This window comes from Misgurnus anguillicaudatus, chromosome 11, assembly GCF_027580225.2.
Source record: "Misgurnus anguillicaudatus chromosome 11, ASM2758022v2, whole genome shotgun sequence".
NCBI classification, from domain to species: domain Eukaryota; kingdom Metazoa; phylum Chordata; class Actinopteri; order Cypriniformes; family Cobitidae; genus Misgurnus; species Misgurnus anguillicaudatus.
The window spans coordinates 11,804,110-12,075,973 of NC_073347.2; the positions used below are offsets into that span (position 1 = coordinate 11,804,110).

Genomic DNA, 271,864 nt, shown 5'->3' on the forward strand with positions numbered 1-271,864 from the left:
TGCAACAAGGACGAAGCATGTAAACTGCGCTGTTTGTTTATTCAGAATAGAAACGTAAAAACATGCAACAATGATGCACACAGAAAATGAACAAACTGTGGAGAAGGCCTACTAGGCTACTCCAAAATAATTTAACCAGGTTTTAGAATATATTTTAAAACAAAATATGTTGGCCTATTTTGATATTTTAAAATGTAGGCCTATTCTAATGCAAAAAGATGGCGCCCAAGCTATAGGTTCAGAAAACGATTTTCTAGTTCGTCATCTTTTCAAAAAATATTTAAAAATATAGCAAAATTGTTTCGCAGTGTTTAAGGCACATGTAAATGTTACAGACCATGTGCTTTATTGAATGAAAGTAAAACCGATCGAATTTAATGATTACAACGACGTGAAAGGAACTAAAATGTGATGCCTCGATGTATCCAAGGGACATGCGACATTTAAGAGTGATGGGTATTTCAAAAATTAATACAAATTATTCCCATGCATCGATTTTAATGTTAAACATCTGTAAATCCAAATGAAACCATATGGAATATATTCCGACAGTTTAAGATACGATCTTTGAATTTTAAAGTCGAAAATATCTTATTTTAACACCGCCGCGCAGGAGGCATGGCAAACTGAAACAAAACTTTAAAGACACAAATATAATATATAATATATGTTAACTATATTTAAATGAAACCCGTGAATTGAAGGATCCACTAATAATCGCCTTAACTTGAGTGATGTCAATAAAGTTTCCACGTTAGAATTTAGAAATATTAAAAACTTAAGCAAACGACAACAAATATGTTTTCTTACCACTCGCCATTGTAGCAGTCAGAGAATTTGGCCTTTGAAAATGTAATATTTATATGCTAATTAATTAAATTAGGGGCGTTTAGAAGGCGGAGTTCTAAGAGCATTCAGCTGCGTACAATTTTAAGATCATTTGTGATTTATAAACCGCACATCTGGAAAAGAGGCGTACGCACGATTTTTTGTGCGTAAGCTCCTTTTCTCTGAATCACACTTACGCTCATTTCAGAAATGGTCTTAGATGAAATGTAGGACAGTTCCTACGTCGCACTTTTATAAATGAGGCCCCAGACATGCCCATTTACAAAGATACCAGGATTGTAAAAATCCGTTGAGGATTGAGAAAGTTATGATATTTTTAATATTAGAAATCAGAGGAAAAAGTGGATGTCTATGGAATGTCTGACCAAAATGCTGCTTATTCACATGTTTTTGCTTATAACTTTCTCATTTTATCAGATATTTCCATGAAATTTTAACAGAAGGTAGAATTTTGTTAGTACTTTCAAATTAAATTATAAATATTTACTGTTTTAGTCAGAATGGGCATCAGACTTTAGTTGGAATGGGCATCGAACCCATGGTTACCATGATTTTTAGAACGATTCCTGCAGAGGACGTTCTGACATGACTTTCACTGTAGTCTATAAGAAACGTAGCATGCAAATTTCCGCGATTTATTTAAATACAATCTTCTCCATAGATTTAGATTACAATGTTTCAGAACCAAGATAAAAGATATACCCAGCTAACACAAATACGTAACTGTTACGTAACGTCGACGTAATATGATGACCAAACTTACGTCGTGGCGACGAACTGAGTTACGTCGTGGCGACCGGAAAAGTGAAATTCCTGGATCCGTCGCCTGCACGTAACTTTGCAACGTAATCTGCCTGTCGTGGGCGCGTCGTGACAACGTAATGGATTAAAAGTTTTAAGTTAGTAACCAGTTAGTAATTTAAATCTTTTATTTAATATTCTTTGGGCGGACATCTGCAGTGTAACTAATTTAACTTGTCCTTATTTGCCCACTATTACCATAACATATGAATGACAGACTCAGAGCTTGAATACTTCATTTATTGAACATAAACATTACAAACATTTAAATAAACATATGTTAAAGATACAATTTGTATTTATGTGCCGAAAGATGGCGCCAGATCAAACAAAAACAATGATGTTGTTTACTGACGCTCTGAAGCAGCGTGGAATTATGGGATTTGTAGTCTTTAACTTTAGCCATCAATCAGACGAGAACGAGAAATCACGTTGATGGATAAGGTAATCAAGTCTAATAAATGTTGCGTTTGATGACATCGTTTATTTCATTATGTAAGTTTACATGTGATGTTCAAAACGAAATTGTTAGTCATATTGATATTACAGTATTAGTCCAAATTCGATGGTAAACACAGCTCAGAATTAAGTTTTCAACTTACAATGATTTTTCACATAATGTATTGACAGTATAAATCTTATTGTGAAGTGTCTTAAAATGACCATTTATATTGCTGTACAATACCTTTTGATGTGCATATCGTCCGCGGGAAGACGCGCTGATTACAGTAATGTTGTCATCAATATAATAGCATACGTTTTTTGAAGGGTTACGAATCAAAACAACTCACCCATCGCGTAAAACACAAGCAGGATCAGAATCTCAGTCTAGTTAAATGTTGTCGTGAAGCTCTCTCTATCCAGATAATGCAACACCAAATTGATCCTCCCTCGTTGTGTTCCAAACTCTTCTTGGGTCGTTTGGTTGGCCCGTACGCTTACAGGAGCTGACACAACCAGCGGCAGACGGTACAGAGATATCCATAAGTCCATAAGCAAGCGCATAGTTCCGCATTTGTCCACAACACTGGCTGCGTCCGAAAACTCAAGGCAGTGAGGACTGTGAGGACTTGTGGCCTCGCTGCCTCATGAGGACATGACTTCGGCTTTGGAGGCCTGAAGGCCGCTCTGAGAAAGGCTTTCCGACGCACTTCAAAGGCAGCGTGTTTGAAATAAAAACAGAGAGCGCCTTTGTGATAACTAATCACATATTTGAAAACTACAATACTAATTTCTCGCTAGAAATGAAATTAAAATGCTTAAAAAGTGAAAATATACGTTTATTTTCACAAAATTTTTGCTCCAGCCGCTTCCTTGGCCGCCATTTTATTTTTTCGAGCTCGACCAGTGTTCTCATGTGGGTTACGTCTAGGGATGTTAACAATTAATCGATCTTCGATTAATTGTCGATAAGAATTTACTCGATAAAACTTAACGATTGTTGACAAACAATATCATGCACGTGTGTGCGGCGCCTGCGCAAAACACATACAGTCGGAGAAGAAAAATTAAGCAAGCGCAAAAGTTAAACTACTAGCTATGATCACAACGATGCTCGATGCCAAGCACACGCATGTGCTTTTTAACGTCATGCGAGACGAGGCTGGCTGGCTGCCAACGCAACGAAATTACATCCGCAGTGGATCTGACAGGGTCCGACGCAGAAAATGCAAATACGTTTAGGATACTGAAAGCAAAGACCCTCTTCGGGGAAGCCTGCAAGATTCGCATAGCAACGCTGCTATATACAGAGAAGGAGACCAGAAGCCGTTTTTAATGAACAGATTAAAATGTAATCTTAAATTATGGCAAGAAACTGTCAAATGTAAACTGTAACTGACTGTCGTTACACCCTGAATGCCCGCAACATATATCACTGATCATCATTATTGACTGGCTGAGGCGCTGCGTGTTTTCTAATGGAAGGTTGGTATCTCCGTAATATAAGCATCTTTGCTGAAAGTACGTCTAAGCTGAGGTGACGACGAGAAAAGTGCCCCTCGTGTGCTTCTTGGATATAATTACAAACAGTGTATCAACGACTCGGAAAGCGAGGTAAACAACTTGATAAATAACACTTGATGATAATAAAACTGTTTTTTTGACATGGACTTTCATGCGTCTGTTGCAGAGTGCCCATGTGAGGCGGAGTTATTAGTCATTATTTCATTACGAGATAAGTTTAAATTGATAATTTTATCAAAACAACAAATACATTGACTCATTTTACAATCCCACTAGTATGTTATTTAGACAAAATAAAATCTTTTAATTTGCGTGAGGAAGCTGTCGTTTTTATGCACACTTTTATGTCATTGGCTATAGTATATGCCACTGCAGTGAAGGCTTATTGCACTGTTACTGTTAACGATTATTCGATTGATTGATCGTTAATTTAAATGATCATCGAATATGGGAAATTGCATAAATTGACATCCCTAGTTACGTCAGTAAAGGCGGTGACAAAGGGTCACATGGATATTAATGTCATTGACAGGAGACTGCACTGCCCCGTGTCAATGTTTTGAATGGAAATTTTCTCACGATTTACAAGTAGTAGAAAACATTACAGATATTGATAGTAATCAGCTGGACAAAATATATAACACTGGCCTAGTGGTTTTTGGAGATTTTACTGCAAATATCTTACAAATTGCACCTTTAAAATAAACATTTTAATGGATTCTCCATATAAGTTAAATTTAAAACGTCATTTCTGAATTGTGCAGGCGTAGTTTTGTCAGACGGAGAGAGAGAGCTGCGGTCCTCTTCATGTTCTGGTTGCCAGGGTAACGCTGCTAACCTTCACCAGTCCAAAACACCGTGTCCCACAAAACTTTAAAATAAAGACAATAATATAAATAAAGGTTAAAAAATATCTACACATTTTCATAAAAATCAATTTATTTGTTGTGAAGTTAGTAGTTTACCTGATAAAACGAAAATTCCTGTCAGATGAACATTCCTGTCAGTGTAGCATAAAACGCGGTTTATACTGTCGGGCGAGATTCTGTGAGCCTTAATAAGTATGTTAAAATGTTGTTTTCATAACTCCTAACCACCTAAAATAAGTTCTTGTGTATTTTAAACGGGTCTCAGTTCAGAGAAACAACTTCGCGTCCTGTCAGCCGCCGTTCTGCTGTGCACGCGCGGTCGCGTGTTCTGGTCGAGTTCAGCTGGGCGGGAGGCGCATGCTGTTTCAAATGTAAATGGCAGTTCGTGTGTATTTAATCTATTTTGACTTATTTAAGGGAAACTTTGAGACTGAAAAGTTGGTAACACTTTATTTTACGACCCGCAATGTACCGCGCAATTAAACAGAATTTACAGCATACCTGTTGGTAATAACAGAGTACCTCTACAGTACATACTTATAGGTATAAGGGAACAATGTGTTAAGTTTGAGGTAATAAGGGGGTAAGAATATGGAAAATTATAAATAATTTAATCTCTAAGTATTTTACAATTACAGGGTACATATTGTAATATTACGTGGTATGTATGACTTAGTCAAGTCTATGGGGAAATTATGTTGTTTTTTATGATTTTATTGTGAATTTTTCATATTGACTACTGAATGTTGTATACAGTCGATGTCTACGAGGCACATTGGCAAATAAATATAACAGCACATCACTTTTATTTTAGTAGTCTATATTACTTACTTTTAATAACAAAAGTCCAGCTGATTTAATGTGGTTATCTTTTTTTTAAGGTAAGTACAATAAAAATAGCAACTTATTCCCTATTTACCAGGAAACTCTTACATTTGCGGACATATTTGAAGTGGTGCTTTGCAATTTTAACTCTGAAACTCTTTTATTTCAAATGACACAATAATGACCACAAAGCAGCAAACTATTTGTTTATTTTTAATAGGTGTTATCATTGGTGGAATAAAACTTTGCAACATGTTTAAACACAAGTATTTTAGCCAAATATAATTCATGCAATGGCAAACCAGAATGAAACAACAGAAGATATCAGCTCCCGCTAAAACAAAAGAAGACTACATGCGTAGGCTACTGCGCAGGTGTAGAGCGTGCGGCCGTCTGCAGGAGGTTTGCCTGCTGGAATGCGATCCTGAGGTGAAATTTCTTTAAGAGGTTTTAAAAACTTTCTAGGTGACTGGTTTTGTTAATACATGACTCACGCATTTCAAACAATGTTTTTCAAGACAGTTGCCAGCTAACAGTAGCAGCAGGTTAGCTAGCACATAAATTAGCCTAAAGTTAATAACTGGCTCAGAAAACTTAGTTTTTTGTCAAGGCACAGTGAAGAAACATTTACTGAAAGCTTTCATTTATGTTTTTTATATGTAATGCAGAACAGCATTTGTGAGACGATATCAACTCAACATCTAAGTGGACAAGAACACCAACAGAGGAAGCCAGCCGCAAAAACAACGAAAAATTGTCATGACTTTTTATTTGAAATAAAAGTTTTGTGTTAATAAAAATTAAGTGTTGGCTTAATTATAGTGTTTTAAAGATGTTTTGAAATAAGTTGTTTTAAAATAAAAATAACAATATTCTGTATGTTTATGGTATTTACCCTATAACATTTATAACAAGAGGTGAACAAAGCACCACTTTAGTTTACAGCCCGCAAATATGAGAGTTACCTGGTAAATACACAGAACAAGGCTGTAACAAGCGCCACTTTAATTAACAGCCCGCAAGGTAAGAGTTACCTGGAACATACACAGAACAAGCGGGGAATAAACCCCACTTTAATTTACAGCCCCCAAATATAAGAGTTACCTGGTAACTCCTGTATACATATAGAGATCAAAGAGGTACAAGTTTCTATTATTTTTATTGTGCTGTTATATTTATTTGTCGACGTAGCTTGTAGACATCAACTGTAGGCTATACAATATACACTTCATCAGGTAAGTAGCAAATATGAAAAAAAAACATATTACACATAGACCATATTACCCATAGACGTAAGTCATAGACCACGTAATATTACAATAGGTACCCTGTAGTTATGAAATACTTAGCGAATGGTTTTCCATATATTTTTACCCCCTTATTACCCCAAACTTAAAATATTGTTCCCTTATAACTACAAGTACGTACTGTAGAGGTACTCTGTTGTTACAAATAGGTACGCTGTAAATTCGGTTTAATTACACGGTACTTTGCGGGTCGTAAAATAAAGTGTTACCCAAATATGCTTCTGAAATGGAAAAAAAATTGCATTCATCTTTTGTTTGGGTCTGGACACAAAACCCCATCCACACCACAAGCAATGTTCTTTTTGACTAAATTGTGGGGGAAGTATGTCTGGATTGCCATACCCATCCCTGGCATGCCACCTCATATCATAACATTGGTTCTCTATTTTTTGGAGAAGGGCCTTCCAACGCCACACTGAAACTAACATTTCTATTGGTTTTACTCTAAATATGTAATATGTGGCAGGTTGAGCATCAAAAGTTGCGGATGGAAATTAAACCAAATGTAAACAAGAGGAATCCGGGGGATACTTACGTTGAGTTATCCAACGAAGAATAAGATGGAGGGGCGACTTCATCTAATTCAGTACCTAATTTTGCATTTTGTAAACTGAATTATAACATTATAAAACACTATAATAACAAGTGTGACTTGACTTTACTCAATAAAAAGGTCGGACTCAAAAGAATGTTTTTTAATTTACAATTCAGACATTACTCCTGAATACACCAAGGATAGATAAGAATAAGCACAACTTAAAAAAAAACTTAACTTTTGGTTAATTAAAACAAAACTTGCTAACCCTGATCATGTTGGATTCAAAACACCTGATAAGAGTAAGTTCAATTAACTATATACTGGTACCCAAGAGTTAATGGGTGCACACGGGGATACATAAATACATTTTAAATTTCAAACATACCTGGGTATGTCCCATAACCAGCTTTCTGGAATACCCCCTGGTGGGTTAAACTCACTCCAACAACATGAGACAAAAGTATATTAGGTTGATGTCAAAACAAATTGACTGTCTTTGTTGACTCAGTTGTGTCATGGTTTGTCAAACAGTCATACCATGAAATGTGTACAACATTTGTAAAAAGCTGACTACTACTAGTACAGTGTACTACAGCTTATTACGTGTCTAGTTATTAAAAACCTAGGCAACAGCAAAGGTCCATTAGAGGTTGGGGACGGCTGTCACATGCAGAATTTTGACATCCCATTTGACCCACATCCAAAATCTCCTTCACTTGTTGTTCTGATAACCTCCTCTTCCAGCGCAGCAGCCCGGGCAAATACTGCTCACTAGAAAACATTGAAAAGATTTTATTTCTCATAAACACAAACTATTTTACGGACTGTTTTCTAAAACTAGCTGCAAATTGTATTCACAATTGAATAGTTCAGATGTAAAATCCTCCAAGTGCGTCTGACGTTTTCTTGTAGATGAGCATTTTTTTATCAGACTCTTAATGGATTCTGCCAACAAACTGATATTTCTGAATGGCCTGAGGTCAGGATTAAGCAGATTTGAAGCTAAAGTACAGTATTTGAGAGCATTCAGTTAATATCACAATCTCATTTTTGAAGTGGCTTTTTGGGGTTTTGGGGTTTTGTGGCTTTTGCACTTAAAATTTTCTAATTGTAGATGTAAAATTCGTGACATTCAAATGCAAATATAATTTGTTTCATCAGTTTCAAGGAACGCATACAATGTCTGCCAAATTTCAAAAGGAATTTTCATTTGCAAATGTACTGTACCATGTCATACAAGTTAAAACCCTGTTATATTCAAATTACAAAATCAATTACCCATTTGCTATTTCATTTCCACTGGTGTTGTGTATGCTTTTAAAAGGTCCTACGCACCATTTAGGTTTCACCTTTGAGGCACTAATATGCACTCTTTAAGCACAAATGTATACTTTATGAAATTTCACAGCTTTTGTAACCATTTTTGGATTATGGCGCCTGGCAAAGTTCAAATAAAATTTTAATTTCCTATGGGGTATTGGTATTTGGAATGTGTCTGTGACCCTCATCAATTTCTTATCCAAACTATCATAAGTTATTTTGTGAACCTGTCAATAAAATATGCTAAATGTCCATTCAGTTTGATCTTTTATCAGATAAAGTAGTAATCATATGATTATTTAGCCTACTTATTGACTGATTTATAAAACGATATAGTAACCTTACAGACTGTAATGTTTAAAGTGTGAGTGAGAATGCCCACATCTCACAAATTTTTTCAAATATTTGAATTAGGCTGTGCCATTGTTTCATTGACATGTATATTGCATGTCCAAAGGTAAATGCATGTTGTTTTTATGCATATAAAATTTTGTGCATATAACAGGCCTATTTATTTTATTTGACATTAAATCTGCCTTATTCTACTAGCTGATATATAAGTTTATATATTTATTGGTTGTAAAAGTGTTTAATATAAGCCACTCTAAAAGGTGGTTGATTGTGAGTGACGTCAAATGTATTTACATTTACATAAAACTAGTCAGGTGTTATTCGCTATAGCCTGGGTTTACCTGTCTTCTGGAAAGTTATGGTACAAAGTATCACAGGTAAGCTTCAGTGTTTCAACATCACAATAAAACAAAACTTCAGTCATTCTCATGAGGAGCTGATTCTGTTCATCATCGACATTCTGCAGGAAACAAAAGATTAATACATTATTGACCATGAATACGGAATACTACATGCTAAATATTGCATGCTGAACATACTAAAAGGGTTTTGATTATAAATTGCGTAACATTCTTAAGAATGTATTAAAGAATATAATTTTTATCAACACACATAGCCATAAACACTTTAATAAACACAAATATATATTTTTACCAGTTGAGCAAACTTCTCATGCAAATTTTGAACATCTTGTCTTATCCTTTCTTCAACATTTTTCCATCTCCTCTGCAACTTTTTGAAGTTGATCTTCATCAAGCAATCCAAATACACACGTGAAACACAGTTGCACGCTAGATTCGCAATGATCTATCAGACAGAACGATGAAAGAAGGGGCACACACTGAGGTTGAGATTATTAGGCTACATTTAATACAATCTTCGTTTATAACTTACCGTTCTTATCTCCTCTGCTGGTTGAGTCTGAGGCAGAGATTCACACTGCTTTTCAATTTCCTCTGTCAGTTTATATATATGCTCGTCACTTTTTTCAAAATAACTTTCTAAACTCACCTGGTAATAAAATATATAAGAGAAATCACAATTATTTCAAATTTTTTCAAAAAGCCTAAACACAAAGGGGCGGTTTCTCGGAAAGGGATTAGACTAAAATAAATGTAAGAGCTGTCCAAACTGAAAACAACTTGCACTGACATATCTTAAAATACATCAGTGCCCTTTGTTTTGCCTTAAAATGCACACCAGTAATGTTTTTAGTCAGGCATTTTTGTTAAAAGTAGTTATATTTCGTAATTAAACTAAGGCCTAGTCTTGGTTTAAGCTAATCCCTGTCCGGGAAACCACCCCAAAATCCTATACACAATACATCATATATACAGCAGGGAACATAAGTATTTGACACATCAGCATTTTTATCAGTAAGGGGATTTCTAAGTGGGCTTTGACACAAATTTTTCACCAGATGTAGTCATCAAGCCAAATATTGAATTCATACAAAGAAATCAGAACATTTAAGTATACAAGTTGAGTCATGGTAGGTGAAGTGGAATGACACAGGGAATAAGTATTTAATACATGAAGAGAACAAGGTGAAAATGGCATAGAAAGCCAGATCATCACTAAAATCTGTCAGTATTGAGAGAGAAACCATGCCCCCATCAGTACTAATTGATATCAGCTGCTTTAGTCCTAATTGATGGCCTATAAAGGCTTCTCATTATCCAGGAGGCACACAGGAGAGACTTCATGATGGGTAAAAGCAAAATACTCTCTCAAGATCTGCTTAAACTTATCGTTGAAAAGAATTTTGATGGGAATAGTTATAGACACATTTCCAGAATGCTGAATGTTCCTGTGAGCACTGTGGGGGCCATCATCCGGAAATGTAAAGAGCATCACTTCACCATAAACCGACCACAAACAGGTGCTCCACTTAAGATCCCTGTCCCAGGGAGTCCAAAGAATAATCAGGACAGTTCTCCAAGAGCCGAGAACCACTCGGGCAGAACTTCAGGAAGACCTTGCATCAACAGGTACTGTTGTTTCAATGAAAACTATAAGCAATGCACTGAACCATCATGGCATCAATGCACACTCACCATGCAAGACTCCATTGCTGAACAAAAAGCATGTTGAGGCTCAGTTAAAGTTTGCAAAAAGAGCATTTGGAGAAGCCTGTGGATTATTGGGAGACTATATGAAAGCAAAATTGAACTTTTTGGCAGTCATTCCACACACCAGGTTTGGATAAGAAATGGCACTGCCCACCACCCCAAGAACACCATATCAACAGATAAGTTTGGGTGGGGGCATCATGGTTTGGGGCTGCTTTTCAGCAAGGCAGACTTCATATTATTGAATGCAGGATGAATGGAGAAATGTACCGCGACATTCTGGATAAAAATCTGCGGCCATCTACCAGAAAGCTGAAAATGAAAAGAGGGTGGACATTTCAGCAAGACAATGATCCCACAAGGCCAAGGAAACAATGAAGTGGTTTCCAAGAAAGAAAATCCAGTTGCATAGAAAATCTATGGAGAGAACTGAAGATCAAAGTTCATAAAAGAGGCCCAAGGAACCTTTAAGATTTAAAGACCATTTGTGTGGAAGAATGGGCCAGAATCACTCCTGAGCAATGCAGAAGACTGGTCTTTCCAGGCATCTAGATAAATAAAATGTGTTTAATACTTATTCCCTATTTCACTGTATTTATTATGACTCAACTTGTATACTTAAATGTTCTGATTTCTTTGTATGAATTCAATATTTGGCTTGATGGCTACATCTGGTGGAAATTATGTCTCAATAGCCCACTTAGAAATTCCCTTACTACCGTAATAAAAATTCTGATGTGTCAAATACTTATTTTCCCTGCTGTGTTAGCAAAACAATGTGTCAGCATTATACTGTAGGTTACTGTATCTTTATGTCATAATGCTGAGGATCCTGATATGTAGGTGATGAACAGAGCTGATGATGAAAAATTACATACTTCTGCCAAGTGTTTCATCATGTTTTGCACAAGGAATAAAACATTATCTTCCAACTGTTTTAAGACATCAACACTTTCATTTTCGTCCAGATTACTGATTTTGACAGCCAGACATCTAAAGGAAAATGAAGAAAATATTTTAAAAATTGGCATCAAAACAAGCAGTAAAGAGTAGAACTTCACAGCTGCATTTCTATTAAACAAAATGCAGGTATGAAGTATTTTACACAGTGGAGTCATAAATGTGTTTATTATTCAGTATAGATAATACCTGAGTTTCATACATGTGCTGATTGTCTTACACAGATAAACAAAGTTTGCCTGAAGTGGCTGCAGGGTTTCAAGAAGTTTATTCCTCTTAGCCCGCAGGTTGGATGTTCTGTGACTAATCTTCTTATTAATGAGTTGCAGGTTTTCAAGACGTTTCATCTCACCATTTACATACCTAGACAAAGGTTTATTTATATCAGTTCATATATAGAGCATACAGAAACAAAAAACAAACATGTTGTAGAAAATCACAATTTAGAAACTTACTTCTGAATAAAACTATAAAGCTCATCAAGACAGAGAATTTGTACCGAATTCATTAAAGTCGGGCTAAATTTGTTTGCATTTTGAATAACAGGTATCAAACACTGTAAAGAAAGAATACAAATAATGTATAAATGCACGCATTATCTTTAAAAAAAAACTTTAAATCCATCTTACAACCTTTTATACAACCATTTTACAACCGTATTATTTATCTAACTCTAAAGCCTATACCTGAGTGACATCCGTGTGCACCCTGATGAACCATTCATCATCCATTGACCTCTCATTATCTTCATCATATTCCTCCTCATAGTCCAGAATATTTTGTAAGACCCTAGAAATTTCATCCTGTGGCAGTTTAATAGAGACAGAGATTCACTCCTAAATCTTCATAAATGCAGTTGATAGTTTATTTCATGCATGAAAGATGAGTACGCGTGGAGCATATAATATCATACAAACATGTCCTACTTTCAGTATGGTCAGGATCTTCTGCTTTGCTCTCTCTAACCATCCTGAGATCAGCAGAGGGTCACATGCCCTGAAGACATCCTGTAAGTCTGGACTAAAACATAATCAAGTATATACTTATTCAATCAGTTGGTGAAATCTACAGAGATGTGAGCAGTAATGATCAGCATACACTACCTGAACAAAACACATTTTCCCCATTGCAGAAGACAGAAGGTCTCATTCACTGAAATATCTCCGTTTACAAGCAGGTTCAACTTAGTAAACAGGTGATGGATGTAGCTTTGAATCAGGTAACCCAGCAGCCCAGCATCTTTTAGTACAGTTGTTAATCGATTCATCTCATTAAACATCATATTCTCAGTGCTCCTTAGAAATTTCTCTATCTGTTCAGATCTTTGTGTTGTTGTGCTCTCTACAGGCATGATGGGAAAGTGTCGCTCTATATACTCATCTATTAACTGTTGAAATTCACACAACCAATCTTGAGGATAGCTGCTTTCTTTTTTGTCAACGTTAACACCATTAATTTTACCCCATGTTTTTATCATCACAGTCGCAGTGTGAATGTCCTGAGGATTTGAATGTACCCTCAAAGTCTCTCTTATAATATCAAGCGCTCTCTCTCCACTCACTACAAACTCTGTAGAGATCAGATCAGGATAAACATCAGACTGCTCGGTTTTTTCCGTGTTAGGTAGCTGTTCTCCTGTAAGCAGATAAGTTCCTGTTTATGAAAATGAAATTTGCTTAAATGCAAACTATGATGACAATATTCCACACTACAACCTGGTTATACAAACACCCACATTATAATCAACATAATCGGATTATAAACACATACAGTGGGCTCCAGATATCTTTTCTTTAAAAAATAAAACATGAAAACATGACAGTGAAAAGTTAAATTGAATGCACTGAAGCTGACTTCAAGAGTTCACTCAATGACTATTATAGAATAATGACAAGATAATGTCTTACCGTCTGTGGTTTCTGTGTGCATTATGTTGTTCAGTAAAGGTGTCTGACAGTCTTTATCCTTGCGCTGTTTTTTTCGCCTAAACCTATTTAACCTGTGCATCTTCTCAACTTCTCTGTCTTCACTGAGACAAATAGAAAACCTTTACAGTTTAAACCAGGTACATTTATTGGGATTTCTGCAAAAAATAAATAAATAAATACTTCAGCATCCAATATGAATTTAGCTTATCCTTGTTTGGTGCTTTCTTCTTAGACCGCAGGTTTGATGTTCTGTGACAAATCTACTCGAAGCTTCATGGATATGTTATGTAGGTTATATGAAAGATAGTTTAAAACCAACACACAACAACTTTCACACATCACAGAAACAGACCAGTTGACTATGCTGTAAGATACAATATAAAATGGGACATTTCAAGATCTAATTATTGTAGTGTCTGAAAATAAAATATATGCGAAGCATATAAATGCAAGGTAGGTCACATTAAAGCTGTTGAAATGCTTTCAATGCAGAAAATGAATTAGGTAAAACAAAGGCAAATTCTTAAAAGTGCTTTACACAGTTATAGCAAAAAAACAAACGAACAATAAGTAGCAAGTTGATAACATGATTTATACATGATTTAAAATGGATTTAAATAAGTAAAATGTCAAAAATAGTTTAAAGTAGCATAACATTGATAAGTAGCCTACAATAAACATCTGAAAAATATGTTGGTTATGAACACAGTGTATAAAAGATGTAGTATTTTAACCTGCTAAAAATGTAAAAACTTAACTTTTAAAACCAGGAATGGGGTATCTTACCATCTGCTCCACACTGTATGTGTGATATCATATTGTAAAACAAAGAAGTCTAAACATATTTATTTCCGGCCTGCTGTTTTGAATATTAAATAAAATTTTACTATATTAAGGGTCTGCTATGGCTCCAATTTGACTTTGACTATTATATTTGAAAAACTATTGTCTGTAAAAGAATAATGCTAGGTGATTCAAGCTAAAATATTATTTCTACACTTTTGTCTGCTGTGCATACAGTTGTTCTTCCAATATCCGTAATACAAAATTAAAAGGGTTCAATACAGCAGTGGTTCTAAAAAATGTTCAGCGTACGGCCCCCCTTGGGTACGATGCATCCCTTCGCGACCCCCTAAAAGAAAATGTATGACAGAAAACATTCTAAAACGAACAATTTTTATTAAACAAAACATATTAAATTATACAACGTATTGCTGTTGTTTAGCCTTATTTTTCTGAGGTTTCATTACACAGAATTCGTGATAAATGAATGCACCATCTCCCGGCTCCCAGTTTGCAATACAGTACAAAACCAAACAGGACAGTCAAAAACTAGTTAATAGTAAATGTTTGTGAATGCAAACAAGTAATAGTTTGATAAAGTAAATGCTGCAATGCAAATATATAAGACTTTTTATCAGAACGTAATGTTCTGGTGTGGTAAAACTGTCTGAATGATAATACTCTCTGATGCATAATGAAAACAGAATTGGGGAAGGTTACTTTTAAAAGTAATGCATTAAAATATTAAGTTACTCCCCAAAAAAGTTTCATGGAAAGTAATACTTACGTTACTTTTAGTTAGTTTTTAGTTACTTTTGCGTTACTTTTCTTACTGCTTGATCTCTTTTAGGCCTTGCAGGTGTTTTTAATGACTAAGAAGTTCTGGATTCAGAAATTGCATTTTCCATCGCAAAAATGTCAAGCTCTGGCCTGCCATCTCCATTTCTGACCCAAACTGTTCCCGCTCAGGAGCGCACACATAGAGTGCGTAATTCTACATGACTACGTTTAGTTTAAATCAGTACAATAATTTTTTTTCCGAATTAATTAAACTGAAAAGTAACTCACATTACTTTTTTTAAAGACATGAACATAACATTTTTGTCATTCTAAAAGTTGAGTATTTTTATATTGTGCATGACATTTTACAAAACAACTGCAAATGTTTTCTTAAAAGTTGGATGCTTTTATAATGATAAATCATTGAATACCACAGAGTACCAGTCAGAAGAAGGAATGGTGGAATGGATTTTTTTTATTATTGTTTTATGTCTATGATAATTCCATTTAGCTCCATTTTAGGTTCCGATATTATTTGAACTCAATAATTTTATTGGATGCATATTTACAGATGCTATGTACATCTGATTTACACGTAATGACAAATTATCAAAAAGGAAAATCTCACAACACTTTATTTCAGGTTATAGTTTACATAATCCTCCATTGCGCAGTGTGAGCTTCATGCATACAGCACATAGTAGACGTAGCATTACTAGGCGGAACAATAATGATTGACGTCGAATGCAGCAAGTCAGAGTTACTGATTAAATACAGAAAAGCATTTAATCCAATGAGTGAACGCGGTGGGTGGGACAATGTGGGTTCCACTCGCGGTACGCCCGTCATCACAGGCACACTCATTCTGCCAGTGTGTGGAACGAGAAGGTTCTGGAGTGAGGTAAGACATTTTATTTGTATATATTAAACATTAATTTCGACTTAATGACTCTATACCAGAGATATCCTTAGCGCTTGTATCTATTATAACCCAAAGCAAGGTCTTAAAAGAGAGAGTTTGCCTTCTATTAATGGCGAATCGATAGACTGGTTAGCCATTGGCTAGTAGTAGCATTTCAAGTATCAGTAAGTTTCTCGCCAAGTTAAATTTCACGAAAGTAACACTTTTTCTCCCATTTCAGCTTCTCCCCGGAGATCTGATACCCCCTGCCTGATCGGCTGCATCGCTCAGCACTTTCCAGGTCTAATCTGTCTTTACTGTTGTGTCGTGTTACATTCTTTGGATCACGACCCAACATCTCCAGGCTCTCCACTGTCAATCCTTCACTGCGTCGGTGGACGACTAGCGTTGTGTTTATGTCTTTATTTTACGAAAACGGTGAGTATACATTAACGCACAATGTTTGTATATTGCTTTGGAGAAATTTGTGTTTAAATGAACGTTTCGGAGGGTCTTATAACTAGTACACCCTAGCTATTGGGTGTGATCTAGCTTGACGGATGAGAACAAAATGGCGTCATGATGCTTTGCGCTCTCCGCTGTGTGCTAACCGTGACGCACTCTGCACCACTGCCACGATCGCACAACTTTGCTGGATTTGTCAAACATATAACGTGTAGTTAGGCAATGTTTTAATCATTTACGGTAAGCGAAGATTCGCCATAAGTATGTGTTTATTTCATTGTAATTAAATCTAGCGGAGTGTGTTGAGGTTCATTGGGTAACCATGTGTACGTCGACCTTGGATTCAAGACGATCGACGCGATATTTTAGGCGTTAACTTCAATAGATATATGTGTAAATCGTACAATAAAATAGCAGATTCGTCGTTGCTTTTAAACCTGTCGCTTTCCTTTACACTTAAAGGTTTACCTTAATGTTCATTTGATATACACGCGATAGGTCTAAAGACCATATGGTGTACGCGCATGGCGCTACTTGGATACCGTAAATAGTTAATTTTAAGTCTTTCCATTAACTTGCCTTCTACGATTAAATTTATTTCTTCACCACGTGTTTTGGGCTTGAGTCATACTGGAAGCTGCTGACGCAGTTGGTGACGCGCATAGTGGACTTTGATCCATTATTGATCTGCTACATGAGTTTGCAACTTTATGACGCTTGTTTGCCCTTAGCAGACACCACAAAGAAAAGATACTTTAAAATCCTTTCTTCTATACATAAAAGGATTGTGAGGGCCACAGAAGCCTTAACTTTTGGTCATGTGACTCCATCAGTATAATGAATTTCACTTCATCTTTCAGAGCTGTTGCGCAGCTGTTGGAAAGCGAGCGGAGGAAACCTAGTCCACGAGCAAGGAGTTTGCAGCCACTGTGGCAAGACCTTTTTCATGTCAGAGACCGAGCACACTTGCAGTTGTTTATGTCATCCCCTCTTCTCCAGACAGAAAATTCCCAAAAAATCCCACTCAAGATCATTTTATCTTGCTGATAGTGCTTCTGCTCACTCAAAATGTCTGTCAACGTCAATCGCAATGTGTCGGACCAGTTCTACCGCTACAAGATGCCCCGTTTGATTGCCAAGGTACTGGTCATTCCAAAGGAGTGTGCTTTTGCTTCTGAAGACTATATATTTAAGTTACATGTGCCAGATTAATGTTTTTGTATCACTGAAGTATTAAAGATAATCTGCTGCTGAGAATATGTCTTTTAATTTATCCAATAGGTGGAAGGCAAAGGGAATGGAATCAAGACGGTCATTGTCAACATGGTTGATGTTGCAAAGGCATTGAATAGGCCACCAACCTGTAAGTTGTTGGAGAAATTGGTTATATCTGAAGAGTTTGGTTCCAAAACGGATTTGTTTTTTTGATTGTCCATTCCAATTAATATCAATCAAACTGCAGTTGGTTTGTTCTTAAGCCTTCATAAATAAATAAAAATACAGCTAAGTAGCACAATTAAAACATGATATCATGATCATAAACATGTTTTGACCAAAAATTTGAAAACTTGAGTTATCTCGCTTTGGAACCAAACTTTTCATCTGATAAAACAGTTATGATGTATGACTTTATTTAAAGCCTTTCATTGTAAAAAGGAGTCGTTGTAATCCTGTTGAATTGTTTTTGTCAATTCTTAAGACCCAACTAAGTTTTTCGGCTGCGAGTTGGGGGCGCAGACTCAGTTTGACGCAAAGAATGACCGCTACATCGTAAACGGATCCCATGAAGCCAACAAACTTCAGGACATGCTGGATATATTCATCCGCAAGTTTGTGCTGTGCTCCGAGTGTGACAATCCCGAGACTGACCTGGTAAGTTGAAAGACAAGGATTGTCCATGCGTGGTTAAAAATGAAAGACTCCATGTTTTGCGATCTGTCAAATAAAATGTATTAAAAACACTTTGGAGAGTATTCAAACATGTTTTTGGTGCAAGTACAAGGTCTGTTGATTTATGCTGAGGTTCAGTACATTTGACTTTGCCCCATGTTTTCCATGTGTCCGCCTACACAAGCACTACTATTGACAAAATATTTCAAAGTAGATGCTGTCACAAATCAATGCTTGGAATGATGCAGAATTGTTCTTGTATTGGCTGTTAACATTCTCGTTTGCCTGTTTCATTTACCTAAGTATTAAAATCAAATCAAGGTATCTCACTACACTTAAGTGTTTTTGGTCTTGCCCTATCAATAATAATAATGAACTTTGGACTTGCCAAAGAACACTTGACTCATTTTGGATTAACAATTTCCATGCATGGTTGTGAGCAATGAATTTTCTTTACTAAACCTTGGGTGTTTTTGAAAGTGAAAAATGAAACCTTTGTTGACGCACAACAGGTTATAACGTTATTCTTGGTTTCAGAAATGCCCCACATGGTGCATTTATTACTTAAATTAAGGCATTGTTTGTCTTTCAGCATGTTAACGCAAAAAAGCAGACCATCGGAAGCGCCTGCAAGGCGTGTGGTCATCGGGGAATGCTGGACCTTCGCCATAAACTCTGCACATTCATTCTCAAAAACCCACCTGGTAAGTGTTGTTGACTGTAAATGTAAATGAACCTCAGTACCTCAGTTAAAGTAGGTAGGCTGCTTAAATTGTTAACATTAACATTGCACATTTTGCTGATCTGTTTGAATGCAGAGAGTGAAAACAGCTGTGTGAAAGAGAAAAAGGAGAAAGATAAGAAAAACAGAAAGAAGGATAAGGAGAATGGCTCGGGAAGTGGTGAGGCTGGGAACCATAACGACATTGATGCACCGGATGCTGTGGTAAGTGAAAGGAATCGGATAGGATTTGTTATTTTAAATGGCAATTGTGACCAGTACGTTGAAATGTGTGTGCTTATGTATAGGACGGCGAAGATGATGACGATGACTGGGCAGAGGAAACCACTGAAGAGGCCCAGCGGCGACGCATGGAGGAGATCAGCGACCATGCTAAGAACCTGACCCTCAGCGAGGACCTGGAGAAACCCCTAGAGGAGAGGGTCAACATGTTCTACAACTTTGTCAAAGTAAATATTCCTGCGTAATAGCTTTTTTGTTGTCCTTATTAATGCGGTTAAGCAAGAATCCAACAGACTGCTTGTACTTAAACATTCTTCTCTCTTTTATGATCAGCAAAAGAAGGAACGTGGCACAATAGACTCTGCCGATAAGGATATTCTGGCTGAAGCTGAACGGTTGGATGTGAGAGCCATGGGGCCGCTTATCTTGAGTGAACTGCTTTTTGATGTGAATATCAGAGACCAGGTCAAAAAATACAAACGCCATTTCCTACGGGTACGTTGTGACAACCAGTTTTAAATTGATATGTGACTTTTAAAGGTACCGTGTGTAACTTTTAGAAGGATCTCTTCACAGAAATGCAACGTACTGTACATCACTATAATATTAGTGGTGTATAAAGACATTTCATAATGAACCGTTATGTTTTTATTACCTTAGAGACGTTTTCATACACAGGGGGTCCCCTTATATGGAAGTCACCATTTTGTGCCACCATGTTTCTACAGAAGCCCTTAGCAGACAAACTTTTTTTACCAAGTTGTCTCCGATGATGACATGTTTGTCCTGTGGCGACTACCGTAGCTTATCTATGTGTTTCAAAAGCGAGGAGTGAGCCGTGGACGGAGACGTTGGTTGCAATTCGCAACCTCACCACTAAATGCAGCTAGAATTTACACAAGGCACCTTTAATCTTTGAGACAGACAAGATATTTCTTTGTGTTGATCTATGCCAAATATAAATGTTAACAGGGTTTTTATATATTTTAGTTATATCTGAGATGATTGCTATTTAAAGCTGTGGAAAGAAATTATTTATGTATTCTGCATAGGCCATGCCAGGTTTTTATCCAAAGTGGCTTATAGTGTATTAAAGATGTATAGTTTGCGCCACAGTTAATCTACAGGAAAGCCATATGATCACTGCAACAAAAGTGACACATTATCTTCTCTTACAGTTTTGCCACAATGATAAGAAAGCTCAGAAGTATCTGCTGGGAGGCTTTGAGTGTGTTGTGAAGCTTCATCAGAGTCAGCTGCTGTCCCGAGTGCCCATCATTCTCAAGGACCTCTATGATTCTGATCTACTGGATGAGGATGTCATCCTCACATGGGCTGAGAAGGTGTGCATAATAAGGATCTCAGTCATTACAAACGTGGCTTTCTGTAATGCAACTTCTACAAATAACTCAAACGTTGCTGTTTTACTTATTAAGGTGTCCAAGAAGTACGTTTCCAAAGAGTTGGCAAAAGAGATCCATGCCAAGGCTGCCCCCTTTGTCAAATGGCTGAAGGAGGCAGAGGAGGAGAGTGAGGGGAGTGAAGAGGAGGAAGAGGATGAAAATGTTGAGGTACGTGCATCCTACATAGGAGTTCACAGAGATGCCGTTGTTAATTAGAGCAGTTGTCAGCGGTAGCGCTGGGACTCTAATTAATGTAATTACATTAGCCACCATCTAATTTTAGCACGGAGAAGTCAAAGACTTATATTTTGCTTCTCTCAATGCACATTCGTCCGTTTACAACTCTCGCCTCTTCCTTAGGTTGTGTACTCATCCTCGGCACGAGAGCTAAAGGTGGAGACCATTAAGCCGGAGAAAGCAGAGGAGGATGACGACCTTGACATAGATGCCATTTAAAGAGATGACAAATGCAACGGCAGCAGCCATCTTGGAACTTTGCTACTTCCTGTTCTGTTGACAAAATGGATCACAGTGGCCTCCTGATTAGTTTTTCCACTTTCTCCTTAGTTAAACTTGCTTTGAGAATGATTTTAATAAGCTCATTCATTAACTTGCTGCTGATGTATTAAAAACTTTTGAGCTTTATTGTCTGTTTTAAGCAGTTTGTTGTGAGTTTTGACTTGATGTTGCTTGAACTTTCATGGGTTTGCTTATACTGCACAACTGATTTTTTTCTTCTTCTTGAAATCACAAAATAAAGTTTTTGCTATATCAAATGGACAGTTCTGAATACTTAATTACTTTCCTTAATGTATGTTACAAGTTGATTTTATTAAACGCATAAAATTGGAAATAATGGTTGAGACTTGATCGTATTAACAAAAGGTGCTGTAAATTCAGCTGCTTCTGCTAACTTTATTAGTAACGTTTGAGCTGTGTAGGAAAAGGCCTTTAAACTTGATAAACACAATAGCGAAAACATTGAAATTAGAATTTAGTATTTACTAAGTGATAATTTAGACGTTTTTTTATCAACATTTTGGAAGGTTTTGTATTTTTCATAAGGCAATGAAATGTGGAGGCGAAATGTTATAAAATGAGTCAACAAAAGTCCTAAATTCTTAACATATATTAATATTATTATTAATACTTGTGTCTGTACTGTTGTATAGTTTGTGGATAAAATGTATATATAAAAATGCATCAGTGGTCTGAAAAATAGGGTAATTGTTAAAGGGAAAGTTTATTTAAAAAAATATATATATATACATATATCATCATTTACCTTTAAGTTGATAAAATTAATTTACACTTTTTTTGTTGTGCTGAACACATATTTATAATCAAGCTATATGATTATGTGTGTGTGTGTGTGTGTGTGTGCGCGTGTGCGTGCGCAGGAGCACCACTGACTGAAAAATTATGGTGCTCAGCTCCACAATTGTGTGTAGATGCAGGAGCACCACGGACTAAAAAAATATGGTGCTCAGCTCCACAACTGTTTGGTTACAAACATTGCTCGGAATATATTTGTGTTTATCAGAACACAAGGTTTGTAACAACCTTAGGATCAGTAAGTGATGCAGTGGCGGTTCTACACGGAGGCCAAGGGTGGCCCGTGCCTCTGTGGACAAGTCCCTGGCCACCCCTGTGGCCACCCCGTGCTGACCAAATAAAAAAGTATACATTTATTTTGATTTTACACGCGAGCGCCAAAAGCGGAACTAATCCGACGCATAACGTTCTAAACGGGCAAATTAGAGCGGCGCACCCAACCACTGTAGCTGGCTGCGGGTGCTGCTCGGCGAGTGTCTCAATTTGTTCCCAATTTCCCGATGTTGAGAATGTTTATCCAGGTTTGGGCACTGGTAAGGACTCTAGCTCACTTGACATTGGGACACTGTTCACTTGTTCTCCTGTGACGTGGCTGCTTAAGCGCGGTGATCATTCACAGCTGTTACTCATCAACAACCGGCAAAACCAACATCTCGCTAACTTTTTAAAGTTTACACATTGTAAAAAGAGCTGTAATTATGCTTTTACATATACGTGCATAGAATTGGAGGAATATAATTAAATGTGTCATGTAAAAATGTTTACAATTTAAAATAAATATTATTTTAAATACTGATTAGATTGTGGTCCCTAACTGTCTAGCAATGTGTGTTTATATTTAAACTAAAACAAACGTTTGTCTTTATAAAAGTTTGCATTTCATAGTTTATTGAGTAGGCTTGCATGATTTTCGGTTGGGGGGCTTTAGAAAAGAGCCAAGCTCCCCTTTTGCACCTGCACTCACTCTTGTATTAAATAAAGATTTATATGATTGTAAAGTAAGATAAAGTTTATGGGGCAGTTTCCCGGAAAGGGATTAGACTAGTCCTAGACTAAAATAAATGTAAGAGCTGTCCAAACTGAAAACAACTTGCAATGCCATATTTTAAAATACACCAGTGCCCTCTGTTTTGCTTCAAAATGCACACAAGTAATGTATTTAGTAAGGCATGTTTGTTAAAACTAGTTATATTTCCTAATTAAACTAAGACCTAGTCCTGTCTTAAAATAATTCCTGTAACCGCCCCTATAATCTTTAAATATAATTTCTTGCCGTTTTTTTATGTGCCCCTCTGGTAAAACACTGGCCCCTACTTGGCCCCCCTAGTGAAATTTGTCTAGAACCGCCACTGAAGTGATGCCAATTTTCATTTTTTTGGGTAAACTATCCCTTTAACGGGGATACGTCAAACCTCAGATGGCCACTAGATGGCATGATACAACAGCACATCTAAAACTGCGATGACTCACCTGTAAAACTGCTCCTGGTTTTGGTTAGAAAGCTTAATTCATTGTGAAAAATTAGCCAAATATAAAATAGACATATAATGAAAACGTATTAATTCCATTACACCATAATTTTTTTCTAACACCTAATTAGGATGATAACAGTAAAATGTGGAGAACTATTGGCCTGGTTGTGCTTCTCCGCATCCTACTGAAGAATTCCAAAAATACAAACTATAGCAGCTGGTTAAGATGTTAAGTTTATTTATAACAAGATTCTTGATCGTTTTCAGTCTGACCTGAAAACTAAGATGCACGTTCAAACTATTTTTTTCTGAACCTTTGCTGTAACTGTATCGTTTTATAAGACAGCTTTTGGATCGTTCACGCTGTACTTTGATGTTAAATGCCAATCTTAATGTGACGTAATAGACAAACCATATATGGTAAAACTAAATTTCAATTAAACAGGGCGTGTCGCCGTTGTTATGATATGACGAAATGTATCCCTTTTTCCAAACCTAACTTCGAATCAACAAACCACAGCGGCCTGAGGGATGCGGCGCTCTCCAATGGGCACAGGGCTCCATCTGTTTCCTCACTTCCTCTGTCTCTCTCAGGGCTCTGCTCGAAACTCCTGTGCTGCTGGGCGGCCATCTTGGATCTCACTGTGAACGATAGGCGTCAGACACAGTTGCTCGGCTGGAATGGAACCGTTAACGAGCGCGTTCTCACCGCGTTCCAGACGCCACTGACCGCAGTTTTGTACTCAGCAGTTACCGGTGAATGTATCAAACTGTCCGATTGAAGCACCGTCGGATGAGCAGATTGTCTTTGGGGGGAGTTGCAGCGGAACTGCGGAGGCCCTGTGAAGTGCAATTGTATTCTTTCTTGAGCCGGACATCCGAAATATGAAACAGACAGGCCTGAAAGCATTATGTTTTTAATAGTGCACGAATTATGGTACCTATAGCTAATCGCGTGAGCTATTTAGCAATGTATTAGATGGCTGGACAACGATAAATGCAGAAACAACAACGGAGCATCCGGAACACCTCACCCAAACTTTTTTAGCAAGTTTGTTTCCAGTTTTAGAAAAAAATCAATGGTATTGATTAATCCTTACAATAGTAAAATTTACATTTTACCGTTCGTAAAATCGCGGTTTACATTGTGAATCACCGGGAAGCAGCTCGCTATCAACAACATGTCAACAACAAGAGCACCGCTGCCCACCGTCAACGAAAAGAAAGCTGAGAACGTGAGTACCCCGTGTTCTTTCTTTATTGTTGGGTAAATATTCGGTGCTGACCGATTCGGACCGGGTTCCATACTGCTGGTTTATCGGTCACGACTCACGAGAGTGATATCTTGATCTAGTCACGTCTCAACACCAAGCTAACTGTAGTTTAGGACATCATAGGTGGGCTACCGATACCAAACCTGCAGGGCAGGTGTCGAATTGACTTTCGCTGTATAGATCATTCAGCTCATTTGTAAACAAAATGTGAGGCGATGTCGCATCTTGTTGTGCTGATTTTGTGCTTTAAGTGGATTAGCAGCATTGTGTCAGTCTTTAGACAGATGGGGCACCAGGCTGGAGTGACGCATGGGGTCCAATGCATCAGAGATTTGGCTCCGTATCTGCTTTTTGAGTGCAACATATGCCTGTTTGGACACAGTCCGGTACACACTGACCGAGCGTGGGCTTGAATGTTTAATGCACGGATGGGATGCAGATATTGCGCATTGGCGTCAGTCTGCGTCCTATAGGTTACTGCTCATACGTCAGCAGTGAAGCTAATGCAGGTTTCCCCAAAGGTACCTGTGGCGTAATATTTCAGTCGTTGGTAGGACACGTCTATCTATCTGTCTGTAGGTCTAAAACAATCTGTGCCCGCAAAACAATTTCATATAGGAGGTTACAGGAATATCTAGATGCTTCTATGTCCAGAAAGGGTGATGTGGTTATCTGGGTGGAATATTTATTATGTGCATATTTTGCATGAACCTCAATTTAATGCAATTGTATTGCTTAATTTTTTTCATAATGAAAATCATGTCAAATGAGGTATCAATTACTGGCCATTCAGCCCCACCCGCCCCAAAATTCGCTCTTTCCTACACACACACACACACACACACACACACACACACACACACACACACACACACACTGGGTGTCAAACAGATTTCAGCAGTAATGCAGTTGGTCAGTATCGGGGTTGGTGGATGGGTGAGTATTGATGAGTTCTCACAGAAAAGACCGGACTGTTTGGTTCAATGCCATTCAGCTTGCCAACACAAAAATGAGAGGATCACAATCTAACATGAGGCATCGTGCAAGTATGGTAGGTGACCTCAAATCAAAATCACTTTCTTGTGTATCAATACATTTCTGTGGTTTTGTTTTATTTACACCCGTTTGTAGTAGCCTGAGAGGGTGGTTCGCATTGTTTTGATTTTTTTTTTCAGGTCTTTTATGCAGAGCTTTGCGGATAACATTGAGTTTGTCGGGCATTGGGGACAATATGCAGGGGGTGTTGTGTAGCGCAGTGTCAGCATGTAGCTTTTATGTACAGGATGTTAGTACTGTACCATATGAGGCTCACCCACTTTTTAAATCTTACCTTGTTGCACTGATTTATTCTTGAATGTCTTTTTTGTAGCCTAGTGTTTGTTACCCATCAGACGTGCTCACACAAGGTTACAGGAGACCTTGAGAAATGTTGGTCTCAAGTTGATCATCAGCATTTGATTGGTTCAGATGCAAAACCCTCCAAGGTGTTTTCTTGTGAACATTTTTTATCAGGCTCTTACGTTTAGGTTCAGTAATTTTACTTGATGGCTTTGGCAATAAAAAGGTTATTAGTCATTAATTGAAATGCCTTATTTTCACAACTACTCAGTTCATTGGTATTTAGTGCTGCCTCACGATTAGTCGCGACTAATCATTTGCAGAATAAAAGTTTTTGTTTACATAATATGTGTAGATTATAAATATAAATATTTATATATAAAAATATATTTTTTTCTTAAAATTATATGTATGTGTGTGTGTGTGTATATATATATATATATATATATATATATATATATATATATATATATATATATATATATATATATATATATATATATATATATATATATATATATATATATATATATATATATATATATATATATATATATATATATGAAGAGTTTGGTTCCAAAACGCAATAAATCCATTTTGACAAATTTCGGTAAAAACGTGTTTTCTATACCAACAAAGTGACAAGATGAAAACCAGTATTTTCTGTTACAAACTTTCACATAGCATCTTTAGGTTATAAAAACATAAAAAATTCAAATCCATAACTTGATTTTCAAAGATTTATTATAAAAACTTAATTCTTTTTTCCACAAAATGCAATAAATCCATGACAGTTTTTTATTTCAAAATGCTATAAATCTATTAAATCAATGTATAAATGTGCATTCATCTTTACCATGTTATATTTATTTAGTTGACTAGTGGTATACAATGATTAAAAAATAAACATTAATGGCATTAACCAAAACACTTACTTTGTTATATTAAGAACACAATGTTTTAGCATGAGAAGCTTGATGCTGTCTGGAGAACAAGCAACCGAGTGCCTCTCGCGGAAATTATTAGCTGTTGATGGCTTACGTTTCTTTCCCGTCACAGAAAACCATCACAGGTTTGGCAATGCTATTAAAGTATTATTTTGTTTTGTTTGTTGATCACGAAGTACAAAGTAGATGAGGAAAACTAGGACTCCGTGTACTCAGCGCGCCGCCATGTTTGTTTACATTGCGTGAATGATCCGCTGTAATATCAGAAATGGATTTATTGCATTCTGTAAAAAAGGAGCAGTGGCGTTTGTCGCATTTTGGGAAAAAAGGGAGAAAAGATGACAGAATATCACGGCGGGTATTGGATTTTGCGTAAAATTAATTATTTACTTTTAACTACTGACCTGATATAATACTGATTTTGGCAGTAACTCATTTTTTTCAAAAATGGCGTTTATTGCGTTTTGGAACCAAACTCTTCATATATATATATATACATAACACAGCACACACATATATTATGTTAAAACAAACTTTTATTCTGCAAACGATTAGTCGCGACTAATCGTGAGGCAGCACTATTGGTATTTAACACATTTGACAATTTCACAGCAAAAAATTACATTTTTATTTATTTATTTTTTACTATTATGGGGCACAGATCAGATTTGACCCAAGAAAACATGTAACTGAGCATAAAAAAATTTGATTCCGCATAGATTCCGATATTCTCAGATGCGTTTGAGCTAGGGGTGGGCGATAAACCGGTAGACATAATTAACCGGTAGAAATTTGTTAACCGGTAGAGATTTTGGACTATCGTTTCTATCGAGGTTACGCGCCCACGTCACGCTCCTGTCACGAAAACGTAACGTTTGTACATGTATTTAAGCACTGCAGTTTTAAAACAAGTTATTATAAGCCATTGAAACGCAGACAACAGATCTGTATGCGTGCGTTCTTTCTGTGTGTCAGGAGCGGACAAGTCGTGCAACCGCTGCTCTCTTTCTGTCTGTGAGGAGCGCGCAAGTCACGCGACCGCTGCTAATTTTTCCGCTTTATTGGCCTTAAATACACATATGCGTCAAAATTCCATCCTCATAAACAAGACCAGTTAGGTCTTAAGAGAAAGTAAACAGCTAAAAGAGAAAGTGCTTGTGTAACAGTGTATTGGATCCGGAGTTCGGTCTTAAAGGGGAAGTTACCTAATTTGCTCCAGTCTGTCACTCGTGTTAATCAAACAGCATTGAGAGAAAATCTCTCACTGCTCCTGATTAAATCACTTTTCTACCTTAAATAAAAATATATATAGGCCTATACATACATGCATAATTATTTATTATCATTCTTATATCATTGACTGTTTATCTTCAGAGAGCTTGAGTTTTGTTTGTTTTTATCTTCTTTCTACGCTTGTATATGTTTTTTGTGAGAATTATGAACATTTCTATGGTATTAAAGATTTAAACCTTATTAAAACATTAAAAACTCTACCGTGATACATATTGTTATCATGATATGAAAATTAATCCTACCGTGATAGAAGATTTTGGTCATATCGCCCACCCCTAGTTTGAGCCATGTGGAAATAAATCGGATTTGGATCGGATACATGCATTCGAGAACATTTGGTCAGTATCATTATCTCATTTTTGACAGAGAAGGCATTTAGCTGCTTTTGCATCTGAGCTCTTCATATTATCTGAAAGCAGTGCTTTAAGTGGGCCGGAACGCGCCGGTACTCAGTACCGCCACTTCTAAAAATAGCTCTTGAGCGTACCACCACCTCTCCCTGAGCCCAGAACGTGTTTTTAGCGTACCGGAACGCTCATTTGCACATCTGTTTAAATCAGAGGTTTTAATCCGTTGGCTGCGCTGCCGCTTTTCAGACCGCTCTTCACAATGTACACTTCCTAATTCGTCCCACCGAGAGCAGAGACTACATTACCCATACACCCTTGAGTTTACAAGTTAAAAGCGCATGCGTCGCCTTTGCTGTCACTCAGTCAGCCTCAACGTGGTGTGTGAGAGGTGTGACTCACCATACCCGTCAAGTATCCCGTTTTGGCCGGGAAAGTCCCGTATTTTACCCTTCTTTCCTGCCGTCCTCCCGTATTAGTATTTTCCCTTAAATCTCCTGTATTTTATCCTCCGTAATTTCGCACGCAAAGGTTGTGATCTATAAAAAGATCCTAAAGATCCACTGATTCCGCTAATCCACTTCGTGTTTTCCCGCCCGCTCCGCAGCATCTCTGTGTGCACTCTCTGCCTGGACGACAGTTTCTGAAGTTCGTTGCATTAACAGGTAGATTTATTACATTATATCAGCTGTTAAACCGCAGAATTACTCATTTGGAAGTTTGTGTATGTATTTGTAAAATGTAAAAGTGCTAACAACTTAGCAAGCAAACAACAACAAGATATCCACATTCTTACTATTATCGCTTGTCTAATGGATTTAATGTTCCCGATCAGATCTAAGTTAATATAAACACTAAATTTGCTGTTGTTGGCACACTTTGTAGGAAAAAAATACAAAAAACACAAATGCCTTCACAAAATAAAGACAGAGAACGGAAAGGGAGGCTGCTTCTAAAGGCAGTTCAACATTGCAAACATGGATTCAAAGATCCATCAAGCCAGCAGGTAAATCATATTGAATATTTTTTTGTCACACTTTAATTCTTGTTATTATATTTCCCATTATAATCACTTGTCTAAGTTGATGCTAGTAATATAACACATCATATTTATAATACTTTATTAAACCATACTAATAGTACCACCCCCCTTAGTGCCCTTTTTGGTTTGGGACACTGCCCAATGAAATTTCAATGAATTTGAACGTTGGCACAGTAGTTTTACCACCCGCAAAATGGAAAACAATGGGAAAAAATAAAGTGACGACTTTCTAGTTTTAAATTGCCAGTATTTTGTTATTCTTGAACCCATAGACATGGTCTTGGTGTCATTTTAAAGTTTTTGTTTTAAGCTCTTTCTATCTGAACAACTAGTTTTAGCATTTGACCATGCTGAAAATTTACTTATATATCTACCTTTTGCACATTTTATGTATGTCAATAGCTATTTCTAGCTCAAGCAAATCCACAAACTTATATAAGGATTTATTATTTTTTACAAGGTCGTCTGTTGACTGCTGAATATAAAACCCCTTCAATATAGAAGTCCAGTCAGCAAAAAAAAGAAAAATAGAGTACCGGCACTTTTTTTGGGCCACTTAAAGCACTGTCTGAAAGAGGGTATTTTGCATGTCTTTGTATGAATTCAGGCTAGGTTTTGTTTACTTAATTGTTTGGAGAATGTGAAATGGCAATTACTAATCAGCTGAGTTGACATGTGGTGTCATTTTGAATGTGACAATGGCATAGAGTTGTTGGGGAGTTTAGGCAGATGACTCTGCTATTGGACCTTTTTAATATGGGACGGATGGAGTCAATATCACTGATTTCTGCACTGACTAGGTCATTTGTGCTTGTTGTCATTTATCTATTTATTTTATATGACCGTTTGGAAATTGCACCCTTCCTTGAGGGTAAAATGTTGTCTGTGGAACTTTCCATGCATAGCTGTGACTGCTTTGAAGTTTTTCCAACACACATTTGTATTTTATTTTTGTTATTGTCCATAAAATTGTTTGCGATTAGTTTTATTCTGTGCTCATTAATTTTGTCTTCTGAATCCACAGCACACAACAAATGGCCGGGCTGAGGTGACCTCTCGGTCTGTGCGGTCGAGTGGTCGAAATAGGAATTCTGGATCGGGGTTGGATGATGTACACCCTCTTGTTGGGAATTACCGACTTCTAAAAACCATAGGGAAGGGCAATTTCGCCAAGGTCAAACTGGCTCGGCACATCCTCACAGGAAGCGAGGTGGGGTGTCAAGAGTCATAAGTGTGTTTCCTGACATACAGTGGGGTTTTCCAGAGACAGATGCATGTAGTTATTCTGCCTTTGTTGTTGCTTTTTTGGACAACATTGTTGTAAATTATAAAGGATTTCAATTATTATGTAAAACAGTTAAAGGGATAGTTCACCCAAAAATGAAAGTTATGTCATAATTTTGTCACTCTCATGTTGTTACAAACCTGTATGAATTTCTTAGTCCTTATGAACACGAATGAAGATACTTTGAAAAATATTTGTAACTAAACCAATCAAGAGCCCCATTCACTTCTATGGTAGGAAAAATATTTCTATGGAACTGAATGGGGCTCATGAATGGTTTGTAAAACAAGGCAACATAGATGTTACCTTGAGATATCAAATATATGATTAGTATTTTGACTTCTTTCCATTTCTCCTTTTCAGGTGGCAATTAAAATGATTGATAAAACCCAACTGAATCCAACAAGCCTTCAAAAGGTGAGTTTTACATTTAATATTTATATAATGATAAGTGGGTGTGTTTGTGCTGAACATCTTTTAAACTTAAATGGTTGAAGGTGCTCTAAGCGAATTCACGTGTTTTAGACCATCACATTTTTTTTGTTACATACAGCAAACATCTCCTCACTATCTGCTTGCTGCCTGTCCGCTGATCAAACTGTAAAAAAACGTGATCTCTGTAGACAGCCTATAGGCTCCACAAACTGCAATAAAAACAAAGTGGCCAAACCTACAAACAGAAACGATAACAAAGTGTTCCAGCCAATAAACGACAAGAAGGATTTGGGGGTGGGGGTTAGGCGCGTTCATGAAAGCACGGAAGGGAGGGGGAGCAGTTAGCTACGCTCTGTTTGTTTGAAAACAGTTCAAACATCAACAAAAAGTGACGTGACACAGATTCGCTTAGAGCAGTGGTTCTCAAACTTTTTTAGCGTTTACCCCAAAGAAAATGTATAACAAATTTGTTCTAGAACTTATTATTTTAATTAAACAAAACATATTAAATTATACAAAGTAGTGCTGTTGGTTAGTGGCCTTATTTTTTTTATGTTTAATAATCCAGAATTCATGATAAATTAATGTATTTTATAAAATGTCATAAAACTGGGGCCCCCCTGGCACCATCTCGTGGCCCCCAGTTTGAGAACCACTGGCTTAGAGCGCCTTTAAGTAGGGATTACTGTACTGATATATGAATGGCTTTTTGTATGATTGTCAGCTTCACTCCTTAATGCCAGTTAATACCAATAAGATAATGTGTATTTATTACTTGGAGCTGTGTAGCTTGTAGATCTGCAATTGAGTCATCTTTAAAGGCCTTTTTCATCAAGAAATTAACATTTTGTCATTTACTTGTCGTGGTGTCATTCTTACCCAGTGTTATTTTCTTTTTTAAAAGAGAAAATGCAATCCTAGGGTCTGTTATGCATAAGTATAAAAAATCTTCTGAAGCCGTATGATGGCTTGTTAAGGTTTGGTCATGTGACAAATGAGAACCAATAGTATTCGGCATTAACAACAACATCCACTTTTATTGTGTGGTTGATAAAGACATCCTGTCTGCTCTCCTTTTGCATTTTACAGAAGAAAGAAGATAATATCATGTTGCATAAAGACATTATTTTGGGGGTGAACTGTAAATGTTGCAGTCATCAAACTGAATGCTTATTGCTAAATGCAATACTGATTTCCTGTGATATCCAAAGCATTTATCTGAGGTTTGTGTAGTGGAAGTTGAGGATCCTTTCAACTTCATCATGAAGAGTCTATTGAACAGACAGAGTTAGCAGTAACCTTCATACTCTGAGCGCAAATACGATAGTACCAGCTGTGCTGTAATATTCAGCCCACCTACTGCAGACAGCATCACCGCTCTGTCCGATTTTCACTGAGAACAGGCTGTAACACCTGCGCATTTACTGCCTTGTTTTAGAAACGGTTTATTTCTAACAGCGTACAAAAATGTGTGGGAATTTGGAGCAATGCAAAGCTGTAATTTGATGGAAATTGAGAACCTGTTCTTATTCAGAAATGGTTTTTGGGATTGTTTTAGGACTGCAACAACTTATTGATAAAATCAATAGTAATCCATTGACAACAAATTTCATTATCGATTAGTTGGTCTGTGACATTACATGCTACTGCACCACTGCTGGACGGGGCGGACACACCATCATATACTGTACAGCGTGAGCTGTGTGCTTCTAATTAAAGTCAGGCACTTTTTCCTTATAAAACATAAGCTGCACGTTTATCAGGCGCTGCTTCTTACCATGCGACTAGCTTGTTTAAAAGCAAGGCAGCGTTGCCTAGTCAGCAGCATTGCAAGTATTTCTTTATACAGCGTGAGCTGCGTGTTTATCAGGTGCTTCTTTTCACGGCGCGACCAGCTTGTTTAAAAGCAAGACAGCGTTGCCAGGTCCGCGGCCTTTCTGTTGAGTTCTGAATTGGATTCTGAATTCAGATTTTTTTTTGCTGGTTAGAGATTGAAGGATTTGATTCATGAGTTGTTGGTATTTGGGCTGTGAATTGTCATTGGGGGATGCTTTCGGACAAATTTTGAATTGCCATTAGGCTTGTTTTGTTATGCGGATCTGGCAACCCTGACAAGACAACGACGAAAACAAAAGCGCTTAATAAAGGTTTAATTTCGTCCTTTAATATACGCGATTTTGTATTTGTTTAATTGTTGTTAGGGTTTCATAAAAATAGTATTGAACTTGATTATCTGTTTTAAAGTAAGGTAGAAATTTTTGTTTTTATTACTGTAACAACACATGCATATCACTTTCATATCATATGGCTTATTTTGTTAATTCTCATCAAGGTCTGAGTTTATTCATTTGTGGCAAAATTTCTTCACAGCACATCCCTAAAAACTCACTTTTTGTTTGTTTATATTTTGACATTTAAAGATGTTTTACAATTTGAAAGCTGCACAAACCTTTTTTTTTATTTAAGACTTAAAATATCAAAAAGATTATAGTTGTAAAACTCTGTAGTAGTGTGTAGCTTATATACTTTTAGAAGTACATTTCTGCACATGAATACTAGGGGTGTAACGATTCATTGATATGGGTCGATACACCGATTTTATTTCTAATGATCCGATGCATCTATAATTCACGTAAAATATCAATATGAGGTAACTTTATTTTGCCACTCTCCACGTCCTCATTTCTTCACGTAACTACGCATTTTCCCCAAAGTGCACGTTTTTGCTTATTTTGTCTGCTAGTGTCAGCAAATGAATGCGATGCAGCAGCAAAGCAGTAGTAGCAGTGAAAACATAGTGAAAGAGGCAGAAGAGGAGCGTGTGTTTAGCACTGCAGATGATATTGTCCATTTTTTTCAATAAAAATCTCTTAAGAGACCATTGCGGTGCTTGTTTGACTGTTATATCCGAAATTGTATGACAGATCAAATGCTTAAGTTTAATAGCTGTTTTTTATATTAATTTATTTTTACATTTAATTTAAATAAAAAAATCTTCTAAAACTACCTCAGTGATTGTCACTATTGCACATTTTGGCACAAAATACTGAAAAACTGTGACTGTTGCTTATATATATTGGTTGCATTTATAAATAAAAAAATGTAACCGCTTAATTAGACGCGTAATATAAAAATATCAATTAATTAATCGAATAATTGCATCGAAGAAGTGTTTGATGTATCTGCAAATAATAAGGGTGCTCCGATAAATGCAGTTATACACTAATAATACGTGGCCGGTAACTATTCTTAATTGCACAGTCGATATTATTCACAGCTATTTCATGTACTACGGCTTTTGATCAGTAAGTCCTTATTGATCTGAAATCACTGTTAGTTTGAGTCGTTTATAACATGTATTTGAAAAAGCAACACTTGTTAAATATAATTATTAAACATATTCTTTATTATCATGAAAGTACCTGAAAAGGTTTGAAGAATAGCAATATAAATATATCCTTAAGCCATTTCCTGGAGCTGTGTGTCATAGCTGCGTGTGTATGGTTCTTCGTCTGCAGCGCATATTGAGTTTCTGCATGAGAGCGCCCTCTGGCTTTTGGATGTAGCGGATTTTCACCATAGTTCATTGAAATGCATAGCAAGCATCATCGGGCGATCGATCAGAGCATCCCTAGCAAATATTGTATCACTGGCGGAGAAAATCGATATTGTGTCACATCGTAATGGACTGTACGATTTACACCCCTAATAAATACCCTAATTTAGTGCCTTATTTAGCTATAAAGAGTGAAAATTATAATTGAGTAAATATGTGTTTTTATCCAATTAGCTAATAAATCGAAAAATATTCGCTCGATTATGAAAATAATCAGTCATTAATCTGTCTATTAATCTGTCAGGATAAAGCGGATATTTTCTAGCGGAAAGTTGTTTATCTACTACTAAATGGTGTGATATACATAACACATTTTATCATGACTTCAATTATGTTTTATTGGACTAGTGAAATTTTTACAGTTGTTAGGGTTACAAAAAATTAGAAATACAAAAGTAATTGACGTGTGTGTTATATTTATATATATATGTTGCAATCACTTATAGTTTGCAATATAATGCATGTATAACAATTTACGTAAATAATATCTTATCAAGCATAATGCCTTAAATAATTAAAATAAAATACTTACACTGAAATAATTGTATATACGCAACAAATTACAGCAAGAGCAAAATTCAAGGCAGTATTGGTTAGGACACTGTGTTATGTTGAACAGTTTGTAGCTCTCCATCAGTCTTCACAACAGCCCAGTAAGGAGAGAAGGAGGATATGAAAGGGGACAGATGGACATTTAGGTGGGCCGACAGTGAAGTGACAGAATGGATGGACCTCAAAATGGTTTGGGGTGTAAGATAAAGACTAGAAACAACTTGACACAAAAAGACTGATGACAGTAAGAATGAGAGGATTAAACTGCACTGTACATGCGATATAATAAGTGAGGGACAGACAGATAAACATAAAATAAAAGGCTGCAGAGAGGGAGAAAGATGGTGGGCTCGACATGAAAAGGATTCAAATGATAATGCTAATCAGCAGTCGCTCTCTGATACACAATCTGAAGCAGTGGCTCTAATTTTAGCCGAGAGCTGCCCACCGCAGTAGCCATTAGTTTTTCCACATAGACATCGATTGCGATTTGGTGTATATATTCTCTCTCTCTCTCTCTGTGGCCTGCTGGCAGCTCGCTGGTCCTCAGCCAAACACACATGGCTTTGACTCTTAAACAACACTAACCGAACCAAGCATCCTTCTCTTTTGATCTTTTTCTCTATTGAGCATTATTTTAATAAGTGTGCACTTCTTTTGTAGGTTCTATTTCTTATGTCTGTTTGTCTGTCTGTGTATGAACATCTTTGCGTGTTGTGTAATTGCCTGTGGGGGCGTGCAAGCTCCGCACTAGGTCTGGACCCTCAAATGAAGTGAGATGTTCTGCTGTGTGCTGCCGTTTTTTAGTCATCACAGAGGCGTTAGGATGGTGCACCAATGGGAGGGGGGTGTGAGAGACAAGTGAGAAAAGAGAATCTCAAGAAAAAGATATTCGAGTTTATATAGTGGGGTTCAGAAACCACATTGATGCACACAAATAATGTCAGTTTTTACTGGTTAAGTTATGAAGTAGTATGAATAAATATTTAAGGATGTGATCTGTCTAGGTCATTGATCAAATGGAATCAAATTTGTGACATTGACATTAACTTATTTGTACAAAATATCACTTAGACATGGATTTTTTTTTGGATTGGATTTCATATAAGCTGGACTGAAAAGTTGTATTGTAAATTGAAATTGTGGACACTAGTTAAAGCAAAAATGAACCCCAATGAAGGTCTTAAATCTTCACATTGCATCCTACAGTTTAATATTATCTATTAAAGAGACAGTTGGAAAACAATGAAAGATTTACTCACCCTGAATTCATCCGTACATCCATTTACACATTTTACTTATTTTAGAAAGTGTCCTAGCTCTTCTAAAAGCTTTGTAACAGTTAGAATAGGGTCTACTTCCTTCAAGTCCAAATAAATGTGCATCCATCCTTTACAAAAGTAATCCAAACAGCTCCAGGAGGATAAAAAAAGGCATTCTGAGGGTAATCCATGTGATTTTGCAAGAAAAATATTGATTTTTAAAACTTTGCAAACAAAATGACTAGGGCTGTCATGATTATGGAATTTGGCTGGCGGTTAGTTGTCTAATAAATTGTGGCGATTAATTACCTGTTTAATGTAATTCTTATATTTTTTTCTTTATGAAAAAATTTTCACACGTTGTGATTATTTAAAATAAATATTTTGCAAGGTTTACCTGGCAGTAAATATTAATACACATAACACATATTTAAAAGTCATCTGATACTGTCTCATTTATACAGGCTTCTCACAGCACTTTGCAGTTCGGGCGGCCCACCTAAGCTGGGAAACCCTACCCCCTTAACTAGGTCGTTCAAAAAAAAAACATTTCGCTGCTCAAAAGCGAACGTGCATGCGTGCCACACGGCCAAAATGAGATAAAGACGTGGTCCGTCATGTCTGGAGGATAGGCAGTTGATAAAAAATGTGTCCGTGAGAACTGTAAGTGGGCTTACCTGTTATAGTATTAGTCTATAGTTCTTGCAAATTTAAAGTAAGTGAGCTGGTGATTTTGAACCCAGCTTTTGGGTAAAATGAACCTAGCATTTTTTATTGTAGGGATTACTTTGTGGATGATATCTTAGTCAAAGCATTGTCTGAGAATTAAATCTTTAACAAAATAGTATTTGTCATCTTTTTGCTTTTGAACCTTTCCATTTAGAAATTGCTAAAGGTCAAATAGGGCAGAAGACCCACATTGAGTTTGTATCTTAATGTGCAGATTTGGTCTCATGCTAACAGTTTAAAACAATGTATTGCCCTCTAATAGCCCAAAAATCACAGTGTACATATCACAGTGTACATATCACAGTGGGGTATGGTGGAGTGAGAATTAGATGGGGTTTATGTTGTACCAAAAACATTTCCCTATGGTCTGAAATCGCACCGTGTCTCACGCCCTCTCAAAAGCTACATTTGTGAGAACAGAACAGGGACACAGTCTGCTTGCTATAGTGCTATTAAAGATTCATGACTCTTTCATTTCATTGAGAGGGGAGTATTCGGCCCCCTTTTAAAGATCAATAATAAATAACACAATGACGTTTCCAAAGAGAAGGAAGCACTCAGTTGCAAATACAGTGACTCAGTCTGGCTGTGTTCAGCTTCCTGTAATACAGATAGTGAAAAGCTGTCATGCACCAGTACATCTTGACATGTTTATTACATTTGATTATTTTCTCTCCAACAGCTTTCCAGAGAAGTAACAATCATGAAGAATTTAAACCACCCAAATATTGGTAAGTTAATGTGTTTATATGTATCTACATACAAGTGAAGAGTTCAGATCCAAAAGCCTCTAAACGCCACCTCCATCAAAAATGATATTAGTTGAATATATCAAATATTTTCACGTCAAACCCACCCTGAGAAATACAGTTTTTTTTTTAGGCAGAATCCAATTAACAAGATATCATACCAGACACACTTAGCGAGTTTTGCATCTGAACTCTTCAACTGTTACCACTTCTCCTAACAGGTTATACGTACTGGTTTATGATGTGTCTCTCAGTTTAATTGTTTCTCTCACATTTTGTAGTCAGTTCCTGTTTGCAAACAGCGTAATGATCAGTGGAGCCAGACACGTCGTCATGTCTTAACACAGGGGCTTTATGTATCACCCACCTATATTTAGCCTCTGTTGGAGGTTCAGTCCGAGACATTGAGAGATCCTTGTGGTGACAGCGGTTTTAGAAAATGTGGAAAAAGTTGAACTCGTACAGCTTAGTCTTTATAACAATTATTTACAAAGCCACAGGAAATAAAGCTCATGAGAGCGAGGTGGGTTTATGTGGCAGAATTTCTTTAGCCTCATAAACCATACTGTGGTAGGACAATTTTACTCAAATATCATGGTATTATGGTGTTTTGCACTATTCTGTGTACTTCAAAATTGTGACATTTTCTGTGAAATCCAGGGCAGAGTCTTTAAATCTAATGATGAGATTAGGAGCATCAAAATTGATTTCACTCATTTATTTCAATCTTTGACGTGCCTTACTCAGTCAATACTAAAGATCGCAAGATTATATTTTTACACAATGTTCTGTACATTATGTAGGATCATTTAATGTAGAAAATCTTTATCTGAAGTGTCACAAAAAATCAAGCCATTAAAGGTGACATAGAATAAAAACTGTATATAAAGGAACACGCCCACATTTTGGGAATTTAGCTTATTTACTGTATCCCCCAGAGTTAGACAAGTCCATAAATACCTTTCTCATCTTCAAGCGTGCTGTGGCTCTGTCTGGCGCGGCCCCTGCTAGCTTAGCTTAGCACAAAGACTGGAAGTGAATGGCTCCGGCTGGCAAACTGCTCACAATGAGTGACAAGATAATGCAAAAAATTTCTTGTTTGTTGTGATTTGTATGGTCACACCGTGTACAGGTGACGGGGTCATGTGAGACACAGCCATCTTTTGGCACTATGCGTGCTGGGTGCTATATTCTCAGAAGGCGAAGCTCGATTTGCTCCCAGCACCCGAGAAGCCCCATGGTGAGGAGCAGGGAGTTCGCTCAGAGTTGTGCTAATCACTCCGCCCATGTAGCAGTGCCCTGCCCTCTGAGAACACAGCCCCCAGTATGTATACTGTCAAAAGATGGCTGTGTCTGATGTGATCTTTTTGTTTGTGCACGGTGTGACTATACAAATCACAACACATAAATAGGAAAATTTTCACGTTTTTTTCTCACTTGTTGGGAGCGGAATGCTTGCTGGGGCCGTTCGCTTCCGGTCTTTGTGCTAAGCTAAGCTAGCAGCGGCTACGTCAGACAGAGTTACAGCATGCACGGAGATGAGAAAGGTATGTATGGACTTATCTAACTCTGGGGGATGCGGTGAGTGAGCGGAATTCCCAAAATGTGGGCATGTTCCTTTAACTAAGCATAGATAAATAATAAGAGCTATGTACATGGTAATGGTGACATTTCGTGAGCCTCAAACGCGTTTGTTTCCTCATTTTTATGTAAACCTCGTGCATTTAAAAGGCTGCTGGAAACACGCCAATCTCAAAATAACACAGACTGTGACGTCACAATTGAGATGTACGCCCCAACATTAAATTACAACACATTAAATTAATTACAAAGTTGTTAAAATACTAAAAACAAATTTGTGACTGCTGAGTTAGCATTATATGCTATTTAATACTATATGCTAGCGTTTAGGCTGAAGTTCTACTATTGACGTTACAGTTACGTTTTGCAGGTCCATACTGAAAAAAACACACAAACTTACCACTCAGAAACGCTAACATCTCTAAACAATTAGTTGTCCTCAAAATGTGTATTTTCGTCTGATACAGGCTCAAGCATAAGGTCTGTTTACTATGTGAGCTACTGGCATGAGCTTCAGAGCAGATTATTATTATTATTTATTATTATTATTATTAATATTATTATTTGTGACCCTTCCAAATAGGGCAAAAATAGACCATTTCATTCAAAGGACGAATCGCAGGGTTGTAAATGGACATGTAAAAAACATTTCTGGATGGTTTTTGCACTTCATAGTCACATACCTTTTATGTAAATATCAAAAAACTATTTAACACATTATTTCAATGCATTCTTTGGCACCTTTAACACATAATGTTAAAAAACAATAATTTCCTTTTCTTAGCCCAATAGTTTTTTTAATGATAAAATTTTTGTTTCTGCACTACAAATGACACAAAAAAAGAGAGCAAAAATAACTTTTGTAGCCTGACTACTGATGTACTTGCTTTGATTGCTTGCCCACCCAAATAGTAACCCAATGGCATAAATTTGGAAAGGGACTGTGTGTTTGGCCAACCGATGAAAGACGGGAAGTGTTTAGGAAGCCGGTTTGAAAACTATTTGTCCATTTTTAATTTAGTTTGTTGATGTTGGCTGATGTTAGTAGTGCTGCAGAAATGCATATTGGAGCCAATTTACATGACACGTGTTAAACTACAAATACAACAACAACAGGATTTTGAGAGGCATGACAACACAAAAATGTTACACTACCTGGCATGCATAACACAGCATTTTTAGTCGTAGATCATTGGTACATTTTTTTGACAATGTTGTCACCTGTATGCAAAAAGCAATGGAAAACCCGTTCCATTTTAAGTACGCCGTTGTCGTGTAAACGTACCCTTAAGCCCGGAGTGTAAGGACTGTATATTTTTTTTACGTGTATGTTCACGGTTGAATGCACAGCCTTTGGAAAGCATAGTTTATTAGACTCGTATATGTACACAGATGTTTGATGCATGTGCATTGCAATAAAAAGCAAAAAAAAAAAGCTTGCCACGTGTTTGCCTTCAGAATAATGTATTTGCGCGTGCAAAAGATGTAAAATGTGCAATTAGAAATTGTCTTGTTTGATTTTCCTTATCCTGTTTCCTTTTATCAATCTTCTCATCCATGTCATCCTTTCCTTGCTGTTTTCCTGTATAGTGAAACTGTTTGAGGTGATTGAGACGGAGAAGACTCTGTTTCTGGTGATGGAGTATGCCAGCGGAGGTATGTGTAATACTGATAGAAGTTCATTTCGTGTGCTTATCTTCTCATGGTCACCCTTATCTATGCCCTCTGTGTCTTGTGCAGGTGAGGTGTTTGACTACCTAGTGGCTCATGGGAGGATGAAAGAGAAAGAGGCCAGAGCTAAATTTAGACAGGTGCTGTGCTCATACTGTGTCGTTTCATCATGTTCAATACACACTCACTGTGATGAGTTTGTTTTCTATTCGGCGTGACTTTCAGCGTCCGTTCATCTGCCTCAGCTCACCCTGTGAAGTCCTATATACTGCTTTTGAATGTGACTTTGAAATCAAAACGATTTGTGTGAGCTGTTTATGTGAGCCGAGTGCTGTGTTGTGGATTATCTTTTTCTTTAGACTTTGTGGTCATGCAGTCTGTACATTTTATTCATTGTCAACAGTATCATATGAATTATTGTATTGGATTCTAGCCGATGTTTGTACTGAATGTCACCACAATGAAATTTGATGAATGAAAACAAAAGCCTGAGCTGAACACAGAGAACAAAACCCAGTTAGTTATATGTGCTGTTTATTCAACCATATTATTGATTGGTTTTTTTGGGTTGTCATTGTGTTACGTCAGACTTTAACCAGTGATAAAGTAGTTAGTCATCATTGGGATACTGCGAAACAGAAGAGCCAATCAATGCAGCCCATTGAATTTTGGAAAAAGCTGATAATGTGAGCAGACAACTCATTGGACTAAAGCCCCTTTCCTGAAGTTTATTTGGAAATGTCTGCTTGTGTGTTGCACAAGCTAATGTGGAAACTTTTTTGATGCTTGCATCCAATCAGGCTTTTCTAGTAAACGATGGATAAGTAGTCGGTTTTACAGGATGTAGCGATGTGTTTTTAAATCACAGACGGTTAAATCATTTTTGTCTTGTACAGATTGTATCAGCGGTGCAGTACTGTCACCAAAAACACATTGTGCACAGAGACCTGAAGGTGAGCAGATGTTCCTTGTGTACAGTATAGTGCATGCACTGCTATCCATTTCTTTTTGTCTCTCTCTTACACTCCGTTTCTTGTTTCAGGCTGAAAACCTGCTGTTAGATGCTGATATGAATATTAAGATTGCTGATTTTGGCTTCAGTAATGAGTTCATGGTGGGAAATAAGCTGGACACGTTCTGTGGCAGCCCACCGTACGCCGCCCCTGAGCTCTTTCAGGGTAAGAAGTATGACGGGCCCGAGGTAGACGTGTGGAGTTTGGGGGTCATACTTTACACGCTGGTCAGCGGGTCACTTCCCTTCGATGGACAGAATCTCAAGGTTTGACCTTTACTTCATCAAACCGTGTGTGTGTGTATGTTGTTGGGAGTTTGTGTATTCTCACCGTTGTGTCTGTTACGCAGGAACTGCGTGAAAGGGTGCTGCGTGGTAAATATCGAATCCCTTTCTACATGTCCACCGACTGTGAGAATCTTCTCAAGAGGTTTCTGGTTCTAAACCCTGCCAAGAGAGGAACATTAGAGGTCAGTCTCTCACACTTTCTCACACATTTCTGTTGAAAATATGTGTGGCTGTCTTGAGCGTCCTTTAGAGAGTACAAATATTTTATATTATAAAGCCTTTTATGTGTTGAAGATAGGGCTAGATGATATTTTGGACATTCGTGATACATTTACAATAGTGCTGGTTACATAATATTATCCAACATTGAGTGCAATTAAGTGAATTCACTTTGTATTCTGCTTTTATAAAAGGTGACTTTAGACTTTGTGTATATTGTGCTTTAAAAAAGACAGAAATGTTTCAATAGTATCTATGGATAAAGGCGAATTGTGTCATTTATATGGAACGACATGGAATTACAATAATTGTTTTATAGCAGGTGTCCTGCCTGACACTTAAATGTCATTAGTTAAAGGCCACCTATAGACCATTTTGCAAGATGTAAACAATACTTGTCCAGAAGCACTTAATGTTTCAGTTTTTTAACACTACATAAACGTTTAGATAAAATACAACCAACAGAACATATAGAACTGAATTAAAAAAATTTTGAATATAATTTTTTAAGATATATTTGAATAAAAAAAAACTGTTACAAACTGAAACAGGAAGTGTTTCTGGACCAGTGTTGTTTACATCTCGCAAAATGGTCGATTATGTTTATTTTCACAAGATTGTGCCTTGAATGTGTCTGTGAAGTCTCAGCTCAAAATACCCCACAGATCATTTATTATAGCATGTCCAAACTGCCCCTATTTGATTAGGAGCAAAAAGCGCTGTGCGTACCTTTAAATGCAAATGAGCCACTTCTCTTACTAACAGACAGTGAGCGCTTTTGGTTAAAAATATTCCTGTGAATACAGTCTGAGACAATCGTATTTTTAGCTGCATTAGCGCTACAATGTGCTAACAAACACATTTAGAAAAGCTTTTGGGTAAAATGAACCAGTCAGTCAGTCAGTGGGTAGGGCTTCATCAGTGTGATGTCACAATAACAAGAAAATCAAAACAGCATGTCTGATGAGACTGCTTTAATTTAATGGGGATTAAAAAGAAGGACAGGTGGATTTTGTTCATTGTAGTGCTGTTTAGGGTTGTGCCGATAGACGACAGATTCGTGTAGCGACGATCTTCAGAAATATCACCAATAGCAGGCTTTCATTACGATCATTGGTAGGGATGGGCACGAGTACTCGATTGCTCGAGTACTCGAACGTTGCATCGATGATCGATCAAGAAAGCGATGATCATGTGGGTTTATTTATTTATTTATTTATTGTGGATATGGCGGCATTTGGATGTCTGGTTAGCATTACAAGCGCACGTGGTAGTAAAGACTGGGTCTGGAGATGCGTGTTTGACGTCGTGTCGAGCTACGCAGACCGGCGTTTGACATCAGTAACATTACAATGCATGATTCAAATACAAACAGATAATTCCGCGCCAACACACCGATCTGCGCAATGTGCGGCTCCCGCCGATTAACCCTTAGTTTCACTTCATCACGCAGCTTTTCCTGTTAGAGGTTTCTGTTTAAAACATTTATTTCATTAATAATCTAGTATGTGTTCATTGTTCTGTCATAATTTCTTCAAAATTAAGTTTTGAGTGTTTTTAAATAAAAATATTTTCATTTTCACCATGACGTATACGTCCCGCCCCTTTGATTGCCCCGCCCACAGTTAATCGAGTACTCGTTCTTCAGATCTGTGGATTAATCGAAATGAAAAAATTACATAAATGCACATCCCTAATAGTTGGCAATGGTTATTATTATTATCATCATCATCGTTTCACATTACCATGCGCATTGCGTGCTTTTCCTTGCATGAGAGGGTTTGTGGGCATCGGATTAATGGCGTCAGTTTTAAGAAGGTTGCGGTCATGACAGTGTTGCCCTTGATTCTTTTTGTCTGCCAATCAAGTGACTTGTAATAAATGAGTACAAAATGAACAAATAAATAAATGAGTAAACTACTGCCCTCCCATAGTATCGTCTATCGGCGATCTCACAGGCTGATGATAAGACGATCTCGAAATGGGGCATATCGCCCAACTCTACGGACTGTTAACACACTGCCGACACACGTTTATGTCCAAACACCTTATAAAAGTTGATTTTGCATAATATGTGCGCTTTAAGGCAATGTTAAAAATTTGATGCTTAAAAAATTGTGGTTTAAAAGAAACCGAATATAAGTTAATGTTGTGTCTGCTTATTAAACTGGCATAGGAGAAAGTAAATTACATCACAAACATGTTGTACTCAATAGCAATAGCAAAAATGGTTTGCTAACCTTTAGTAATAACAACTTAATGACTTGTCTGTTTCAAAAAAATTGTTTAATAAGTAATTCAACAATAACTGATTGTGAAATTTCACTTTTAGCAAATCATGAAAGAGCGCTGGATCAATGCAGGCTATGAGGACGATGAGCTCAAACCCTTCACTCAACCAGAAACTGACATCTCTGACCAGAAGAGAATAGGTAAGAAAAGTCACTTTATGCTTTACATGTATGATATCAAACCCTTAATCCATTTTTACGCCACATGGGTGGCAAAAAGCTGCATCTGAGATGCCATAGAGATGTCCAGCGGGTTTAATGTTACCCGTGCATAAATAAATTTACACACCAATTAGAAAAGTCTTTAGCTCAGCGTTGTAGGCACCTTTAGAGCAGTGGTCCCCAACCTGGGGTCTACACAAAAAGGGGGGCTTACACTGCCAAGATAAGGTAGTTAAACTTATCTCTTATATGTCGTATTTGTACGTAGGGGTTCCCAACCCCTCTCACTGCTTAAGAGGAATATTTGTGGACTCATATAACACCACTTTTCATCCGGGTGTCAGGGGTGGACAAAGGTTTCTGTAATACCCTTCAAGACATTTCCCCAGGTTCTTTTTTTTAAATGGGTAGAAATGAAAAAACGTGTACAGACAATGGATGACAAAGGATGGCACGAGGGATGTACTTGTACAATGTGAAGTGTTGCATAACACACAGCAGCCTGGCTCCCTATCATCTATCGACATCTCTGATCTCCCTCCCTCCTGTCCCTCAGTGAGGATCTCCTTGTGTAGAAATGTGATATGGTCACATGGTTACAAGTGGGTGCGAAGAGAGAGCTTGGCTTACAGGAACTCGAGCATTGCAGGGCAAGCCAGCCTTGTTCGCTTATCTATAATTGGTCCACAGTTACACACCCACTCCTGCCAACCGGACATAACACACGAGCAGTCACATGCATACTTATTGAAGGACTGTCGGGAGCATAAACATCTTGAATGTGTAATGGATTGGAGAGTAGAGAACATGCCGGTTGTCTGCTTGTCTAGCTTCCCTCCCCACCATCACTTAGAGAAGCCTCACATTGAGAGGAGCATGCATGAGCTCGACAGCCCACAGTAGTCCTTGTGTATGGAGAGGAGGTGCAACAGAGAGCTTCACTTGAAAACACTTAAACCGACCGGCATGTGGATTCCCATGAGCCTATCAAAAAGAGAATAGATTATAGTTCATTGTTAATAAATATATGTTATAAAACGGTTAGTTTCAGTCATTGATTCTGATTGGTCAATAGCTTTGTTTATTTATGATAAAAACACAGCTATGACAGCTGTGCCGGATGATTCCGGTTTTTATGACATTGATGGTACTGAAGCCTCCTGGTGATGTAGATGACAGTCTTCTGCTGTTAATAAATGACTGTAAACACAATTTTTATCTTTCGGTGGACATAGGGTTAAATAGTACTTTTACGTTGTGATTATTATAGAGTCTGCTGCACTGTTAACACTACAATACAGCCATGATGCATATAGGTATAGTGGTAAATGTAGGTTATTTATAGTTGCCAAAGAGGAATCTCCACTTGGCACATTAAAGTTTAATTCAGCTGATGTGCAGACTGATCCAGTCATATTTATAATGTATTACAGTTGTTTTGGGGTCTTTGTTTGTAAGTGTAGTGTTATGTAATTTAAAGGGACATTTCATCAATAGAAACATTAATCTTTATTGAAAGTGAGTCATATTTGAGGTCGAAATGTAACATAAATTTAGAATTTTGTGCCTATTTGACAGAGAAAAGACAGAAGAACGTGACTTGGGCACATTTGTATGGAAAACTACAACTCCCACAATGCACCACAATGCACAGCTCTGCAAGCCACTCCTATCAATCGGAACATGGCTCAGATATGCAATTGTGTACAATAATTCCAACGTTAGTGTAACAGAAAATAGAAACACTCACTTTATAGTCAGACGTCTGTTTATCCTTGCAGGCTTTGACTGTCGCTTCCAGTTTAGGATTCTAAAATATGTATCCAGGACGTCGCTGTCCATATACGGTACGACGCTTGGGTAGGAGCAAGCTTCATTCAGTTTCTGATTTATTTTTGAGAGTGCTTGGCCAAATATGTATATTCCCAAAGAAGAAAATGCCGCATCCTGCACACAAACGCGTCCACCGCACAATATGTATACTCTACTGGCTCAGCGCTTGTGCTCATAAGCCGAAACACATCTGTGAAATAAACACGCGCAAAGTAACGTTACCTCTTCTTGCCCTGGAACATTCACCAAACAAACGTCCATATCCTGATCTGATGCGGAAATGTTATACAGAAAGCACACAGCGAGAGTACAGCCCCTACTAGTCCATCCAAGCTCATGTACTCCACAGACGTGCTGGCTCAGCGCTTGTGCTCATAAGCCGAAACATGTCTGTGAAATAAACAAGCGCAAAGTACCTCTTCTTGCCCAGGAGCATTCACCTAACAAATGTCCATATCCTGATCTGATGCAGAAATGTTATACAGAAAGCACACAGCGAAAGTACAGCCACTACTAGTCCTTCTCTTCCTCCATCTGCCTCAGCTCTTTGCTGTATTGTGGCTCATAAAGGTGCAATGACCAGCGGATTAGAGCATCACGCTTGCGAAATCACCCTTTTCCATATCATATCGATTACCTTCCGCTATTATTGTGACATGACGTCTGCCTCGCTCCACAACGTCGTTTAGCTTAGCATAAAGATGGCAGCTGATTGTTTTTTCGTCTGTGTTTGTATATTTTCGTAAGTCCCACCCATTGATCTGTAATAGGTCTGTAGTGTGAGTGGGTCCCACCCATAGCCCCCACCTTGGAAAAATGAGGAATGAGTGTCTGTAGTCTTACACTCTCGACAAAGATACAGCAGTTCCTTCTTTCAATGACGCAAATTTTTTACATAATTGAAAGAAGGAAGTGCAACACTGAAATCAGTTTTTCTCCCGTCTCAGGGGAAACTGAGGGAATGATGCACGACTAGTGCTGGGCAAAGATTAATTGCGATTAATCGCATACAAAATAAAAGTGATTTTTTGCATAATATATGTGCGTGTGCTGTGTCTAATTATTGTGTATATTTAACCACACACACACACATTCATGTATTCATTTCAGAATTGTTTTACTTATATATAATTTTTTTATTTATTTTTAATATAGAATATATAAAGATATAAATAAATATATATAAACATGTAAATGTTTCTTAAATACATACATGAATGTGTGTGTATTTATTTATACATAGTAATTACACACAGCACATACTCATGTATTATGCCAGGAATCGCTTTTGTTTTGTGTGCGATTGGTCGCGATTAGTCTTTGCCCAGCACTATGCACGACCATTTAAAAACATGACTAACGATACAAAGCTTAAAGGAATATTCTACCCTTTTGCCATATTAAACTGTGTTATTACCTCAACTTAAACGAATTAATACATATCTATCTTTTTTCAATGCGTGCACTGTACAGCTCGTCGTGAATGTGTTAGCATTTAGCCTAGACCCATTAATTCCTATGGTACCGAACAGGGAAGCCACCAAACACTTTCGTGTTTTCCCTGTTTAAAGACTGTTACATGAGGAGTTATACCAGTAAGTGTGGTGCCACAAAATAAACCTTTTTTTTTTGTACCATAGGAATTAATGGGGCTAGGCTAACTGCTAACACATTCACAACGCGCTGTACAGTGCATGCATTGAAAAAAGATAGGTATGTATTAATTCGTCTAGGTTGAGGTAATAACATAGTTTAATATGGCAAAAGGGTAGAGTATTCCTTTAATGCAAATCGGTGAAGTGTCCCTAGGATTTTAAGACTTTAAAGTTTTTCTGTAGTCAAGAATTTAATCAATTTAAACTCATCGTTGAGCATCATAATATTATATGTAAAGTTTTACCTGTCACAGTAATTTCTTTATGCTTCGAATATAACTCTACACCCTTGTCTCATTTAGTATACGCGGATCTATAAATATACATATAAGCCCCCACCCCAATCGCACAGCTCGGACCATGGATATGAATATGCAAATTAGTTGCTGCCTTCACTCTATTGCACCACCTTGGACCATAGATGTATATATGTGCATAGATGCTACATTCGGCAGTTTCAGACACATAAATGATGAGTTTGCCAATTGCTTTTTAAAACCTTTTAAAAACACCACATAGACATATAAACAACAACAAAAACATGATTTTTTTCCCCACATTGGAGCTCTGTTCATACTTTTTTAGTAACGGTTAACAGGGTGTATAGGAACGATATGTGCACAGTGGGCAGAACTGATGACTCAACGTTCTTGCAAATAAACTGGATTTAAAGGGGTATCACAGTTTTATACGCTGTCTGCATTACAGCATTGTGAGGGGTGTTGTGTTCATGCTAGATGGATGAGTATTTTGATTCTCAATCACTAAATGAATTAGAAATGCACATAATTTTGCCATCTCAGTGTTTTAGTCAAAGAGAAACATGCATAGCAATTTTTTTATTATTTAAAATTGTTTAAGAAAATGACCTTGGCTGCATCACAAATGTTTCCAGGGAGCTGCATGTACTAGTTATATGGTATTTTTAATGTGCTGTTATGTTGTAACCGGTGAGTCTGTTGGGATTTTCTTGTGTAATTCATTGTCTTCCAGCCAGATTGATTAAAAAAGTAATATCAGATCTCTTTACAACAGAGCTATGTGATTTAATGTAACAATATCATGCAAAGAAGTCGCACTTCCCTATGGTGTGTTTGTGTGTCATTTTACAGATGTGATCGTGGGATTGGGCTTCTCCAGAGATAAGATCAACGAGTCTTTGTCCAAAATGAACTATGATGAGATCACGGCAATATACTTACTACTTGGCAGAAAGACCAATGAGGTAAGATGCTAATGAAGAGTGGGATTATGGGATTGGTCTATAGCGCTAGTCTTATGTGTTGGTTTTGCGGCTTTACAGGAGGTCATTGACTCCAGCTCCAACAGTAATCTGTCCGTATCAAAGACTAGACCCATCAGCGAGATGAACGGCCAATCGCCAGCTCACCTGAAGGTCCAGAGAAGCATCTCCACCACTGAATCCAGAAAATCCAGACGCCATAGTGATCAAGGTGATTATTTTTGTTATCATTTACATGTTTTCTTTACATACAGACCAATATTAGCTTGTTTGTATGGCTATAGATAAATCTACTGATAAAGAGGAGCTGATTGGTATAATGCTGCTACACATGACAAATAAAGTAACTCAGATGGCTCGGAAATGAAAGGCAGTACTAAATTCCTTTATGCTCGTTTTCCTTCCTTTCTCTCAGTTGGTGTCACTAACTCAGGGTTGAGTAGCTCTAAAAGGACGGTCCCCAGCACAGGTGATGATGTCAAACAGGAAGGCGGGGTCACGGCACGTAAGCCCCCATCACATAGCCCTCCCAGCCCACTGCTGGGTAATGCCAACAACCCTAACAAAACAGAAATACCCGACCGAAAGAGAGGCAGCACCATCACACCTAATGTGAGTTCACCAGTTTGCTTGTCTTTTTCAGGTTCAACTGTAAGGATTGCATAATAACCATTTCATAAAAGTATTACGATAATTGTTTTATTGTTTTTACATTTGTGAATCATAGTGTGTTTATATCCCTTTGCAAATGTTTTTGAGAAATGATACGATATGATAAGCATGCTAACAATGTTTTGGCTAGATATTGTATTCTATTGTTTATGGGTGATTCTCACGAAAACTTTTAAAAATGTCAAGCATAAAAATGTAGAAATTGCTTAAATTTACTTTTTTCCCACCAGATATTGAAAAACAAAGTCTGGAGTAAATGGGAACATTAATTTAAAAACTTTTACTTATCATTTAACACTTTTTGTAACATAATTAAAAAAATTAGTCCTAAAAAATCTCATTACCGCAACAGTCAGAAAACATCAACACTGACATATTTTAAAAATGACGTGACAAACCTGAAAGAACAGGATTTCGAGATTCTGCCCATGCATTTCAAATCAAAGTATTATGCTTCTATTAATTAAATTAACATTTAATAAGCATCTGTTGTGGTAATGATAATCCAAATGTCGTGTAAGCATTCTGACAAGACAATATTTCAAATTAACTGTAAAAAATGATCTTACCCGGTAGCCATCTTGATGTAACTGGTCCATGTGCTTGGTCACTCAAAATCAAACTTTATTAAAATTCTGTATGTGTGCTTAAACTGTTCTCAAAAAGTGTTGCGGAGGATGAGAATATCAGGCATGGACACATCATTTTCCTGATTTTTCTTCATTATTATTATACATGAATATTCAGTAAATATTTTTTCTGTCATCTAAAGTAGTCTAGCAAAACATCCATTTATTTTTTTTCTTAATATTTTTGTGTTAATTTGATTAAATTACAACATAACGCATGTTCAAACACAGCCGGACATATTGCGGTAATGAGAATTTCAGCAAAAAATGAGATAAAATTTCCTATTATAAATTCTTATGTTGAAATCACACATTGTGCAAGGTAGAACGCAGTATTGTGTTAATTCTGATGCTTTTTAATGTTACTATATTACACATTTTAAAGCTAAAATAATTAGTGCCGTGGTGTTTCAATGGTTTCGTGAGAATCACCCTTATATAAGGGGGTGGTATTATGAGTTTTCATATTTTTAAAGGGACACTCCACTTTTTTGAAAATAGGCAAATTTTTCAGCTTCCGTATAGTTAAACACTTGATTTTTACTGTTTTGGAATCCATTCAGCTGATCTCCGGGTCCGGCGATACCACTTTTAGCATAGCTTAGGATAATCCATTGAATCTGATTAGACCATTAGCATCGTGCTAAAAAATAACCAACGAGTTTCAATATTTTTCCCATTTAAAACTTGATTCTTCTGTACTTATATCGTGCACTAAGACTGACCAAAAATTAAAAGTTGTGATTTTCTAGGCAGATAAAGCTAGGATCTATACTCTCATTCTGGCGTAATAATCAAGGACTTTGCTGCTGTCACATGGCTGCAGCAGGCGTAGTGATCTTATGCAGTGGCCGAAAATAGTCCCCTGCTATTGAAAGTAACCAAGGGGACTATTTTCGGCTGCTGCGTTATATCACTACGCCTGCTGCAGCCATGTGACAACTGGGCTAGCTTGACCAATCAAATACACTGAGCGTTTTGGATGGGGTAGGGCTTTAAAGAGATGGCTACAACAGACAGGCTAGAGAGAGATGTGCTGCAATAATGTAAAATATGTGAAAAATAAATATATATTTATATATTATAACAATCAAACATGAAAACCTGATTATCCACAGAATAACTCTGGATCTGGAGGCATTTCAAGAAGAAACACATATGTGTGCACTGATAGAAACAACACTGATCGCCTTTCTGTTATTCCAAATGGGAAAGAAAACAGGTACAGCGTCCTACCTGTTAACAAGTTTTTCTATTAATGCCTTCAGGAAATGCATTTCGTCATTGTTTCTGCTGTTTCGAGACTACGTAAATGTAGTAAAAGCAAGTCTGCCTTTGTTTCTCTGTAGTGTGTCATTGTCTCCTGGCTCACGGGACCCCGGGGCCTCCACTCATAGCATCAGCAATGCTGCCACACCTGATAAAACCCGTTTCCCTCGCGGCACAGCCAGCCGCAGCACTTTCCACGGACAGGTGAGGGATCGACGCACGGCCACCTACAACGGCCCACCCGCCTCGCCCACTCAGCCGCGCAGCCGGGCTAATGCCAACAACCTGCTCACCAAACTCACCTCCAAACTCACACGCAGGTAATGAACACAGACACGTCCATGCTTCACCTAAGCTAGTATTTTCAGCTTGGTTTTCTTATTTTTTCCTAAACTCTTCCCTGTTTGTTTTTATCTGAGGGTTTAATAGAAACTAGTTTTATTTTGTCCATCTTTGTAATGTCGATCCTTTGTTTTCTCATCTCTTGTGTTGTAGAAATATGTCATTCAGGTTTTCCAAAAGGTAGGATTTTGAGTTTATGGGGTGAACACATCTTTCTCTTAACGTAATGAGAAGTGTCGAGGGGCTGATGCACTAACCTTTAGTCATTTGTTTGCAGTGATTTGGAGTATTAATGCTCTCACAGCATGCTTTAAAAACACTGTCTGCATCTTAGTGTGGCCAAATCAAATCAATCTACTGCTAATTGCTACTAATCCAAACGTTTGCATGACACAAGCTGATGTGCAAAATGACTCAATTTAACACTTCAAACAGCTCATTCGTCAATCTCAACAAATTCATTCAACAACCTTTTGGTTGCCTTGTTTGTTGATTTTGCGTACAGGGTGTTATTAGGGTGTATTACATTCATATATGTTTTTAAGAAAGACGAACATGAAGATTATTGAGATTGACATGAAGAGTGTTGAAATTACACCAGGGGACCTCAAAATGATTTCAAATTATTTCAGATAAGACAAAGTAAGCATAAGTAAGGTGGCTTAGTGGACAATAAGAAGACTGAAAAGGTTAAAATATGGTGGATTGTACCGATATTTTGTTCACTTTGAAAATCCCATGACAAATGTTGGATGTCTTGCCTGAGTTTTCAATGTTATAGGCTCATTTGGTCAATACAACACTGCCATCTTGTGGTAGAAAATATAAAATGAACCATCAGCTGAGCAATTTTCAAGCATTTTGGGCTTCATGTGAATGTCTCAAGAAAAGTGGTAGTGCTTTTAGGTGACTCAGTTGTAGACCATTTTAAAATAAAAGTAGGGTTTAAAAAGACTGCCTGTAAATGCTGTGTCAAACTAAACACATAACAGCCAAAATATATTACTGTTGTATAAGGTTTATATAAATTAAAATGAAGGTTCACCCAAAAATGAAAATTCTGTCATAATTTACTCACCCTCATGTTCTTACAAATCTGTATAAATGTCTTAGTTCTGATGAACACGAAAGAAGATATTTTAAGGAATGTTTATAACCAAACCATTATTGAGCACCATTCACTTCCATAGTATAATTTTTCCTACTATGGAAGTGAACGGGGCTTCTTTGTGACAGTTTTTTTTTTTTTTTGGTGAACTGTCTCTTTAAGTAATTCATTTTGATAATTTTTTTGTGATGTAGTTTCCAAAAAAGTAATGAGTGAAACTATGGTTATAACAAAATGCAGCAAAATGAGATCAGTGGCCACCTTTGGGGTCAGATTCAAACAAATAAGTAAATTTTTTGTAGGTCCTCCTCAAAGTTTTTTTTCTTTTACGGTTGGGTAGGGCGAGTCAGCACCTGCCTGTCATTTACAAATAACACTAGGGCTGCATAATTAATCGAAAAACTAATCTGGGTTACAATTATGGGTAAAACAATTACATAATCACCAAAAGCTTCAATTGCAGCTGTCCATTTGTGCTCATTTCTGTGCGTTTTGGCAGTATGTTTAGACACACAATACCGTGGTGAATCAGAGATTTTTCAATTGATAAGTTGACATTTAGCCATTCGATGTGGATTATTTACTAACAACATATCTCCCATAATTATTTGTTATTTATTTACATTAAGGGGTGGTTTTGTGGACAGGGATTAGCTTAAGACAGGACTAGGCCTTAGTTTAATTAGGAAATATAACTAGTTTTAACAAACTTGCCTTAAATATTACTTGTGTGCATTTTAAGGCAAAAGCAAAGGGCACTGTTGTATTTTAAGATATGTCAGTGCAAGTTGTTTTCAGTTTGGACAGCTCTTACATTTATTTTAGTCTAGGACTTGTCTAATCCTGGAAAACCTCCCCTATATTATTTAGTTTTGGATGTTTAGATTTTACCATGCAGCTACTACAAATAAAGTTATAAAACATTTCAAAACTTCAATGCAAAATCTATTAATCAACAAGAATAATCGCAATTACAATATCAAGGTGAATAATCAACAATTCTGATTTTTGTCATAATTGTGCAGCACTAAATAATCCTGAGTAGTTTGATTTGGCTTGTTCAGTTGTGGTTGGCCTAGTTAACTCAAGTCGTGCAGAATCAAGGGTGTTTAAGGGTGGTTTTACATTGTGTCCTCTTATATTTTAACTCCATCTCTAATGCCATGTCTTTGTTTTATTTCTCTTCTGTTTATCTTCTCCTTACCTTTTATCTTCTATTCAATTTATGTTTCATCATAGATGACTTATGTTGGCTAAGGTGGAGGTTTGATGTTAAAGGAATAGTTCACCCAAAAATGAAAATTCTGTCATTTCCTCACCCTCATGTTGTTTTAAACCTGTATGAGTTTCTTTATTCTGTTGAATACAAATGAAAATATTTTGATAAATCATGGTAATCACACCATTGATGGTACCCATTGATCTCCATAGTAGAGTTCTTCTCGGGTTCAAAGAAATGTACCTGACGCGAAATGACCCGAATCACTTTTAACCAGAATTCAAGGTGCATAATTTATTTTTATTAATAAAGACCCGACTTGAGAAAGTTAGACTCGAGTAAGATATTGGTACCTACTCCATACAGTCTCAGCCTTCTTAAAAAATAAAGCCTCTCTTGTAGTCGTGTGCACAAACTGTCAATGTGTGTTTTCCAACAAAGAACATTGTTCATATAAAACCCCAGGTATCTGTAAGATGTCACTTGCTGTATCTCTGTGTTTTTAATGATCACAAGCTTGTGTTTAGATGCAAGCGCTCTTAGCAAACAGAGGAGGGTTTGGAAAAGGATTTGATGCACATATGCGAGAGTCTTCTCGGGTCCGTTCAGCGAAACACATTCATTTTAAATAACCCGAGACCCAACGCCACTAATATTATACCCGAACCGCTCCGGTCTTTGGAACTCGGGTTTTCGGATCTAAGTGGATCCTCTACTTAATAGTAGGAAAAACAAATATCATTGAAGTCAATGGGTACCGTCAACTGTGTGCTTGTTGTTTTAGACACTCATACAGGTTAAGAACAACATAAGGGTGAACTATCCCTTTAACTGTTAGGGTTGTTTTACAATAGGCTTGTGTCTGTGCAAACACAGCAGAGAACAAAAACATACTGCTTTAGTATTCATGAAAGTGACAGACAGACTATCTGGTAGGAGGAGCCAACGCAATGCTGGTTATGGGGTATCAATATGACCAAATGCTTTTATAGCAGCTTTGTTTCTGGAAACATTTCTCTTAAATAATTTTCTACATATGCATGTAAAAATGTATTCAAATGTATTCAAGATTATTAAGCCAGGAACCGTACCATTCAAACACAATGTAAACCACAACTTTATAACATTTGATGTGAAACCTGACAAAGCTGCTTCATTTAAATTCATGTAGTCAATACTAATCCCACAAAACGTTTTTTTTTTTAAGATAGAAAAATTACAATATTACACTTCGTTCACTATGGATAAAAACAATATATTTTACATTTATTTCAAAACCTTTCTAAAAAGTAGTAATATAAGACATTAGTGTTAGGCCATTTGCAGTGTTTTACAAGTGTGGGCGGTCACTGCTGACCTCATTTCCTGCAAATCCTGTTTCCATAGTAACAGCAACTTCTCTGATTGGTTGTTTTTGAAGTATAATGAATAGTGGGATTCACAACATGGGTCTGACAACATGGGTCTGGTTCCTCGAGGACCCCCTCCCAAAAAGTTTTAGATGTCTATTTGTTTGACACGCCTGATTTAACTCATCCGTTTGTTAGGGAGACATGTTTACCATTTTGGAAGGAGGCTGATAAGTTCAGTCAGGTGTTTTAAATGGGGAAAATCTGGAACTTTTTGGAAGGGGGTCTTTGAGGACCAGGATTGGGAAGCACTGTTCTATGGCACTATAGTGAATTGATAAACTATAGTGGGATTTAAGGTTAACAGCACTGTAAGCTGAAACAAACTTCATGTGACCTTCAGAAACTCTCGTTTAGATGATCAGATTTATAAACAAACATATTACACACAGTCATAACACAGAGATGCTGTATTACCTGTTTAAACTGTGTCTCAATCTATTCCTCTCTTCCCTTTGTTTCTTTCTTCCTTCCTTCCTACCTCCCTTACTTCCTTACTACACCTCCTTCCTCGCTCCCTCTTTCTCTCTCTTTCTGTCTGGCTTTCTCCCTCAGGGTCACACTTGACCCGAGCAAACGGCAGTCTGCCGTCAAATCAGGGCCGGCTGCCCCCTCTGTGCCCCCCACCCTCACAGTCCCCTCCAACCCTGCGGCAAAGACTCTTAGTAAGTCTGCGCTCCACTGGATTATTGTATTCCTCGTTCTTTTTTCATCCCCTCTACTCCCGCCTATTCCCTTTCCACCTCTCAACAGGGTTCCCATGATTATGGAAAACCTGGAAATGGCAGAGGATTTTAGCAGTTTACCAAGACTAAAAATCTTCAAAATTAAAGCCTAAAAGTCATGGAAATTATAGTAATGTCTGATTTGTAAAGGAATCTTGTCAATACATTATTTTATCTAATTCATAAATTGTTGAATTGAATAATTGCAAAAAACTGCAAGCATCATAATGAGATTTGGTGAATTAATTGGTCATAAAGTGTGGGAACCCTGTGGCTCTGTAATGGCTATTTGTTTTCTCTGCGTCCCAGTTTAATTTTTCTTTTTGTCGGCATTGAACTGCTCTTTTCAACAGCACTGGCTATAGGGAATCGTAAGAATTCCCAAATGAAGCGTGTCTAGAGTAAGGGCTCGTTTAAACACACGTAAGTGAAAGTGTGTGTGAGAGGAGAACGAGTGTTTCGTGTGTCGGCTCAATCAGTCCGAGACGATGGCCGTAAACACACTACAGCATGCATGTGAAGAACACAGTCCTGTTTGTTAGACTCTTGCTTTATATTTGTAAGTCACGATGAGTTATCTCTCACATTCAGCGCTCAGATTAGGCTTTACCCATAATGCACTTCTACACTGAACATAAATGGATTCAGCATGGCAGCTCAGTCGAAAAGATATTCAGATCAGAGTCTCAAGTGTTGTGTCATTTGTTTTTGTGTTATTGTCTCACCCATAGTACAGACAGTGTAAAGTTACATTTATTTTTTGTATTTGCCATGTTTCTTGCTCTTTCATTCAGTCTCTCTCCTTGTATCGTAGTGGGTGTGTGTGTGTTTGTGTAGTGATGTCACCCTAAAACGACTAAAAATTCTCTCTCTCTTTGTTTCTTTTGCTCCATTGCGATCACTAATCAACAAATAATCATAAAAGAGTCTCAACCGAGTTTGAGAGAAGCGGGAGATTTGAGGGCTCAAGGTGAGGCGGCAGCGACCCGGCTCATTACTTTCATGTGTTTTCATGGGTGTTATATTAAATATCAACTAGGCTATACATTGTTAAAGGGATAGTTCACCCAAAAATGAAAGTTATGTCATTGGTGACTCACCCTCGTGTCGTTCCAGGCTTGTAGGATCTTCGTTCAGCTTCGAAACACAGTTTGAGGTGTTTTGTGTTCAGTCCGGGAGCTTGTTGGCCCTTCATTGAAGGTCTATGTACGGTATACTGTCCATGTCCAGAAAGGTAATAAAAACATCATCAATGTAGTTCAAGTGACATCAGTGGGTTAGTTGGAATGTGTTGAAGCATCGAAAGTGCATCTTGGTCAAAAAAATAACAAAAGTGGCGACTTTATTCAGCATTGTCTTCTCTTCATGTGACTGCAGTGACACGGATGACGTGTTATCTGGTGCGCCCCAGCTGTTTTTTTTTGTGCCCCTGGACTTCGTTATATTCTGAGGGAGATGCACGCTGTACGGTTGGGAAAAAAAACGTTGTAAACATGTCTAAGGATAACACGTCATCCACGTCACCGCAGTCACGTGACTTTAGTCTCGCGCATGGGCTTTGCAACAGACGTGGAGGATAAGACAATGCTGAATAAAGTTGTAATTTTTGTTGTTTTTGGACTAAGGTGTATTTTCGATGCTTCGGCACATTCTGGCTGGCCCACTGGTGTCACATGGACTGCTTTGATGATGTTTTTGTTGCCTTTCTGGACATGGACAGTGGACCGTGCATGGATTTTCAATGAGGGGTCAACAAGCTCTTGAACTAGTTTTGGAACATCTTGGACTGTGTTTTCTGAAAATGAACAGAGGTCTTAATGACATTATTTTCAGTTTTGGGTGAACTAACCCTTTAATACCGTTATGTCCTTTTTTAAACTTTTAAACAGCTCCCATTTCAGAGCAAATGCGAAATTTAATGGCTTGAAAATTGATGAAAAAAATATACATGTAACATTTTGTTTAGCATTTTCTCACAGTCCTGTTTGATGTTATATACAATATAACTGCGTGCTGCTTCAGCGCATGCCCCAGTATAAGTGCTGTGCAGTTGATAACCCATGCATGCATCTGCTACAATAATAGTAACATGAATATTTAAAATGTTGCCTTGTAGCTCAGGTACTACCGTTCTATTATTTACTTGTATTGTTCTCCTTTCGTTCTCGCTCTGGGCATCCCGCGTCCTTCCAGTCGCCATGTATCTGGGGATCAGCAAAAAGATGAAGGGAAAGATGGAAAAGACGGCAAACCCCGCTCTCTCCGTTTCACCTGGAGTATGAACACCACCAGCACCATGGAGCCAGCCGACATCATAAATGAGATCCGCAAAGTTCTGGACGCAAACAGCTGCAGTTACCAGCAGCGCGAATGCTTTTTGCTTCTCTGTGCCCACGGGGACAGCCGCACGGATAGCCTCGTACACTGGGAGATGGAGGTTTGCAAACTGCCCCGGCTCTCACTTAATGGTGTCCGTTTCAAGAGGATATCTGGCAACTCCATCGCTTTTAAGAACATTGCTTCCAAAGTTGCAGGCGAACTCAAGCTATGAATATATCTTTAATCTACCTACCTAGAGGAATTGATGAAATGGTTCATTGTAGAAAAACGAATTAAGCTGTACAATCGTAAAAGTAGCAGTTATCGAATGTTTTTTCTTTTTTTCTTTTTTTAATAAACCACTTGTATTGAACAACGTATAAGGGATGGGCACGAGTACTTGAGTACTTGGGCAATGATCGATCATGAAAATGACGATTGTGTGGATTTACATCTTTTCCCCATTTTCTGCATTTTGGGCGGCACCTAGATGTCTGATCGCTCAGCATTACGAGACTGGAGCACAGTGTTAGGAAAACGCATCCATGACTGAAGTTCACTTGAATTTTGTACAGATCGATTAATTATAAATAGTACATTTATATTGTGTCTCATATAGAAAGTGCTATAGTTCACTTTTCAGTTTTACCATTTAAAAATAACATTGAATTATTAATAATTTAGAAGTGTTTATTTTCCCGACATAGTTTTTGTAAACATGAATTATTTAAATATATAATTATTGCTCTGATACGCCCTCAAGTACTCAAGTACTTGTTTTTAGACCTATCGAGTGCTGAAAATAACAAATGTACAAAATGCCCATCCCTTGAATGTACATATTTTAATATTGCTTAAAGCAATAATTTCTTAACATCAGTCACACAATTCTAGTATTATTGTGCAAGTTGTTGAATGCTGTAAAGAAAACAGGATTTAACCGTTCAGTGTTATGATTGTACGCACCACATTAGATGAGAAGAGCCGACTCATTGCCATCCGACTGATGAGTGACTGATCAATAAGAAAATGGATGCTGGATTGAGATTTGATGGTTTTATTTAGCTTTTTAATAGGCGCTGTTCTGTGGTGGTTTTAATTGTTTTGAGCGACCCATGTGAAAAGGATACTTTGACCAGACCTTGAAAAAAAGTTGCTTGAGACTTTGCTCTGCACCTCTATATACTAAAGGTGCTCATCTGTGAAAACGGCTGAAGTAAATCTGATCCGACTGAAGTTTGGCTGTTTGAATGTTACGGAGCAAGATTAATTTATTTCACGTTATTGCCCACTCTAGTGTATTTTTTTGTGTAAATAATGTACTTTATGTGGTAATGATGACACGTTTTAATACTTTCCTTTTTTTGAGTTCTCTGATACCAAAAGGGCATCTTGTAATCTTTCGCTTATTTTACTCACCTCAGATTCCAGTAAAATATCTCTAACTTGTCACAGTGTTCATTGCAGAGATCTAATACAGCTATAAACTCATCTTAACATTGTCACCTGTATATGATTTCCTTTTAATCTTCTTTATTTTGCAATTACTCTTCTGTACATTAAATATTGGGAACACTTTACAATAAGGTTGTATTTGTTCATATTAGTAAATGCATTAGCAAACATGAACAGGCAATTAGCAATGTGGTTTGCAGCATTTATTAATCTTTGTTAATGTTAAAGGGATGGTTTACTTAAAAATGAACATTTGGTCATTTTACTCACCCTCATATCGTTTTAAACATGTATGAGTTTCTTTATTCTGTTGAACATGGAAGATATTTTGATTCATGATGATAAGCACAGAGTTAATGGTACCCATTGACATAGTCTGGAGACCTGGTTTTTCCTACTAACTTTTTTTCATTAGGAGCACAGTGGCCCCCAACTGAAAATTTTAGGAGCACAACCAGAAAATTTAGGGGCACACACCGTAAATCAACATGCTAACCAAATATTAATATTTTTACTAATTTCCACTGTATTACATTAATGATAGATGCAGAAAGTACAATGTGCTGTTTCAAATTCAAAAGGTCAAATTTACTGGTCGGACATGTGCAACTGGACGTAAAATTCAGTGGCACACTCTCAAATTTTGGTGGCAAAATGTCACCATTTGGTGGCAGTGTGGAGCCCTGAAAACCATAGATATGTATAAAGGCTAGATGGCTCAAGGCGGAGTCCCTAACGGCATCACCGGGCGGCCATCTTACGACAGGGCGCTCGCTCACTCGTAGCATTGAGTTTAATGGTGCAGGTACTTTTAAATGACCATAACTTGCTAAATTTTCTACCGATTTTCAAACGGTGTGGGTTTTTACAAACGTTATTAACGTGGCTATGATTCTGGATGCTTTAACATGTTTCATGAATTTATTTTTTATTTTTAGTATAGGTATGCAGTGTCATAGGTACATCTTTGACGTTTATAACAAACCAAACCGTTTGAAAATCTGTAAAAAATTAAGCAAGTTATGGTCATTTAAAAGTACCTGCATCATTAAAACTCAATGCTACGAGTAAGCGAGCGCCCTGTCGTAAGATGGCCGCCAAAATGCGGACGTTGCACTCAATTGGCCAGCAGCGCGGACGAGCCATCTAGCCTTTATACATATCTATGCTGAAAACAAATTCTATGAAAGTCAATGGGTACCATCAACAGTTTAGTTGCCATCATTTATCAAAATATTTTTGTATTCAACCGAATAAAGTAACTCATAGGTTTAGAATAATTTTTTTATTATTGTTTTAGGTGAACTGCCCTTTAAATTTAGTAAGATTTGTTATTAGTTCGTTGTGCATTTACTAATGTTAACATTTACAACTTTTAATTTTAATAAATGCTGTCAGAGTTTTTTATATTGTTTGCTAATGTATTTAGCAAGGAATATTTGATGAAAGGCCGTTGAATTGTAAGAAAATGCACAACCAAGGTAGTAATGTGGTGCAAAGCGGAGTTTTGTTACACCATGTGTGTGCATTATTTTCAAATTAATCAAAAGACCGGAGTCAATTATTCTACTTGTACCACGGTTACCGCAAACATGGCTCTGGTGCCTATTTTAAGACATTTGACAGGTTAGGCGTGCGGTTTACAGAAAAATAATGGAACATTTCTCAGCCAATCAGAATCTAGTATTCAACAGGCCCATGGTATAACTAAATACCAATTACAACCTTACTGTTAGTGTTATCAAATTTTTTTTAATTATAGGGGTGCCACAATCATGGCCAACTGAAATTCTACTCATTTTTGATAAGTTGTTAAGAAAGTGTCTACACATTTGTGCGATTCTAAAATAACTTTGTAATCCTTATAAATAATCTATTGGATAAATAATTGCATGACAAAGCAGGTCAACATTTTTTTTATTCACATAAAGCTCATCCAGTGGTTACCCTGTGATGACTAATTGTGTAACAAGAACTTGCCAGAACCAAAAGAACTCTTAAATACAACAAGTATTCCAAGAACAAGTCAACAAACAATCATTCAGTCAGTTAACAAAGATGGCGGGTTAGGAGAGAGTGACAGAATAACTTTGAGGTTGATGTGCAGTTGAAATTACTTCTGGGCAGGCACGAGGTCATCAATGGCCTGGCCTTTCTCCAGCCGTTTCTCCATTTCGATCAGCAATTTGACTCCATCTACTACCATCTGCACCAGCTCGACTTCAGAGAAGCCCAGTCGGTCAGCATTAGAGATGTCAAAAGTGCCACCCACAGCAGCGGTGTCCACACCACCTAATAAATAAAAGACAAGGGACCACACCATTACAACAATAATGCCTAAATGTCAGGTAATATAGTAATGCCATCAGGCAGGATTCTTGTACCTGTTCCACGTTTCTGCAGTCTCAGTTTCTTAAGGACCTCTTCGAACTTCTTGTTCTTGCTGAGATTAGGCAGTTTGACGTGTACTCCGGCACGCAGACCCGTACCGAGATTGGATGGGCAGGTAAGGACGTAGCCAAGATGCTCGTTCCACATGAACTCGTGTTTTTTGTTTTTAAACAGCTCCTCAATCTGTGACAAAAAGCAATCAGTTAGTGTTTCATAGTAGCACTGGGATGAAATAAAGAAAAAGACACATGCAAAGTTATGTATGACTTCACAGTGGTGTGATACCTTGGTAAGACCTGTGCAGAAACGGGTGAAGACCTCTTTCATGTTGCCGCCTTTCTGCATAGAAATGACACGTAGGTGGTCTTCCTCATTCACCCACACAAGGAAAGTCTTGTTATCATTATGCCTGGAGACAAGAAGAAAATAAGTGAGGAATGTAAATGTTTTCCCAGTAGTGAAAATCTCATTTCCAATTCTGACTACAGGCAAGCATCTAAACTCTAGGTTTTATTAAAATGTAAGTTTGAGCAAAAATCACTCATTTCAATTCTCTGTTTTTTATTATTAAGTATTAGTTACTATAGTAAAATACTATTGCATGTCTGCAGAACAATTTTTTTTAATTTGTTGAACAGAAATGAACCACTAAGCTAAGCAGCACAGGCAGTGGCTTAAGGACAATCACTGACCAGATGCCCCTGGCGTCCGGCCAATCACGAGCCATCCCTGAGGCCAACAGCAGGGGAGATACAGGCTTGTCAAACAGGAAATGGTCATCGATGAGCTGCTGTTGCTCAGCTTCTGTCATGTTCTTTAGGGCGTAGTATTTCCCACTGAGATCCCCAGACAAAACACTCAGAGCTATCAGAGACACAGATCAAGAGAGTCCATAAAACAGTCTGTGTGCTTTTTTTTAAAGACATTTGATTTTGGTACATGATGATGATGATGATGATGATGATGATGATGATACTCATCACCACTAGAGGGAGCTATGTGACCAGGTCTATATTGCAGAGATGTACCTTCCACAGAGAGTTTCTCAACAGCTCTCCTCTCTCCGCGACTGCAGTGGGGCGGCAGGCAGAAACCTCGTATGCTCCGGCCCGTTCTGACGCGAGAGCTAAGCACATAATTGGGGTCCAGGTCATCGCCACCCTGCAGGTAAATAAGTTGTCATCTTGTTAAGAAATATAAAAGGAATCAGTTATACTGTTAATATTCTTTGATTGCATACCTTGAGGTGATTTGGGTTAAGGTCCGTCTTGTGTTTATCTGTGGGCTTGTATCCTCCATGCCTGTCCCTAATGACAGGGTCCAGCAGCTCTTTAAACACCTCATAGGTCTCTTCATCTCCAGCCGCGCATCCCACAGTCATAATGTAGGGGTGGCCTGAAAATCGAAACAAGTGTGCATGCACAAATTACAACGGGCGGGCAAACACACCCATTTAATCCATGCTTAACATCAAGTGGTTTATCAACTGTACCATGACAGTTTAACCCCTGACCCTGATCCCTGACAGAATGTGTGTTCTTTTTTTACCAGGATTATCCACACCGGTCTGAATGACTTTATCTATGGTAAAGCCACTCGGTGTAGAGCGCTTGTAGAGATGCTTGTACATATCCAGAGTGAGGACCTTGGCCATGTGGTTGCAGTGCTCGCTGAGGTCTGGATACTCATCCTCAGCTGACAGTCGCCTGCGTTTAGTATTGCTAAATAAATACATACAACAGCATATGGTTGTAAAAATACCACTCTCTTCTAAAGATGCAGCGATATATCGGTGGCCGATACATAACGGACGACTTTTGATCAAAACCATTAGCATATCGGTTATAGCATGAAAAAGACAGATAACACAAACCAATAGTTTATTAACTGTGAAAAGACACTGGGTTGTGCGTTTTTCTCGGGGAAAAAATACTTACAGAAAACAAAGTGAGGTCTATACAAAATTAAGTTTGTACAAACCTCATTTTGATTAAATTTTGCCTATAATTATCTTTTCAGTCTCCCAAAAAGGTAATGTCTTTAAGTACTGTCGAAACTCAAAATATTGTCTCCCTAAAAAGGAATCGCTTTGTTGTTTTCCTCAATTTTGTAAGTCACTTTGGATAAAAGCTTACATGTAATGATAGGCTTGATATTGAGTAATATTTGGTATTGCACAATAGTTACTCGTTTTAATCAGCATCAAAAAATCCTTAAGGTGCACCACTACCTTCTCCTCCTAAAGCCACAATATGTATGATTTTTGTAATAAAATATCCAAAAACCTCTTGCACAATGTCATATTAATGCAGTTGAATACTTACTTTATCCCAAAAAATTTATTCCCAAGGTTTTGTAAATCCATTTTTTAAATAATGGCCCCTCCCTTGTCACCCGTGTAATTGTTGCCCAAAGTAACTTTTGTTGCCCAAAGTTATTGTTGCCCAAAGTTATTTTGTAAGAGTCGCGCACAAATGTGTAATGAAAAAGTGTAACGCTCTGACGCTCTAATGCATTCTCTGGAATCCTCTCAAGCGGAGGTTTCCGCCTTACGATTGGTTGCCGCTGAACCACGTCTAGGGCTAGGGAAATTTTTTTTTTTTTGATTAATCGTTTTTTTTTATGTGGATGATTCAAAATCAATTCTTAAGAGCAGAATCGTTTTTTTTTTCATATTTATTCCGGCAAACATTGAACCTAAGGTTAATGTTAATCTAATTACTAGTCTTTTTCACTTCCATCACCCTCTTTTTTTGCCTTGCGCGATGTTACCAAGGAGCGAGAGGTGAGCCTGTCATTCATTCATTTAGTGCTTAAAAGGGCGGTTTCAGGTGCTTCATCGAAAAACATAAAAGTCAGAGGTATGGAAGTATTTTAGATTTCGCAAGCAAGATGACGACGATAGTGTTGTGGATTTTAATTTCTTTTTATTAATTACCCACTTGTAAACTGCTGTTCACTGTTCTTTTTTTAATAATATAGTATTTGTATTACATCTATATTCATTGAGTTGAATCGAGATTCGAGTATAAAAACCAACCCGAGAACTGAAATCGAATCGATCTGGAAGATCTGAATCGATACCCAGCTCTAACCACGTCATAGCTCATTTCCATAAAGTTGAGCGGATTTCAACTCTCCTTGACGCTCACACCGTACATGACGTGCCGCGCCGCTGCTTGCTGCAATCTCTCATTGAAAATTAATGACTTCCGGCCACATTGACGCTTTCACCGGTGGTGGTGTGAAAGCACAGTAACAGGAGTTAATTTACAGGCTGTGAGTCCAAGCTGGAGGAATTATGATAATGTCAGTCTTTACTACATCATAAATCCCCGGAGAGTAAACTATTACCTACAATCCGTGTGTTTGTTGTAGTCCAAGAAAAGAGATTTATGTCGGAGACGATAACTCGCGTCATCATTTACTTTGGATTTTGCATATCGTTAGCATGACTAATACACACTTACAAACCAAAGGAAATGTAAAATCGTGAATCGGACGATTGGTGCTCTTTGATATTAGAGATGCACCGATATTAGATTTTTCCACCGATACCAATAGCAGATTATTCAGGCTGATATCTGCCGATGCCAATGGTTTGGTGGTTATATTAACATGCATTTACTACATTTCCTGAATGTTATTCATTAATTTAATTTATAACATACATTTTCTACACAGAGCTCAAATTCAGTGTATTTTCCTGTTCTCTTTTGATAGACAGGATATATCGGCCAGGACTGTCGGCTGATCTTAATTTATTTGCAGATAAACTGCTTTTATCGACCGATACCGGTTATTGACCGATATATCATCGGTGTCCAATTTTAGAAACTGTGGCAACATGAGTGGACAAACGCAGAAGTGGCAGTTATATAGCATCTAACACACAGCTGTTGCACCCAGTTCATTACTATGGCATAAAATAGTGTCATAAAACATTAATTCATTACCTCATCTGTAAACATGATTAGCGAATTCTATACGTCTCTGGATGGTGAAAAACATCTCCCATCATTCCATTCTCCTTAAAGTCAAGTCATTAAACTTCGCTTTTGTTACTGTGTAATAGCGATCTCTAGTGGTGAAAATCTACATATTGTGGCTTTAATGAATGAAATGAGCTGTTGTGGATGGTTTAAATGTGTACTGAAAAGTTCAGAACTAATTACACATCTTTTAAGGAAAGTAATGCATTGCTCAGTGTGAAGAGGCTGTTTCCACAGGCCAGATTTACACTTGCAATTACACATACAGTAGGTACACTCTAAGAAAGGATGTTTTTTTATTTTTTAACACATCTTTTTGTTTTATGCCATTTAACACCGTATGCATTATTTTAAACACATTACGTGTCTTTTTTTTGTTTGTTTAAATAAGTAAAAGGGACAGCACAAGATGCGTTAAAACACCAGAAAATGTGTTGTTCCAATAATAACACAGATGTGTCTAGTTAGAGGCACAAAGTGACACAAACTAGACACAAAATGTGTGGTTTTAACACCACCGTTTTAAAAGTGTAGGGTGATCCTATCTATACAGGAAATGTATAATTTTCTCAAAGTCCATCTGAACACACAGACTAGTCAGCAGGGTCACTGTCAAAGGCACAATGATAAAAATGGTTTTGATGCATGCATTGACAGATTTGTTACAAACCAGACTGCAGGTTGTTTCGGGTCTTTACCTGGGTTATCAATACCGGTCTGGATCAAATCATCCAGAGTAAATCCACTGGGCGTCTGTTTAGAGCGCAACTTCTCATACAGGGCTGGAGTGAGCACTTTGGCCATATGGTTGTTGTGCTTGCTGAGATCGGGATATTCCTGCTCTGAGGTGTACTTCATCTTCAGCTGGTTGTGGGTGTTTCCGAAAGGCATGACTGCGGTTCCCTGCGCGCGAAGGGCGGAAAAATAACTACGCTTACGCTCAATGCCAAACTCAGTCAGTCAAGCTTCGACATTACCTCACGTCTTTACACTTAAATAAAACTGGCAAAGACTTGGTTTTTCGTTTAAATGTGAATAAGTACAGCAGTTGTATATTAAACGTCAATTACATGTTAAATAAAAGTTAAAATTCTTCCACAAGACAAGTTTTAAAAACCGACTTGAGGGGCGGAGATGCACTGTATTTCCGTAAGTTAACGTTACTGCACTGTAACGTTTTACTATTGGAAAGTGAAGTGAAACTAATCGTTTATTATATCTGTATATCCCATCGTATATTAAAACGTGATATTTAAATATTTGATAGTCGTACACTCAAAATGCACAAACTTGGTCAAAATACGATTGATAGTATGATGCTTTAAAATGTTCCTCAGACATGAACTGAACAAAAACCGACTTTACAATGCTTCCTCCGTCAAATGCACTTACTTGGTGCATTAAATGAGTAAATGCGTTACTGAGCGTTATACAAGAGCGTTACTGCACTTAAAACCAAGCCTTTACCAATGTTAAAGTGTGTCCAAAATCCTTTGGCGACGATTATATTGTACTTTAGATCTTTTTAAATGGCTTATTTCTGAGAAAGTAAATTGTTTGAGACCTTACCGTGGGTTGTTGACTACTTCTAGGGTTAGACTGAGCTGAAACAAAGATTCCTATTTTCCCGGTTGGTGGAAAAACTCTCCTTCTGCGACACTCTGCTCTCCAGCACTGGATTATGATGGATCGTTTATTTTATAGTACGTGAACGCCTCTCCTATTGGCTGCTATTTGTAGTCCATTCATTCAATTAGAGAAGCGTGACATTGTAGTTCTTGTCATTTCTACACTGTCTATTTAACGAATAATTTAACAAAATACATTGGGAATTTCCTCAACGTTTTTATAGGCAACATTTCAAAGTCCAAGTAAATAAAATCAATAATAAACTGTTAGAATATATAGTTTTATATTGATTTTGTAAGCTATTTAAAATATTATATGCTGGTAAATCTTTACAAAAACTTATAATATATATGTTTGTACATGACGGTATTTACACAAAAGTTAATTTTCTTTTAAAAATATCACTACATCATTTTCCTGAGACGGAAAAGTGTAAAGTCATATTTTTGCGACACGACGTAGATTTGTAAGTCGAAAGCAACAACTACACACGTTGTGACAAATAGGCTTGAGTCAATCCTCGTGCAATACAGATCTGATGCGCGTGCGCGTTGTCAAGCAAGTAGCCACACACGTGTTGTGCTGTCTTGTGCCTCTAAAATATAAAGCTATAGCTTTTCCGAAAACAAAAGGTAAGTTTAAAAGATTTTTTTTGTATTTATAAGGCATATAACAATGTACATAGATCTCTCTTGCTGGTCTCGCTTGCTTTTAAAATCGCATGTTTACACATTTACTTACTGAAAGTAAAAGCAGTTATTTCATCAAATGTTTAACTCTTGATTAAACTGTGCAGTGGATAGTCTTGTTATGATGGTCACATTCCGTTTAACTCAGCCCTCTGTACAGAAAAGATAGTGTGTTTAGGTGTTTGCTATTAGTCCATGTGTGTGCGCATACAGTACGGTTTATGACATCAAAGTGCCGCGAGAGCTATTCGAAAGCTATGCATTCTAATCGCTCTCGCGGTACTTTGATATGGTATTATATCGGTCTGCACCTCGCTTCATGACATCGAAAACACCTACAGCAAATTTACGGTTAGGTTAATGTTAATACTTCTTAGTTCACCAACCCAACCAGACATTCTGAGGAATATATATATTTATATACTTTTAATCGGAGCATACGTTCAGTATTTTGTGCGCATTTCAAGCAATCGATTCTGCCTTTTCACAAACAAGAATAACAACAGTGGCCCTGCTGAGTATAATAACGTTATATTAGAAAATAATTACAGATGTGTACATTCACATATGAGTAAGTATATTTTTAACAAATTTAAGTTACTTACAGCTGGCCCATTCGACTGTTTTGTAATCTGATTATGCAAGTAAAAACTGAGGTAAAGTGCAGACGCCGGTGTTGAGTCTGACGGTTTGTAACGACCCCTGTTAACCGTTAGGAACGTTGTTTTAATTCTATTTGAATACTAACTACTTAACTTACATCCCCGTATGTACACATTACATGTAGTATTTAATAACATGGGGTTATTGATTTAATGGTAGGTCATAAAGTTTACTTAATTTTTGGTACGCATTAAAACCAAAGCCATGGGTTGATGACTATTGAACTGGACTATCCTTTAGTCTTACCTGCTGAAATAGTATCATGTTTTGTTAACTTTTGAGTGTAATGTGTTTACATGTTTGTCAGTCCTGCAGAATTTAGACCTCCAAGGCTGAACTGAACATTGAAGTTGACAACCACTTGTCCCTAATGAGTTTTGTGGAATACTCTGAGTTCGTCCAGGAAGGGGATGTTGTCATCATCTTCATGGGTCATGATTCAATGATGCCGGTGAAAGTTCAGTCTGGGGCTCAGACGCAGACCCGCTTTGGGGTCATCCGGCATTCCACTGACCTGATTGGGCAACGATTCGGTTCCAAAGTGACTTGTAGTAAGGGTGGTTGGGTTTACGTGCTGCACCCTACGCCAGAGCTCTGGACTGTAAACCTGCCCCACCGAACACAGATCCTCTACACTACAGACATTGCCAATATAACACTGATGCTGGAGCTCAAACCGGGCTCTGTCGTCTGTGAGTCAGGTAAGGTGAAGAATTTGAGTCGAATCTGAACCATCAAAGGTTCTTAGTTGGGGTCTTGTGTTGGGCTGTGAATGCTGCCTTCTGAATATTTGCGAAGTGTACTTACCTAGCTTTTAATGCAGTGATTCCCAACCACTGTGCCGTGACCACTTGTTTGGTGTGCTGTGGAAAAATAACACTGTCACAGTGTTTGAAAAAGTGTTCGAAGCTAGTTACCAGGTTGCTGAGTTGGTCACAGCTGCGTGTGTCACTGTCATCAATTCCAGCCAGAATATAATTTGTGTTCATCAAAACAAGATCAAGTTTCACATTTAATGTGAATACTATGCTTAATACAGTATAATATTCTAGTTTAACAAGTAATTTAAGCATTGCAATACAGGTTTGTGCAGATCTGTTAATGCTTATTGTGAAAGTGGTGTGCCGCATGATTTTTTTACTTATCAAATCTGTCCTGTGGCAGAACAAAGGTTGGAAAAACCTCAAGCACTCTTCTCTAAGAATATAAAGGATATTCTTTGTAAACAAAATGTGCTAATGCATGTTTAATAATGCCAGCCTATTTGTTAAAAAGGCCCTGCATATTGCTTAACAGGTTTCCACTTTTATGGGACTTTATGACATGTAGAGAAAAGCTTGGTACGACTCTCCCCACAGTTTACGTTAAGAAATTATATCGATTGGGAATAAAATGAATATAAATAAAAAAAATTAAGATTGGGAAAATTACAAAGTATGCATATGAATATAAAGTAATAATGACAGATGTAGAGGTGGTAGCGGCTACAGTCTGATTGGCATTATGTATTTATTAATAATAGTGCAAAGTGTAATACTGCTTTAAGTGTGATGTTGAATAAACTAGTCCTGGTATTGTCCTGGTTCAGGATACGGATGGCCAGGGGGAAAGAAGCCTTTTTTGTTGTCAAGCCCCTTACTGTACGTTTATACCACCGCCGACTTAAGCTTCCAAAGAAGCTCCGGCCGCCCGGTCACAGACGCTTGTCAAAAGGTATTGGGAAGCTTGTTGCTGTTTGGCCGCTCTGAAGTCTGTTTTCTCTGAACTAATGTTTTGGTAGGAATGAAAGTTTACAACGTATGCTTCTCCGGAATCAGCCAGCGAAGAACGTTTAGGCTATATTCCGATTGGTTGCTGGCGTTTTGCCGCTGATCCGCATCATAGCTTATTACCATAAAGTTGAGCTTCTTTCAACTTTCTGATTGACGCTCTGGTCGCCCAAAACGCGACGCCGATGGATTTGACGCTCCTTGTAGCTGAGAGGAGCCAGCTTCCATTGTAAATGAATGACTACCGGTAACTGTGGAAGCTCAAGTTGCGGCAGTGTGAACGTAAAGTTACTCTAACATTAGCTTACTTGTCAGGCAATATGGGTCAGTTATACCACCTAGACATTTTACCGCCCAACAAAAATGTATTTAGATTTATTATACAATAAAATACATTTAAATTTTTTTGAGTTAGGTCTTTAATATATCTGTATTAAGGCTGATATTGAATGGAAACATTGTTAACATTAACAACATGCTATATACGGTAATGTCTTTTATTTTGTATGCGATTAATCGCGATTAATCTTTTGATTTTATATATAAGATTATACAAAAGATTGATATATATATTTTCTTCAAGGAGTTATTATTCTTTCATACTTCTGTGTGCTTCCCCTTCTGATCCTCTGATGCTTACGTCAATGTCCCTCTTTAATCTTAATGCAATGCTGTAAACCAAACACTGACCCTGCAGCTATAGAGGGTATGCACGTGACGTCACCTTCGGTGAAAGTGCCTGCTGTTACGCCCCCTGAGTGGCAAAAGACAGAGCGGCAGCATTTGTGTACAGTGTGAAATCAGCGGAAACACGGGGAAATCGCGTCTAAATGGGAAACAGCTGTTGTGTGATAGACTAACAGATTAACAAGAATTCGGAGCTATCGTTTTAAAAATTGCCTAAAAACACAGAAAGGAGAAGTAAATTGATCGTTCATGCCAACGTCCACAGACCACAGGTGGGTTGACAAGTAGCTAGGGTCACTATCAAGCAGAGGTTTTACTTTCTACTTAAAAGTATTTTTCAAGTATTTGTATTTATTTTAATTTATCTGTGTTTTTCATATTATCATAAGTTTTACTTTATATCATTTCATAAATACACGTTTTACATTTAATATTTAAGTACATTAACGTACCTTTACTCCAGTAAAAGTACACAGTTTTAATGTAATTAGGTATTAAATAAATTTTAATATGCAATATTAAAGAATACACAGTATAAATCTATGCTTTAGAATGTAGTGAAGGAAAATTTTTCCCAAGACAACAAACACCCTAGTAAAGCACAGATGCTTGGAAAATGTAACTAATGTAACTAAGTATTGTCTACCTCTTCTATCAAGTCCAACTAAATTCTATTTAAGCTGATAATAGTCAGTTTTACTGCCATTTTCGCCACAGCCTCTATGAAAACCAGCCATTTTGTTGAACATTTGTCACTCAACAGGGTGAGTTCCAGCATGGTCACGTGGTAAAATGAGGTCAATGCTTACCCTTTATAAGAAGTCCCTGAAGATATGGTGTTAACAGTATAAATGCATATATAGCACAACACAAATGTTTATGTCTGTAATCTAGGGATGCATAGTGATTGTTTGCGACTAATCGTTTGCAGAATAAAGTTTTTGTTTACATCATATATGTGTGTACTGTGTGTATAATAATTATGTAAATACACACATGCATGTACAGTACATATTTAAGAAGCACACACATATCGTCGCTGTCCGATGAAACTCACGTATGTTCATTTTGCCGATTTTGAGATTTTTCGACAGATTGAATGTCCAGGTTCATTTCCATATACAGTATGCGTCACATACCTAAATGGGCAATGAAAAGTTGTGAAATCATGTCATCTGATTTTAACGTATATCCATTTGGTGTCAAAGCTGTCAATCACGCCGCGTATCTTCCGCCTGTGAAGCGTCTCGCCGGCCTCGTAAAGTTTCATTGAAGCGCAGCACTGGATATAGCCGAATAAACAGACGAATGTGAGACAATATCTTTCCTTCATCGAGGTAAACGTTCCCCCTGATGCCAGACGTACGTCTAGGAGTGACTAAATTACGGTAGGACTGTGCAAACAAAGTATCTGTCTAGCATTGGTGTTATTATTTACGCTGGGGACATCCCACCGCTTTTTGAAGGCGTTTGGTTAAAATGTTTTGAAAAATCAAGCGATGCTTAACTGGTTTTGTGGTCCAGGGTCACATATGTTGCGTTGTATGCTGATGGTGTGTTTTCTTGTACATATGTAATGAAATTCATTGTAATCATTTATTAAACGCGCTGCTGTTTTCTACGTTGTGGTGCTTTGGCATATTCGGTTGAGCTGGTGTTGCAGGGACTTTGTCAGTGTATTGATTCATTGTCCCTTCATAGCTTGCAAAAGACATTTAATACACTTATAATTAATATTAAATAAAGTAAGCGTATTTAACTAAGACGTAGGCTATTTAATAAACTGAGCGTATTCATCTGTCAATACGAAACGCAACTTGGCCATTCTAATTAATGATCGGAAGAACGCGTATCGATCACAGTTACTGTAAAATATGAACGCATGTCCATTTAAACTCAATTTTGGTCAAATGTGGATTATATCATTACACTGGCAAGAATATGGTTACATGTAAATATGCCGTACCAAGTATGACACTGCTACATTCAACTGCTTTTGATATACGGTGTTTTTTTCACTTCCTGAAAAGTAACCGTTTTGGACATACGTGAGTTTCATCGGGCAGCGACGATATATGATGTAAACAAAAACTTTATTCTGCCAGCGATTAGTTGCGATTAATCATTATGCAGCCCTACTGTGATCACATGCACACCATTTTCTGATAACCGTCAATTTTCTTCCTTTATTATGGAAAAAAACATTAACATTCTCCACAGCTGCTAAAATATTCCTGTAGGCCAAATTTTAATTTTAGTCAAAATGTGTATGTTGTCTAGTTTTTTAAAAATTGTGTAAGAACATAATGATTGTGTTACCATCCTATGTGTCTGATAATGAAATGTGTATCTAAAACTTGTTTGCTGATAGATAAACAGATTTTTTTTTAAATCTCACCATTTACTCACCTTTTGGCAAGTTTGTTTTAAAACACAAGTTGTAAAGTTGTTAACGTGTATTGTACGATTGCGTTACAGGTACCGGTAGCGGCTCTCTGTCTCATGCTATTCTGCGGACCATTGCTCCCACCGGCCACCTGCACACGGTGGAGTTTCATGCTCAACGGGCCGAGAAGGCCGTCGAGGAGTTCAAGGAGCACAAAGTGTCTCACCTTGTTACCGTTAGAAACCAGGACGTGTGCAAGGAGGGCTTCGGTGTCACAGGTGTAGCTGATGCAGTCTTTTTAGACATCCCATCTCCATGGGAGGCAGTCATACATGCCAAGAGGGCCATGAAACGCAAGGGTGAGTGTACATACATGTAAAATACATCATTACCATATTAATGCAAAATTTAAAATGCAGTCATTTCAGTGCCAAATGTGGCAGGAAACCCATTTCTGTTTCCTGAACCAATGATGCTTTTGTTAAACCACTAAAACAAATTCAGCAACAAATGTCTGAAGCAATACACAATGCAGTGTTAACACTTTTTATTTGAGTTCAAGTTTTTCAATATATTGCATATACATTTAAACACAACTTATATTTTGTATGTACTTCCCTGCACCATGTAATGCTTGCCTTCACCTCAGTTAACACTGATCCATTATCTTCAATAATAACATCTCATGTGTGGTAAAAGACTTCACACCTGTACCAATTAATCACAGGCCCTATAGTTTAGTTTGAATAACATTCAAAAGTTGTGGGTGAATTTGTTTCGTCCATTTACTCTCTGATCAGTCTGTTTTATTGAGTGACCATGTCTGAGCTGTTTACTTTAGAAGTAATCCAACCACTTAAGCCGTTTCCATCGTAACTACTACCCATAGTACTGGACATGTCCAGACGATTCAACAGCCCAACAGCGGTCAGAGATTATTCTCATGCATCAGTAGTATACTGTATTCTCATCCGTGTGATACATCCGTGTGGCTCCCAGTCAAAAAGGGTGAAGTTAAAGAGCAAGAATGTTCGACATTGCATAATGTATTCCTTTAGGAAGGTAAACAAAGCTTACCCAATCAAAGAGGATTGTAGGGTGGAACCACATTTTAATAAAAGTGGAATTTCTTAAGCGCTCAATGCTGCACAGAGACTCACAGTCTGTTTGTGTTACTGTATACACACATGCAAGAAGTTTATGCTGGCAGTGTGATGACCATAAAGGGCCTGACTGTCAGACTTCAGTAAGGATAGGCGAAGCTCTGCTAAAATCTAGAGATGAGTCGACTTCTCCAGCTTTTTCTCCAGCTTCACCATCTTTTTGGTCCAGCTTTATAAATGTACTCTTGTGGGTTTCTTATCAGAGATTTTTAAGTGGCCGTGAAAGCTTTGGATAACTCAAAGCCAATTGTCCTTGACTATGAGGATCTGTATATGCGTGATGTTATTAATCTTGCAACTTTGCTAATAGATAACTTGACAGTGTTGCAACAATTTCACTGTTCAGTGATTTTTAACTGGTGCTTTTCCGAAAATCCTCTCATTGTCGCATGTTACCCTGTCTTGTTTTATCACTCTGAGAATCCCAGCTAATGGCACGGCTCTTCTCTGTTGCCAGGAGACCTGTGGTTTCTGTTTATGACTTCGTTTTAATGGAAAGCCCTTATTTGTCGATGGAATGAGAATAAGCCTTAGGCTTTTCTCTCTCACTCACACATGTGTTCACACAGAAAGCAGTCCCAAAATGCATTGCAGTGTCAAATTTAATGGAAAAAAACTATTATAAATAGTTATGTTTCAATCAATCACAAAGAATTAGAAAGTTTGAACTCATTTTAACTTAAGTAGGTTTTTTACACTTTGTGTGTTGCATCAGTATTTATATGTTTATGATGCTTCGTGTTAAAAATGGTATTTGTACAACACCTGGAGTTGCTGCCTGTGTCGAGCGTTCATGTCCATTTAAGTATGGATGCTTTGAAACAGAGCCTACAAGTTAAGAAATGCTGGGTTTTTATTCTACCCACACTGTAAAAAAAATCCGTAAAAAAACGGAAAATCTCTGGCAGCAAAGTTGCCAGAGAAATTCTGTCAAATTACGGTAAAAAAATGTTTTTCAAAATTACATACAAAAACCGTAAAAATACAGAGAATCTTTTACAGTCCTAATTCATTAAATTACAGAATATTACTGTTAATAATTGTTATAAAACTGTAGAAAAACAGATAAATTATGTGGAAAATACATGAAATACTTTTCAGGTCAATCCCTGTAAATATACGGCTTTTATTAGTTATTTTATTAAATTGCTCTGTATTTATACAGTAATATTTTAAAATACAGTTTATCTTTGTAAAATAACTAAAAAACACCTGTATAAAAACGTATTAAGTATGTGAAAATACATGAATGGGGAGAAAGGGTCACACCCAGCCGATAAGTTAAATTAACCCAGAAAAGCTTAAATTTGAGGTCAAATTACAAGCCAACGGGTGAAGTTTGTCACATTTTGACCCAACGCTGGATTTAAAGTGACACTGCATTTATTTTAAAGTCTGTGCTATTTCTAGTTCGATATATGATGGCAGTTCAATTTTCACAAAGTTGATAAAGAAATGAAATTTCTGTTATCATTTATTCACCCTTAAAAGGCTAATTCATCCAAAAATGAAAATATATCATTAATGACTCACCCTCATGTCGTTCCAAACTCGTAAGACCTCCGTTCATCTTTGCAAACACAGTTTAAGATGTTTTATATTAAGTCTGAGAGCTTGTTGACCCTTCATTGAAATCTATGTACGGTATACTGTCAATGTCCAGAAAGGTAATAAAAACATCATTAAAGTAGTCCATGTGACATCAGTTGGGTCAGTTACAATGTGTTGAAGCATCGAAAAGACATTTTGGTCCAAAATAAAAAATTACGACTTTATTCAGCATGTCTTCACTTCCGGGTCTGTTGTGAACTGCGTGCACATGACTGCAGTGACGCGGCTGCCGTACAACGCGGCTGACGTGTTATCTGGTGCGCTCCAGCTGTTTTTTTTTTCTTTATTTACACTCTAAGGGAGATGCACGCTGTAAGTTTGAAAAAAAAACTTTGCAAACATGTCTGAGTATAACACGTTATTCGCATCACTGCAGTCACGTGACTTTAGTCTCGTGCATGCGCTTTACAACAGACACGGAAGAGAAGACAATTCTGAATAAAGTCGTCATTTTTGTTATTTTTGGACCAAAATGTATTTTCGATGCTTCAACACATTCCAACTGACCCACCGATGTCACATGAACTATATGTATTTATTACCTTTCTGGACATGGACAGTATACTGTACATAGATTCTCAATGGAGGGTCAACAAGCTCTCGGACTAAATATAAAACATCTTAAACTGTGTCCCGAAGATGAACGGAGGTCTTATGAGTTTGGACATATTTTCATTTTTGGATGAACTAACCCTTTAAGTTATTTCAAACCTGTATTAAATTTTTTTCTGCTAAACACAAAGATATTTTGAGCAAAGTAAATCTGGGGCACCATTTGATTTCCATAGTAGGAAAAAAATACTATGGATATAAATGGTGCCTCAGATCTGTCAGTGGCGGCCGGTGATTTCTCTTCGGAGTATCACAAAATACTCACAAGACACTAAATTAAAATTGTTCATCATGTTAATGCGTGAGCATAAAGGCAAGAGTAGGTAAAGATGATCACATTGAATGCTCTCTGACTATTTACAGCTTGCTGAGTTAAGGGTTTTTGCCTCTGCAGAGCAACATTGATCCTGAATGCTTACCTTGAGTCTGCACACACAGAAAGCTCAGCAGATTCCTGCAAAACTTTAAATAGTTTGATTTTAATTCTTTTAAATAAAGTTAGGTTTTTTATAAGTTACATTCATGCATTTAGCGGTTGCTTTTATCCAAAGCGACTTGCAGTGCATACAAGGTAAGGTATACATTTTGTAATTAGTAAGTGTGCTTCCTGGGTTCAAATGAACATGCTCCATGGCTTGTAAAAAAACCATACAGTTGACAGCCACATGATTTATCATTCACATCTGTAACACAAATTTTGAGGGAGGAGTTACTTGAAGTTTTTAGGGGTTGCAATTTTCATAAGTGTAAGCGGTAGTAATAGTGTTGCCTCTCACTCTCTCTGCTTTTAGGAGGACGTCTGTGTTCCTTCTCACCGTGTATAGAGCAGGTCCAGAGGACTTGTGAGGCATTGCTGGACCATGGTTTTGAGGAGATCTGCACGTTAGAAGTTCTGCTGCGGGTTCATGATGTTCGTACCGTCACTTTGCCTCTTCCAGACTTTGGCCCTGAAGATAACTCGACTGACAGTACCCAGATGATGTCAAATGTCGGTCAAGAGGAGGTCCCAAACACTGGAAACACCTCTGTGGTCTGTCGGACTGCCACAGCCCCAAGAGAAATGGCAGGGCACACGGGATACCTCACGTTTGCTACCAAACCCCGGGACTAAGGGTAACTTAAAAATAAAGGATGAGTTGCCAGATCTTTGTAAGAGCGCGAGATATTTCAAAACTTTCTGATGCAAGTTATTTTTCATCATTAATGTTTTTATTTTCTGAAAAACAGAGAACTGTAGATTATTTGTTTTAGTACAATAAATGAAAAGCCAGTGGAAAACAATGCACTCTGTGGGTTTTTTGTGTGCGGTTGACATCATGGCAGCTTTTTATGACTCCATTTGTTTGATAATCAGCTCTTTGTAACTCGTGCGCACATATCTGACCTCAAGTTAGAGAACACAAGATAATGGTTCGTAAATGTACTGTATGCTCATGATGTGCATCTTGTGATGATAAAATTTGTGCCAGTTTGGTCTGTAGGGTAGGATTTTATCCAAAACTTTGTTAGTTTGATCATGAGCTCTTGATGTTATGCATGAGCGAGCTATCAGCAGTACTTTGATTTCAGACAGCAGTAGTTTGAGTTCAAGGTTGTTACTGCCTGTTTTTTGTGCGTGTACATTGTTTTTGCATGTCAATGTGAGGTACACCGACCTTACAGAAGAAAAGTAGTGTCTGTTTTATCTGCAACTCTGCAAGAGCTTAGATCTGATTTTTTACTCCACCTCCCCATCCCCACAATTATAATGGATCCATGTTTCCATATAAGGCTTCCTACTTCAATCATATGCTTTCACAGATAGTGTTAAATATTATTATCTTTTTATGACCTTTAGTCAATCATATACCAGGAAAATATAGGCTGTGGAATAGAATACCAGCATACTACTTGTGTATAGTGTATACTGTATACTTCAGACTATAAAAAGTTATGTCAAATGACAAAGTTAATGACCATCATGTAATTTTAATTTTAAAGTTTGTGATGTGCTGTGTTGTGTAAATCATATCAATATTTTGTGCATACAGCAACTGTGCCTACTGTACACAGTAAACGTATTATTTATGCACTTCCCAACATAATCATCTTCCACGCCCTGTCGGCCCTCAGAGACATCATTTTCCTAAATGTGCTGTTAATGTGTAAAATGAATTGAGGGTTATGTAATGTTTATCTCATGCAAAGAAAACCCCTTATTTCCCATATCTACTCTGTGATAATACATTTCATCCCTATGTGGAGGTGGAGAGTTGATGTAACACTAGGACTGGCGTGTTTAATTTTTAAGCCATCTGTTTCCTGTTAAAATACCGACCGTATCCAGTAAGAATGAGAACGCACCCCTTAGCTCAGGTTGGAGTGTCTAAACAGAGTACAGTTTCTGGAATAGCAGCGTTTAACTTTTACAAAGCCTCACAACTTAATCTGCTTGTTAGCAAAGGGTACTGCCCCAGCGACAGCTTCTGACAGTGTAGTGTGCAAAGGAGAATGCCGACTTTTTGGGACTTTAGCTTATTCACCGTATCCCCCAGGGTTAGATAAGTCCAACCATACCCTTTTTATCTCGGTGCGTCCAGTAACTCTGTCTGACGCACTCACGGCTAGCCTAGCTTAGCACAAAGACTGGAAGTGAATGGCTCCAGCTAGCATTTATATAGTCACAGCGTGTACACATAACAAGGTCATAGCCATCTTTTAACCGTATACATACTGGGAACTATATTCTCAGAATGCGAAGCGCTGCTACTTGGGCGGAGTGATTAGCGCAACACTTGCGCAAACTCTCTGCTCTCCACCACAGACTTCTCGGGTGCTGCAAGCAAATCACTCCGCCCAAGTAGCAGTGCTTCGCCTTTTGAGAATATAGTTCCCAGTATGTATATGGTTAAAAGATGGCTGTGTCTCATATGACCTTGTTATTTGTACAAGCTGTGACTATACAAATCACAACATATAAACAGGAAAATGTTGGCGTTATTTTGTGACTTATTGGAAGCACTATGCTAGCTGGAGCCATTTACTTCCAGTCTTTGTGCTAAGCTAAGCTAGCGTGGGTGCATCAGACAGAGTTACGCGAAGCACGGAGATGAAAAAGGTATGTATGGACTTGTCTAGCTCTGGGGGATGCGGTGGGTGGGCTAGGGTCCCAAAAAGTCAGCATGTTCCTTTAAGAAATAAGCAAGTTAAAGAAAAAGTAATAAATGAATGTACAAAAATGATCATAATTTTTATTGTTGTAATAGTAAACTATCAGAAAAAGTGGTCATAAATTGTTTTTTTAGATGTCACTGGGGCACATTTGCACCTAAAGGGTGCATAAGTACATCAGAGGTATACTGGTAGCAAATTTATAGATATTAGTTACTAACTAGTACATATTTTACAATCTTTTTATCTGGTACTGCCCCAGTGACAGCTTGGGAACATTTTTGGACCAATTTTTTTTTTGACAGTGTAAATAAATATTTGACTGAGAGTCATATAAAATTATACTGGATAAATTAAATTAATAAATACACTACTGATAGTTAAATTATAGTGCATTTTAGAGCCCGACCGATAAAGGAATTTGAAGGCCGATACTGATACAAATGTTTGTTTGTTTTAAAATACGATATATCGGCCGTTTTTTTTTTCAGAAACGCGCAATAAAACATTAACAGATTTCCCTAACATTAGTTATTTGTAGTTATTTATGACTTTTAACTAAAATAATATGATAATGCTTTTCAAAAAGAAACTTGTTTCTTTTATTGTCTCTTGACCAACTCACCATGAACTCACTTAACCGTTGTTCTCTCTGCCCAACTCTGGCTGGATCAGCAGGTTGCAGGATATGTGACGCGTTATACACAAGTGTTTCGTCCGTTTTTTTTTTTTTTCATTTATCGACCATTATGAATGCTGATACCGATAGTTTAAAAAAATGCCTAATATTGGCCTGCCGATATATCGGTCCGGCTCTAGTGCATTTCTGTCAAGATTTTCTTTTACACAATTACACAATTCCCCTTTTAACACAACAGCTAGGTTTGTTTACATGTGACCCAACCCAACATTTTAAAGTGTAGTTTATGTAGGAGTTGGCCTGTCTGTTGTTAAATCCGTGACTGTTTGTGCGCTAAATATACAGTACAGTAAACACACCTCTGCTTTTTCGTTTGAAGGATACTAAAGTAATGGCAGGCAGATCAATAGTGAGGGGGAGGAGCGTTGGATAAGTGTGTACTCAGACTGTAAATCAATAGGATACTGTTCCATTACTGCCTAACCGTTACTCATGCTTTCAAACACAATAACTTGCATCTGTGATGAATGCGCTAGGTGCTTATAAGCTATAAATACCCAATCACACTTTCTCATACAAGCAACTTTTTTCTTGTTGTGCACTCCTCACTGTCAGACTGTACATTCAGCTCAATTTAATCCATTAGCTGGGAATAGAAAAAGCAGCTTAAGCCAAGCAAAGCAACATGGGCACAAATAAGACTTGTGTTGGTGATCCTTTGGCTTACACAGCTCAGTTCATCAGCTAGACTCACCTTACAACACAGACAATAAATAAATAAACAGTATGCACTACCGGTCTCACAGAATAAGCTATTTGGTTATTCAAAGCCTAGAAATATTGCAAAGAAACCGGCCTGGCCTTTATTTTGTTGGGATCTAGTGACTTCTTTTGGCATCACGTGATTGCCCTTAATGTTCATAAAATTGCTGCAAGGGTGTTTATGTGGATGTATGTCACACAGTGTAAGAAAGGATGTGTTTATTTTTTACACATTTTTTGTGTTATGCGACTTAACACGTTATGTGTCATTTTAACACATATTTTAACATTTGTGCATGATGTGCATTTTGTGAATAACTTCATGCTGCATGAATACACTGAAAATAAAGTTATTAACTTAAAATAGTTGACACATTTTAACACAAATATTTTTAAGTTGAATTAACTAAAAAATTTGGCGCAACCATGTAACTTGCTTTTTCAACAAATCATTTTTACAGTGTATTAGATGTGCAGTCTGTGCCAACGTACTGATGAAAGAGATGGCACTCCCTGTTTATGTTTTTTAACCCATATGTTATACGAGTTTTGTTTCATTGTGTGTTTCAGGTATTGTTGTTGAGCTTTGAGGAAGTATTTTTCTTTGTGAAACGGATATGGGAGGGACTGAAGCTATGAACAGGAAACACACAAAAGCTTGGGTTAATGTTACCTACAGTATTTTAATACATGCAGTGCACAAAACGGTTTTATGCATTTTGGCTGTTCTTTTCCAACAACTACATTTTGGGGTCCTAATAAATGCAAACTTTTGTAAATGGTTTAGGGAAAACACCGTTATTATTTCCGTGTCAACTACAAAATGCAAATTTCTTTAAACTGTGATGTCATGCACATGCATAGTTTTATAATAGTTAAAACTAGTTGCATAAAGATGAGTAAGAATAGCGTTTTTGATCATGGTTTGCTATGCTCTGGTTTAAAATGCCTCAAGCCACTTCAGATCTTCAATCTTAAATAGAAACAGACACATTGGGTCTGATTCAGAGGTTTCCATGGACACAACAGAGCTAAAAATCAGATAGGAGAATAACATTAGTTTCCCCATTTACATTGAATCATTACCAGTCTAAGATCCAGCTTTAGTGTTTTGGTTCTCTGAGTTTTTCTCACATGCTCTTTTAAAAAAAACTGTTTCTAAGTATGCCCTGTATGCTATACACTTCTGCTTTGCTCTGGCATTTATTTTTTACTCTAAGGCCATCTCAACCTTTGCTCTTTTGGAGTAATTTTTACTTTTTACAAATTATTTGGTGTTACAATGCCACACAAACAACTAAAATAATAAAGTTAAAAAGTCAGAAGTCCCTCATAATGTGATGTTAGATGTGTGCGTGTGTGTGTTTTAGCTCAGGCATGGACCATTTCTGTATTTGCATGATTGTCCATTTCAGAAATGATTCATCATCGATCTCTTTAACATGGCACCAAATCTTCCTCAGTTGAGTCTGTTGAGCAGAACAGAAGAGGCGGATAGAGATACTGAGAAACTGGGAGCATGGGCCTTTTGTTTTCTGTCTTAAACGTCACATTCAGATCTGGAGCGCTGCCCTCAGTCCAGCACAAAGACTCTAATGGACCAAATGATGATGCTTTTCAAGTGCCTCTTGTGTCTAAACAACCATTCGAGCCCTTGAAGCTCACAGTAATAGCAGTTGAGTTGAATGTGGGATTCTCATAACAAAGTTCATCATTATTCCTCCTTATGTAGAAATAATTAGAGGATGAAAGGATTATGAACATGCAGTTCTTCTGAAACAGCAAGTTTATTGACCGTCCGCCTTCAATCTATGTACAAACCCTCTGATGTATACTGTACATTAAAATGGCAAGATTGCAAAGAGCTAATCTGATTTATGGAACTAAATCCATAATGTTGTTTGTTCGTCATTCTTCACAGAAACAAGTTTGTGTTTAAAATGCTGACGGGTTGATAAAAATAAGTGCTTTGGACAAAAAACACTTTGGGGTAGTTTACCGCACAGGGTTCAGATTCATTCAGGACTAGGCCCTAGTTATATTAGGATATTTAAGTAGTTTTTACAAAAAAAATACTGGTGTGCATCTTGAGATAAAACAATGGCACTGATATATAGAAATGTCAAGGTGTTTTTAAATGAAGACAGCTCAAACATTCATTTTAGTTTGGGTTTCCCTGTTCGAGAAACCATATACGTTTTTATATGTGCACAGGTCTTGAAAAACCTGCTAAATTTAGCAGATTGTACAAGTTAGGTTTAGTAGATCATTGTGGGTTTTATTGATATGCTATAATGGAAGCACAGTTTCAGTTCTTCTGCTTTAGACTGAGACGCCTCGTGCTCATGAGTCTATACGTACTTAAAATATAAACAAAACATTTGATGATGACCAAGTACTGGTCTGCTATATTACAGCTACCAAAGCATATCTCTTAATGTACTTTGTGTGTGTTCGTTTTGGTAGTCGGTGCATATACAGTACACTTGTTTAAACAAGATAAAGAGTTGTAAATGTGAGCCAATATGAAGCATTGTGTCGTAACTAATTTGACCTTGGATCACTTGATTATTTAGGCATGATCTCATAGTGAAACGTTTGACTGAGTTGACAAAAAAGAGCCTACAGACATGAAGTCTTAAAGGGTGTGCTTCATTATAAAAGGCATGATGCAATAAAGGAAGTATATGTCTTTTATAAGGTTGAAATGACTGTGGTGTGGTGTGGTGTGCAGGATTGCACGTAACCTTATTCCTTGCGGCCACATGACACGAGAACAGAAAAACCTGTTGTTTCATTTTGCTTCATAAACATTGGTTAACTGATACAAGTTGCATGTAGGTTACATTAGCTATGTTCAGAAAAATTTACTAATGACTAACGATATGCAAATTTAGTGAAATGAATGAACCAAAATAACACATCTATTTAGACTCATTTGATCAGACTATTGAAAGCAAAGGCAACCAAATTACATTTTAATTGCAAAACAACTTTTCATTGCCATGCATCTCATGTAAACATGATTATGTAATGTGATGTACATATTGTTTGAAATTTTATCATTAAACATATGGTTTCGTTAATTATTTTAAAATCTAGTAAACTATATATTGTGTTTACTGTATGTTTTATTCATGAAAGGACATTAAAATATACAACTGTAGGTATACAGTGAACTGTGTATTTACTAGCCTTGAATCCTTAACCTAACCTTAACCCAAGTCCTTGTATTTACCATAAAGCCTATACACTCTAAAAAACCTACAAAAGTTGTCACTGGGGCCCTTGTACATAAAATACAGTGTACATCTCACACATGAGCACCAAAGCTGCCAAGGCTCTGACATGAAACATTAAGATTTGACATTAATGTGTCATTTCATTAGATGGCACCTATTGTCTGATTCACAATTTTACATTTCCTTTGGTGTGTAAATGTATATTAGTACATGTTAACTATATGCAAAAGGTAGGTACAAATCCCAAAGTAAACAATGACACGAGTTATCATTTCCAACGTAAATCTCTTTTCTTGGACTACAAGAAACACATGGATTGTAGGCAACAGTTTACTTCCTGGGATTGGTGATGTAGACAAGACCGACATTATCATAATTTCCCACGCTTTGGTCTCACAGTCCGTAAGTTAACTCCTGTTAGCAACCGAACCTTTCAAACATGGTATGGGGTGTCACGTTTCCGGCTGACGTCAGAGATATTCAGGCCAATCACAATGTTCAGATTAGCTGGCCAATCAGGGACACAGACCTTTTCAAATTCATGCGAGTGAATTCAGGAAGAGAGTGAAATCTGGAGCTACAAAAATATACGGAATGTGGAAAATAATGTGTTTTTTAACCATAAACCACGCGAACACATTATATTATACCAAATACACAAAATAACGTGTTTTTTTAGCAATGAAATGGGTGTTCAGCTGTCTCCATCACCAGTGTTGGGAGTAACGCATTACAAGTAACGTACATTACGTAATAATATTATTTTTCTGAAGTAACGAGTAAAGAATTACTTTATAAATGTGCACATTAATATTTAAGTTACTTTTTAAAAAAGTAATGCAAGTTACTTTTTTAGTTTAATTAATTTAATAAAAAAAATTACTGAATTAAACTGAACATAGTCACATTATGCACTCTAATTTCTGAATGAAAAAGTTTTATGTCATAAAAAACACCTGAAAGGCCTGAAAGAGATCAAGCCTCAGCCAAGAAAAAGTAACTAAAAAGTAACGTAAGCATTACTTTCCATGAAAAGTAACTAACACAATTAGTTACTTTTTTTGGGAGTAACTTAATATTATAATGCATTGCTTTTAAAAGTAACTTTCCCCAACACTGATCATCAATATGTGATTGAAGAAGTGGTCCCAGTTTCTTCTAGTGCTGATCTCCATCACTTCAGTCAAAGCACACATTTGTGCATTTGGCAGACAGACGCTTTAATAAAGGGATTTTCAAGGCATTAATAGTGTTGTATGATAAAATGTATCATACGAGACCCAGCAATGTTCAGAGTACCGCAATGCCAATATCCAAGAAAGTGTTAAATGCAGATGTTACTAATGCAGAAGTACAAGAACCGAGAAGTTCAGACAGATTTAGCCCAGGATCACATTGTGCTAACTGAATAAAGCATTGACAAGCTGTAGTAATGTTATTATAATATTTTTCCAACATAGCAACTTTCCAAAGCTCAAGGTTACATGGAACATTGGATCTTATGTTTGTATGCCTATATGGTTTGAATCATGAGCCATTGCACAGTGTGAGTCATGGGTTATGTGTTCAGTCCTTCCCTTGTTTACACATTTTTCCAAAACAGGTCTACAGACATCTGGAATGATCGAGATCGTCTCTCTCTGTGTGTGCTTATATTTCCTCATATTTGTGGAATGAATGAATCAAACGTTTTCATTTGTCTATATGGTACAGCAGTCACTTCCTGAAGTCTTCTGAATCTGTACAGCTTTGTGAATGTGTCGTCCAAGCAAAACTTACTTAAAACACGTATTTAAATAACACTGCTACAGCTGCTTTGATTATTAAAAACATGTTACCATGTCAGTGAAACCCTATTTTACTCTTTTCTGCATAAAATTATCTGACAATGTAAAGAACATTCTGTAAATATAACCTTGATATCTTTATAAAATCAAACATAGATGCTCCTAATCTAATCATAAGATTATGAGACTACAATATGGTCTTCATAGACAGGCTCACTCATACACATTCTTGTGGTGATGAGTTGTTTTTACCTCGTGATTTGATGATTAACAGTGGTGTGCGTAAAAAGAGAAAGAGTCAGGTTGCCCTCTTATGGACACATGTGGTAAAATAAACCACATCAACGTCACACTGTTTAACATGTAGTTCTGATGTAAGAACTAAATCGTTAGGTAGTTGTTTTCATTTAATATAGGCTTTATATTCAAAGATCCTTTGTATAGTGTTTTGCTTTATTATTAAGCAGATTTAGTTTCGCTAAAGCCAAACTTAAAGGGGACATTTCACAAGACTTTTTTAAGATGTTAAATAAACCATTGGTTTTCCTTGAGTACAAATGTGAAGTTTTAGCTCAAAATATAATTTATTATAGTAGCCTATGTTAAAATTGCCACTTTGTACATGTAGGTGTGAGCAAAAATGTGCCGTTTTGGGTGTGTCCTTTAAAATGCAAATGAGCTGATCTCTGCACTAAATGGCAGTGTCGTGGTTGGATAGTACAGATTAAGGGGCGGTATTATCCCCATTTGACATCACAAGCCAAATTCTAATGACCTATTTTTTCACATGCTTGCAGAGAATGGTTTACCAAAACTAAGTTACTGGGTTGATCTTTTTCACATTTTGTTGGTTGATAAAAGCACTGGACCCCCAATTATAGCACTTAAAGGGATAGTTCACTTTAAAATGAAAATTCTGTCATCATTTTTCATCCTTGTGTTGTTCTAAGTCTGTATGAATTTCTTTTTTCTGATGAAAACAAAAGAAGATATTTTGATAAATGATGGTTAACACACAGCTGATTGTGACCATAGACTTCCATAGTAGGAATAAAAAAATATGATGTAATTTAATGGGTACTGTCAACTGTGTGCTTACCATCATTTATTAAAATATTTTCTTCATCATTTATCACAATACTTCCAAATATTTTTTTCCTACTATGGAAGTCAATGGTCACTATCTGCGGAGTCTTCTTTTGTGTTCATCAGAAAAAAGAAATTCATACAGGTTTAGAACAACATGAGTATGAGTAAATGATGACAGAATTTTCATTTAAACATGGAAAAAGTCAGATTTTCATTATATGTCCCCTTTTTACGAAATGTCCAGACCCAAAATAAATTCAGAAATACATCATGAGGAATTCACAAGACCACTTTTACATGAATGTTTAATCGATTTCCATGGTAGTTGCTCAGAATTTGAATGTTTTGTTATTCAGGAGTGCTGCAGGCCATGTGTTGAATGTGGATTATTTCCAGCTGTTGATGTGGCAGCTGGCCTGAGAGCTGAATGAGATTCAATGCCTGTAGGAGATAACATAGAGGTGTGTCTTAAATACAGGCTAAATATGTTTAATAGGATTACAACACTTTAATGTTTTTTGGGTTAATGTGATACAAACTTATTTCACAGCACTTTTTGACTCATCTTGTAACTGTACTTCTAGGGATTCTCATATATTTGGGAACGGGAAGAGATTTTGGGAATGGGTTTTGCAGCTGTCTGATTCATATACTGTGAATGTCAGACTAAAGCTGCATTTAATCAGATAGTATAATCTAAAAACAAATGGCACCAAAAGTGGTTCTTTGCTCGTAATCATAAAAGAACCGTTTTTAGTGCCATAGCGCCGGTGAAGCACCTGTGTAGAATCACATAGTGCTATGTAGAACCATATGGGGGCCATATACAGTAGCACCACATATGGTTCTACATAGCACTATGTGATTCTACACAGGTGCTTCACCGGTGCTATATGGCACTAAAAACGGTTCTTTTATGATTACGAGCCAAGAACCACTTTTGGTGCATTCTAGATCCCCAGGTTACCCAACATAGACATAATAATTTGCTTACAACATAATAGACATCATTTCATTTACATATAATTATGTCTATGTTGGGTAACCTGAGGAAGGAAGTAAAAGGATGAGTTTCACTAATAAATTTCACAGCATTTTGTTTACATTTTGCGATGAATTCCTAATTTAATTCAGAGGTGTATAATACTTAAGTATTTTAGTTACATTTTCCAAGCATTTGTGCTTTATCAGAGTGTTTGTCTTGGGAAAAAATGTACTTTTCTTTACTAAAAAATGTTCACTACATTCTTAAGCATAGAATCATACTGTGTATTCAATATTGCAAATTAAAATTGATTTAATGCCTAATTACATAAAAATTGTGTACTTTTACTTTCCTGAGTAAAAGTAGCCTACGAAATTTTTTTTTACTTAAGTAAAAGTACAAAAAATTACTAGATGTTTAATGTTCTTAAAAATTAAATAAACCAAAAACTTGAAATGATGAAATGTAGTGGAGTAAAAATTATGATAATATGTTTTGGAATGTATGTTGTCCAAAGAAAAACACTAATAAAATACGAATAATTGAAAATTTACTTTAAGTAGAAAGTAAAAATACTTAAATACTATACAACTCTGATTTAATTTACAGCTTTGAACCTTAAAAGTGCATAACTCAAAGTTACTGTACCAAATGTATACATTTCTGTGCTTAAATGGTACTTTTGATGTCCTCAGGGCAACATTATGTTGACCCTGGGACAATATTTAAATCAACCAATCAGATTGTAGGGTTCAGTTATGGTTAGGATTGGGGTAGGTTTAGGTTTTATTTACAAAAATGTTGTCCTTGGGTCAACACAATATTTGTACTGAGGACAACAACCACTTGGCAACATCAGATGGAGCGTGTGTTTGCTGATAGCTCAACTGTGGTAGAGCATTATGCTAGCAGTGCTAATGTTTATGGGTTCGATTTTCAAAGAACAAATACTGATAAATGTATGTTACTTGATTGCAATGTAGATCACTTCAGATAAGAACATCTGCCAAATGCATAAATGCAAATGTTTTCATATAGTACCAACACTTACCAACCAATAATCTCTTGCATTAAAGCTATAACATAGTCATAACTATGGAAAATCAAAACTATGAATCAATGCTATGGATCTCACTTTATTGTTACTAGCGATTTATAAAAGATGAAGATAATTTTTTCTTTTCAAATTCAAATAATATGCTTTGTAAAATAGCCTACAGCTGTGAGAAGCCAAGCATAAATATTTTTTAAGGCAAACAAATTATCAGGACAGGACCTCCTACTTCCCCCCACTTTATGCACAAGTGTGATCTGAATCTAATGGGAATACTGTTGCATAACATGTTTATAATTGCCATCAGATCACGTGGATTAGAGGGAACAAAGCAAAACAATCACTGTTTTAATACACATGTAACAGCTAATGGAGGTGGGGGTTAAACTGGAACTCAAGGTTATCTGTGCAAGATGTGCCATTGTGAAAACAGTACAACAAATACAGTACAGTTTCTGTAGGGCTGTCTCCTCACATGGTCCCTCATGGTGTTGTACTTGAAACCAATTCCAATTTATTCTGGTGAACAAAACAGACTATTAAACTTTTTAACCACTGACATTTGAACCCTTTCATAGGGGACAGAATAACAACTTTTGCTTATGACTTTAATATAGTCGTGTAATGCCATCTGGTGGTCACTTAAATAACAAACAAGATTCATCTTCTGTATTGAGTGCCTGTGGCTTGGCATTGCATTAGGAGCGCAAAAGTTGTGGGTTTGATCCTAAGAAACACATGCCGACTTTGTATAAAAGGGTCGGCAAAATGTCTTTGTTGTGTTTATTTGATCAATATTATAATTATTGTATTGGTGATAATATGTGATTGTGTGTATTGTTACTACTGTGGAAATGTACATTTAAGGATCATTTTAAGATTAGCTGATTCTCTATCTTAGCAACAAGGTGATATACATTGCATTGTATATTTAGGGTGAGCACATCAAACCTTGCACGTGGATGTTATGTTGGTGACCATGATTCAATAAAGCTCGAGTCATCAGATAGATTTTGATATTTGAATGAGGGTGCAATTAAATTTTTTGCAAATAACTGGTCATTTGTTCAGTAATACATTTACAAAGCAATCCGAGGGTTTCTGCTGTATACCTGCATTTTTAAATATATATATTGAATTATCAAGCTTTTGTACAGGCTGACTTTACAGTCTTTTGACAGATGTGCCAAGGTTCAATAATGGTGTGCATCCATTTCATCTGCAAACCTAAATCTATTCTCACAGCACCTTCTTGTTACCATGGAAACAGGTTGAAAGATCCATGAAGGGCCATAATTAATACCCGAGCACAAGCATGTGTTATTTTCAGATCATCAACTTTATTTAACAATATAACTGTACACATGTAAAAATCAAACAACCCCACTGATCAAAGCATTCACATAAACTCAATGTGCTTTATTCAACAAGCATATTTCAGACAATACACACGCAGTAAACCTTTCACAGTCAACACAGCCTAAATGAGATTAATGCAACACATTTAGACAAACCTCACGGACCGGCACAAAAACACATTCTTCCACACATTTAGACAACTAAAAGCTTTCTGGTAAAACTGAGTTTCTTAACTATTCATTTATTCTGGTTTGTAGTTACCGAGCACGGTTTAAAAAGATAACAGGAGTTATAAACAAGAGGAGGCATGTATTAACTTTGGTATAAAATAAAGTGGACATTCTGATATACATTCTAAATCTTGCAGGTCTACTGTATATGCTGAGATTTTGGCATTGTGAAACAGGGGGAAGACGTTTTTAGCAAATTTGTCAAATGGGCTGGGTCAGTGATTTATACCTCATTGCAATTTTAACTGGATCTAAGACGAGCCATGTCACTATTACATGATGAAGTCTATAAAGACATGTGCAATGCTCATTACAGCAGGAATACAGCCTTATACATTTGAATGTGTTGTCAATGTCAACAGTAATAGTAACAGGAATAGTCTACTCATTTTCAATATCAAAATATGTTACTACCCTAACCAAGAACCGCTGATACATCCCTCCACCATCCGCGCGCGCGCACGCAAGCGCTGGAGCGCGCTGCGGCGCCCCGACAGCACCCAGCTTAGCCCCTTTCATTCAATGGTACCATTTAGAGATAAAGTTAGAAGTGACCAAACACATCAACGTTTTTCCTATTTAAGACGAGTAGTTATACGAGCAAGTTTGGTGGTACAAAATAAAACGTAGCGCTTTTCTAAGCGGATTTAAAAGAGGAACTATATTTTATGGCGTAATAGCACTTTTGGGAGTACTTCGACTCGCCTGAAAAGTCCGCTCCCCTTCTCACTCTCATAATGGGAGAGGGAGGGTGTTACTGCTCCGAGTCGAAGTACTCCCAAAAGTGCTATTACGCCATAAAATATAGTTTCTCTTTTAAATACGCTTAGAAAAGCGCTACGTTTTATTTTGTACCACCAAACTTGCTCGTATAACTACTCGTCTTAAATAGGAAAAACGTTGATGTGTTTGATCACTTCTAACTTTATCTCTAAATGGTACAATTGAATGAATGGGGCTAAGCTAAATGCTATCGAAGCGTCGCAGCGCGCTCCAGCACCCACGCGCACGCACACAGATGACAGAGGGATGCACCAACAACTCCCAGCCAAGGTAACAACATTTCAACACTGAAAATGAGTAGACCATTCCTTTAACACTGTAAGAAAAAAAGTGTTTAAAAATGGGCCCTAGCTGTCACTGGGGCGGTACCCTTTCAAACAGTACATTTTTGCACCAAAAGAGATCATGTTAGTACCTTGGAGGTACATATTTGTACCAAAGAGTACATATTAGTAAAGGTACAACACTAAAAAAAATAAAAATAAAAAAATAGTGCTATATAGTACTAAAAGCTGGTAATCATAGGGGAACCATCGTTAGCGTTATATGACACCTTTATTACACAGTACTTTAAAATGCTTGATTTTGATTGGCCAGTTGCAACATTCAAAGGTATGTTATTCTGAGTTATACCACGGCCCTGTTAAATGCTTTATTCTGATTGGTTAAGAAATGTTGATGTTGATTATATTTCTGTTAAAGGTGCAGTGTGTACATTCTAGCGGCATCTAGTGGTGATGTTGTGAATTGCAACCAACGGCTCGGTTCACTGCTCACCCCTCGCTTTTGAAACACATAGCTACGGTAGCCGTCACCGGACAAACATGTCATCGTCGGAGACAACTTAATAAAAAAAGTTTGGCCGTTAAGGGCTTCTGTAGAAACATGGTGGCACAAAATGGTGACTTCCATATAAGGGGACCCTCGTGTATGTAGATAAAAACGTCTCATTCTAAGGTAATAAACACATAACGGTTCATTATGAAAGGTCTTTATACACCCCTGATAATATAGTTTGTATATTATTTTGCATTTCTGTCAAGAGATACTTCTAAAAATTACACACTGCACCTTTAAGCACACCTAACATATCAAGTGTCTTAAAAAAACCACAGGAGCAATGTTTGTGGTAACCGTGGAATAAGAGGAATAATATGAATCAGTCCTTCGATTTATTTGAAAATAATGCACACACATGGTGTAATGGACTGGCTGAAACTGGCTAATGACACATGGCTGCAAATTATTTTGAAAGGTACAGTTTCATATTACACAAAAATGAAATAGAAATGTCTAAATTATTAAACCAAACTGTGTGTTTGTGACATTTGAACATCTTGTCTTAAACCGAAAGTAAACAGGTTTTCCTCTGCATTCTTTAAAAATAAGCTAATAAAAAATTTCAAATCAATATTTAAAGTTCCTTACCTTAATTATGATGTAAATTGCCGTATAATAAGCAGGATAATGCACAGGCAGCTGATTATCGCCGCAAAATAACTTATTTTGGGATAACAACCCACTGCATATACATTATCCCTTACATATAGCACCTCTGTAGAACCATAGGTGGTGCTATTTTCATGCTTTAGCGATAATGTATATTCAACATAGCACAATATGGTTCTACACAGGTGATGTTAAGCACTAAAAATAGTTCCCCTATAAAGTCAGTGAACCACTTTAAGTGCTATTTAGCAACATTTTTTAAGTGTATTGGTATCAAATGTATACCCATCTGTTCCTAAATCAAACATATAAGGACCTTTTTAAAGGGTACTGCCCCATTGATATCTTGGGACCATTTTTGACAGTGCAGAAAATTCATCCTGTAATACAATCAAGGTAACATTTATTCTTAAAAAAGAATCTGTAATCGATGGATTGTGGAGTATTATTCAATGGATTTGCAAATGTTATCATGACTCATACTGTACATTTGTCTTGCAAGAGACAAAAACATTAGTCTGTCTGGTGTATTTAGAGCCATGGAGGAATAAGGGATATCGGCAATAACATGGATTGACACTGCATAATACCCATCTTATGGTATAATGCCCATGTTAAACCTTACAAAATAATCTCAACCTAGATGCGAGTGCAATATGGCCATTATCATGGCAAAATGTTCAATCATACTGGAGTGAATGTTAAATTGTAACTCTGTGTATACATTATATAGGAGTGATCCTCAAAAGTGGTGCTGGTTGACTAAATGCATCACTCGATCCTGTTAAAAACAGTTTGACTTAGAAAAATTAGCAGCCAGAAGTGTTATATCCGGCAGTTTTCGGTATAACGCTGTCATCAGCAGTGCCAATGAAGTGATTTTAAACAGCATGCTCCCTCTGAACCATAACATATCGGTCGCTGTTAGACCACAGGCCTGCTGGGAGAAACTGCAGGCTTAAAATCTGTCACTGTGAGCCATTGCTTATAATAGCACATATATGTGGTGTCTCTAGTAGAGGTTCACAAAGCAACTAAACTACACCTACGCTTTTTAAGTGCTGCTGGAGTGTATTTTCACCTCGACTCACTGAAGGAGACACAAAGCCATCTAATGACAGATACTGGATTGATCTGTTATGACCACAACCTCTTTTCCTTCAGCTATCTCACTGCTTTCCTTTTGAGTTATTCGCTGCTGTCTATCTTATGCATACATTTTTTAGCACTCGTCATCACTTTCATCTTTACTGTTTCCTTGCAAACAGATAATAGTGTCTGATAACAGTGTTTGGTTTTGCTCCGAGTGCAACCTGTATTTTTTGACAATAATTAAACTGGATCTGCCCTTATTTAAAACAATTCAATTAAAAAATATACATTTTCAACATAGTGCAACACTATGAGCAGCGGGACAAGTTTGTGTCATAGTTTGGAATGCAAATATAATCAGGGTTTGAAGAAAATCGCTTTTTAACTTTCGTCCCGCATTACTTTCACCGTGGTTCTCCCCTATCAGATTTAGTTGTAATATGCCATTAAAAAATTGGACTTTCATATCTATGAAAAGATAAATGAAATTTGGAAATCATTTGATATTTATCTATAAAAAGATTATCGGTACCAGCCAATAACAACTCGACTCAAGTCAAAAAATGACTGATGATGCATTTGCTGTAATTAAACATGGCCCTGTCTGTATAATCCAGGCTAAAGTCTCATAATGTAACTATGCTAATACAGTATAGTTATTGTTATAGTTAAATGTGAACGACCCTTAGGAGCATTAAAGTTTGATTTCATTATGATTTCAATCTTTGACATGATCTTGCTCAGTCAGTATTAAAGATATCAAGGTTATGTTTTCACCAAATGCTCTTTACATTAAATATGGATGATTTTATGTAGCAAACAGTAAATCACAAAAATGACATCAGCTGGGTTTTCACAGACTGGGTCACAAATTGGACTGACATATGTCAAATATACAGTACTGTGCAAAAGTCTTAGGCCACCATGCTACCATTAGATTAGCTGTTTTTGCAATGTTACAGTGATCATATATAATTATTTCTCAGTCTCTTTATTAGAATAAAACCAGAAAATACAGGAAATGTGTATGTATTATTAAAAACACTATAAAAGTATAAGCTGAAGTGTTAAGTATTAGGGTAAACTCCCTTTCCACTTGAGCAATAGCAGGATCTCTTAAACCTAAATGAAATTAAATCCTAATTTCTAATTCTAATCGAATGACTTCAGTCTAGGGATGCACCGATATGGAAATTTTGGCCGATACCGATAACTCTTTATATTTGGGGGGCGATAACCGATATATATATAGGCTGATAAATATTCATTTTATTTTCACAATGAAAAACTCCCAGACCGCGGACATCTTATCTTTGCGCTAGACTAGCATACTCTTCTTAAGCCCTCAACACGTGTCATCTTCGTGCTATGTCACAGAAAGCACCAATCAAAACTCCACATGGCCAGCAATGAGCAAGTGAAGTGGTTCAACAAACCAAAATAATCCATCATTTATCGGCTTTCATTTATCGGCCTAATTTTGCTATCAGACCGATAACCGATAATATTAAAAATAAGCAGTTATCGGCCGATAATGATATGTCAGCCGATATATCGTGCATCCCTACTTCAGTCTCTTAAAAAAAAAAGCTCAAGATGCGGTTCATGCCAAGAGAGGTCACATTAAATACTGACTAATGCCTGAAGACAACATTTAGTTCTGAAAATTGTTTTTGTTTTTAATTTTGTATACATATTTCCTGTATTTTCTGTTTGTATCTTAATTAAAAAAAAGAGTAAAAAACAAATATGGTTGGACATTAAAACTTTGCTAAAACAACAAAGCTGGTGATGGTGGCCTAAGACTTTTGCACAGTACTATCACCATTATAGTGGCCCATTCTCTGTCTACTGTATCTGCTTCATCCATTAAAAAGCCAATATAGCAGTTTACAGAAACACTGGAGACCTAATAAATACTTTAAATAATAAACTTCAAAAAATGTCAGATTTAAATCAATTGAGAAAAATGTCAGAATTAAATCCATCTGGGTCACATTTTATAGTGATGTGAATTTAGAGGTTCTTCCTTTCGGCACCACAAAATTTGTAAAAAAAAAAAACTGTCCACTTTGAACACTCCCACAACCAAAATAGCACACACATAGCTTTTCTTCAACAATCACAGACACACAATCTCACTCTCCTCTCTCTGTTCCCTGGTGACTTGCAAAAACCCTTTCGGCCTAAAACCGATAGAAAAGACAAGACACCCTGTGAACTAGTTTCTATTTTTCATCCTTTATATCTGTAACTGACACAATACTAACAGAAGCATTTCCAAAGACAATTCTGCTTCTCTACAAAATCCAACAAAACAAAAGAATGGGGTTAGTCATTTCTTAGTCAGTAGTTTTTCCAGCAATTTCTATAAAAACTTAAACAATGCTGTCCCACACCCTTTCCATTCCTTTTGTGAAAAAAAAAATGCTTCCTTTAAAGGGATAGTTCACCCAAAAATGAAAATTGTGTCATCACTTACTCATCCCCATGTTGTTCCCAACCTGCATGAATTTATTTGATCTGATAAACACAAAAGAAGATATTTTGGTAAATGATGGTAAGCACCCAGCTGATTGTATCCATTGACTTCCATAGTAGGAAAACAAACATTATGGAAGTATTGATAAATGATGATATGCGCACAGTTGATGATACCCATTGAATTCAATCGTATTTGTTTTTCCTACTATGGAAGTTAATGGTCATTATCTGCTGTGCCCTCATTTCTCAAAAAATCATACAGGTTTAGAACAACATGAAAATGAGAAAATGATGACACCATTTTCCTTTTGGGTGACCTATCCCTTTATCCCTGCGTCATCAACTAAGATACAACTACCATAATGAAAACTGGGACAGTTATAATGTAAAGAACGCAGAATGTTTAATTGTTCCCTCAGGCAGGGTGAGTTATTGTTTGTTTGGCTTGTGACTATACCTAGAGGAGCTTAAGCTATAAAAGTGCAATTTAAAGTAATAAATAAAGTAAATATGCCTTTAGAGAAAGTAAACAAACCTATAAACACTTTAGTTGGGCCTTCTTTGTCATTGTATCACCTGTTGCGCTACCCGTTCGGGCCGTTACAGAGGCCAATGAGCTTCTTCATGTCAGAAATAAAAGCTTTACACTGCATTGAAGACCGCAGATCTTAACACTGTGCCCCACACAAGCATGTGGTATAGCAGAAAGCAAATTTTGGCAGCAGAACAGGGTTTAGCACCGCACCACACCACACTGACCAAAACATGGAATTATTCTGATAAAAACAACACTTCATGTGCACTAGAAAATAAGTTTCTTTTGCAAGAAGAAATGCTGTTTTCAGGGACCTATAATGGACCAACAAAAGCAGCAGGTGCATAATGGGTAACAGTCCTGCTGCCTACAGCAAAACTGTCTTTTATATACAAATTAAAAAATTCACCCATGGCCACTGCTATATCTCATCCTGATATATCACTTTTTTTTGCCATATATTTGTCTTGCAGCTGTTTATTCAGGAAAATTTCTCCAATACTGCCAAGTTTTGTCTGTCAATATTCCCACTCATCTGTCTTCATATCCAAATAACTAAGGATATTCTGGGCGTGTTTAACTGCTTGCTTACGGGCAACTTTGGTCCCTTCGTCCCCCTGAGGGTCCACGGCATCAAGAGCTAGAAGCTGTTTGGTCAGTAGCTCTTCCAAAAGCATGTAGCTCTTGTCTGCTCTCTTGCCATCAAAGCTTAAAACCTGAGCCTGCAGGTCTGACAGGCTGGCTAAGACTCGCCACACGGCCGCGTGAGACGGAGGTTCGTCCGGTACAGGGTTACGACGTCCTAAGGCTTCCCGGAGGTCTAGGTAGGTGATGACAGCCTGAACTTCCAACACAGCTCTGCGGCGTGCTTCCCGAATGCAAGGATTTCGGCCTGTGTCTACCTGATCTAAGTGAGTGAGGAGACTTTGCAGCTCCGACCCCTGCCCGATGGCACCGTACCGAAGCACCTCCTCCTGTAGGACCAAGACGCGCCCCCTGATTGCCTCGATTTCACGAATGGAGTCATTCTGTGCTAGATCATATCTGGAAGTATCATAAATTAAAGTTAACTTTAATTATCTGTGGCATAATACTTTAAATAATATTATTATTTATATTTCAACATTAGTGTTACCTGCGTGTGTCATCTCCCTCTCCCTCCAGGTCAAGATGTTTCAGCAGGCCATTGATTTCCTCCACCACTTGTTTCCTGTAGTTCCTAACAGCAGCATTGCTCGACACATCCAGAGCATCCAGTTCAACCAGGAGCTCAGTAAGGATCCTGGCCAGGTGGGCACAGCTGTCACGTCCACTGAGACCCATCAGCAAAGCCACTTCCTGACACCTCGCACTACTCACCTACACAAGATCAATTCATTTCAGGGTTTTAGTAACATTGTTATCCTAAAAAGAATTTTTTTAGTAAAATATCCAGTAGTTATTTTTCCATAACAGTTTTCCACCCTTGCGATAGCCCGCTATATTGCTGTGCCGTTAAAATCTTTAGCTCGTCATGGTAGGACTTCTTTGCTCTCCGTCTTTTACATGGGTCATCCTACAAAAAGGTGGAAATGCTTGTCCCTTGCTTTTGCAGACCCCTTAATCATTTAATTGGACCCACTAATCCCATAATGATATATATTTAATAAATATAGACTGTCCTTAAAATGATAAGAGAGTTTATTTATTTAATTTTCTTTCTTTTTTTAAATGTCTGGTCCTGAAAATTGCCCTGTCCCTTTGATCACACATGGACGTTGAACTGTGTACTTATTATTTAAAACCATGTTTTTTATAAAACAAATCTAATTTACATTTACCTTTAACCCTTATTTACTACAACACTGAAATGGTAAAAAATACACTATTAATATGAATAATATCAAAATAAATATTTGTCCACCAAATTTATGTCATTGGGGTTACCCTACCCAAAGCACTTTTATTTTGAAACAATGCATCAGCTCTTTGAAGTTTTTCATGGGTCAAGAGGTCAGTGGAAGAAGTGCAGTGAAGGAAGGCAAAAGGTTTGTGAGATGTCTTACTTTATTTGTCTAAAATATCATGATATATCTAAGAATTTTGAGATAAGATTTTTTTGGATGTCATTAGTGTTATTCTTTTTTATAGCTGGGAGTGTTAAGATCTTTACATAAAAATACATTATACTGAATAAGTATGTGATTGTTCTGATTAAATAGCACATGGCTAATGGCAGCCATTTTGTTAAAATATTAGTTTTTTTCTGTAAATTGTCATTGGTGTTACCATCATTGGTGTTAACGTCATTAGTGTTACTTCTGTAATGAGTACTTCCTAAGCACTATTCCTTTAACTGGCCAACACAAAAGCATAAAAACAAAACAAGATGGAACATTTTTTAAGTTTTATCATATTCATTATCTATTATTATATTCTAATTGTGTCATTGGTGTTACATTATGTCATTGGTGTTAAACCAAATTTTGGTATTATGAATTTATTTTCTTGTACTTTCTAGTAATATTTTGTTGTTGATATGGGATGTAAGACATTGTTGATATTTTAGTCTTTGCATCAAAGCCTTTTTGGTTGAATATTTTTGTTGGTTTTAAAGAAAAAAGTCAAACTGAGAAACAAATAATTTCATACAATGCTGGGTAAAGATGAAGAATTTAATTAAACAAATATTAATAATCAATTATTTTTTTGCTGTTATCATTTCTCTACTCAACCTTTAACTAAATACACAAGCTGTTATGAGAAAAAATATTTAGTATCAACATTAATGTTGTTTAAATCACAGGTAACACCAATGACAAATAAATGACTCATGGATTCTTTATTAAAATGTATTAAAAAATTAAAAATAGATTAAGCTCCCCGTTTTGCGGATTTATAGATTTGACAAGTTAATTAATGCTATTAAAGAAGTTTTCTGTAGAATGACCCACATGTAACACTCACCTGTGCCATGACTTGGTTAATTCGCTGTACAGCCTCATGCGTGTCATCTGACAGCGGCAGTGCCAGTGTATGAGTTTGCACGCGTCCCTCCAGTATTTCCTGTACGGCACAGACCCGAGTCAGCGCTTTGTAACGGGCCTTTCTGAGCGGTACGCTCCCACCCGTCTTAACCTGTGCCAGACGCATGGCCACGTCCTGCACAGCCTCCACCAGCTCCTCGCCGATCTCAAAAGCATCTAGAGCCTGACCCTGTCGTAAAGGCAGCACGACCCCTTCGTTCAGTATTCTCTGCGCCTTTTGAGTTAGCTCCTCGATAGCCAGTCGAGATGGATGTGTAGCGTTGCCCTCCAGGTACCGAAGCAGACCCTCCACCTCTCCCGCCGCACGCTTCCGAGGCTGCTGGAGCTCCGGACGGCCCTCCGTCTCCACCTGGGTTGGGGAAACAAAATGTGGCCATGTGGGTATTGTGGTGCAGTACATTACCCCATGCATTGATAATGGTCACACCCGTTACCAATCAACAACTCACCATCTGTCTACTTAAACAAGGTTTTATTTTCTTCTCATTGTGACCTTTTTTATTTGCTGAATCTAAAAATCTGAACAAACTTTCAGATGGGGGGAGCTGTTTGCTTAACCACATATCTATATGAATTAGCTACAGTTCTCCACCATAGAAAAGTGCTGACCTGATCAATCTCCAGCAGTAATCTGGTCAGGTCTCGCTCCATACGTTTGTATTCTCGGTCACTCTGGAGACCGCTGAATGAGCACACCTGTGGTCCCAGCGAGGCGATCTCCCGCTGCACTTCACTCAACCGAAGCAGGGCTGGGTGCTGGCCAGGGTACGAGCCCTGGGGTTCTGCATAACCAGAAAAGGGTCCTGGCATCTGCTGCGTCTGCTGACTGCCATGATCCATTGTCCTTTTCCCACCATCAAAGGGTTTTCCAAACAGGCTGAGGGAGAGAAAGAGACTATTTAAGCATGAACACTGTCATAAAAATGGTCAAAAATGGTCCCAAGCTGTCACTTGGGCGATACCCTTTAAAAAGGTCCTAATATGTAACATTTAGGTATACATTTGGTACCAATATGTTTCTTTAAGGTACCAATATGAAGTCCTTAGGTGCAAATGTGTACTTTTTAAAAGAGTACCGCCCCAGTGACAGCTAGGGTAAGTTAATGATTTAGATATCACATAATCTATATAAAATTATTTTATTTTTTCAAGCCAAGAATGTAATATAAAAAGCAGGAGCGGTTCATCTTTGCAGCCCGAAACGGAATTTTTAGAAGAGCACAGTCCTGAACATGACTTGGTACCTGAGGGCAACACTTGATCATGAGCCATGACGCCGAGCTAAGCATCCCTGCCAACTTCTAAGCTTAAACCTAAGTTAATAATAAATGCTGTTGAAAATGGTAATACTTTACAGTAAGATTTTTTTTTCAATTTTTTTGTAGCATTTATTAATACTTATTAATGTTCGTTTATACCTATGCAATTGTTGTTTACATTAATTTATTATGCATTAAAGGGATTATTATTAAAGTTCTATTAGAAAATGTTCTGGCTGTTTCAAGCTTTAATAAATGGTGCTTTTGATTTGATATGACGCAGGACGTATCGTATGAGTAAAGAATGGATTGACTTTCAAATTAGATGCACCATTTACTACCATTAGAAAGCCAAGACATTTTCTAATTTAACTACGATTGTGTTTGTATGAAACAAAGATAATCATAAACATCATGGGGTCATTTTCATTTTAGATGAACTATACCTTTAAAGTAAAACACCACCTTTTTCAATATTTTATTATGTTCTTACCTCAACTTAGACAAATTAATACATTCCTATCTTTTTTCAATGCGTGCACTTAATCTTTGTAGCGCGTTGTGAATGTGTTAGCATTTAGCCTAGTCCCATTCATTCCTTAGGATCCAAACAGGGATGAATTTAGAAGCCACCAAACACTTCCATGTTTACGCTATTTAAAGAAATTTACATGAGTAGTTACACAAGTATGGTGACCCAACAACAAAATGTGGATAAAAAATTAGAACTATATTGTATGTCGGAAGAGCACTTAGTTTGCAACACTTCGACCTCGGGCGTCGTGTAACTACTCATATAACAGTCTTTAAATAGGGAAAACATGGAAGTGTTTGGTGGCTTCTAAATTCATCCCTGTTTGGATCCTAAGGAATGAATGGGGCTAGGCTAAATGCTAACACATTCACAACGCGCTGTACAAAGATTAAGTGCATGCATTGAGAAAAGATAGGTATGTATTCATTCATTTAAGATGAGGAAAGAACATAGTAAAATATTGAAAAACGGTGGTGTTTTCCTCTAAATAATGTAAAAAATTAAACCTTATTGCCATGTGTTGCAAAATATATATATACATTTAAATCACAATCAGTTTTGAGTTTTCAGTAAAATCACAGTTCGATTTTCCCCAAATTGTGCAGCTGTACATATTCTTTTAAATAATGCAGTTTATGACCTCTTGTAAATTGTAACCAGTCACAGAGACAGCACATAAAACACATATTTCCCTTATAAATACATATACATTTTAAACTAAAATGGTTATGTTGATTATTAGCAAAAGCTCTTTGGTGTTTTAAATGTAACTCTTAATAAACATACATTTCAATGCACTACATAAATATTAAATCAATTGATTTTGCAGACAAATCATGCAGTACCAGACTTCCTCTCTAACTAACCTTAGCCATTTTTGCATTTCTGGGTACAATGTCATTTTAGTGGATGTCTGAAGCTTCAGTAGAGAAAATAACAATGCCACTCTGATTGTTATCTAATCACATTCAAGATTTTTTGGTGTGGACTATACGTCAAAATGATTTTACTTTATGAGTCCATTGTACATTTAACAGTAAATTAAAGCAGAAGTATTAAAAGTAATTTTTAACAAGTCATATACTGCATTAAACAGGCATATGAATGAACAGCAACAGTAGTGATGTGGCAAACCAAAAACCATAAAAAGTAGAGGATTATAAGCAAGTGAGCACAGGTTTGGTGTCTTTATGCCGTTTTGACTAAGGCTGACAATGCAAATGTTTTTAACTCCACCCATAATGAAAAACCACAAAAACATGACGCATGATGTGGGATTCAGAACTGTCTGAATGCTTCACACACTACAGCGAGTGAAACAAATCACAACAGTATGACAGAAATGTTAAAAAATGTTTAAAAAAATCACCTTTTAAAGATGTTAATAACCGAAAGATGAATATACCTGGATTAATTATTAGCCAATCGATTACTGGAAATCAATTGTTTCTCCATAATGTCCTTAGTACTTAGCTTATCTGTCTAATCTGAACTGCAACAATGTGGCACTCTTTACCTCGACTGATCTTATTTCAAAGTACAAATCTGCATATCAGACAAAACAACTTCGTCCTACCTGGTAGAGTCCAAGATGGAAACCAAACTCCAACAAACACTAATTAATCATTAACTGTGGTCCGACTAGCATGTGCATATAAAAATATCAGATCAACAACACTTACAAACCTTGCTGCAGAGATGTATTTAGGATCAGACTGTGTTCATAGAGCACAGCCGACAGTGCTGTCTTACCTCTGCACTATTAAAGCCCTTAAACAATATTATATTGCCAGCCAACTGCTGCTACTGTTATTCCTCAGGGAGGTGTCTGTGATGTCATTGACAGGTCATATTCATTTCCCTTAAAGAAACAGTGCTGCATTTTGCACCCTGCATTTGCGATTGGTAATGTTAAAAAAACAAGATTGTGGTACATTTAAAAATAACAGTGTAGTGCTACTGAGTTTTTAAATTCACTTTTATGTTATAGTAGGGTTGTGATTCATGTAATAACATGAAATGGCACATATATTATACTTTTCTACCAGAGCAGGAAGTAAAAATGCAAAGCACATCAAATGTGTTTCTTAAATGCTTTTTAAATCTATTTGATTATTTTTTTCTTTTGAAAGGCCGACCCAAAAGAAATGCATCACTAACATTGCAACATGATTAAGACAACATTGCACCTTAAAAAAACTTTTTTTTTTTTACTAAAGATTTAGAATAATTTAAATACAATAACAAACATATGAGCTTTATAGTTATGCTTTTGATTCTTTCAGTACACTTACATCACAGGCGTCTAATGCAAGAGTCTGATTTTTTTTAGAAGGCATAACTCAAATCCTGGTAATCATTGATATGCCTTATATTCTGATGATCACTTTAAAGCTAAATATCACTTGCTGTTCAATATATTCAAATGAATACTATTTTAAATAAATACCTCTAACTGAGATCCAGTACTACAGTCTCTAAAGCCCAGTGTCCAACAAAGCGTCTGAAAACGGCAGGCGCGGGTGCCGACTGTTGCCAGTGCTTCTTCAGCTGAGCGCTTTGGTTGCTAATGACACTTCTGATTATCAGTCGTTGTACGATGTGCTGGTTGGTTGACGTGGTATTTGTCCCACATCAAGGGCGGCGCTTGTATTTGGAAAAAATTTTAACAATTGCCGGCCACAGGAAAAATGCTCAGGATTTCCTAGAATTATAGATGTTATGATAGCTTGATTATAACTTTCTCCAACATAGGCTGTTGAGTTTACATAAAACACTATGGCAGTATCAATAAAATTGATTATAGTAGCCTTATATATAAGAAGACTATAAGAACATTATCCAAAGCACCTTAAAGTGCATTCAAGTTAAAAAACATTTTGTGCAGTATGTGTGTTCCTTGGGAATTAAACCCTTTTCCTTTGTGTTGCTAACGCAGTAAACTACCAATTAAGCTATAGAATAAAAATAAGCAGACATTAGCAAAACCATGACCTTAAATTCCCAAACTGTGCCTCATCAAAATATATCATCTGTTTCAAACAAACAAAAACAGGTCTAAAGGTCTTTACACACCGCAACGTTTAACGCCTCGTGACTCAAGAACGAGCGCCAATGTGAGTGCGCACACCCACAGATAAAGCACCAAGCGCAAAAGCGTAATTTTCAGAAACGCCTCTGACACGTTTTTTTTTTTTTGGTTTGGTAAAAGTTGGCCGACCAATGAGACTTTTGTTCAGGTGCCTGGAGCTGTTGAAGTTCCAGTAAAACACGACTTGGTGGCACTCAAGCACAAAACGGTCTTGCAGAGCACCACGTTGAAGAGGTAAATACACCAACACTGTAAAATGTAATAAGTTGAGTTTACTTAAAAAAGTGAGGAAACTGATTGCCTCATAATTATAAGTAAGTTAGTGTATTGCTTTTAAGTTGGCAAAACTTTATATTATTTGTAGCCTAAACTTATTCATCAAGTAAGATAGAGTATTGATTTTAAGTTGTCAAAACTTAACAGTACAAGTAGACTAAACTTATTAATCAAGTAAAGTTAAGTACTCTTTACTTAAAACCATTAGTTGAGATAACTTCTTTTTATTGTTCACTTTACTTGTAAATATAAGGAAACTGATTGCCTTACATTTGTAAGTAAGCTGAACTAACAAAAATGAGTAAAGCCAAAAAGCAACAAAATGAGGTTAAAACATTTATTTTAAACATGTTAACAGTGTACAAAGTAAAACATTTTTGTCGCACGCACGCACGCGCACACACACACACACACACACACACACACACACACACACACACACACACACACACACACACACAAGACAGGGGTTTGTGTTCAGTCACCCATCAATCTGGATACCCAAAATGCAACAATAGACCTAAGGCAGTCTTGTTTCTGTTATTACAAACACAATGAACACACCTTGACAAACAAATTCAAAACTAGTTTTTTTAGTGACTGCAGTTTTGGTTTTGTATCCAGGTTGGCATGTGACGGATAAAAAATCATAAATTGCATCAACAGACCTACAGTAACAGTAGGGTTGCCAACTTTCTGAAATGGAAATAAGGAACGGGGGGGGGGGGGGTTGAAGGGGTTGGTCCGGTGACATGCCCCCACGGAAGAGAATTTTGAAAAAAAATAACCCCTGAAATGAAGACTTCTGGTGAAAATAGTGGAAACTAATTCATAAATTTAGATAAATATATTTCATACAACTTCTTAGGCCTAAATATTTAATGAATAGCAAAGTATGCCTAATAAGTATACAGACTGAACCACATAGATGTGAAATATAAAGGCTATGATCATTTTGCCAACAATGAACCAGGGTTTTGTTAAGTTTATAATACGCCCTCTTCAAAAAGACCCCACCAATTTTTAAACCTTGAGCTATCTAAATCCACAATTATTTAATAAGAAACCCATCTGAAATTATTGACACATTATGAGACAGGAGGGAGCGGGACACAGGAACAGAGGGAGAGCACTGGAGAGATAGTACAGGTTTACACTTTCTTATCAACTATATTTGAGTTTTAAAAATCCACATAATTACATACCATATGAGCCTCTGGAGACTACTGACGGACAATGAACCTTGACATTGCTCCATCCTATGCCCGCAGATTTTCGCTCCTCTTGTGATTATCTCCTCGTTTTCATTGTCCCTCACACATTTCAGCCACGGGTAGTCATTTTTCCATTTAATTCTATATTTTTGTGCTCGTTTCTTTTTCGCCGGCTGCTCGGATGCAGTAATTTTTACATTTCCCGCTGTTGTCACTTGTCGTCATCGTTGCTATGATACGTGACATCACATTGACTGAAACGACCAATAAAAAGCTGATGGGGCTGCAAGATGATAAAACGCTACGCTGATCATAGACAAACAGAGGGAGAAATTACCGCACCCTCAGGGTTTTCTTATACAAATGACGCGGTCTTCGTTCATGGCTGACATGATATTATAAGCTATGTGTCTGTCATGTATTTGCACTGAATTAATTTTCATAAAATACGGAACAAACTGCGTTCCGTATCAGTTCAATACGGAACAAGAATTTTATGTGTCAAATACGGGACGATTCCGTATTATACGGAACGGTTGGCAACCCTAAGTAACAGTCTTGTTTCTGCCATCAGAAACACACAAAATACAGCTTAACTAAAACGTCAAAGTTTTGCAGCAATTAAAGTTGAGTTTTTCTGGAACTTGTATCCAGGTTTACGAAAAATTGAAAACCCAAAATGCAACAGATCTACAGTAACACGGACTTGTTTCACACAAAACACACTACTTCACATTAGTATGTTTTGTAGTGATGGCAGTTTTGACTTTAGTGATTTGTGCCCCAGGGAAAGAAAAACCCTGTGAATCAACTCAAAATAAGCCGTGAAGAGGTACTCCATATTTAAAACAACGATCAGTCCAAAAACTAAACACATGGCATGTGATACTTTCTCAAGTCCATCCATGGCTGTGACACCCTACCAAATTATTGCAGTAAACCATGTGGAGAAATGCGTCTGTCCTCCGGCACCAGACTGAGAATTCCTATTGATAGTTGAGGTGGGTCATCATCACAGTCCTAATAAGATAGAAACGCAATATTAATATACATTCTCATAATACAAATGCAAAGTGGATGTGTCATTTAAAAATTTAAACTGTTCAAGGTGATGTTAATATTTTTTGAAGTGACACTTAAAATTGTAAAAGTGCTTCTGTTGGAATTTCCAAAAATAATTTGTACCTTTCAGAAGAATCTTCTTTCCTGGTGGTGCAAAAACATCCTTGGAACATATTTAATTAATAATATCTTGTTAGAAAACTCTTCTATAAGTAAGGTATATTGTATAGGCAGCAGGTTGTTTTTGCAGAAATAATCCCCAACAGTGTGATTAGGACTCTGTGTCAAGCAGAGGGTCTTGTATCAAACTGAAGGGGCTTATTTCATGATAACAACCTGCTGTCTGTGCATTATCCCACTTATTATGTCGCTATTTTACTCATAACCCTACTGAAAAATCCAGCTAAAACCAGCATAAGCTGGTAGCTGGTCCCAGCTGGTTTTAGCTGGTTTAAGGTGGTTTATGCTGGTCCTCCCAGCCTGACAAAGCTGGTCATGCTGGTGGGCCAGCTGGAATTCCAGCATGACCAGCTAAGTCCAGCTAGACCAGCTTAAAATGTGACCAAAACACACCTAGACCAGCTTGTTACACCAGCAAAACCAGCTTCCTACACCAGCAAAATCAGCTAAAACCAAGCGGGGGACCAGCTAAAACCAGCTCACCAGCTTATGCTGGTCTTAGCTGGATTTTTCAGTAGGGAAGGTAAGCAACATTAAATATTTATTTGAACTATTTTATTAGCTTATTTTTAACAAATACAGGAAAACCTGTTTATTTTTAGTTTTAAGACAAGCCGTTCAAATGTCACAAACACACTATTTGGTTTTATCATTTGTAACTATAACATCATATGTTATTAAAAGACATTTGATTTAATTTTGTGTATTATTAAACTGTACCTGTCAAAATTATTTCCAGCATACGGGTTACAGCGTGTTTAAGCGGTTCTAATCTGTTTTGAATACATCTGAATGTAGTCGAAAGTGGACAGCTCAAAACGGTTTACACACTGTTAACACCTGTATTAAGCTTTGTTCACTCATAATGTGATAAACCAAAACCCATAGTGTCATGTTGATGTATTTCGCTACTGTCAGGTATACATCTCAGATTGATCTTTGAATATTTGATGTTTTGCTTTTTTTATAATTTTTGAATTGGTTATGTAATTGGCATAAAACCTTTACCTGGCAAATAAATTATGTTTTCATTTATTCACAGCATTTATCAGAAGTTATTGATTCTCTTAATTGACGGAATAACTCAATGGCGGGGGAAGAGTTCAAAACTACAATACACATTTCTCGTTATAAATGCAACCAAAAGTAAAAATATTACTTTATTTACACTAAATGTGTGCTTAGTTGCTTTCTTGCCCACCATTTTATTTTATCGAACTCAACCAGGCTGGACCAATCCTGAGCATGCTCACGCATAGAATTGTGGGACAAAAGGATGTGCCCTGGTGCCTTTAATTATCTTCTATTTACACATTATTTCTTTAATAATGCTAATTAAATGCTAACACAAAAATTAGGACATCTCATATTGATTAAACGAGAAGAATACTAACCATGTTTGTTTTCAGGAAGTCTGTAGTGTCTTCCGCAAGAAGGATAGCAAGACCACGGAGAACTACCGTCCACCGAGCAGTGACATCAGTGATGTTCTGACGAATAATACATAAAACATTGAGATCAACAGTGAGAACAGATTACTTAAAAGTTAGCAAATGGACTTAAACTATTTAAAACAAACAAACAAAAATACTTACTATTAGATACTCAAGAGAGCTTTTAAACTTTTCTTTCATTCAAAATCTTCAAAAACCATGTTTAGCAAGGGATGAGAACAATTCTTGCTTGAGGTTTTTGCTTGCGACTTGGTTGTACTCCACAGTAACGTTACTATATGAAAGAAGAATAACAAAAGAAACAACATATCAAGATTTTAAAAGTTTTTACATGCCCTAAATAAAATGTGTGTTAATTACCTGACTTTCCATGAAGGGTATGCGCTCTCTTCAAAGAAACAAGCTCCTGCTAAATAATAATAATATACAATTAACATAGTATATTGATTGATAGATACTAAAAAGCAATTGTAAAAACATTTTTAGCATTCACTCTATAAACTTAAAACTTTTTATACAGCACATCTCTTATTTAACATTACTTGGCATTTTAAGGTATGAAGTTATTAATGTTTTTTTCTCCAAAGGTGGGTAGAAACATGCTTACTGCATTACATTGACTTGAGTAACAATTTTGAAAGCACCTACTTTAAAGGTGCTATTTTACCTTTTATAAGCAGTTCTAAGCATTTTCATGTAGTTTATTATTATAAACCACACCAACACAAATTATAAACTCACTACTTAAGCAGTTTTTCCATTGCATACTTTTACTTTTACTCAATCAGTTATTACTATAAGGCCTAACTTTAACTAACTTTTTATATAATTACATTTTTACTCGATCTACCTCTGCATATTAGTTCCTTATGTCTGATGAACGAAAATGTTTATCTTTAAACATACATGATTAGCAGTTGTTGAGTTGCTAATTGTGATCAAATAGCATGCATCAGTTTTATTATTACCGACAAAATATTACTGTTTACAAACTGTGATTGTAATGTTGCGATAAAAACGTAGCAATTAAAAAAATAAAAATGATATATAAGCACAAACTTACCTCCTCATGCTCTCATCTGACCATGTGCTGTTGTCATCTTCTTCAGTTAACCACTCAGTTAAGCCACCACTTACTCCTTGGGAGCATTACTGCCACCTACTGTGCAGTCATCCTTTTTGAAAATACTTGAAATTTTAAGTTGAGCTAAATTAATCTGTTAAGTTTAATCAAGTTGACTTGAGTTTGCATAGAAAAAAGTTGGGATTACTTAGTTAAACTAAGTAAGGTTAACAAACTTAATTAAATAAGTTAAGTTTACTTAATCTTTTTAGTAAGCTCAGCTATTACATTTTACAGTGAAGAAGATGCATTAAGGCAAGATGAAGAGCTGTTGTTTATATTGGTTTTTGAAAACAAAGAGCTTTATGACAAACGCGACAGCGACTACAAAAATCTTGATAAGAGAGAGTTGTTATAAAATGGGATTCGATGGTTAGTTTAATTTCCCTTATTACACGGCTCGTTGGAATGCTTGATTCTGATTGGTCAGTTGAGACATTTGCAGTTTCGTTCTTTTCAAATAATAACCGCTCCAAAGTAATAACGCATAGCCGGACTACTTGTATGTTTTAAATCCCTCCGCGCCAACAAAGATTACTGTTTGGCGCCATCTTGTGACAAACACTGGACAACCACAATTAAGAATGGAACATTTTGACATTAATTTGAACATGTACGGAAAAAACAAAACATTTAAACAGCGGATAGAAGAACGAACAACAAGACAAGACACAGAGAGCTTACTAAGAATGAACTTGACAAAATAGAGCATGACAGCTACGAAGCCAACACCAAAAAAAAAACAGAATGGGCATTAAAACTTCCTCCGCTTCGCGTCGGGTCCTGATCACACTGTCGGGGCTTATTTCCCAATAACTACCAGCTGCCTCTACATTATCCCTTACTTAGTTTTCTTTTATGTACATAACTTTTCCCCACAAACTTTTGATTATCATGGCACGCGATATGTACACAAGAAAAAAGCATGAGGATGATTTCCAAAGTGAACAGGATGCTAAAAATAAGAAGCTGTGGAGGTTTATGAAGATATTGCTGCATTTTGTAAGGCCCTTTGCCTTCGATTTCCGCGATGTGGAAAACGCGTAGGAAATCATGAAATCCAAGCATAAAAATCGTATTAACTGTACAACGCAGAATGTCACAGAATTTGGCACATTTTGGATTCAGTTCTTTTTAAAACCCATTATAAGTCGTTTTCAAATGTTAGTTTTTTGACGTGGTTTCATTACTCGCCAAATGCATGGAAACATTTTCTTTTGTGTAATGTTAGACGTAAAGAAAAGTAGGTTACTGAAATTTTATTTAACCATTAATCCAGAAAAATTTATACGGACAACACCGAATTTGAGAATAAATAAAACGTAATTTGGAAAAAACTAAAATGAATTTCATAGGGTCCTAATTATGCTCGGTGCCGAGAATGGGATTCAGGCACATTTATGAAAACCTATTATTGGCTCTTGGAGTTAAATCACTGCAGGTAAACAACAGTACGACATCAGTTTGACATCATTGTGATTATAGAAGATGGAGAAGGTAGGGTCAGATGAGGATGAGTCAGACCATCATCTATCCAGATGCTCCACCTGAACACCAGTTAAACACCACCCCCACACCAAGATTTTGGATTATAAGATTTAGGAGTGGTGACAATGCCAAAATGCCACCCATGCCAGAGCTTATCAATGCATAGTGCTAAATTAGTCACTAGTTCTTTCACAGGTCATGCATTTCACGGTAAACAGTCACATAAACACCGTTTGGATAACGCTCCTATACTTACATTCACAGAGCACCTTGGACACTAATTTTGTTTCGAATTGACACTTCCCAGGCACAATAACATAATGGAGTATTTTCCAACCTTAATTGTTTTAGGGACATCACTTCAAATCAGACATGTGCCTCATTTACCTCATATAAGAAGTACATAGATAAAAGCATCTGCTAAATGTGGGAACTCAAAGTAGGAATCTTAAGTGGGAAATTAAAGGAAGGTAGACCAGATTCTGGAAAAGTCCATGGGAGCTACAATACTCTAAAACGGTCTTGTTCATGACTGAACAAGTGCAATGCACATGTCTGCCTCAAGTTCAACACTACACTACACATGTCTAAAAGCTGTATCCTTAAATATATTATATATACTTCTCTATAATGATGAATGTAACACTCCGTCCTAAAACTTTAGCATCCACACATTATAGGGGGGTGGAGATTCTGGAAATGTCCATAGCAGCTATGATGCTAAAATAAAATTGTCTTTCGTTCATGGCAGCTAAATGCAATGCAGGTCTCATCGTCACCATTCGTGCCATCGTGAACAGTGGCTGACATCATTGTATTACATGACCTGGCCATCATAGACATTCATATTTGACTAATTTCCTTAATTTATTACGTTGTGTCTCCAACACATCAGTGACATGAGCTACATAATAAAAAGCAGACAGCATGTTTTAAACCATTCCTCGTATGATGTGACCACGCCATGCTGCGATTTAAATGAATGAAATAACTACAAAACGACAATTTTATTGCCCCTGAAAAGCAGCCAACACAATCCGACGCAATGGCACGCGTGCATGACAGAGATGCGCAGGATATTTCTCACCTCTTCAACGCGCCGAAAACGTTCGCGCACCTGTTGACCGGGCTCGGTTTCCATCAGCTATGCCACTGAAACCTTCATACCACTCCAGTAATGTCTGTATCTGTAATGTTGAAGTGACACAGGCTGAGATTGGTATCTAAGGGAGCAGAATCACATCTGTATGGACTGCATTCCTGCCCCTCCCCTCCTTCAGAAAACGCTTAAACTGGGAAGACCATTCCTCCCATCAGGAGGGGTCTCTGCTACTGTTGGATCTTCAACTAAACCATGTTCAACTAGTCAATAAATTAAAATATATTGATGGAATGTGATCGTTGTCATATTTATAAAGCACGAAACCGACAGACATACGTCATTTGCACTTCGAATAAACACATTTAAGCGGGGAAGTGAAAATGTGAACTCCCTTACACAAAACGAAGTGGTTTCATCTTTTATGCACAATAACGTCAACGATTTTGCTGTAAACGTAGTCGCGAGTTGCGCAAACGACTTGTAATGACCCGCCTGTTTAGCTGGGTAACGTTATCACTGCGACGCTTTAAAAGCACACAAAGACAGTGCGTATCTGATGATAGCAGCTCTCGTTAAGAGCACATAACAGCAAGGTAATGTTACATATATCAATGACATTATTATATGAAAGCATTCTTATTAAATATGATGTTTAATAAGCTGTCCATCCTACCTGCATAACCAGCGAACCGCCATTGGTGCGCCTGTGTTTACAGATTAATCACAACCCAATTTTCGTTACAACCAACGGGGACACATGTCTACTGCTGGCCAAACGTAAACGCGTGTAGAGTTGAGGCGATTGTGAATTCATTACATGTAGTATCCTAAATAAACGTAAACGTTTGGTACAGTGGAAGTTATGTTAAATATTTGTTCTGTTTTAAAAAAAAAAAAAACATTTTCCAGGCGCAAATATTTTTTGTCTGGACAAAACATAACAAAATGCATTATTATAATGAAGCAAATTATGATACGTGAAAAACAATAAGCAATAATATTCATAAACAGAAGGGCTTTAACCAGTTCTACCTGCATGCTTGTAATCAAACATTAATCAAATATGTTTTGTTAAGAAATTGAAAAAATATATTGTTGTTAGTAGCCTCGTGAAACATTTTGGTCGTCCAGTTTCGTTCTGATTGAACACCGGAAGTAAAGGAAGATTTGTGTCATTCGTTATAAAATGCATAAAATTCGATGTGGAAAATTATTAACAGTAAACACAATATAGTCTTCACAGGGTCATCATATTGTAGCGCTTTTTTTTCTCCAGAATTTTGTTGGTAAACATTCACTTGCGTGAAATGTTATACATTATTTAATGATGTAAAAGACTTTTATTTTATAATAGTCGACCATGTTGAGATCATAGACTGGTTGGGATATGTACAGATCATGCTGCACGGATCACAATCTATAAATCCGTCATATATTTTGACAAGTTCACTTACTTAAATCAATCGAAGATGAATTTAAAAACAATAGGTTATTTATATGTAAAGTTATTGTGTCCGCGGCACGCTTCCCTGCCATTAAGGAGCCTCTGTCTAGGTCATCTACAAAACTCAAGCCAACCACCAAAACATGAAACGCAAGAACAGGTTTGTAGTTACCTTTCTCAAATTAATAGACATTAAACAAAACTTTTAAATACGCAACATGTATTTTATTTGAAGTGGTTACATATAAACTGTTTTCATTTAGTATACATCAGTTGCCCAAATGTGTCATTGTTTTAAGAGAAGCTAAACATATATGTTTATTGTTGATTGTATTGTGCAGTATTATTTTGATATTGTGATATTATTAGTATCATATTTATTTTATCAATAACATTTATTTTTAATTTCCTGATTGTGGAAACCTGAATTGTTTTATTGCAAAATAAAGAGCATTATCAGAACACCGAGTAGATTAATGGTTGTCAGATGTATTGTATTCTAAAACTACAATTTCATACTTTATATAACTGCAATTTTTTTTATGTAGAGGTCTGGATTCAGTCCAGCAGCAACATCAAAATATGACTGGATCGGACCACCAGACAGACTATCAAACCTGAGACCAATTATATATCACATCCCAGAGAATGAGACTTCACTGGAAAGAAAGTTACGGCATCTGAGACAGGAGACAGAAGACTGGAACCATAATTTTTGGACCAACCAGAACATTACATTTAGTAAGGTAGGTACCACAGATGTGTGATTCAGGCAAGTTCAGCATCATAACCATTTGGGGGCAGTGTTGTGTTATACATCTTGTGTTTTTTTGCCAAAATGAAACATTACTCATTTATTTTCACTTTTATTTCAGGAAAAGGAAGAATATATACAGTCACAACTGAATGCAAAAGGGTTGTCAGAGAGAGATGAAGCAGGTGAGCTGTCTGAATGCAAACGAAATGCAAAACTGTCACTGGCCAACCCATATGTATCAGCCTTACTAAATTGAAAATGCTGATATAAAAAGTGATATGGTAAGGTGTAATTTGCCATTTATTTCTGATACAGGAAGGAAAAGGACTTTAAACAGTGAGGAAATGGCAGTGTTCTACAAATATTTCTTAGACAAAAACATTAAAAGGCATGCCACTTATAACAGGTAAGAATCAAACACTTCATTGATCTAAACAATTCACAACAAACTGTTTTACATTATGTCTTTCGGTATTACATATGATTAAATGATTTAATAAATGAAAGAAGGTAAAATAAAAAATTTTAAGCCTGTAGTGACTTTATTTAGAGACTTTTAATTCCATGACATTTGGTTTTCTTTTCAGGGAATGGTATAGGCGGAATTTCACCATAACACTTTTAATGGCTAAAGTAGCTGTAGAGAACACATGGAGGATGCTGGGTGGACGAAAGAGAGGAACTGGGCGAAAGAAAGCCAAACATGAATAAAACTCAAATAAAGACTGTGTAAACCTATCACTGCTATTATTCTTTCTATGTGGACATGATGGAAGCAGTAAAGCTTTGACAGAAGACTCATTCAAAACCTGGTACTGTTATAAGATCTAAATACTGAAGGTGCTTATCTACCTGTACCTTGTCAGTGTGTCAATAATGTGTATAAATCTGAATACATTTTAGTGTCAATAAAGAAATATCTTTCTTTAGAGCCTGATTTTTACACTGACATTTATGCATTTGGCAGTCGCTTTATCCAAAGTGACTTAATGCATTACAAGGCATATTAAGGCTATTAATAGTCTAAATTGTAATATTTATTTATTACATATTTTTTGTATGAGCTTGGCTTGATTTATGTATGTTTACATTTTAAACAATATTGAAACAAATTAATAAGTAAAATAAAATATACCAGTAAAACAAAAAAGTTTTGACTGTAGACTATATAAATGGATTGTTTTATCCATTGTGGTAGCCTTTGCTCACAAAAGGGTTGGAGACCCCTGGTTTAGAGAAACCTACAGGACTCCATGTACCTCTGAGGTAATCCTGTTAAAACCAGGACCTTTGCAATTTATTTCTAAAGCTTAAAACTTTATTTCTTCCATCAAAAAGCCTGTTTTGGGGAATTATGCATTGGTATGGTAAATAGTTGGGAGGAGGACAAAGACCACAGCTTATTGTATTTAATAATGTACAACATTTTTTCATGTATGTAGCTATTGTGTACATTATTTTGAATTATTAATTTTTCAAATTACAAATATACTTTAACAAATTGTAACATTTTCATTAAAGAACAAGGAACATACGGAGCAAGTACATCAATAAAGGGATACAAAAATGTAGATTAACAACAAAATAATTCTAACAATAATTAAAATATAGTGAATATGATAATAAATGATATAGTTCATAATAAAAGTATTTAACTCTATAGTATAGTATATGAATATATTTATATATTTATTCAAAATATTTAAGGGACTCAATAAACTGTTTATAACATTACATTTAGATGTTCACATTTTATGTTAATTAATTAAACTTTAATTGTAAGACTACCACATCTCAGCAGATAATATTAACATCATGAAAGGAGATCAAATAATTTTTTTGGATAATTTGTAAAGCTTTCCTTTATTCCCTGGATGACATCATCATGAGGAGGAGTGAACCTGCAAAAGAAACACAACGCCATTTTCATCGTCTACATCCCCAGACACACTAACATCACAGTGTTTTCCTAAACTCTACTGTCACACATTATCATTGTGTGATTATTAATCGTTTATTTGTACGTTACACTGCGCTTTGTGTTGCTGCAGCTCCTTGAATCGGAACTTCCGCCGTCGCGCTCCGGAAGACACGCGCACTCAACCGGTCAGACTGTCCGATCTCAACCCCAAATCATCGCGATCGCACACAAAACATTACATTGCCTCTACTTGCGGTGGTGGGACACGGAGAAACACACCCTGTTACGGTAGTGGGTGACCTGGATGTTCCGCAGAACGGTAAGATTTGTTTATCATGCTAACCAGCTAACTGGCACGCTTAGCTCGCGGGGAGTGTCAGTCTACCTGTCAGATTACACTGTTTACATCGCTTTTAAACGAGACAGATCGCAATCTCGCTGTTATACCTGGTTTATCGGTTTAATGGATGGTACGAGGTTTGATGTTGATATTCAAAGGTGTGATATTGAGAGGATGTCATGGGGAGAAGGGAGCCCAACCAGGCCATGACATATGCAGCAGATCTGTTAGTCACTGCACCAAAGAGCTGCACATGATTTATCTGTCTATATCAGGGTTAGATCACTGTTAAACCAGTATTTATAACTGTTAGTCATTGCATTAGAAAGCTGTTCGTAATATAGTGCTTTACTAACCAGAACATCTGTGTTAGATCAGAATTAATTCATTGTTAGTCACTGCACCAGGCATCATGGCCATGATATAGATCTAAATCTTTGTGTTAGATTAGTGGTGGTCACTGCATCATAAGCAGTCTATAACACATCCTTTATATTATACATTTAGCAAATCAGAGTAAGGTACGTTACCCACAAACTGCCTAAATCACAGCTTTATCATATACAGTATATACCATTAACTCCATATATTGAATCAGTCATAGATCAATTTTAGTGATGTTAGTTTAGCATTAATCAGTGATGACTAGTGATGGATCAATATTTTGTTATCTACGATAAATTATTGTAAAATAAGTAATAGATCAGATTAATATCATATCAGTTTATAGGTTAGACTCAATAATAGTACACCAGTCCTATATTTATATTCCTAAACCATGCTGTCAAATACACTTAAACTTAGCCATAACTTATTATTTAGAACATAACTAGTCTGTCTAGTAATGGTGTTCCCTACTCTTCTTGGAAGCTTATGGAAGCTTGTCAGACCTGTTACACATCAAGGATCACATCAACCCAAACTATGTATCATAAATCAGACATGCTTTTCTCCTCACTAGATCTTGCACAGTTTGCTAACCTGTTACTCGGATATTTGCCATTCTAGTGAAGCATCGTTTTCATAAATGTTGCATTTAAGTTTGAATTTAATCTCATAAGGACATAAGGTGAGGTGCTTGAAATGGGTTTTGTAGCTTTTTTCATTTGTATGCAGATGGTTTGGTTTGCTCAGTTGACATACCGTTCATCTTTGCTCAGTGGCTGTTTCGGTGAAGGAGGCGCAGTGTCTGTGCAGCGAGTGTTTGGATTTGCGGCCAGCTGCAAGTCCACTGCAGCGGTCCTTTCAATGAGAAGGTGCCTGGTTGTCCTCTGGGGAATCAATGGGACTGTTATAAATTTGGCCTCGCGCAGGAACACAAGAGCAATTTACTGCATAAATTGTCAGTAGAATTATGATTTTCCTCTGGCATACACACACTACTGTGCATTAAACTGTGACGTGTGACAGTTTTATTGGTAAATTAAATTTTATATTGTTGTATTGGGTATGTAGGTTAAATTAAATGACTAATACAGTTTAGGTTAAATTAAATGATAGGGATGCACGATATATCGGCCGACATATCGTTATCGGCCGATAACTGCTTATTTTTTATATTATCGGTTATCGATCTGATAGCAAAATTAGGCCGATAAATGAAAGCCGATAAATTATGGATTATTTTGGTTTGTTGAACTAATTCACTTGCTCATTGCTGGCCATGTGGAGTATTGATTGGTGCTTTCTGTGACATAGCAAGAATATGACACGTGTTGCGGGCTTTAGAAGAGTATGCTAGTCTAGCGCAAAGACAAGATGTCCGCAGCCTGGGAATTTTTCATTGTGAAAATAATATGAATATTTATCGGCCTATATATATCGGTTATCGGTCCCCAAATATAAAGAGTTATCGGTATCGGTCAAAATTTCCATATCGGTGCATCCCTATTAAATGACTAATACAGTTTAATGATATTAAATTAGATTTTCACTTAATAAATAAAAAATGCAGTTAATATTTCATTCATCTAATATTTACCGAAATGCATACAAAATTAGGGTCTTTCTATTCAGCCAAGCAATATACTGTTTGCTACATCAAAATAGCTAAATATCTGCTTACTGTTTGGCCGTTGTTGGTCTATCACTAAGCAGTGTCATGGTACCAAATGGTATTTCAGTGACACGTTTATGTGTGCCATGTAATGAACGATTCTAATATACCATTGTTGTATTTACTTGGTACTTCTCGGGACTATTTCAAGCTCTTATCATATTCAAAAACATTACAATGTTGCTATTTTGTTAAAGACTTATCTGTTTTGGAGACATTGCACATTAACACATGATGTTAAATCTAGCATCTGTTTCTTGATTCATTTTTTGCTTGCGCTACTTGTTTCTCTTCCTCTTTATTCATAATATTATGAATTCACCCATCAAGATGCGTTCCCCTAAATAACAGAAGAGTAAAGTTAGAGTATTTACACAATATACATCACTACAACATTTAAATGGAGCATTTGAGAAGTCAGTGTTGATCTGGCGTCTCTGAAGCTAAATGGTTTCGACTGGAGTGTCAGAGTGTTCAGAGCTCATTTAAATGATACAGAGATTTCTCACGGCTGAATCTATTCCAATGCAAAACAATGCAGCAAAGGGCACAGACACCAGCCTGTGATGTTCACTGCTTACAACTATGTCATACTGTATACTGAGACTTTGAAAGAAAATAAACAGCATTTACCAAAGTCTAGAGAGGGTAAAGACTGGCTATGCTATTCAAAATAGCATGCTATAAAACAATACTACTCTGTACTCTTTCTTTTAGTGATTTCTATTAGTGTATTGTATAAACAGCATGCGAATTTTATGAACTACTTGGATAGCCTGCCCTACTACATTTTCCAAATTATTTAAAAACAATAGGTGCTGTATCCCACAATGCAGTGTGCCAATTTGGGTCTAATTTGATAAACATGTTTTTACACAAAATTGCAATATAATTGTAGCACAGCTTTGTTACATTAAAAAAATGTTACTACCATGTTGATCACCAAGTTAAAGGCGGAGTCCACGATGTTTGAAAGCCAATGTTGATATTTGAAATCACCTAAACAAACACGCACCTACCCCAATAGAATCTGGACCTTATGTTGATAGACCCGCCCCACACATACGCAACCCGGCAAGGATGTCGGTTAGTAGACACGCTCCTTACTGCTGATTGGCTATAAGTGTGTTTTGGTAGTCGGCCCGTCTCCTTTTCCAAAGCGTTTTTCAAACATCGTGGACTCCGCCTTTAAAGCGTAACTAAACCCCTGGTCAGAGCCTGACTCCACCCACTGGCAATATTTGAAAAATGCAAGAAAAGTGGGCAGATCCCAACGGAGATAGAGGGAGGAACTAAGCTTGTACCAAGTGTGTGGTGAGATCGTAACAAGGGCGTGGTGAGCTTGAACCTGCTTACGTCACGAGTTCTTTTTTGGACCCAACATCCAATAGTAAAATTCAACTGCAGTAGCCACTGTTCAACCTGGAGAGGGCAGCACTCAGACGTTTTTACACCATTTATTATAGTATTGAAACACTTTATATCCAAATGTCAAAAAACTTACTAAAATCAATGAACAGCACTAATAAAGCATCATTCTTACAGATCATTAACTTAAAAAAAAGTTGGTTTAGGGTTTAGTTACTCTTTAAGCATGCTATGTTTTAAGCTTTTGTGAGAACTGTGCCCCATACTATACTTTTAAACCTGTGTGGAATACAATTTCACCTTTTTAAAAGTCAAAAGTAGTAGGCAGTATGTAAGCTTTCCATTTTAAGTTTTAAATAAACTGATAAGATGTAACGTCAGCATTATCCCTTTCTGTGAATGTTGTTATAGAGACAGGCATTAGGAGTTTGATCTCTTTTCCACCCGAGGTCACAGGAGAGTATTTCCCGATGGACGGGGTCGTGTGTTATGCTATAGTAGTTCTGTCGGCTCTTACCCGACCTGTTCAATTTCTTCAACTTGCTCTAATACTTTAAACCACAGCTTCCCGTTTGGTTGTTGCATCTCTTATCCTCTATATGTTGAGTAATAAAGAAGTGATTGCTACTATTGGTTAACTGGTTGACATGTTGGTGTGTAAGAAGATTAGGAGAAGTAGGTGAAGATTTGATCTTTAGAGCATTAGGAAATGCATAGGCACATCAAAGCCTTGCAGCTTTAGTCAATTTCCAATCCTAATATCTCTTATCTATTTTTTCATCTACAAGAAACATTATTTAGTCAGCAGAGTGTTGTCTGTCATTATATGAGCTCATACTTTTAGGCTTTGTTCACACAAAGTATTTTTTTCTTAGGCAAATCCACTTTTTAGGATTCAAAACATCTAAACATAGCTTTAAAGGAGTCATATGACCCCATTTCATGTTTTCCTTTGTTTTTAGAGTGTTAAAGATGTCTGTGCACACAAAAGATCTGGAAAGTTGCAAAAATTAAAGTTTCAAATTCAAAGAGAGATCATCTTTTTAAAAGTGAAGCCTCATCCACGCCTACTTAAAACGGCTCGTTCAACACGTCCTTGCTGTCATACTGGTTTGAACATTTGCATAACACCACCCTAATGTATACGCGGGTGATTCTCACGAAACCATTGAAACACCACGGCACTAATGATTTCAGCTTTAAAATGTGTAATATAGTAACATTAAAAAGCATAAGAATTAACACAATACTGTGTTCTACCTTGCACAATGTGTGATTTCAACATAAGAATTTATAATTGTAAATTTTATCTCATTTTCTGCTAAAATTCTCATTACCGCAATGTGTCCGGCTGTGTTTGAACATGCGTTGTGTTGTAATTTAATCAAATTAACACAAAAATATTAAGAAAAAGAATAAATGGATGTTTTGCTAGACTACTTTAGATGACAGAAAAAATATTTACTGAATATTCATGTATAATAATAATAATGAAGAAAAATTAGGAAAATGATGTGTCCATGCCTGATGTTCTCATCCTCCGCAACACTTTTTGAGAACAGTTTAAGCACACATACAGAATTTTAATAAAGTTTGATTTTGAGTGACCAAGCACATGGACCAGTTACTTCAAGATGGCTACCAGGTAAGATCATTTTTTTTTACAGTTAATTTGAAATATTTTCTTGTCAGAATGCTTACACAACATTTTGATTATCATTACCGCAACAGATGCTTATTAAATGTTAATTTAATTGATAGAAGCATAATACTTTGATTTTAAATGCATGTGCAGAATCTCCAAATTATGTTCTTTCAGGTTTGTCATGTCATTTTGAAAATATGTCAGTGTTGATGTTTTCTGACTGTTGCGGTAATGAGATTTTTTAGGACTAATTTTTTAAATTATGTTACAAAAAGTGTTAAATGATAAGTAAAAGTTTTTTAAATTAATGTTCCCATTTACTCCAGACTTTGTTTTTCAATGTCAGGTGGAAAAAAAAGTAAATTTAAGCAATTTTTACATTTTTCATGCTTGACATTTTTAAAACCAAGTTTTCGTGAGAATCACCCACGCAAAGATAGATGGTGTAATTTTCAATCGCGCTGTAGTATTGTTGCTGCCGCCATGTCGAGTAGACGTTGTGTGTTTACTTGTGAAAGGCAAACTTCTTTGTTTGACCTTCCAATATAGAGTAAACATTAAGAAACCAGGGGTAAGGTTTCATTAACAACACTGTCTCAAAACAGTACAGCCCAAATGTTCGATTGTGTGGTGCACATTTTACAAAGGACTACTTTCTAAACACAGGGGGTAAAGACGATATTTTCTCCTGGCTTTGACCTATTGCTTTGGGAGATCATCTTTCAAAACATGGTAAGGAGCGTCACATTTCCATTTATGTAATTGAGATATTCGGCCAATTACAATGCACTGGATAGCTGGCCAATCGGTTCACACCGTGCTTTCTCAGAACGATGAGCTTTGTACAAATCGATGTATTACACCAAATACACAAAATATTGTGCTTTTTAGCCACGACATATGGGCTCTTTAACTTCTCTATGCTGAGAGGCATGTTCATAAATACTCTAAAATCGTAATCAATCAATCATTTTAATAAATGACCTTGACCAGTTCAATGCTGTTTCTCTTTTAAAATCACTGTTAAAACATTTTCATAATAGCTGAACTGAACATGTGGTTTATTTTTTGTGGATAGTTGCAGGAACAATGTTTAGCTTCTTCTCTCATCAGATCAGAAACGCAAGTGCTCTCTGTGTCCATTATGTGCCTGTTAACATTACTAAACGCTGATCAGATTACCTGTTACCTTTCTGCGGATTTTGTGTGCTTTGAAGAGGGATGGCACAACCTCACAGCTAAGCTTTAAAGCAGATTTTTTTTACACATCAAACAGTAGCATGAAATCAGCATCTGCTCAGCTTCCCTGTTCTCTCTCTCTCTCTCTCTCTCTCTCTCTCTCTCTCTCTCAGCGTAGTGGAGACTAGAGCCTCAGCAAGAAGGGGGAGAGTCTCAGCAATAAGAAACAATTGTATTACAGTAAATTTTAAACTAGTTACAGGTTTTCATGGCATGACATGAAGCAGAGATTTTCAGGGTAGTGCAAAGTGACAAGTAACTTGGTACATTTATAAGAAGATTATCTACTTCTTGTGTATTTTGCTTGTTATCAGAAATAAACTACTCTTATTATTAATTTTTACCGGCAGTTACATTTGTTACACGGAAGCCGTTTGTTTGTTTATGTTGTTGCGGCTGAAATCATCTATACATTTGGCGCAATTTGTATCTTTGAGGTATTAATATGCTCTCTTGGGTACCAAAATGTACTTCTGAGGTACTTATATGAACTCTTTAGGTGTACTTTTTGAAAGGGTGAAAACTAGGGACCGTTCTATGACATTTCTTCTGATAGTGTACAGTAGTTGTCTGTTTTGCGGAATAAATACTAATAATAAAGTGTATATTATTTCGTTATGAATTACCAATTTATGTAGGGGTGCACCGAAATTTCGGTCGCCGGGCCGAAATAAAAATCCAGCCGAAAAAGTCAACCAAAAATGAATGTCAACCGCGCCCCTCCCATCCATGAATTAGCGCTTGGGTTTCACTCACGGTGATCAGTCGTCTCCCACCCCTCCCCTTCGTGGTCAAGCAGGTTTCACTCCCTCGCGTCTGCGTGTAAACTTTAGAGAGAGTCGCGCTAATGTGTCTCATACTGTAATCCATTAACATACATTTGGCGAATAAGGCAACGAAACACAACGTAACGTTTTTTTATGTGGAGCGACTGTTGCGCTGTTTGGGATCGCCTCGGTCTCTGTGTGTGCGCGCGTTTAAGTGCCCTCAATAGTGGCACTTAACGCGAGAGAAACGCGTTAAAAAAAAGCAAACATAAAATCTCTCTGTTATTGACAGGGCACATATAAACAAAATTATCTCAACAGTATTCTTTTTCTAATAAAAACATTTGTTTATGTCTTAAGTGTATGTATAGATTACAGTCAGATTAACCTACTTAAGTCTGTGTCATTAATGTTAATCAAACAACCCATGACAAAGAGATAAATAGCTCTAAAAATAATAATATATTTAATTTATTGTGTTATGATTCATTTAATTTGATTTCTGTACCTAATGCTTATTTCAGACCTTATTAATGTACAACTTTGTTCTTTTTTGTAAATGTTTGCAATTTCTTTATTGTTTATTAGATTTTTCCCACCTGCTTTTTGCTGATCCGAAAAATAATCTGATCTGTGGTTGTGATAGCCATAAATGCAATTGTACTAATAATTGGCATAATAATTTCTTTCGGTGTTTCGGTTTTTCAGCCTTGAAATTTTCATTTCGGTGCATCCCTAAATTTATGTAAGATTGAAAAAAATCAGTGTAATCTATTTTTCACCAGTCTGTTTATTTTTTATTTATAAAATGTGGTTTAAAATGATGTTAGTAAAAAACGGAATTGGTCTGTTTCAGACAGTCTGTTTGCTATAAAGTGTTTCTGTTCCCAGCATGCAATAGCGTTTCCTGCTTGGCAGTTGTCACATGACGGACGACTAGCTGCTTTATAGGTCACATGAATCTCTGTCTTCCACTTCCTATCCCCTCTCAGAGGAGCACAGACCCACCTCTTCTTTACATCAGCATTGCAGGGAGGGAGGAGGTTATACGGTTGCTTTCAGTAGAGTCAGTACTCTGACTTTGAAGCAAGAACCGTAAAGGACGTCTTTCATTCTAATGGATGGGCTTTCTTATTATCTTTACTCGGTTATATTGTGTTTGAAAGGACAGTGATCTCAGGTTCTGTTTTTTTGGTTCTCGTAACCCCCTGGGTGCATGTTTCATCATCTGTCTTAGCAACTGGGATCTGCCTTACTAGGTGAGTTGTGTCTTGACAACAACAAGAAACAGTTTGCTTTGTTTCATATAAGACACTCTTAAAAGTGATAGTTACCTCTCCAATTCTTAAAATAGGTTTGCATTTTTGTTTTTTGATGTTAGGTTATATTGTGTGTCGTATCGTATGTGTTATATTGTGTTTGCGTGAGAACCTGTAATGACGTTATCAGTTTTTTTTTAGCAAATCACGTAATCAAATTCCAAGACTTTCTTGCCCAGTAAATGAGAATTCAGTACTGATCAATATTTGCTAAGGCAGCTGTGACTAACACATTAAAAGTCAATGCATTGTAAACACTCAGAACATGGTGGCATTGTGTGTTTTGCATGGAGAGACACATTAGTCAATGTAAAAATCTAGTTATCTGTCATTCCTGTTTAATATGTTTGAGATAACACCTTTCTCTCACTAATGCCTATTGCCGACTCAACCTCTGTTAAGTGAAACAGTCTTTGTTTTAGGCTTTGCAAATGGGCTAAGCAGATTTACTTCATACCAGCCATGCTACACGTTCTTATGCTCCTAATCTGGTTACATACGTGTGAATGCAATATTAAAGTGTGGATCAGTGACCATCTTGATTAAAAGTAAACATAAACTCCAGTTGAAGAGATAAATGGTCCAGTTGAAATGGCTACAGTACATATTACTGTAGGTCCAGTTCACCATGGTGTTTTATGGGAGCTGGTTGGGAATTTATTCTTTTGCCCAGAGAGGTTGGAAAGTTTGTCCGGCTCACATTTATTGTGACTTGACTTATATCTTCAAGGTTTCAAAGCTTGACAAAAGGAAAGCGAATAGAGGTTGGTGGAGAATGGAGTTACTGATACAGATAACTAAACTGGGAAAGGGTTGATTTTAATAACATTAACTTTAAATCCCCCTGTATCCGATAGGTTATCCTTTTCAACTCATCTTTGAGCATAAAACAGCATATATCCTATGATAATAATGCCTTAAAATCGCTTGAATGTAATTCGCCTCATTTAGTACACAACATGGATCTATGAATATACAAATGAGTCCCAGCCTCTTCTTATATACACCAGTTTAGACATTTATTTGAATATGGAAATTCGTCCCTGACTCTGCTCAATCACACCATTTCAGACTAGATATACAGTACTGTGCAAAAGTCTTAGGCCACCATCTCCAGCTTTGTTGTTTTAGCAAAGTTTTAATGTCCATCCATATTTATTTTTCACTCTTTTTAAGATACAAACAGAAAATACAGGAAAACAATTTTCAGAACTAAATGTCTTCTACAGGCATCATAGTGTGACCTCTCTTGGTATGCCGGCATTTCTGTGCCAAAAAGAATCGAGCGGATCACTGATACCCGCGCGGGGCGCAAAAGTGTTATCGTGAGAGCATAACAGATCTGCAAGCGAGGAAACAAAAGATTGCAAGCTCCTTTTAAACCCTCGCGTGCGCATGCCATCTCATATGCTCGTAATTTAAGCTCTCGCGCGCGGAGATGTGTCTAACAGCACGCGCAAGATCATCCCCAAACTCTCGCGCTGCATCCTCTCTTACCTGCTACTTTTCGCTTGCGCGAATACAATTCTTTTTGGCAGTCGACGGGCGGGACTTATTATTTTACATGTAATCTCAAATGTCATTGGTTACTACACACTTCTTAAAACCGGTTGTGATTGGACAGTCGTGGTAATCAGCGGCCTCCATTTTGGGGGGAAAAATGTCAACTGGACAACAGCACAGATACACAGAATGACAACGAAAGAGAAGTCAAAGTGGAATTAAAACACGCAATGTTCTATACGCAATCCACTACAAAAACTATCAGTGTGATAGTACAAATCTCGCCTTTCATCGTTTTTTGCTATTTTTAACTGGTTTTTGGTGTAATAGCAACTTAATTCCTTTTAGAAACTGCAAGTCCTAGCCATAGAAACCATAATAATTATTTATATGAATATGATACTAATTACAATGAGGTATTAAATATATTTAGTGAATTCATTTTTTTCATTGATAACTTATTTTTGTATTTAATATGTGTACCTCCTGGGAAACGGTCTAATGTTATTATAACGCAAAAATAACCCATATCACTTTACTCTTAGCTGTCATTTAGAGAGAAATCTAACATTAATGAATCTCACTAAAATAATTAAATAGTGTGTTTTTGACATTTGAACGCCTTGTCTTATCTAATAAAATAAAATAAAGTAAACGTTTTTCCTCATGGAAGGTCTGTATTTGTTAAAAATGACAAATAAAATATTTTAAATCAATATTTAATGCTCCTTATCTTACTTATTAGGTAAATAGCCATGTAATAACTGGGATAATGTATAGGCAGCAGGTTGTTATCACGAAATAAGCCCCTTCAATGTAATACAACCTGATCACACTGTCGGGTCTTATTTCTGCGATAACAACCTGCTGCCTATACATTATCCCTTACTTAAAGGAACAGTATGTAAGAAATTTATATCAATTAATCATAAAATGGCCCTGATATGTCACTAGACATTAAGAAATAATTTTTATTTCAAATACTTATATCACTCACAACAGTGGTCCAGCCAGGATATTGTTATTTAAAAAGTGGAGTTGCAGCCCTCAACTAATGTTTATGTTGTCATTTTGTGTATTGGCCACCAGTTGTGTTATTGCAGTACCAGTTTTAGCCACAAGTTTGTGATTGCAGTACCAGTTTTGACCACAATCCTACATACTGTTCCTTTTACAAAATACATCCTTTTTGTAAAGTGTTACCAAAAATATGAACAAATATACTTTCACGTGATCATTTCTAAGGCATCTGTGTTCACTGTCTTATCCTTTGTGTGTTTGTTAGGATGCGTGAGGACATGTCGAGCGTGCTGTGTGTGAAGGAGACGGAGGGTCAAGGGGACCCTGGCGACAAGCTGTCTCAGGATGAGCTGCTGTGTCGGACCCGGGATGTCATCCAGGGGCTGGAGGCGTTGCGTGTGGAGCATCAGTCCATCCTGGATGGCCTTATGGGTACCCTCCGCTGCCTCAAACAGAATCAAGAGGGTCGTGCTGTGGAAGAGAAAACGACTATGATCCAACGCTCACTGGAGATGCTGGAACTCGGTCTTAGTGAGGCGCAGGTGCATTGTGGGAAAAGGGTACAGGGAAAGATTTTTGATGAAGTGGTGATACTGATGGTGATACTATAGGTGTTCTTTCTCTTCTTTAAAATTCATGACACAGGTGATGATGGCTCTCTCAGGGCACCTGAGCGCAGTAGAGGCAGAGAAACAGAAGCTTCGAGCGCAGGTACATACACACAGCACCACATCAAAAATTTAAGCATGCTCTCAGGGTTAATTGGAGCACATGAACAAACTTTTATCCAAAACAATTTATAGTTCATTTAAGCTAGACTTTATCACTGTGTGTGTGTTCCCAAAACAGCATTGAATTAGCAACATAAATGGTCATGGGTTCAAACCCAAAGAGGGAGCACACATATTGATAAAATGTACACCTTGTATTACACACTAAGTAGCTTTGGATAAAAGCATCTGCCAAATGCATTCATACCCCATCAACAAAAAGTGAGGTCTCTTGTGGTTCACTTTGCCAGATTAGACCTTTTAAACCATATTTTTATACATATTTGGGTTTGTGCCGTTCAGGTGAGGAGACTCTGTCAGGAGAACCAGTGGCTGAGGGACGAGCTGGCAGGGACCCAGCAGCGGCTGCAGAAGAGCGAGCAGAGCGTCGCCCAACTGGAGGAAGAGAAGAAACATCTGGAGTTCATGAACCAGCTCAAGAAATATGATCAGGACCTCAGCCCATCTGTAAGACTTGCTCACAGTTTATCTCTTTATTCTGTAATATTTTTTTCAGTTTGTCTCACTGTGTCCTCCTCTCGATCTTTCATCAGGATGATAAAGACATTGATTCTAGCAGGGAGACACTGGATGATCTTTTCCCAGATGAGCAGGATGAGCCGGGGCCTGGCAGTAAGTCATCCACTCTTAAATCCAAATATTACCAGCCATTGTGTGATATGGCACACAGATTAAGAGAAAATAAGCTTAATTGAAAATGGAGATACACCTTCATTTGCAAAACCATGGTATGCAATTTTTATATTTCATTGAAGCACATGTCATGGTATTTATGCATATATATATCATAAATACAGTAATCATTCAATATAATTGTATAAAGTGGGGTCATTTAGAAAAATGCTTATTCATTTGCACAGAATTGATGTCACAAATTTGCTTACATTCGACTTGTGACTTGATTTAGTGATCGATGACTCAGTTGACTTTTTAGCATATTTTATGAAAGGAAAAACAGTGGGAAGTATGGAAGACTTAAACATTGCAGTGGGTTTATGGGATGACAGAATGACAGTCCCTTCCTATGTTTTCTGCCACGCACTGTTCCTGTCTTTTATTTCGTTTCCTCACTTAACTTTCTCAGTTTTCCTGCCGGATAATTGCAGCACTGACTGCGGATCAGGATCAAAGGGCTGCGTGGGTTGTATTGTGGCAGAAAGCGTGTCTGTTGTGCACGGGAGATTTAGGCATCATGTGTCTCTGCTGAGTCCCTGGCCTGCTCAGATTAGCTCTCATACTGACACATGAATGCCAGACTGTTGTTTCACTGTCAACGATGAATCCCTACAGAGAAAAATGAACTCCAGCAGATGTTTTCAAAGAGACAGACATTAATCTGCTCTAAGAAAGATGGAATTAATATCTTCTCCACATTCCTAAAGTGGTTGAGACATAATCCTCTGAGTGTGTGTTTATGATAATTCGTGGTTTGAGTTACTTTTAATGATTTATTGTTTGAAGTTTCTAAACATACATTTTTATTCTTACGAGGGTAAAAACTGTCAGTATAGATTAAACCACGAGGAACAAACTATACATACATTTTAAAGGGACAGTAAGTAGGGTTTTAAGTGTTTTATTAATCAAATGTTCATAAATATGTCCTCGTTGGTGTCAAATGACCTCTGCCAATGATCTGACTTTTCTTTGTAAGCTTAGAATTTCTCTTTACTTACATTGAACGGGAAAGTCCAAGGAGGCATCCATGTAATTCCGCCGTATTGATAAACTAGGGACAAAAGCACTAGCCACCAACGTGTTTCCACAACTCTTTTTCATTCAGAACACGTGAACTAGCTGAAACAGACACCGAGATCAGTGCATCTGGAAACACGCATTTGGAAAAGCGAGGCGCTAGAGAGCACTATTCATTTGAATGCACAATACAATATCACCACTAGATTGGGGTAAATCCTACTTATTGTCCCTTTAAAAATCTTAGCAATGCTGACTACATAGGCAGCTCACTAGATCTACTGTAGGAATAGGCAGCTTCTGTCTCTTGTTGAATATTTTTGTTATTTAAGAGTAACCCAACGTCCCGTCCTCTGCCCTCCAGTCCAGCCTCCACACAGCAGTGCGGTAGCAGCGGCCCAGCAGGGTGGGTACGAGATCCCTGCTCGCCTCAGAACCCTCCATAATCTGGTGATCCAGTATGCCTCACAGGGCCGCTATGAGGTAGCGGTGCCTCTCTGCAAACAGGCTCTAGAAGATCTGGAGAAGACCTCTGGACATGACCATCCTGATGTAGCCACCATGCTCAACATCCTCGCCCTTGTTTATAGGTTAGTATTAGTGCTGTAAATAATTAATAAATGTGTATTTATTTACACATTTGGTAGACGCTTTTACCTAAAGCAACATACAGTGCATTATACATTTTTTAGAATGTCTCTGAACAGGTTCACGCCCACTTTTGGGGGAAAACAAAACTAGACCTTCCATTGAGTTCCATTCAAAATAGCGGAACAAAGCAACATTCGTACACAGCTGGCAGGCGTAAATAACTTATGAAATCAGTCAGATTAAACATGTTGAGTAATTATCTGTCCACCCTGCCTGCCATAGAGCGCGAAAGATACATTAACACATTTAATTTGGTCAATATAAAAACATGTCTCTTTCATTCTCCCAGCTTCAAATTTGTGTAACAATGCTCCCTATTGGCCAGAGGTGTCTTACCCGGACATTAAACTTGTACCTCATCGAGTCAACAGGGAAGCAAGTGAATGATTTTACTTCGTATTTGAAAGTTACTTCGTATTTATATATTATGTGTTTATATTTAGAGTAATGAGTGCACTTTTCCATCCAGCCATACAACTAACTGGCTTAGCGATATTTCCAGCAATCACTGGATAGCGTTGTTACACAAATTTGACGCTGTCAGAATGAAAGGGACATGTTTTTATATTGACCAAATTAAATGTGTTAATGTATCTTTCGCGCTCTATGGCAGGCAGGGTGGACAGATAATTCCTCAACATGTTTAATCTGAGTGATTTCATAAGTTATTTACGCCTGCCGGCTGTGTACGAACATTGCTTTGTTCCGCTATTTTGAATGGAAATCAATGGAAGGTCTGGTTGTTTTTCCCCCCAAAGGGGCGGTGACGAAATTTACAGTCAAGTTCTCGGATGTGCCAGTAGTCCGTATGTGTGTTTTTGGGATCGAACCCACAACCTTTAGGGCTGCTAATGCAATGCTCTGCCACTGAGCTACAGGATGATAGTTCTGTACAATTTAGAAGAAGAGTAAAATTAATTTAAAAAACAGGGAACAACTTCTGACTTTAAACTCCAAATAAGTGCATTCATCCTTTACAAAGGTAATCCACATGGCCCCAAGGGGTTAATAAAGGTCTTCTGGTGGTATTCATTGTGATTTTGTAAGAAAAATATCAAATATCAATATTAAATTTTGTCAATATCAAGCAAAGATATTTACTAAAATAACTCCAAATGTGCTCATCTGAAAGATGATGGTCATATGTGACCCGCTCTGGCAAAATGAGTCGGAAGTCGCAACGTTCCATTTTAAGATATGGGCCGATAATGTGGAAAAACAATGACATTTTTTAAATAACTATTAAAGTTGAAAAAGTTTTACTAAATTTGCTGGAAATTAACATTGCTTTTCTCAAATCCTCTCGTCACCTTGGAGCATTTCCCGGGTATCCCCTGAAACGTCACTATCTCTCCAAATATGGTGTTAGACGTTGTATATAGAGCCAATCAAAAAGCTTTGAAATCTACACAAAAGCTGATAATTTGTCAACGGGAAGCCTTGGGCACGCGATTGGCCCAGCCATCCTCCTGCAAGACTCGCAGCGCTCTGTGTAAACAATTTAACTGTTGGTATTTATACAAATAAATACTTTTAGCTTCAGCCTGGTTTATTGTAATAGCATATATTAATGTATTTGGTGAAATCAAGCTGTAAAATAAATTGTTTATCTTTTTTAATATGCAATGGATTTTGAAAGATATCTACAAAAAACGGGCAAAAAACTTTAAAGGCGATTTTCTCCACTTTTCAGTGGGAAAAACAGGGCAGACGACCATAATTCAAATGTCTATATCTTTAAAACCATTCAAGGTATGACCTTGAAGGAGGATAACATTTGAAAGCTCATGATCTCTTCTTTCCATTGTTACCAAAATCTCAATTTTGAAATTTGGGTCACTGTGACTCATTTTGCTGGATCTGGTCACATATGTATCTGGATTGCTTGAGGGTGAGTATATCATGGGGTAATTTTGATATTTGGCTGGAGCATTGCTTTAATGTCTCTTTAAGGTATCTTACACTACAGTATGTTGACGGTTGACGAATTTTTTTAACATGAGAGTACTGCTTTGTATGTCCTGTTTGAAAATCTTCATGACATTAAAATATATTGTGCCATCACCCTGTTCTCATAGAAGTGTTGTTGTTTTTTTTAAGAAAGACCTTAGCAACTGTCTTTTGTTACATAACAGTGCTAATAGATTAACATTAAAGTTTTTTTTTCCCTTCAGGGACCAGAATAAATACAAAGAGGCGGCAACCCTTCTCAATGATGCTCTGTCCATCAGAGAGAAGACACTGGGCAGAGACCACCCTGCGGTAAGAATCAGTCTCACCATTTTCAATATGTCTGCATTACAGTATATGTGAGTGATTGCAGGTACGTTTGGTGTCCAGAGTTTTTGTTGATGTTGCTTTTTTTAAATGTTTTTTATTTTAATATTTTGGTAATCATTGTCTTGAATCACAAGATGTACAATACAATATTTTGACAATATACATGTACTCTCCTCATAAAATAAGGTCTGTGGTGTGTATGGATGTATTGTGTTTTTAATGTTTATATAGAATTAAGTACAGGCTTTAGTAGTTCTTAGGTTGTGTTTGCTATTGTGTGAAGCTTATGTCTTACCCTCTCATCAGGACCAGTATCCCACATTTCTCTGCAGAGGTTAGATGCTTTAACAACCTTTTGTAGAGCAGCTCACACTTTTCTGTCTTCTCTTTATAGCTTTCTTCCTGGCTGTTTCTCACGGTTGGGTGATAAATTTGATTTCTTTTATGAGAAGTAATGTGAAAGTTATGATTATTTTATAATGTCTCCATTAAATTTCATATCTCTCAATCAATTTTGTAAAAAACAGTTTTCAAAAGTGTGCCAAAATAATTTATAAAAATGTATGCAGGTTATTTTTTATAGGTCAGATTTTATAAGCGGATAAAAAAACTGAAGAGCTCAGATGCAAAACCCTATAAGTGTGTCTTGACATGTTTTTTTGTAAATGAGCATTTTTTTTTATTAGATTCTGCCAACAGAGCGGTGTTTCTGAATGCTCTGAGGCCTGGATTAAGTGGATTTGAAGCGAAAGTATTTGATGAACGGTATAATACGTGCTGAAAGCGTTCAATTAATATCATTATCTCATTTTGGAGGTGTTTAGCGGCTTTTGCATCTGAGCTCCTCAATAATAGTTATATTATATTACAATTAAATTATTCTTCATGTTCGTTTAATGAGAAACTGGAAAATGTGCTCTGATTATTTTTGGCTTTTTCGTTTAATATCGAGTTTAATTTTTTTTTTATTGCCCAGCCCTACTGTTTTGCACTCGCTTACTATCTGTCACATGCATGTGGCTCAGATGCACTGAAATTTTCAATCAAAGTTTAATCAGAACACACATACAGTAAAACAACACGGGAGTGCTTATTTGTCAATGTATAAATTGGTCTGTAAAAATTGGAATCATATTTCAAGTAAGTAGTCAATTTTGTCGATTGTATACTGTATGTATATGGACAATTGAACCAGAATCACTAACTTTTGATTATTATTGAAAGCTTGTGCTTGTTTGATTAAAACTTAAGTTTATCATTCTGTCTGTGCATGTTTTTTACAGGTGGCTGCTACTTTGAACAACCTGGCCGTTCTTTATGGCAAGCGGGGGAAGTACAAAGAAGCAGAGCCTCTTTGTAAAAGGGCCCTGGAGATACGAGAGAAGGTGGGCAGAGGTCATCATGATGCATTATGGATATAACATAATTACATTGCAGTCATTATTTACATTTACGCGTTTAACGTAAAGTGCATTGAGTCCAATTTATACTTCAGCGTCTCTGCCTTTTTGCTTTGTTAACACAATGCTTTACCAATTGGCTGGGCTTTATTCCCAGGCAGACAGTGCTGAAAATCACTGCGATATGCATCTTACGATTTAGCCATTTTTTCTGTGATCAATTCATGATGACTAAGGACATACTGTAACTTCATTCGTGTGTGCTTTAGAGACTGCAGAATAAACAGCCCTCAGTCACTCTCACTTATTCTGGCTTTTGTAAATTTCCTCCTCTCCCCGCTGTGTAACAGTTTTTATACAGAAGGACAGTCATTTTTACTAAGCCTCTGGTATGATAAAGCTCTTCTGAAAGTCTTAGGTCTTACTTGCAGTGTTGGCGCTTATGCAAAGCTGAGGAAATAGCTTAGATATGCTGAATACAAACTCAACCTTTCTGTTCAGTGTGTATGATCCTGTAGAGCACATTTAAAATGAACATTGAATCATATGTGAATTTATGGTGGTAAAATTAGAAAAGAGAAAACATTATCCCAAGCCCTTGGCCTCTACCTTTGGCTTTCTGATTCAAGACCTGCAAGATGACACAGACGGCTTTCCTTAAATGTTAAATGAGTTACATGTGAGCAGTCTAGACGCCCACAGAGATGGAGAGGCGAATAAGAAAAACAGTGAGTGCTGTTAAGAGTAGTTGGGAATGACATTACAGTGGAAGAGATCAGCACCAAAGCGTTTCACTCAAGCGTTACTTAATACCTCCAAGACTCGAGGCATTTTGCTAATGTTGTGCTTGCAGTCAAAGATGAAGAGAAGGGATGCTACAATATAGGCAGCAGAGGTTGTGCACATTTATGATCAATGCATGAATCTGCTGAATATGTGTTGCAGTAAAATTACAAAACTGTAACATATGATCAACAGGGACGTGATTTTTCCATATAAATACGAATTTCCGTATTTTCTGACCTTGGTGGGATGACTTGTCTAAATCACGTACATCCGATGAGTTTTATTTTTGTAATGGTGGGGGGTATGTGCGCGTTGTTTGTAGACGCGCGCTTTGCCATTTTCCAACATGTATCCCAGACACTAGGTTTGTTTGAGTTCATGCGGCGCTGCAAAAACGACAGGCAAGTGACATCAAAGTACCACGAGAGTGATTCGAGAAATCATAAGGAAGTCTGCTTTCGAATCGCTCTCGCGCTACTTTGATGTCATCCGCCTTTTCTATGTTCTTCGTCATACACGTGCTTATTGAGGATGCGAAGAGCGGCTACATTCGGGACGTAAAGTCATCTGTCGAGTTAGACAAAAACATTGTAAAACATTATCACTGTAGAATTCTAAGGCGTCAATAATATCAATTAAAACAACATTATATATAGACTAACATTGCAAAGTGACCTGAAAGGATTTTATTGGAATGGATTGGAACAAATGATGGAAATGGGCTACTCTTCGCTTGTAAGTCACATTGGTCTACTAGCCTATTGTAAATATGTAAATGTAAACATGTTAAAATTGCAAAATATTGCATGAAATACTGTTAATACAAATTGGTTAATGCTTAACAGATTGACGGCTGGTCCACGCAGTCAGAAAAGACACCACGCATACATAAAACTAATCGCAATAATAATAATCAGTCAAGTTATTGTAAATCAGACATAACTATTTATGTAGAAAGTTTATCATTTGCATGTGTTTATAAGCCTTGCAAATGTTAATATTTAAGTGATTTTAGACTATTTGAGCGGCACAGATGCTAAACTGAGCTGTTTCACAAAGTCAAAAAGCCCACACACAGAGACGTGCATTTCAAAAAGCCTGCAAACTCATAATTTATTTGTGTTGACAGAAGATATACACATAAATTATCTTCACAGTCGTGGCAAATATTCTCATAAAAACAGTTGTTTATTATAAATGAACAAAAAGAAATCAGATGTGTCAGTGTATGGACTGAACTTTTCTGTCTTAAAGGGACAGTTCCTCTTATAAGAAATGCTTATGTTTGTGTCATTATGTTAAGGGTTCCTTCCTTCTTTTTTGTACTTGGCCAATCACATGCCTGAATCAATCTATAAAAAATGTGTAAACATTAATACAGAAGCAAAATACATTTTAATTGGTGATAGGAATATAAATGGACAGAAGAGTTTCTAAATTCTCAAGCTATTGACAGGTGTGGCAGATCCCTGTTTAAATCACCTAAGATAAGACTTTGTTCAACAGCTGAATAATCTGAATTTGGGTTGGTGGAAAGGTGTGTACTGCTATAGGTGTTATTCTCAAGTAGGTAAATAGGGTCTGTTTTTGTGTATGTGCTGTAGGTGCTAGGAAAGGACCACCCTGATGTTGCAAAGCAGCTGAATAATCTGGCCCTGCTCTGTCAGAATCAAGGCAAGTATGAAGAGGTGGAATACTATTATCAGAGAGCACTGGACATCTACCAGACCAAACTGGGACCAGATGACCCCAACGTGGCCAAGACCAAAAACAACCTGGTATGATCAGTTTCTATCATCACTTGTTCAGCAAACAACGTGTGGTTTGTAGATTCATAGATCTGTGCACTTTTAAGTATGCAGTCTGCTCTCCCATTAAAAAGAACTCAAGTGTCAGCACAAAATGTGACAGTATGTAATGGATCAATCTATTATGAAATATGCTATTAAAATGCCCCATTTACCGTAGTAGCATGGGTATGTTAAGTTCCTCTTCTCTGTGGCCAGTTTTCAATGAATAATTTTTGTTCTGTAGCATTTTCAGTAATGTAATTTGCTGATCATAAAGATCATAAAGCTTTTAGTGTAATACAAGACTCTCTCGCTCTCTCTCTCTCTTTCTCTCAGGCATCATGTTATCTGAAGCAGGGGAAGTTTAAACAGGCAGAGACCCTATATAAAGAGATTCTCACCAGAGCCCATGAGAGGGAGTTTGGCTCTGTAGATGGTACGTTTTTAAGACCCATTTGATTCAAACTTAAAATGCCAACTAATGTTAACGTACTGATGTATATTGGAAAAATGTGTTGTTTTGGTGCATAAAATGTTCATTTGTACATTAATATGAAATAAGGCCATAATGTACTTTTAAAATGTATTTAGGTAACACTTGTAATACATTTGAACCCATATTTGTATGAAAGATGAGTACAAGATTACTTAAAGTGGTATACATTTTTGAAATACGAGATAGTATGTTAAATGCATTTCAGTTCATATTCATGACATCTCAAAATAACACTGATAAGGACACATATGTTTTTAAGATTATCTTAATTACTAAAAAAAATGCCTGTTTTGCTTTTCCCTCCATTGTACCGAAAGTGAATCGAACCGTGGCCCCCGAACCGAGGTACGAACCGAACCGGGACCTCTGTGTACCGTTCCACCCCTAATACTTATTAGAGATACCGATAAACTGGCAAATAATCGATATCGATTGATAAAATAAAAGCCTTTTTTTTAAGCTATTGACTGTTAAAAACAGTTGATATTCATGGCCGATATATGAAAATGTATAGAAAATGTAAAAAAAATTGAAAATGTTCAAAAATTTAATATCGGTTAATCTAAGAGTAAAATTTGATCTTTAAAAGTTGCTTCCTTTGCATAAAAACACAAGTAAATTCACAGCCTACATATTATGTATTATATACTGTTGAATATAATAAAAACCTATAAAATCCATGTAGAATTTAGTCAAAAGTTACACATTTTTACTGTAGGCGATTAAACGTTTAACTCATTCCCCGCCAGCCATTTTTTTTGTGATTTTCACAAAAGTGTCACAAAATGCTTTCCAGGAAAATTTTCTTCTAAAAATATATAAACATACAAATATATATAATGAAAGAACAGACCCTCTGCTTTCAAACAAACAAACAAACAAAACGGGAAACAATGTTTCATCCTATCTATATTTTTTTTCTCTGCTTATAAACGCGTAAATATGGGTATTTTAGAACGATTATCAAAACATACACAGAATTTAAAATGAGTAAATAACATTTTGACTTCAGTTTTTTTTTTCATAAATTGGGTAAGTGGGTAATTGCGGTATTGCAGATTAACATAAAAATTCATCAGGAACACGTTTTTTTTTAAATGCAAACCTTTTCTCTTAATTGACGGGATAACTCATCAATGGCGGGGAAGGAGTTAAAGGAACAGTATGTAAGAAATGTATATCAATTAATCATAAAATGACCCTGATATGTCACTAGACATTAAGAAATCATTTTCATTTCACATACTTATATCACTGACAACAGTGGTCTGGCCAGGATATTGTCATTTAAAAAGTGGAGTTGGAGCCATCAACTGATGTTTATGTTTTCATTTTGTGTATTGGCCACCAGTTGTGTGATTGCAGTACCAGTTTTAGCCACAAGTTTTGTGATCGCAATACCAGTTTTGGCCACAATCCTACATACTGTTCCTTTAAGGGATGTTCACATTATGCACGACAACTATAACTAATAAAGTTTTAAAAATCATCCTAAATGAAAGACAACTATAACAACAAAGATACAAGGAACGATATCGTTCGGATCACATTCGGAGCAATTTTCTAACTAATAAACAAAAAACCATTGACAACCAATTAAATCTATTCGTTTTTCAAGTGCAGGCACGTATTTGAAATGGCAGGTGTTACCGAGGTCCATTACATAAATTTACCGCAGGTATCCAACGCTGTTGCAATGAAATTGATAAAATAATGTTTTCATTCTACTACACTGACTACACCAATAAATAATAGATTACACAAGTTAGATTCGCTGTTTGAAGATAGACAAACTGCAGTGTGCTGAAGACATCTGCTGGTTATAGCCAGAGCAGCATAATGTAAACAATTGCAAAAGTTGCAAAAAGGAAAATTAAACGTTTCCTATTTCTCTTAAGGCTAATTCACACTGATTCACTAAATGCTGTCAAACATGTTCATTCCTAATCCAACGACACACACAAGAATGGGTGTGCTTTTTTTGGATCAGTGTAAATTAGCTTTTATGCGCACTCACACACATTGGCAGCAAGAGATTGATTGTTGCGCTTTAGTTGAGCTGACGGCTATAAAATCCCAGTGTGTATGACATTCAGATCACTGGTATAACTCCATCACTCATATTTAATATTGTTATCAGACGATACAATATGGGTATGTGTTTGGGCTGAAGTGAGTACATCTGTTTATTTATTGGCATGCTGTGTTTGACCATGCAGATGAGAACAAACCCATCTGGATGCATGCAGAGGAGAGAGAAGAGCAGAGCAAGGTGAGCAAAGATGAAGGGTCACAGCATCAGTTGTTTTTATTCTCCTGGCAAACAATATCATGCCATTTAAACTACTATAAAAATGCTGGCAGCATGGTACACTGGTAACATTTCTTGCTCAGTGAATTGCCTCTGAGAGATTTTAAAGTGATCGTTGTGTTTCAGGGCAAACAGAAGGATGGCTCTCCTTTCGGAGAATATGGTGGCTGGTACAAGGCCTGTAAAGTAGACAGGTCAGATATAACTGCATACACTAATACTCATACTGTAAACATCGGTGCATCAGTACTTTACTACGGTATAATAAAGCATTGTCTGATCTGTAACCAATGCAGCCCCACTGTGACAACCACACTGAAGAATCTTGGAGCTCTGTACAAGCGACAGGGAAAGTTTGAGGCTGCCGAGACTCTGGAGGAAGCGGCTCTGAGATCCAGAAAACAGGTGTGTGTGGTAGTTGGTGTCCTGTAGATTGATATACTGTATATAGATGGACACGGCACAGTCAGTTTGACATCATTATATAAATGATTTCAATTGGTTACCTCTTATCCATGTGATATATCACAATGCAGCACCTTTGAAAATAAGAGATTTCAAATGGCTATGGTTAAAGTCCTGATTCTTTGGATTAGTCAGTGATCTTTTATCGCTTTTCAGGGTCTGGACACAGCACATAAGCAGCGGGTGGCGGAGGTCCTGGGAGACCCTGAAGTTCGCGAGAAACAGCGAAGCCGTGAGAGCTTAAACTCTGACACGGTGAAGTACGAGAGCGGCCCAGACGGAGGAGAGGAAGTGAGTATGAGCGTGGAGTGGAACGGGGTAAGTACAGCACATACCGCCCAAGCCCATACACACACGTGCCTAAACAATTCATTTCACATTAGGGTCTTTCACGTATAAAGAGACAGACCCAATAAAACATTGTGGGAGGTCTAAAATTAAATCACATAAAAACCAGACAGGAACATGAAACATTGCTAGCACATCAAACTTGCAATTAGATTCAGATCATTAGATCTCATGGAATTCAGGACTATTGATTGGTAACAGTTGTTTGTATGGCATTTAGTATCAAAAGTATGAAAGTAACAAAAGTCAGCACACAAACCCTCGGCAAAAAGCTTTCAAGAGGGTTTTGTCCAGATTTGCAGTTGACACGTTTGCTGTGCTTGAATTGGAGTTACTTTGTATACATACTCATCCATTATTGCAATCATAGTTCTCGTATTGATTTGTTCCCCTGTAGTGCTTTATAGCTCTGTTAACTCTTTCATGCCTGCATTAACTCTTAAATAAAACTCACAAGTTACTTTTAAAATGATTTACACATACTTTTTATATTGAATAATACACATACTGCTTATATTGTAGCATTGACTTAGTATATCCATTTTGCTTTGCTGTATTTATGTGAATGTCATAAATGTGATATAATGATGTGATTTTTAAGTTCAGATGTACAAATAATAGTGCTCAGGTGGGGTGCTTTAATGGTATAGTACTATATATAAGGAGTTCAGATGCAAAACCCTCTAAGTCCTTCTTATAAATGAGCATTTTTATGACTCTTATGTTTAAGTTCAGTAATTACACTTTTAATGGCAATGAAAGGTTATTGGTCATTAATTGAAATGCCTTATTTTCACAAATGTCACTTTCAGTTATTTAATTTAACAAATTTGTATTTTACTTCAAAACCCTCTTAAGTGCATGCAGGCATTTTTGACAAAAGCCTCCCCTTAAAGGGGGGGTTTAATGGTATTTCAAGCATTCTGACTTATTAACACAGTTATAGAGTTGTTTCCTCATGCTAAACGTAGGCAAAGTGTCAAAAATGCAGTTGGGCGTGTTTCAGAGTATTTCTGTGCCGAATGCACTTCGCCAGGGTTCGTACAAGTTTCGGCTAATTTTTTTCGATTACGGTTCTAACTGACATTTCAGGGGTTTTCGATACGTATCACTTCTTTATATGGGCTTCCGCCGGAAAACTTCCCCCGGAAAACCCCGCCCAGCCGTCAGTCAGCGGGAGACGCTAGAGCTTGCTAACAGCTTATCACGCCATTCAGCCTTGTTTAATTTCAAAAGTCAACAATGGCACAACAAGAAGTGTGTTTTTGGATGTAAGGAGAAGACATCCAGCCTTATGGAAACAATGGATATAGTTTATTATCCGGATTAGCAGCGGAGTTTTGCGTGTGTGTTTGATGCTGTGGATTTTCAGAACCGGGTCATGACGAGTTACACGTGGTAAGTAAGACTTCTGTCTTATGTTGGAAATAGGCGCGTGTATATTATATAAATGACACGAACATGTAGTGAATCATAAGTTAAAACAGTGTTGTATAGTGTTGTATGACTCGTACTCGCTCCTCCCGTGTTATAACTCCTCCTTCTGCATTTTTTCGTACGTTATCGGAAAGATTCGGTAAAGCCAATCTTTCTTTTATAAATCTGATTAAACTAAAGACTCTTCAGAGATATAAAGGATGTCATACTACTCCATAGGTACTCCAGATTAATATCAGAAATGCAGAAACAGCGTGTGTTACGTGAGCTTTAAAAAAACAACACTTCTACATCCTGTTTAATGAATAATGCACACAAAGCGGTATTTCTGAATGGCCTGAGGATGGATTAAGAGGATTCAAAGCAAAAGTATTTGATGAACGTATAATAGGTGCCGAGAGCATTTGGTTAATATTATTATCTTATTTTTGCATCTGAGCTCTTCATATATTACTATAGATGCCCAGTCCTCATAATAGTGGTATTGTTTCATTTAAGTTTAGTTTATTTGTTCTGTAGCTCAATTGATATAGGATTGCGTTAGCAAAACAATGTATAGATTTAATACTTTGGCTTCTGCCGGGGGAGAATATATATTTTTTTAAGTATAATAGAACTTGAAAAAAATATGTTATCATTTGCAGAATAAAGTTTTTGTTTACATCATATATGTGTGTGTGTGTGCATAATAATTATGTATATATACATACACAAACATGCAAGTATATATTTAAGAAATATTTACATGTGTATATATATATACTTTTTATATTTATATATAATTTATATATATATATGTATAAATACTTAATATATCAATATATTTCTTATACAAATTATACGTCCATGTTTGTGTGTTTATATATGTATAATTATTATGCACAGCACACACACATATATATATATATATGATGCAAACAAAAACTTTTATTCTGCAAACGATTAGTTGCGATTAATCGTTTTCAAGCTCTATATGTAGCAGCTTTTTTATGTAAGAATACCTCACAAGTTTTATTAACACTGCAGTTATCGTGAATCAGAATTAGATTTCATAGAAATAGCTTTCTTCTTTATAGCCAACCTTTCTTTTCTGTATAGCAGATGTTTTGTAGCTGCTGTTTTGACACCATCACACCTCTGCTGTAGTCTCTCTGCAATTCTGAGTCACTTTTACGCTGCCGTAGCAACAGTAACCTTAGCACCACCAATACAACCTATCAGCATCCCTCTTTAACAGGAGCCTGTCCCCAATTTAGATTATGGGATGCTGTCTTTCAATTCATTGAGCTGGTCTGGCTGTGACCTCATATTTCAGAGTTTTTCCTGCTCTTTTGTGTTTTCTCATTATATGTTTCTATCTCTGCTCGTCTCACTCAATAATTCATGTCATAGTTAATACCTCTCTCTTTATTATACACACAACAGACTCACACATACTCGCAAACAGTCTCTAACATTAATGTACATGTTGGGGTCACATACACAAACACAAACATGGTGGCGTGGGCTGTGTGTTCTGTACTTATGTTGTGACTTCTGATCTGTCTTAATGAATGCATGTGCTAATACTGTAAGTGTGTGTTTGCCAGTCATGTATCCGGTTGCTTTCTGCCTTTCTTTGCGAGCCAATATTGTTTTTATGTTTTTAGTCAGATCTGAGGTCCATAATTTATTCGATTTAATGTAATAACGGAAGCTCAGGGTTGATAGTGTTGTGTTTTCAGATGCAGTAAACAGCATGTGGCTTTGTCTCTAAATTGAGACTTGCAGTTCAGTCAACCATTGTACTCAAAACAACCACACGATTCTATTGAGATCTTTTTTCAACGTGCTGATGTGTTAAATCATAGAGGACGAGTGATCACAGTATCACAATGTTTGGGTTGTTAGATTTTTTTATTTTAGTTACATGCCATTGTTTGTCTTTGAGAATATCTGTAGCTTATTTTAACAGCGGTAATGCATTTTAGATAACTTTGTTTGCTTTCCATTCATGCGTTCCCTTCTGACCAAAAACATACTTTTACAAATATGCAAATGTTTGGCAGACACACGTTGCATTTTAAGATTACGGTGCTAGTAACAAACTGTAGCCCCCAAGAAGGCAAAATTATTTTACAGATAAGGGGCTAATATGGAGGACCAAACCTGCAAAAATTTAAAATAAATAAATGCGAAAAGATTTTTTATTTTTTGTAAAAAACATTAAAAAAATTCTATTTTTTTCTTTATTTTTTATTTCACACATTTATATGTTTATTTTAGGGCTGTCAAAAAATTAATCACAATTAATCACATACAAAATAAAAGTTTGCGCTTGCATAATATATGTGTGTGTGTACTATATATAAATACACACATACATGTATGAATTTAAGAAAAAATTTATTTAGGTATATTTTATGTATAATATAAAATATATCAGAATATATATAAATATACCTGTAAATGTTTCTTAAATTCAAACATTAATGTGTGTGTATTTATATACACACAGTGAACACATAAATTATGCGATTTTGTATGCGATTAATCACAATCTTTTGACAGCCCTAATTTATTTATGTGTTTATGTCAACGTGTATTTATTTTCACATTTATTTATTTTTACCTTTTTGCTTTTATTCATTTCTTGGTACAGTTATTTTGTATTTATTTATTTTAAATTTGTTCAGGTTTAGTCCTCCACAGGCTAATGTCTGAAATAAAAGACAAAACCGTTTATGCTTTTGCTTTAGCGCCTCTTGTGGCACTGCTGAGAATGCAACATGTTCTTGTGTTGCATTATGCATTGTTTTCAGTACGTGACAGCGAGTGATATTGAGCTTCTGCATAGTGTGTTTTGGGTTCCCCGGACATCTCATCTTTTATGTTTTTTACTTCACTCTTCATCTCTGCAATTCGTGATCTGTCTTGTTTGTTCTTTGCACTTGCAATTTTAACCTCCCTAATAATGTAACATTTTTGTCTCTGTTCCTCCTGCTCTAAAACTCTGTCTCCTCCTTGTGTACTTATTCTGCTTCCTCTGGCATTGCTCTCTCTCTCTCTCTCTCTCTCTCTCTCTCTCTCTCTCTCTCTCTCTCTCTCTCTCTCTAATGTGGTTGGCAGGTGTAACTCCAGATGCCTTGTTGTGGTTGTAGAACTTGCCTTCTGCATGATGGACGCTCTCCTCACCCTCCCTCTCCAGCTTTGCTGTTTATCGTCTCCTTTCTCCGACCAGCAACTTTCCTTCTCCTTCCTTCTCCTCTGGGCATAAACAGGCTAAAGCAAACCAAGCTCTTTGGCCTTCATGTCAAAGCTCATCTAAGTTTCACTTCTATCTCTTATAATAAACCGGATATTAACCTGTCAGTCTGTAATACATCAGTAGAGGAAACTGTCTGTCTGTCATTCACTCTAACTGTCTGTCTGTTAACCAGGTATGTAAGATGCCACTATATCTGTATGTCTATAAATAACCTTCTGTAGAGCGCAAAGTCGCCTCATATGTAAAGCTTTCTGTCTTAGTAAACAGTATTTCTCGTGCAAATACTCCAATGGGACTATCCATTTTCCTTTCTGCTTTTCCTTCTTCTCTATAGCACTATGACTGGAATTTTTCAGTTTTAATATTATTTTAATATATTAACACATTTGGTGTTAATGCAAGGCAGGGATCAAGATCAATTTAACATAAAACATAAAACACAGGGACAACATTTGTTGTAGAAATTTGCTTTGATATACAACTGTACTTCTGCCCCTCACAGCATTCTGATCAAAGGCCCAACTCCAATTCTATTTTATACCCCTTCCTCTTGCCCCTTAAAACAGAGTGGAAAGGGAAAGAGTTAAAAATATCCTCTCAGTACTACAGCGTCATACCTCATCATACATCCTACGTCAAAGAAGCTGGAATGTTCTTCACAAACTTCAAAGATGCCGCCTTTACCTGTAGTCATATACGTTTTTTTACAGCCTAAAAAATGGCCCTGGACTTTTTCGCCAAAAGCAGCATATCACCTCTTTGGCAATTCATGGTGATCTCTCCCTCCGTCTATTCACTTTCCGGTTTCCCAGGTCTGTTCGCAATCGCTGCAGTGGACTGGCAATCTGAAGCACTGGTAGTTCTCACCGGTAGTTCTCTGACACGGTCAGATGGGGGAACGGGGACGTGATCAGACAGGGGGAACCGGGACGTGATCAGATTGGGGAAACAGTGACGCGATCAGACGGGGAACCGGGACGCAGTCAAACGGGGAACCGGGGTGCAATCAGACAGGGGGAACCGGGACGCAATTAGACAGGGGGAACCGGGACGCAATCAGACAGGGGGAACCGGGACGCGATCAGACAGGGAGAACCGGGACGCAATCAGAAAGGGGGAACCGGGACGCGATCAGACAAGGAGGAACCTGGACGTGATCAGATCGAGGAAACCTGGACGCGATCAGACGGGGGAACAGGGACACGATCAGACAGGGGGAACCGGGGTGCGATCAGTCAGGGGGAACCGGGACGTGATCAGACAGGGGAAACAGGGACGCGATCAGACAGGGGGAACCGGGGCTTGACCAGACAGGGGGAACCTAGACGTGATCAGATCGAGGAAACCTGGACACGATCAGATGGGGGAACAGGGACACGTTCAGACAGGGGGAACTTGGACGTGATCAGATTGGGGAAACAGGGACGAGATAAGACTGGGGGAAACGGGATGCGATCAGACGGGGAACCAGGACACGATCAGATAGGGGGAACCGAGACGCGATCAGACAGGGGAAGCCGGGGCGTGATCAGACAGGGGGAACCTAAACGTGATCAGATCGGGGCAAGCTGGACGCGATCAAACGGGGGAACAGGGACGCAATTAGACTGGGGGAAACGGGATGCGATCAGACAGGGGAAACAGGCAATTCATGGTGAAAACAGGGACGCGATCAGACATGGGGAACCGGGGCGTGACCAGACAGGGGTAACCTAGACGTGATCAGATTGAGGAAACCTTGACATGATCAGATGGGGGAACAGGGACGCGTTCAGACAGGGGGAACCTGGACGTGATCAGATTGGGGAAACAGGAACGAGATAAGACTGGGGGAAACGGGATGCGATCAGACGGGGAACCAGGACACGATCAGACAGGGGGAACCGGGACGCGATCAGACAAGGGGAACCGGGACATGATCAGACAGGGGGAACCTGGACGTGATCAGATCGGGGAAACCTGGATGCGATCAGATGGGGGAACAGGGATGCGATGAGACAGGGGGAACCAGGATTCTATCAGTCAGGGGGAACCTGGACGTGATTAGATCGGGGGAAACCTGGACTCGATCAACAGGGACGCGATCAGATGGGGGAACAGGGACGGGTTCAGTCAGGGGGAAACGGGACACAATCAGACATCAGGGTTGCGTTCAGTCGGGGAATGCGGGATGCGATTGCGCTCCAGAGGTTACATTTGTCTATGGTGCTGTACTATTGTGCAATCAGTAATGCGGGATATGTTAGTCTAAATTACATGACCGTAAATATGAACACAAGATTGAATGTAACATAAAACAAATAATTATTTGCCGTTAAAATCTTTAATTATGCAAAAAAACCTTGAATTATACTCGCATGAGCAGCCATGTTGGAAAATTTCTTATCCCTTCGTTTGAAGTGAGGTCCCGAAAAATCTTTGTTTGAAGGGCTATTTGGACATAGTGTAGGTGTAAGGGGTAGAAATGGAATTGGGCCAAATTAAAGTTGCAGTCGCTTTCTTACTTTTGTTAAAAATAAACAAAAATTAGTTATTGGGAAATTACATACTCTCTCCTTACCACACCACGGTAAGCTAATAATAATGATATAATGAATAAGCTATGATGTGGGGTCAGATATCATCAGATTTCGAAGGATTTAATAGATTTTGTCTGTGTCTTTTAATACACATCAATATACTGTAATTACTTAAAGTATCATGTAGTGTTATATTTTAGAGATGGTGATAGAGAGGCAAAAGTTACAGATTGCACCTTTGAATGTGACATGTATTATGTCTTTACTGTACATGTATCATGTATTTTTCCATGTTTACAGTATGTTGCATTTGTGGCTTAATATCACTTACTGGAGAAAAGTTAATAAGATTTGTCACTGGTTTATTTTTTTAAGTATACATTCAGTGGTTACAATCATTATGCCACAAATGTTGTGAAACAAGCTTAACTTGTACTGAACCTGGATCATTCCTTTAAGCTATTGAAAGGGCCTGTGACACCCCCTTCATTCAATGACTTTCAGCGCTGAGAGCAGTTAAACTATGAACTGTATACGAATATATCTTAAAGTGAGCCCTGCAATGCTATCTCTGTCAGTTCCTGTACATAGCATTATTGTGGCATGACTGTGTCGTTCAGCTTCTCTATAGACCAGATCTTATTTTCAAACTGCACACTTCATAATGGCCATTATTGAGACCACTGTATATAGTAGAACATCAAAGAGGTAGAGATTGGAGATGGACAGATGACAAGAAAGAGAGGGATGAAATGAATAGTAGCATGTCTGTAGTATCTTTATTTATTTATTTCTTCTACTAACCTCTGCATCTTGTGTCTTTCACAACTTCTAATAAAACTGACTTTGCTCACCACAGCCTCTGCCTGTGTGCTCTTACTCATCTGTATTTGAATGCATGTGTGTGCTTTTGGTGAGATGTTCAGGCCCTGTATTGCAGATGTGTGTGTGTGTGTTATGGGTAAAAGTTTGTTGATCTGATGGAGGTGATGGTCATGATTTATCTGGGTCAGTGTGGCATCTTCAACCTTCTCCTTCCTTCCACCTCCATCATCTCCACCCCTCTTCGCTTTTCGGAGCCCCTGGATGAATAGTCTGGGTCAAGGGTCAGAGGTGAGAGGTCGTGGCAGAAGAGACTGCAGCAGAGCAGAGTGTGGTAACGGACAAGACAAAATATATAAGGACGTAGATAATCTTAAGACTGAAAAAACCATCACAACAAACTTTTCATGTTGTTAGACACTTAAAATGTAGTTTTAAAAGTTTTTTATTCAGATAAATGACTACTTTGTTCCGTTCACTTCCTATAGAGTAGACAAAACGTCACTAACTATTTTTGACCCTGTTGGATCTACTTAAAACACATAAAAGGGGAAAAATGTAATTTTTTAAGTTAATCCAACTTTTACTTTTTACAGTGCACTGAAGGAAGGTATTTATTCAATTTACTCAGTTTTTTTAGGGTGGGTGGTGGCAATCGGTTTGTTTAAGCTACATTTAAACAAAAGTTTTTTATTTTATTTTACTTTTTTTTGTTTAAATGTAGCTTGAATAGGTTGATGGCAGCAACTTGCTTTACAAAATTGAGTAAATTGAATGAATCACTTTTTTCAGTGTGTAAGAATGTTTCTGAAATGTTGTTTAATCTAGTTTAAGTTTAGACTTTTAAGTCTAGTCGTCATATTAAATATCAAAAGTAAAATTTTCCATAAATAATCTTCTATCTAACATATGTTTAAGTGCAGGTAAGTGATTTCTGCTTGAGTGTGATTAATGTGTTTAAGAATGAGCATGGATCAAATGATGATGGTCCTTCTCTTGGCTAATTTGCATTATGTAAATGAGTGGGTGTGGTTAACGCTGTAGCCTTTCTGTTCGCAGGACGGCTCGGGATCGCTGAAGCGTAGCGGTTCCTTTAGCAAACTACGAGCCTCTATTCGCCGCAGCAGTGAGAAACTGGTCCGCAAGCTCAAGGGAGGCGGCTTACGGGAAAATGAACCTAAAAATCCCGGGTAACTATTACCACTTCCCATTTATCAGACCAATTTCCCAATACGAACTCAACAGTGTGAATGAGTATGTGACTGCGAACAAACCTGCAACACCTATGAACCTTACACCAAACTCTAATGCATCAACATGAAAGGCTTTGATTTATAAACGGCCAAAAATGTAATGGTTTGAAACGCTTTTGAGAAGTCAGTATTACAATATTTTCAGTTTTTAACTCTATGAAGTGAGCAGCACCCATGCTTTAATGTCCCAGCGGGACATAGTTGCAATCTGTATAGGAGGATTAATTTTAGAAATGATGCTGCTAGATGTCCTAAGAGTATTGGGAGTCAAAACACTGTAAATACTAAAAGGCTGGAATTTGGGGGATTGTGACTTTTTTGGTACAATAGAGGGTCTGAATTATTCTCTATGCCGGATATTTTAAAAGCACTTTCTGCTCTTTTGCCCCTATATACAGTAAGAGAGCTTTTAAAAAGGTGTTGCAAGATGGTTGGTTAGCTTTTTAAAGGTTTTGCAAGTTTAACTAAATAATCTTTAATGCAAGGGAGGGTGGGCTGTTTACTACATTGAGATGAGATTTTGCAAACCATGGTGCCATTGCACAATTCCAAAATCCAATGTTTAAACACTGCGAGTATATGCAGAGAACATGACCAGTATTACCCATTTTTAAGCGGATGAAGGGATTTGTTTGCTTGGCTAACTGGATTATACTTTTTGCACATGAACAACAAACCTACCTAACCCCAAATTCTGTGATGAATTACACATTTACATCTAACACAATGAGTGTAATGTGGTGTGAGGTAAACTTGCATCTTGTTTCCTCAAACTGTGGCATCTGATTTTGCCAGATGTGACTAACGTTTTCTGACAGCCTTTACCTTGTAATATTTATTTTGGTTTTAATTTTCCTTTCATTTTATCTTGATGTGTTATTTTTACTGGAATATTCTTTTATGCCTTTTTGCTTGGTGACTTTTCTTGATGCATTTTCATGTCTGCTTGGATCTTGATTTTTTTTTTACGTGAAAATGTTTATTTCTCTATGCTGTGTTATATAGTTGTTTAACTGAATAAACATTTTCATTCAGATTCGCTGTTTACCGCATGCCTGTTTTCTGTCTTATGGTCTCACTCACTGCTGTGTAACCCAGTTTGTATTTTTTAAAACTCTCTCCTCATCCTCTCTTTACCACCCTTCTTGCAATGTGTATTCTTCGGTTTGCCTTTTTATTATTTAAAATTCCCTGCAGTGGAAACTCCTTTTAGTTTGTATGATCTTGTGCCACAATTGAAAAGCTCAGATGCAAAATCCTCTAAGTGCGTCTGACTTTTTTTCTTGTAAATTAGCATTTTTTTATCAGACTTAATGGATTCTGCCATCAAAGAGAATGGCCTCACTTCAAAAAATTACTTTCTTACTTAGCATTTTTGTCTTGTTTTCAGTAAAAATATCTAAAAATTCTTAAATTAAGATGTATTTTCTCGATTAGCAAAGCTAGGAAAATAAGTAAAAAAAAAAAAAAAAGCGAATTTGTGCTTAAAACAAGCAAAAAATCTGCCAATGGGATAAGAAAAATGTTCTTAAATTAAGTGATTATGAAAAAATGAAACTTCAAGAAAATTTTTGGCAGTTTTTTGTTTTGTTTTAAGCACAAATTCACTTAAATCTTATATTTTTTGTCTAAAAACTAGCCTTATTTTCCTAGGTCATTTTGCTCATCAAGAAAATACATCTTAATTTTTAATTAATTTTTTTCTAGGGCTGGGCCGATAACACTTTATGTCTGATACCGATGTCGATACCACAACCTTGAGTATCTGTCGATACCGATCCCAATCCAATACCATCTCTATTGCTCTTTTAATCAATTAAGCTGCAAATAACACATTTGTTAGCCATAAAAATATAAAGTAAATGTGTGAAGTAAACCATAGCTTAAGTATGATAAACATAAAAAGTACCTCCAGACAGGTCGCATCTATTGCTTATGCTTAGCCATGGTTTCTACTTGCATGTTGCTTATGTCACGCTTTTACGGCATGTTGCTCAGTAAGTCGCCTTTACGCCAAGTTGCCAAGACAGTTAAAGGCGGAGTCCACGATGTTTGAAAGCCAATGTTGATATTTGAAATCACCCAAACAAACACGCCCCTACCCCAATAAAATCTGGACCTTCTGTTGATAGACCCACCCCACACATACGCAACCCGGCATTTGATTTGATTTGATTGGCTATAAGTGTGTTTTGGTAGTCGGCCCGTCTCCTTTTCCAACGCGTTTTTCAAACATCGTGGACTCCGCCTTTAAGGTCCGTGTTGGTATTGGATCAGATTGTACTCCCGTACTTCTACAATATTCGATCCGGCCATTTTCGCCAATGTCGGACTAATATCGATACAGATTATCGGATCGGCCCACCCCTAATTGTTACTGAAAACAAGACAAAAATAAGTAAGAAAGTCATTTTTGTAGTGCTGAGGCCATGGTTAAGCAAATTTTTTTATGATTGTATAATACGTCCCAAAAGCATTCGGTTAAAGGCGCTCTAAGCGAATTGAAGCGTTTTAGACCATAAAACATTTTTTGTTACATACCGGAAACATCTCCTCACTATCTGCTTGCTGCCTGTCCGCTGATCAAACTGTAAAAAAACGCGATCTCTGTAGACAGCCCAGGCTTCACAAACGGCAATATCAACAAGTGGCCAAACCTAGCATCACAAAGCAAAACAAAGTATTCCAGCCAATAAACGACAAAAAGGATTTGGTGGTGGGGGTTGGGGGCGTTCATGTAAGCACGGAAGGTAGGGGAAGGAGTTAGCTACGCTCCGTCTGTTTGAAAACAGTTTCAAACGTCAACAATAACTAACGTCTCGCAGATTCGCTTAGAGAGCCTTTAATCTTAATTTTGGTAGAGGTACATGTAGCGTTTAAAGGCTTTTGCATCTGAGCTCTTTATTCTTTATGAACATTTTATATTGTTACAGAGTAGTTTACCAAAAAATAAGCATTTTGTCATTATTTACACATTCCAATGTCTTTTTAAACATGTAGGCACATCACATTTGGTTAAATAAATCTGATCGCTTTTGTGTCAGTAAACAGTCAGCTCTAATAAGACCCAACCCAGCAAACAAAAATCAAGGCAGTGAAATGATAGCTAACTACCAATATAGTCTGGTTATGAGTAACCCACTTCTACCCTAAATATTTGGTTACATGCCATTTTGGCCTAAATAACTTTGAGATGTACTATATTTCATCATGTAAGCAAAGTCAACAGGTGTTCAAGGTGTTTGCTTTCATTTCTTCTAAGCATATACGAATAGTTTATCCTTGGGCTATGGTTAGATGTCTACTAGACGTTCACTGACAGCACAAATTTTGCCTTGTTTTAGCCAAAATTGCTTGCTGGGAAAGGGCTCAACAGTGCATGGTGATGATAAACAAATATTTGTGTACTGTATAAAAATGTCTTCATGAAAAGGTGTGATAACTACATTTACCATAGCTAACATAACACCCAGTACAGTATAGTATGTCACTGCATGTTTGTTTCATCTCAATCTACATTGTAAGTTAACATCAATTTGTGTGAAAGTTGCAATAACAAGTTTTAATCCACCCATCCCATACACCCCACCTCACCCCTCTCTCCCCCACCGTGACCCTTCACCCTTGCCCTTTGACCTAACCGACGTGCTTGCATGTGGCTCTGTTGGATGCAGTATGAAGAGGGCCAGTTCTCTTGGAGTTCTCAACATGCCGGAAAAACCTGCTGGAGAACTCGAAGTAAGACAACGTTTATCTCTACTGACACCTATTGATCTGATTTTGCCGTCTTGTCTGTCTATCCATCTATTATATCTGTATTTCTGTCAAAACTTTTCTTGGTGTTTTCTGGCCCATCTGTTTGGGATTTTTCTTTCAGTCCTAAACTCTGACTCTTTTTCAATCATCTGTTTTTATCACACCCACAGCTCCATTCTTCTCATTAACACACATTCGAATGGATGTGCGTTTGATCCCACTAGACTAACACTTGATTGTGTTTGCTGATATCCTCAGCCCTTATTGTAATTAAATAAAGCAAAACTTTAAAGAAATATATACACAAAAAACTGAGTAATTTTAAGCCAGTTTTGGGTCAAAAAGGGTCGAACCCTACCCAATGTGTTGTAATTTTACCTATGCTGGATTGTTTAATCCATTGTTGTGTCGAATATAATTAATTTAACCCAGTTTTGACCCAAAAGTGTAGGTGTCTTATGAATTAAATCTCAAAAGAACTATTAAAGGAGCAATGTTTGACTTTTAGAAGGATCTCTTGACAGAAATGCATTACTATATAATCAGTGGTGTATAAAGACCTTACATAATAAACTGTATTGTTGTTATTACTTTGGAATAAGTAGTCGTTTTTATCTACATACACTGCAGGTCTCCTTAAATGGAAGTTGCTGTCATGTTTCTACAGTAGCCCTAAATGGAACAACTGTTCTATAAAGTGCATTTTGTCACTATTGTAGGTGCACGATTGTCCATTTTAAGGTCTTGGTTCTGATGCATCGTTTGTACTTAAAATAGTTAAAACATAAATGTCCATGCCTTAAAAATATAGTTGGGTATTCCAATCCATTTATTATGTCCCTTTTATTCCAGTATTAAACAGTACAGATAAAAAAACCTTCTAACTACTTAAGTTTATTGTACAACGACGATGACGGTCAAAAAGTCTAATTATTGTCTATTTCTTCCTCTTCATTTCTGACAGGAGCGAAATAATCGTCTAAGGAAGGGACGAGACCTGAGTTCCAGTCAGATTGACCTGGCGCACTGAAGGTCTGTTTTTGGACATCTGATGAAGAGAGGTACTGCGAGATCTCTGAGATGGAGTGACTCGCAATCCAGCCCTTAACTGTGTTCATACTGAACTATCTTCTATGGAGGTTTTTCTACCTTCTCCTTTTGCTTTCAAGGCTTTGTTTAAAGTCTCTAAAGCTTTTAGAGCTAGATGTGGAAATGACAGCACACTGTCAAAATGTCCATTGACAGAACCAAAGTGCACAACAAATTACAGTCCTGTTAGAAATACATTATGCTATTCAGGCTTAGGTTGAGGTTAGACGCTCAATTTGGTTGTTTTGCTGCTTTACATAAAATATTTCGGGTACTTTAACCATTTTGTTAACCTTCAGCTCTGTTGATATGAATGAAGGGTTATTGTAACTTATGAGATAGAGATAGTGTGCATCTCTTTAGGCATGTTTGAATGATGTCACTTAATGTTCTGCCACTGACAAAGTTTATAATGTTTGTATTTTGTGTAACATCAGAGGACCATGATGCTTCTGTACTAATTCCCTTGATCAAAAGAGCTGCACACATGTTTATGAAGGTCAATGTTTACAAAAAATTATGATTCAGTAATGCACATTTACATGCTTTTGCAAAGTGGGAGGGTCCATGCTTTATTTATCTTGTTCATTAAACATATAGGAGACAGTCCTTCCTCAATGTAAAAGCAGATTTAAAATGGTTTACACTGCAGAGGTCAACGTGGGTCTGAAATCCTGAATGTTAAAAAACGGTGGATGGACGAATGCTTTCTCAGGACTGAAAGAGCAAATTTGATATGCAAGGTAACAATGCACTTTGAATAATCTCATAGGATGATGTTACACTTAAAAATCCAATGCCTGTTACAAGACTAAATTGAATAGTTTACCTCAGTTATACAAGTTGCGTTTGGTTGATCTGTGGTTTGGTGGATGGATATTTTTTTGACTAGATTTTATATCAGCATATACAAATAACGTCTGTAAATCGAATTATTACAATTTAAAAACAATAACTCCAGGAGACCAGTTTTGTCTTTTGCATTTATCATATCAGTACATTATCATTAAAATGCACTGGAATTTAATTTCTATTGCCAGATGTTTAACTACAAACTATCCGTGTTTGAAAGTGAGCATGCATTGTAAGTTGGTTAGCTGGTTTTAAGTGTGTGTGACCTAACAAACTGATCTTTGTAAGGTTGTAATGTTCACCAAGTGGCAGAGAAGCCCAATATGTATAAGTATATAAACATATAGGATTTTGGGTAATATATGGCACTGATGCAGCTTTCTACTTTGTTACATATTTCGGCTCTATAGCTATGACCTATTCATAATTAATGATACAATTAATTCATTTGTCTTTCACATACAAGTTTTAAATCTGAAATGCATGTAAATTGTCTGCACCATAGGCTTCATTGTGGCAATATACAATATAGGGTATAGCTGCTATGTGTTTAGGTATTGGGCTGGTATTGATCTTGCATGTAATGTTTTACTGACAAAAGCTGGAATATCTGATTGGCTTGTGTGTCAATGTATTCTCAATATACAATGTACATTTTTGTACAAATAATATCCAGTTGTTTATGCCACTAATTTGAGCTTTGCTAGTAGTATGCTTTTGGGACTAAATGTGCCTTGCACATGCTCTAATTTTTAAGGATATTCTGCAATATTTTACTTTTTGGCTGTTGATCAGTTTGTGTTAATTTTTTTTTCATTACGATTGCTGTTGGTTTGTTAAATGGGGTTATTGACATGGTTTTTAATGCTCAATTCATATGCAGTTATAGTGCACGTTTTCTTTTGAAATTCAATCATTTGTTACATACTTAAGATATGACTCGGATAAAGTCCAATATAACTTAAGTATAAATAAAAATGCAAATGTAAAATGAAGAAAAATCTATATGATCAAATACATCCATTTAACCTTGTGGTATGTAACAGCAAGGATTTTAGTGACCTGTATGACGTAACCCTGAGATATTTATTACCGTATTTGGGTTTGTAATGTTGCATTTCTACTGTCTGTCTCTGTGTTCTGTCTTATACTGTTTGTCTTCAGAAATGTTTTGTGTTTGTGTGTACAGTATATCCTAAAATTCGCACTGGACTCGTGTACCCTTCCCTGTTCTCAGGCTGCCCGCTGTGCTGGCTAAACTGCATACAGTAATTGTGGTGATGTGTTTGGCTTTATGAATATTGTATGGTATAGTGTACATACTTGAATAAAGACAACAAATGTACTCTGTCTGTAAGATTTTTTAGGGCCTGCGTCTCCCCCTGCTGGTCAATGTATCACTCATGCATGAGGGGTTTCAACTTTGTCACTATATTATATTATTAGTTTATTTATGTAGTTGAGATATAGAGGTCTATTTTGTGCTTACTGACTGTTAATTACAACATTTTATGTGAAACGCAACAGGGGAAGAAAAATATTTCTATTTATGATCATTTAATGTCAACATAAAAACAAATATTTTGTGTAAAGCAAAAGTTACATGAAGCAACGTGAGCAGTTTTTTGTCTCAACACCTGTATAGACGTATTAATAAAAGTGACTTAAATAATTTAACTAGCCTTGACTTAATCTAAGCCTTGTCTGTAAACCTGGGCCTATAATATACTAATTAGAAGTATAGTTTTACTTCAGAAGTACCTTAGTGCACTTGGTAAAAGTATACTAAATACCACAAATACATGAACACATTTTTAGTGCATTGAAATAAATAGCATCTTAAAATAGCACATTTGAGTATAAGATGTCCTGGTTTATCTTAAGAGCTACTAAAGACTTAATACTTTTTTGAATATTAAAGTCGCCATGAAAATAAAATGAAAAACTTTAATTCAGGGGACTCAAACTCAAACTGCCTTGTGGCCATTTCTTAGATTGACATTTCATCGGAGGGCCGCAGAACTATTTTTGGTTAAAAAAAGTACAATATTTTTTGTAAATGTACTGTTTAAATTCTATTATTTAATGCAGTGTTCTTCAACCCTGGAGGACCCCCTTCCAGAAGGTTTTAGACGTCTCCTTATTTGAAACACCTGAACCAACTCATCAGCCCCTTTCCAGAATGTCTCCCTAACAAGCTGATGAGTTGAATCAGGTGTGTTGATTATGAGGACGTCTGAAACATTGTGGAAGGGGGTCCTTGAGGACCAGGGTTGAAGAACCCTGATTTAATGTATAATAATACTTGAAAATATTAAGCAGTTATCTTTTAAGTATACATTATTTTATAAAAGTTAGTAAATAATTTTATTCCTTTTTTTATTTTTTATTCCTTTTTAATTTTATTTTAATAGTATTTATTCCTACTATAAAAGTCAATGGGTACAATCTACTGTGCGCTTCATCATTTATCAAATTATCTTCTTTTGTGTAACAGGGTAAAGAAACATGTTTTGTTTACAGGTTTTGAGGCTGTGTAAATGATAACAAAATGTTTATTTTTGGGTAAACTATCCCTTTAAGTTTGAAAGTGATTTGATTTGTGTGAATGAGCTGTGTTCTGACTTCGCTCAAACTGTACATCATGTCAAAGTGAGGTCTGACTATTTCATTAGTTATTGCTATTTTATTTATCCATTGCATTATAAAGACCAACATGCTATTTCACTTTTGAGCACTTGACTTGTGTTTGATTCTGGTGGCTGTGCAAATATAAACAAAGTAATACTTACTCTTTAGCCAATATAATACATCAAGACACACCAAGAAAAGGATCTGAAAGAAGTAACCATAAATATACAACAGTTATTCATTCAGAATGGCCTTTAGCTCGTCTAAGTTTACTGTAAAACGTTAACGTTAATTGTTTTTCGAGGTGGCTGTTGAACACATCCCATATTGCAATACTTGTAGTTAACCTGCGTTATAATTAACTAAACAATGTCAAATACAAACAACAAGAACAACACATTTTTATAAAAGATATAAAGACAAATAAGTTAAAGGATCTCCATTAACGTTAGCTCACGAGCTCAGTCAATCTAGGTGGGAGCTGAACCAAGCCCACATTGCAATACTTGGAGAAAACTTGCGTTATAATTAACTAAACTATGTTAAATACTTTTAAGAACATGCATAATAGAGCCCAACCGATATATCGGCCGATATTAGGCATTTTCCAAACTATCGGTATCAGCATTCATAATTCAAAAACAAAAAAAACAAACAGACGAAACCGCCTTCAACCATGTCATGAGTGTTGCCGTTGTATAGTTTGTCCACCAGAGGGCACTCTCTAACCAACTCGTGTATAACACATCACACATCCTGCAACCTGCTGATCCAGCCAGAGTCGGGCAGAGAGAACAACGGTTAGGTGAGTTCATGGTGAGTTGGTCATACATTGCTTGAATAACAATTAAAAGAACATCCCAATCAGTTCTCTTAACTCAAATAAGCATGACAAAATGTGTGACTATCATGTCCAGTTTTGCTGCTGTTAAATAAGCAGAGAGTGAAGCGGAATTACATAGTAATGTTACGTTGTTACAGTGTAGTTAGTCTCAGCCTCAGACGTCACGCCCACAAACTGTTGGAAGGTCTGGCTACGCGAGACTACAGTGTAGTTGACTGACTGTCCGTTTAACTTTTGACAATGTGACTGAAGTATTTCTTTAATAGCGTGACAGTTAAAAGCCATTCACAGCACGCGTCCTTGCCGCTTCAACCCACGTGACCACAATCAGAGAGAAGCACGCGCGCCCTCTAGGGCTCAAATACAGATTTACGAGTGATGTGCAAAAGCTGTACATTTACATCAATTAAATTATAGAAAATGTAAGAGATTAAAGTGCACGGTTAAAGAACATGTTTATTATTTATTTTAACAAGGCAAAATTTTATACAATGATTTTTGAAGTACAATTAAAACAAATCTATATTGTGAATTTGTCTTTCAAAAATTATTTTTTTATTATAATGGCTTTAATTTACATAAGACCAAAGTAGACAGTCAAAATAACACAACAATACAATGAACAGTAAACATAAACATAAAGCCAGGGAGAGGTAAATGAGGGATTACACAAAAATATTAAAAGATTTACATATTGCATGTTTTAGTTGCTTTCTTATTACTTGAGAAATAAATAGTCTTTATATACATTTTAATTGGCTAGAAATGCGTTTTGTCTGCTTCTGTCTAAACCGTCACCGGCGTCACATCATGACACAGACGCGATCTTTTTTTATTTTTTACAGATGCGATTCCTTCTATGACCTAATATGGAATCCATGACGACATAGAACGCCAGCTCTCGGGCTATATAAAGCGCAGTTCCACACAATGTTGAGTTATTCTGTGGTGAGCTTAGGAAGAGAACAGTCAACCTTAAAACACTCTGCTGAGGACAGTGCAGGACAGGTAGGGGAGGAAACATCTTAAACCTTATTAAGCATTAGAAAAAAACACTTGTGTAAACGTTAACTTCGAATTCGTTCATAATTATGATTCATGTGTTTTTATTGGAGATACAGAGATATATGTTATGCGTCGTGTAAATTGTCCCGAAAAGTTTTGGAAACGAATCGCTTAACAAAGTGTTATTTACAATGGAATACTGAAATACCTTTAAACGTCCAAAATTATTTTTTAAAATCAAACATCAAACAAACGTCGCATAGATAATTCTTTTCAAAACGAGCCCACATTGTATAACACTGTCCCCTTAAGGCAATTTTTCACCACAGGGACCAGTTTAATCCTACAGAAAAATCCAGCTAAGACCAGCATAAACTGGTAGCTGGTTTAAGCTGGTTTTAGCTGGTTTAAGGTGGCAGTAGCTGGTCCTAGCCTGGCAAAGCTTGCAAAACCAGCTTAAACCAAAATTTTCAGTAGAGAAGTAGCTTTCACTGTAAAGGTGTAAAGGAATGGCCCTACTTTTGAAACACCTAACTGTTACGGTAAGCATAGTAAACACTTTGTTTTTAAACATCAACTTTTGCGCTTATGATAATTAATTAACTTACTTTTATAAATCAGAAATGATTCTGCGTCAGGTAAATGAACACAAAAGGCAGATGTAAAGGCAATAAATAAATAAATAACAAAACACTACGATTAGATGTTGGCTCCTGCTTTGTGTGATATAGTAATATGGTAACAATAAACACCATTTGATAACATTGCTTTTGCTAATATAATACTTGACATGTTTATAAAATTAATGATAATTACGCTAAATAGAAATGTATTTACGCTAAATGTAAATAGAAATGCTAACAAATTCGATTAGAGTCCTGCCCTGTGATGTTGAATTGTTGATTGAGTGGGTGGCTCACAGGGCAGAGCTCGAGTTATTTACCATAAAATATTTAAATACCACCTTGCTTTAAAATGTCCCAAAACTATTTTGGAATCAAACCCGCAAAAATAATTATTTTCAAAACATGCCAGCCACGTCGACCCACTGTACAATACTTATGATAAAATTGTCATATTTTTGTCTTTTTATTAACTTGTTTTCTTCTGTGAGTTTAATTTTTTAACAGATAGTAAAAACACTTGATGACATGTTGTTAAATGACAAACTCATGTAAATGGATTTCTGTTGTACTTCATGTCCTTTGTCTTGTCTGATTTTTTTCTGGACAGAGTTGTCAATACCAAATGCCTGTTGCAGTAGATGTCGTCTGAAAGTCTTAAGTGTCACATGGACATGCAGTATTGCCATTCATCCACTTATACAGTATACTGAAGAATGATAGTTGAGCTCATTTGGTTTGTGTTTTAATTTAAAGGTCCATTTGCCAATTCAAAACTTCAGGAGCAGGAGGCTGATCAGAAGGGCACATCTCAAAACATGCAGCTGGATAACAAGAGGTATTATATAACAGTTCAGTTTATATATTAAAAAAAGTTTACTTTAATCGTCTCAAAACTTTACGTTGCTCGAAGGTCCTTGTTATTAGATATGCTTGTTTCCTTACTCTGGGTGCAGTGCTCTGTGCACTCTGTGTGGTTTGCACTCTGTACTGGGTGGGTCAAGGTTTGGGACTGGCATAAAGACAGAAATGGCTCTACTTTTAAAACACCTAAGCATCTAATTTAAAGCCCTTGTTTTTTAATATTACCAATTTTTCTAACATCATAATCAATATATATATATATATATTTTATAGAGATTATTATCCATCATGTAAATACGTTAAAACAGATGTAAAGGCCAACAAGTTTTTTTTTTAATTAAACATTAATACGATTAGAAGTAGGGTACTGCCCTGTAATCTGGGTTGTTGGCACAAGGCAGAGCCCTATAGTTATTTATTATGAAAATATCTAAATACCTTGTTTCAAAATGTTTCATAACCGGCCAATCCCGACGAGAGGTGTCTAGAGCATACACACAAGCAGGACAGGGCCGTCTGCCATCCTGGAAGACTTGGACTTCCAGGGTGTCTGACCCTTTGGCCCGGGCCAAATGAGAGGTGTACAGATTATACACAATCCGACTCTAACAACAGAGCCTTGGAAGTCTTGGACTTCCAGGGTCTCCGACCCTACCGGCCAAACCCAACAAGAGGTGTCCAGAGGGGATGCGCAGGCGGGACAGGGCCGCCTGCCATCCTAGAAATAATGGACTTCCAGGGACTCCGACCCTACCGGCCGAGCTTGACGAGAACTCTTGAACTTCCAGGGTCTCTGACCCTACCGGCCAAGCCTGACATGAGGTGTCAATATTAGATGCACAGGTGGGACAGGGCTGCCTGCCGTCCTGGAAGTCTTGGACTTCCAGGGTGTCTGACCCTACAGGCCGAGCCCAACGAGAGGTGTACAGAGAATACACACAAGCAGTCTTGGACTTCCAGGGTCTCCGACCCTACCATCCAAGCACAACGATAAGTCTTGGACTTTTGGAAGTCTTGGACTTCCAGGGTCTCCAACCCTACCATCCAAGCACGAGGATAAGTCTTGGGCGGGACAGGGCCACCTGCCATCCTGGAAGTTTTTAATTTCCAGGGTCTCTGACCACCGGCCGAGCCCGACGAGAGGTGTCCAGAGCATACATGCAAGCGGGACAGGGCCGCCTGCCATCCTGGAAGTCTTGGACTTCCAGGGTGTCGGACCCTATTGGCTAGGACGAGAGTTGTCCAGAGCATACATGCAAGCGGGACAGGGCCGCTTGCCGTCCTAGAAGTCTTGGACTTCCAGGGTGTCTGACCCCACTGGCCGAGCCCAAAGACTGGACTCAGAAACGGATGCACAAGGGGGACAGGGCCGCCTGCGCTCCTGGAAGTTTTGGACTTCCAGGGTCTCCGACCCTACTGGTTAAGCCAGAAGAGGTGTCCAGAGCATACGCGCAAGCGGGACAGGGCCACTTGCCGTTCTAGAAGTCTTGGACTTCCAGGGTCTCTGACCTTACAGGGCAATCCCGACGAGAGGTGTCCAGAGCATACGCGCAAGCAGGACAGGGCCGCTTGCCGTCCTAGAAGTCTTGGACTTCCAGGGTCTTTGACCTTACAGGGCAATCCCAATGAGAGGTGTCCAGAGCATACGCGCAAGCGGGACAGGGCCACTTGCCGTCCTGCAAGTCTTGTACTTCTAGTGTCCATGACCCTACATGCAGAGCCCGAAGAGAAGTCTTGGACTTCAAGGGTTTCCAACTCTACTGTCCAAGCTTGATGATAAGTCTTGGGCGGGACAGGGCTGCCTGCCACCAGGAAGTTTTTGACTTCCAGGGTGTTTGACCTTACAGGGCAATCCCGACGAGAGGTTTCCAGAGCATACGCGCAAGCGGGACAGGGCCACTTGCCGTCCTAGAAGTCTTGGACTTCCAGGGTCTCTGACCTTACAGGGCAATCCCGACGAGAGGTGTCCAAAGCATACGCGCAAGCGGGACAGGGCCACTTGCCGTCCTTGAAGTCTTGGACTTCCAGGGTCTCTGACCTTACAGGGCAATCCCGACGAGAGGTTTCCAGAGCATATGCGCAAGCGGGACAGGGCCGCTTGCCGTCCTAGAAGTCTTGGACTTCCAGGGTCTCTGACCTTACAGGGCAATCCCGACGAGAGGTGTCCAGAGCATATGCGCAAGCGGGACAGGGCCGCTTGCCGTCCTAAAAGTCTTGGACTTCTAGGGTCCATGACCCTACAGGCAGAGCCCGACGAGAAGTCTTGGACTTCCAGGGTTTCCAACTCTACTGTCCAAGCTTGATGATAAGTCTTGGGCGGGACAGCGCTGCCTGCCACCAGGAAGTTTTCGACTTCCAGGGTCTCTGACCTTACGGCCAATTCTGATGAGAGGTGTCCAGTGCATACGCGCAAGCGGGACAGGGCCGCTTGCCATCCTAGAAGTCTTGGACTTCCAGGGTGTCTGACCCTAACAGCCGAGCCCAAAGATAGGACTAAGATACGGATGCACAGGCGGGACAGGGCCGCCTGTTGTCCTGGAAGTTTTGGACTTCCGACCCTACTGGCCAATCCCGACGAGGTGTCCAGAGCATATGCGCAAGCGGGACAGGGCCCCTTGCCGTCTTGCAAGTCTCGGACTTCTAGGGTCTCCGACCCTCCTGTCAAAGCTTGACAATAAGTTTTGGGTGGGACAGGCTTGCCTGCCATCCTGGAAGTTTTTGATTTCCAGGGTCTCTGACCACCACCAGAGCCTGACGAGAGGTGTCCAGAGCATACACGCAAGCGGGACAAGACCGCCTGCCATCCTGGAAGTCTTGGAATTTCAGGGTCTCTGACCTTACCTGCCAATCCTGACGAGAGGTGTCTAGAGCATACGTGCAAGTGGGACAGGGCCACTTGCCGTCCTGGAAGTCTTGGACTTCCAGGGTGTCGGACCCTACTGGCTAGGACGAGAGGTGTACAGGCGGGACAGGGCCGTCTGTTGTCCTGGAAGTTTTGGACTTCCGACCCTACTGGCCAATCCCAACGAGGTGTCCAGAGCATATGCACAAGCGGGACAGGGCCGCTTGCCGTCTTGCAAGTCTCGGACTTCTAGGGTCTCTGACCCTATCGTCAAAGCTTGACAATAAGTCTTGGGTGGGACAGGGCTGCCTGCCATCCTGGAAGTTTTTGATTTCCAGGGTCTCTCAACACCACCAGAGCCTGACGAGAGGTGTCCAGAGCATACACGCAAGCGGGACAAGACCGCCTGCCATCCTGGAAGTCTTGGACTTTCAGGGTCTCTGACCTTACCTGCCAATCCTGACAAGAGGTGTCCAGAGCATACGTGCAAGTGGGACAGGGCCACTTGCCGTCCTGGAAGTCTTGGACTTCCAGGGTGTCGGACCCTACTGGCTCGGACGAGAGGTGTCCAGAGCATACACGCAAGTGGGTCAGGGCCGCCTGCCATCCTGAAGTATAGGACTTCCAGAGTGTCTGACCCTACCGGCCGAGCCCAAAGACAGGACTCAGAAATGGATGTGCAGGCGGGACAGGGCCGCCTGCTCTCCTGGAAGTCTTGGACTTTCAGGGTCTCCGACCCTACTGGTCAAGCCAGACGAGGTGTCTAGAGCATACGTGCAAGCGGGACAGAGCCCCTTGCTGTCCTAGAAGTCTTGGACTTTCAGGGTCTCTGACCTTACAGGGCAATCCCAACAAGAGGTGCACATAGCATTTGCGCAAGTGGGACAGGGCTGTTTGTCGTTCTAGAAGTCTTGGACTTCCAGGGTCTCTGACCTTACAGGGCAATCCCAACAAGAGGTGCCCATAGCATTTGCGCAAGTGGGACAGGGCTGTTTGTCGTTCTAGAAGTCTTGGACTTCCAGGGTCTTTGACCTTACCGGCCAATCCCGACGTGAGGTGTCCAGAGCATAAGCGCAAGCGGGACAGGGCCACTTGCCGTCCTGCAAGTCTTGTACTTCTAGGGTCCACGACCCTACAGGCAGAGCCCGACGAGAAGTCTTGGACTTCCAGGGTTTCCAACTCTACTGTCCAAGCTTGATAAGTCTTGGGCAGGACAGGGCTGCCTGCCATCCAGGAGGTTTTTGACTTCCAGGGTCTCTGACCTTACCGGCCAATCCCGACGTGAGGTGTCCAGTGCATACGCGCAAGCGGGACAGGGCCGCTTGCCGTCCTAGACCCTATCGGCAGAGCCAGATGAGGACTGTCCAGAGCATCTGCGCAAGTGGGACAGGGCCGCCTGCCGTTCTGGAAGTCTTGGACTTCCAGGGTGTCTGCCCTACCGGCCAAGCTTGGCGAGAAGTGTCAAGAGCACACACAAGTGGGACAGGGCCACCTGCCATCCTGGAAGTCTTGGACTTCCAGGGTGTCTGACCCTACCGGCCAAGCTTGACGAGAGGTGTCCAGAGCATATGTGCAAGTGGGACAGGGCCGCTTGCCGTCCTAGAAGTCTTGGACTTCCAGGGTGTCTGACCCTAACAGCCGAGCCCAAAGATAGGACTCAGAAACTGATGCACAGGCGGGACAGGGCCACCTGTTGTCCTGGAAGTTTTGGACTTCCAGGGTCTCCGACCCTACCAGCAGAGCCCGACAAGAAGTCTTGGACTTCCAGGGTGTCTGTTCCTAACAGCCTAGCCCAAAGATAGGACTCAGAAATGGATGCACAGGTGGCACAGGGCCGCCTGTTGTCCTGGAAGTTTTGGACTTCCAACCCTACTGGACAATCCCAACGATGTGTCCAGAGCATACGCGCAAGTGGGACAGGGCCACTTGCCATCTGCAAGTCTTGGACTTCTAGGGTCTTCGACCGTACCGGCAAAGCCCAATGAGAAGTTTTGGACTTCCAGGGTCTCCAACCCTACTGTCCAAGCTTGACTTTGGCGAGACAGGGCTGCCTGCCATCCTGGAAGTTTTTGATTTCCAGGGTGTCTGACCCTACCAGCTAAGCTTGACATGAGGTGTCTAGAGAATACACGCAAGCAGGACAGGGCCCCCTGCTGTCCTGGAAGGCTTGGACTTCCAGGGTGTCTGACCCTTACAGCGGAGCCCAAAGATAGGACTCAGAAACGGCTGCACAGGTGGGACAGGGCCACATGTCATCCTGGAAGTTTTGGACTTCCAGGGTCTCCGACCCTACCAGCGGTGCCCGACAAGAACTCTTGGACTTCCAGGGTGTCCGACCCTTCCGGCTTAGCCCGAAGCAAGGACTCCAAAGAGGACACGCAGGCGGGACAGGGCCGCCTGATGTCCTGGAAGTCTTGGACCTCCAGACGGCCGAGCCCAAGGAGAGAGCTCACTCCTATACATGGTCATGATCGGCATTGGCCATTAACGTTGTGAAAAAGCTTTAGAGAAATCGTAAGAGGGAGAGGCTCACATAGCGTCAGCTTCAAACGCAATGTCGAGAGACTGTTCTCGAAAGGGAACAACGTAAAGCTAGGCAAACACTAAACATACTAGCCTAAACTGAACTATAAACGTAACAGTAAACTAAACTTTAAATAACTAGACTTAATAGACTTCATACAGGAAACATACAAACGAATCAGCACAGGACAGCAAACACAAGCTTATCAAGGGGGCAACAGGTGTGGGGCATATAACAATAGCAAGATAATTAACCCAATTAACACCAAAGCAAACAAGTAACGTTGTCACGATCCTGACAAAAGTCTAGAAAAGCATGAATGATAGAGGCAGGATCGTGACATATGGTGAAATTATCATATTTTTGTCTTTAACTTCTTCTGTGAGTTCAATTTGTTTTACAGATAGTAAAAACAGTTGATGGAATGTTGTTAGATGACCAACTCAGGTAAGTAGATCGCTGTTGTATTTTTCTGCACTCTGTCTTGTCTAATTTTTCCTGACCGCAGTTGTCAATAACAGATGTTACCCTGGACCACAAAACCATAGTCATAAGTCGCACAGGTATATGTATAGCAATAGCCAACAATACATCATATGAGTCAAAATTATTGATTTTTCTTGCTCAAAATACTTAGGATATTAAGTAAATATCATGTTTTATGAAGATATTTGTACATTTCATACCGTACATATATTAAAACTTTATTTTTATAAGTGGATGAAGTTGCTAAGGACTTCATTTGGACAACTTTCAAGGCGATAATCTCCATATTTCGTTTTTTTGGCCACCCTCAGTTTCCAGATTTTAAAATAGTTGTATTTTGGCCCAATATTTTGATATTTCCTAACAAAAACCATACATCAACGGAAGCTTATTTTTTTCAACTTCCAGGTGATATGTAAATCTTAATTTAAAGGAATATTCCATTTTTTTTTAAATAAAAAGGAAAACATTGCAGGATTTTTCTCATTTTAATGGACTTTAATGGAGCCCAACACTTAATACTTAACTCAGCGCTTGTCAGTTTTTTCGGCGGAGTTTCAAGGGACTGTAGACGAACCCAAACGAGGCATGGGGGTCTTGTCTGGCGAAACGGTTGTCATTTTTGACAAGAAGAGTAACAAATGTGCACTTTTGGACCGCAACTTCTTGTCTAGGTCCGGTCCTGTGATACGCCAACGCGACCTAACGTAAATACGTAGTGACGTAGAGAGGTCACGTGTTACATATATGAAACGCACATTTGCGGACCATTTAAAACAATAAACTAACACAAAGACATTAATTAGTATCATTTCACATACAACAACGTCGGAACGGTCCTCTTTCAACACACTTGTAAACACTGGGGCCGAGTTTCTCGTTCGTCCTCTGTGACCTCTAGACGTCATGGCGTGTTGCGTGGGGTCGCGCTGGCGTGTTGCGGGACCGGAGGGAGATGAGGGGTTGTGCTTTAAAAGTGCGTATTTTAATTTTTCTTGTCAAAAATGACAATCATTTTGCTAGATAAGACCCAAATGCCTCGTTTGGGATCGTTTATAGTCCTTTGAAACTCTGGTGAAAAAAACTGTTAAGTGTTGAGTTAAGTGTTAAGTTGTGGGAATCTATTAAAGTCCATTAAAATGAGAAAAATCCTGCAATGTTTTCCTCAAAAAACATAATTTATTCTCGACTGAACAAAGAAAGACATCAACATTTTGGATGACATGGTGGTGAGTAAATTATCAGGATTTTTATTTTAAGAAAATTGACTATTCCTTTAAAGAAATGTACCCTTATGACTGGTTTTGTGGTCCAGGGCTGTTGTTTATTGGGGACCTAAACATTATTAGGCAGGTGGTCATAATGTTATGTGTGTGTGTGTGTGTGTGTGTGTGTGTGTGTGTGTGTGTGTGTGTGTGTGTGTGTGTGTGTGTGTGTGTGTGTGTACCTGGTAATTATCACGTTGTGGGGACCAATTGTCAGCAGTGTTTTTGTGACCTTGTGGGGACATTTTGATGTCCCCATGAGGAAACAAGCTTATAAATCAAACAGAATGATGTTTCTTGAAAATATGAAGTAGTAGAAGGGTTTTTTGTCATGGTTGGGGTTAGGGAATGGGGTAGGTTAGGGGAATAGAATATACAGTTTGTACGGTATAAAATGCATTACGTCTATGGAATGTCCCCACAAAACATGGAAACCAGAATATGTGTGTGTGTGTGTGTGTGTGTGTGTGTGTGTGTGTGTGTGTGTGTGTGTGTGTGTGTGTGTGTGTGTGCGTGTGTCTATATATGTATAATATTTATTATTTATCATATTTAAAGACCTATATAACCCTCAAACTATTTGGCAATCAAACAAGCAAAGATAATTATTTTCAAAACATTTACTCACCCTCATGTTGTTACAAACCTGTATACATTTCTTTGTTCTGATGAACACAAAGGAAGATATTTTGGAGGAATGTTTGTAACCAGGCCGATCAGAGGCCTTATTTACTCCCATTTTATTCTTTTTTTTCTACTGTGGAAGTCAATGGGGCCTCTGATCGGTTTGGTTACAAACATCCCTCACCCCCTGCGCTGCATGAGTCAAACACATTATAAGAGAAGTGGCTTGGTGTTGACACTGGACACCAAAGACATTTCCAAAGAATAACTGTCATTCAAACAGGTAGAGAGCTGCAGATGAGGGGAAAGACAGAGATGAAGCAGGAGGACCAGGCTCCATGACTGATGGAAAGCTCTTCATACAGGCATCAGTCAACCAGAACACCCAAGAGGATGCTGCACATTTACCGTGATGAAACTGTGAAGACAACTCAGACAGAGACTGAAAAGATTCAAAACAACACCACTGAAACACTGAATAATCACGTGATCACAAAGCATTCAAGAGACGGACACGCGCCTCCGCCAGTAATAACATAATAAAAGTAAATAAATATATAAAAGATGAAAGTGCTTCTTCCAGTGCTGAGTACGGGACCGAAATTGCCTGTTTAGAGCCAATTTAACATAGAATATTTATTTAATAAAAACACAAATATTAATCGACTTTAACTAAAGGTTTAATTATCATGCAGTGATCATGCAGATTTTGCCCGGATTATTGAATGAACAGACCCTTTTATGGACATTATTTATGGTTATATTAAAGGAGTTATGCAGTCCAAAACAGACGTTTACTGTAGTAAAACCATGTTTTGCCAATGGTAATCAATAATGCAAGACAACATGGTTAATTTTCATAAGGGTCCTCGATTAAAGGTATGATGTAGGGACACATTTTAACTGTTCTTTGCTATTGTTAACTTTGAATTGAACAGTACTTGGCCATCTACTGATGATGTTTCAAAAGTATTCAGTCTTTATAATACAAGTCCAGACAGAAAATGCATATTTATAAGTGGCCAACACATACCACTCAGTAATTTCAGTGCAGTTCCTCCCCCCACACCCACCACTCATGCAACCATTACGGCAAAAAACTGTAATTTTTATAAAACAGTTCAGTAAACGGATTGTTTAATGTAATATGTTTTGTTTAATTCAAATATAACGTTTTGGAATGTTTTATGTCATAAATTTTCTTTGGGGGGGCCATGGAGGGACGCACCATGGGGTGCGGCACACCGAAAATGTTTTAAAACTGCATAAGATAAATATGGCATAATTGCAACTTGTCACAGTTTTGCTGTTTATCATTGATGTGCATACTTTATTTTCAAGACAAATGACAATGTTGAGTATTTAAGAAACAGATTATTTATTGCACATGATGATGCTGTGATATGAATAATAAACACTTTGTCTAAATCAAAACAGTAACAGTGTACTTTGCTATAACAACAGAAAAAATACAAGTGTATATAGGAATTGAAACACATTGTGTTGTTCTTTCTTCAGACAGATACAGCATTCCATATAAGGAAATTAGACAGTAAAGATATTTCAATAATCACACTTGATCTTTGGTTAGATGAAATTGTTATCCCTCATTCAGTCTACATACAAACTCTTTTCAGTTTATTTTCAAAGACAGCTCAGAGCGAACAGCAAAGTCTAGACAAAGGAGTTGAGAGACTTCAAAAAGGGTAATGAAAAAATAAATGAGATATGTAAATAATGTATGATGTTTTTCACTTTTAAAGAGATTTAATACTGTTTGAACTTCTAATAAATCCTTCCCTTTTCTGAAAATAAAACAATACTGCTTTTAGTCTGCATCTGCATGCAGGCAAGATGAACATCATAAACAAGTAGAAATCAGTTTCACATCAGACACGTCACATTCTACTACAAAAAAAACCTGCACTGTAAATAAAGATTTGTTGGTCCAACTTAAAAAGTAAGCTACCTGGTTACCTTACATTTTTAAGTTAATTTAACTTAAAAAATATTAGTTAACTAAAGTTACTTACTACAGGTAAGTTTAATTAATTAATTTTTAAGGCAACCAGGTTACTCACTTTATTAAGTTAAACCAACTTTTTTACAGTTTTGCTTTTATTTAAAAAAAACTCATTGATTTTTTGTGAATGTATGTACTATCAAAATGTAACAGATGATATAACAAAGTACAGAAATATAAAGCATCCGTCTTTATAACAGAGAGAAAACGTTACTAACTTGGAGAAATCTCCTTAACTAGGTAAAAAATGTATAAAGAACACAGGATTTGACATGCATTGACATGCAACATCTTAATTCATAAAAGGTTTTCTCATTCAGACAAGAAAAATCATACTGAACTGACTTGGAAGTAAACTACTCATTTGCCATCAAAATTGGCAATTACAGGCTTTTTAATTTGTCGCTTTTATTTTCATAAGTCGTAAATTTAATATTCTGACAACAAATAAAAGCAATTCTTTCAGATAACATGGCAAAGTAATTGTAACCCAATAACAGACCATAAATGTGACTGCAAACCGAAACAAAACCAATGAAAGTTTTAATACCTAACACACACTTCTGGTCTCTGATAAAACAGTGACAAGACAACAGTGCAAAACAACACTTACATCTTTAACAAATACTTCCTGTAGACATTACAACAAACAATACACTGCAAATTATAAGAATATGAATCTGAGAAAGATCCACATGTAGTGACAAAACCATTCAATACACGCAAGATTTTTACAGTCAATACAGCGGATGGGACACAAAGATTTTACAGAAAGAGGTTACGAATGTCTAGCCGAGCATGATGGGAGTTCGTGTCGACGGTGTGAATACAGCACGTAAGGCACTAAAGTCTCAGGAAGAAAGTTCTAATCCATCATTTGTTACATCAAGACGTCTGGGAAAGTCCTGAGGAGTCAGGTGGACACAACAGAGATCTAAAGCATCTTCTTTGGTGTACAGTAACTCCTCATTCAAATGCATGCTTGCAATCCATGTCTTAAGTCACATTTTGAAATCCCTAAACATTTGTAGCGTCAATTGCAAAAAGCAAAGCGTACACACTTGGCATTTGAAACAATCACCTGGATGCTGTGATGTGTAGGATTCTCTTCACCTTTCAAACTCAGGTTCACTTAATTCATATGACCTCTGTTTACTTAATAGATGACAGCAGAAGCAGGTAGAGAAGGTTGAAAGAAGAGCTACGCTCCAGACCAGTAACATTCATAGAGAGACACAATATAGCTTAAGTTGTTTTTGGGCAAAACTATGGAGCGGCAATACCGCATAAGCGGGCTACTGCAAGTTATAGTTTAATGAATGGGCCAAAGTGATTGGGTGCTCTGATTTTGGGTGAGGAGCAGTTATTGGAGGAGACAGATGGAGAAGTGGAGAACGGAGGAGAGGATGAGAGGGGATCTGCGCTCAGAGAAAACACTGTGGAGATGGCCACGTCAACGATGCCTTGACACAGCTCAGGGTAGAGTTTCCTAAAGGAGAGAAGCACGACAACGTCATTACTTTATCATTCGGTTACATCAATAGTAAGACGGAAAAAGCTTTGAAATTGCAACCAGTGCCAAATTTTTACACTCGCAAAGAGCCAACTTACAAGTTGGACAGTAACTTTAGGAACTGTGATATTACGTACTTTAAATCTTGCTGTTAGAATAAATAAAATAGAAAGTTTTTTATCAAAATGTCAAAAACATTAAGGCTCGGTTTCACAAACAATTATTTTATTAGATAAGGCCAGGATTAGGATTAATACATCTAGTTTCCCAAACTACCATCTTAAAACATCACTGCCATTGTTTTATCTCAAGATGCACACCAGTAGTGTTTCTACACTGTAAAAAATGCAGCATGAAGTTAAAACAACTCAGTTTTGCAAGTCAATTCAACATACTATTTTAAGTTTTGACCTGTGATAAGTTGACATAACTTATAAAAACAAGTTGAAATTGTTAAACTTAATGTGTTATGGTAAAGTAACAAAAATATATGTTGATTTGACAAAAATTCTGCATTCTTTTTACAGTGCAAGTCATATCTATAAAAGCTACTTAACCCCCACTTTCACAGACAAGGCTTAAGTCTAGTCCTAGACTAAAACATGTTTGAGCTGTCTCAATTGAAAATAACTTGCACCCACAGATTTTAAAATATGCCAGTGCCATTGTTTTGTCTCAAGATGCACACCAACATTTTTCATAAGCCATGTTTATAAAAGATGCTTAAACATCTTAATTTAGCTAAGGCCTAGTCATGGCCTGGCTTTAGCTAAAGCCAACAGTATGCTAGGGACGTCCGCGTATGCGTGCCGTCCGCATGACGTCATTTTTGTCATCAGGAGGGTGCGCTGTCGGCCGCGCGGACCGTCCGCGTGCAGCCCAAAATTTGAGACCGCGCGGACAGTGCGCGTACCGTCCGCGTACAACAGCGCATGCGCGTGAAAATATTTCGACAGGACACTCCACTATAAACAATAATACAAAGGAAATAGACAGCATTTGCACACACAGTATCATTTTTCTTCTTTAACTTTTACTTCTTCCAAGAACAGAATTCCTTTTCCTTGATTCCTTTTCTTTGTTGTCTTGTTGTTTGTTCTAAACTGTGTTTGCAATGGTGGATCAGTTACTTTTCTTCACCTATCCTAATGTTTTAATGTACTGTCAATGTCACCAAATCAGTGCTGCCCTGACGGCCTGTTAGACTAATAATTTGAATAAGAAATCATTTGTATTGCGTATAGTGTCGAACGCGGCCATCCGCGTGTAGCCGTGGGGAGTATACTTGGAAAGCTGCGCAGACGCGTGCGCGCACGAGCCGGACGCGGAAAAAAGGTATACCCTGGCCTTAAGCCTTGTCTGTGAAACTAGGCCTATGGGGCAGTTTCCCAGACAGGTTTTAGATTATCCAGGACTTGGCCTTAGTTATTTTAGGATATTTAAAGGCGGAGTCCATGATGTTTGAAAGCCAATGTTGATATTTGAAATCACCTAAACAAACACGTCCCTACCCCAATAGAATCTGGACCTTCTGTTGATAGACCCGCCCCACACATACGCAACCCGGCATTTGATTTGATTTGATTGGCTATAAGTGTGTTTTGGTAGTCGGCCCGTCTCCTTTTCCAACGCGTTTTTCAAACATCGTGGACTCCGCCTTTAAGTAGTTTTTACAAACATACCTTACAAAAACAATATAGGTGTGCATTTTAAGATAAAACAGTGGCTGTGATACATTTTAAGATGGTCAGGTCAAGGCTTTAGCCTTGTCTGTGAAACGAGTATTAAACGGGTATTAAACAAAGCATTGTCCTTGAGGAAATTTAGGGTCGCTTTCCCCATAGACTGTAAAAAATATGGACTTAGTGTCAGTGACGTCGCCAATAGGTTGGGTGCGCGTCACCGCGCAGAACTTGCAGATAACCAAAAATGGGTAAAGAGACGGGACGTGAGTGAAGCTGAGGTGGCTGGTTGCTGAAACCATGCCCGACTAGCTTGATTTTAGTGACAGCAGTAGCAGTTCACCCATCACTCAAGTGGCCACGCCCTTAATTATGCAGAAGTTTAAGGTTTAATATAATTTAAACGGATGAGTTACAAAAAAATTCATCCCCCTCACAGTTGTCATGAAGGGCAAAATTAGCTATATAGACCAAAAACACTTTTTGTATCAGGCTGTAAACATATAAATGTTCTACTGTAAAGGCATTTTAACATGGAGGTCTATGGGAATTGAATCCCTTTTGGAGCCAGCCTCTAGTGGTCAGTCGATGAATTGCAGTTTAAGTCACTTCTGTATTGGCTATATCAGAGATCGGAAGGTTGCCCCTAGGTTTTACCCCTAAAGGGAATCGCACACCTGCCGCGCAGCTCAGCGCCGCGATGCGAGAACTCGGAGGTATTGTAAACCGGAAGTGCACATTAAATAGCACGAGCTTCGTCAGATAGTGTCTACTTCAAAATGTTAAATATACGTTAGCAGCCAATGTTAATCATTAATGATGTGGGACAAATATGATGTTATTTAAAGGAATAGTCTACTCATTTTCAATATTAAAATATGTTATTACCTTAACTAAGAGTTGTTGATACATCCCTCTATCATCTGTGTGCGTGCACGTAAGCGCTGGAGCGCGCTGCGACGCTTCGATAGCATTTAGCTTAGCCCCATTCATTCAATGCTACCATTTAGAGATAAAGTTAGAAGTGACCAAACACATCAACGTTTTTCCTATTTAAGATGAGTAGTTATACGAGCAAGTTTGGTGGTACAAAATAAAACGTAGCGCTTTTCTAAGCGGATTTAAAAAAGGAACTATATTTTATGGCGTAATAGCACTTTTGGGAGTGCTTCGACTCGGCGCAGTAACACCCTCCCTCTCCCATTATGAGAGTGAGAAGGGGAGCGGACTTTTCAGGCGAGTCGAAGTGCTCCCAAAAGTGCTATTACGCCATAAAATATAGTTCCATTTTAAATCCGCTTAGAAAAACACTACGTTTTATTTTGTACCACCAAACTTGCTCGTATAACTACTCGTCTTAAATAGGAAAAACGTTGATGTGTTTGGTCACTTCTAACTTTATCTCTAAATGGTACCATTGAATGAATGGGGCTAAGCTAAATGCTATCGAAGCGTCGCGGTGCGCTCCAGCGCTTGCGTGCACGCGCACAGATGATAGAGGGATGATTCAACAGTTCTTAGTTAAGGTAATAACATATTTTAATATTGAAAATGAGTAGACTATTCCTTTAATGTTAAACTATGTGAGTGGCGCTGTGTGGCGCGACAGGGATTTGAGCAACTTCCTGAGTCACAGCTGGGCGGCGCGGACAGGAAACATGAACATGAAACATTTTCAGTCTTTATCTTCTACAGTAAGTTACTGGCAAGCAGCTGCACAATTACAGCTAATTTTTTACAGTGTAGTCTTACAGTTTTGTGCAACCGGCCACTGGTTTAAACTACAGTAAATCCTGTTTCGGGAAACCACCCATTATACATTTTGTGCTACTACAAATGCCACAAAGACAACAATGGATCTGAAACCAAATATTCTAGATGCAGAAAATAAAAAATCAGTACTGACTGTGCACAAGCAGGTGCCCCATTGATCTCAATTAGCCAGACTTTAAAGCTCTCATCTAACATGAAGTCAAATCCAAAGAGCTGGAAGCTCTGGTAGGAAAGATGTTTAGTGCTGATGGCTGGCTCGATGCATACGAGACAGCTCCTGTTGAGACAAGATACAGACTTTAGAAGAACACCATGGGTAGCTGGGTACATGCTGAAATGCAGTAACATCAACAAATGGATCAATGAGCTCAGTATTGTGTAACAATCATATTATTGATCGTTGATCTGAAGGAACTACCCAAATCTAATGAACATCAAGTCATTTATGTTTTTTGGTTAATCTGTTATCTTCTTGCCAGTGGTCCCAATTTTCAAAAATGGAAAATCTATTAATTTTATGATGAAATATTGTATAGGTAATTAAAAAGAACATTTTATTAGATCTCCGGGTCTCTGCAAGCAACTTTTAAGCGAGCACCTGATTATATGCTTGATCTGAGGTAAAATTGATGTTTCCATGGCAACGTTGTGTGCACTCAACAGGTACTGTCTGAATTCATCAAAGAACATCTCGTTGCCCTCTTCGTAGCGGCCGTAGTTTTGAGAATGCTCTTTCTGGATGCAGTGATTGGTCAGGTGACTGGTCATATCTTGGAGATCGGTGCTGTTGTACGGCTCCGATGACGTCCTTAACACACCCTCACGATACAAGTAGATATTATACTGATGGTCTACAAGCACCCAACTCCTGCAAAAGAGTATCGATTGACTTGAAAGTTTTTTGACTCGATTAAGGTTGGATATTCTTATTAGGCACTTTCCATAATCGCATCAAAATGTTCATCACAAAAGTTATACATGACTACGGCTCATCTTACCTTATATCGAATTTGCGTTGTCCTGGTTCTAGCAGCAGTGGTTTTTCTAGATATTTCTGAATGACGTGCACCTGACCTTGATTATCAATGAAGTCCAACAATTGGTTTGCATCATGGGATATCATAATGCCTGCACCTAAACGACAAGAAGAACCTTATTTACTAACAAATGTACTCGCACCACTTTCCACTTTCAACGGATGTTAATGCCGTTTCATACCTTTTGCACCTGCTGATGCTTTAGCGATCCACACTGTCCCCTCTCCGCTTTCTTTTCTGGATTGATATGATGCTAAGAAGACCTCTCGCTCATCTGTTTTTGGGTTGCTCTTCATGTGACTGATGCCATTGGTGGCTGGAGCTACTGGGGTGTTGAGGTTGGTCGGGTATATAGTGTAAGACTCAGGAAACCAGTTACAAGAATCCTTCAACTCTGGACTGGTCTTGATAATCCTAAAGGTCAAACAAGAACATGGTTACGGTACAAAATGAGAGCAATATCTATCAGATATATTAATCAAATAAATAAGAAACACATTGTATAACTTATTTGTAAATCTGGATTTAAGGCAAAAAGGTGAAAAACAAACTTCATTCAGCTGGTATGTTTAAGTAAGCGGCTTACTTGACCAGTGATGCTTTGCGACAGAGTTTATCAGCTCCTCTGTAATAATTCACTAGCTGCATCAGTCCCGGTTCATGACCTGTAAGGTGCACAATTACTTAACCAGTTGTCCAGATTGGTGCATGCTGTACTAAATGTAAAACTAGCTTATTTTGAACAACATTTTCTACTTTAATGCAGTGCACTGATTCATCATACATTATCATGAGGACAGTGGATCTAAACTATTTTTGACTTATTTTTTGACAATATTTTAGTGCTTGGCATAACCATGAGACGTATATTTGTTATAACAATAACTAAACATTTTAGTTGTTTTAGCTTAAAGGGGATATTTCACAAGACTTTGTTAAGATGTCAAATAAATCTTTGGTGTCCCCAGAGTACATACGTGACGTTTTGGCTCAAAATATCATATAGATAATTTATTATAACATGTTAAAATTGTCACTTTGTAGGTGTGTGCAAAAATGTGCCGTTTTGGGTGTGTCCTTTAACATGCAAATTAGTTCATCTCTGTACTAAACGGCAGTGGCGTGGTTGGATAGTGCATATTAAGGGGTGGTATTGTCCCCTTCTGACATCACAAGGGGAGCCAAATTTCAATTATCTATTTTTCACATGCTTTTAAAGAATGGTTTACCAAAACTAAGTTACTGGATTGATCTTTATCACATTTTATAGGTTGATAAAAGCACTGGGGACCCTTATAGCACTTAAACATGGAAAAAGTCAGATTTTCATGGTATGTCCCCTTTAAATTTTAATGCTCGTTTTGTCTTAATTTGGTCACACTTTACATGAGGCATTGTTACATAATAAAAAGCATTTACTACTACATTATTGAGTACATGTGTGTTGTTCAGGGTAGGTTTAGGGTTGGGTGGGTTTATGGTTAGGGACAGAGTCAATACTACATGCAGATACCTTAAATGTAGGCACAATGTAATCACACATTATGTGCACAATGTATACATTCAGTAAGTAGTAATTAAATAGACCAATATAAAGTAAAATCAACAATTTTAGGTCAAATGAAGGCCCCCCTGTACTGCAAGTTTGTTGTGGGCCCCAGCCCCTTGGTTGAGATTACGGATTACGGTATTTTTACTGTCTACTGTATCCACAATAAAGTAAGATATAACTTACTTATAATAACATGCACAATACTGTGTGTTATAAAGCATGACCCTGTCTGTAAAATCCAGGCTTAAGTCTCATAGTCTAATATGAGATTACATTTTAATATTTTACATGACCTTACTCAGTCATGTTATGTAGGAAGATTTTATGTAAAAAAAAAAAAAAAACAGTAAATCAGAAAATTACTTTAGCTGGATTTTCAATGTCAGGGTCATATACGCATTATAACAACTTAATAAGCATAACACACACACACTTGAGCATGCAGTAAACTCGTCATAAAGCATTATGGGCCATAACATATTTTACCCAGTCGTCCAAAAGGCAGTCGATTTCTCTCCCCCAGCATTAAATTAAATCGAGGATTGTCTTTCTTTAGTCGTTTCCATTTTCCAGTAGAGCTAAGGATTTTGGCGACCTCGGCATACACAGTGCTGTTGTCATCTCGCAACACAAACGTGTACATCGGTGAGCTCATCTTTCTCAGTAACAGTGATGAGAGATCACACACTAGCTAGCTGGCTAACGTTATCTGTCCCACAATAAACTAGACTGTGACTGGACATGCATGACTCCTATGATGCTACTTAGTTATGAAGTTACTTATATGATAGAAACTAGAAGCAGCCCAGAAATAATCCATCTGTGTGTATCTGTATGACCGATAACAGGACACTGTAGATTAGGGTGTGACTCGAGACACCCGACAGGACGATTTGGCTTTCTAACAGCTAACAGTCTTAGCTAGCTACCTCACACTAGACAGTCTTTTAAATTCAGATATTAAACAGACTTTAGTAATACAAACTAAACTAATAGAGTCTGACTCCTGCTATTCATGTAAATCTCCGGTCTCTGTGAACTCGTCCAGACAACAGTTTAAATCCCCTGTTGAAGCCTTTTTATCTCAGCACGCTGTCATGATGTGACGTACCGCTAGGAGTGACTCGAGCTCATATCGGCTCGCCGCGCACAGAATTATGGGTATTGTAGTCTTAAAATTAATACATTTCAGGAAAGTTTGATTTGGGGAACTCGTCTAAATTGTGACTTTCTGCAATATTTTTCAAAAACATTATAATAAAAATGATTACTATATTATTATATTATACTATATAATATTATAATAATGTTATAAAGGATATCAGTTCACAAATCACACTAAAACAGTCAAGGGATTTAAAAAATGTAATATAAACATGCATGCTATTTTGTTTAAAGTTGGCTGTGCAATGTTTACGTGTAATATCAAACTGTAAAAAAGACACGTTTGTCAGTGCATGATGTGTGGATCCCACTGATCTATATGAATCAGTAGTGGATCCTGATCTCTGTTTAGTATTGGATTTTTCCTTAATGGCAGCCCTGGACTGATGCTCTGGGGTCTGGGTCCCTTAATATTTTCATAGTGTCATGTGCTCTGTCTAGCTGTGTAGTTGGAGGCATGGAGCCTAAATCCCACCGCTTCTATGTTGACATTATTTGCCATATGTGTTTGATCATTCATGTCAAGTGTTTAGATTTTTGTTTTGGGGTAAATACATATATTTTGTTATAAACTGTGAGTGTAGGTTCTGTCTGCATAAACCTGACACTTCCATCTTCTATAAAGCAAACAAGAAACTATATATAACTCTCTAAACATGTATGTATTGTAAGAAATGATCCCAGAATATCAGATTATAGCGTTTTTAAATATTGAAATACACTTGAATAAATATGTAATATGACTACAAAAGTCAGCCCCATAAAATAAAAATATAAACATATTTTATTTGTATTTTAAGACAAAATAAAATAAAACCATTTGTACATTACGCCAGCAGATGTCGCACGTGGTCTTAGCACAGCTCGCAGTTCGGCCGGAAGCTGCGCGTGCGGAAGCGTCTTACAGGAGGCGGGAATTTTAGTAAAGTGGGCGCGCGTGCTTTCTCACTTAGTTGTTTACATTCCTGGTTATTTCTACATAACATTACCGTGTTTACACAAGAAATACATTTATGCGAACTTGCGAAGGTAGGTTTGTTTGCTCAGCGAAAATGAAATAAAGCCAGGAGTGTTTTTTGTTTTGTTTTACGTTCATACAGTCAGTTGTGCTACACGTCATTTCAGTTATGACAATATGTTGTTTACGGAGCTCTTAAAATCCCTTGAGCTAACTAATTAGAGTGAAATCGTTATTAGCCAGTTAATTACAGTTCATTTGAAAGCTTTCATTATGGTCGTAACAAAGTGATAAACATATTGTGTGGGGGATATTTTATAATAACTGATATTCTTAAATAAAATACACTAACTTAACGTTACCAGTCAAAACTTAAGTTCTCCCGAACTTAAGAGTAAACAATAATTCCTAATATAGGGAAGGGGGTTTATTAAATAACTTATTAAAATATGTTTATATTGCGTGTTTAGACTACTTGGACTATTCATTTAATTATCTCCACCAAAATTTAAAAAATATGCTTTTTAAAAATTAAAATATAACTTTTTAATATTCATAATCTGTTTCATTTCATCTTGTGATACCACACACTACCTTAATCTAGGTTTAAGTAAATGTAATGAAAGAAATAGATCGTTTTTATTGCTTTACAGAAATAAACTGAAGTCTACTTTAAAGTATAAACACTATCTGTTCATCACAAGTCACACAAATTGAAAGATCACAAAATACTGATATGGTCTTAGGGATAGTTCACGCCAAAGTGAAAATTATATTATCATGTACTCATCCTCATGTTGTTTTTAATATGTATGAGTTTCTTTGTTGAACACAAAAGAAGATATTTTGATAAATTATGGTCATCACACAGTTGATGGTACCTATTGATGTCCAAAGTAGGAAAAACAAATACTGGTCACAGTCAATTGTGTGTTTACCATCATTTGTCAAAATGTTTTTGTACAACAGAAGAAAGAAACTCATACAGGTTTAGGACAACATAAGTGTGACATTTTTGGGAAAAGTATCCCTTTAAGGAACTTTTAGTGTCAATTCAAAACTATTAAATCTTTACAATACACTGTAGATTAACGCTATACCTCTATCATTATGATAGATATCTGACACTTTCCATGGTAATGTTTAGGGCAAAATGTTGAATTACACTTTCTCAGATGCAAGTCACTTGAAATTGAAGTGTCTGCTAATTGGGATTTTATTTTACATTATTAACCGATTATGTGCCCACTTCTTCTCAGGCTGCAGTAGGCCAGGCATGAGCAGCCCACACCTGGACGAGTGGCAGAGGAGGTCCTTTGACATTTTGTCTGGCTCCTGTACACCTGAACAGACGGCCGATGCTTATCGGGCACACATCCTGTCCATTCAGCATGCATGGGCAAATGCTGAGATCTCTTCGCCCGGAGCTGCCAGCCTGCTCAGGACCTACTCTGAGCGCTACGCCGCAGTCCTGGACTCAGATGACCCACGCACAGGACTAAACAACTATGCAGAAAGTGCCCTACATCTGGCCCGCAATCAAAAGAACCATAGTGACAAATGGGAGTCGTCTCTTACAATCGAGAACGTGTTAAACCTGCCATGTGTGCAAAAGATGATGCGGGCTGGGCCAGTGGATGGCACATTCACTGTGGATCCAGCAGATGTTAATATCACTGTCGGTGGTGTGGTCAGTGGAGGTGTGGAAAGAGGCTTTGGTCTTTCTTGTCCTTCCTTTGAAAAACAAGAAGCCACGGCTCACAGGCCTGGTGTGCCAAGAGCTGAGATGGGAAGGGGAGTGAGTAACCCACTTAACAGTGCTCCACAGTGGGACAGGGGTTGTGAAGAAGCCCCTCCTCAAAATGCTCCAACAGCATTTACACCAATCTTCAGTCACAAAGATTTTAATTCCACAGGCAATGCAAATTGTGTTCCCCAATCTAATGTAGGTTACACAAGTGGGACTAATGTGCATAATCAGCCTGTGTTCTTTTCCTCTTCGAACCCCTCCAAGAGGAAGAACTTCTACGGCTCAGGAACTGAAAGCAACAGAAGCGCATTCCCATCACAAGTGGAGCGGGAACCGCGAGGTGGGGGACGGAGAGGAGAGGAAGGAGTCGGCACTAACTTTAGATCGGCACGAGAGCAACTTATTGTTGACCAGCAAAAAAAGAATTCCCATCAGGGTCAGCGCCCCACGGTCACTAACATTGCTACAACCACAAAAAAATCTCTAGGGGCAAATCGGCCTCGTGGAGCCTGCTCCAAATTTGTTTCTCCCATGCCAAAGCAGGACGAGGAGACTACCTCAAAGGACAAAACATCAGAAGACATGCAACCTGTTGATGAGCGACTGAAAAACTTTGAGCCCAAGATTATAGAACTTATCATGAGTGAGATTATGGACCACGGCCCCCCGGTGGCTTGGGATGATATTGCTGGACTGGAGTTTGCCAAAGCTACGATCCAAGAGATTGTAGTTTGGCCCATGCTGAGGCCTGATATCTTCACTGGCCTTAGAGGGCCACCAAAGGGCATCCTTCTATTTGGTCCACCAGGCACAGGTAAAACCCTCATAGGTAAGTGCATAGCCTGCCAGTCCGGAGCCACTTTCTTTAGCATCAGCGCTTCGTCCCTCACTTCAAAGTGGGTCGGGGAAGGGGAGAAAATGGTTAGGGCGCTCTTTGCCATCGCTCGGTGTCACCAGCCTGCTGTTATCTTTATCGATGAGATCGATTCCCTTCTCTCCCAGCGGACAGACGGAGAACACGACTCATCCCGTCGGATTAAAACTGAGTTTCTTGTCCAGCTGGATGGAGCTGCCACCTCTGCAGAAGATCGAATCCTTGTGGTGGGGGCCACCAACCGACCTCAGGAGATTGATGAAGCCGCTCGACGTCGCCTGGCCAAGCGACTCTACATACCTCTCCCAGAGGCTGAGGCTCGCAGGCAGATAGTGACTAACCTCATGTCTCGTGAGAAAAGCCAGCTTGGAGCAGATGAGATGGAGAAAGTGGTGCTGGGCACGGAGGGGTTCTCGGGGGCCGATATGACACAGCTGTGTCGTGAGGCAGCACTCGGTCCCATCCGAAGCATTCGTCTTAGTGACATTGCTACCATCGCAGCAGAACAAGTGAGGCCTATACTGTACTGTGACTTTCAGGAGGCTCTTAAAACCGTTCGACCTAGTGTCTCTACTAAAGACCTTGAGCTTTATGAGGACTGGAACAAGACTTTTGGCTGTGGCCGCTGAACAAATGTTTGATTGACAGTGAATTGTCTGATGCTGTTATATTTTATAAATATGCAGTTCTGTAAATAAGTGTTTGTTTTGTCAATTTTTATAATAATAAAAATATGCATTGTTAATATGACATCAAATCACAAATGTTTGCTGTTTTGTTTCCAAGTTTCACATGTATATATAAAGATATTAATAAATTCAGTATGGACATGACTCAAACTAGCGTTTTTGTTTCAGATTCATTTTGTTTTGGATCCATTGCCTCAAAATTAACATACCACAGTTGTGTGTTCCTGAAAGAGGTTGCATCACTATGTGGAGACGTAACCGTTTTCCCTGTAATACAGAGGAAATGTGCCAAGTTTGCAAAAAGGAACATACATGGGGTCTTGAGTTTGTTATTTCCTTCTGAATGCACTTATCCAAAGGGGAACTGTCAGCTAGTACAATGTTCTGCCAGCCCCACCTTCTGCGTTCACAGAATAAATTTAACGGTTGTCTATGTTTACCTGCGTTAGGTCCTGTAGATACAGAGCATTAAACACCTTAGGGCCAACTCTCCCATTGTGTTGTGTCTGGGTGAATGGATTTGGAGGGGAAGTTGGGCAATACTGCAGGCATTCTGCTTTTATGATAAGAGTTACCCACAGATCAGCTCTTGCAGTGCTCTTCCTGTCGCTAAGCCAATGTGGTCTTGGACCATGTCTAGTGAAGCAGGGGAATGGTTTTGTATGTAGGATGGAGTCTCAGATGTTAAAAACTCCTGTTGGTGTAAATTTTAGAGCTTTTTCAACTGGATATTAAGATTTTTTATAAAAGCAGTTAAATGTCTGAAGAAGAGTTGATGAAAACCAGCAGAACAGACATTTTTGAATCAAAATTAAGTTTTGGAGAGCTTTCTGACACCAACCATGAACCTTGTCTATGTTATATTCAGGGTTCCCACGGATCCTTGAAATCCTTGAAGGTTTGTGAATCTGAGGAAAAAAATTCAAGGCCCTGGGAAGTTTTTGAAAATTTACATACATAGATAAAGGTCATTGAAAGGGCTTGAATCTATTTTGTGCAAGAAGTGGGAAAAAAATCCATATTCCCTGTGTAGTGTAGAATAATATCATAAAATTTCTAGCCTTTTATGCACACGTGCTAAACTGTTTGCTTTAAATGCTTTTATCTTCTGTATGTGAATGTTGATTCATACCAAAATGCTTTTTTGCATAGTTGTGTTTGACAAATGAAAACGTCTCGGGTTACGTATGTAACTGCTGTTCCCTGAGAAGGGAACGAGGCGCTGCGTCTCCCTTGCCGTACTTCCTGGATCCCTGTAACGTCTTTGGCAATATTTCAGATAGCGATATACTTGTTGACTCCCGCATCACCCTGTTTTTGTCATTAAGCCTCACCATTGGTTGAATTTGATATACACATTCAGACGCACTTACCCCTGGAGGCTTCCCCAAAGTGTCACCGCAGTGACGCAGTGCGAGTTCCCTCGAAAGAGAACTATAACAATGTATCTTAAAAGGTAACACGATGTAACCTTGCTCTCACTTAAAATGTGTCCTCACATTTGAATTTGAGGGTATTGGACCTGGAAAGTCCTTGAAAGGTCCTTGAATTTGAAGCGGATGAAAGAGTGTTGATGGATGTAGAGGAGCATTGTGAAGCTTTAATTGTGTGGCCACAGATGGCATGTGGACTAAAGGTGCTGGTCCAGTGGTAAGGGAACTCACCCAGGCCAAATCATGAAGCAATGAATGATTTTTAACAAATGGTTTTGGTCAGGTTACAAATTTAATTTTCTGAATGTTAACATTATGCTGTGTGAGGTTTTGTTTAAAATCGCTTGGGTGATATATTTTGGGTGGTTTTCACTTCATTTGAGTAGAATTAATGTCTGTTCTGTTTGGGTTTTTTATTGCTCTGCATTAGCATTGCATATTTCTATTGTCAAAATACAATTGATATATGTTTGGAGTAAAAGACAAGGTTTGTAAACTGATGACTGCTGTCTTGAAAAATGATGCCTGTGATTGATTTGTTTGGTTCTTCCTTGCAACAGAAAAAAAATTTCTTACAAGAAATCAGGCTGAACTGTCAATGCATCTCAGAGTGAGAATGGGATTTTAAAGTCTAATTCTCTTGAGTCATCTTCATCTGCAGCAGAGGTGCTGGTTATAGATTGTGCTCACATGAAGTGAATTAGTCATGTAATTTTCATGAAACAATCTTAGAAAAACTGGAAGCTCATGAAAAAAGGGTGCCATTTATTTTTCATCTTTTTGTCAAGCGGCTTAATTAATATTTTAAGGATGTGCGATTGGCCGGAGTGCTGAAACTTTGTAAAATTAGCCAGCAGTGTAAGTAGTGAGTTTATCCCTGAGGAGAGGTGGAAGGCTGTGAGAACAGCAGGGGTTCCCCACTGCTGGACGGAGGACAGGCGTTCAGAATTCCTCTGGAAAATACAAGACCTTCTTACCACTTTACATCTAATATCAACCTTATTTAAATTGTATGGGTTTATTGATAATATCAAGCCTTTACATTTTTTGGGCAATAAACCTGAATTGATTTTTAAATGGCGAAAAGCAGTCTTAAAAATGGTTCAATAAAACTATTAAAAACGTGTGTAGATAAAATATAGGCCTACATATTGGTTGAAAACTAAAAGTAAATTTAAATTATAAATGTTGCCTTTGCAACAAAATTATTAACCTTAACGAAAAGTAAAGCAAAATAAAATAAGTAAGGAATAATTGACGACGGGATTAAAATTAAAAGAAAATAATGCACAACCAAGGTGGTAATGCGGCACAACGCAAGCGGAATAATGCACCTTGGGTGCAATATTTTCGAATAATTCAAAGAACCGGAGTCAATTATTTCGCTTATACCAAAGTTACCACAAACATTGACATTTGACAAGTTACACTGTAAAAAAGGTCTGTGGAAATTACAGTATTAATGGGTATTACTGGCAGCTGGCTGCCAGTAACTTACTGTAGATTTTACATTTGTGTTATTTACTGGCAACATTTTGTTCAAAGTTAAATGAACATGAAACATATTTTGACTTTATCTTCTACAGTAAGTTACTGGCAACCAGCTGCAAAATTACAGCAAATTTTTTATAGTATAGGTGTGCTGTTTACAGATAAATAATCAACACCTATGAAACATTTCTTAGCCAATCAGAAACAAGCATTCAACAGACCTGTGTTATAAATAAAACTTAAATAGACCCCTTCAAGGTTTGTAAACATTGAATGACTATCGGGTGCGCGCGCAGCATGGGGACAAACTGTTCAGATGTTGTATTTTTTTGTTTTTGAGATTCTGCATGAATCGCGAAAACTTAATGGAAGACCTGGTGCGATTTTCACAGCACGACGCAAGTAGGCATTTTTGAAAATACCTAATAATACGCAACTCAATCTGCTGTAATGACTTTTCTGACCCTGACATGCGCAGTGGGAACCGCCTGTGACGTGAACCGTGAAGGGGTCTATAGTGATATTAGTTTACAAACAAAACAACAAAACTAGAAAAAATGACAAATGCACATAGCAAAGTTACTAAAATTAAGTAAGAACTAAAAAAATAAAAGCTAATTCATAATAATAATAAAAATAGTAAAACTAAAATAACCCTGGTATGGTTCAATAAAGATTCTTTAACATCTGAAGTTAAATGGCTTCTTTAGATTATAAAATGGTAAGAAAGAAATGGTTTCTTATATGGCATCACTAGTCAAGCACCTTTATTTTTAAGAATGTAGTGGAAAAAAGGTTCTTCTGACAATAAAAAGATAGAAAGAAATGGCTTTTAAGAACCTTTGAAACCAAAAAACAAGGTTCCCACATGCATCTCTGTGAAGAACCTTTTAAAGGATCTTCATTATAAAGTCCCCCTGTAGTCAATAAATTCATCAGTTAAAGGGGACATTTCACAAGACTTTTTAAGATGTAAAATAAATCTTTGGTGTCCTTAGAGTACATATGTGAAGTTTTAGCTTAAAATACCATATAGATCATTTATTATAACATGTTTAAATTGCTACTTTGTAGGTGTGATCAAAAATGTGCATATTAATAGCATGTGTAAAAGTTTTTCACAGTAATTTCTTCATGCTTTAAAATATCTTGACTGTAACTCCACACCCTTGCTTCATTTAGTATTAGATCTATAAATATGTGAATTCGTCCCCGCTACTCTTTTGCACCACCTCGAGCCATAGATATATATGTACATAGATGCTACATTTATCAGTTTCATACACATAACTGCTCAGTCTGATTTCACATAATGAATATGTAAACTACAAATTCGCAGTACTATTTTTTAGCGCTAACAGGTTAGAGCAGTGGTCTTTCTTTACACTGTGTCGCCCCCCTTGTCCATGGTGCTCCCTTCATGCCCCCCCCCCCAAAGAAAATGTATGACATAAAACATTCCAAAACTTAAGAGTTGAATAAAAACAAAACATATTAAATTATTACATGTAGTGCTCTTGGTTAGCCTTAATTTTCTGAGGTTTAATTACACAGAATTTATGATAAATACTTAAAAAAAGCATTAATCTGGGGCCCCCCTGGCACCATCTCAGGGCCCCCAGTTTGAGAACCACTGGGTACGAGGATTCACACTGCAAGTGTAAGCAGCACAGAAATAAAGCTAAAGCAGGAGTTCTGCAATCATTTCAGCATTGAGTCTATGCGGCATCCATACATAATATCTATGGTTCAAACTACTAATCCACTCGTTCAAATGCCCGTGTGCTTGGTTACATGTTTGTGATATAGAAAAACCAATGTGATTTCAAACCATGGGAAAAGTAATTGTGATATTTAATAGCTCGTAATTACGCACTTGCTGATACTTAATTCTCCTTGGGTGCTCTGCGTTAAAATAATGAAATTTCACATTTCAATTTTAACATAATTAGTATAATGCAAATTAATTGTGGCAAATAAGATGTTGCTGAAATGTATAGATTATTATTTAAACCGAAACAAATTTCCATTGACAAGTTTGTAGATTTGGGATCTAACAGGGGAAAGTTAAATGGCCTCTGTTAATAGGCCAGTTAACAGCAATTGCTGATAATTTCAAAAATGGCCAGATATAAACTAGAATATCTGCCTATCATCACTTGGTAGACAATTTTAACATTTCTCTGAATAGGTGGAGTCTATTTGCGCTGTGCTATCATAAGTTGAAACGGAAAAGAGAAGTGAGATTTGGGATTGAGGTTGGTGCAGGGTGCTGGCCAGATTATTCCTCTCATGCAAATACACTCTCTCCACGGTTAGGTCCCAGTGAAGCGTGGGGGCTCTGCGTTGGCCACAGCTGCTTCCCGTTTCCACCCAATCACACAGCAGCCATCTGGACGCGCGTGTGTGTCGTTGCAAAAAGCTGATGGGCTCTTTGGTCAGGTTCACTCTTGTTCTCTAGATACTGTAGATCTGCTATCCTTTGGTTTACTCTATGTCCATTGGTCATTTTGCAAACTTGCAATGCCCAGTTTAGCCTCACTATGATTACTTTTGAGATTTTAGGAGACACCTGAGAAACTTATTTTCCTCCTTTGTTATTTCACTTGCATATGCCAATGGTATTTTAATCCTAATAAATTCATTTATTTAATTAAATTTATGTCATCAAGATCATTCATTTAATTTTATCCAGATATGTTTAGGGTCAATTGTGTCATCTTGCAAGTTGATATCTGTGACCGATAATCATTTAGCTCAGAGACATGAAAAAACATGATTATCCCAAACTTAAATCCCTTCTCTTCTGTATTATAATTAGTTATGCACCTATTTTAACACGCTTAAACAAAATCACAGGTCGAACAAATGTAAAATACATTTTATTCTAATCTTGCAAGCATATATATTCTAACATATATGTTCAAGAAAAATGATGTAAATTTGTACTGTTAAATAAAAACCAAGCATAAAAAAGATATGAAATAAAAACTTAAAAAGCACAAGGGTACAATATGCTCTGGGATACAGCTGTTTCCATATCATACATAACATTTGGGAGCATTTAAAAAATGTAAACACAAAATGGACAACTTGTGTTATAATTTCACTGTAATAAATTATAAAATAATATGCAATTGTTTAAACTGCTTAGATAATATAAAAATATGTATATTCAATATCAAGATGACAAAAATAATGGTTTTCAGTTTAGCAAACAGTTTAAACTCAGGGATTTGAGACATAAATAGAAACGAAGGCATTAACATCATTACTGTATCATAATCATGGTATAAATTGTATTATTTTTAGCATTACTATTATTTTGTCTTGAGGGCAGCTAACAGTGTTCATTTTTTATGTGAGATTGTGAATGTTGTACTTGAACTTTTTTAGTTACAGTAGGTATAGATACAATATTTTGTGAATGACAATTCAACTCACAACATTTTAAGAAAATAGACCAAACAGTAAAATATATAATGTATGTACACAGAATGTAGTTTCTGGGCTAATTGGGGAAAGGTAACTCAATCTAAACTAGCAAATACACCCCTCAATATTTATACAATGATAAATGAAAACATATGTACAAGTTGTCACTTTAACCCCCCCAATGTTCGAACCAAATCTACGCCCTTGTATGTACATATGTCCAAATCAATCAATGTGAAAAGAACTTAGAAATGTCAACAGTGTTCGGACTTTAAAATTTAAAACGTATAAAATGGGAAGATCACGTGTGAGTGTTTGACTCAGAAGCGATGCTCTCCGCGCGTGATGTGCGAAGAGAACTCATAGCGGTCCTGGCTGCGGTAACCGCACAAGTTGCACTCGAACGGATCTCGGAAACCATGGCAACCCATGTGGATGGTGTACATGACGTGGTCCAGGAACAAAACCCTGCAATGGACGCAGCGGTACGCCCTCACCTCTTCTCCTTCTCCGCTCAACACCTTAAAGCCTTCGGATGCTGCCAAACTCATCTCCATACCTGCTGCACGCAGGGCCTCGAAATGCCGCTGCTCTTCCTTAACCATGGACAGGCCTCCGTTACGCATGCCGGGGGCCATGTGATTGGTTAGGTAGATGAGACCGCCTGCGGCTGCTGCCCCGGCCGCTCGCTCCTCGTTGTTGCTCTCTGTGTCAGTGGAGTCCTGGCCGCTGTGGCTGGGGGAGCCGTCCTTCTCCACGGAGGCCGATTTGGACTTGGAGAGCAGAAGGAGGTGCTCAGCTGCGCTGTCTTTAGCTGACACGCCGTTGCCTTCAACCGATTGTGTCTTGCTGAGATTGTAGATGGGGCTGACCACCATGTCAGATCCAGGTGAAGTCTGAACCAGAGGTCGCAAGGACTCCGCTCCCAGGTAGCTAATGGCGCTGTTGATGGCCTGATCGATCACATGAGGCTGCATGAGTTCTCCAGAGCCGGCCTCAAATGAGAGCTCTGACAACCGATTCTCACCTGGGATATCAACGAAAAAAAGCAAAGGTTTTAAATGATCTGACTTCTATAAAAGGACATACAATCAAAATAAACTGACTATAGCAGAACAGGCCTTAAATAGTATCTAATCCTACTTAGGTCATATTAGTACTGGACCACATGTCTGTAATGGCTGCAAAAAAATCTAGTCATTACAGACCCTTAAGAATAGCATCCTTCACTTCCCTAAATTAGGAATTGCTGTTTTGGAAGTGTATGTTTTACCTGGCAGTTCATACTGCTTATCAAAGTTTTGCAGCATGTCTTTAAATGCTGTTTTTCCACTGTATTGAATAGCTTTGCAATGTATCCAGTTAAATTGTCAGTTAAGGAGCGCCATCAGATACTGTCCCGTTTATACAGGCGCTGCAGCTCCCCCTTGTGTTTTTTAATGAGATGTGCAATCATTGCGGTGATTTGAAATCATTGCGATGAGGTCAAACAATTGCGATAATACGATTATTTAATCACTGTGACAGCCTAATTCTGGTCATACTTTTTAAGGTCCAGTTATAACAATTAACGAACTATTAATATAGTCCTAATTACTGCTTATTAATACTTAGTAAAGTTGTTGTTTAGTTTAAGTATTAGTAGGAATTGGGTAGGATAAAGGATGTAGAATAAGGTTGTGCAGAATCAGGCATTAATATGTGCTTTGTAAGTACTAATAAACTGCCAATATCTCAATAATCTTAATGCTAATAACCAACCAGTTAATAGTGAGAATTAGAAACTACACTAGAGTGTTACCATTATTCTTACACCAAAGTATTTAAAGTGAGAAGGATACATAAAAAACTGGCATTTTAACCTTAGACTTAAAATGTTGATGTTAAATCCAGTATTGTATTATATATAATTAATCTAGTGTCTATACACAGTATTTAGTTCAATTACAGTATTTTTCGGTCTATAAGCCACGTTTTTTTTTCATAACTCAGCTGGTACCACGTCTTATAGTCAGGTGCGCCTTGTATGTCAATATTAATTAATATAGACATTTATGAGGCAAGAGACATCATTACCGTCTATAGCCGCGAGGGTCCGCCATATGCTGCTTCTGTTTTTATGTAATTCAATGGATTCAGTGATGTGAAATGTCGAGTATACGAACTTCACGCTAGTTGGCTTGTTCGGTTAATTTGGCCTATTTAACCTTCCAGGTAAGTTCTGTATGCTATTGTTTATCATTTAAATAACTGATAATATTACTTTAACGTACAGACGTCTATTCAGCTTACTGTTCTGTCTTGTTTAGTTGAATAACTTGCCTTTCCAGATTAAAAGTCTGTTCTTCGGCTTGGATTTTACACGATGTTATTTCGTCTTAATTACGCATTTTTAAATGATGGGTCTTATATTCCGATGTAGCTTATAGTCCGGAAAGTACGGTATATTAGAAGCAACTGGAATTAAATTAGAGTAATCCCTTACTTTACATTTTTAAGGAAAAAGTAATACAATTACAGTAACTAATTAGTAATGTTTTACAACCAACACGTACAGGTACCAATATGTACCTTTGAGGTACTAATATGCACTCTTTAGCAGTGGCATCTCATGACTGCTCATCCGAGGGGCGCAAATTCAAAATAAGTGTCATGTGTGTTGCTTGCGTTTTCAAAATAAGTGCCTGCTGCACACGGGTCAAAAACTTTTACGATAAAAGAGACACTCACTTTCACAAAATACACGCAAGACGCCCCCTTAACAGTAAACTCTGATTACACATAAGATTATGCGAGTATCTGGCAAACACTTCTCTTTTATCGTAAACCCTTTAGACGCATCTGCAGCAGGCACTTATTTTGACAAGACATGTGATGCAATAATAATGGGTAACACTTAACAATAATATTAGATTTTTTAACAGTTCTAAATACATTAGTAACAAAAAGCTATATTTTTTAAGATTTTATTTTGTTTAATGCCAATACAGTTAGTTCATTGTGCATTAAGTAATGTTAAAAGCTGTACAACTTTTTTCCAGCTTTTAGCCAAATTAATCTTGAATTTGGTTACATGTTGTTTTTGCCTAACTAACTTGTATGATGTATGATTTCCAATTATGTAAGCAAAGTAAACAGTGATTACAAATTTAATTTCATTTATTTATTAAATTTTCACGACAGCCCAAATTTTGTCTTGTTTTAGTCTAGACATCTGGGCTGTGTTTTGACGGCTATTAGACGTCTTTAAAAGAAAATTGCTTACTGGGATGTATTAGTAAGTGCTGAAATTAACATCAACTAAGATTAATAAAAGCTATTAAAGCATTGCTTATAGTTCATGTTAAATAATGTAGTTAATAAATGTTATCAAATTAAACCTTTTTTTGTAAAGAGCAACTAATATGTATGTATAATGTTAAGCATTTAATGGGCGTAATAAACAGTGACATTACGCTAATAGTGTTACAATTGCTACAAAAGATGCAATATAAAGATCAATATCACTGTATTAAAATCATGCCACAATCATACGAGCTCCCTATTGTTGCAATGTCTCTGTATAGTTTTTTCTATCTTTGTTTCATTCTTTTGTCAGAGCCTTAAAAATAAAACATGTTATGAGCATGTCCCCTAGAGTTGATCTAATTTGCAAAGTACCTTTGTACCAATAAGCGCCACAGTACGTACACATAAAAAGCAAACTTCAACTCTTACCCACAAACCTCTGTGGCATAGAGCTCTTACGCTTTGCTACATTGTTAGCTATCCTGTCTAGCACCAAGGCCCTCTCAGACGCAGGCATGTCCTCTCTCTGCTCATTCTGGCTGTTCTCTTCCTTCACTATGGGAAGCAAGACAAAGAAACCAGGCATAAGATTTAAATGCCCATGATGTGCCTTTAATCATGTTATGGCACATTTATGGCATACCTAATGAGTCCCCTGCCTTAAACTACTTATCTATATACTACTTATATATGTGTTGTTCTTCAATGACCCTGAAAACCTAAATATCAGTATTTATGCTGTGTCACCACAAAGAAATACCAGCATGCTGTTTGAGGGTAGTTGCACTTTCACTATCGACCTCAAAATTGCAGCGATTGTGGATTGTACTTTTTTGTACATTAAAAATAAAACTTATGTCATTTATTAACAAATAAAAAAAACAGAAACAAGACAGTTCCTTAAATTACATTTGAGCCATAAACTACGGGTCTCCGGGCAGCCACACTTCTATCTATATTATTAGTATTCAGTATGGTACCTCTAAATAGGTCAGCGAGTGTGCGTGTAAATGTGAGAGATAGTTTTAACCCTGTCATTTACAGACCTGTATAAATGCTATTCTGAAGGCCCATGCATTGCAGGTAGTTGTGACATCTCTCCTTGTGTTCCTCTAGTGAGCTCCGCTGCTTGTAACTGCGACCGCAATATGCACACTTATGAGGCTTTCCAACTGTCAAACAAAAACACTTTTATTATAAAACTTTTATCACATTTGAATCATTCATGGTTGTGTATGTGGTAAACAAGGCATGCATTACCTGAGTGAGTGCGCAGGTGACCAGTAAGGGCGTCTCTACGACGACAGGCATAGTTACATAGGTGGCATTTAAAGGGTTTTTCGCCCGAGTGCAGTTTGATGTGTCGGAGCAGGTTACCCTTCTGGGTGAAGGAGGCACCACACTGGTTACACTGGAATGGCCTCTCACCTAAAAAAATAAAGATAACACTTAACCTATGTGCATCTTGACATGGACCAAAAAAAAGTTAGACGACTTCTTTTTAACTATTCAGTACTTTTTAGTATATAATCATGGTGAGTGACTTAAGGTAAGATATAGTGCTCCCTAGAAAGTAAAGTAACAGTATACTGTATTTAAGTTAAGATATAACTAGAGATGCACCAATAACAGAGGCAGACACTGCTTGAGTATTTTAGTAACATTTTCCAAGCATCAAAGAGTGTTTGTCTTAGGGAAAAAATGACTTTACTTTACTAAAAAATAAAGCATAGAATCATACTGTGTATTCCTTTTATATTGCATATTAAAAGTGATTTAATACATAATTACATAAAAATTGTGTAAAAGTAAAAAATACTAGATGTTTAATGTACTTTAAAATTAAATATAAACCAAAAACTTATGAAATGTAGTTGAGTAAAAATTATGATGCTATGCTTTGCAAACACTGATAAAATACAAATACTTAAAATTTTACTTTTATGTAGAAAGTAAAAATACTTAAGTAGTGTCTGCCTTCGACCAATATATCCAATAATCGGTCGATAAAACCAATTTTTCATTGGAACGACCGATAGCCTAATCTCACGAATTTCTGTGGGAATTTTTTGCTAATTTTTCCGTAGCATTCTCACGGATCTGCACATTTTTCCGTGGCCCTGCTACGGACTGTCTTTTTTGTGGCATTCTCATGGATTGGTTACTCAACTGTTTTGTCCTATTTTCTTACCATTGTCACTTCGGTTTAGGGTTAGATTTACATGAAATGACATCCTTACCCAAACCCAACTCTAACCCCAACGCCAGGCGACAATTGATTAAAATTTTGAAAATATAAAAGAATAAAATAGTATAAACCAATAGTTAAAGTGATATACTAACGCAAGCACCATACAGTATCTAACCCTAAACCGAAGTGAAAATGGTTTGAAAATTGGAAAAAGCAGTTGAGTAACCAATCCGTGAGAATGCTACGGAAAAAGACAGTCCGTAGCAGGACTATCCCACAGAACTTTGTGAGATTACGTTGTTAAAAAATAGCCAATAGTCATGACCAATATATCCTGTCAATCAAAAGAGAACAGGAAAATACAATGAATCTGAGCTCTGTGTATAGAGAGTGTAAAGAAACATCACTAGTTTCCATGTTAATGGTCATTATGTGAATGAATAACATTCAGAAAACGTAATCTTTAGAATTTAGTTAATGCAAGTTAAAGTAAAACACCACCGTTTTTCAATATTTTACTATGTTCTTACCTCAACTTAGATGAATTAATACATACCTATCTTTTTTCAATGCATGCACTTATTCTTTGTACAGCACCTCGTGAATGTGTTAGCATTTAGCTTAGCCCCATTCATTCCTATGGCTCCAAACAAAAATTTTATTTTGTGCCACCATACTTACTTGTGTAACTACTCATGTAACAGTCTTTAAAAAGGGAAAACATGGGAGTGTTTGGCGGCTTTTAAATTCATCCCTGTTTGGATCCTAAGGAATGAATGGGGCTAGGCTAAATGCTAACACATTCACGATGCGGTGCACAAAGATTAAAAAGATAGGTATGTATTAATTCGTCTAAGTTGAGGTAAGAACATAGTAAAATATAAAAAACGGTGGTGTTTTACTTTAACATAACCACCAAACTATCAGCATCGGCAGATATCAGTCTGAATAATTGTCATCAGTGGGAAAATTTAATATCAGTGCATTTCTAGATATAACCCAAGCACACTTTGCATGCTAGATTATGAGACTTCAGCCTGGATTTCACAGTATAAACTGTGTTTAAATACTTTTCGGAAGCCCTGTACCTCTCTAATATGGTATGAAACTTGCATTTACAGGCAAATGTAAGAGCACAATAACTCACTGTAGTACTATTACAACACCTGTAGTTCTATCAAACTGTATTTCATTTGAACCTAAAATGTCAACTACAAATGGTCATGTAAGCTATATTGGTCCTCCGTATAGCAAAAGCACTCGCGTCTGTATCACTATTAAACTTTGAATGCAGGGTCACTGTCCTACACGGCACCGCCGCGCTATTACATCCACAACAACGCAGCGCCTCGCGCCAAAGCTCAATCAAACACGCCGGCGGCATCTCCGCTTCGCTCGTGCTGCCTGGCTCCACGCGCCGACTGGGGCCCTGATCGAACAAGAGGCTTTCAGAGTCTGCCTGCCATTTTCGTAATGCACCACTGCCTGGGTCAATTTGATCTGAAAATCTCATTTTTTCCTCTTCTTCAGCTCTAAAATAAGAGCGTGCCATCACAATGCAAATGCAGACCTCATTTAAATAAAGTGAAGGAAACACTTTGTGTTTGAGAGCCAGTCTTCCTGATCAGCGCCCCTGGAATAAACCAATATCCAGCTCCTCCGAATGTTGCGGCATTCTCTGAGAACGCTATTAATACGGCGCCCTCTTCAAAGGCCCTATAAAATAAGAGTCACCAGTGAAGCAGCAAAAAGACGGAAAAAGAAACTCATTAAAAAGGCATTTCAGGAGCGCGATACCTCCGGCGAATATTTGTATTTAAATAGGAAGCACTTCATTATATCTTTTATTGTGCGCTCTTTTCTGAATTTACATTAGCCCACTGTTCCTTTCTTCCATTTTGAGTTTCATTAGTTCGTCAAGTGCAGAAGTTAAATGCCTTTTTGAAAAATGTTCTCACCCACTGGTTTTGGGTTCATTACAATGGAATATCAATTTGAGAAATGGAGAAAATAACTAATGCTGAAATAATTGTAATTTAAGAAAGAGAGAGATAGAGAGAGAGAGACCTTTTCTTGGTTGGTTGTTGCTTTTGGACTGTTTTGTCTTCACAGCTGTCACAAGGGAAACTAAAAAACAAAATGCTTGGTTTTCTGTCTGCTTTCAAACCTCATTCCTCTATCCTTTCTTTAAAATGACAAAAACTGTCCATACATACAATTTGATCATGATGATATTAATAATAGGTTACAGTTTATTCAACAAACAACGGTTGCAACATAATTCAATGTTGTAAAACCAAAAATCTTACGGCATCACTGTGAACCATTTTGAACACTTTTATTTTTTAAATATTTTTCTCTTCATTCAAGTACACTCTCAGAAATAAAGGTACAAAAGCTGGGATGCTATCTTTTAAAAAGCTCCTAATATGTGCACAATGTAAGTACAGATACCTATACATTTGGTACCAATATGTACATTTAAAGTAATAATATGTGAGTGAAAGGGTACTGCTCTAATGACAGCTTGTGTACCTTTAATTCAAACCTAAACTAATAAACAACTTGTTTGCTCTGCTCTGCCTGGTGATGTATATAAAGGATGGTTACATATAAAACACATCCAGCTTCAACCTGCCCAGCCCTGCACCCTGTGAGCTTTAACTTTAATGTAGCCGTGCGTGATAGCATAAGGAGAGGAGAGTAGATGGCATGTGTGCTTACCCGTGTGACTTCGCTTGTGCACCATCAACACATTGGGCCCAATGCAAACTATCCCACAGATATCGCACTTCAGCTTGCCGTTGGGGAGGCGGATTCCCCCGGCCGTGGGGTAGACGGCCGGCTTGCTGTCAGGGCCTGTGTGGGAGCCGTTCACTTTGGCCCCCGAACCATCGAGCACGCGCAAGTCCTCGGCTGCACATTCCTCTTCCTCTCCATTCATCTCACAGGCCAGCCCGTTCTCCTCGTCACTCCGAGCCTCAACTTTTATATTGCAGGCTGGAAAAGAGGGTAGTGGGCCTGTTAAGTTTAGTGCTAGGCTGGGTGGTTACTTTATCTAACTGCACTGCTGTCTAGTGAATGCTCTACAGTACACAGTGCACTTGCAGAACAACTATTTTCTGTCATTTGTTTTGCTACACTCAACTTTTGATTATTAGTTTGTGTTGGATTGGGCAAAAACATCATTTACAGTTATTTGCTTACTGTGCAGTACATTCAAACTGTACATTACATCAGTTGTCCATGATCCATGATCATAATGTTTGCACTACACTCTTAAAAATAAAGGTGCTACAAAAGGTTCTTTCTTACCTTTTATACTCTAAATAACCTTTTTCCACCACAAAGAACCTTTAATAAAACAAAAATGTACCATATAGCCAAAAATGATTCTTCTATGCATTTACATTACATTATGCATTTGACAGACACTATTATCCAAAGTGACGTACAGTACAGTGCATTACAAGGTATACATTTTTTTTTCAATGTGAACCCACAACCTTTGCACTATTAACGCAATGCTCTACCTAAGCTATATAGGAACACAATGGTTAAAGGCTACATTGCTTAATTGACACTCAATTCTATGCCATTGTTCAGTCCTTCCAGAAAAACCCATTTTTTTGTGATTGTTGCGGTCAAAAAATCTTTGATCTTGCGGCACGTTTTCTTTAAAAATCTGATGGAATATGCGGGATATTTATGGAATTTTATGAGATGAAATTGCGGGAACTTGCAAACACTGCGAGTGTATGCTCTTTCAGTTGAGCTACATTGTGTTATTGCATTACAAATGTATACTACGCATTTGTGAAACATCCACATTATAATAAAGAATATTAACAGCAATTAAAGATGCAAAACCCTCTAAGTGCATCTGACATGTTTTCTTTTAAATACTTTTTTATCAGGCTGTTATGTCTAACTTTAGTCATTTTAAAGTTATTAATTAGTAATTGAAAATCCTTATTTTCGCAAATGTCATTGCATTAAAAACAAGTAACAAATTTTACTGTCTTTCATTGTAAACCTCTCTAATGTCGCTTTTCCATTGCATAGTACCCCACGGGTCAGGTCGTGTCAGCTTACCTTACCCTGGCTTGGTTAGCTTTTCCATTGAGTTTAGTAACATTTCAGAGTGGGAGGGATTATAGGCGTGTCGTTATATTTGTGCTGCCTACTGCTGTGACATCATACAAAAAGTGGAAGCGAGCATCATTGGGATGCAGTGTTTCCAATGCATTCATGATTTATTTGTCAGTCCGCCACAAAATCTAAATTGACCACCACAAATAAATGTTTTGACATTGCGTTTATCACCTCTGTGTCACAGTTTTTGTATAAATGCCTGTGGCGTCAGTCAAAGCGGTCCGCTAAGTTGCAAAAATGGCGTGCATGCAATGCACATCGCGGATGTGCCGCCACAAACTGCAAGGAAAACACTGGTATGGTGTTCCTGATTCTCAACCTGTGGATGTTTTTCACTGCTAAAAGGAAGTTTGGGAACTTTCAACAAGGCACAGAGGACAACAGGTTTGCTCGAGACAGCGCAAGCACGAAGGTAAAGCTAATCTTGCATTATAGCGATGCCGTTGGTAGTGACGATTCTCTCAGACCGATCAGTGATCTACAGTGTTTTCACATCACATTTTAGTATCAGCTTGAAACTTCAACCGAGGTGGTACTAAAAGAGTATTGGGTACTATGTACTGTACCCAGTGGAAAAGCCCCCAACAGTGAGCTGACCCTATGTAATGGAAAAGAGCCATAAGTACATACCGAAATTTCTGCAGTCACTTTTCACTGTCCTTTCTGAATAAATGTAAATGGCGGGAAAAATCGGTCAATATCCCAATTTATACTTGAATCTGATTGGCTGATGAACGTTCTGAGGTGTGCAATTATTTTCTGGGAAACGCACGGCGGACGTAGCTCCAGGCAGCTCTTTTGACTGCATTACAGTTCCATATCACTTCACATAGTTAACTGTAATAACGGACTAACAAAAACAACATGACAGACGATTTTCCGAGGTAATAACAGCGCTGTTTAGAGGCGCAGAGAGGTAACCTCGTTCACACAATCTCTCTCTCTCGCTTGCCCCCCTCTCTCTCTCTCTCTCTCTCTCTCTCTCTGTGTTTCTGTCGCTCTCGCTCTCGCTCTCTTTCTATTAACTTCATTAATAGCTGCATTAGAATGCCCTCAAGCCTCCATTGCCAGCTTTAAAACGACGTTTTGGAACAAGCAAAGAGCCGTTGGATGAGACGCGGAAGAAAAAGTCCTACTCACAATAGCGATTTAAGTACAAAAACCGGACAAATCCCTATAAATATATCATGTGATCGATGTCTTGAGGTGTGGTGACCGTAGTATAAGCGGAATAATTGACCTCGGGTGTGCATTATGTTTTTAATAATTCAATGGCCCCTCATCAATTAATCTTTACATATTCGGTGAACCTTCTTTTAACCGGGTAAAAAACTCTTGGACTGTGATGTGTGTGTGCTCATTCGATTTTTTTCTGTGCCTTTAGAGGACTTTGCTGAAAAATCTAAAGTATAAGATGCCGATGGATGGCTAAATATATTCAAATATATGAAAATCAACACTAAAAATAATTCAGTATACAAATAGAAGCAAGAGAAAAGATTGAGGACAATTTAGTGTGCATATATAACAATGACATAATTGCTGGGTTAAATTGTAAATGTTGCTCAAAATCATTTAGATTTAAAAATGTTTAAATGTGAATCGTACAAAATAATAAAAATATAGTATTCTGAAACAAAGTTTCAAAGTTGAAACCAATATGTAAAATAAGTGACTCTAACCGAAAAAAGTTGATAGTACTTTTAATCAATCCTGAACAAGCAGCTCAACACTGAATTGTTATTCAACTTTATGATCTTCTTTTCGGCTGCTTGCTCACAAATAAGGAAATCTAAACTCCAAAGCACCATCTCATTCACCATCACACTTCTCTGAAACAAATGACTGATAAACAGGAAACAGAGACACAGGAAGTGCTGTGAAACTGGGGACTCTCAGCGGTGTAAACCAGACCAATAAACCGTGGTAAACACATACATACACACACTCGCATACACCCCGAGAAGCATACACGTAAAATCAAGAAAGTCGAAAGTGTAAATGTGTGCTATTGTTCAGAATATAACCTCATAATTTAGATCATTGTTCAGATATCCGATAAGCACAATAAGGCGTTGAGCCCGTATCTAGACTCTTTTCGGACAGCATGAGTTAAGTGTTAAGGGCCTGTGGTTAGCATGATGTGGTGCCAGGCTGATTTCCTCATGCCCTCGACTCTGTTTGTACAGAGTTAAGAGGAAGAAGTAGAAATAATGAAATATGGGAATCTGAGGGAAAAGGGGAAGCTTTAACACCCGAGCTGGCCCAACCGAAAAAGGACAAGAGTTATGGAGAAGTAACAGAAAGGGAAGAACAGATAGGGAATTGTTAAGCACAACAAGTGAAACAGTTTTCTGTGTATAGACTATAGGGATCAGCAACCGAAGCACGTGATTGGTCTGGAGAGTACCAAAAAAAAAAAAAAAACAGTTGGGTTACAGTTAAGGTTGGTCAATAAGCACTGTTACATTAAACTTACTGTTTTTCTTAAATCTTTCTGGAATATCTTGAAATTATGAAATGATAAAAAATATTAAGTCTCAAAACTCATCACCAATGACTAAGAAAATAAATGCCAAACCAAGCAATGTAGGTGGAGAAAACTAAATACTGTAACCCTTATAAGAAACCAACTAAAATCTGTATTATAGTTTGTCTTTCATCTTAATGCATGTGCCGTGAACACTTCTCAGTAAACTATTGGTCTGGATTTGTACTTTGGTTTCTTAATAGTAATTCCTGTATTTTTTGCGATGTTTTCCAAATAGAAAAGTTTGTTGTCACAATCTTAATTTGTAAAATATAATAAAATGAATTCATCCCTCTTACTTTTAACTCTATGCCTCCTGGCTTGCAAATGAAATTCACATTGATTTTAACTGAGGTTTATATGGAAGTCGGTGTCTGAATGAATTACAGCACTTATTAGGAGATCATTATGTAAAACATAAAGTCAATACAGGAAAGCAGTCTTCCATCCACAGCCATATAAGGATGTATCTCTTCCTCTCACAACCACACAGATCCACTGACAAGCTTTCTGCTTATATGATATGATGATATAACTTGTGAGATGTGACCTGAGTTTGGCAGAGGGAACTACTGTTGGCTTGTTGTCATGATATAGTCTCTCATGGATCTTTTGGGGAAGTTGTGACTAAACTGGGGATGGGAAGAGGAGCTTTTACTTTGTATAACATTTGTCACACATCCTAATTTACTAGTTTTGGGAAGCAAGCGTTAAAAGCCACATACAAGGACAAACAAAAGAGCCGTACATAGCGCAGAACAGGGAAACCTCATGACTTAATCTCTCTAAAACATTACTACTTAATTGTATAATCAATTTTTTTTATATGTTTCATATCCAGAACAACTTAAGAGTGCATTAACTGTATCAGGTGTATTCCTGCAACAAACCGGGGTTAAATTGTTGCTCTTAATAAAATTGGGTTAGCAATAAAGTTGTAGTCAATATTGTAATAAAGGCGCTGAGAATAACTGTTAACCACAGCTCCACAATGTGTTTCAGCATGCATGTGCTTGTAAAGTGACCCCTGTTTTCGTTTACATTATTAGGAACTTGCTAGAGAAATTAGATGTTTGCCTCTGATATAGCAGCAGGGTAAAGGCCAGGCTATCTCCCTCTTAAACAAAAAAAGAGGAATTACATGATAGTCCCCTGCACCATAAAAACCATCACTTCACTTCACTGGAGACTGTGTTGTGACATGCAATGCTAATAAATATCATACAGTTTTACCAATGAGCTTGGACATACAAAGCCCATGTAAGCCGACATGAAAAGCAAAAGCTTTTACTAATAATGTACACATTCCTGATCTTATTGTGAACCATTTATCAATGTGTGTTTTCCAATGGTCTTCTCAATCAACTTTCATTTTCCCCTGATATCATATAGGCAGCACAGACTAATAGATAACACTAAGCAATATTCCAATAGATATTTCTGATCTGCCTCCATTCTTGAAATGTTCACCTGTATGAAGTCTGACACCATATGAAAAAATACTGTAGTATACTTAAATATTTACTATTGTAAACTGTAGCATACTGTAACATATTATAGTAATTTGTAGAAATTAAATTTGCATTAAATTGTAGTTTTTGTCCCATCACCTGGTTGCTGGGTTATTACAAATCGAAACGCTGGGACAAATATAAACATTTTCTTTGTTAATTTAACGCAACGGCTAGGTTGAAAATAACCAAGCATTTTTTTTAGAATGTACACTTTATTAAAATGAATGACAGTTATATTCAGTTATATATCAACTCTCCATTAAAAATTGGTTGTTTTGGGGTAAAATATGGATAAACCCAACTGCTTGGTTTAAATTAACCCAGAAAATATTTATGTTTTTACCCAACAGAGTTGGTGGTTTACCCAATAACAATCAAAACAGGTTAAATTAAAACCCAGCGAGTTGGGTTGATCCTTTTTTAACCACTGGGTACACTCAAAAAAATGCTGGGTTATTTTCAACAGTTTTCTGCTTATAGACTATAGGGATCAGCAACCGAAGCAATTGATTGGTCTGGAGAGTACAAAAAAAACAGTTGGGTTACAGTTACGGTTGGTCAATACGCACTGTTACATTGAAGTTACTGTTTTTCTGAAATCTTTCTGGAATATCTTGAAATGATGAAATGATAGAAAATATTACGTCTCAAAACTCATCACCAATGACTAAGAAAATAATGCCAAACCAAGCAATGTAGGTGGAGAAAACGAAATAACCCTTATAAGGCATTGTGTCAAAAAGGGACGACCCCCGCTGTTGGGTTAAATTTACCCAGAAAACATTTGACCCAATAATCGGTTGAAACAACCCACCATAGGTTAAATTAAAACCTAGCGGGTTGGGTTCATGCTTTTGGTTGAAAATAACCCAGCATTTTTTAAAGTCTTGTTTCAACCTATGTTTGGGTCAAATATAATAATTTTCTAGATTCATTTAGCCTTGATGGTACAGTACTGAGTTGGATGACCTGATATCTATCAAACAGGCTAATATCTGTTAACATCAGTGTTCACTCATCTCATCTAGTTCCTTTAGTATGTGGGATTCCCCAAAGATCTATCCTAAGCCCTCTTTTATTTTCACTTTACATGTTACCATTAGGCTCAATTTTCAATTTTATGCCGACGATACCCAATTGTATCTTCCTCTACATCCGGTCGACAAGTCCTGCTCTAAAATTATAGACTAAAAATGTTGGATGTCAGCAAACTTTCCTAAATTAGTCTAAAAACAGTTGTTTTATTTGGCCTATTGAGTTCTTCTTAATGCTTTGTTGTACAGCACTTTGGGCTGTCCTTGTGACAGTAGAAATGTGCTCTATGAATAGTAAACCAAAACAAAACCAAACCAATGGCTGGGATTGTCCATAGAGTATTTTTCCCAGACATGAGTTGAAACAACCCAGCATTTTTACAATGTGCTAAGTAAATTGTAATAATTACTTTCACGAGTTCGTATTAACATGCAATCATTAGGGAATGAAATAACGCATATTTGGCGTGCTGTCCGATAGGAGAGCTCCGAGCTCAGAATGTAAGCCCGAACCCAGAGTACCCTCTTTAACTGGGATAGATGTACTAGCTAAGAGTGAAGCGATGGGGTGGAGTAGGGAATCGTGGATGCTGCAAAAGCTGTCACTGGACAGAGGTGAGGGACGGGTATTAATAGACACTGATTAGTTGGATAACATGACCTTTCTCCTCCTGAACTTAGTTAAATAAACTTCAAATAGTAAGGGTTAAAAAACACTGTAGTGCCTAGAAATTGTACAACAGTTACTATAATAAATACTGAAATTTACCATAATATAAAATAGACTTCAAACAGTGATTGCCATAGCCGGAAGTGATCACTCTAATATTGATTAAATAATTACAGAATCAAAACTAGGTAATTTATGCTTTTACACACAAGAGCCTTCCATAACAATGCTTCATTTTATAAGCTGTAATGTAATAATGCATAAACATAAGCAAGTAGACAAGCGTAATCGCTTGTATTCCTGATATTCTCTGTCTTCCGGTAGTCACACGTGATGGTGCAGCACGCTGCAGTTCTGCACAGATAACTGCAACTCCTTTGATAGACTTCAGTCTTAATCAGAGAAGCAGTGATGCACTGTGAAGATATACAACTCACATCCTCTCTCACACTGCCTGATTAAATCTTTAGGGACTTCATACAGTCAGACATATGCACGCACACTCTGCTAGTGCAAGAGTTTAGTCTGCTTTTAAAATCTACTTCCTGGTTTCAGGATTAAACAGTATTACTTTTTTATACTTTATTCATTTGGTTGTTTTTTAAAGTCCTAAACGACATTAGAATCTGCTCTTATAGCCCTCAACATACTCAAAAATCTCACGGAGAGAAGCATCATTTGGTTTCAAATAACTGAAAGCTACTGTAATTGTCATGGTGAAGTGTTGGGAATGCCATTCTTGCAAAACAAATGTACATTTGTACAACTTACAAACACTTTGAGGCTCTGTTTTGTCATTCTGTACCCTCCATCTAATATCCCACATCTTTTACCAATACTATTTTCCTTTTCCCAGCTTATAAATTTTTTATCCAAGTGAAATTCACATTGATAGTAAGAGTTTATATAGTGTTATGTAGCACGCAGACCCGGTCTAGACTTGGGAGTGTACAAAATGTGTTATACACGTTCTAGTTAGCGCGCTATCTGCGTGTCACATCAAAATAAAGATATGAAAGTGCTATTTCTAACATTGTCACAATTGTTTGATGAGAGTACAGCATGACTTTGGAGATGCATTTGAATGCGGGTGGGTGTGTGGATGTGTGTGAATATCTTGGCAGTTGAAGTGAAAGTATGGCATATGTGCAGGTGCAGTCTTATGCACATGTTTGTGAGGGAGAGAGCGTGCTGCTTGCATGCGTTGCGATGTTGCGCCTATCTAGTATCAATCCTAAACATTTTATCTCCCTGAGTGTTGAAACTTGAGTTCTGGGCAAGTTCTTCTTAGGAAACTCTTGCACATCCTATTTCAATTTCCTCTAAGGTCTCTCTCTTTCTCTTTCTTTCTCTCTCTCTCTCTCTCTTTCTCTCCTTTCATTTTTGCAGTAGCTTCAAAGTGAGCATGTCACACATTAAGTCCAAGGAACTTTTGGAGGGGAAAATTCCAAACTATAATACATCAAGATTTTAAAGAGACCATCTGTTAACTTTTGCCTAGCCAAATTTATTCCCACCCATTTTTTATATTTTTTGCTTCTAGTTAACCCACTTTGCATTCACGCTTTTAACACTGTGGTTATTAACAGATTAGGTAATGTGAGTTTCTGTTAGTTAAATCTAGCAAGCATGACATCTTTTTAAAAAAATTACACTGTGTTATAGAATAAAGTAATTGTATTGCATTGTAATTCTAATTTCATATTTTCATTTTGGATCATCGTTTTCCTAATCTCTAGTAAGTGGGTTAGACTGTGATGCATGGCATAACTACACTACGATATGAGTCAGTGAACACGCAATGTATACGTGTATTAAACTAGCAATCTGCTGTTTACATCTCCAACAGTTTTCAGGAATCAGTGGGCATGAAGTATTACTTTACAGGAGAAAAATAATCAGTCACGCTAAAAGTTTTTCATTTAATATTTATTTTCCACCATGTGCTGCGATGAAAAATGTAAAAAGGCACAATCTTATGACAAAAGGTGAAACGCACTTCGTGAGTCGTGACATTATTAACTGTGGTTCACACGGCTGTGATCCAGCAGTGGTTTAGTATCCGGCATTTTTTAAGTTTTCTGTGTCAAGCCGAGCGTACGAGTGGGCTGCAGTTAAACTCAGAGCATCACATGTATCTTACTCTAGCTGTGGTGGGTAGTTATAATGAGGTAGTTGTGTGATAGTGTCCCAGCTTTGGCTGGTCTGACTCACCCAGTGGTTTGTCTGTGCGGTTGTTTTGGAGGCCTGTGCTGGCTGAGAGGTCCTCAGGAACTGGCATGGCCTCATCTTGGTCCTCTCCCCCATCATTGGCAGTAGGGCTGTCCCTTCCTGAGCAGAAAGTGGAGTAGTTACCAAAACAGATTCAGACCTGCCAGCTCTGTTAGTTTTTTTTATCACAGTGCAAAGAAATTTAAAGCTGATATGTTGTATTGGTAACATAATTTTCATGCATCCCGACAAGCCCTGACATACTGTAGCAACACTGGCCGAGCTGTCTGTTCCACCAATAGAAGTAAGAAGTTGATGGGAATGTTTTGCAAACCTGTTTGAATACGGTTATTTTTGCAATAACTTCTGGTGATGCTAGTGCCACAGAAATGACACACTGTGTCAAAAAGAGGACACAAAACTATACTAATATCTTGGTGCTTCAGGTTGTGACCACTAAATATATCTTTCCAGCTAATGTTATAAGTCTGGAGGCATCTATTATGCGTCATGTTTAAGTTTTAAAATTGACATGGCAAACAATGCACAAATGCTGACTGTTTTACTGCATTCAGACTGTGTTCCCTTTTCCATTTATTAATTTTCCTCTAAAAGTGTTTGTATTAAAACAGTCAATGCTAGGAAAGCAACTCTGGAGAATTTGAATAAGTGTTGTGAAATATTTCTTGCTTTAGTTGCAATAGGTTGTGACAGCAAAACTTTAAAAAAAATAAACCAATTAAAGTGGCTATAGTCCGCCACAGACTAGATTATACTTAATGTACAGATTTTTTTTATGTGCTTTTGTTTTATTGAGGCTGAAGTACAAGACAATGGTCCCAGTGCATCAGACAGACCTTTGCAGTTTTTATGTAGGCCATATTTGAAGAGCCAAAATAACTGTGGTATTTGAGTGTGTAAGACGAAGGACGTACCTGCTATCTGGGACATTTCCTGTGCCTCCTCAGTTTCCATCCTCTGCAGGTATTCTAACAAGAGAAAAAGAGAGTCATCAGCACATGATGCTTCAAATATACCCATAGAGAGCCGAGGTGGTGGGTGATTAAAGCAAAACGCCCTTTCTTTGTATATCTCCATCACCCCGGCAAGAACAGCCCCGTTCCTCCCGCATACGCCACTGTCTTCGACATTACATCACAAAGAACTACAGACATTTTCATTACCGGTCTGACAGACGGGGCCAACTGAGAGACTGCGCGCTGAACTACAGGACTGGGGATGGGGTGGATGGTCTCTAAAGGAGCAGGCTTTCAGACCACATTTGTTATTTATTGTTAATTTCCTACCACATAATCATCCAAAAATGCAAACTGACTGCCGCAAAATTAAGCAGAAAATTAGATGGCCCCGGGTCACGGAGGATGCGGGTGTTTGGCATAGGCAGCTGATTGGCGCCCGTGTTCATTCTAATTTACTGAGCATGCATGGGTGAACCCCACAGCTCAACTCTTTTTACATCACACACACACACACACATACAGAAATAAGAAGCGAGATATAAACGGAAATGCAGGTAATAATAAAGCTATATCTAAAACAAAATGTAAACGCATGATATAATGGAGAGGTTTCGGGGAAATAACTACAGTAAATGAGACTGAAATAGGACGAGCAAAGAATAGGACGAGAAGGAAAGGGAGGAAAAGAAGAAGTGTGAAGCCGAGGGCCAGTGCGAGGGGCCAGAATTATTTACGGAGAGTCGGTGGTGTGCACTTCCTCAGGCCAGGCCTGCATATCTGAGAAGTCACCAGCGCTCGTGGCCCCATTAATAATGTAGCGCTCACTTGGGCCCACAGCAGATGGGCACAACAGTCTCGGCCTTGCTGCCACTTCAAGACGCTAGGGCCAGGCGCCCGGCCTCACCAGTCACACAGGGAGAAGTGAAGCTCCTGAAAATAGCCGAACAAGCTGAAGAGAGCTCCTGGGAGAAGTGGAACGTAGGCCTTCCTGTTTTTAATGACAGATGGCTCCACACATTTGGAACAAATACTGGGAAACCAGCGGCCTGCCGTCTGTCGCAATGTCCTGGTCATCATGGGTTTTTGAACTCCTTGAAGACCAGTATGCACACTTGGTGTGCCTAACGTAAGATGCGTGACTGTGTTTGTGTGAAATCATGAGGGCTTAAAACGGTTGTGGGTTGAGCACTCAGCATACTTTGTTTAAACTTAGCAAACTCCATATTTAAATCCATATTCTTGCTATTACTGTTTAGGTGGTTTTTGTACAACCCTTCTCTACATTATTAAAGCTATTGCTTATTGACAAAAAAATCATTGACGTTCTTAAATTAACGTTAAAAACAAATTACTAAGATCAGGGGCGTCATGCACTAATTTTTTTAAGGGGTCACAGGGTGCACAGCTCATTTGAAGACAATCTTTTTCATTGCACCCATTTACATTTCTAACAATCTGAGCCCCCCTGCCTTCATGTAAAAACTACCAAAATAAACGTATTTACATATATGTCAAATACTTATATCAATTAATTCAATCAGAATAATAACATCTGAAATGTCTTTTTTGTTGTTTATTTACATTCCGTTTAATGTTTAACCGTGTCATTACTGCATTTGCACAACACATGCGTTGCTATAAAATTATATCATTTTAAATAATTATAGCTTTAAACAATGAAAATTACATAAGCAACAATCACGTGATTGATTTTAATGTTCAAAAATGATTTTAAAAATATGTTTATATAAAATTAGAGGAACGCATTTTTTAACTTAATTTTACCTCATGTGAGCATGTGAGTCCGTGCCCTCGTGAACTCTGCCGTTGTACCAAGACGAATAGAAATCTAATATAACGTGGAGACTGTCACACTTTGAACAATACATTTTTACACAGCGGAGGTTTACACTGCACATTACCGTACTGGGGTTTGGAAATGTTATAAGCGTTTCTGAAGACATTTAAAATCTTTAGATAGCAAAACGCAGCAGCGAGGAGCCCGCGACCGCGCTCAGATGCTGATGACGTCTGCGACTGCGCTGTTGTGTCTGCAGCGCCTGCCGCATGGATACTAAACCCTATAAAAACGGCGAAAATCTCTGAAAAGTGACAAGGATGCAGCACGAAATTGATAATATTGTGCATATTAAACAGATAAAAAGACAATCAACTGATTAATGGACGCTTCTTTGATTTGAAGGTTGCATGCAAAATCCATTTGGTTCAACTGGCATGACGCCTGACTAAGATTATTACTAGTTTTGTTATAAAGCCTATAGAAGGCTTTACACTCCTATAGAAGAAAAAGTGTGACATTTTGCAAGCAAACAGCAGATTAGGATCATATACTCATATCTTTACATGCACATCAACAACTTTGTCTTAAATGGGACATCAACGGTCTGCAGCACTTCACAGATTTGGCCTCTTTCAGAGACAAAACCTTTGAAGGACATCAACTGCTTATGGTCAATTAAAACATATTTCAGAGGTGTAACAAAAGGGGGGTTGATACTTTCTAACGGCTGTATCTTTCCATATAGAGTAATGGCATACAGGCTTTGATGCTTTTTTAAAGCTGATGGTTGAGGTTATTCGGGGTTGGGGTTAGCTGCAGCAAAAATGCACCATAGTATATATGACATTTTCCTCATCTGCTTTTGATTGCTCATGCACCTCACACCACAAACTAACCATTCTGTATCTGTCCTCTTATGGGTTCATGCATCGTTCTTTTCATATGCATCTGTACTGAGAAACAAGAACAGGCCCTATGGAGATGTGTAGTGTATGTGTGTTTTGAGTGGGTAGCGGTATTCCCCTGCGCCCCCTTTTCTTAGCAGATGTGTGGGGGGAAATAGTGATGGTGCAGACAAAGACGGAAAAGGAAAAGTAAAAAATACTCTTCAATGATGAATCGTAAGAAGTTTCTTCATAACTCCATATATAATATATGTTGCTAATGGAATATGTAGAGACATACGCCTCATTGTGACCTCTGACTCCTGGGGGCTTCAGATTAGGGGCTTACCGAGTATTAGTTTAGTTTTAACACATGTTATCTGTACTTTGTGATGCTCTGATTGTTCATGTACTTTAATCCGCCTAAAAAATAAATGTGTTTTTATCTTAACTGTTATCTCAGTTTAGTTTGCTACAATTTGTGCTTTGCTTGTCAAACCTCAGTATGTATTTAGACAAGAGGACATTTGGTCACGGTAAAGGCAGGAGATTAGCATAGTCAAGCATATTATCTTAGCGGCAGGAAGAGCTCTGTGGGTTTCAAACACACTTACTTGTGTGTGTGCGTGTGTGCATGTGTGAAAAGACAGGGAGTGTAAAGGGTATGAAAACAGATCTACGTGTTAAAAAAAGTTTCAGAGATGGGTGGAGACTCAATGCTGCAAAACCGTTAAACAGACAAAATGCCATAGCTGCATTCAGACCCATGCAAAGGTGAGTATGACTTAACTAAAGGATTACTTGCTGCAAGTGCAGTTTCATCATTTGACTCAGAGATGTTTACATAAATCTTCTGTATGGTGCCGGTGGAGTTTTTTGATTTTGCATAAAATGAGGTGTATTCTGATGCAAAACAAATCCAGTATATGTTTGAAATTATAAATATAAAATAAAGTCAAATGAAATATTTCCTAATCTTTAGATATGGTTATATTTATTATTTGTGTAAATAGAACATTCACAAAACATTTCTGATCTGTTAATATACATTTTGTCTTTCAGCTAACATCTGATTCTAAACTGAATAAAAAATATATCATCATTTAGTCCTTCTTTTGCTTATTATTATTTTTTATATTAATATTTATCTAATGTAATAGTGTTTATTGTGGACTCGTGAAGAATTCCTTATATACTTAGGTCCACACATGTACTTACTTGATATATATTTTCCATACTTTGCCACTTATAAACTAATTAAATGATCTTTGCTTTACAAACAATTATTTTTCTATTGTGTTCAGCAGCTGTCTATAGTAATAAACTTGATAAAAATATATTACAAATATATATTCAATACCTGACCTCCTTGAATTTATCTTAACAATATTTGTCATTACCTATTTTATGTCATGTCCACATGTACACTGAAACACTTTATAAAATAATAGTATAAATAAAATAGCATATTGGATAATATTGTTTTTAGCTACATTTTAACAAAAATAAGTATTTCTAATTAGGAGAGTTTCTTCTCTAAGTTGAATTTTTTTAACACTTTTACTTTTGTTTAAGACTTTTGTAAAATAGGACATCTATTGACTGACCCGTCTTGCATCAATGTGAATTTCATAACATGTGAGTGTGTAAGATGGAGTGATTGCTATCTGTCAAAGATGATGTGCAGGAACTGCTGGGGCTTTCACAGAAATAAAGAAGCACACTTTATAATCCTCATTCACACTGGCCACATTTCACTACACTGACAAGAGTGTAATTTTATTCACTTCATAATTTTCTATTTGGGTACAATATGCTTTACACATTAAGTGCTTGAAACAAAGTGCAATAGAAGTTGTCATAAAAAAGAATGGTAAATAGAATAAAATATTATTTTTGGTGCATGTTTGCTGTTTGTGCAAAACATTTTTATTTATTTAAAGTAAAATACATCAAAAGTTTTTTTAACACATAAGGTGAGGTCTGTTAATACATGTAACGAATAGGTTATTGTTGTCAGCTACTTTGCCTTTAAATGGATAGGCATTTTAAATTGGTTATCATTCGTTCCCTATTCCTGTCTCCTTTATCATTCGAAAAGTTTATGATAAATTTATTTATGATCAGTTATTTATTTTAAATAAATGTGAGAAGTGTTTTCATATCTGGTCCGCGGTATTTTTACACAATCGCTTCATACAACTTCTCATCTGTTGCTCCATCTGAGCACAGGAAGCAAAGAAGCAAACTAAAGACGAGGTCGCCTTACGCATCCACATCAGGGGAAAAAATGAATAAAAAACCCAAAAGAAACTTTAATACGTGTAAGTCATTTTCAATTGTATTAAATTGAGAAAATATTAAAACCACTGCTGAAAAAAATAACATTTATAGTTGAATGAGGAAAAGTAATTTATCTTTTTTATACAGGTAAAATGTTGATTATATTAAAACGAAATTAAAATAAACTTTTAATTTAAATTTTAAGCGCAAATTGGGCCAACCAAAAGTTCAAATGCTAAAAAATGAGGAATTGTCATGTTGAGCAACAGGTGCGTATCGAAAAACGATTATGAAAGTAAATGATAAAATTGTGTTTATACGAAAAATTCGCCACATTTAATTAAGAAACACATTATATGTTTTAAAACTTCATTACATTTGAAAAGAGTGAGAAAAATTCCAACTGGTTCCACATTTGGGACGTCGGGAAACTTTTTTCCATGTGGAAAACAGGAAAAAGAAGATGAGCCCCAAAACCGTATCAAATTTATTTAAAACTCAAGAAAATGTAAAGAAAACTTTACTTAAAGATTAACTCATAAATTAAGCTTAAGCGCGAAACGAACACGCCTGTCGACATTCGCGCGAGTGCGCGCCTGAGAGGATTGACGAGGCGCTCTTGCACCTGCTGCTCAGTTTAGGACCCAAAATTTCCATTACGCCTGTTCTTCTTGCTTTCACGGAGACCAGTTGTGCTCCTTTATGAACTTTTTAACGTCAAATGTATACTATCTGTCAGTTGTAAAACACTGAGAATGAATGTACCTGCTATTCCTTGAGTTTGCAGTATGAAGCTCTTCCAGCTGTCCCCCGCCGCTCCATGCGCACAACTTCTCAGTGGCGCATAGGCAGCAGCCTGGATCTCTGCGCGCGGTCCCTCCCCTCTCCACTGCACTTCCTCCTTCCAGCCCAGCATTGCTGTGTCTATGGGCTCGTACGACACATCTTGCAAGCTTTTATTCCAGAGGCCGAATTTGTTGGGGGATTCGATGCAGCAGACCTTGGCACTTCGCTTTGTACTGTGCCAATAAAAGCTGACACCCAGTAGACCATCACTGGCAGCCATGCATGAGATGGGATGAGATAGTTAGGAGAGTGGACCCATCATCATCTTATTTATTTATTTATCTCTCCCTCTCTCTCTCAGTGGGTCTCTTGTTAAATGTGCTTGATATTATGTCATCTGTTTAATAATACCTTACTTAAATAAAAAATCAAATTAAATATTTTTAAATGAAAAATAGAAAAGTGGGCCACTTACAGCGTTTCGTTAATTAACTGACCAAAGGACATTGACAGAAGCTTTTACGCAAAACGACCGATTCAAGCTATACATTTCATCACTATGCATGCAACAGCTTCCAGGAATTAAACCCATGACCTTTGCATTTTTAACATAATGCTTAACTTAGTGAGCTGATGGATCTTACAAAGAGATGTCTCCCACTTTAAGTAATGTGCGTCATCTTTAAGATTACTATAAGCCCCTCGGTGTTTATGTGGTTTATGTGGAAATCTTTGCAAAAGCAGCACCTGCTAGTTTATTAACCATGAATGGCACATAATTGATATGTTATCTAGTAGGATTTCAAGTAGGTTTATTGAAAACTACATACTTTATTGACCAAAACTGATCAGATAAAACATATTCTGTATACTTTTTACTGTCATGTAGTTTAATTTTCAGAGGAAAAGCAGACTATAAAGCAAATGCTTGAGACACACAGCACTTTGTTATACTGTATAGCAGTGGTGTAGTGCAGGGTATACGCAGGTATACGGAGTATACCCACTTCTTTATTTGGTGGCATGGGGTATACCCACTTCTACTTTTAAAAAATGGGGGCATAACTTAAGAGTATACCCACGTATCCAGGCACCACTACACTAGTGCTGTACAGCAATAAATTGCCTGTTTCTGTTCAATTTATTTTATTCAAGTTTATTATTTTACCTGTTGGTGCAGTGCCTGTTAACTGTTTTACCTTTTAAGGTGCAATTAAAAATGTCATTTATTGAAACACAAAATGTGGCATGGAAACTGACCTGCTCAATATTTCCAGTATTACTTTATTGATATATCTTTAGACATAGCCTAGATAAACTAAAAAAAAAAACATACTACCAATCATCCAAAGAGACATAATTTTTTCATGAATATTTATAGAAATAGTCAATAAATAATGAGTTAGAAAGCAATTTTGACGGAAACAAATAGGGTCATTTCATTCCCATATTTTGTCATAATATTCTAATGACGTTTCCAGATCAGTGCTTAGTATAATAAACAGGAGTCCGTTTTGCTTCCAGTGATCCAGTCTGACCGGTCAGGTGGCCATATCTCAGGAGCTTCTGTTGCAGGCTGGGAGGTGCTGAGTCATGTACAGTAGGAGGCCACTCTTATCTCCACTCTCCAGGAGAACTTCTGGCAGTTGGGTGTGGGGTGAAACGGGAACCTTGGATGATCTTGGCCTTTTTTTCACAGGACAACTTATTGTTTGTGTAAGGTAATTTACAGCTTTTGCAAAATGCCTTCTTCATGTTATCAAGATAAATAGAGTTTAAACTGTCTGTGACATTACAATGGGACAGTCTGATCTCCAAAGACTGAGAGTTGAGGGAATATAGTGTGACTCAGCAAACTGTAGTATAAACGCCGGTCAGCAGAGCAGAGAGGGGGCTTACAAGATACAAGTTATGAGGTTACCACGGTAAACCTGCACAGACGTTTGGACTTTTAGGAGAATGTGCATCCTGCCAAACTCATTAATACTATAGACTGTAAAAAGTTGGATCAACTTAAAAAATTACTTTAATTGGTGAAACTTAAAAATGTTTTTTCAACTTAAATTTTTAACAGTGAATAATAGTAGGAATAAATAAAATAGCATATTGGATAATATTGTTTTTAGCTACATTTTAACAAAAATAAGTATTTCTAATTAGGAGAGTTTCTTCTCTAAGTTGAATTTTTTTAACACTTTTACTTTTGTTTAAGACTTTTGTAAAATAGGACATCTATTGACTGACCCGTCTTGCATCAATGTGAATTTCATAACATGTGAGTGTGTAAGATGGAGTGATTGCTATCTGTCAAAGATGATGTGCAGGAACTGCTGGGGCTTTCACAGAAATAAAGAAGCACACTTTATAATCCTCATTCACACTGGCCACATTTCACTACACTGACAAGAGTGTAATTTTATTCACTTCATAATTTTCTATTTGGGTACAATATGCTTTACACATTAAGTGCTTGAAACAAAGTGCAATAGAAGTTGTCATAAAAAAGAATGGTAAATAGAATAAAATATTATTTTTGGTGCATGTTTGCTGTTTGTGCAAAACATTTTTATTTATTTAAAGTAAAATACATCAAAAGTTTTTTTAACACATAAGGTGAGGTCTGTTAATACATGTAACGAATAGGTTATTGTTGTCAGCTACTTTGCCTTTAAATGGATAGGCATTTTAAATTGGTTATCATTCGTTCCCTATTCCTGTCTCCTTTATCATTCGAAAAGTTTATGATAAATTTATTTATGATCAGTTATTTATTTTAAATAAATGTGAGAAGTGTTTTCATATCTGGTCCGCGGTATTTTTACACAATCGCTTCATACAACTTCTCATCTGTTGCTCCATCTGAGCACAGGAAGCAAAGAAGCAAACTAAAGACGAGGTCGCCTTACGCATCCACATCAGGGGAAAAAATGAATAAAAAACCCAAAAGAAACTTTAATACGTGTAAGTCATTTTCAATTGTATTAAATTGAGAAAATATTAAAACCACTGCTGAAAAAAATAACATTTATAGTTGAATGAGGAAAAGTAATTTATCTTTTTTATACAGGTAAAATGTTGATTATATTAAAACGAAATTAAAATAAACTTTTAATTTAAATTTTAAGCGCAAATTGGGCCAACCAAAAGTTCAAATGCTAAAAAATGAGGAATTGTCATGTTGAGCAACAGGTGCGTATCGAAAAACGATTATGAAAGTAAATGATAAAATTGTGTTTATACGAAAAATTCGCCACATTTAATTAAGAAACACATTATATGTTTTAAAACTTCATTACATTTGAAAAGAGTGAGAAAAATTCCAACTGGTTCCACATTTGGGACGTCGGGAAACTTTTTTCCATGTGGAAAACAGGAAAAAGAAGATGAGCCCCAAAACCGTATCAAATTTATTTAAAACTCAAGAAAATGTAAAGAAAACTTTACTTAAAGATTAACTCATAAATTAAGCTTAAGCGCGAAACGAACACGCCTGTCGACATTCGCGCGAGTGCGCGCCTGAGAGGATTGACGAGGCGCTCTTGCACCTGCTGCTCAGTTTAGGACCCAAAATTTCCATTACGCCTGTTCTTCTTGCTTTCACGGAGACCAGTTGTGCTCCTTTATGAACTTTTTAACGTCAAATGTATACTATCTGTCAGTTGTAAAACACTGAGAATGAATGTACCTGCTATTCCTTGAGTTTGCAGTATGAAGCTCTTCCAGCTGTCCCCCGCCGCTCCATGCGCACAACTTCTCAGTGGCGCATAGGCAGCAGCCTGGATCTCTGCGCGCGGTCCCTCCCCTCTCCACTGCACTTCCTCCTTCCAGCCCAGCATTGCTGTGTCTATGGGCTCGTACGACACATCTTGCAAGCTTTTATTCCAGAGGCCGAATTTGCTGGGGGATTCGATGCAGCAGACCTTGGCACTTCGCTTTGTACTGTGCCAATAAAAGCTGACACCCAGTAGACCATCACTGGCAGCCATGCATGAGATGGGATGAGATAGTTAGGAGAGTGGACCCATCATCATCTTATTTATTTATTTATCTCTCCCTCTCTCTCTCAGTGGGTCTCTTGTTAAATGTGCTTGATATTATGTCATCTGTTTAATAATACCTTACTTAAATAAAAAATCAAATTAAATCTTTTTAAATGAAAAATAGAAAAGTGGGCCACTTACAGCGTTTCGTTAATTAACTGACCAAAGGACATTGACAGAAGCTTTTACGCAAAACGACCGATTCAAGCTATACATTTCATCACTATGCATGCAACAGCTTCCAGGAATTAAACCCATGACCTTTGCATTTTTAACATAATGCTTAACTTAGTGAGCTGATGGATCTTACAAAGAGATGTCTCCCACTTTAAGTAATGTGCGTCATCTTTAAGATTACTATAAGCCCCTCGGTGTTTATGTGGTTTATGTGGAAATCTTTGCAAAAGCAGCACCTGCTAGTTTATTAACCATGAATGGCACATAATTGATATGTTATCTAGTAGGATTTCAAGTAGGTTTATTGAAAACTACATACTTTATTGAACAAAACTGATCAGATAAAACATATTCTGTATACTTTTTACTGTCATGTAGTTTAATTTTCAGAGGAAAAGCAGACTATAAAGCAAATGCTTGAGACACACAGCACTTTGTTATACTGTATAGCAGTGGCGTAGTGCAGGGTATACGCAGGGTATACACAGTATACCCACTTCTTTATTTGATGGCATGGGGTATACCCACTTCTACTTTTAAAAAATGGGGGCATAACTTAAGAGTATACCCACGTATCCAGGCACCACTACACTAGTGCTGTACAGCAATAAATTGCCTGTTTCTGTCCAATTTATTTTATTCAAGTTTATTATTTTACCTGTTGGTGCAGTGCCTGTTACCTGTTTTACCTTTGAAAGTGCAATTAAAAATGTCATTATATTGAAACACAAAATGTGGCATGGAAACTGACCTGCTCAATATTTCCAGTATTACTTTATTGATATATCTTTAGACATAACCTAGATAAACAAACAAAAAAAAAACATACTACCAATCATCCAAATTTTTTTCATGAATATTTATAGAAATAGTCAATAAATAATGAGTTAGAAAGCAATTTTGACGGAAACAAATAGGGTCATTTCATTCCCATATTTTGTCATAATATTCTAATGACGTTTCCAGATCAGTGCTTAGTATAATAAACAGGAGTCCGTTTTGCTTCCAGTGATCCAGTCTGACCGGTCAGGTGGCCATATCTCAGGAGCTTCTGTTGCAGGCTGGGAGGTGCTGAGTCATGTACAGTAGGAGGCCACTCTTATCTCCACTCTCCAGGAGAACTTCTGGCAGTTGGGTGTGGGGTGAAACGGGAACCTTGGATGATCTTGGCCTTTTTTTCACAGGACAACTTATTGTTTGTGTAAGGTAATTTACAGCTTTTGCAAAATGCCTTCTTCATGTTATCAAGATAAATAGAGTTTAAACTGTCTGTGACATTACAATGGGACAGTCTGATCTCCAAAGACTGAGAGTTGAGGGAATATAGTGTGACTCAGCAAACTGTAGCATAAACGCCGGTCAGCAGAGCAGAGAGGGGGCTTACAAGATACAAGTTATGGTTACCACGGTAAACCTGCACAGACGTTTGGACTTTTAGGAGAATGTGCATCCTGCCAAACTCATTAATACTATAGACTGTAAAAAGTTGGATCAACTTAAAAAATTACTTAGTTTTTTCAACTTAAATTTTTAACAGTGAAAATAAATGTAAGGTTTTTTATCCAACTTTTCACTTTTACATCTAAACTAAACTAAATCTGTCTTTATATTAAATTGTATTAAAGTTATATAAAAAAATATATATTTTTAAAAAAATTTCCCTTTGAGGACAAGAGCAATAAAAAACACATAAAGACATCATAGTTCAAAATATTGCATTTCATCAAAAAGCATTGTAAAAAAAATGCAGCATGAAGTTAAAACAACTTAATTTTGCACTTCAATTCAACCTACTTTTTAAGTATTAACGTGTGATAAGTTGACATAACTTATAAAAACAAGTTGAAATTGTTTAGTTTGATAAGTTAAATTAACATAAAAATATACGTTGATATGATATAATATTTTGCAGCGAGATATAGCACAGTTGATACGTATATTAATGAGTGTTTGTTTGACAGAAATGTACAGTGGCCACAAAAAATATTACTATTATTTCTATTTAACCTATTAATGCAATTGAATTAGACAACACATACAAGATTAAATCACAGGGCATATTAAAGAAATATGAAGTTGAAAAAAATTTGTTAACTGACATTTAAAATTATAAAGCTATACATTTACTTAAAAATAGAAAATACAATTTAAAATAAAATTATCTGTATGCTTTTAGACAACAAAAAAGGCAAATCTTTAGCTTGTGCCTCTGAAGGTTAGACCCAATCGTATAGGTTAACCATCAGTGTTATATTAAAAAATTAATAGGATTCATAATAAAGCAGTTATCACATTTTAAAAGTAAAGTATAAAATGATGGATTCTTACAGAAATTGAATAAAATAAAAAGTTTGTTTAGATGAAATGTTTGGCATGGCAACAAAATGTATTTGAAAAGAAAATTAACACACACATTAAATTATTACGTAAACGCAGTACAATTTTCATCTTATATGTGCTAAATCTTATGCAAAATTTGGATTTTCTTTTAAATGGTGTAGTATGAACAAAATGATTACACTGACTGACTATTAAGCACAGAGAAAAAAAACTATTAAATGTATTATCTAACGTCATCCAGTGTTTTATCCTGTATAGCAGTGAGTAAAAGAACAGAGACATCGGCTTATTGCTTATTTCATGGACCCTTAAGCAGCTTTTACACCCTCCAATTTAGCACCTTAACAACATGTAATCCATAATTTGTTTAACTATCTAAATAAACGGGAGATGTTCAAGATAGGTAATCACATTAATATAGTGTATTAAAATTCTTAATCTGGGGCTAAAAAATCTCACTTTCTTTGGGAATGCATTATGCAGGGGGATGTCAGAGTAAATTAAATTCCCCTCTGCACACTAAAGCATCAATTTCCTTATGGTAATTATCTGCAGGAATGGATGTGTCACTGGAGGGAGTCAGGCATGCTTGACATTTAGCCTCTTTATGTGGAAATGACGAAAAAAAATCTAAGCGGTGGGGGGAAATTAATCTCTCGGACGAGCGAGTATGGTGAAGACCTTAAAGGACTGTCACTGAATCAGTCATTATGTTTGTGACCCCATCTTGAAAATTGAGCCCGTGATTCAATGTAGACAAGAAAAATAGTGAGCTCAAGGAACTGAGAAGAGTGGGGAAAAGTTTCAGCTGAAGAAAGTATCACATATCTACAATTCGGGCACAGTGATTGGTTAAGATGGATGCTGTTTGATTCTACATGAGCAGTGACACCTGTGCTGGACAGAGGTTAAATGTCACACACTATGCCTGACCTCAATTGAGGTCCCAAATGTATGCATATCTGTATCTAAATGGTACCTACCTGTATTAGGACTTTTATAAAGAGTACTATCCCAAGATTTCATCTACTGTATCTATAAGCAGCAGTAAGCTATACTGTATCTAAGATATTTCACTGATTGTTGAATGTTTGTTTACTGTTTGGCAACATAAAATCATAATTGACCATATTTAGTTTTTTAATGCATGTCCCTGGTCTTGTGGATGATACCACAGATCCCTCTTTTTAGCCCCTCCCCTTCAACCACACAGCTCCATCCTGTCATGTAATGCTGACTTTTCACAGTCCAGTCACTTTTCAAAAGATTAAATCATGTCCTGTCCTACATTCATGAGAACATCCTGTGCCACCCCACACAGTTCTCAGACACATGGTCCAATTTAGTAATGCATACCTGCAACCATGACGCAGCAATATTACAAAATAATCAAAATGATGCCCTGTTACTTATGTACATTCTGTTACTGTAGATGAAATCCCATAACAATCCCACTTTAAATCCCATAATCCATTGCAAATGTTGCTTAACTGCGATCCTGCTTGAGGTCTTATATGTAGAGTAAATAAAGAGCTCAGATGCAAAAACCCTCTAAGTGCGTCTGACGTGTTTTTTTTGTAAACAAGCATTTTTTTGGTCAGGCTCTTATTAGTAATGTCACATTAATGGCAATGAAAATGCTATTAGTCATTCGTTAAAATGCCTTATTTTCACAAATGTCACTTTAGTCATTTCATGAGTAAATAACTAATTTGATTGTCTTTCGCTGCAAAACCCTCTAAGTGCATGCAAGCTTTTTTGTTAAAACCTTCATTTCTTTGGACAGGATGCAAAATCAGTAAAGATGCAACTACAAACATTGCAAATGATGAAAGTCAAAATGTAAAAATGAAGAAACTGAACCACACATTAGGGGACGCTGTGATGCATGTGGCTGTACTCACAAGGGATTCAACCTTAAATGTGATCCATGGTTGTTTCACATTCATCTTCCATCCGTGCACTTTGAGGTGTTTGCTGGAAAATCAATTTAGCATTTAATGGATTCTGCCAACAAACCAATATTTCTGAATGGCATAGACGGGATTAACCAAAACTTTTTCTTATGTATGATACATGCGGAGAGCATTCGGTTGACACTATCTCATTTTTGATAGGGGTGGCGTTTAGTGGCTTTTGCATCTGAGCATACCTGTCAACCCTCCTGGTTTTCCCTTGATTCTCCCGTATTTAACCATTCTATCCCTGCCGACCTCCTGCAGATTTGAGTTCCAACCCTGATAAAACCTCGCCTACCTGTAGTTTTCAGGTGACTCTTTAGACCTTGATTAGCTTGTTCCGGTGTGCTTGATTAGAGCTGGAGCTAAACTCTGCAGGACATCGGCACTCCAGGACCAACATTGCCTCCCCCTCCTTTAGATAATTTCCAGTTTTTCCCCGTTTTGTATCTTTCTATAAAAATGTTTGCTGCATTCACCTTTGGTAAAGCAGGCGGCAGTACATCTGTAACATATCACTCTTCACATGACACCCGCCAAAAAAACAAGAAGAATAGCTGTCAAAGAAGAAGGCTGTGTCCGAAACCCCCTACTTCCATGCTATGTAGTAGGCGAAAAGCAGTAGGCGAGACGAGTAATATGTCCTAATTCATAGTATTCCAAAAACAGTAGGCGAAAAGTATCTGGATGATCTTTGACTTCCGGCTAAAATCCCGAAGTGTTCAATCGATGGTCACTTTGCTACAATGTTGCCAGATGTACAATAATTATTGCATTTGTACCATAATTTTGACCTCTGTACAATATACGATCAATAATGAAAAAATCCCATAATGTACATTAACTTCAAATGGTCGTTGCAATCATAGGGGTTCTATACTGATCTATCTGTTGATCCTACGTCTCCCATCATAATTATGAGGAGAATGCATGTGTATAACACATGTCTTCTATCTCTTGAGTTTGACTAGAGGGGATACATCTATGGCCTAAATCTCATGAGATGTTGGGTTTAACCCTGGAGAACCCAAGAACCCTTCTCTTAGCATTAATTAACATTGGCCAAATTTCTCCCGTGGGTTCTCCAGGGTTAAAGTTAGGTTTAGGGGTAGGATTAAAACAGTGGAGCTGGCTCGATGAAATACAGCTACTACATAAATCTACAGCCAATCATCATTTTGAATGACTGTAACCCTCTCTTTCTTTTTCTTTTTCGAGTTGTTTTGACTCTCTGACTATAATGTACACTTAGTCATTTATACTGGGAAAATCTACAGCCTATCAAAAGTTGTTTGTCTAGATAAAATAGCTATATTCTGCACATTTGACTTGTGTACGATAATTTTCTTCCAAATACCATAATTTTGAGGTTCTGGTACGATACCTTGACATTTCCAATCTGGCAACACTGCTTTGTGAGGGGGGAGTTGGAGGGGGGAGTGGATATGGGGAGTTATTCAACAAAGAAGACAACGGAGGGGCGTTGTTTTATTTAAAAAATATCCAAACGTGTAAAAAATGCAGCATAAGGTTAAAACAACTTGGTAAATTTGTGAAAACAAGTTGAAATTGTTTAACCTCATTTTTTTAAGTTAAAGTAACACAAAAATATTTGTTGATTTGAAAAATGATGCATTTTTTTACAGTGATATGTACATCCTGGTTTTCTAATATCATTCCATGTTTAGTCTCATAGTTCAGAAAATTCAGAATTTACATGGGGTTTACGATGGGCTGAAGGTCACTAAAGAAAAAAACTCTTCAAACACTGAAACAAAAGAGACGTCTGAATCCTTTTTATTATAATACAGCCGTGGCCCCTAGATGGACGTTAGTTATCGGTTAACCACATCTTCATCTCTAAAAACCCCACAAAAAGGAATGATTCCCACCATATGGCTAACTGAAAAATGCCCAAAACAGTCAAAGAAAATGTTCACCGCCCCCCAAAAAATGATCTCGTTCTTTATTAATCTTAATGTCATTCCTTACAAGTATAATTTTCATTCTTTTGTGGAAAAATCTGCATACTTTTTTTTATAGTGACCACAGGTGTTGAAAACTCGCACAAGACCTCATGATAGTTCTTTGTGATGAGCAAACCAAAATCATAGTAATCTTTCCCTCCAGTGAGCTGTCTATTTTAAAACCATTTAGACCAGATGACTGATAACCCGACCAGTCCAACTTTTCGTGAAGATCATCTGGTTCATTAACAAAGAATAAATAAGAATTTGTTCATGAATTAAAAGAAGAAATATGGGTTTGACATGACAAAATTAATTATCCTTTTTTTAGGGTTCACTCTCAGAAATAAAGGTACAAAAGTTGTCACTGGGACAGTACCCTTTCAAAAAGGTACACATTTGTACCCAAAGAGTGCATTTTAGTACTTCAAAGGTACATATTGCATATTTGTACCTAAATGGTACATATAAGGGTACTGCCCAATGACAGCTTTGTACCTTGATTTTTGACAGTGTTGTAAACTATTCATTTAATGGCATGATTTCTGAACAAACCCAACCACCATCATTTCAAAGCATTCATGAAAATCTGAAATTTTCTCTGCTCCTCCAGCTCCTCCTCACCTAAATCCATGCGTGAAGCTTAGCAATACTGAGTTTTCAGCACTTTATTTATTCTCATTAGTTCTTTTACGGCTGTCTTTTTTTTAAAGGTGGGTTCAGCTGAGCAGAACATAAAGCATACACAAAGACGGCGAAGGGGAACGCAAAGACGCCGAAGGGGGAAACAGGAAACCAGCACGTTCCTATTTCCTGTTAGCAGGTGAAGCTGCGCTGGTATTCTCTCGTTTATTCTCCAAACCACAGTTCTTGGTGTGCAAAAGCATTTCAGAAATTAAGAAAAACAACAAAGTTTTCGCTTTGCACTGCTGCATAAGCATGAAGTTGCTTTTTCCACGAGCAGTTTGTACGTTTTATAAGTGCTGTCTGGATGCGCCGAACCAATAAAAGCACGAAGAAAAAGATTTGCGAGAAAATTATTTGCTCATTTATCCGCATGGACACACGTGGTGTACGCAACTACCTAAGTCTGTTTGAGACAACGTAACAACCTTCACATTTTCAGAAGCACTCATCTAAATCAAAGGAAATTGTGCTAATAAAGCATCTCATTATTACACAGAATCAGTCATTGCCATAGCGTTATTATACAGATCTATTCACAAACACAGATTAGATTTCATGAAAAGGAAGCTGCTCATTTCCCACCACTTATTCTTCTTTTAAAGGAAGTATCTACATTAGTGTGTTACTACAGATATTAAATTGAACATTTTGGGTCTTAGGGATGAATGTAGGGGTTTCCCGGTGGTACAGTGGTGACCATTCTTGATACAGGGGCTTTACGTCTATAGATGGCGGATCTCCAGGTATCAGGACTGCTCCTGGAAACGAAATACATAAAGAATGTCATCTGATATTTATTGGATTAATCAGTGATTAAAACAATTCCAAAAATGAATATTAATACAGTCGGAATTTGTGTGTTTATGACAGCATGAAGTGATTGATGGTTGCCAAAGAGGAGGAATGAAAACGGTTTGGAAACCAAAAAAAGAAGGAGGAGGGGAGAGTTAAAGGAAGTTGTAAAGGTGTTGACTTTCAGCTGTAAGGAGAAGAGATGGGAGGCCTGTTTTATCGGCAAAGGAAACAGATATCAGAGGGCCAGCGACTCCAGGAAAATGGATCTGGGTTGAGCAAAAACCACGATTACCACCGGCTCTGCTTTGGATAGGGCCATCTGGAGAGGTCTGCTCCAAAAAGATGCTTAACCAGCTACTCTGGGGCCCAGCTAGGAAACACGTTTTCTAAAAAACCACCCGGTCCCTGGGTGAGGAGTTTGGTTTTCCTCCAGTGCTTTTCTCAAACACCTCCTCCTGCTTCCTCTTCGCTCGAGCTTGCAGATGCCTCATTCCTACTCATTCTGAAAGCTGAGGACGTTTTGCCGTTGCAGGGTGAGGGTGGAAGAGTGCAGCGTCTGTTCCCGGTAGTGTCTGATTTGACTCTTCAGAAACCCACAGAAAATAACAATTCTTGACAACTTCAAGCTGAGAATCGATGCACGTTCTTCCACTTTCAATGTGTGATGGATCATTTATCCCACATGGTTTATAAGAATTAAACTGAAAGCTTCGTTTAGCCTTACACGTCATGTTTTGGTGCTGTAAGTCTAGAAAGTGATGCTGTTTACACACCTCCAGCTATTGCCACATGCGGAGAGGTAAAGAGTAAATCTAGGGCAGACATATACGGTTTGATGGTACAGATAATAAGAAACAGATGAGATGTGAAGATAAATAATTGCAATGGTTATGGAAAACTCTTTATACTGATCATATGACATGCTTCATTTTAGAAAGCATAGTACTTCAGCATTTTTGTAAAACATATACATTTAATAAACCCATGACCTTAGCGTTGCTAACACAAAGTTCTACAAGTTGAGCTAGAGGAGCACTACAAGAGTAAAAAGACACATACCTGTACTTTTTTTTTTTTTTTTTTTTTTAATAAAACTGGTTTAGGATTTTTGGCTGAATGGTTCAATAAAGAGCCTTTAACAGGTTATTTGTGGTGAAAAAGGTTCCTTAGAAATGGTGCTTTAAAGAAACTTTATTTTTAAGAGTGTATATGACAATCACTGTAATGACACTCTTAAAAATAAAGGTAGAAAAATAAAGATTCTCAAAGGGAATCTTTACAGCGATGTCACAGAAGAACCATTTTTGCTATGTAGTGCACACACTGATGTAAAAAAAATCTGTAGAAATTACAATGTAATTGCAGCTGGGTTGCCGGTAAATTACCGTAGATTTAAATTTAAGTTATTTACTGGCAAGAGTTTGTTCAAGGTTGAATGAATTTTGAATATTGGCAGGTCTTTGTCTTTACAGAATAAAACTATACAATAACAGCCTCATGCAAAGCATTCTGGGAATCAGAAATCATCATCAACCTTTTTCTGTTTTTTGCTTCAGATTTTGTTTCCCAGAATGTATTGCTTGATGCTTTTTCAGTTTTATTCTGTAAAGACAAAGACTTGTAAATGTTTAATGTTCATTTAACTTTGAACAAAATGTTGCCAGTAATAACATAAATTTAAATCTACGATAAGTTACCGGCAACCCAGCTGCAAATTTTTAAGGAATTTTTTTACAGTGTACATATAAGCCTTCAAAACTGGTCTTTATCATAAGAATGATTATTATTTTATTTGTGTAAGGTTTTTAAATATAGTTATGGTTCCAAAAGTGTTACACAAGGTTTATAAACAAAATGATGTATGTTGAGTAACAAAGTAACATTATTCACACTGTATAAAGTGAAAAGTTATAGATCACTTCAAAAATTAGTCTACTTAAAGTATTTTACCCTTAAACATACAAGTTGAAAAAAAAAATTTTTTTTTAAGCTGATGCAACTTTTCACTTTTTACAGAGCATTCACTTTTTTGGGAATCCTTAAGTAGCATTGGGGTGAATTGAGGACAATTCTGATCACATGCATACTGTAGTATTGCTGCCACCTGCTGATGCAAAGTGGTCTTACATGTCTTTAACAGATTTTTACAGACAAACAAAGCAGCCCTGTAAAAAGAGAAAGCTGCTCTACTTACAAACTTACTTCAACTGGTCACATTCAAAATATTTAAACATTTTCAACTTAATTTTTTTAGTTAAAGTGAGAAAATTTGAGTTAAAAAAATCAAATTTTTGGCATTACCAATTGAAATCAGTTTTAAAGGGCATCTATTATGGCCTTTTTACAAGATGTAATGTAAGTCTCAGGTGTGCCCAGAATGTGTCTGTGAAGTTTCAGCTCAAAATAGTTCATAGATCATTTATTATAGCATGTCCAAAATTACCCTTTTTGGGTGGGTGAAAAACGTGCTGTTTTAATGTCTGTACCTTTATATGCAAATGAGCTACAGCTCCTCATTTCCTTACAAACAGACAGTGAGTGCTTTCGGGTAAAATAGATCTGATTAATACAGTCTGAGACAATAGTATCTAATGGACAGAGTACAACTCGCTGAGGATGGAAACTATGGTAATGCAGGACTTTAAGTGGGTGGGGCTTTATCAATGTGACCTCACATTGATAAGATAATCAAAATGGCATGTCTAATGAGAAATAAAAACAAGCCGCGGGTGGATTTTTTCCTCGTAGGGTGGTTGTGTTAACACTCTGCCAACACACATTATGTCCAAACACCTTGTAAAAGTAGATTTTGCGTGATAGGTGCTCTTTATGTTGATCCAACTTTTTACAGTGTATCAGGTTATGCCTACTCTTTATTTTACGTTGTCCTTGTTACAGTGCTATACATTTAAGGACTGAATAATAATGAATAACAACATAGGCTCACTATATGGTTGGGGTTAGGTAAAGGGTTTAGTTTGTAATAGAAAACAAAGTCACTGTAAAATAAAGTGTTAACAAATATCATTTGATAATAATAACGACCTGATGGGTAAACCTCAAACATGTTTGAAATGTATAATGTGTTTAAATGATGTGTACTTGCAATAATTTACAAATGTAAATAATAATCTGTAAATAATTACTACATACATAAATGCAAATTATAGTAATGACATGTAAATCATTTATAATTTTACTGTGCACAATAATAAGAAAAAAAAACATGAAATTATATTACAAAATGTCATAAAATAATCTTTACTTACTACTAGCTAAAATGCTGGAATATCTTACCCTGCTGTCTGTGCAGTATATGATACAGAAGGTAGATTGACTGCTGTGGTTTTTGGTCCGTCAAATCGGGCTTTACCATTGTACCCAGGTATAGCATTTCGGCTACAGAGAAAACAAAACATCTGCTTTAATAAAGTTCTGCAGGATGGTTATGATGTATGACTACACACAGTCAGACACTCCAACTCATACAAGCTTGTTGGGGTTTGTGGAGGCACTGTGGTCCGCAGAACAGTCAGAGGTATGAAATCTTCATCTGGGTTGTCCACACTGTCCATGTCCTCAGAGCCAACTGTGCCACTGTACAAGATCATACAAAAAAGAACAAAATATTTATTTAATTTAAATTATTTAGCAGTATAATTGTATAATTGCTGAGTTGTATACATTTTTATAATAAAGATCTTTGCATCTGCTTACCAGTATAATGGTATATGGCCTGATTTTGGACATGGGCTGGTGCTGTTTAATAATAGGCATAATTTAACAATTATTTACACATGTATAAAAATATGTGAACAGTATTTGAAAAACCCAGCTCACGTTTTGTGATTTATTGTTTTCTACATAAAATCATCCTAAATAATGTAAGGAAAATTCACACTGCGCTTAACCCTGGGTTATCTTTGATCTATAGGTTATCCCTAAAATTAACCTAGGGTTAAGAACCCAAAGCTGAGTTAACCAGTGTGAAACGAAGTAATTTCTCCCACAGATCGTCTTTCATCTTTTATTTCTCCGTTTGTTTTGTTGTTGTAGCTGGCAGCAGGAGCTACTTGGCGCTTCTGTGATGTGATGCCAAAGGTTTGGGGATATCAAGTTACGTTGCACAAGTTACATGGCGCGTAGGCCTACGTAATTTAACCTTATCAAAGAACGTAATAAAATCTATATATAAAATATATATGATCAAATATTTAATATATATGCTACAGGGAATTAGATGCAACATACCTGTTTTTTATTTTGTTTTTAATGACCCGCCCCAACCCGCCCCGCATTAAAGTTACAATTTCTTTAACCGCCCCAACCCGACCCGCACATGTGCTCACGTGAAACTTTCATGTGCTCATGCGAATTTTTTTAAAAGTTTAGTTTCGCGTGCTCACGATAGTTTCACGTGCGCGCGCGAAACTTTATTTAATTTTTGCTCCATGTCCCCTTAGGGGCTCTGTATATTAAAGATTGAAATCAATGTGAAATCAGTGATTAAAATCAAACTTTGATGCTCCTAATCTTAAAATTATATTATGAGACTGGAATTACTGACAGGGTCACAAGTATTAACAAAAAAATAAAATGCAATAGGTTATATGTATAAATGCTGTACTGCATTGAAACTTACAAGCTTATGGGTTTCCTAGGGTTAAACGTGGCACGCAACTGATTTTTGGTCCAGTGGGATCCAATGGCCTGCAAGCAAGGACATTTCTCTCAGTGTGTATTGATCAAAGCAAACTCTAACTCATGACTGACAGTACAGCACACCCACCTGCCAAAGCTCAGATCTCTTATGAGATCTCTTCAGTACAGAGTGTTGACTCACACGGTCAGCCATTTTCTCCAGTGTAGTCGAGGGAGGTTTGTGACGCGGAGGTAATTTTGAGTCCCAGTCCACATCTTCATAACCTCTGCACAGAGCATTTCCACATAATTACATACAAGATGTAATTTACGGCCATTTTACAATTTTATATATTCAGTCATTATTACAAATGATATAAAGGGCTGCTGAATACATTATTCTGATTGGTTGAGAAATGTTCCACAGGGATGCATTATTTTTCGATAAACGCACACATGACATGTCAAATGTCTTAAAATGACCACCAGACGTATGGCTTAGCAATGTCCGCACTGTAAAAAATACTTTGCTCCCTTAAATTTTTGTGTTGAATCAACTCATATTTACAAGTCATTTCAACTTACACTGAAAAAAATTATTCATTCAATTTACTAAATTTTTTAAAGGTAAGTGGTTGCAATCAATTTATTTAAGCTACATTTAAACAAAAGTTTTTTATATTATTTTACTTTACTAATCTTTTTTGTTTAAATGTAGCTTAAATAAATTGTTTGCAACCACTTACCTTAAAAAATTTAGTAAATTGAATGAATCGTTTTTTTCAGTGTAATATTATTTATCTTGACTAGAGATGAGTTGTTTTAACTACAGGTGAGTTGTTATAACTTATAAAATTAAGTTGACTTTTCTCAACTATATTTTATAAGTTGTGACAACTCATCTCTGTTGACATGACTTGTTAATCTGAGTTGATTTAACAAAATTTTAAGGAAGCAAAGTATTTTTTACAGTGTGTGGTACAAGCAGAATAATTTTGACTTATCCTTTGAATTATTTGAAAATAATGCAAATAATTAATCCCAATTTTAATTATTCATTCACTGTTAAAAAAATTGCTGTAATTATGCAGCTGGTTGCCAGTAACTTACTGTAGAAGATAAAGACTGAAAATGTTTAATGTTCATTTAACTTTGAACAAACTGTTGCCAGTAAATAACATCAATGCAAAATCTACAGTAAGTTACTGGCAACCAGCTGCCAGTAATACTGCAATTTCTACATATTTCTACAAAAAAAATATTATGGACCCTGATGTGAAACACAGTATCACTCTAAAGGAGTTTATTTTGTGATAATGACTGACTGTATACATTACTATGCTGATTATAATAAACAATTAAACAAGTAAATAGACATGCATATTAACATTAAAATTTAGGGTGGCAAAACTTTTAAAGTGCATCCATAATTCTGCTGTTAAGAAACTTTTAGAGCAACTGGTCTGACCTTTGAGTTGTAGAAGTGTAGATGAATCGTCGAGCTGACTTCTTTACACTATCAGGTACAGACAGCTGTGCATCCTATAGTTTATAGGAGGATAGTAAAAGTTGAAATATCTTACAACTACTCCAGATATCTACCCAATGTATCAGGCCCATACAACATTTACAGCGCATTTCATGTGATTACTAAAAGTAATACAGATTTTAATAACATCTGAGGGTAACATTAAAACAGCAGGGGTGTATAATTGATGGTGTCTATTTTTCGACTGTTTAAAGTAAACCAACCATATTGATTTCAGTGCCGTTCGGTGTAAAAGGTTTATTCTGCACGCTTGTCAGCCCTGAAGAACGAAGCAGAGAGAAAATTCTAAGTCATATTATATCTGTATGTAAAAGCTATTGCTTTGGGCATGCACTGTTGCCATACGTCTTATTCGGCCTATACGGTAGATAAAATCATTACCTTCAATTTTGGCCTTTACTGCTGCCTGTAGTTTTGACCTAGAGTTCCACCTGTTGTGATCAGACTCATCATACTGCAGAGCTGAAGGTCTGATTGGAGGAGTCTGAGGCCTGAGGTCTTTTGTCCCAGGGGGAACCCACAGATCGGATGAAGTGTAAACTCTGTCGACGAATGGGCTTCGAATCTTCAAGTCCAGATGCACCTGTGCCCCGGCACTTAGTTGACCCGAGCACGGATCCATTAGGGGCACATTGTCACGCAACGGTGCCAGAGGTGCATTTCCATCGGGCGGCTGGGCTTGAGGATTGAATTTGGAAAAAGCACGTCTGTTTTTCGCAACCATGCTGTGAAAGTCATACCTCCCCTCTGGACCTCTCTCGCACGGCACGTTCAAATGTCTGCACAGCCACCTGCTCACTCCATCTGAACTCACAGCGGGCGTCCTGAGAAACCGTACGTAATATGGAATAGATTCCCCCTCCATTCATTATAGAAAAAATAAACGCATTAGCACAAATGTATTTTATAAAAGTTTTGTTTTTTTCTCCTATGGTCGGGTGTCTGGGGTTGAACGAAGCCACTGGTTAGTTGTTGCCAGGAGACTGTCAAAAGATGAGCTCCTGTGTCACGGCATGGGTTCATATTACTGACATGTTTCTTTGTGAGTTGACACACACACTCAAAAGACTTTTAGTGAATACAGCTAATGTGAAACCCATTCAATAACAGGCACTTTTGTGTATAGTATATTTTGAGCTGAATGCAGCATGCAGGTACGAGATGTACTGTAAGTGTAATGAAGTAATGCATCAAGTGAACACAATAACCGGCTTTAATCACTAGGTGGTGACATAGATCACACATTATGGGGTAGGCTATAATGTGTCACACCTTTTAGGACACAGAAACATATCATGTTTTACATAATGATGTGGACCTTTCTTTAACTTTAGTTGTTTTAAAATGAACACATGCACCTTACAGAAACCTTGTTTGCAAGTGCAACAATGTGACCCTGGACCACAAAACCATATATGCATTTTTATATATTTATGGAAGGAAATGTACAACATGTTTTAATGGAACATGATCTTTATACAATATCATAATGATTTTTCGATAATTTTAAGACATACAATGTATTGTTGGCTATTGCTACAAATATACCCGTGCGTGCTACTTATGAATGGTTTTGTGGTACACTGTCACATATATTTAACTTTTTTTTATTATATAATTTTATAAGTTTATTATGTAATTTTAATAACAGTACATCATATCTACCGTAGTTACATTTACAGCACCTTTTACCTACTGTTTTCCATTTACAGCACATCATAGCTACTGTGATTACATTTACAGCACATCACGGCTACTGTATTTTCATTTACAGCACCTTTCAGCTACTGTACTTCTATTTACAGCACATAAATAGCTACCATAATTTCTTTTACAGCAAATTGTAACTACTGTTATTACATTTACAGTACATTTACATACAGGCTACTGTATTTTCAATTTACAACAATCAATGAGAGTACTGTAAGTTAAATAACAGTAGAGAGTGATTACAGTACTGACCATAAACTTTCCCATAATCCTTTGCTATGTACAGTATAATATTGTATACATATTTTACAGTTGTTTATGGTACATTTTACAGTAAAATACTGTTCAATTTACAATAATCAATGAGAGTACTGTAAGTTAAAAAACAGTAGAGAGTGATTACAGTACTGACCATAAACTGTCCCATAATCCTTTGCTATGTACAGTATAATATTGTATATATATTTTACAGTTGTTTACTGTACTTTTTACAGTAAAATACTGTTCAAATTACACAAATCAGTTACAGTGTATTGATGGAGCAACACAATTTGTGTGAAGGAAAATTATTACATAAGTGGTTTAAGAAACATGTAAATAAAAGTGGGTACTAGAACCTCACACTTGGTGCAAAAAGCCGAGCAGGAGTTAGTGTAAACTGTACAGTAGATATAAGGTATTCTGCATTTCCCAACCTAACCGTGTTTTAAATACATAAATCAATAAAACTTGGCAAACTACGATAGATTAATTACACTAAAATTTTTCATTAAAAAAAATCAATGTGCACAATTGCTTAGACTTATGGATTGCAAAATTGAAAAGGCATACCAACAAGCAAAAAGGTTATCTCATCTATTGAGATGTAGGAGAAATAAACAAAGTTTCATCTTGTTGTACCCTAGAGTCCTCTTTCAATTTTGCCCAATTCAACATTTTCAAGCTCCTATAATAGAAACATTGTCTATTCTATTAGCATAGTTTTATGCACTTGTTTTTATACTTAAAGGAGATGTGGCAGTGGATAGAGCATTTAGTTAAAGGGATAGTTCACACAAAAACTCTGTCATCGTTTACTCACTCTCATGTTGTTACAAACCTGTATAAATTTCTATTTCTGATGAACATAAAGATATTTTGAAGGAATGTTTGTAACCAAACCGTTGATGAGCCCCATTCACCATAGTATTCTTTTTTCCTACTATGAAAGTGAATGGGGCTCATTATCGGTGTGGGTTTAAACATTCCTCAAAATATGTGTTCATCAGAACAAAGACATGAGGGTAAGTAAATGACAAAATGTTCATTTTTGGGTGAAGTATCCCTTTAAGATGCATTATTTAGAATAAATACCTATATTTATCTAGAATAATAATGTTACATAATAATGTAACATACTTTTTAATGTTACATTTATTGTGGTAAAGTATACAGTATAGATTTTAGTGCAAAACAAGAGCATGTAAGTACTGTACATACATACAGTAACACATAACTGTTGTTGTCTACATGACATTGAAATATTTACATTTAGGCATTTAGCAGATGCTTTTATCCAAAGTGACTTACAATGGTTAGGACACAACAAAGATTAGAAAACAATCATTTACAATCATTGTAATCATTAACAATCACATACATCAAAACACAAATCCTTGTACTTCAGGTTTTTTAATCATTATTTCCTATTTAACGCTTATATAATTTAGTTTATTAATTTAATGAAACATCACTTGGTTTATTGATTTTAGTGACGTGTCCTCTCACACAGATCATGGATTCATGGATCCGCACTTGGATTTTCACTGCAAAGAGTAGATCATACAGGGACTTTAAGGATACTCATTTCAAGCAACTACAATTTGTGCATACTAAATCAAACTTCAAGTACTTTGTAGGACTGATAGTATCAAAGATAATATATATTAACAAGATGGCGTAGTTCTATTACTATGAATGGGGGGAAATGCAACACTCAATATGTCCTATCTTCAAGAAGATGACATGAGAATCAGAATCTTTACTCTAAAAAGAAAGGTCTGGATTATTTTCAACTCGTACAGGGTGGATATGGAACGGAACACACACCACTGGGTTAAAAACTAATTATCCAGTGTTGGTTTGTTTTAACGCAACAGTTGTGTCATAATCCTGCCAGCCTGTCACAGTATTTCATAGTTCATGTGGCAGGATCGTGGCGGTACACATGTTTTGTGTGACAGCACGTGGCCTTTTGTTTGGGTAGTGTGCTGCTGTGTCTTGTCTCTGCCCCCGCCCCCTTGTTTCCTCGTTAATTATTCATTATTGTTTAACTCCCCTCACCTGACCTTCCCTCGTTATCTTGTTTTGCTTTTCTTATTTAAGGCCCCAGTGTGTTCTGTCTTGTGCTGGATAGTTTTGTATTTTCTGTTTGTTGGTTTTAATGACAACAACAGTCATTTGTTAAGTCAAGTAGTCATGAACCCTGTTTATTTTTTATTATCAATGCCGTTTGAGTTCACCTATATTTGCACTTGGGTCCTGTTTCTCTTGTGTAATCATGACAGGTTGGGTTATTAAAACTCATGGTTGGGTAACAACAACCCAGCATTGGGTACATTTTAACCCAGAGGTGTGATCTGTCCAATATTTACCCAGTATACGTTGAAAATAACCCAGACTTTTTTAGTGTGTTGCAATAACCGAAAGTCAGATTTCCATAATTACAGTAATTCCAACATGGCATTAATTTAATAATTTATTAAAAAATAAACCCACAAATTTGCAATTTGGCTGTAGCCTATAATCAATTTATGTCACCCTTCTGCTTCGGTTAATCATGTTTGAACGATTGTAGTAATTTCATACTTGTCAGATATGTGAACTATAATGAAGAATGCTCTCTTCTTCTGGACTGGGTGCAATGAAACCTGCGATGGACAGCAAAGAAATGGACAGACATGCATCATAACAAATGCTGTTATTACAGTTCCACATTGTGGAAGAAGAAGTTTAATTCAGCAAAAATCTTTTGAATGTCAGCATTTATTAAACATTTTAAATGATGCAATAGCCATTATTTCAACGTCTAACCATACACCGATACAGTTTGGCTATAGAGTAACCCACTTCTAGCCAAAATTATCTTGCATTTGGTTACATGTCTTATAAACCAAAATAACTTGCGAGATCAGCAAAGCCAACAGTGATTACAGGGTATTTGGTTTTATTTTTGGGCTATGGTTGGACGTCTATAAAATTTTTACTGACAGCCCAAATTTGGACATGTTTTACCCTAGACGTTTGAGTTGTGTTTGAAAGGCTTTTAGATGGGGACATTTCACAAGACTTTTTAAAGATGTAAAATAAGGCTTTGGTGTCCCCAGAGTACGTATGTGAAGTTTTAGCTCAAATTATCCCATAGATAATTTATTATAACATGTTAAAATTGCCACTTTCTAGGTGTGAGGAAAAATGTGCCATTTTGGGTGTGTCCTTTGAAATGCAAATGAGTGGATAACTGCAAAAAATGGCAGTGCCGTAGTTGGATACTGCAGATTAAGGGCCGGTATTATTATAATAAAATCCCTTTCTGACATCACAAGAGGAGGATTTTAATGACCTCTTTTAATGCTTGCAGAGAATAATTTACCAAAACTGGTAAAAAAAAGTTACTGGGTTGATCTTTTACAAATTTTCTAGGTCGATAGAGGCACTGGGGACCCAATTATAGCACTTAAACATGGAAAAGTCAGATTTTTATGATACTTTTACTTTAACCTGATAAGGATCACTGTGCCGTACATGGCACACCCCCTCCCTTGCACGTGAGGCTGCATTACGTCATTGTAACTTTGAAGCATTAAATCTTCAAAATATACAGTCATGCGGCACATCAATTGAAAGCTTAGACTCTCAGGATTCCATTAAGTGCACACACAAAGCATAATATGATTTATAGTGACCTGAACCCGGCTTCGCTGATTTAGGATATTTACTTACCTTCAAAATCTTCCCTTTATCCGCTTTGGTGAAATTGTCTAAAACAAACTGTTCATAAATCCCCAAAAGTCCAAGGAAATAGAATATCCAAGCCTTTTAATCCAAAACGATTTGTTCGCCTCAAAATCTTGGCTTTTCTGACCGAATTGCGATATAAATACGGCAAACAATTAGTTCACTACCGGACATTCGATTTATAATGATATATTCAAGTTTCACGTTTTTTGTGCAATGTCTGAGGAACAAATACGCTCACTTGTGGAATTTCAGCCGTTCCATAAGAGGCTACTGGGCAGCTGCCTAAGGTTTGGATGAACCCAGTGACATCACTTTTCCCATGCAATGACAGAAACATTAAGGTATTGTAGATGCATCCATTGCATGATACTCTTATATTTTTGTACACACAGATTTGCGATTAGGGACGTGGCTTTGGACGTGATAAATAATGCTGAGTTGGTTGGAATTAAATTCTCGCGTGGCTTATTATTAAATGCATTTTAACACATTTGGATTAGAATCTGCATAAAAGAAAATGCTGTTTGAGGTGGTGGTGCTCAACTGAATACAAGAGATTTTTTCTGTATGTTCACTGAAGCAAAGTGTATCTCATATAGTCTGCATCAGTGACCAAAGATTAGCGAATGGCTGACTTGATAAATAAAATGGTCAAATTCAATGTGAAAAACTGCTCTGTCATTAATATAGCTGTGTTTGCATGTGTGAGAATGCCCTTGTATATCTGGGCAATGTGATCTGTTGATGCTGATAAACGTTGATAGACAATGCTAAACCCAAGCCTTAGTTAACATAAATACCAAATAAACATTCAGAGAGCTGTGCGGCCTGGGTTAAAAATAAACCAATTAGAACTATTTGACACTGGTGCTCCGCATGTGAAACACCCCCACCTTCATCCGTAATTATGTTAAAAAATATCACCGTTCCGGTTCAATAGAAAAAATAAAATCAAAATAACAAAAACTCTGCACTGTGTTCTGTAGGGGTTTAGACTTTTCCCTTTAATTATTTACACCTTTTATAGCCCTTGCTTTGTGTCTAGGGAAATGAACGTTGGATACTGTACATCTTAGACCTTACTGCAGAAAACTTAAATCTTGCCTGACTCAATGACATTTCCAAGGGTAGACATTAATTGTGTGAGTGCAGGATTTCCTAAACATACCTTTGTATTATCTGAACACCAAAAATGTATAACGACTTGAACTGGTCTCCTAATAATGTTTATCCAAACCACTAGGGAAATATACAAGGAATAATAAACACATCTTACATTTGATGGCCAACCGACAAAAGCGATCAACAAAACGTCCATTAAATTGCCACTAGGAATGTTCCCTGAATTTCTTTGTTTAGGGTTATTTTAAAAGATGTTGAAGGTTATTGTTATCTAAAACAATGGAAAATACTCCCATACAGTACCTGTGTGATATATGAATGTAAAGTATTGGTTGAGAGACCAAAGATGACTATTTAATGTCAAAACATGGACATTTGCAAAAAAATGTCACAAAGTTTTCAGAAAGGTGAAGAAAGAGGACAATGGCGTGGGTACATCCAGCATACAATGTTACAAAATGAACCCAGTGCAGACCTGTATGGACATTGGTCAATGTCAGGGGACGTCCTCTGTTTGCTGTGAACCAATACAATAGAGTCAACTTCAGAAGTCTCATCAATTGATATGATCTTCCACTTGATATTCAGACAGCTGTAGGCATTCTAGCAGACAGTTTATTTGGATATTCAGAGGACGTTTTATTCTGTAGCACTTCACATAGGTTTTATTACTTTCTAGGGTTCTTATTATGGCTGTTTTATTATTAAACTGTTTCCACAAAGGATTAACATCTCAAAATAAAATTCCCCTATTAATAATACTCTTTTCCAGATCTGTCTGTTTGCCACTGTCTGATTTTTTTTAACTCTGCTTATAAGGAAGCTCTGGGTCTTTACTGTGGTAGATGAGGTTGGTGTGCTGTTCAATGATACTGCCAGCTGAGCATCAGTGAGTGGTCCGCTTCTCAAACTAGACTGTCTGATGTACTTGTATGTGCAGCAGGGTTGCACTTCTCTCTCTTTGTCCTGCTTAGATTAAGTTTGCTTTCTTTTTCCAAGACAAGCATGGATCAGCCTTGATCTCCTTTAAGAAGTGCAATGCAACAATCAGCCAATTTCATGAAAAAAAATTCTATGAAAGCCACTTTAAAAACCAATATTTGTCTTGCAAGTTTAAAGTAGGCCTAGTGTAACTTGCGAGAGGTATTTCAGAAATCAAAGACATTTCCAGTACCAAATTTCCACATTAAGCTGCGACTTAAAGTGAGACTTTGTCACTGTGTGTTGCTAGTCTCTTTCAATGAGGTCGTCAGGAGGCATTCCTAATTCTGGTTGTCCCAGTAACAATTATAAACAAATGAGTAACCATCTGCTGGAGGAACTGATGAGAGACTGGCGACGTAAGCTCCACTTCTTCATTCTCATTAGTAGTCGCTCCTGAAAGTTGCTCATCATTTGCATAAAGTTAAACTTTTCTCAACTTTGTCGAGTCGTTAGTTCTTGTCACCAACAGTCATTCCCTGTATTCGAAATGGCATACTACAGTATTTACCGAATTAGATGAAGTACTTACTTTTCAACTGTTAAAACAGTATGTTCTGTTTAAATATGGATAGTATGAATTAAATTTAAGTGTATACAGTGGCAAGAGGAATAAACTGGTTTTCTACTGTGATTTGCCATAAAATGTGGAGAAGGAGGAATGTTTGCCCATTACCCTTTACAAAACCACTTCAAGTCTTTATGTACACATGTGTAGGATGTCATGGTGTGAACCGCCCTCTTGAGGTCATTTCTATGAGTTTAAGGTCTGGGCTTGGCAACTCCAAATGGTCCATTTTGTTTTCTTTAGCCAGTCTGTGGTGGTTTTACTTCAGCGCTTCAGGTCATTGTCCTGCTGCATCAACCAACTTCTACTGAGCGTCAACTGATGGACAGTCACCCTGACATTATCCTGTAGGATATTTTGTTAAACATTCAAATTCATTAAGGATATGGTGCAATATCCTGCTGGAAGGATGGGTACATGGTGGTCATAAATTGATGGACATAGTCAGAAACAATGGTCAGGTAGGCCGTGGGATTTAAACGATGCCAAATTGGCACTAAGGGGCCTAAAGTCTGCCAAGGATACATCCCCCACACCATTACACCACCACCACCAGCCTACACAGTGGTAACAAGGCATGATGGATCCATATTCTCATTCTGTTTACGCCAAATTCTGACTCTACCATCTGAATGTCTCAACAGACATCGAGACTCATCAGACCAGGTAACATTTTTCCAGTCTTCAACTGTCCAATTTTGGTGAGCTTGTGAAAATTGTAGCCTCTTTTTCCTATTTGTAGTGGAGATGAGTGGTACCCGGTGGGGTCTTCTGCTGTTGTAGCCCATCCGCCTCAAGGTTGTGCGTGTTGTGGCTTCACAAATGCTTTGCTGCATACCTCGGTTGTAACAAGTGATTATTTCAGTCAAAGTTGCTCTTCTATCAGTTTGAATCAGTCTGCCCATTCACCTCTGACCTCTAGCATTAACAAGGCATTTTTGCCCACAGGACTGGCGCATACTGGATGTTTTTCCTTTTTCACACCATTCTTTGTAAACCCTAGAAATGGTTGTGCGAGAAAATCCTAGTAACTGAGAAGATTATGAAATACTCAGACGGGCCTGTCTTGCACCAACAACCATGCCATCCTTAAAATAGCTTAAATCACCTTTCTCTCCCATTCTGACATTCAGTTGGAGTTCAGGAGATTGTCTTGACCAGGACCACACCCCTAAATGCAGTGAAGCAACTGCCATGTGATTGGTTGATTAGATAATTGCATTAATGAGAAATTGAACAGGTGTTCCTAATAATCGTTTAGGTGAGTGTATATGCGTGTTGCATTACGAGATGCATGAACCAATGGCATTCAAAGTTATCAACATGACGCCATATTTAAATTTACTGTGTTGATCTGATTATTTACTATTAAAGGAACAGTATGTAAGAAATTTATATCAATTAATCATAAACTGACCCTGATATGTCACTAGGCGTTCAGAAACCATTTTCATTTCAAATAATTATATTCAATTCAATTCAATTCAATTTTATTTATATAGCGCTTTTCACAATTTTATATCACTGACAACAGTGGTCTGGCCAGGATATTGTCATTTAAAAAGTGGAGTTGCAGCCCTCAACTGATGTTTATGTTGTCATTTTGTGTTTTAGCCACAAGTTTTGTGATTGCAATACCAGTTTTGGACACAATCCTATACTGTTCCTTTAAGCAACGTTTACGTCGCTAAATAAGCTCAAAATATGAATTCTTTTTTCTCACTAACACATGGTTTCACTTAAAGGAATAGTCTACTCATTTTCAATATTAAAATATGTTATTACCTTAACTAAGAATTGATGATACATCCCTCTATCATCTGTGTGCGTGCACGTAAGCGCCGGAGCGCGCTGCGACGCTTCGATAGCATTTAGCTTAGCCCCATTCATTCAATGGTACCATTTAGAGATAAAGTTAGAAGTGACCAAACACATCAACGTTTTTACCATTTAAGACGAGTAGTTATATGAGCAAGTTTGGTGGTACAAAATAAAAAGTAGCGCTTTTCTAAGCGGATTTAAAAGAGTAACTATATTTTATGGCGTAATAGCACTTTTGAGAGTACTTCGACTCGCCTGAAAAGTCCGCTCCCTTTCTCCCTCTCATAATGGGAGAGGGAGGGTGTTACTGCGGCGAGTCAAAGTGCTCCCAAAAGTGCTGTTGCGCCATGACATGTAGTTCCTCTTTTGGATCCGCTTGGAGAAGCGCTGCGTTTTGTTTTGTGCCACCAGGCTTGCTCGTGTGGCTGCTCGTCTTGAATGGGAAGGGCGTTGATGTGTTTGGTCGCTTCTGGCTTTGTCTCTGGATGGTGCCGTTGAATGAATGGGGCTAGGCTGGGTGCTGTCGGGGCGTCGCGGCGCGCTACAGCGCTTGCGTGCATGCACACAGATAATAGAGGGATGTATCAACAATTCTTAGTTAAGGTAATAACATATTTTAATATTGAAAATGAGTAGACTATTCCTTTAAGAAGACGTAAAACTCCCACTGGAGTCATTTAAATTATTTCAATAATGGATTCATGTACTTTTTAAGCTCGCCATGTAGATCACATGGCATATATAAGATAACACAGCAGCATTTTAGATTATTTGTGTTCAACTAAAGAAAGTGATACACATCTGGGTTGGCATGAGGGTGAGTAAATTATGACAGAATATATTTGGACAAACTATTCCTTTAAGTGTTTACTGAATTAATGGTAGATTTGACGCTCATTTAACAGCCATTTCTGGTTATTTATGCCTCAATTTGCATTCGATTACAATTTCTCTCAGCAAAGCACAGCTTGTGTGTTTGAAAGCAAACAAAAAGACGTAAACAAGATCCTCTGTAAACAATTAAGAATTAATGCTCAACTCCAGGCCTGGAAATTCAGCAGAGGACAACACAGTTCTATAAAACTGTTTGGCTCTTAAACAAACTTTATATTAACACAAGCTTTGATTGGTATTTTTGTCTTACTGGCTCTGTGTTTACTCTAATTGACCATATTATCACTAATAAAAACAGCACGATGACACTTTTGCAATAGCATTGGTTAAAGGCTCCTCAGGCGTCTGAGCGAGCCACTGCTGCACGATCCATAATAGCATCGCCCAGGGCGAAACAAGTTCACTGGGAATGTGCAATGCAGCCGCTCCCTCTCTGGTCAAAAAAGATGTGGAGAATATGGGACATGGTTTGTAGTCAGCTAAGCTATTTCTTTTCCTAATTAATGCTCAATTCCTAATTTATTTGTCTTGTCCACTCTCGCCCACATTAGCTTGGGGTTTATTCAGTAGGGGAGCTCTTAATGAATTACAGCATCCTTGGGGCTTGGAGATGAAAGTATTTTTGGCAGTGATATGGGTATTTTTAGTCCAAGAAATAATTTTCGCAAGGGAGTGTAAGGGGAGAGCATTAGAGAGAAAGAGAGAGAGAGAGAGAGAGAGAGAGAGAGAGAGAGAGAGAGAGAGACGTGTTGCTGAAATCTGGTTATTAGTCTGCTTGTCTGCTTCCTCTTTTTCCCTGCAGGCCGTGACATTATTTAAATAGCCGTACACCCATCCAATGGTGCCCAGCCGTGCACCACAGTGGCTAATTTGGGTAAGCCTCATTCATCTGGAAACAGATGAACAACTGTATATTTTATAAGATGACAAGGAGATGAAAAAATGAGAGGATCCAAAAAGGGAGAAGAAGAAAGTATTAGTATAACTAGTAGTTGCTTTGAATTGGGTTAATGATGTTGCTTTGACAAAAGCAGAATACTGTTATTCCGAGTTTTCCCAAAATCGCTTACTTTGTGTGTAACAACTACTGTAGGTGCCACTGAGATTTCATTAGTGCAAATTAAAAATCAATTAGACCATATTACACTATAACACTTGAACCATCAGAAGAAGAAGGTATACTCAAAGTGTTGCCATTTATTTCTTTTTTATATCAGTGGCTTTTTATATATATATATATATATATATATATATATATATATATATATATATATATATATTTTTTTTTTTTTTTTTTTTTTGAGGGCGAACGATGCGAAGCGTGTCACAACATGCATGTAGCCCATCATGTGTGTGACTCGACATTTCAAAATATGTGTTCGGCGCGTCATGTAAACTTATGTGCATCACGTGTGATGTCAAAATACGAGCCTGCGCTAGATACTCGCGTAATCAGAGTTTAGTGTTAAATTCGTGTCTTGCAAGTGTTTTATGAACACGAGCATCTTTTATCATAAATCCTTTCGATGAGTGTGCAGCAGGCTCGTATTTTGACAAGAGGCATGATGTAACAAACACATATTTTGAAATGTTGAAACACAGCAAAATCATTTGAGACTATTATCTCAAATAGTCTCAATCAACAGGTTTTACAGTATATCAGCGGTGGAGGTGAAGACTACAACTCCCATCATTCCAGAGTCCTTCAGAGCATCATCAAGCCTCACCTTGTTGTTTATTTGTGACCTCTAGCTGTTAAGATGACATATCGGGCCTTTAAAGCTCACATAACACATACTGTTTCTGCTAATCTCATGTTAATCTTGGGTACCTATTGCATCCTTCATATATCCAAAGAGTCTTTAGTTTTATCAGATTTATAAAAGACAAATCAGCTGTACAGCTACTTCTGGAAAAAGCTGAGCTCCTGGAGGCGTACCACAGGGGACGCGAGTCACAAGCAAGCAATACACACACAAAACATTATCCCAATATCTCTGGATAACTTATGATTCACTATGTGGTGGTTTCCCGGACAGAGCTTATCCTAGTCCCAGACTAAAGTTTATGTTTGAGCTGCCTTTATTTAAAAATATTTTGCACTGACATATCTTAAAGGTGGAATACGTAGAATTTTTACCACTAGATGGCGCCAAAACACAATAACATCAAATGACGTTGTTTAGTGACGCTCTGAAGCAGCGTGGAATTATGGGATTTGTAGTCTTTAACTCAACCGCTGATGGCCATCAATCAGACGCGAACGAAAAATCGTTGACGGATAAGGTAATCAAGTCTTATAAATGTTGCGTTTGATGACATCGTTTATTTCATTATGTAAGTTTATATGTGATGTTCAAAACGAAATTGTTAGTCACAGATGTTACAGTATTCGATGGTTAACACAGCACAGAATTAAGTTTTCAACTTACAATCTACAATGATTTTTCACATAATGTATTGACAGTACAAATCTTATTGTGAAGTGTCTTAAAATGACCATTTATATTGCTGTACAATACCTTTGATGTGCATATCGTCCACGGGAAGACGCGCTGCAGTCTACACACTAATGTTGTGATCAATATAATAGCATACGTTTTTTGAAGGGTTACAAATCAAAACAACCCATCACGTAAAACACAAGCAGGATCAGAATCTCTGACTAGTTAAATGTTGTCGCGAAGCTCTTCTCCATCCAGATAATGCAACAACAAATTGATCCTCATTCTTACTCTCGTTTTGTTCCAAACTCTTCTTGGGTCGTTTGGTTGGCCCGTCCGCTTACGGGAGCTGTCTTTGCTGACACAACCAGCGGCAGACGGTAAAGAGTAATCTATAAGTCCATAAGCAAGCGTGTAGCCCGTCAGGCGCTAACGCATAGTTCCGCATTTGTCCACTACACTAGCTGCGTCCGAAAACTTAAGGCAGTGTTGCCTCGCTGCCTCATGTGGAAATTACTTCGGAGGCATGAATGCAGCTCAGAGAAAGACTTTCGAACACACTTCTAAGGCAGCGTGTTTGAAATATAAACAGAGGGCCTTTGTGATAACTAATCACATATTTGAAAACTACAATACTAATTTCTCGCAAAAAATGCAATTAAAATGTGTAAAAAGTGAAAATATACATTTATTTACACTAAATTTGTGCTCCAGTCGCTTCCTTGGCCGCCATTTTATTTTTTCCAACTCGACCACTGTTGTCGTGGTTTTTACGTCACTAAAGGCGGTAACAAAGGGTCACATGGAAATTAACGTCATTGACAGGAGACTGCACTGCCCCGTGTCAATGTTTTGAATGGCAATTTTCTCACGATTTACAAGTAGTTGAAAACATTACAGATATTGATAGTAATCAGCTGGACAAAATATATAACACTGGCCTAGTGGTTTTTGGACATTTTACTGCAAATATCTTACAAATTGCACCTTTAACATATTTCAGTGCAATTGTTTTGTCTCAAAATGCACACCAGTAATGTTTTTGTTAAGGTATGTTTGTAAAATTACTTTAATGTCCTAATATATCTAAACCCTTTCTGGGAAACTGTCCCTATATGTACTTACACGATGATTGCCAACAAAACACCCATTTGATGCAGTTTTACTTACCGCCTGCAACTCATACTTTATCACTGGGACTGCCCTATTACAACGAAATCCAGCTTTAAACAAACACACTTGCACAATTCCACTGCTAGCCCAGAGAAATAAACTGCATCCACTGTTTCCTTAATGCTGGGTTCTTTAGGAAGCTTAAATTTTCCTCACAAACATTAACACACCTCTTTGGTGATGCTGATTTCGTGTCAGCTCTTGGTTGGTGTGTGTGAGATTACAGCCCAGTCTCACGAAATTTTGTTATATAGTCACTATTATCACGAATTCCCGCATTTTTTCGTGATCGTATAACAAATTCCTGTTTTCGTGTGATTATCACGTATTGGTTACTCAGCTGTTTTGTCCTATTTTCTTACTATTGTCGCTTCGGTTTAGGGTTAGATTTACATAAAATGACATCCCTACCCAAACCCAACTCTAACCCTAACGCCAGGCGACATATAAAAAAATCGTAAAATAGTATAAAAGTATAAAAAATAGTATAATCAATTAGAGCTGGGCACAGATTTGTTACGACTGGAAACAGAAGTAAGGACGCAAATGCTTCACGAAAACTGGTAAACATTTATTTACAAAACAAGAAACAAAACACGAGGAGTATAAATAACAGCCAGGTAAGTAACACAGGAACGTTAAACAAGGAATAGGTACAGACGTGGTAGTAACGACAATGATCCAGCAGTGAGTGTGACACAGACAGGGGTATAAATACACAGACTAAATGACATACAAGTGTGATGAGGCAGGTAATAAATCAATGAATGACCAGGTGAGAACAATCAGAACAGAAATAAGACATGACACGGATTAACCGTGACATTACCCCCCCCCCCCCAAAGAGTGGCTTGCAGGAAGCCGGGGTGAAACCAGCAGGACAAGAAGCCGGGGCGAAGCCGGAAAAACCGGAGCGGCCATCTCGGAGACCGAGCCAGATGAATCGACCCTCCTGGGAACTGACAAGGACAAAACCGAGTTAAAGGGAAACCAGGCAAGTCTGCGTATTATTTCTCTACGAGCTCCCCCTAGTGTCTGGAAGTAAATGCTTTCAAACACACTGTCGCAACCAAGTTTATCATCTTTTTCCAATCCCGTTATGTCTAAGTTAGGTAAGTAACATTTCCTTTCCAACTGATTTTTTATTTTTATTGTGTTGTCATGCATAATAGTAGTTTTACCGTGAACAACCGATATGAACGAGGCAAACTACTGCTTTCGTGTTTTGTTTTTTATTGGGAGAGTGGGCATGTGAATAATATAATTATAAATAAATAAATATATGTAGACAAGCAAAGGGAAAACGTCATTCATCCAGATGAACTTATAGACCTTACTAATATAACTTTAGACAAATATTATCCTTCATCTACATCCTGGCCAGGATTTCGGTGCGTCTTCCGGAAGTCGTATTTGTTGACAGCATATGCCATTCAGTTAAAAACATAAGACATGCAATCGTAGTTTCATTCTTACCTTAAAATGTAACGGTTGCTTTTCTGTAATAATAATAATAATCCTCTATGACGTATGCGGTCAACAAATAAGACGCACCCGAAATCCTGGCCAGGACGCATCCGGGAAGAATGGCACGTATGGTCACCCAAATATATATATATTAGGTCTGAAGCTCTTTATTTTCTTGGAATCTTCCGTCAAGGGTTTTCGCTGCTTCTTCCCCGTCTCTGCCATTTGCAACAATCGCTAGCTGTTTTGCTCGCCTGCCTCTGTGTTGTTTGCCGTAAAGTGATCCTGCTTCTCGCGATATCTGAGACTTTGCCAGACTGAAGGACACCGGGTCGGATACAGCGAACTTGCAAGTGGGGTATTCTTCCTACAGACGGTAGGGGCGGGCGAGAGAGTCTTCATTTGTCGGGTAATGAGTCATTTAACCATATACCGACTTACGAAGATGATTTATTAACATAAAAATGCTGCCTTGTGTCCCTTTAAACAATCACGAAAAGCGAGGAAATTCGTAATTATATCACGAAAAAATAATCAAAACTATATTACGAAACCTCGTAAGACTGGGTAGGATATTCCTGTTGAATGCCCATAAAAGGACTTGCAATGTAACTTCCTGCACTACTAAAGCACAAATTCAGTAGTCAAAAAAACTTTCAGAAACTTGTATGAACCCAGACGAAGTGCATTCGGCACATAAATACTCAAAATCCAAATGTTTTTTTAACCTTTGTTTAGAATGAGGAACAAACTCTTATTTAACTGTGTTAATTAGTCAGAATGCATAAAATACCATTAGACCCCCCCCCAGGGCTTCATCAAGCCAAGGCTTTTTATATTATTTTTTTGTTTTTTGGGGGGATATGTGGTTGTTTATCCTATGCCCAGGGATCATTGTGGCTCTGTCTTGTTAATTAGACAACAAGCCGGGATAAACACTGACATACAATGACACCTGACACTGTGAAAAAGAAAGTGGGATACTGTGAATGAGAAAGAAAATAAAAAAGTATAATAGATATTGCTCAGAAAATGCACATTTATTCCCTCACTCATAAGCTGCCCACTTTAAGGCCTTAAAGTGCATTGCACGGTCTGGTGCATTTTAATATCTCAGTTTTAACAAGTAATCATGCGTATAAAGAGATTTAATTTAATAAAATCTGTGAGACTACAATAAAAATTTATTTTCTGAACAAAATGCACTAGCATATTACACTATGCCAATGACTCTAGGCATTTTTATTAACAAACACTTTCTGGTGTGTCATGCACCAAGCTTGAGCTTCATATCTTAAAAAAATAGTTTACCCAAAATTTAAAGCTGTCTATTTACTCACCCTTACACAAAGAATACATTTTGTGGCACACAAAGAATAAATTTTAGTCTTTCTATACGAAAACAGCTCATGTGTGTAAACGTAATCCACATGACTGCTTACCAAATCCTTTGCAAACTGAAATTAAATTTATTTACATATTCACTAAATCTTTATTCTCTGCCAAGCTCCAAAGTCTCCTTAATGTTAGCATTCAGATAATAAAAAACAGCAAGTTAAGTCCTTACATACAGCTTTTGTATGGCTTCAAAAGGCCGTGCAAGTTGTACTCTACAGACAACTTTTACATTATTTATATTTGAAGCTTATGGGCACCATGAACACTGTATGGTAAAGACACTGTAAAAAAGATTTGTTGGTTCAACTTTAAAAAGTAAGTTACCTGGTTTAACTTAAAGATATTAGTAAACTTGAAAAAAATATGTTGTGTCAACTAATATTTGTAAAGTAAATTAAAATTTTAAAGCAACCATGTAACTTATTTTTTACAGTGTGTGTGAATATTCTTGCCCGAATTTTCATGTTTGGGTGAACTTTTCCTTAATAGGTGCAGTGTGTAAATTTTAGCGGCATCTAGTGGTGAGGTTGCGAATTGCAACCAACGGCTTAGTCCACTGCTCACCCCTCGCTTTTTAAACGCATAGAGAAGCTACGGTAGCCGCCACCGGACAAACATGGCATCGTCAGAGACAACTTGGTTAAAAAAATTGTCTGTTAAGGGCTTCTGTAGAAAAATGGCAGTACAAAATGGCGACTTCCATGTAAGGAAGTCTATGTAGATAAAAAGGTCTCGTTTTAAGGTAATAAACACATAACGGTTCATTATGAAAGGTCTTTATACACCCCTGATCATATCGTTTTGTATATTATTTTGCATTTCTGTCAAGAGATCCTTCAAAAAATTACACAGTGCACCTTTAAGATGCCCATGGTTTTGCTAAAATCAGATTTCTTATATTAAATAATTACATGTCACTCGTTTTTTGTGATTTTACACAAAATCATCCTAATGTAATGAACAATATATAAAAATATAACCTTGATAGATTTAATATTGACTGAGTAAGATTTGAAATCAATGTTCACAGACAGGTTTACATTTATCAACTATAGCAATACACATTCAATAGTTGAAAAGCGTTTGAATCATATGAACCCAAATAGCCTATCATGTGTTCTGCACGGCATATACAGCCCTATGTTCCTCTAAATGCATCCTTGCACTCGGTGACAGTTAATGAAAGCAAATGTTTACCCTTTTTAATGTTATGTTGCCGCCCCTAGCGTTGACCTCGCTATGGCTTTTAATCTAAGTGATCACTGGCATTACTTCCTCTATGGTTTCCTGGCTTACCAAGCCTTCTGGCTCCAGCATCACTGCTCATCCAAACCCTCGTCATCCTCTAAAGCTCCCATAAGCACCTGGGGTGAGTCTGTCCTGCCAGTGTGGCCTTTGGCGGCTTCTGTGTACTTCTGTATCACCCTCCCGCATCCTTGCTCTCTGCCTGTCACGTTCAATTAGCCCAATGAAGTCACAAATCTGCCGCTTTATATTCTTCATTGGATATCTGTGAGGCGTCTTTTGGTTTAGTACGGAGATGTTTATAATCACCATCTCCGCAGACGACAGCGTTTATTCTGCTGTCTCATTAGAAATCAATGCTGTGTTCAGAGCAGACAGCTCGGATGAAAATCAGTCAAAGGCAATTGACATTTTGAGGTAGAATGGTTGGGCTTGTCAAATGCATAATATGAGGCAACAATTTAAAAGGAGCTGAGCGCTCAGGCTTCTCAGCTGTCAAAAAGGAAACGGAAAAACAGAAGAGCTGATATAGGCAGAAAAATGATCGTGTGAATGAAATGTGTGCAGCTTATATTTACAGATCTGTTTACTGGAAGTGTCTAGCAGGATGCTAAACAAAGGATATCTCAGAAATTACTGAAAATTATGCTTTTACCTTGAGCCGTGTGTCTAATAGACAAGAGTATACTGTAAGTTGTGAGTTAATTATCTTTGATAAAGATGAAGTTGATAAAGACCATTTGTGGACTTTTAATGCATTGAATACGTAGTATATAGATTGTAAAATAACATGATTTATTATATTTTCAAGTATATACAACATATACATGTAAAGGGATAGTTTAAACCCCATACACCGTAAAAAGATGTATAATTGGGTCCCCAGTGCTTCTATCAACATAGAACATGTGATAAAAATCAACCCAGTAACTTAGTTTTGGTAAACCATTCTCTGCAAGCATGTAAAAAAATAGGTCATTGAAATTTGGCTCCCCTTGTGATGTCAGAAGGGGATAATACCACCCCTTAATCTGCATTATCAAACCAAAACACTGCCATTTAGTGCAGAGATCAGCTCACTTGCATTTAAAGGAATACATCCCAAAAAAATTTTTTGCTCACCTACAAAGTGTCAATTTTAACCTATCCAGTCTCATGTAGATGCGAATAAATAGCACGAAGTGTGAAAATTTGATACGCCAGTCCAACCCATTCACTTAAACTGGACATCTGTTTTTGTAGTTTTATTTATTGGTTTCTCAATTTTTTTCTGTTTTTTAATCAATTTTCACTCGGGTTTAGGGTTAGATTTGAGATTTGCTTAAAGAGGTTATTAAATATATAGGTTTCTACATGTTTTTGTCTATTTTTGAGTCATGGTCGCATGGAGTTGGGGTTAGAATTGGGGTTTGGGTTAGGATGTCAATTTTATGTAACAAAAAGTTGTTCTAACCCTAAACCCAAGAGACAATGGTAAAAAATAGCAACAAAAATTGATAAACCAATATATAAAACAACAAAAAAGATGCAGCGTTTAAGTGAATGGGGTTGGACAGGCGTATCATATGCACGCCAAATTGGAATTTGGCGTATGTATTGCACGATTTTCACACTTCGTGCTATTTATACCCAACTCCGTGAGACTGGGTTCATTTTAACATGCTATAATAAATTATCTATATGGTATTTTGAACTAGAACTTTACATATGTACTCTGAGGACATCAAAGATGTATTTGACATCTTAAAAAAGTCTTGTGATATGTCCCCTTTAATTCAACTTAAAAATATTAGTAAAATAAAAACAGTCTCAACTAATATTTTTAAGTTGAAGTAAAGGACAAGTTTGGTATTTTACACTTAAAGCCCTGTTTTCAGATTATGAATGATGAAATAGAACGCTTTTGACTGAAATTTTGACATATGATGCTGGCCCGAGAATTTTCAGGTGTTTGATGTATTACCCACCACCTTTACAATGGCTGTATAGGTACACTGGAACAATCCTTCCTAAAATTCATTAAACTTTTGTTTACAAAGACATGAAACTCACCGAGTGGTCAGGGGTGCTCACTGATATGCTCACACAAAAATCACTGCAAAAGATGCTCTCCAACAGGTTTTATCGTAGTTTTTGTCCAACTCCATTGACTTGTATTAGATGTGCTGTGAGGTACGGTATTACTCCGCGCCGGGACTTTTTTGTATTCTTGCAATTAGCAAAGGCCGATTATGGCCACCACCTGGGCTGGATTGTCTATTATTCAAACTCTCAACGGAAGAATATACGGGTGTGAGGCGTTTGGAAAAATAGGTCCACAAGTTTACAACGAATGCTAAAACACCTGTTGGAAAGCATCTTTTGCAGCGATTTTTGTGTGAGTATATCAGTGAACACCTCTGACCACTCGGTGAGTTTCATGTCTTTGTAAACAAAAGTTTAATGCATTTTAGTAAGGATTGTTCCTGTGCACCTATACAGCCATTGTAGAGGTAGTGGGTGATAGAACAGAAACCAATAATTCTTGGGACAGCATCATATGTCCAGATTTCAGTCAAAACCGTTCTATTTAATTATAAACAATCTGAAAACAGGGCTTTAAGAGTAAAAAACTTTCAAATTTTCAAATTTTGAAGGCAACATGAACACTTTTTTAAAGTTGAAACAACAACTTTTGGTTTAATCATTTGTAAATAAAATTTCATGTAATTAATCATGTATATTTATACTGAATTTATTTGAAGGTATTAAACCGCACCTGTCAAGATGACATGCAGAACTCGGATGAGGCTGTGTTATTAGTTTTATTAGTGGCTGTTATGGGAATAAAAACCTTGGAATGTCGCCACTGGCCAAACAAAATCAAGCCATCCAGAGTGCTGTGTAATACCATGGTATGCGATAAAAAATAAGTTTAAAGAGCACCTATTGTCCGATTCACGATTTTACATTTCCATTGGTGTGTAAGTGTGCATTAATGCATGTTAATGATATGCAAAAGGTACAAACCCAAGAAAAACTATGACAGGAGTTACCGTCTCCAATGTAAATCTCTTTTCTTGGACTACAAATTCATAATAATGCATAATTCCTCCCGCTTTGACTCTCGAGTTAACTCCTGTTAGCATTACATTGTGAGCGAATCTTTCAAACATGGTAAAGAGCGTCACATTTCCTGTGATGTCAGAGGTTTTCAGGCCAATCACAACGTACAGATTTGCTGGCAAATCAGGGACACACCGCTTTTCAGATCAAAGAGCTTTGTACAAAATCTGTGTGTTTCAGGAAGAGAGTGAAATCTGGAGCTACAAAAATTTACAGTATGTGGAAAATAATGTATTTTTTAACCATAAACCATGCAAACACATTGTATTATACCAAATAAACAAAATAACATTGTTTTTAACAATGAAATAGGTGCACTTTAAAACTATGTTATTATGTTAAACGTGTGCCTGAAAATCATACGACATGCTTATATTACTGTACTGGCTCTGTTGAGCTGGAACCAATTAAAGTGTGCTGACTGTAACACGATGCATCTTATTAAACAACAATCTTCTTATGGTTACTGTACTTTGGGCTCTCTAACAAGCACCTTGCTTTTTAGCGGTGGTAAAATAAAAACTTTACTGTAACCCAGTCTTCATATTATTCTGTAATGTTTGCTCTTAAATAACTGTTTGATCATATACTAAACAAGACAAATAGTTTTACTGTATGTGTGCATTGGTTTCAATGCAATTAGTTCTCAGCTTTGCTTTGCTCTGAGTTGAGTATTCATGGTGGTAGTGTCCTTATTGAAAAGATCATGCTCATTGAAGCTTAGATATTTTTAGACCCATCACCACAGAAGGTGGCAAAGAAGACAAGGCTTCTGATTTGGCTGTAGGCTGTCTCTCCACTGTTTCGCATGTTTTCCTCAATGCTATTCATACACCAAAGCATTTCAATTAAGATATAAAAGGCACCATAATGGACTTTCTCTGTTGCTTTGTAAAAAATGAGCTTGTCCCTGTGACTTACGAGATTCCATTATTAGACTGCCACACAATTGTTGAGCCGCCCCGTTTTCATTCCCAAAGACTGGCTTGAAATTACCTGGGTCAGAGACATTGCAGCAGAAAGAGACGCTTGAGTAAATGGCTTTCTCTTAGCACCTTAATTGCTGTCAACTGCCTCGACATTTAATGGTGTCTCATTTAAAAACGAGCCGACACAGACCTTCAATGGTGCTTGGTGCTGCTTGTTTCTACTCAAGATAAAGAGACAACTGCTTCTGAACTTTTAAAACAGATGTGATTTGTAATCTTGAAGTTAAGGTGTATAATATGAAGTGCAACATATTCCCATTCCAGTTTATTCCCCGTGACCCTGTGGCACTGTCAAAACATTGCTCTGTTTGTATCAGCATCTCGGCATAGCACGATTTGTTCAACCGATGGTGTTGGATTGGGGCAGGGCTATTTATTTGTCCATGCCAGTGGGGGAGTGTTTAGGAAATCCATTTGAAAGCAATATTTGAAGAGCTCAGATTGTGAATGTCTTCTTGTAAATGAGCATTTTTAATCAGGCTCTTATGTTTACGTTCAGTAATTTCACTTTAATGGCAATGAAAGGGTTATTAGTCAGTAATTGAAATGCCTTATTTTCACAAATTTTGTCATTTCTTTTGCCATTTCATTGGTATTTAACAAATTGTCTTTCACTGCAAAACCCTCTAAGTACATGCAAAAATCTCCCCCTTTAAAATTTTTCCAGTCACTCCTCACTGTCCTTTTTAAATAAAGGTAAAAGGCCCAAAATGCAGTCAATATCTTAATATAACCTCCTTTAATCAGGTAAAAAACTTGCACCTTGACATATGCGCTGTCATTTATCCCATTCATATTTGTGCATAGAGGACTTTGCTAAAAAAAAACGTTGTGGTTTCTGCCAACAAAGCATTATTTCTACATGACTAATGCCGGGATTTAAAGTATTGGATAAACTTATAATACATGCTGAACGCATTCATTGTCTTATTTTTGATGGAGGTGCCGTTTAGCGGCTTTGCGTCTAAGCTCTCCAATTATTTTTTTGGTGACACTTGTGATTTTTTTTACTTTAAAGAAGTTTTAAAGAAGCATTAGGTTTGATGAGAACTAAACATGTGCATTTTCAGTAGGTTGCATCAGATAAGGAATTTTTACAGGCTCCAGGTTAGCAAGAATCTGCCAGTTGTGAAAAAATCATGAATGAAAGACATTTAAATACCTGGATTTTAACATTTCTTGGAGCAAAGAGTACAGAGGGGATTTCTGTATGTTAACATGACCTCACGCTCAGACGGCTTGACATCTAGTTATGCAGACATCCGTATCAAAACAATGCTCTTCCAGGCTGAACCGAGACACACTCTGTATTCAGGTCACAGCCGAGAGAGGATTCAAGGCATCTCCCCCAGCACACCGACTCTAGCAAAACAGAGGATGAACAGGATTTGCCATCTTCCCAATAACCCCCATTCCCTTTAACTACACACACAGACACACACACACACAGCCCAATCAATAACACACTCACAGTGAGACTCAACAGGTGGTTGGCACAACTTGCAAAAACCAGGAGCCAATACTCATCAGTTTCCTGCTTCTCTTTAAATGGAAAGAGTGACATGTTTTCTCTTGTATAATCTCTCCAGACTTGAGCTGTGAGGTGGAGAATGACATTGGACAGAGGTGGTTTTGGGGTGGGGGGTGTAAAGCTTCTAGACTCGTGTGAAACCACATCACACCTTTCAATGTTTCATTTTCATCTGTCGCGTATGCTGCCGTCTCGCTACAAGTTGATACACATCTAAGCTACTAGAGCACAAAATAATCTGATATTTTGTTGAATTCATACATATCAAGCCTTTCCAGTATTGTCCAGTACTCCTGGTTGCCTTTACAAGTCATTTAAAATTATTTACTGTTATTTATATTGACTAGTGATTGAGTTGCCATAGAAGAACCATTTTAGGTCCCTTAAATAACCATTCAGTTTTTGAAAAAGAACCATTTCTCTCTTAGCCATTTGTAGTCTAATATGGTGATTCTCGCGAAATTAGACTGATGAGGTGTCATGAAACATTTTGATAAAAATGTAAATGCTATCAAAATAAGAAGCATACAGTTACAAACATCTCTTCGTGTACTATTTTGCACATGATTCCATGAATCATACAAACCAATTTGTTGTTTTTTCCACATTGAAGGGGAAAATTTTCATTACCGCAACGTGTCCATGGCTGGATTTGGGTTCTTTCTTTGAAATGGAAATATTTATAATTAAAAAATAAAAAAATCAAAAGCTTCAGTGCATGTTATACTATAAACATTTACAGTAAATAAACATGTGGTATTTGGTGATCAATGGTAAATGTAGAAAAAATAATAAAGAATATAAATGTGTCCAAGACCAATTTTCTCATCCTCCGCAACAATTTTCAATCATTGTTTAAGCCCTCAAAAAACTAACATTTTCAACAAAAAAAAAATTGTTGGAAGGGACATAATTGACTGTGACACTCAAGATGGCTACCAGGTAAGCAGTTCTTATTTTTTCTCTCCAGTTAAAAGTTACAATTTTGCATAGTACCTAGACAACTTTTTAGTTCTCATTACCGAAACATGAGTTTGTAAATGCATATATTTAATGTAATATTTTGTGGTAATGATAATTTTTGATAATGATAATCTAAAAAATTTAAATGATTCTATAGGAAATATTTTTTAAATCCTCTAAATAATAATGGTTATATAGTAAGTTCAAACCTTAATCTTATGTGAAAAAAAAGGCTTCATGGGCTTTTTAAAAATTCTGATGCTGGACACCTTCTAAATCTGGATTTCATGAGAATCACCTAATATCACTTTACAACGCAGCTCGGCTCACTTTACTTTCACTCGGTTTGCTTTTCCACTGCAGTTTTTTCTACCTAAAAATGGGTGAGATTATAGACTTATCATTATAGTTGTGTTGCCTATACTGCTGTGACATCATCGTAAACACGACACAAACAAATGTACAACACAGTTGCAAAGGAGGTAGCGTGCACACCAAAGCTTTTACGTCGGCGGCCACTGTATGTTTTCAGTTGTTTCCAATGAAGCTTTTTTCACGCTGAAAGCCAGGCTCGACGTTTTTTCCACGCTGAGTGCAGAGAGTTGGAAAATATTCAACTTTGGGTGAAAAGCTCAGCTCATCAATGACAGTTCTCTCACAGCTATCCAATCACAGTGGAGGGCAGAATAAACATCACAACAACCAAGTAGTGCATCAATGACTGATATACAAAGCAGAAGTATCACAACAACAAAAGCGTTCAGCTGAAAAAAGCTGGCAGTCGGCTGAAAAAAGGCTGGCAGCCGACATACACCTGGCGTTTCCAGCCGCGTTTAAAAGCTTTGGTGTGCACACCCCAAAACTATAAAATGGTGTTCTTGATTCTCGGTATGTGAATGTTTTTTTTACAGCTAAAAGGGAGTTTGGAAACTCAACAAAGCACAGATGACGACATCACTTCCTCGACGGCACACAAAGGTAAGCCAGGCTGTGTCCAGAAAAGCCCCCTACACCCTCATTCACTATTCCTTATATATTAGTTCAGTAATATACTCCACTTGAATAAGTGAATGAAAACAAGTGAGTGAATAGAGGGTATGCATTGACATCACTTTTCCACGTGACCACGCCGGAACACGCACTGTTGAGTGGCAAACGTTCAACAAAATGGATGGTTTTCCTAGGGGCTGCTGCGAAAATGTCAGTAAAACTGACTATTATCAGCTTAAATTGATTTTAGTTGGACTTGATAGCAGAGGTGGACAATACTTAGTTACATCAGTTACATTTTCCAAGCATCTGTGCTTTATTGGGTTGGTTGTATTAGGAAAAAATTTCCTTCACTACATTCTAAAGCATAGAATAATACTGTGTATTCTTCAATATTGCATATTAAAATGTATTTAATACCTAATTACATTAAAATTGTGTAATTTTACTTGATTAAAAGTATGTTAATGTACTTAAATATTTAATGTAAAACAAAAACTTATTATTCATGAAAATTAATAGAGTAAAAATTATGATAATATGCTTTACAATGTATGTTTTCCAAAGAAAAACATGGATAAAATACAAATACTTGAAAAAATACTTTTAAGTAGAAAGTTAAACCTCTGCTTGATGACCCTAGCAACTTATCAACCCACCTGTGGTGGAAGTTGGCATGAACGATTACTTCTCCTTTCGGTGTTTTTTGGCAGTCTGTAAAACAATAGCTCCGAATTCTTGTTAATCTGTTAGTACAGTCTATCGCACAACAGCTTTTTCCCATTTAGATGTGTTTTCCCCATGTTTTCGCTGACTTCACACTGTACTCAAATGCTGCCGCGCTTTCTTTTGCCACTCAGTGGGCATAACAGCAGGCACTTTCGCCGAAGGTGACATCACGTGCATACCCTCTATTCGAACAGTAACCACCAGAAGCGCTACGAGTGCCATCTTGTATCGAGACAGGGGAGTTCGCATGCACCTCACATAGAGTAAAAGGGTAATGGCTACCCATTGAGTGTACATTGGTTTCAGTACATTATGGGACTGAAGTGCACTTGATCATGTCAAACTAAACGAAAAAAGTGCACTACTTAAGGGTATAGGGGGCTATTTCGGACACAGACCACAATCGGTGATCAGCAGTGTTTACATGTCACGTTTTAGTATCAGTACGGCCCACTTAGAACCTTAACCGAGGATATATAGTGTAAAATGGCATTAAAGGGATAATTCGGCCAAAAATGATATTAAAGCCAATATTTACTCACCCCCAAGACGTCCGAGATGCATATGTCCATCATTTTTCAGACGATCACATTTTCAGTTATTTTAGAAAATGTTTTAGATCTTTCAGTTAATCAAATGTAAAGTTACAGGGTCCACTCCTTCAAGCCCAAAAAATGTGTATCCATCCTTCACAAAATAAATCCAAACGGCTCCACGAGGATAAACAAAGGCCTCCTGAGGGTAATCCGTGCGGTGTTGTTGTAGAAATATCCATATTTAATGTATTTTTTCCTTACCAAGAATGCACTTACTGTGCAACCAAATCGTTTTTGAACCAGAGAGGTTCTTAGGATGTTCTTTGTGAAACCATACAGCCAAAAAGGCTTTATGGCATCATTAAGAGCTATTTTTTTAGGATTGTAACACATAATACATCTTTCTATTTTAAGAAAAAGAAAGGATAGAAAAGCTGTCACTGGGATGGTACTTTTTAAAAAGATCCTATACAGTATGTATCATTTATGTACAGTTGTGTATACATTTGGTACCAATATGTACCTTTGAGGTACTTGAAGGATTAGTCCATTTTCTTAAAAGAAAAATCCAGATAATTTACTCACCACCATGTCATCCAAAATGTTGATGTCTTTCTTTGTTCAGTCGAAAAGAAATTATGTTTTTTGAGGAAAACTTTGCAGGATTTTTCTCATTTTAATGGACTTTAATAGAGCCCAACACTTAATACTTAACTCAACACTTAACAGTTTTTTTCAACGGAGTTTCAAAGGACTATAAACGATCCCAAACGAGGCATAAGGGTCTTATCTAGCGAAACGATTGTCATTTTTTCAAAATAAAAATTATGCACTTTTAAACCACAACTTTTCGTTTAGGTCCGGTCCAGCACGACCTAACGTAAATGCGTAGTGACGTAGGGAGGTCACGTGTTACATATATAAAACGCACATTTGCGGACCATTTTAAACAATAAACTGACACAAAAACATTAATTAGTATCATTCCACATACAACAACGTCGGAACGGTCCTCTTTCAACACACTTGTAAACACTGGGGCGGAGTTTCGCGTTCGTCCTCTGTGACCTCTTGACGTCATGACGTATTGCATGAGGTCAAGATGACGCTTTCAAGGCCAGACCTAGACGAGAAATTGTGGTTTAAAGGTGTATATTTGTTATTTTTAGTGTCAAAAATGACAATTGTTTCGCTAGATAAGACCCTTATGCCTTGTTTGGGATCGTTTATGGTCCTTTGAACCTCGTTGAAAAAAACTGATAAGTGTTGAGTTAAGTATTAAGTGTTGGGCTCTATTAAAGTCCATTAAAATGAGAAAAATCCTGCAATGTTTTCCTTAAAAAACATAATTTCTTCTCGACTGAACAAAGAAAGACATCAACATTTTGGATGGCATGGTGGTGAGTAAATTATCTGGATTTTTCTTTTAAGAAAATGGACTGTTCCTTTAAGTGTGATTTTTGAAAGGGTCCTGCCTCAGTGTCAGCTTTTGGACCTTTTATTTTCTGAGAGTGTATGAAAGCAATATCACACAAGCAAAAGAAATACTGGATTCAAGCAATTGTGAGGATATTTAACAGTAAGCTACTCTTGCTCATGTGATATTGCTTTCATTTACATTGTTTTACCCACCTCAGTTAGGCATTGTTTTTTGAGGTGTTAAGCTAATTGCTAGACCTTCTGGATAGTTCCCTTTTATAATGAACAAATGTGTAGCTAAATAAATTGGGTGCTGTGTTTAATTTTGAAAACCTGTTATCATTTAATTGTGCCGTTCGGTGTGTCAAGACCTGGAGAGGATGGCAATCAAAGTGTGAAATTTCTTCTCTAGCTGGTAAGAAACAATGCAAAGGTGTTGTTAGTGGAACACAGCCAACCATGTACTGTTCATTTTATACCTTGCGTACACACAAAACCAACACAATCCCTGCACTAATTATTTGCATAACGCGCTTTGTGTTTTTGAAATCTGTGAGTATTAAAATCAAATTATTAGAGCTGTTGGGAATGCAGCCTGGTTCAGATTGACAGACAGGTTTAATGGAGTATTAACCATGTAATCTCTCTACAAGCTAGAAATTAACGCCATTGCTTGTTAAGGGTAAAACATTCCCTATCATCTGAAAGAATAAGGGACGACTATTATATTAGGAAAACTAAGATGCAACAAAGGGTAATGGGTTTGGGTTTTATGTAACAGATTCCCTCATTAGAAGGTTCCTTTGAAGACAGACGGCGCTAGTTGGTATGAAGATACTTTGGGAATTCCTTATCAAAGGGGCAAACTAATTTGTGCTCGCCTCGACCGTGTAGCCATTAGAAATGTTTTTATTAATTGAGCTCTCCTAGTACATAAGACAAGACATTTAACAAAGAATAATGAGAAAACATAGAGTAGCCGAAAATACAGATCATTTGGTCCCTTGATGAGAGCGCTTATCAAGGTCATGGATAAGAGGACGGACTGAGTAATGTATAAAAGAGTTTTTCTCATTTTACACATGCATGCTGATGAAGGAAGGGGTGGAGAGGGAATAGCAATACATTGTGAAAGTGAGTCTTTAATAGCAATTGTGTATGCACCGCAGGGCGTCGCACCTCACAATAGGACACATAAAGAAATCCATGATTCCAAGTCCATCGAGACCCACAGCTCACAACACGAAGACAAGAGTCCTTGGAGCTGACGAGTGATGTAGAAAGAGGTAAATCGAAGGAGAGAGAGAGATGCCGGGGGCGATCAGCTCCTCTGTCATGTATGTGCACATGTCTGACTTCATCTTGCCTCGAGGAACATTTTGTTGCAGGAGGGATCACAGTGGTTGTCTGGCAACCCGGGCTTAGAGACAGAGACCAGGCATAGGTCTCCATTTAAGACTGATTATTCCATCTCACTGCATAATCTTGCTGCAATTATGTTGTCTAATTTCACACTTTATTAATTGATTAGTCACATTTTTAACCGCTAATAAAACGTCATGAGAGAAAATGAAAAACCTCTTAACATAAACACTCTTCTTTAAACCTAAATCATAATTGCTGTTCCATGTATAAATTAACTTGTTACTTTATGACTGTGAAGCTTTGAAACTAATTGTATTGAGAAAAAGTGCAATAGACTGCCACAAAAAAATGGTCTCAAGTTGTGACTGGGGCAGTATCCTTTAAAATTCTACTACTATGTACCATTCTACTGAGTCCCTAAGGTCACATTGGAGTAAAAAAAATCGGAAGTTTAGTTTCATGTGCTCATGTGAAAGTTTCATGTGCTCACAAAGATACATGTTGGTACCTGAATGGTACGTAGCCCCTATGGGACATGGAGCAAAAATTAAATAAAGTTTAGTTTCGTGTGCGCACGTGAAACTATCGCGTGCGCACGTGAGCACGCGAAACTAAACTTTATATAATTTTTGCTCCATGTCCCCTTAGGGGCTATGTACCATTCAGGTACCAACATGTATCTTTGAAATACTAATATGCACTCTTTGGAATCAAATAGAATTGCACCGATATAAAATTTTTCCACCGATAGCCAATTATATCTGCCGCTCATTAACTTGCATTCATCTAAATTCTGAAGATTGAAATTTCTAAATGTTATTCATTAATATAATGACAATTAATATTGACAATTAAACTAGTGATGTTTCTTCACATTTTTTATACACAGCGCTTAAATTCAGTGCATTTTCCTTTTTGATTGACTCTTTTGATTGACAGACGATGAATAATTGCTTTTATACCGATTATTGGCTAATATTAGCCTGGGTTTCCCCATGCTGCCTTGCGCGCAAATTTATTCACGCTCCATGGAAACTATGGCCCTTTTTTTGCCATAGATAGTAAAAGAAATGGACACAGCGACTCCATTGGTTTCAACAGAGACAAGTGAAGTCAATTAGAAGCACGCACTTCCTGATCTTAAAGGAATAGTCTACTCATTTTCAATATTAAAATATGTTATTACCTTAACTAAGAATTGTTGATACATCCCTCTATCATCTGTGTGCGTGCACGTAAGCGCTGGAGCACGCTGCGACGCTTCGATAGCATTTAGCTTAGCCCCATTCATTCAATGGTACCATTTAGAGATAAAGTTAGAAGTGACCAAACACATCAACGTTTTTCCTATTTAAGACGAGTAGTTATACGAGCAAGTTTGGTGGTACAAAATAAAACGTAGCGCTTTTCAAGCGGATTTAAAAGAGGAACTATATTTTATGGCGTAATAGCACTTTTGGGAGTGCTTCGACTCGCCTGAAAAGTCCGCTCCCCTTCTCACTCTCATAATGGGAGAGGGAGGGTGTTACTGCGCAGAGTCGAAGTACTCCCCAGGGTGCTATTGCGCCATGAAGTGTGGCTCCTCTTTTGGATCCGCTTAGAAAAGCACTACGTTTTATTTTGTACCACCAAACTTGCTCGTATAACTACTCGTCTTAAATAGGAAAAACGTTGATGTGTTTGGTCACTTCTAACTTTATCTCTAAATGGTACCATTGAATGAATGGGGCTAAGCTAAATGCTATCGAAGCGTCGCAGCGCGCTCCGGCGCTTGCGTGCACGCACACAGATGATAGAGGGATGTATCAACAATTCTTAGTTAAGGTAATAACATATTTTAATATTGAAAATGAGTAGACTATTCCTTTAATGACGTAGATGTCACGTGAGCAACCTGTCTGACAATTGTAAGTCTTCTAATAGCGTGCCAAGAGAAAGCTAAATCACCCACCGAATCTTGCAGAGACGGCGAGCTTGAACAGGAGCAAATTTTGGTAAGTATTCTGATTAATAATCTCCCTTGACTTTATGCCTCCACATTCACCCGATTGCCACATAAACAGTAAATAATTGGCTATGAGCTTCTCCTCCTGTCCATACAGTAATTTCTCTACTGTGCGACAGAGAGTCACAGGTTATGACGCAAACATTAGCCTATTTTACAAAAACTGCTTCTACTGGGCCATAACGTAAGATACATGTAATGGAGCCTTTTATACATTTTCGTGTTTCTTTAGAAATAATTCAAGGACAAAGTTGAGTTTTTAAACACCTCAGATGTAAAGTTATTCGCTGTCAAAGTGACGCCAAAATGAATGGAAGTCAATAGAATGCTAACAGCAGGTGGGGTTCGCTAATCAATGGCAGCGCCTGGGGAAGCTTCAATAAAATATGAAACCCTTCCCCCCTGTTTTTTGCCCCTGAAACAGGGGACCAATCACAGAATGGGGAGGGGCAGCAAGACAATGACGACGTCTATGCGACACACTGAAGCAGTTTTGTTATTTATTATAACACGGCAATAGACGCGAAGTTACTTTTCAATGCAGCCTTAGACAGTGTTCTAAGTAGTTTTGAACGCAAGTTTATTTAAAAAAGAGCAACTTTTGGTGTTAAACAATTTCATATCCAAGAAGGATGTTTGTATATGGCAAGACATGAGAACCACAGAGTTTTATAGGACCAAGGCATCGTTGTCGACGAAGTACAATTAACTTATAAATGGTAAGTGGTATTTATTAATATCATATTGTCATTATGCCTGTAGCCTACCTGCTTGGTTGTCACCACTAAATTGTGTTGCTTTTCAATACAATATACAGCTACCGGTTTAGTTGCATAGCTTTCAGCTGTGTGCACACGAACCGATAAAAGTAGTTTACGTTTGAATTTATGTCGTTGTACATACGTCATCTGGTATAATTGAAACGATTGGCTATGAGCTACATACAGACGCATTTGATAGACATTCGTAGCGCCCAATAAACGTCTCTGGGCATTTATAAACCACGCCTCAAATATGAGAAAATTAGCATATGGTTCCCAGACCACGTATTCTCTATGAGACTGGTCTGGTGTTAGCCAGGCTAGGCTGATATATCAGTGCATCTCTAGTATTCACGTATCTGTGGATTGGAGTTTACTGGAGCGTCACGTTATGATCTATTGAAACTTTCAGTTAGCAGCAGGTCTTTTGACATCAAAGTGAAAAGCATTTAGGAGTTGGCATATGGCAATATGCATCTGACTGAATGACTCTGATGCAAAATTTACTTAGTGCTTTTTGATACGACACCTGGCATTGGAGCAATATTCCCAGTCGCAGCTTTACTCTGCACCTCTCTCACATCCAATTATTTTTCAGTACTTTCAACAAAGTTGTTTTGTTTAAGAAAATCACTGCAGTCATTAGCAGTGCTCTCATCACCATGATTCTATGTGCATTTTGAACTATCACATCAAAAACGAATGATGGAAACAACAAATTTCCAATAAAAATCCCTTAATTTGCAAATTTTTTTTACGTTCGCTTAAAGGGACACTTCAGCCATTTGCATTTGCTTTGTATAGTTAGAACCCCAGTCATGTTTTTGAATGGTCGTGCATCATTTCCTCAGTTGCCACTGAGACAGGAGAAATACAGATTTCAATGTTGCACTTCCTTCTTTTAATGATGTAAAAATCATTATTTTGCATCACTGAAAGCAGGAAGTCCATTATATCTTTGTTGAGGGGGTGAGACTATAAACACCCTTTTCTCTGTCAAATAGGCACCAAATTCGATGTCACATTTCGACTACAAATATGACGCACTTTCAATAAAGATTAATGTTTCTACGGGCGAAATGCTCCTTTAAGGTGGTTTTTGACGTAGCGAACATTAAACCCATGAGATTTATTGTCTACCCTGCTGAAAAATCCAGCTAAAACCAGCATAAGCTGGTAGCTGGTTTTAGCTGGTTTTAGCTGGTTTAAGGTGGTTTTTGCTGGTCCTCCCAGCCTGACAAAGCTGGTCATGCTGGTGGGCCAGCTGGTATTCCAGCATGACCAGCTAAGTCCAGCTAGACCAGCTTAAAATGTGACCAAAACACACCTAGACCAGCTTGCTACACCAGCAAAACCAGCTTCCTACACCAGCAAAACCAGCTAAAACCAAGCTGGGGACCAGCCAAAACCAGCTCACCAGCCTATGCTGGTCTTAGCTGGATTTTTCAGTAGGGTAGCTGTCATTGACTTTAATATGGGGCTTGACACCGTCTTAATGCCTTTGCTGCTAGTGCCTGTATCAAAAATGCTGCATTCCTTCTTATGTGCACAGCATTTAGTTTGGCAATAACAAGCTACACTGCTAATAAATTAATAATTTTCCCCCTTCTGACTACATGCAGTCTGTCTCTATTTTTCAAGCATGCCTTGTTTTGTTTACTGTTGTTTACTAGGTTACCAATACCACCGTCATTCCCCCGAACAACTTGATGGAAATGCACCTAATTCACATTCAGTTTTCTTTGTTTGCAAATTTGGAAAAGATTCGCTTCACGTTTTGATGGAAACCCAGCTATTGTGTGCCAATAGTGATTTTACAGTCATGTGGTTTGTTGTAAGGCTTACAATTGTGCATTTTGGATGTCAACATTTCCATCCAATGAAATAACTGTAATTTTTGAAAGAGGAAACCTGAGGCTAAGTGCGA

General features: G+C 37.4%; 12 protein-coding genes and 1 long non-coding RNA gene across 43 annotated transcripts; 6 read left to right on the plus strand and 7 right to left on the minus strand.

Moving 5' to 3' along the window:
• Positions 1-9,172: 9,172 nt before the first annotated feature.
• On the minus strand, positions 9,173-13,772 carry LOC141368793 (uncharacterized). The gene is made up of 8 exons (XM_073873032.1): positions 12,961-13,772; positions 12,784-12,877; positions 12,544-12,660; positions 12,313-12,413; positions 12,047-12,220; positions 11,776-11,890; positions 9,720-9,836; positions 9,173-9,632 (listed from the first exon to the last, which is right to left on the minus strand). The coding sequence occupies exons 1-8, from the start codon at positions 13,332-13,334 to the stop codon at positions 9,453-9,455; spliced, it is 1,272 nt and encodes a 423-aa protein (XP_073729133.1). The 5' UTR covers positions 13,335-13,772; the 3' UTR covers positions 9,173-9,452.
• Positions 13,773-16,099: 2,327 nt separating this feature from the next.
• Positions 16,100-21,751, plus strand: LOC129416254 (eukaryotic translation initiation factor 5). Of its 2 annotated transcripts, XM_055170551.2 has the most exons (12): positions 16,100-16,249; positions 16,491-16,687; positions 17,575-17,854; positions 17,996-18,077; positions 18,414-18,586; positions 19,197-19,308; positions 19,423-19,550; positions 19,634-19,795; positions 19,902-20,063; positions 20,747-20,911; positions 21,005-21,139; positions 21,332-21,751. In XM_055170551.2, the coding sequence occupies exons 3-12, from the start codon at positions 17,783-17,785 to the stop codon at positions 21,425-21,427; spliced, it is 1,287 nt and encodes a 428-aa protein (XP_055026526.2). In that variant the 5' UTR covers positions 16,100-16,249; positions 16,491-16,687; positions 17,575-17,782; the 3' UTR covers positions 21,428-21,751. The 2 variants fall into 2 exon arrangements, with proteins under 2 accessions (XP_055026526.2, XP_055026527.2); XM_055170552.2 differs by lacking the exons at positions 16,100-16,249; positions 16,491-16,687 and adding an exon at positions 16,803-16,954.
• A 2,515-nt stretch (positions 21,752-24,266) lies between these two features.
• On the plus strand, positions 24,267-61,796 carry mark3a (MAP/microtubule affinity-regulating kinase 3a). Of its 12 annotated transcripts, XM_055169808.2 has the most exons (19): positions 25,950-26,103; positions 31,044-31,229; positions 31,668-31,721; positions 38,581-38,629; positions 41,819-41,884; positions 41,969-42,039; positions 42,796-42,852; positions 42,942-43,178; positions 43,262-43,381; positions 45,751-45,850; positions 50,472-50,584; positions 50,663-50,813; positions 51,018-51,214; positions 53,022-53,125; positions 53,253-53,492; positions 53,668-53,694; positions 57,806-57,915; positions 58,901-58,945; positions 60,169-60,407. In XM_055169808.2, the coding sequence occupies exons 1-19, from the start codon at positions 25,999-26,001 to the stop codon at positions 60,255-60,257; spliced, it is 2,121 nt and encodes a 706-aa protein (XP_055025783.1). In that variant the 5' UTR covers positions 25,950-25,998; the 3' UTR covers positions 60,258-60,407. The 12 variants fall into 12 exon arrangements, with proteins under 12 accessions (XP_055025779.1, XP_055025787.1, XP_055025781.1 ...); XM_055169804.2 differs by lacking the exons at positions 25,950-26,103; positions 57,806-57,915 and adding an exon at positions 24,267-25,013 and having other exon boundaries at positions 60,169-61,796; XM_055169810.2 differs by lacking the exon at positions 58,901-58,945.
• A 1,853-nt stretch (positions 61,797-63,649) lies between these two features.
• On the minus strand, positions 63,650-71,194 carry ckba (creatine kinase, brain a). Of its 2 annotated transcripts, none has more exons than XM_055170170.2 (8): positions 71,056-71,194; positions 65,689-65,861; positions 65,381-65,535; positions 65,169-65,301; positions 64,833-65,004; positions 64,426-64,549; positions 64,134-64,323; positions 63,650-64,041 (listed from the first exon to the last, which is right to left on the minus strand). In XM_055170170.2, the coding sequence occupies exons 1-8, from the start codon at positions 71,064-71,066 to the stop codon at positions 63,863-63,865; spliced, it is 1,137 nt and encodes a 378-aa protein (XP_055026145.1). In that variant the 5' UTR covers positions 71,067-71,194; the 3' UTR covers positions 63,650-63,862. The 2 variants fall into 2 exon arrangements, with proteins under 2 accessions (XP_055026145.1, XP_055026143.1); XM_055170168.2 differs by lacking the exons at positions 65,689-65,861; positions 71,056-71,194 and adding exons at positions 68,831-69,035; positions 69,702-69,869.
• On the plus strand, positions 70,043-80,622 carry trmt61a (tRNA methyltransferase 61A). Of its 4 annotated transcripts, none has more exons than XM_055170171.2 (4): positions 70,043-70,393; positions 71,421-71,814; positions 76,048-76,314; positions 80,133-80,622. In XM_055170171.2, the coding sequence occupies exons 2-4, from the start codon at positions 71,484-71,486 to the stop codon at positions 80,450-80,452; spliced, it is 918 nt and encodes a 305-aa protein (XP_055026146.1). In that variant the 5' UTR covers positions 70,043-70,393; positions 71,421-71,483; the 3' UTR covers positions 80,453-80,622. The 4 variants fall into 4 exon arrangements, with proteins under 4 accessions (XP_055026146.1, XP_055026148.1, XP_055026147.1 ...); XM_055170173.2 differs by lacking the exon at positions 70,043-70,393 and adding an exon at positions 70,564-70,801; XM_055170172.2 differs by lacking the exon at positions 70,043-70,393 and adding an exon at positions 70,832-71,021.
• An 18,563-nt stretch (positions 80,623-99,185) lies between these two features.
• Positions 99,186-116,587, minus strand: bag5 (BCL2 associated athanogene 5). Of its 5 annotated transcripts, XM_055169927.2 has the most exons (6): positions 116,466-116,492; positions 115,778-115,877; positions 103,618-103,885; positions 102,929-103,357; positions 101,118-101,341; positions 99,186-101,026 (listed from the first exon to the last, which is right to left on the minus strand). In XM_055169927.2, exons 3-6 carry the CDS (start codon positions 103,846-103,848, stop codon positions 100,501-100,503), a joined length of 1,410 nt encoding a protein of 469 aa, XP_055025902.2. In that variant the 5' UTR covers positions 103,849-103,885; positions 115,778-115,877; positions 116,466-116,492; the 3' UTR covers positions 99,186-100,500. The 5 variants fall into 5 exon arrangements, with proteins under 5 accessions (XP_055025902.2, XP_055025903.2, XP_055025904.2 ...); XM_055169928.2 differs by lacking the exon at positions 115,778-115,877 and having other exon boundaries at positions 116,466-116,587; XM_055169929.2 differs by lacking the exons at positions 115,778-115,877; positions 116,466-116,492 and adding an exon at positions 107,252-107,406.
• LOC129452468 (uncharacterized) lies at positions 110,009-113,447 on the minus strand. Its single transcript, XR_012372115.1, has 5 exons — positions 113,143-113,447; positions 112,440-112,488; positions 112,221-112,353; positions 112,020-112,115; positions 110,009-110,403 (listed from the first exon to the last, which is right to left on the minus strand). It is a non-coding gene; the product is annotated as an uncharacterized lncRNA (long non-coding RNA).
• Positions 116,588-116,927: 340 nt separating the features above from the next.
• coa8 (cytochrome c oxidase assembly factor 8) lies at positions 116,928-118,916 on the plus strand. The gene is made up of 5 exons (XM_055169930.2): positions 116,928-117,396; positions 117,785-117,982; positions 118,112-118,175; positions 118,309-118,399; positions 118,581-118,916. The coding sequence occupies exons 1-5, from the start codon at positions 117,262-117,264 to the stop codon at positions 118,702-118,704; spliced, it is 612 nt and encodes a 203-aa protein (XP_055025905.2). The 5' UTR covers positions 116,928-117,261; the 3' UTR covers positions 118,705-118,916.
• A 952-nt stretch (positions 118,917-119,868) lies between these two features.
• Positions 119,869-160,504, plus strand: klc1a (kinesin light chain 1a). Of its 8 annotated transcripts, none has more exons than XM_055169526.2 (17): positions 119,869-120,233; positions 131,437-131,713; positions 131,817-131,882; positions 132,245-132,409; positions 132,496-132,574; positions 134,022-134,247; positions 136,483-136,570; positions 137,872-137,973; positions 140,379-140,552; positions 140,901-141,000; positions 143,280-143,332; positions 143,498-143,565; positions 143,668-143,776; positions 143,993-144,154; positions 153,269-153,399; positions 157,137-157,200; positions 158,183-160,504. In XM_055169526.2, the coding sequence occupies exons 2-17, from the start codon at positions 131,438-131,440 to the stop codon at positions 158,246-158,248; spliced, it is 1,929 nt and encodes a 642-aa protein (XP_055025501.1). In that variant the 5' UTR covers positions 119,869-120,233; position 131,437; the 3' UTR covers positions 158,249-160,504. The 8 variants fall into 8 exon arrangements, with proteins under 8 accessions (XP_055025501.1, XP_055025503.1, XP_055025504.1 ...); XM_055169528.2 differs by having other exon boundaries at positions 143,993-144,127; XM_055169527.2 differs by lacking the exon at positions 119,869-120,233 and adding an exon at positions 128,351-128,588.
• Positions 160,505-174,228: 13,724 nt separating this feature from the next.
• On the minus strand, positions 174,229-183,570 carry ttl (tubulin tyrosine ligase). The gene is made up of 7 exons (XM_055170205.2): positions 182,934-183,570; positions 181,482-181,560; positions 181,077-181,309; positions 180,857-180,992; positions 180,457-180,726; positions 179,992-180,135; positions 174,229-176,379 (listed from the first exon to the last, which is right to left on the minus strand). The coding sequence occupies exons 1-7, from the start codon at positions 183,100-183,102 to the stop codon at positions 176,196-176,198; spliced, it is 1,215 nt and encodes a 404-aa protein (XP_055026180.1). The 5' UTR covers positions 183,103-183,570; the 3' UTR covers positions 174,229-176,195.
• Positions 183,571-184,485: 915 nt separating this feature from the next.
• fignl1 (fidgetin-like 1) lies at positions 184,486-188,035 on the plus strand. The gene is made up of 2 exons (XM_055170204.2): positions 184,486-184,640; positions 185,829-188,035. The coding sequence occupies exons 1-2, from the start codon at positions 184,625-184,627 to the stop codon at positions 187,820-187,822; spliced, it is 2,010 nt and encodes a 669-aa protein (XP_055026179.2). The 5' UTR covers positions 184,486-184,624; the 3' UTR covers positions 187,823-188,035.
• A 5,631-nt stretch (positions 188,036-193,666) lies between these two features.
• ikzf1 (IKAROS family zinc finger 1 (Ikaros)) lies at positions 193,667-218,848 on the minus strand. Of its 4 annotated transcripts, XM_055170316.2 has the most exons (8): positions 218,548-218,705; positions 212,770-212,823; positions 211,838-211,954; positions 202,445-202,720; positions 198,790-198,957; positions 198,576-198,701; positions 197,959-198,084; positions 193,667-195,268 (listed from the first exon to the last, which is right to left on the minus strand). In XM_055170316.2, the coding sequence occupies exons 1-8, from the start codon at positions 218,696-218,698 to the stop codon at positions 194,562-194,564; spliced, it is 1,725 nt and encodes a 574-aa protein (XP_055026291.1). In that variant the 5' UTR covers positions 218,699-218,705; the 3' UTR covers positions 193,667-194,561. The 4 variants fall into 4 exon arrangements, with proteins under 4 accessions (XP_055026291.1, XP_055026293.1, XP_055026294.1 ...); XM_055170318.2 differs by lacking the exon at positions 197,959-198,084 and having other exon boundaries at positions 218,548-218,706; XM_055170319.2 differs by lacking the exon at positions 202,445-202,720 and having other exon boundaries at positions 218,548-218,704.
• A 10,661-nt stretch (positions 218,849-229,509) lies between these two features.
• LOC129416078 (protein SPMIP7) lies at positions 229,510-238,032 on the minus strand. The gene is made up of 9 exons (XM_055170321.2): positions 237,104-238,032; positions 236,926-236,981; positions 236,642-236,715; positions 235,322-235,460; positions 235,175-235,242; positions 234,250-234,291; positions 234,022-234,129; positions 233,830-233,931; positions 229,510-230,495 (listed from the first exon to the last, which is right to left on the minus strand). The coding sequence occupies exons 1-9, from the start codon at positions 237,585-237,587 to the stop codon at positions 230,393-230,395; spliced, it is 1,176 nt and encodes a 391-aa protein (XP_055026296.2). The 5' UTR covers positions 237,588-238,032; the 3' UTR covers positions 229,510-230,392.
• Between the last annotated feature and the right edge of the window lie 33,832 nt (positions 238,033-271,864).

Excerpts from the sequence above, each read along its gene's own strand:
- LOC141368793 (XM_073873032.1), bottom strand. The coding sequence starts at position 13,334 with ATGATAAAAACATGGGGTAAAATTAATGGTGTTAACGTTGACAAAAAA. Across the intron at positions 12,661-12,783 it reads AGATCCTGACCATACTGAAA|GATGAAATTTCTAGGGTCTT; the intron begins GTAGGACATGTT and ends AAACTGCCACAG. Across the intron at positions 12,414-12,543 it reads TGCACACGGATGTCACTCAG|TGTTTGATACCTGTTATTCA; the intron begins GTATAGGCTTTA and ends CTTTCTTTACAG.
- LOC129416254 (XM_055170551.2), top strand. The coding sequence starts at position 17,783 with ATGTCTGTCAACGTCAATCGCAATGTGTCGGACCAGTTCTACCGCTAC. Across the intron at positions 18,078-18,413 it reads ATTGAATAGGCCACCAACCT|ACCCAACTAAGTTTTTCGGC; the intron begins GTAAGTTGTTGG and ends TCAATTCTTAAG. Across the intron at positions 20,912-21,004 it reads TCCTCACATGGGCTGAGAAG|GTGTCCAAGAAGTACGTTTC; the intron begins GTGTGCATAATA and ends TTACTTATTAAG.
- mark3a (XM_055169801.2), top strand. The coding sequence starts at position 25,999 with ATGAGTTCTCACAGAAAAGACCGGACTGTTTGGTTCAATGCCATTCAG. Across the intron at positions 43,382-45,750 it reads CCAAGAGAGGAACATTAGAG|CAAATCATGAAAGAGCGCTG; the intron begins GTCAGTCTCTCA and ends TTTCACTTTTAG. Across the intron at positions 53,493-53,667 it reads ACCTCCAAACTCACACGCAG|AAATATGTCATTCAGGTTTT; the intron begins GTAATGAACACA and ends CTTGTGTTGTAG.
- ckba (XM_055170168.2), bottom strand. The coding sequence starts at position 69,023 with ATGCCTTTCGGAAACACCCACAACCAGCTGAAGATGAAGTACACCTCA. Across the intron at positions 65,536-68,830 it reads GACCGGTATTGATAACCCAG|GCCACCCCTACATTATGACT; the intron begins GTAAAGACCCGA and ends TTCGATTTTCAG. Across the intron at positions 64,550-64,832 it reads CCGGACGCCAGGGGCATCTG|GCATAATGATAACAAGACTT; the intron begins GTCAGTGATTGT and ends TCTTGTCTCCAG.
- trmt61a (XM_055170171.2), top strand. The coding sequence starts at position 71,484 with ATGAGTTTTGTGGAATACTCTGAGTTCGTCCAGGAAGGGGATGTTGTC. Across the intron at positions 71,815-76,047 it reads CTCTGTCGTCTGTGAGTCAG|GTACCGGTAGCGGCTCTCTG; the intron begins GTAAGGTGAAGA and ends ATTGCGTTACAG. Across the intron at positions 76,315-80,132 it reads GAGGGCCATGAAACGCAAGG|GAGGACGTCTGTGTTCCTTC; the intron begins GTGAGTGTACAT and ends CTCTGCTTTTAG.
- bag5 (XM_055169928.2), bottom strand. The coding sequence starts at position 116,488 with ATGGCGGTTCGCTGGTTATGCAG. Across the intron at positions 103,358-103,617 it reads TACTGCTGGAGATTGATCAG|GTGGAGACGGAGGGCCGTCC; the intron begins GTCAGCACTTTT and ends TCCCCAACCCAG. Across the intron at positions 101,342-102,928 it reads TTAACCAAGTCATGGCACAG|GTGAGTAGTGCGAGGTGTCA; the intron begins GTGAGTGTTACA and ends GATCTTGTGTAG.
- coa8 (XM_055169930.2), top strand. The coding sequence starts at position 117,262 with ATGAATTTAAAAACAATAGGTTATTTATATGTAAAGTTATTGTGTCCG. Across the intron at positions 117,983-118,111 it reads AGAACATTACATTTAGTAAG|GAAAAGGAAGAATATATACA; the intron begins GTAGGTACCACA and ends CTTTTATTTCAG. Across the intron at positions 118,176-118,308 it reads GTCAGAGAGAGATGAAGCAG|GAAGGAAAAGGACTTTAAAC; the intron begins GTGAGCTGTCTG and ends TTTCTGATACAG.
- klc1a (XM_055169526.2), top strand. The coding sequence starts at position 131,438 with ATGCGTGAGGACATGTCGAGCGTGCTGTGTGTGAAGGAGACGGAGGGT. Across the intron at positions 141,001-143,279 it reads GGAGTTTGGCTCTGTAGATG|ATGAGAACAAACCCATCTGG; the intron begins GTACGTTTTTAA and ends TTGACCATGCAG. Across the intron at positions 143,566-143,667 it reads AAGGCCTGTAAAGTAGACAG|CCCCACTGTGACAACCACAC; the intron begins GTCAGATATAAC and ends TAACCAATGCAG.
- ttl (XM_055170205.2), bottom strand. The coding sequence starts at position 183,102 with ATGAGCTCACCGATGTACACGTTTGTGTTGCGAGATGACAACAGCACT. Across the intron at positions 181,561-182,933 it reads ACTGCCTTTTGGACGACTGG|GTCATGAACCGGGACTGATG; the intron begins GTAAAATATGTT and ends TGCACCTTACAG. Across the intron at positions 176,380-179,991 it reads GGGGCACCTGCTTGTGCACA|GAAACTCTACCCTGAGCTGT; the intron begins GTCAGTACTGAT and ends TCTCTCCTTTAG.
- ikzf1 (XM_055170316.2), bottom strand. The coding sequence starts at position 218,698 with ATGCTGGGCTGGAAGGAGGAAGTGCAGTGGAGAGGGGAGGGACCGCGC. Across the intron at positions 202,721-211,837 it reads CCGCACAGACAAACCACTGG|CCTGCAATATAAAAGTTGAG; the intron begins GTGAGTCAGACC and ends CCTCTTTTCCAG. Across the intron at positions 198,958-202,444 it reads GCACAAGCGAAGTCACACGG|GTGAGAGGCCATTCCAGTGT; the intron begins GTAAGCACACAT and ends TTATTTTTTTAG.
- LOC129416078 (XM_055170321.2), bottom strand. The coding sequence starts at position 237,587 with ATGGAGGGGGAATCTATTCCATATTACGTACGGTTTCTCAGGACGCCC. Across the intron at positions 236,716-236,925 it reads ACGGCACTGAAATCAATATG|GATGCACAGCTGTCTGTACC; the intron begins GTTGGTTTACTT and ends TATAAACTATAG. Across the intron at positions 234,292-235,174 it reads CCTAGGAAACCCATAAGCTT|CACCAGCCCATGTCCAAAAT; the intron begins GTAAGTTTCAAT and ends ATTATTAAACAG.